This window comes from Balaenoptera acutorostrata, chromosome 14 (assembly GCF_949987535.1).
Source record: "Balaenoptera acutorostrata chromosome 14, mBalAcu1.1, whole genome shotgun sequence".
In the NCBI taxonomy this organism is placed as follows: Eukaryota; Metazoa; Chordata; class Mammalia; order Artiodactyla; family Balaenopteridae; genus Balaenoptera; species Balaenoptera acutorostrata.
In genome coordinates, this window is record NC_080077.1 from 25,505,826 (window position 1) to 25,749,618 (window position 243,793).

The following is a 243,793-nucleotide window of genomic DNA, read 5'->3' on the forward strand; positions in this document are numbered from 1 at the left end:
TTTCAGCTGCCAGGTGAATATCACACCTGATGACTCACAGTCCCTCAAGCACAGCACATCCATAACTGAACTCATTGTCTTTCCCCTCAGGCCTGCTACTCATCCTATATTTCCTGTCTCAGAGCATGAAACCAACGTCTACCTGATCACCTGTAGAAAATGCTTCTGTTGTTCACCCTAAATCCATTCTTCACTAACAGAACAACTATTTAGTTCAGAGAGGCAATATACGCAGTTTAAAAACTTTCTTGCAACTAAGGGTGGCTATACAAACTAGGTCTGGCTAATGCATATTATAATGACAGGGATGGGACATCCAGGAAAACTCTTTTAAATGGGGCAGACTCAGCCTTTTCTCCTTGGGCAGTCTTCTCCATCCAGCCTGGACCACAGATGTGAGAGCATATGCTTCTCACAATAGCAAGATGACAACACAAGGATAAAGGCCCACACTAGAGAAAGCTGAGCAGAAAGCTAGGAGGAGCCTAGGACCCTGCCCACACCACAGTCTGCAGAACAGCAGTAGACTGCATCGCCAGCTTTCCCAGCCAAGCACAGTCCTGGCACCTTAACCAACCCAGAAACCTGGATCAGTCTCCAAGGTTCCTTTTCTCTCACTCCCCACGTCCACATGGTGCCCAAGCCCTAATTATTTTACCTCCCTAACATCTCTGTCATTTCCATTTTCTTCACCCCTACAATGACTGCCCTAGTTTGAGCCCTTGCCTTTTGGTTTGTCCATTTCTCTGTTAGCAATGTTTTCTTATTAGAGTCTCACCTTGCCACTGAAGCTTTAAATGGCCTTTGTTGGCTGTAGAATGAAGCACCAACATCTTCAAATGAAACATTAAGTCCTAGAATATGATCTGACACTTGCCTTGCTAGATTCATTTCTGACCATGCTTCTCCCATCCTGCACTCCAGACAAACTGAGCTACACTAAGTTGTCTGTTGTTTTTAGACCTTTTCTCTCTCTCCTCTTTCCCCTAAAAAAACCTCCATCCCTCATGTCATCATAGCAGACATCTACTCTTCTTTTAACACTCAACTTGTATCCCTCTTGAAGGCTTTCCTGATTCCACCCCTCCCTTACTGAAATACATAAAGAAAGAGCATTAGGGGATTCATGAAACTTGATTTAACATTTATTTTACCCTTTTCTGAGAAATGGGAATTTAAAATGCTACAATCTCTATGAGAATGTAGAAAATGCTTGTATATATATGTATTTTTATACAAATATAGGTAAAAATCCAATCCTGTTATAGCTGACGTAGCTTTAATGAAGTTAATATTTCCACAGAAACTAGTGGTAAAATGGAATGAGCCCAGTCATTTCTGAAAATGCCATGCCTATCAGACTAAGGTCATTATTTTATGTGTTGTCTTAGTATTATTGTTTACTTTGAATAGCCTGGGTGGTTACCTGTCTGATTAATTTGTTTTATGTAGAGTCTAATCACGGCTCCATCAATATGTCAGCATTTAATAAACATTTGGGGGTGCTAACTGAATACTAACAATGTGGATTGTCCATTTAATCACCATAATACAGGCGCCATCACGCAGCATGTGCTGATTACGTACTCACAGTTGAGAAGAGATAATGGTGCCCAGATTTATTTTGATTATATTAAAATAAACCCTGTGTTTGAAACATCTGGCCAGTCTTTGTTTCCCTGTAACACGCAGCAATTAGTCACTATTTTTAAAGGCCCTTTCTACAATGCTGGAAACCCTGGCATGATATGCACAGAAAGAAAGAAGATTGGACTTGAGAAACTCTTTCCTTAGCTTTGTTGAGCATTTATTTTTAATGATCATATAATCTACTTAATTGAAACACACCTGCACCGGGTGACAGGGCACAATGCTCCAGGAATGTGGGGTAAATACATAAATTAAAGGCCTCTCCCTTTACCCCTCAGTGCACAGTGGGAAACTGAGTCTGGCGAAGTTGCTTCAGAAAGAGCTCTCCCTTCCAGGGTTACACAGAACGTCCCTTTCCGCCCTCTTCCTTCCAGATTTGCCACAGCTCAGTGTGTGCCCTGGGCCGCTATTCATTCTCCGCACCAAGCACAGCCCCCTGCTTTGAATCCGGACCAGGTGCCTGCTGGGGGCAGATGCTCAGGGCTGTTTGGAGCGGGAAGTAGAAAGGAATGGCTAGATCAGGCGGAGAGGTCAGGAAGGAGTCAAAAGAGAGAAACTTCTCTGGCTAAAGCCTCCTTCCCAGTCACCTTTGAGAAGAGAAGTGACTCCCAAAGAGAAGGGCTGGAAAAGGAGGGGAAAATGGTCCTGGCTCACCTCTTCCACCCACGGCCATCAGCCTGTAGCACCGGAGCCCCTGCTCTTAACTCAGACCCACAGCCCTGGCCCCAGCCTTGCTCTACCTAAACGGTGGCAACCTTGTCCCCACCCCTGTCCCAAGCATGAGACCCTCCCCAGCAGATGCAGGCAGGGAGGACCTGCGCTCATGGAGCCGTTGGGGAGAAAACTTGCTGCTAGGACGACAGTAGGAGAGAGAGAGAGAAGGAGAGAGAGAGATTGAGAGAAAGAGAGAAAGGAGGGAAGGAGGGAGGACAAAGCAAAGGGGGAGAAGAAAGGCAGAAGGAAGAAATGGAGACAAGAGATAAAAGCAGGCAGATGGGTAAGGAAGGGAAGGAAGGCTAGAGAGCCTCCCCTCTCAACTCTACCCACCCACTCAGCCCCCCCAGGGTTGAAGGATTTAAGCCTCCTCCTCCAGATGTGGAGAAGCATTTGGGCAGCAGGCGTCCCACGGGACAGGGCTCCTAGTGCAGTGTATCTACTTGGCAGACAGGAGGCGAGAAATAGAGGTCATAAAGCCCAACTGACAGATGCTGGATCTGTGACAGAGCCCCCAGCAAGGGGTCACAGAGTGTCTCTACGACAGAGGTCACAACTCAGATGCCTACAGGGCCGTGCTGGTTTCTTAGCAGTGAAGTCAGCCGGGGAGGACTCTGGTGACTGGTGAGCAGACGTCAGGGGCCACTGTTACTTTGTTCCCACCAATGTTTGCTGTGTCATAATCTTGACCTAGTATTATCAGATCTCCTGTTTTGTTTTATCTTTCAAGAGAATCCAGGAGTCTGGTTTTTTGAGAAATCTCCTGATTTTTAAATGTCAATAACTGCTTCTAATTGTTTTTAAACATATGGATCAAAATGAAATACTTCTGTGGGGCAGATGTAACCCCAAGGCCCATTTGTCAGTTAAACATTTTTTTCTGTTTGTTGAACTTCTCCGTGGACCTTTCTGGCAGGAGCACCTGATCACTCATTTCTGACACTTTCAGGAGGTCTGAGAAAGGTGAACTGGAAATTAATTGTGAAGCTAATTACCTAAAGGAATTGTTAAAATTACACAAATGGAGATACTATCTATCTAGGTTTTTCTGGGAGCCAGGGAGCATAATAGCCACCATTTATAACATTATTTTGGGGAAGAACATGTTTCAAGTTCCAACAACAACAACAAAAAAGCAACAAGCTTTTGGAACTCCACCCCTTCATTGGTTGAAGGATGTCATTATATCCAGTATTTTAGTGAGAGAGGGTTTTCTATGATATGATCTGACAAGATTTTGGAGAATTCCTGAAGACTTAGCTAGCTATCTGATGTTCTTGCTGTAACATAGATATCTAATCTCCTATATAACTCAGATATCTCAGCCAAGATTAGCATCATTGCCTGTGGCCCATGCAACATTAAACAATAAGATCATATATCACTTGGAATGGATATAAATATCTACAAGAAGATTAATGTGCTCTGACTAAATATTTAGTCAAGGCCATTTAAGCAGAGTACATAACTGACTTTTAATTTTAAACAGGATTTATAGATGCTGTGATGGTTAATTTTATGTCACCTGGCTGGACTATGGTACACAAACACTAGTGTAGATGTTGCTGTGGAGGTATTTTTTAGATGTGATAAACATTTCTAATCAGTTTCCTTTAAGTAAAGGAGATTATCCTCCATGATGTGGGTGGGCCTCATCCAGTCAGTTGAAGGCCTTAAAAGCAAAGACTGATTATCCAGAGAAGGAATTCTGTTTCAAGACTGCAACACAGAAAACCTGCCTGAGTTTCCAGCCTGCTGGCCTGCCCTACAAATTTCAGACTTACCAGTCCCCACAATCACATAAGCCAATTCATTGAAATAAATCTCTCTATATGTGCATGGATATATATCATACTGATTCTGTTTTTCTAGAGCACGCTGACTGATAAGATACCCATCTATGAGTCTGGAAAGTACACTTCTTCCAGTCAGTCCCTCTCACCTGTTCATCAGTTCTACCCTAAAGCTTTTTTGTTTTTTTAGTAAAATGTAAATATGATAAAGTTAATACTTTGTAATGTGGATGTTTTCATGTTGCATCATAAGTTCTAATTCTTCCTTTAGCTGCACCTCTTAGTCTATGGGGAAATAAGAGCAAAGGAACTAATATTTACTGAGCAGACACTTTTTATACATCATTCAACAAACTTCTGAAGTAGGCATTATTTTTATTATAATTCTCATTTTTACAGAGAGGGAAAGTATCTGTAGAGTACATGTCATATATGTAACCTGATGAATTTTCACAATCTGAGCACACCTGTGTAGCCAGCACCTAGATCAAGAAACAGAACTTGACCAGCACCCCAAAAGCACCCCAAGTATTATGTTGTATATGTATATATAAATATGTTTGCATGTATATGAATGTATATGTGCATGGGGGAGGGGTTGTAACCACTATCCAGATCAAGATATAAAACGTTTCCAGCACCCCAGAAGGCTCCCTTTGAGCCCTCTTCCAATCATTACTTCCTTTCAAAGGTAACCGCTATCCTGACTTCCAATGACAAAGATACATTTTGCTTATTTTTATACCCTATAAAAATGGAATCAGGGCTTTCCTGGTGGCGCAGTGGTTGAGAATCCGCCTGCCAATGCAGGGGACACGGGTTCGAGCCCTGGTCTGGGAGGATCCCACATGCCGCGGAGCAACTGGGCACGTGAGCCACAACTACTGAGCCTGCGCGTCTGGAGCCTGTGCTCCGCAACAAGAGAGGCTGCGATAGTGAGAGGCCCGCGCACCGCGATGAAGAGTGGCCCCCGCTCGCCGCAACTGGAGAAAGCCCTCGCACAGAAACGAAGACCCAACACAGCCAAAAATAAATAATAAATTAAAAAAAAATTAAAAAAAAAAAATGGAATCATACAAATGTATACTCTTTGGGCTCCAGCTTCATTTCCTCAGCATCTATCTCTGTAAGATTCACCCATGCCATTAATATATAGTTACAGTTTATTAATATGAGACTCAGAGATTGTAAACTATCACTTAAATCATATAAATTATTTGACCAAGAGCACACAGCTATAGAAAGCAGCAGAGCTGGGAGTCCAGCCCAGGAGTGTCTCATTCCAAAGCCCACGGCTTTTTTTCTGCTTTCTCAGTGTTTTCCAAAATAACATATGTGAAATAATTTTAAGTGGCACATTGGTAAACAGTAATAATATTATTAATATTTTATTGTATTATTAATATTATTAATATAAATATTTACTGTGCATTTGGAAAAAATAAGTAGCTCCTCAAGCCCATAATAGAAGTTCCTTTTTATAAATATAGTTCAAAAACTAGATAGATGCCTATTCTACGATCCAGTACTTCTATGTATATACCCACCAAAAGGTAAGTATAAGTTTTATTCTTAATAGTCAAAATGTAAACAGCCTAAATTTCTATCAACATTAAAATGAATAAATAAGTTGTGGAATATTCATATAATGGAATGCTACACACTAATAAAAAAAGAACAAACTACTACTACATGCAATAACATGGATGAATCTGTCAGACGCCATGATGAGCAAAGATGGCAAACACACAAAAAAACGCGTGCTAAACAATTCCATGTGTATGAGTTCAAAAATAGGCAAAACTGATCTATGGGGATAGACGTCAAAACAGTGGTTACCTGAGGGAGCAATATTCACTGGGAAGGGGCAAGAGGGACCCTTCTAGGGTTGGAAAAGTTTTACATCTTAATATGGGTGGTAGTTATCTGTGTGTCTGTGTGTGTGTATATGTGTGTGTGTAAAAATTCATGGAGCTATACACATAAGATTTGTGCACTTTATCACTTATTCTAGAAAAAAAGCAATAAAATTTACAACAAATTAATGTATTTCCATTTTTTAAAAGTGAATCTACTTAGTCAAAATTCCTGAATTAAGAGTATTTCCAGCGTTCCATGGATATTGTAAGAACCAGGAAGGCGGGATTCACTTCATAAAAGGTACTTGAGAAATACTGCCCTGCACCACAAGGCCCTCTAGCAACAGCAGTGCCTGGGGAGGGGGAGGGGGAGCGGGAGGGGGGAGGGGAGACAGACCACCACCCCCCCATTTCTCAAAGCATAGTCTGTGGCCAGCAGTATTGGTATCACCTGGGAGCTTATCAGATCTTCAGTCTCTTGTGCCTCACTCCAGACCTACTGAAATGCTGTCTGCATTTTACCAAAGTCTCCAGGTGATTCATATGCCCTGAATGGAACATAGAAGCAGTGATAGAGACAACTATTAGACTATTTCACGTGCATTTATTTTATCTTCCTAACTAGATTGTGAACTTCTTGAGGACAGTGTAGAACAGTGGACAGAGAGCTCCGACTCCCAGTTATGTTACTTCCTGGCTGAGTAACCTTAGGAAGCTACTAGATTCCCTTAGCACCAGAATATAAAGTGAGAATAATAATAATATTGTTATTAATACCTATTTCATGGGTGTTGTAAAGATTAAACAAAATAATGTATGTGAGGTGCTTAGTACATTGTTAAATACAGAGTAAAACTGTAATAAATGGTAGCTATTACTATCACCTTCATCATTTCACTTTGGGCTGAGGGCTGAAAGCCATGTAGGTTATACTTGAACATTTATCATTTGATTTGGTGGTGAATGAAAAGAAGAGAAACCCATTCACGGTTCTTTGCCTTTTGGTGTTCTTCAGTTTTTGTCTTATTGTACTTAATATAAACCCGTAATTTAACCCAAAATGGAGAGTCCTCTTGGACTTTGGCAGATCCTAAAAGAGACATGAGTAAATTGCTTTGAGGAGCCTTTTTCTATTCTTTCCCTTTCTCGCCCTCTTCTGTCCGCTTCATGAGTCACCGCCTGAAAAGCCACTGACAACACCTGAACCTGTTCAGAGAATCACTGTGGGCCTCAGACCTTCATTCTCAGCCTACTTGTCCCTCCTTTCTCATGTCCCATTTAGATTTGGGTTAAGTTGAGCCTTGAAGACATTCTAACAGAACAGAGAGTAGGCAGGCCTGAAATATAACTACAGTTGACCCTTGAACAACAGGGGTTTGAACTGCACAGGTCCACTTACGTGCAGATGTTTTTAATAGAAACACTACAGTATTACACAGTCCACGATAGGTTGAATTGGCCCGCGTGGAAGCTCAGATACAGAGGAACAGTGGATATAGAGGGCTGACATGGATAAATTACACTTGGATTTTCGACTGCATGGAGTGTTGGCACCCCAATCCCCTCATTGTTAAAGGGTCAACTGTAATTAAGAGGCACCTATGTTTCTGCCTAGTTGAAGATCTAGGATTCTGGACTAGAATTCTGGATTCAAGAACTCCCAGTATCAGCATCTCGGAGTTATAGAGATTGGTACCTTCAACCTAATTGGGTCAACTTCGAGTTTCGCACATACTCAGCTACGGGGACCGTGTCTTAGAAACCCGGAGCTACCGAAGTATATGCTTCCTTAGCCTCAGGCTTACCAGCTTCCTGCTTGCTTCTTTTTCCTTCTACTTGACACTGGTCTATCAACATGCTTTGCAATCAAACATTGCTGAATCCTGACACGTAAACTTACAAGTATTTGATAATAAAGTGAGGTTAAGACTTTTGTTACAGAACTAGATTCGTTGGCCTGACATCCAACAAGCCAAATGTTGAGACGCTGAGGTTTGCGGCAGAGAAGCAGTTTATTCACAAGGCAGCCAAACGAGGAGACAGGAGAACAAACCTCAGATCCACCTGCCTGAAGGTGAGGGCCTTGGGATATTTATGGAGAAAAGTATAATGTGCAGGGGAAGGTGATTAGAGGCTGGAAAAGGTGAGGTAACCAACGCTCTGTGCAGGGGTATCTGAGTTACATGCTTCTTCATGGGATGCATGTTCAGAAAATGGCAGCACTGGCATGAACTGAGGGTGGAGTTTTTGTCCCTTTGATGTCAAAAGGTCATCCAGCGGACACTCACACAAGCCCAACTGAATGGTTGGTGGCCTCAGCCAGTTTGAACTGGGCAAGATTAGCTCCATGTTTCTTAATAACAGCTTAAGCAGCCATTAGTATAGTGACCCATCGGTCAGAGATATTATCTATAGGAGGTGGTTAAAGGAGTCTTGTGATATATTGTCTAAACTATGAAGCTTGGAGGGTATGTAATTTGCAAGAACAATTAAAGCAAGCCTGGTCAGCAAGCTTGGCAGTTTACAGGATATTATTTATTTATTTATTTATTCTTTTTTTTTTTTTTTAATGAGGATCTTGAATCAGATGCGTATGTTTGATTGATTGATTGATTGATTGATTTTGGCTGTGTTGGGTCTTCGTTTCTGTGCGAGGGCTTTCTCCAGTTGTGGCAAGCGGGGGCCACTCTTCATCGCGATGCGCGGGCCTCTCACCGTCGCGGCCTCTCTCGTTGCGGAGCACAGGCTCCAGACGCGCAGGCTCAGGAGTTGTGGCTCACGGGCCCAGCCGCTCTGCGGCATGTGGGATCTTCCCAGGCCAGGGCTCGAACCCGTGTCCCCTGCATTAGCAGGCAGACTCTCAACCACTGCGCCACCAGGGAAGCCCCTACAGGATATTATTTATTAAGCAAGTTATAGTTTGAGGGATCTAACTGATGACTGCCCTCGGTTTCTCTTTTACCATAACCAAATAATTTTCATGGAAAGTTTATTTTCCTCAGTGTCACCAGCGTACAATAAGTAGCTGACCTTTGTGAAAAGTTTTATCAAGCTATCTGTCTGAACACTGTATCTCAGACGTTTGGGATCATAGTCCAATTAAGTAAGAAAAATGAGCCCAAGTGTCACCAAATAGTCTCCTTTTCCAGTAGGAGAAAGAACTGATAAAAATAAACTATTGCTCTATAAGCACAGATTGTAGGTTTTATGTATTACCCTAGCAATTGAGTATGGGTTATTTATATCTCAAAGTCTAGTTTTAGGGAAAATTATAGGCCAAAATGCCATTGCCTCAAACATGTGTTACCACATGCAAATGTTCTAATCAAACAACGAACAAATTTTTAATAATAGCGCTAAATTCATAGTCATAAAGTTGCCAGAATGGTAGCAATTGAAAATCACAATTAACTCAATAAAACACTGATGATAAACATTAAACAAAACACCCTCTTCAAAAAAGTATGGGAATTCTAACCATCATCATATGCATATGCAATACAAGTTTTACAACATGGGTACTACTGAGTTCCAACCAGACTTGTCAGTAGTCTACTGAGTTAGGTGGTTTTTCAACTCTACTAGGATATTAATTTTAGTTTACAAATAGCTAAGTTTAGCAACCCTCAGCTTTCTTCGTAGGTTACTTACTAGGAAGCATCTCTTAGCCCTATGTAAAGTGAAAGTCACTTGCCCCTAAGCACCAAAGAAATACCTGGCATGTTTAAATCAGTTTGGGGCTCCCAAGTGGACCCTGCAATGAACCCCATTTTGAAAATCATGGTGCTAACCTAGAATATGCAAACAACTGCTTCTTTAGGCCATTTGCTTCCCTCTTCCTCCTCTATTGGTGTCTCTGCCCCATCTCTGCTACAGAAGCTCCTCTTTCTTATTCTACTATATACTCTGAACTTTGTTCATTCCCTCTCTCTCAACCCAGAGCTTGAGGCCTCTCCAAACCTTCAAACCTTTTGTCATTCAAGAGTAAAGGCTTGCCAAGCCTTTATCCGAATCTACCATTTCCTACTCCTGTTGATTATCTTTGGAATGTTACAGGCAACAGCAGCCTCACCAGCCAGGCCTGTTTATAGTGGAAGCTTCTATTGGGCACAGGTCTCTGGGAGAACAGCTGCCGTCCTCTCTGCCCCTGCATCACAAGCTCTTGTGTACATCAGACTCTAGTTCCCAAATAGGCACAAACCTAAGACTGGATTGTTCTGGATCCATCCCCAAACTTTTCAATTTTGGCACAATCTGGTGAAGGCTCATTTTAATTTCTCTAATTATGAAACATAGTCTAAAAATCTGGCAGTGAAATGAAGGGTTTGTAATTTCATAAAACACAGGAGCCATGTGTTACCTTTCTGTAAGAAAGTACTCATTTATCATCCAAACACTGTATAATAAAAGCTGCCAGAATACTGACTTAAAAAAGCTATAGCACACCGCCAAATGAAAGAACCGTAACTGCCAACCCATATTCTTTCTTATTATTTTAAGCTGTAAGTGACCATGATACATGAGCATACTTCTGATGCTCAGAACAGCAGCCAAGCTCTTCTGCTAAATTTATTCATCCATCCATCAATCCATCATTCTTTCACTCATCCATTCATTTAACAACTATTTATTAAGCACCTATTATGAGCTAGCAATGTTCTAGTACTAGAGATTCACCAGTGAACAAAAAGACAAAGTCTCCACAGGATGGATGACGGTATGGTGAGTGATGAGAGGTGGAGATTTGGCTTTCAAACAAAAATCCACCAAAGAAAAACCATCATTTGTAAATTTGTCTCTGGATTTAGTCCTATGCCTTTCAGTAAGCCTCGTTTCCTCCCCTTGATTTCTGATGCAGTGAAACCTTGACCACGACCACTTCCTGTTTGCCAGAGTCACACTTGATGCTCAGGTGATTTTCAACACTGCATAAAACAAATGATGACAACAATTACAGCACCAACAACAAAGTCCCTACCAAGACAATAATAGCAACAACTAACATTTAATGAGCAATTACAAATGGTCCCTGACTTATAATGGTTTGATTTTCAGTTATTTGACTTTACAATGTCGTGAAAGCGACACACATTCAGTGCAAACCATACTTTCAATTTTGATCTTTTCCCAGGCTAGCGGTAAGTGGTATGACCCTGTCTCATGACGCTGGGCATCGGCAGTGAGCTGCAGCCCCCAGCCAGCCACACGATCATGAAGGTTAACAACCGAAACAGTTACAACCGTCTGTATCCACAAAACCATTCCATTTTTCATTTTCAGTAGTCAATAAGTTACATGAGACATTCAGTACTTTATTACAAAATAGGCTTTGTTTTAGATGATTTTGCCCAACTGTAGGCTAACGTAAATATTCTGAGCACATAAGCTATGGTGTTCAGTCAGTTAGGTGTATTAAACGCATTTTCAACTTAGGATATTTTCAATCTGTGATGGGTTTATCAGAGGTAACCCTATAAGTGGAGGAAGATTTGTACTGTATAGTTAGACATTATTATTATTCCTCCCATTTTACAGAGGAGGAGAGACCAAGACTTGAAGGTTATTATGTTTTCCCACCAGCCCAAGCCAAGGATCCAGGTCTTTGATTTGCTGAACCCCTCTTGGTTGCAGTGGTAGTGTCCTGAACTCAGGGGTAGATCCCAGCTCCAAAAACACCTCACCATTATCACGGGCTCTAGGTGCTAATACCCTTTGCCTCTCCCTGCAGCCAGTTGTCAGCAAGCTCCTTCTCTGCTGATTACAACATCAACACACAGTAAATATTGAATATATGTATAGACTGTTTACTATTCTAATCAAATAGTGCACTCTACAAAGTTAATTTGGCACCTATTTAATCAGACACATAATTGTTATTGAATTGTACAGCAATTAGATAAAGTTGTTCCAGTAAATTTTGTAATCTGCCCCCAAATAATCTCATATTTTCTACTCCCATTTTGTAATTTTGCAGGATCTACCATTTCCTGATATGATGTGCTAATTCTTCTCCCACTTCCTCTTCTTCTATTTCTTCAGAACACACTCACATGAAATAAAATATGATGAGTCTAGATTGTATTCCCCAATGGCCTAAATCCTACATTCCCCAGGGATAAGATCTTTCTGGGCTTCTTCCTGGTACACCACACTGACTTTCCTGATCCTCTGTCTGGATGACCTGGAGGCTGAAGGAGTCAAAGAAAGGAAGAATCTGGCAAAGCTTGTTTTGACGGGGCTACAGATGTAGCATAGGCTGGGGAATCAACACAACAGTGACCTCCAACACAGATGATGCAAAGTAGAGCTAAAAATGAACTCTCAATTTCTTACATTTGCGATCTGGGAGTCTTAGAGCAAAAATATTAGAGAAACATTTAGTAATAAAAGAAAGGGAGAGATTTACCACCTAAACAATGGTGAATCAATCACCTTTTTAATATTCTTTTACTCCTGAATCTGTTCTTAACTGCAGCAAATAAAGTCACAAATTCACAAGGATAAAGAGAATGTGAGAGGAGACAAAACTGATGGGCAACATGAGTAATCTTCTGGAGTTTGGAAAGCAGATGGAGGAATGATAATAGACTTGAGAAAGGTGCTACCTAAGCATCTACGATAGGGACTGAGCCATCCCCCCCGCACAGGGCCCCAGAGAGGCTCAGAACATGGCACTTCCAGGGGACCCTTAAGGCAGGAATGAGATCCGTGACTGGAATTAGGGGGACTGGCTGACCATCTGTACACTGAGCTGGTAGACGTTCCCCAGGTCCCATCTCCCCTCCCGTAAGTCCAGACAACTCCCTCTACTCCCCACTACACAGAGACACATGGGAAAATGGAGAGGAAGTAGTTCCATACCAGAGAACCCCAGTTATGGTAGAGAGAAAGGGTGATGGGCAGAGCTGAAAACAGGAGTAAAGTTTGCTGATTAAAGAGTAGGACCTGTCAGTCTCTTCTCCTACTCTGCTTCCAAGTGCCAGCAGCCATGAGATAATACACCCAGGCAAAAAATAGCTGAATTCTTCTCAGGAGACTGAATGGCTTCAGAGGGAATTAAACAACCTACAGTGTTGATGTTTGGGATTTTCACAATGAGAATCTTGCTTTCCATCTGATTACCACACAGCAAATCTCACTAGTACAAGTTGGCAAAATCTACTCCCAATCCAGAGCCTATCAATTTTTTAGTGACTCACTATTAAATATTAATGGAAAGCCAAAGATCTCTAGGTATTTGAGGAAATACTCCAGCAAAAACACACAAAAATAGAGATACAAACAAATTGAAAACAGGACCTCAGTTGAAAGAGACAGTGCAGGAAGTAGAAGAAAACGTCAGTGAAACCATAATTAATATCCTCAGAGAGATGAGATACGAGATATTGTATCAACAAATGGAAACAGAATGCTACCTTTAATAAAAGTATTGGAAATTAAAATATGAAAATAGAATTTTAACTATTAATTTTAAACAATAAACCAAAGTAAATCCCTTAGAAAAATGAAAAGAGACAAAAGATGGAAGGGAAAACTTTTTTAATTAGAATGTCAATTCAGAAGTACTAACATCTAACTAACAAGACTTCACGGAGGCAGGGGAGACACACACACCCACGCACAAAATGGAAGTAAAGAAATTATCAAAGAAAAAATGCAAGGAAATTTCCCCAAATTAAAGAACATAAGTTTCCAGATTGAAAGAATCAGTACAATGCCCAAATTAAAAGGTTAAAAAATTATCCATACTAAGATGCAATATGGCAAAACTTAAAGATCCTAAAAGTTTTCACAATAAAAAAAGTCACATAAAAAAGATAAGAAATTAGAATCTCATCTGACTTCTCCACAGCACAACTAGAAGCTAGTTGACAACCTACTGATGCTACTTTTTCTACCTTGGAGCTCCTCTCTTTCTTACTCTCTCAGATACCTCTCTCTCTCTCTTTCTCCATCTCTGTCTCCCTCTGTCTCTCTCTCTCTCCAAGGAGCCATGTCACCCCAGAAGTTGCTGGCAGCTATTTTTTGACAAGGAAGGAAGTCATACTTAGAATGAAATCTATGAAACTGACATCACAGAAGGTAGAGTGGAAAAACAGAAAAAAAACAGGATCTTGGTGACATCACTGAGTTACTTGATCAAGCTATCCCTGAAGCCCTGCCTCCCTCTCAACATTTCTTTACTCTTGACAGGTAGCTGCTCTATGGTCATTCAGACCTAGCCTCAGAAACCACTAGCATCATTTCCACAGCATTCTATTTGCTGAAGCAGTCACAAGCCTGCCTAGATTCCAGGGGAGGAAAAGCAGAACTACCCCTGGCTCTAAGAACTGAAGTTAGCGAGTAGTAAACCCTGAGGCTCAAATGCAGTCTTTCCTGATATAGGACCTGTGCTTAGTGTACCACAAACTCATTCATAACCTGTGGACAGAACACCCCTTAGGAGCCACAGAGTTATTTCAAGGAGTCCAGGAAACCATATGCACACCAAGCATTTTCTGTGGATAAATGATGTGTCTTATATATATAAATAACCGTATTATCTTTAAAGTATAAGTACTGTTCTTAAAAGTAATAAAATGCAAACTCATTTAAAAATCTTTGCTGAAATTGTAGCTTTTTGTATTTTGTATCTTTTGTATTACGCATTTTGTATTATGTATTTTCTTAATCATGAATACTGAAAGTACAACTAACCTGTGGAGGAAATATTTTTTATGCTTAAAAGGGGTGGTCATATCTTCCAAACTGAAAGTTACTGCTTTCGTATTCTACTATAAATCACAGAGAATCTCTGAGGAAATGGTTAGAATGTAGACACACTGCCTACCTGATCCACAGGCACAGCTAAGGCAGCTCAGCTCACAGACCCTGTCGCAGCAGCTCCAGGCAATGTGCCTTCCCTGCCTGCATTTGCAGCACAGCTGATTGGACCAGGGGTGGGCAGCTGACCCAATCAATCCTTAAACTGGCCAATGACCTATGGGGTGGTCTGGCACCATAAGGACAAACTGTGCTACTCTTTTATATTAAGCATTTTCATTTAGACATACAGACATTCAGCATATGAGACAGCCAGCAGCAAGAATTGACACTAGTAGATCAAGGTAATGAGGGAGCAAACTAACCCTTAAGTAGAAGCTACCAATAGAGAAAAGATAGAGGATGAGGAAGCTGATTGCAAGCAGGAGAATCAAATAGAACGAAGTGGATCCAGGAACACAGCTGAGTGGTGTTGACAGAGAAGCTCTTAGGCAGCCAGGAGTGATTCTTTCCCACAGCTGTGCATTAGAATCGGACTGGGAGATGCTACTTCGAGGAAATGCTTGGGGCCCCACCCCGATTTATTCACTCAGAATCTCCGGAATATTTAGATGTTGAAAAAGCTACAAAAGCCATTCTGATGCCCTCTGGTTAGGAGTCCCTCACCCCCCAGAAGCCCTGCTGGGGTGCATTTTCCAGTCTCCTATTTCGGTGCGTTACTTTATCTTCCTAATTGCCCCGTATGCATGCTCACGGTTAATCCCGGTTACCCAGCGAAGAGCCTCCATTCCTTCCAGCCAAAAGTGTCTCACTACAACAGTCACTAAAAGGAGAACTACAGGGGTAAAAAAATTTAAGAACCCTTTTGTTGAGGCTGCTAGAGATACACAAAAGCTACAAGAGAGGACTTTTCATACAAAATCATCTTCCGTAAAAAATGTGGTCTTTTCTGATTTCTTATCATAAAAGGCTCCTGAGGAGTGAGTTTTCTTTGAAGAGTTATTTATATCTTTTGTTAAGGAAAAGGAAACTCCAAGATTATCCGACGACAAATAAATTAAAGGTACATGCCTTTCTCTTGACTTTTTCTAGATATACGAGGCTATAAATTAATGAGGTCAACCCCGCGTGCCACACAGAAAAGCAGGCTTGCTCCTTTGCCATCACATATGTTTGTATTTTGTCTGTCCGTCCATAGGCCTTTTTTTCCCTCATTGTCTGGAACCGTAGGAAGCACCTCAGACACCAGAGAAATCTGGGATGTGAGTGTTCAATTAAGACAAATTCCTCAAATCAACATTTCTATAACTTATTTTTAAATTGTGCCTCCAGCACACGAAGGAGTGCTTGGATTTTCTATGACGGGAACTTAAGGAAATTTGAGTTTGCACAAGTGGTAACATTAATCAATTTTTCAATTAACAGTCATTCACTCTGAAGACAAGCTATAATTATAGGTTGTTTTGTATAATCTCAGTATACAAAATAACACTGTTACGGATCTTACAAATTAAAGTTACATCATAATGAGTGGTACTTATCAAATTATTTCATATAAGTTTTTTTTTTTACAGTTCTTTGTAATTCACTATTATTAAGACATACACTTAGAATTATTTCTTCTGTCTTAAGGGTTCAAACTAATGTCCCAATCCTTTCCAGCCTCAGCTCCCAATACTCCCCTTTCCTTCCTTACCTTAAGTTACCTGCCTTTCTCTACCTTTGTAGGCAGAAGCAACTCCACCAGTAAAGTCCTTCAGATCATTCTCCTACTTTAAGGCAAACTTCACTTCACCCCAGTCCACCCTGTAACAATTCATCATTTTTGCACCTGTATCCCTCTATCATTTACCCAAAGCTTCTTCTATATTTAATATATATTGTGCAAATTATTTGCTTCTCTTTGAGGATAATAATAACCCCTAATGCCTAGCACAGTGACTTGAACAAAGTAGATACTGTACATTTTTGTTGCAAGAACGAAGAAATGTTTGTGTACAATTGTTTATAATTTCTAGTTCCCATCCACCTATAGCCAATGACACTCATTACTGAGATGATTAACTGGAATGCAGTTTATGGCCAAGAAAAAGTATTTTCACTGTGATTCTGGATCAAAAGAAATCAAATTTATGATTTTGAATTTTAAGACCATGATCCAAATAAGAACTATCCATATATTAAATTGTTACAAAGGAATGGACCATCTTGAATCTAAAGGAAAGTACATAAAACTATATTATGGATGTCAGTAGTAGATAGGAATGCTGTTCTATTAATTTTCTCAAAATAACTAAATAACCCCATGGATATATTTTTTCTGGAATATATTTCTCAAATTCTAAATCATTATGGGTTTGAAACTTCGAAACTTCATTGGATACTCACCAAGGAGATACTTAACAAAGTGACAAACTAAGTAACTATTTCAACTTCTGAAGATTTTTTAAGGAAGTCTTTGACTATGAGGTCAACCTGCTCTCAGAAAAATGCCGTCAGACTTGTGAGTTTCCCAGATTGCTTTCCTTTAAAAATTGCTTCAGTTTCTCAGCCCAGCCTTTTACAAAGCCTGTAGATTGTATGTCTTTTGTGTTTTCTAAATGCCTAATAATTAAAATTTCAACTTAAAGATAATAATAGGGGCAGAATTATGATTATCTATACATTTCAAAATTGAGATGGAAATCAATCCTGAACCATAATTCTCAGGTCTCTATCGATATTCCTGAACCTTCACCTGAGTTCCAGAACCAAATCCTCACTTGCTTACTACACATTTCCGGTCCAAACACTCCAAGTTCACCATGTCCAAATGTAACTCTCCCTAAAACCAGCCCTCCTGCTCCACTCAATTTCCCTATCTCTGCTAACATGTTATTCTCTCAGTTACTAAGGCCACACGAGTAGGAGCTTTTGACCATTTCTTCTCATTTATCTTTGTTTTCTGCCACATATATATTTTATGGATTCATCCTCAAAAGATCTCTTGTATCTGTATTCAACCTGTGTTGTTCCCATGTTACTTAGCATCCTTCCCTTCGGGGAACTCTCCTATTTGAGGTGAGGCTGTGAAGCACAGTCTCCTACCTAATCCTCACTCAGAAACAAGCATATGACCCAGGTCATTCAAGATATCTCATCCCTCTGGCAAATGTTATTGATCAGAGGGGTAGATTTATGCTGCAAGTGGAGCCAGTCAGAGTTCCTTTCTTTGAATTCATAATTAATATATAATTCTCTCTCTGCTAGAGTTGCTAATCTAGGAGTAGACGAATTTGCAACTACCTGCAGGCATCTATATGCAGGAAACATATTTAAAGTAGAAAGAGAATGAGAATAAACCAAAGAAGTCATCAGAGCCAATATGGAAAGTCAGAGTGTTTAAACAATGGTGTTTGAGTCCCTGGAGCCAGCCATGCCTGAATTCCATCCCATCCCTGGACTTGCCAGTTATATGAGTCAAACTTCAAAATCCTGACTTGCCCACTTTCTGGCTAGGTAAACTTGGAGAAGCTCTTAACTCTTCCGTGTCTCTCTTACCTCATCTATAATACCTACCTCACAGGGTTATATGAGGATTAGCATAATAAATGCCTGATAAATGTTAGCAGTGACTATGAAGTACCAGTGAATTCTGTTGTTCTTTAGTCTAGTTTGAATTAGGGTCCTGTCACAAAAGAAAAGGTACTGGTGACAAAGTTTCAATTTCCTTTAAAATGTGCTTGGACTCCATCCTTCCTCTGCCTTCCCATTATCACCACCGCCATGAGATTCTTGAGCAATGTTTTTGCTGGCTTGTCTGACTACCTCCGCACTCTCCACAGTCCACCCTAGTTACCAGTGGCAGAGCTACCTTTACTTTCATCATGGAACTTCCCTGCTCCAATTTTTCCCCAGACTCCTCTCCCTGGCTTCCCAGGTTCCACCTTAATTAGCCAAACTGAATCACCTCTCTTCCTAACATTCCAGTCAACCTGACATCCTACCTTTCACAAGATCATGCCTTGCTAATTCATGTCCCTCTGCCTTACCTTGAGTCATCACCCTCATCCATCCCATCTTTTTCCTTCTGGATATAATCAGCTCCAATCCTGCAAATTCCGCCTCCTCTATACCTCTTCCAACCATCATGCCTTTCACTGATCTTATCCTCCTTGAGATTCTGTATCATTTTCAGTTCTGTACTACAAGCTGCAACATGCAATCACGGATAATCCTGTATTATTTCAGGTTGGTCTAACTAATCCAATTAGAAAGTGAAGTTTTTAGGTTACATTTTTGGGGGCATGTCCCCTAACCCAGTGGCAAGCACAATATAGGCATCAAAATTAATATTTTTTATAGGGCCTAATCATAACACTAACCATCCCTACTTTTTAAATTCTGTAGTTTAAAGAGAATTTTTCTTCAAATTAAGATAACTTTTACTGCAGTTACCTAATCTTGATGCAAAAACTTGATTCTGAGAGATACATAAATCTCAAATGACAAAATAAGGCAATAAGGCAATTTTAAGAGAGTTACATGTTTTTATTACATAAACATTACATTCATTGTGGGAGCTGGTCTTCAAGTTTGCTTCTTGATTTCATAGAATGTCAAATATCTGTAGAAATTATCTAAGAATGATTTATGAAACAAACACTCTTGCATCCCCACCAAAAAAGCCTCATTGTCTACATTTTCCAGCCAGATTCCTGAGAAAAATAATAGGTTTTGTTTATTTTACAGTGTAATACATAAATTTGCTTTCAAGATATAAAAAAGGACAGGCTTCTAAAATGAGTCTCCTTTTGTTTATAAAGTTCTATAAAAATACATTAAGTATGCTAATTTGTTTGTCCTTTGATGTAATATTCCAGTTTACCAGAAACAAACAAAAAAAACACAATAAACAAAGCTATGCAAGCCACATTAATCTTGCAGCAATATAATGTCAACATCATCATGAACACCTTGCAAAAGTAGCTCTCCTGGGTACGTAATCATCTTCCTTCTTTTTGCAGCTTTGAGAGTTCCTACCAGTGCTTCAAAGAGATTGGCACATTTGTCATCTCGGAAGAGGACCCCAAATTTCACACTTAATTTTCCATCAGCATCTAGTTTGAGAAAACACAAGGTTAGCTGATGCAAAGTCTGTTTCTTGCCACCATGTGTGGCAGATACACATAATCTTTCATAAACATCTAACTGAAGGTTAACCAAGATTACAGTTTAACAGTCAACAGTCAAAAATTCAGTGAAACCTCTTGCCAGATTCAAAAAGTGATAGAATAAATGCAATGTATGCTACATCTCCTAGCTTCAGTATCATCTGGATAGAGAGTGGAAGAGAACTAAGAAACAGTAACAAAAAGTGAATGCGTGGGACTTCCCTGGAGGTCCAGTGGTTAAGATTCCGTGCTTCTACTGCAGGGGACACAGGTTCAATCCCTGGTCTCCCTAGCCGGGGAACTAAGATCCAGCATTCCACACGGTATGGCAAAAAAAAAAAAAGTGAATGTGTTACAGCACTACAGTGGACAATTCCTCTCTGTCTAAATTTCGATTTTTTAATGTTAGTTGTTGAATCGATAAAAATAACAAGTAGAAGAGAAACCCTGGCTCAGGAGGAGTGTTTCTCTAAGTCTGTTCTGAACATGCACAGAAGCCCCAGGGAAGGAGTGGTGACCTTAAAAATGAAGAAATCTTTATTTACCAGAATCCCTAGATTATCTAGTTTGAAGGCCAGTTTTTATTTATTTTTTTTTATTTATTTATTTTTTTTACAAGGTGGTAGAATTTTAATTCAGCACTGTTAATTCTTTTTTTTTTTTTTTTTTTTTTTTTTTAAAAGTACCTCATTTTTTTTTTTTTTTTTTTTTTTTTAATTTTATTTATTTATTTATTTATTTATTTTTGGCTGTGCTGGGTCTTCGGTTCGTGCGAGGGCTTTCCCTAGTTGCGGCAAGCGGGGGCCACTCCTCATCGCGGTGCGGGGACCGCTCTTCATCGCGGTGCGCGGGCCTTTCACCATCGCGGCCCCTCCCGTTGCGGGGCACAGGCTCCAGACGCGCAGGCTCAGCAGCTGTGGCTCACGGGCCCAGCTGCTCCGTGGCATGTGGGATCTTCCCAGACCAGGGCTCGAACCCGTGTCTCCTGCATTAGCAGGCAGATTCTCAACCACTGCGCCACCAGGGAAGCCCTCTTTTTTTTTTTTTTATATTTTTTTTTTTGTTTTTTGTTTTATTTATTTATTTATTTATTTATTTATTTATGGCTGTGCTGGGTCTTCGTTTCCGTGTGAGGGCTTTCTCTAGTTGTGGCAAGTGGGGGCCACTCTTCATCGCGGTGCGCGGGCCTCTCATCATCGCGGCCTCTCTTGTTGCGGAGCACAGGCTCCAGGCGCGCAGGCTCAGTAGTTGTGGCTCACGGGCCTAGTTGCTCCGCGGCATGTGGGATCTTCCCAGACCAGGGCTCGAACCCGTGTACCCTGCATTGGCAGGCAGCTTCTCAACCACTGCGCCACCAGGGAAGCCCAGCACTGTTAATTCTTATAGTCAGAAAATAATAGCATTTTTCAATGAAAATGAAAATTCCATTGTTTTTAAAAATACTGTCTGGAACTTGATATTATCTCAGAAACCAAATTCTGAAGAAGAATTTTGCATTTCTTTTGTTTTATCCAATTCAACCTTAATGTGGAACTACCATGGAAAAGAAAAGAAAGCAAATTATGCATATGTTGGGAATAGCTTGTTAGAAACCCATTAACTTTTAACTATCAGGATTTTAACGATTGACGGTATTAGGTTACAGCTGTCACTTAAGAAAATTGCAAATGCCTCCCTTGGGAAGAAATTAACTCAATTCTATGAAGCTAAGACTACAAACTCTACAACTAGATGGTATACACTTCAGCAGCACTAATCAATTAAGCCTCATAATCCTGCTGAAATCGAGCTCTAGCTTTCTGGAGAGGACACACCAGTGGACATCTATTAACTTCAACTGCCGACACCCCAGCAGGTCTCTGCTGCTGGTTCCTATTAGCTGTGAAGGCCAGTTTTTAATATAGATGTTAAAAGTTAAGGTAAACACTAAAAAGAAATGAGCTATCAAGTCATGAAAAACATGGAGGAACCTTAAATATGTATTACTTAGTGAAAGAAAGCGATCTGAAAAAGCTACATGCTGTATGATTCCAACTATGGGATATCCTGGAAAAGGCAAAACTATGGAAAAAGAGAAAACTAAGTAAAAAGATCAGTGGTTTTCAGTGGTTAGGATACGGGAGAGATGAACAGGCAGAGCACAGAGAATTTTTAAAGCAGTGAAGATACTCTATGATACTATAATGATGGCGACACGTCCTTAAGCATTAGTCAACCCACAGAATGTACAATACCAAGAGTGAAATGTGATGTAAACCATGGACTCTGGGTGATAATGATATGTCAATGTAGAGTCATCAACTGTAACAAAGGTACCCCTCTGGTGGGGGATGTTGATAATGAGGGAGACTATGTATGTGCGGGGGTCAGAGGGTATATGGAAAATCTCTACACCTTCCTCTCAATTTTATTGCAAATCTAAAACTGTTCTAAAAAAAAGTGTTTTTTTTTTTAAATTAAGGTAAACAAAAGGTGGATCTTTGGCTAAAAGTCAATCAACTGAAGTCTCAAAGGGTAATCTAGGACACCTTCCAACTGTTGGCCGTATCCTTTGATCTACCTGGCTGAAACCTTGACCCAGTCCCATCCTACTGCACTGCTCCAAGTTCTTCCCTCCCAAAGCTGCGCCCCCTGTCAAGTAGATGGCCATCACAGTGAGAAGGGTTCTTGAGTTCCTGCGCTCCCCTGCTAGAGCTTATAGCCTGCAGCTTAGTAAACTCCTACTGTGGGTGCAGCCCTCTGCTGGGCACTAGAGGCAGAGAGAAGGAAGTATAGAATCACTTTCTAGCTATCAAAGAAACGGCTTCCATTCCCACAAGGAAATAAACATACAGTAAAACAACAGCACAAAGCAGTACGTGATTGGATGTCAAGAACAAGATGACTGGGCTAGAATGGGAAGGGAAGACTTCATGATGGGCAGTACCTGTTCTGGACTTTAAAGGGAGTATAACACAGAGCTTTTTAAAAAAACTTGACAGTCCTCAGTTGAAATCCTGGCCATCTGCTAGTTGTTTGGCCTTGAGAACTTTTATGTAAGCTCCCTAAGCCTCAGTTTCCTCATCTGTGTAATGGGGATCTTAATACCTCCCACACTGTGAGGTTGGGGACACAGTTCTAAAGCACAAAGCACAGTGCCCAGCACATGCTAAGCACTTGATCAATGATCATTATTGGTTCAATTTTTTTTTATGGATATAATACATTTTATTTATCCATTCATCAGTTAACATTGGTTCAATTACGAATGAGAGAAATGGGGTATGTGCCATTAGGCACAGGTGAAACAAGTAAGTGTCTAGGAGAACAGTAATTAGAGTGGCTAATTTACTCACTGCAAGTAAACCATCTAAGAGGAGAAGAAGAAGGAAATAAGTTTGTAAAGGAAAACAGAGAATGCTTGGCCTGGAAAGCAAAGATGCACCTGTTTGATTTCCCTTTTTTTTTTTTTGGCTGCGCCTCGTGGCTTGTGGGATCTTAGTTCCCCGACCAGGGATTGAACCTGCGCCCTCGGCAGTGAAAGCTCAGAGTTCTAACCACTGGTCCGCAAGGAATTCCTGCACCTGTTTGATTTCTTAACTTCTAGCTGCACAACCCTCTGTTTGCAATGAGAATCTTTCACTGATTACAGGAATCAGTGCAGCTGCTGGTAACCTGGCAGGTCCTTCAAGCAATCTGAGTTGCAGTTATGAGGGTAAAAGTACCCCTCACAGGGTTATTGCAAAGATTAAAAGATGGAATATAGGTAAAGTCTTTTATAGAGTGCCAGCCTATGGTAAATTCTCAATTTAGGTTAAGTTTTTAAAGGCAGAAACCTGGCTGTAATCTCAGAGTTCTCCTGCCCACTCACCCCTCAATCTGACAAATGTCCAGGTGATGCCACCTTCTTTGTATCTTCTGTTGCTCTAGCCTCTCCTCTTCATTAATTCCTTGGTTCAGGCCCAAACTGATTCTCACGTGGGTAACTGCAAGACTCCTTATCAGTTTCCCCTTCTCCATGTTTACCCCAAATACACCCTCTACATTGATGCAGAATTTGAAATGTGGAAGAAACTTTGTATGATGCAAACTTAAATTGATATTCTTCTACTCTAATCTTTCAGTAGCTCCCTATCACTTTCAGACTGAAGTGAAGACCATGGCCTCACAATTAAGACTCTCCATCCTCTGGCCCTTGCACTCATCTCTCACCTGATTCCTGCCATAACGTTCCATGCACCTTGTGATACAGTCAAAATTAGCACCTTGGTGTTACCCAAGGTGACAGGAGTCACCTCCCCTGGTAACTTTGCCCATATTGAGCCATCTACCCAGCATCCTAGACCCTCTTTTTTAGCTAAATTCTTTTTTCTTCAAAAATGGACTCAAATGTCACCTTCTCTGAGAAGTCATCCATGATTCCTTCAGTCGAGCTATTAAAGCTCTTCTTATAAAATTGCGTTTATCAGTCAAAGCATTCACCATCAATTACAGTAATAATAGCTAACATTTATTGAGTAACATTGAATGCATTTATTGAACCGTTCAATGCATTTTACAATCATTAAAACTCACTTAACCATTTTGTCAAAGATAGGACACAATTGATTGCAAGACAGCACCATCACTTTATGTTCCAATTAAACTTCCAATTTAACAATAGCACACCATGTATCACAAAATAAGTCCTTATTTTGGAGATTTTAAAGTGTGAAAAACAAATGTCTTCAATACTCATTGAAAGAGTAGTAGTCAGAAAAGTTTAGAAATGTGCCCAAGGTCACACAGCAAGAATACGGAAGAGCTAAGATTCATTCCCAGAGTCTGACTCCAGAGCACACACTCCTTTTTTTAAAATTTATTTATTTATTTATTTATTTTTGGCTGCATTGGGTTTTTGTTGCTGCGCGCGGGCTTTCTCTAGTTGCAGCGAGCGAGGGCTACTCTTCGTTGTGGTGGCTTCTCTTGTTGCGGAGCACGGGCTCTAGGCACGCAGGCTTCAGTAGTTGTGGCTCGCGGGCTCTAGAGTGCAGGCTCAGTAGTTGTGGCGCACGGGCTTAGTTGCTCCACGACGTGTGGGATCTTCCCGCATCAGGGCTTGAACCCGTGTCCCCTGCATTAGCAGGTGGATTCTTAACCACTGCACCACCAGGGAAGTCCCCCAGAGCACACACTCTTAACCACTTCCCAATACACGTTTCCAGTTTATCTGTCTTCTCGATACCTAAAGAGGCCCACAGGGGCTGAGATGGAATTCTGTTTATTTTCCCATCTCCAGCACTTGAGCACAAAGGCAGCACTCAAGAAATATTTGTTAAACGAAGGAGTTTAAATCTCCAGATAATCTTTATCCACTTAATTCTTTTCTACAAGATGAAAAAATGAGAGACTTTAAAGAACTTTATTTTAAAAGAAACAGGTAAAACTAAATTCATCAATCTCCAACTTCGGCTAATACATCATATTTAGATTAGTCTAAATATGATTAATCTAAATCATAGATTAGTCAAAATTATTCCAGACACAACATAAATAACCATAACCTGTCAGTAGATAACATATCTCCATAGATGCTTTCCAACTTAAAAGTCATCTATTACCAGGAACAGGTAAGTCAAGGAGGCCTAGTGAAGTTGCAACGTTCAAAATATTTTCATCCTTGTAGAAGTTAGGATAATTACTTTGTAGTCATCTAGTTTGTAAAGCTGCTCATTTTGAAGTTTAGGTTCAGTTTGCCTTAGCAAATAATAACACTGTGCTAGGGATATAGAGGTTAGACTTTTAAATGCAATTGAATCTGACCAATAAACACTAAGCTGACATGGAGAAAGATCTAATAAGAAAACCCAACAAATCTTTGGAAATACATCTTTAATATCTTTAACAATCCCAACAAGAGTACTACTCCCAAGAGTGACAGAGCTCGTCACAGAGCTCAGGAAAAACTGAGAATGTAGAAATGAGGAACACAGGTAGGGGCATCACTATCGAAAATAAGACTCACTGAGGGACTTCTCTGGTGGCACAGTGGTTAAGAATCCGCCTGCCAATTCAGGGGACATGGGTTCGACCCCTGGTCCGGAAAGATCCCACATGCCGTGGAGCAACTAAGCCCGTGGGCCACAACTACTGAGCCTGTGCTCTAGAGCCCACAAGCCACAACTACTGAGCCCACGTGCCACAACTACTGAAGCCTGAGCGCCTAGAGTCCGTGCTCCACAACAAGAGAAGCCACTGCAATGAGAAGCTCGCTCACCACAGAGAAGAGTAGCCCCCTCTCAGCACAACTAGAGAAAGCCCGTGCCCAGCAATGAAGACCCAATGCAGCCAAAAATAAATAAACAAATAAATAAATAAATAAAAAGACTCACTGAACTTCCATCGAGTGAATATGGTGAAGTGGGTGGTAGAAGAATGGGATTAGGAAAGATTGTTCATGTGTTTGATTAGAGTGATGCAATGTGAGAACTTAGCAAGTTGAGGATGGAGAAAGGGAACCATGAGCCGAGGAAGGCAGACTGCCTCTGGAAGCTAGAAAAAAGGCTAGGAAACAGATTCTCTAGAGCTTCCAGAAAGGAATGCTCCCTGCCAACACCTTGAGTTTAGCCCAGGTGACCTTTATCAGACTCTGCTGTGGTCTGAATGGCTGTGTTCTTCCAAAATTCACATGTGGAAATCCTAACCCCACAAGGTAATGATATTAGTAGATGGGGCCTTTGGGAGGTGCCAAAGTCATGGGGGGGGGGGGTGTAAGGGTGTAAAGTCATGAGTTATAAGGATTAATGTCTTATAAAAGAGGCTGCAAGATTTCATCAGCCATAAAAAAAAGATGAAACCTTGCCATTTGTGACAACATGGATGCACCTTGAGGGTATTATGCTAAGTGAAGTAAGTCAGACAGAGGAAGACAAATGCCATATGATTTCACTCGTATGTGGAATATAAAAAACAAACAAAACCCCCAAAATAAATGAACAAACCAAACCAAATAGAAGAGCATGCTGTATTGTAGCACATGAAACTTACACAATCTTATAAACCAATGTTACCACCATGATAGATAGATAGATAGATGATAGATAGATTAAAAGGCTGCAAAGAGATCCCTAGTCTCTTTCACCATGAGAAGATAAAAGAAGTCTGAGACCTGGAAGAGGACTCCAAGCTGACCATGCCGGCACCCTGATCTCGGACCTCCAGCCTTCAGCACTATGAGCAATTAATTTCTGCTGTTTAAAAGTCACCCAGTCCAGGGTATTTTGTTACAGCAGCCCAAACAGACTGAGACAGACTCCCAACCTACATGACCACTAAGATATTAAATGTGGACAAAACTGTAATTCAAAAGGATACATGCACCTCTATGATCATAGCAGCACTATTCACAATAGCCAAGACATGGAAGCAACCAAAATGTCTATCGACAGATGAATGGATAAAGAAGATGTGGAACATATATACAATGGAATACTACTCGGCCATAAAAAAAGAATGAGATAATGCCATTTGCAGCAACATGGATGGACCTAGAGATTATCATACTAAGTGAAGTAAGTCAGAAAGAGAAAGACAAATACCATATGATATCACTTATATGTGGAATCTGAAATATGACACAAATGAGCTTATTTATGAAACAGAAATAGACTCACAGACATAGAGAACAGACTTGTGGTTGCCAAGTGGGAGGGTATATGGGGGAGGAATGGATTGGGAGTTTGGGGTTAGCAGATGCAAACTGTTGTATATAGAATGGGTAAACAACAAGGTCCTACTGTATAGCACAGGGAACTATTTCAATATCCTGTGATAAACCATAATGGAAAAGAATATGAAAAAGAATATATATACATATATATAACTGAATCACTTTGCTGTACAGAAGAAATGAATACAATGTTGTCAATCAACTACACTTCAATAAAATATATTTTTTAAAAAAGATATTAAATGTGTTGCTTCATGTCACAAAGTTTATAGCACTGTTACATCAGCAACAGAAAACTACAGGGGACATTTGATACTAATGGCTTAATGGAATTTTCAAGGTACCTCTTGTTATTTCAAATGATTTGTGATGCATAAGTAGACAGAGCTATAAGTAAGAAGAATCAAGCTATAATGACAAGCAACTCTTTCAAGGTAATTTTTAAAGTTGTTTTTCACTTATATGATGTAATTTTTAAACTTTGGGTTCCATTATCCCAGTTGCTGCTGAATGTATCTACTGCTCTTACAATTTTCGAAATGCTCCCCAAACTCTTGTATGTCTGGTCTGAGATGCACGAAATACTTACAGCTACAAGCATAACAGTTGCTTTCATTACAACTTAGGAAAAGGACACTAACTAATACTACCAATTTTACATGTCACAAATTTCACAATAGCTGCTTATATGCTGCTAGGGGCAAAGCTAACTTTAAAAGAAAACTACCTAAAGGATGGGTTCTTTTAGTTATATACACATAAACACCTGATTAGACAAAACTCAAAAACTTGGAGAAAATAAAGACAATTTATTAAAATTTCAATCCGAGTCCCTAGTCATTTGGCAATTTGCAAAATGGTGGCAGGGTAAAGCAGAAAAAAATGAATTTTAATAGCGTGACAAATAAAAATTTGAACACGACTTAATTACAAGATTTCAATGCAGCTAGGTTACAGAAGCACAGCAATTTTCTTTCCATTCAAAGGATAATGAAATATCTCAAGCATTCTTTGTATAAGAAACACAATACCCCAGTGGCTCTGGGTCTCCAGAAATCACTTCAGGGCGGAGAGCAGTTATCACCTGAGGCTGACAGAAGAGCTGCCATAACTGTGTCCTGAATCCCTAGGTGATCCCTTCATATGCCTCTAAAAGTTAGTCCTACCTGCTCTAACACAAACTCAGAAGAAATACTGTATCCATGTTATAATACTTACTTTTTGAACCCAGACGATGAATTTCCTCCACTAAGAGGTTAACTTCGTGATCCACATTCATTGCTGCCTGAGGGAGAAAAAAATACATGTGTATTACTACAGTTTCTACATTCCATTAAACACACCTTGCAAAATTCAAGGGCCCTTTCTTTTTTTCATGTAGCATTTGTAGCTATTAATTTACTGTGGCCCTCTTCCTAAAAATACTTGCATGATGTACCCGGCCCTAGAGTACCTCCATTTCCCCAATTTTATAACTGCCCCTCTGGGCTGATCTCACTCTTCTTCTACACAGTCTACTGGGCAGAATGAAGCCATTCTCCTTGCACCCACTATGAACTCTAAGCCCAGGCTCTGGGCACCAAAAATACAAAGGTGAGTGACACAGGACCTGCCCTCAGGGAACTCACCATCCAGAAGCAGAGAGAGGCCTGGAATGAATAGCAATGTGACAAGAAAGCACTCTTTTAGTGGTGGGTCCAAGGCATTAAGGGAACACAAAGGAGGAAGCCACAGAAGTTTTCGTCACTGGGGAGGAGTGGCCTGTAGACAGTTGGGAAAGAATGTTCTAGGCACGGGGACGAGTATATACAAAAGCACAGAAGCAAAAAACAAAACAAAACCGCAGCACACTTGGGGCAGGCCCTAAGCTAGAAGCTGGTGGTACCGGGATAAACCAACACAATCCATCCCCTCCGGGAGCCTGCGGTCCAGTAAGGAAGGCGGATCCAGGTGGATCCAAGGCAATTTTAATACCATGGGGTCAGCGCAATGATGACTTCTGGGTCCCTTCCTCCAGCAGTGCCCAGTGCAACCTGACAGTAATGGAGAGCCTGTGATGAAAACCATTCATCTTTGGATAAGGAGTTCAGGACTAACAGCGGCTGTGAGAATCCCCTTGGCTCATGAGGTCCTCCACGGGCTGGGCTCTGCCCACCATTCCACCATTCCAGCTGCCTCAAATCTACTCCCTTGAATCCAGGCTGCAGTTTCATGGGGTTTCTTTTTATTCCTCAAATGCCCCTCACTCTCACACCTCCAGCCTTCACATATCCTGTTTCTTCTTCAACCCGGACTCTGGCTATTCCTCTTTCTTGGGGCTAACTTCCATACGTCCAGTCCCAGCTGAGATATAACTTCCTGCAGGAAGCCCTCCCTGAATCCCTGGGGTAGGAGAGCTCTCCCATGTGTGTTCCCACAGCATGTGTGCCCTCTTCATTTCACTTGATTGGAATGACCAGCTTCTCAGTTTTTATCACTAGACAGTGAGCTCCTCTAGGCGGGGATCTGACTGTCATGCTCACTGCTGGACCACGTCTGGCACCAACAGCAGGAGTTCAATAAATAACTGGTTTGCAGACTGGAAAGTGAGCAAAGACATGAGAAGGGATGAAACCACACCTGTGGGTGTTGTCACCATGGAGCTGCTGATTTATGTAAGGAACAGAGAGGAGCTCTGAGAGGGAGGAAGTGCACTCCGACAGAAAAGGTAAAGGGGCGTGGCGAACACCTACAGAAAGTGGGAGGAGACAAACACAGCAAGAAATAGGAAGGTGCAGGTAGAGCTGGAGGAGAGAAACCCAACCTTGTTGGATCAAAGAAGTAAAGTATAGAAGTAAAGGAAGAAGAATGAGTTTCTATAGGAAGGCAGTAATTTACAGTGAAAACAGCAACATGAGGGTTGGAAAGTATGAGCAGCTGGGCAAAAGAGGAATCAATTCGGTCTGTTTGCAAATCGTTAAGTTTTCCAAATCAAATAAAAGAGTGGGATTGTCTGAATGGTTTACGCTGGGGTGATGATTTGGAAGAAACAACTTTATTCAGACAGATTGTAACTAATGCTCGGTAGCTTTGAAAAAACAAGAATGACATCTATGTTTAAATGATTTTGATCAAGACCCCAGATTTTCTATCAGCTAATAATAAAAGCACAACTACACATCTACACTGCTACACTTTCGTGTAAATCTTATAATTTAAGAAGCCTACATTGCAATAAAATGCAACCTTAGGTTAATGCATCTACATAAAACCGAATATCAAAAATTATAGTGTCCAAATGTGGGAACTTTGTGTTGGTGAAATTATAACATTATATTCAATTCAAGATAGTTTAAGAGAGACACTAAAAAGCTAAAACATACCCAGAGGACACAACTGAAAGACATGCCATGAGAATAATGGTAAGAAAAAAACCTGTTAGTGTCAGTGTGGTGGACAGCTGTTATATTTCCCTCCTCAGCACCCATTCCGCCTTCTGGCACCAGCAGTCTAATGTTTGTTTGGGTAGAGCCTTTCCTTCCTTACTCTAAACCCATGTATCTTGGGTAGAGCCTCACCCTGGACCCCAGGAGTGGTTCAAAGTCAGAATAATTGGTTTGGGACATAGGATAGGTGATCCCATCCTGAACAATGGGTTCAGCCCATGAATTTTGCCAGAACTATTAGTAAAAAGACACTTTCCTACTGGGTTTTAAGGTATAAGTTCACAGCCCTTATATAAATGGCTACCATGTGAAAAGAGCCTGCCAGGAATAAAGCTGACACAAAGAAAAATCCAGCCACATAACAGTGATTGAGTCTGTATATGACCTTGGACTTTCCAGTTACATGAACCAATCTTTCCTGGTTTGGCTTGTGCTGGTTTGCTTAAGTTTCTGTCACTTGCACTCTAAAGAATCTTGACTTTTAAAGTTAGCCTAGAGAAGACCTGCTTCTATTTTTTAAAAATTAAAGCTCCTTTTATTGGGGCTTCCCTGGTGGCGCAGTGGTTAGGAGTCTGCCTGACAATGCAGGGGACACGGGTTCGAGCCCTCGTCCGGGAGGATCCCACATGCCGCGGAGCACCTGGGCCCGTGCGCCACAACTACTGAAGCCCGTGGGCCTGGAGCCTGTGCTCCGCAACAGGAGAAGCCACCGCAGTGAGAAGCCCTCGGCAACTAGAGAAAGCCCGTGCACAGCCACGGAAGACCCAACGCAGCCAAAAAATAAATAAATAAATAAAACAAATCTGTTAAAAAAAAAAAAAATTTAAAGCTCCTTTTATGTACTTATGTGAATAGTCTTATTTTGTGTTGCTCTATTGGGTAGGATGGATAGATGGAACAGAAAGGCAGATTTGAAAGCCATATGAGACAAAATTTCTCTAACAATCAAAACAGTCTAACAGTGAATAAAGTTTGCAGTAGTAGTATGGATCTGTGAGGGTTGATGAAGAAATCAGCCCACACTGGACAAAACAGAAAGGGAAATGTCCAAGGGGATTACAGTCCTTTCCAATTCTCAGATGCTTTGATTTCCTCCCACCCTGAATATTTATCTCTTTAACATCGTTTTCCACTCCTTCCACCCCCCATCAGCCACACACTTCAGACCTAATTCTCCTAAAATAATGAGACTCAAAGAGGAAATCCCGCCCTTAAGTAGTGTGAATTCCTGGATCACATTAAGCAGATAGATGTATGTTCATCCAATTTTAAGACAGGAAGGCAACCAGAATTTCTTTGTAATTAATTACACCTGAGGCTCCTTATCTGCATTAATTCATGTAAACCTAAGAACCTTACGAAGTAATATTATTTATCCCCATTTTATGGATGATGAAACTGACTCCGAGGGGCTTTTCCCACAATTAAATGCCGTTTCTACTGCATCATTCTGGCTCTTCTCCTTTTTTTAAAATTTTTTTTTGTTGCTGGTTATTATGCACCAACTGCACTAAATATAACAGTGGGTTGTATTTGTGTGAAATATTACATGCTGAGTACTTACTAAGGCAGACACTTACAAAGTAAGAAAGGTTCCCTGCACTGACCCTTCCGAGTAGGAAAATAACAGGCTTAGAAACTATTGCTAGCATACATAATTTGGCATGGTTTACGTCTTTATTTGATTATTTAATGAGGACAAAGGAGTAAAAAATACTGTGTTGCACAATCCTTGGAAGGCCCATGACATTTTATAAGGACAGAAGCCTGGGACTGGTGTTAAGCTGCAAGATCAAGAACAATGAGAGGCCATGGGCAGAGCAAGTCTAAGGGAAAGAAAGAGCCCCTCAGTGGGAGGCTCAGGGGAAGGCGATGGCAGATGCTAGTCGGGCCCTCTAATTGAGACAGAATCCAATTAGGCACTGTGCGTGGGAATCACAAAGAAAGCGGAATGTGGGAGCACTGGGCCATCTGGGCCATATGCTGAAATGCTCCACCATCAATATGCGCTTAGGAATATATTTAAGGACTCTCATAGCTTTTTTCTTTGGGTGGTTGGTTCCTTTTTTGTTTTGTTTTGTTGGTTTTTTTTTTTTTTTTTTTTTTTTTTTTAAGTTTGGAGGCAATACCTAGACATTTTCTAATGTCAGGGAATAAGCCTACTGGGGTGGGGACATCTTGCAATCAGGAGCCACCTCTCCACACTGGGGCTGGCCACCGTTTCCCAGCCCTCCTTCACAATCCCTGACGGGCAGCTGGTGCCGGTCAAAGAATGACTGGGTTCCTTCCTGCCCCTCGCAGGCGCGCACACACTCCATATTTGGTCATCCCTGCACCAAGTTTGGGAGCCGGCCCGGAAGGGGTCCCAAAACCCTGTCCCCAGCGGGCCATCACACGGTCACCACCGGTACCAGTGCAGAGCTGGGGAGCGCGGGGTTCGGCCCCCTGCTCCGGGGCGCACGGCTGGCTCCCGGGCGACCTCCCCAGGAAGAACCGCATTCCGGAAGCCTTTGTCTCCGAGAGTCTCGCGCCAGCGCCGCCTGCCCGCGCTCCGCGGCTGTCGGTGCGCCCCCGGCGCGCCCCGAGAGCGAGCGCCCAAACCGAGCGACGCAAACGGACCCAGCCCGGGGCTCCCCGAGCCGCTGGTGTCCCCTCACTACCACCCACGCCGCACACAGAATCGGGAGCGTACAGATCCGCACCCGCCGCCGGCGCCGCAGAGTCCACTGCCCTGAAGCCACCAGATTCCTCGGGGGAGGCTGTCCCCTCACTCCCAGCCCGTCCCCGCTCAGCTCTGCGGAACTGGCTCCCCAAGCGCAAAGCGGACACGTTGCTCCGCCGTAAAAATCTTTAAGCGCTGCGGGTCTCCCTCTCCTGTCCGCCCCCAGTCGGCAAAATGTCACGTGAGCCGAGGGCGGAAGTCCGCTGGAGAGTTGGGGGGCGCAGGGGCGCGCCCACCCGGTCCCCCGCACCCGCTCAGCCCAAGGTCAGTTATACCCTCCAGGCGTCTTAGCCCCCTCCCGGTCCCGGCTCTCCACCCGCAGCCCACGATCCCCCCGGCTGCTTGGCCTCCACCGGCTACCCCCGTCCATCCTTCATACCTACCTGGCCACATCTTCCCAGGGCAATCACTCACCTCTCCGCCTCCTTTTCTTTTCCGAGAAAACTGGGGCTGCGTCGGCGCGGGCTGGTTATCTTCTTCAACACACTGGGGAGGAAGAAGCTGAGGAAGGAAGTGACTGAGGCAGAAAAGAAAGGCTGGTGTGCAGGAGGAGGAAGGCTAGCGGGGGGAGGGGGGTGAGAGTTTCGGTGCTCAGGAATGCGGCCGCCCACACTCCCAGGGACAAGCCTATGAGGAGGAAACTCAGGAGAGGAGATGCCCGAGACGGGGGCAGACTCCAGACAGGTGGCGGAGCGCTGGAGGCTTCTAGGAAAACGCGCCCACAGCTTCGATGACCGCCGCCTTTCCCCACGCGCCGCTCGGAGCCAGGGATCTTCAAACCCAGCATCTGATCCTGGACGTTGACTTCCTGCCAGGATCTCTCTCTTAACTTAGGAAACAAAGCGTCCCCAACGTGCTGAATGCTGAGGTCTCCTAGGAGGAACGTAAGCCAGGAGCAGGAGCCTTCAGAAAGCTACAGACGTGACAACAGGATGGTCAGTTTTGCAAAAGAAAATTCATGTTTGAAAACCAATTTGTTCTACTGCGAAGAAACTTTACTTGGACAAAGCTAATTCTTGGTCCCGGTCAATATAGATTTCTTCCCCTCTTTATTATTTCCTACATGTAACCGCATAATTCAATCATTTTATTCATGCATCCTTTAGTTTAGTAACTGTTGTTTTAATCAGTGTGTGTTTGTGTGTGTGTATGTGTGTGACATGTTTGCTGTACCTGGCGTCCCTTCAAAAAGGAAACCGAGCCCCTGCTGAGAGAACTGACCCAAACTATTCCTAGGACAAAGGTTGCACAAATAACTGCCCCCAAATTTCTCCCCCCCCGCCCCGCCCCGCCGTAGCTGATTGGATTAAGAGTGGTCATGTGACCCAAGAGACACAGTCCATAAACTGGCCATCACCCTAAGAGGTGACCTGGAACAAACAGTCCTCACCAAACCGGGACTCGGATCATTAGATAAGCCAATCAGATTCTCCCTTGGAAACGGAAAGGGGAGAATACAGAGAATGAGCTATCTGACAGGAAGGCTGAAGCTGAGAGGGCCTGAGGCAGAAGTAGAGAAAATGGGCCGCCACAAAGCAAACACTGGAGTAAGCAAAAACCAAACATGAAGTAGAAGGTGGATGGGGGTGGAAGTGGTAGAAGTGCCTCTATGGGAAGCTGACACCCAGTGGTGTATTAAGAACAACAAAGACCTGCTCCCCAGGAAGATATGAGTATCCAGGTCCCTAGGGCTGCACTGGATCCCGCCACTTCCCAAAGAGCGTTCTAGTTACCCTTTCACAATAAACACCTATGACTTTGGGTGTGACTTCGAATGAGTCTCTGTTCCCTACCACCAAAAGATTACTCTTCAACAAAGGTCTGATTCGTCAAGGTTTCTCATGTTACATGAAGTTTAAGGTGATCCCACCATACGTTTGAGGACTAATTTTTTCTCAGTAGAAGAAAGCTGAGAGGTAGTATTTTATATCTTTCAAAGTCTACATAATGCAAAAATTATAATTCAAGAAACGATCAGGGGCTTCCCTGGTGGCGCAGTGGTTGAGAATCTGCCTGCCAATGCAGGGGACACGGGTTCGAGCCCTGGTCTGGGAAGATCCCACATGCCGCAGAGCAACTGGGCCCGTGAGCCACAACGACTGAGCCTGAGCGTCTGGAGCCTCTGCTCCGCAACAAGAGAGGCCGCGATAGTGAGAGGCCCGCGCACCGCGATGAAGAGTGGCCCCCACTCGCCGCAACTGGAGAAAGCCCTCACACAGAAACGAAGACCCAACACAGCCAAAAATAAAACATAATAAATAAATAATAAAATAAAAATTAAAAAAAAAAAGAAACGATCATATTTAGCAATTCTCTAAGCAGGACCTGGCTACTTTGGCTTGTGGCAGTGACCACAATTCTTCATTCGGAGAATATCCAGTGAAATGAATAATCAGTCTGTAGTTGTGCCACTTCTTTATAACTAGGTAGTGTTTCACAGTACTTTGCCAATGGGGAGAAAACAGAAGAGAGAGAGAGAGAGAGAGAGAGAGAGGGAGAAATCGATTACTTTTAGCAAGTAAAAGTCCCTGTTACTATAAAAATGGATTCACTCTTTTAAAATACTTTGTTTATACATGTTGCACTAAGCATAACATAAACTTCATGTAATCTACAAAGAATTACAATTCAAGAAAGTTGTTTTGAGTGAAAGAAATATCAAAATCTTGCCAAGTAACATTTTTCATACCTAATTCCTATTCTTTCAGTTTCCATGCAGATTTTTGCCATTATCTTTTCTTGTTCTTTTACAAAAATTATCATCATGTAGCTAAGCAATGTGGAATTTTAACCTAAAAAACAGAAAATAAAGTTTAACAGTTAAGAAGTACTTATTAACTATCAAGCATGTACCGGCAACAATGTGCCAAAACTGGAGGGTACAAAGTAGCCTAAAGCATGATCTTTGTCAAAAAGAACTTTCAGCGATGTACATATAAAATTTTAAGACAATCCTTATCCATTTACTTAATTACATAGTATAGACCAGCACTGTTTGATAGAAATATAATTGGGAGCCACTTCTGTAATTTAAAATTTTCTAGGAGCCACATTAAAAAAAGAAACATGTGAAATTAATTTTAATAATATACTTTTATATAATGTTTTCTTTAACCCAGTATATCTAAAATACTACCATTACAACTTGTAGTGAATATTTTTAAAATATTAATGAGATATTATAAACTTTGTTTTGTACTAAGTCTTCAAAGTTATTGTGTATTTTACTCTTAGAGTGCATGTCAGATGCTCAATAACTTTATATGGTTAATGATTACTGTATTGGTTGGTGTAGTTACAGATAATTCCAGAATAAAGCATGACATATAGGCTAATAAATTTACTTAAGAAATTACATGTTCCTGGAATGAGGAAAATAATAACACTATATTTAAAGGTTCATTTTTAAAAATATAATTGTCTCTCTTGTAATGAATAGAAAAAAATCTTTGTGAAGGATCTTCAGGACAGCAATTCTATCCTGAGTATATACCAATAGAAAAGGTACCTAGATCCACCAAGAGACATGTACAAAATATTCACTGAGTATTCATGGCAGCACTATTTATAATATTTCTAACCTAGAGCCACCCAGATGCCCAGTAACATTAGAATGGATTAATAAATTGTAGCATATTCAAAAAATGGAAATTATCCACCAAGGAGAAGGAACACCAACAACTACATGGAAGGGTATGGTTGAATCTCACAAATACAGTGTGGAGTGAAATAGCCAATTATTCATTTTACATAAAGATTTAAAAGCAGGCAAAACTAATCAGTGGTGTTAGAAGTTAGGATAGTGGTTATCTTTATTGGGTGGTGGGGGATAGTAATTGAGATGGGGCATGAGGGGGGCCTTATGGAGTGCTGACAATATTCTGCTTCTTGATCCGTCTACTGGTTACACGCGTGTTTTACTTTGACTCTTCAACAAGCTGGCCAGTTAAGATAAATTTTTTCTTCCTGTGGCTATGTTCTTTTTAATAACATTTTCTTAAAAATAAAGAAGAGAGGATCTTGACCAAACAAGGCTTATTCCAGGAATATAAGGATTATTCAACAATATTAGGAAATTTTATAATTCCCTATGGCCAATAGTCTGATTTTTATCTTATTCTTTAAATGAGGTTTATCATTTGGATCTATCATTCTAGTTCAGACTGTCATCACCTTGTGCTCATGTTAATGTTGGTTATTATGGTAATAATAATGATTATTGCATATCTTGGGCACTAATTTTGGATCCAAGTATAGTACTGTTTGAGTGCTTTGGGTGATATAAAGAAGTAAAAGTAAAATCTGTGCCCTCAAGAAATAATGGAAAAAGAATTATATACCATGAGTAAGTGAGATTTATTTGAGGAATGCAAAGTTGGTTAAACAAATGGAAAGTAATCAATGTAATACACTATATTAATAGAATAAAGGGAAAAATCCACATCATCATCTCAACAGATGCAGAAAAAGCATTTGACAAAATCCAATACACTGTCATGATTAAAGACACTCAACAAACTAGGAATAGAAGGGATTTTCCCCAACATAACAACGAGCACATACAAAAAACTCATAGCTAACACCACACTCAATGATGAAAGACTGAAAGCATTCCCCCTAAGATCAGGAACAAGACAAGGATGTCTGCTAAGGAATACACAAAAAAAGCTAACAGAATCAATAAACCAGTTCAGCAAGGTTGCAGGATATAATATCAATATACAAAAATCAGTTATATTTCTATTTTTTCTATATACTAGCAATGAACAATCTGAAATTGAAACTAAGAAACCGATTCTACTTATAACAAGATCAAAAGAATAAAATACTTAGGAATAAGTTTAACTAAAGAGGTGCATACCCTTGTACAAAATAGTATTGAAAGAAAAAAAATTTTAAACCCAAATAAATGGAAAGACATCCCACATTCATAGATTGGAAGGCTTAATATTGTGTAGATGGCAATACTCTACCAAATCATCGACAGATTCAATGCAGTACCTATCAAATTTCTAACATCGTTTTTGCAGAAATTGACAAACTGATCCTAAAATTCATATGGAAATGAAAGGGATTCAGAATAACCAAAATAATCTTGAAAAAGAGAATAAAGTTGGAGTATTCATATTCCCTGATTTCAAAGCTTACTACAAAGCTACAGTAAATGGTACTAGCATAAGGATAGACATATAGAAAATGGAATAGAATTGACAGTCCAGTAATAAACCCACTCATCTATGGTCAATTGATTTTTGACAAGAGAACCAAGGCCATTCAATGGGCAGAGAATGGTTTTTTGTCCGTTTGTTTTTGTTTTTGCTTTTTGGCCACGCCGTGCAGCATGTGGGATCTTAGTTCCCTGACCAGGGATCAAACCCATGCTCCCTATAGTGGAAGCTTGGAGTCTCAACCACTGGACCACCAGGGAAGTCCCAAGAATGATATTTTTAACAAATGGTGCTGGGACACTGGTTAACCACAGGAAAATAGCTAATTGGATCCCTATCTCACATCATACACAAAAACTTAAAATGGATCAAAGACCTAAACGTAAGAGCAGAAACTATAAAACTCTTAGAAGAAGACATAAGTGTAAATCTTTATCATCTTGGACTAAGTACCATTTTCTTAGATGTGACACCAAAAGCACAAGCAATCAAAGAAAAAATAAACTGGGTTTCACCAAAATTAAAATGTCAGTGCTTTAAAGGACACCATCCAGAAAGTGAAAAGTAACACACAGAATGGAAGAAAATTTTTGCAAATCATGTCTGACAAAGATCTCATGTCCAGAAAATGTAAAGAACTCTTACAACTCAACTATGAAAAGACTAATAATCTAATTTAAAACTGGGCAAAGAATTTGAATAGATATTTCTCTAAAGGAGATATACAAATGACCAATAAGCACATGAAAACATGCTCCACATCATTTGTCACCAGGGAAATGCAAATCAAAAACACAGTAAAATACCACTTCACACCCAGTAGGATGGCTATAATTTTAAAAAAAGGAAAATAACAAGTGTTAGTGAGGATGCAGGGAAAACAACCCTCAGACAATGCTGGTGGGAGTGTAAAATGAATGGTGCATCCTTTGAGGAAAACAGTTTAGCAGTTCCTCAAAAAATTAAAAATACATTTTAAATTCTTTGACTCAGCATTCTACTCCTAGTTCTATAGCCAGAAGTTGTATGTCCAGAGCAGACAAATCCACAGTAAAAAGCAAATGGATTATTGGTGGCTAGATACTAGGGAGAGGAAGGAAAGAGGGCATGGTGTTCCTTTTTAGCAATGAAAAATACTCTGGAATTAGAGAGTGAAGAAGATCACACAATCATGTGAATACACTAAAAACCTCTGAATTGTACACTTTAAAATGGCAAATTTAATGGTATGTGAATTATATTTCAATTAAAACATTTTTTGAAAAAGAAACAATGGAAAGACAAGACTAATAAACAATTAATAATTTTAAAACAAACCAGGGAATTCCCTGGCGATCCAGTGGTTAGGACTCCATGCTTCCATTGCAGGGGGTACAGGTTCAATCCCTGGTCGGGGAACTAAGATCCTGCAAGCTGCAAAGCACAGCCAAAAAACAAAACAAAACAAAACAAAAAGAACAAATGAAGATGCTTTGGCTGAAAAAAACCTGTTGCACAAAAGGGTTGATAGACTGCCCTGGGAAGATGCTGCCTTTTCCCATTGCTCATTTATTCATTCATTCATTCATTCAACAAATATTTATTGAAAACCGTTATGGGCTAAGATTTACATGTTTCTTTCTCAAAGAGCGGTCAAAGAGAACAAACTTCCCATGTGAAAGAGAACCATTCCTTGTCAACTGAAGAACAGGACTTTTCTAAATTGGTTTATTAAACAATATATATCACCATTATTTCCAGGACTTACATTAAGATATTTTTCTTATTTTATTTTTTTCTTTTTTCCCCTTCCTCCATATCTTTCTTTCTTTTTTCTCTTCTCTTCTCTAACATGCAAATTAGAAACGATGGAGTTCAACAAAGCTCAGGTAGTATGTCCATCACTCATCTGAAGTGATTTATTCCCTCTTTCCCTCCTCCGCCCCCCTTTTCCTCCCCTCTCCCACCTTCACTACAGAGTTTCTAGTCTCCACCCCAACATAACTTCGGGTCGCACAAGGTTTTGAGAGTCCAAGGCACAGGCTCTAGCGCCAACCCTACTTGCTCAGCTCACCACTACCAAATGGATGCAGGCTTTCAGTATGTCAATTCCAGATTCTTGAAAGAGAAAATCCAATTGGGCCAGTTTGGATCGATTATTATTCCAGAGTTAAATCTGCTGTGTCTAATACATAGGGTTGCCCTTTCTCTACAAAGGAGGTGTGGGAGATGAATCACCCCATAATATGTCTACCATAGACAATAGTAACTCTATAGTACAATAAAATTAAGCCTTGTACAGTAAGTAACTACTAAACCCCTACAGATATTTTCATTTTCACTTAAATTAATTGAAATGAAATAGCGTTAAAACTTCAGATCCTTAGTCAAGGTAGGCTCAATTCAAATGCTCAGTTGCTACAAGTGGTTAATGGCTACTGTGTTGGACAACACAGAGTATTTCTATTTCCTCAGAAAGTTCTCTTGGACAGAGCTGTTAGAGGTGGTTAAAAAAAATCAACAAAATCTGGAAAATTATTAAGAACCTTAATAAGATAACTAGTATTTAGTTTTTGCATTTCTTCCCCCACTCCCAACCCACCAACCAAAAGAATTTACAAATCACCTCTGTTCTAGGCCCCCTACTTTTCTGGCAAGCAATCTAAATTCTTACCCGAACGAGGGGCTAAATGCTACACGCAAAGAGCAGCTAGGCAGGCAGCTGTGATGATCACGGGGGAGACAGGTATCAAAGTGGGCACTAAGAAATACAATTTCTAGTCCAAATATCCAAGCTGTTGTCCGGGGGTGACAGAAGGCCTGGAGTGGAAGGGGTTAATGCCACAGAGCATGACAGTTCGAGTTAATCAGGCTACACATTAGAATCACCTGCTAACCTCTAAGACACAGTGCCCAGGACCCATCAAAACCAGTTAAATCATAATCTCTGGGACATCTGTGTTTTAAGGTCCCAAAGTAATTCTAATGTTCAGTCGAGGTTAAGAACCACTGGTTCGGGCAAGCTTTGAAGCCAGCTGCCAGGGAAAGCTTGGGGCAGCACTTGCTCCAAGGAATTCCAAGGGACTTCGGCTGCTTATCAGCTACAATAGTTCATTGATGTCTTCTTAGTCCATCCCACAGTGTGTAAAGGGTCTGCTCTGGTCTCTGTCCAGGCTCCCTCACTCATGGCGTCTCTGGTAGGGACACTTTCCCAAGATGAGCAGAGGACAATTGATCCCTAGGGCAAGGTAGGGACCCAGCAACATTATCAGATTTGAGGAGTGCTTAGGAAAGTCTATTTTCCCCCAAATAGCTCCTCTACCATCATAATTTATGCCTGAAATTTCAATCCATATAGATTGCTTTAAAACAGACATTGCAAATTCAAATGCTTTTAGAGACAGGCAAATAATAAATGACAGCTGTAGGAATGTTTACCCAATGTTGCTCTTACCATTTTTCAAGAGATGAGAGAAACCTGGATTTGTAAATATATATATATATATATATATATATATATATATATATATATATATATCCCATTTTTTAAAAAATGAAGCAATTCACTGAAATGCTTTTAACACACTGTCCAGGCAAAATGAAACTTGTCTGCAGGATGGAAAAGTCCCTTTCCAAAATACAAATGTCCCTAGAAGTAGCCAACAGAGGATTTCCTTTTTCTCAGGTCTCTGTAGGAGCATTTGTCTCTACAATCCTGATACATCCTCTGCTTTATTCACAATTCTTTCCCTCAATCCTGCTGCTTGCTGAGCTTCTGTTTTCTCTTTTTCTCAACATATTTCTTCAAAGAACACTTTAAATTTGCTGCTTCTAGCCCTCACCACCCGCTATGTATTTCACGACTTATAATATGGCTTTTGCCTTCACCTTTTTGATAAAAGTATCCTCTCTAGCCTAAGGTCACTAATGACTCACAATTGGCAGACACATTTACCTGTCCCCAGTTCTCGCTCTCCTGCAGCTCTCCATAGCACTTGGCATTGTCACCCATCCCCTTAGTCGTGATCATTACACAGTAAGGGAGAGTAAGTGGCTCTAGGCTGCTGGAGATCCGAAAGAAGTGGGATCCTCAGAGTGGATTTGAGGGTGCAAACAGGAGGCAGGGGAATGCAGGCAATAGGGTCAACTACAGTCTCTTGGGAGAAAAGTGATATTCTAAGGCTGAGTTCAAAAGAAGCACGTCTAAAGCAGTTCAGAGTTGGAGTTCTGATGTGGAAGTTTCAGGTCCAAGAGAGAAGATATAAGGCTGTATGCCTAGCACAGAAAACACTAAATAACCATTTACACAACAGAAGTGATCTTCACCGCATCCCCTCACTATAGTCTGGACCCGATGCAGAAACAGAAACTGATCTTGCCACTGGGTCCAAGACTGGGGATGGAGGGGAGGAATTATAGCCAGAAGCCAGGGCTTAGGCAGAGGAAATCAGGGGTCAGACCCCCCAACATGCATACCCTAAAGCTCTTGGCAGAATGTTGGTGAATACTGCCATGCTGATGGGCACCTTCCCCTGCAGAGGGGACTCTGGGAGAAGCTGGAGTCAGACAGCCTCAAGTTCCTTTAATCAGCTGTGGGAGAGGAGTGCGACGACAAGAAAACACTCGCATGTGTGCACAGAAAGGTTGGGAAGGGACAGAGCAGTTCACCAACTCAGACCTTTTCCTGTATCAAAGATGGATAAAGAGCTACCTCCAGGCTTCTCCCACTGCCATTTCTTCCTTCTCTAAATCCTTTTCCTCTCCTGAGACTCTAAACAAAGGAAGAGTTCCCAGCTTGAAACTTGTCACTTTCCCTCTGGTCCATCCTGCCAATGCTTCTCTATACAGAGTTCTCAGATCCCTGAACCCACCCTAGCCTCCCTGGGTCAGAATCTTTAAGGCAGAGAGCTTGTTAGAAATGCAGAATCATGGACTCGCTGAAACAGAGTTGGCATTACATTCAAGTCTGAGATGCCCTGCTCTGGGCTATCCTTCACCTTACTGTCAGGTTAATTTTCTGAGTACAGCTTTAATCATGTCACACCTGTTAAAAAAGAAACAACAGGCCCCAAATGGAGTCACCTGTGCTAAGCCCCACACCAGCAAACCAAGGCTTAATACTTAACCTAATTGCAGTTACAACCTCTCCCAGGAATGTAGTCTTAACTGGTCAGTATGGAATTTTCTGGTCAGCTCCAATGAGGTAATCTGCCTCCTTCCATCCCCCATAGGTAGGTTACCTAAGCCTGAAACAATCCACGCTTTTCCCCCTTCTGCCTATAAAAGCCTTCCATTTTGTACAACTCCGTGGAGCTCCTTTCTACTTGCTAGATGGGATGATACCTGATTCATGAATCATTCAATAAATCATTAAGTGAAACCAATTAGATCTTTAAAATTTACTCAGTTGAATTTTGTTTTTTTTCACACACCCTTACTCAAAATCTTCAGGGTTTCCTCATCGTCCATTAAATAAAGTATATACTTTTTACCATGCCTTTTAAAACCGTCTACAACACCTACTACCTTCCAGATTCCTGACCCCCCAAAACCATCTGTAAAAACCATGAGTCAGTCAAATTGAACTCCATCTTCTTCCTTCACCTGGTCCAGAGTATGGGGAAGAGGTGGAGATCAGTTTTGTTCTGTAAAAGTTTAGTTAGCACTTTCTGTGTGCTCGGCATACAACCTGTACCTTCTTTCTCCTGGGCCTGAAATCACAAAATCCCCACTTTCTTTTTTTTTTTTTAATTTTATTTAATTTATTTTTTATACAGCAGGTTATTATTAGTTATCTATTTTATACATATTAATGTACACATGTCAATCCCTATCTCCCAATTCATCCCACCACCACCCGCCCCCCTGCCACTTTCCCCCCTTAGTGTCCATACTTTTGTTCTCTACATCTGTGTCTCTATTTCTGCCCTGCAAACCGGTTCATCTGTACCAACCAAATCCCCACTTTCTTGCCTTTGCCTTTTTTTCCTCTGCCTGGTGAGTCCTTCTTTCCTGCCATGTCTTTGCCTACTGAAATCCAAGGCCAGAGCCGACTGCCGGCTCTTTCACCAAGCCCCACGTGTTACCTACAAGGCAGAGGATACCCAGGCACCCCGGGTGACTCCAGTCCTGTCTGTGTATGTCCTTAGGAAAGGGATTAACCTCTACAAGTCTCAGTTTTCTAATCGAAAAATTAGTGATCCTAAAACCTACTGGCAGGGTTGTTGTAATGAGTAAATAAAATCGGGTCTCTCTTTTTTTCTTTAACACATTTATTTTATTTATTTATTTTTGGCTGCATTGGGTCTTCATTGCTGTGCGTGGGCTCTCTCTAGGTGCGGCGAGGGGGGGCTACTCTTCCTTGCAGTGCACGGGCTTCTCATTGCAGTGGCTTCTCTTGTTGCGGAGCACGGGCTCTAGGCATGCGGGCTTCAGTAGTTGTAGCACACGGACTCAGTAGTTGTGGCTCGAGGGCTCTAGAGCGCAGGCTCAGTAGTTGTGGCATACGGGCTTAGTTGCTCCGTGGCATGTGGGATCTTCCCGGACCATGGCTCGAACCCGTGTTCCCTGCATTGGCAGGCAGATTCTTAACCACTGCGCCACCAGGGAAGCCCAAAATTGGGCTCCTTCCTCTTTGCAAAAAAACTTGGGAAATGAATTAATATAGCAACGTGCCCAGCCCTGTGTCTTCTCCTTCACTCCATTCCCCTCTGTCCCCAATGTGTCATATGCCTTTCTTGGGAGTCCTCCAGCACTTTGGACATCTTCTAGGACAGTTATATCATGTCACCTTATGAAATGCAAATATCACCATCATCTTTGAAATTTAATAAAATTAATTCAAGTTTACTACTTTAATCCTCTAGGAAGTCCAATGCTCTTCTATTTTTGCAATTCTCAGGTTGTATGTTCTGCTTTCCACTGGTTCTGAGTTCTCTAATCCTAATTACATCACACACTTCGTGAATGTTTAGCCATTCTACCCGAAGCAGACATGGAAAAGCTTCCTTTCTTTACTCACCCTTCACACTAACTCCTTCCACCCTCCTCCCCAAAACTAACCTTTGGCATTTGTGATGAATGTCAGGCTTTACCAAAGGTTTAAGGATGAAGGCAAGGTACATTAAAGCGAAGCAAGCAGTTTATAATGGAATACAAAAGTCTCGTTTACAAGTCCCCTCACTGCCCTGCCTCTGGAATTGCTCGCTGGCCCCCCTCTCCATTGCTCCAGCCTCCCCATCTGCTGCCGGGGCTGTCCTCACATCTCCCAGCTGCTTCCTAAGGCCCTTCTCCAGCCCCAGAACCTCTAGTTCGCTCTCTATTGTGCAGAGCAGTTTAGCTTTCCGGTCCAAACTCCAAAGTCTCACTAATGTGCTCTGCTGAAAAAAAAACCTTCCTCTCTGACCCTTGAACAGCTTGGAAGACCTGGCAGAAGCTTTAGAATTTGCCTTTTTCTTTCTTCTTTTTTCTTTTTTTTTTTTTTTTTGTCTCTCTCTACCACTTACTAATCCCTATGAGTGAAAGTAAGTCTACAGCCATTTGTTTTCTGAGTGATGTGAGTAACAACAACTCTCTTAGGGAGGCAAAAGTTGCTACAGTATATTGTTCTGAATAATACATTTATGTAAATTTGTATGGAACTTGTGCCATGGTCATTTCCTCTTAGTAGACTCTAAAGCTCTTGAGGGTGGACAGTGTCTTATTCATTTTGTATCCTTTGCAAAGCTTGGCACCACGCCTGGCAGGGAGTGGGCTCTCAACAATTGTTTAGTTGAATGGACTTAAAGGTTGACTTTCTAACCTCTTGACTCCTCTCAGGGCTATTAAAATGAGAGATTAGATGTGTACACCAAATACCTTAGTCATTGTAGACTGAATATCTTTTTCACCTTCGCCAAAATTTAAACAAGTTTCTAGGGAAGAGGTAATATAAAAAAAAAAAATTAGTAGGTAGTGAATACATATAATTACCAGCATTTATGTTCTATTTCCATTGCCTTTTTAACGTGAGATTAATGTACCTCTGCCCTCAGTATCAACGCCTCTGGACCATATTCAATTGAAATAAGCCACTAAAACATGCAAAAGTTAATTGAATGCATTTTTAATGGGATAGAGTGGCAAGCAATCACGACAATGAAAGTTTCATTGATATTATCATTTCCAACGTGATGTGAATTTTTAAAATTATTTATTTATTTATTTTAATTGAAGTATACTTGATTTACAACATTATATTAGTTTCAGGTGTACAACATAGTGATTCAATATTTTATAGATTATACTCTATTTAAAGTTATTACAAAATGATGGGTTACATTTCCCTATTCTGCACAGTATATCCTCGTTGCTTATTTATACATATACATTTTATTTTATACATAGTAGTTTGTACCCTTTAATCCCCTACCCCTCTTGCCCCTCCCCGCTTCCCTCTCCCCACTGGTAACCACTAGTTTGTTCTCTATATCCATCTGTTTCTGTTTTTTTACATATATTAGTTTGTTTTATTTTTTAGATTCCATGTATGAGTGATAGCGTAGAGTATTTGTCTTTCTCTGTTTGACTCATTTCACTGAGCATAATACCCTCTAGGTCTATCCGCATTGTTGCAGATGGCAGAATTTCATTCTTTTTTCTTTTTTTTTTTTTTGGCTGCGTTGGGACTTTGTTGCTGTGCATGGGCTTTCTCTAGTTGTGGCGAGCAAGGGCTACTCTTTGTTGTGGTGCGTGGGCTTCTCATTGCGGTGGCTTTTCTTGTTGTGGAGCACAGGCTCTAAGCATGCGGGCTTCAGTACTTGCAGCACGTGGGGTCAGTAGTTGTGGCACAAGTGCTCAGTAGTTGTGGCACACGGGCTCGGTAGTTGTGGCACATGGGCTTAGTTGCTCCGTGGCATGTGGGATCCTCCTGGACCAGGGCTCGAACCCATGTCCCCTGCATTGGCAGGTGCATTCTTAACCACTGTGCCACCAGGGAAGTCCCTCATTCTTTTTTTTGACTGAGTAATATTCCATTGTATATCTATACTACATCTTCTTTATCCATTCACGTGTTGATGGACACTTAGGTTGCTCCCGTATCTTGGCTAACATGATGTGAATTTTAAATATTATTAATTGCATGTAAAATTCTTTATAAAAGCTACCTGTTAACTATCAGTTATCAGTATGTATTCACAGTACATATTTTTAACTCCTCAGAGAAAGAGAGGAGAAACATAGTTTGATGTTTTGTCAACATAAATTGAAAAGATCTATCTACCAGAGTAAATCTTTAAGTCTTTTTGGCAGTTGTTCTATATGTTTAATTAAGGGATAAAACAACAAAAATTTGCTCGGAAGGCACATATACCACATTTTCTTCTTTCTTGGTCTTAACAGTTGGGGGAATTCCCTGGGGTCCAGTGGTTAGGGCTCTGCGCTTCCATTACAGGGGGCACGGTTTTGATCCCTGGTCAGAGAACTAAGATCCCACAAGCAGCGCGGTGCAGCCAAAAAAAAACTATTTGGTATGTTCTAAATAAGCCATAAGAATTCTCTGATAAATGGAGATTTTTTATTCTAGAATTAATTCCAATCTTTTCACTGATTTCTTAGAATCTCAGAACATAGTTTTTATTGCCACAGATTTCCTTAAAATAGCTAATTAGTTCCATGGGCTTACAAAGTCTGATTGAGTTTGATAGGTTATATCACTCAAACATTTAGATTTTAATTTAAAAATTCAAAATCCAGATGTGTCTACATGGGTTTCTCTTCTGAATAGGTAGGTGGCTTCAGGGTGCTCCTCCAGCTATGACACATAGCAGGAAGAATGGCTAATAGTAACCAAGTATGTAGAAGATTGTCTTTGAAACATCAGTATTATTACACAGTAAGAACTGTCACTGTACAAAAAGTTAGATTAGTTATCCACCGAGGGGCATGCACAATTTACAAATGGATTGCTGTATTTGCAAAATCAGATCGGTTTTCACAAAGTAGCTTTAATAATCACAGAAATAAACACAAAACAATAGGGATTATCCTAGAGGTTATCTAATTCCTGGCACGTTGATAGGAATTCAAAGCTTATGAGAGAAAAGAAAGATGAGTGGTAATGTTATAGTCATGCAAGACTTTAATACTAATATTTTGTCACTTCAGTTATTTTTGTCATTGGTAATTATAACCATTAAACAAACATTTATTAAATATTTATTTAAAAATATATATATGTATATATTTTTTTTAAAAAAGTGTTTATCTAGTACCGACTATGAATTGATAGGTTTCTCTTTCCCCTAACAGGGTTTTTTGGTCTGATATCCAGAACCATTTCCTCTGTTGAGGAAATATCTACAAGATTAATTCCTGAGCTGAGATTGTGTAAGTCCTTTATCAAATGCTCTCTTTCGGTACTTTGCAATGATCTTCAGAAGCTTCTGTTTGTAGCTGTTTTTCTGTCCCCCCATGAGTAGAGAGGCTCTAATAGCTTGCTAAATGTAGCTTTTATTTTCAACTATTATTTTCAAACCAATTAAAAGTAGAGAGGCCTTACGTACACACGGGGTAGGCAGCCATCACTGTGGTAAAATTTGAGATTAGAAAGAATAATGGTCGCCATACTATGTTTCAAAGCACCTACTTGTATTTCCACAGGCGAAGCACTAGAATTTGGACATATTAGGAAGGCCACTTTCTTAACAGTGAGGCATCAGCGTTACCTTGTGATGATTCTTGTTTTCAGTTACCGTTAGTCTGCTTTTTAATTATCATAAGTGTATAATTAAGTATGTTTATGATTCATTATAAATGACTTAATTAAGTACATCATTGTTAATTTAGTGTGTATCATTATATCTTTGCATCAGTTTTATTTCAGGCTCGTAATTTTCTAATAAGCCACTGCCAAATGACATGTACTTCTGAAAACACACCAAATTTGCTGTGCAGTAACATTTAATTCATTATATGCACCCAGTGAATCTACACTATTTAAATAACTTTCATAACACTAAGTTAAGTATAATAATTTACTCTGTTATTTTATAATTTATATATTATTGTCTTAGGATATATGTTATATATCTGTCTTTATGCTTCATAAAGTAAGCTAAATGTTTCAAGCTAGATGTTTATTGTAGTTTTTTTATTCTCTCCAATTTTTTATTATCAAACAGTTCTGGGACTTCCCTGATGGTCCAGTGGTATAGAATCCACCTTCTAAGGCAGGGGATGTGGGTTCGATCCCTGGTTGGGGAACTAAGATCCCACATGCCGTGGGGTAACTAAGCCCCCGTGCCACAACTACTGAGCTCGCGTGCCTGAACAAGAGAGCCTGCATGCCACAAACTACAGAGTCCATGAGCCCTGGAGCCTGAGCACCACAACCTCAGAAGAGAAAACCCACACGCCACAACTAGAGAGAAGCCCACGTTCTGCAACTCAGACCCGACACAGCCAAATAAGGAAATAAATAATAAAAAAAATTTTTAAATAAAAGTTCTTTTTTCACTGGGAAAAAATTGGTCCAGTGAAGCTGTGCACTCATCCAACAGTGGTGAAAACATTAAAGCACAGACTTTGGGGCCCAACATGCTGTGGATGGAATCCTACCGCTATCACTTCATGTGTGTGGACTCCATCTCTCTAAGACTTAGATCCTTCATACATAAAATAGGAATAATACTTTCTTTGTAGAATAATTGTAAGGCTTACCTAGCCCAAAGCAATCATTCAATGAATAGTAATTATTATTATTATGTATGTACAGTGGGATTAAATGATGGAGTTTGTCTTTCCAGGCCTTGGGAGGCAGATGTGGTCAGAGAATTAAAATCCTGTGAGCAGCGCAGTGGGATAAAGCCAGGCAGACTCTTCTGGAATTGATGGGCAGGATCTGTGTGTTACAGCTTAGTTTCAAGATAAGAAAGTGGGTACCATGTCCCTTTTGCGGACTTGCATTTTGTAGGGACCCAGGAAGCTGAAAGAAATTGCCATGATATCCCAGCAGGAACTTCTGATCTTGCACAGATATGGTAACTCAACTTTCTATTTAGCTTTAAACAAGTTAATCTGTAATTTAACCTTGTGTGGGTGATGGAAACCCCTTTCCCATCGGTTGGATGAGACATTTCAGGATATGCAAAGTGTTCCTTTCAAGCTATATCAGGTGCTCAAAGGGACAGGTAAGGTGTGTCTTATGCCCACAAATCTGAGCTCTCATAGTTACCTGATGCAACGGCTTACCCAGGGCCTGGTTTTAGAGCAGAATACAAGTTTTTTAGAGCAGAGTACAAGTTCTTTCCACCTTTAGAACAGAATAGAAGTTCTTTTTCTGAAATTGCCAGAAAGCTACTATGGTTCAGGAAACACATTTATGTGGTATCTCAAAGGAACCTAATAGGAGGACCTTACAGGTAAGCTTAACTGGAAACAGGGCCGTGATAACAATAACCTGGACTTTGTCCTAAGGCTCAGGAACAGGGTCTGAATCTCTCCCTTTCATTTAGTGAGGGGAGAACATAGCCTGATTAGGACACTGGTCAAGGGGCAGAAGTTGACCAGGGCTCCATGTAGGGCAGGAGACACGGAGGCTGTAGGAGCAGGAAAATTGAGCTCTCCTTGAAGGAAATTCAAAATCATGCACGATAGCCAAATTCCAAAGAACCAAAAGTATTAGGAGCACCAAATCTGGGGTCTAGTAGGAAGGTCGAGTTCAGAAAAAGGAAGAATATAAGCAAGGTGGAATCAAATGTAGTAGAGGGCTGGATAAAGGGAAAGAAATAAATGTCTTTTCCTGAATTTTTTTCTAGAATATTAATTGACATTGGTAGTTTTCACGGAATGGCTTGCCATAAGGACTGAAAAGGTGTCAGTGGCAAATGAGTGTGTGGGTACTCACAGCTCAGACGGCCTAGGGGAAAGCAGACAGGTACTGGTGAGATCAGTTATTATCTGAGCCTAGGCTGATTTTTAACTTCTTTGGTTCCACCCTTAACCAGTTATGGGGGCACCTGCCCTTTCCCCCCATGCCAACTAAGAGTGGAGCTTTTGCCCTTCTCTCTCGGATGTATGGGTATTCGGTGACTTCACAAGAGCAGAGGGCGGTCCCCTTGGCTAAGCCTGAGAGGGCTCCACTCGCTGGGCAGTACAGAGTGCAGACAGAGACAGTGGCTGGTTTGGTCCCTGCTCCTAGACAAGGGGCTTTTCCAGTGAAGTCAGGGGTTCTGAGTTTTACGACTATTGGGCCTTCAGACAGCAACCCTCTTGGTAGTCCTTCCCGCTCACCCTGCTTCTCTTGAGCAATGGCCTAAAGCCTTCTAGACTGCTTCTCCAGGATCAACCCGCAGGCTCCCAAGGGGCCCTCTGTAAGCCCCTCTCGTTGGAAAATCCCTCCTCTCCTACTTCCCTTTTCCCTGAGAAGCGTTATCTCCCTTCATGACGCCTTCTTCTCCTGTGGTGTTTTCACAATAGACCTTGACAAGTTAGAAAGTAATTTGTTAATTAAAACCTGAAAATTTTGCTCTCCTTGAGAGCAGGGAGAGCTTAACTCCAAATCCTCCCTGGAAGTGAGGTGAAATGTTTGCATTCCATCTTTCCAGTGCAGACAAGCAGGGGAAAACAAAGCATTCATAGAAAACAGCCTGAAATGTCACAAGCTACTGCAAACAATTCACATGAAAGAGGATCAAAGGCCATTAAAGGAGAACCAGACATCCTCAAACTAGGAACAAAGCCAACTTGGGACTCAGAGGTGTTGGGTGAGGGTGGGGAGGTGCATAGATATGATGTACAACACAGGGGACAGAAAAGGAATCGTTAGGTAGTATACACATGTCTCCTCCACTGGACTATAAAGTCCTCAATGGCAATGATCGTGTTATTCACCTTTCTGTTCTCAGCATCTAGTAGAATTATTAACACTTAGTAGGTGCTCAATAAATATTTGCTTGAAATGAACTAAACTTAGCAAACTATTTTCATGACAGATATTTGTAGGTATGAGCAAAGCCCCCAGGATGTCTTAAAAGTTCCACACATCTCAAACTACTCAAACATTTAGAGGGTTAGAGATATATTGGAACATTAAATGAATGCATATCAATGAAGGTCTGAGAAAAATGAAGAGAAAGACAACTATAAAGGAAATAGGCAGAAAAGTACCTGGATGTAAAATATAAACTAAGTGGTAGTTCTCTTATTCCAAAGCTCATCACATCAAATAATTTCTTTAAAATAACTCTAGTTAATCGAATTAGAGCAGACTTAGAAACATTGAATATTAGTCTTATTTCCAAATAAACCACCTTTTCCTCAAAATGATGAAGGTAACAGGGCAGATATTACAAAATGGAAAACGTCAAGTAGATTCTGGTGTCTGGTAGATTCTCTGTAGAGAATCAGGCATCACTCTCCACTAAGGTTCAGCCTGGTCAACACAAGGATTTGTATTGTGGGAATATTGTTGTTATTTTTTAAATTTATTGCCATTAAGACCCTTAACGTTAGTCCTACCCACTTAACAAATTTTCAAGTGTATGATATATTATTGTTATGTGTGCAAACTTTGTTGCAGAGCAGAACACTGGAACTTATTCCTCTTGTGTAACTCTCTTTCATTTTTGTCTCCTTTTTCTCACTGTCTTTCACTTACTTTTGCCTTCAACATCACCTCTAGTTCCATTCTCCATTTTCCCGGCTCCAAAGACGTAATTGGACATGTCCTTGCTTTAATCTTGTTAACTTTCACGTGTCTTTTTCTATCTATCAAATTATTGATCATCATCCTGCAGTTCTCTCCTAAAGGAAGGGTCAACAGCAAAAAATTACATTGAACTTACTTCTCACCACTCCAGGTCTATGTAGGGAAAATTTCCATATATTCTAGGAGTATTCTGTTTCTCTCTCTTAGACCATGTACCACACTGTATTATAATTACTTGTTTACTCATAGTGAATGTCACCCTCACTGGCTTCTTACCTCTTTATTTGTTTTGTTTTTTTGTTTTTTTAATAATTATTTATTTATTTATTTATTTATTTATGGCTGTGTTGGGTCTTCGTTTCTGTGCGAGGGCTTTCTCCAGTTGCAGCGAGCGGGGGCCACTCTTCATCGCGGTGCGCGGGCCTCTCACTGTCGCGGCCTCTCTTGTTGCGGAGCACAGGCTCCAGACGCGCAGGCTCAGTAGTTGTGGCTCACGGGCTTAGTCGCTCCGCGGCATGTGGGATCTTCCTAGACCAGGGCTCGAACCCGTGTCCCCTGAATTGGCAGGCAGATTCTCAACCACTGCGCCACCAGGGAAGCCCTTCTTACCTCTTTAAAGGCAAGAAATGCTTTCTTGAACACCTCCAACTGAGCACAGTGCCTGACATATAGTATGTATTTAATTAATTGATGAATGAAGGTGGGGGGAGAGAGAGAAGAAAGAAGCAAAGGAAAAAAAGGAAGGAAGGAGGAGGAAAAAAGTTAATTTGTTAGTTGGAGAATTCTAGTCATGAAAGAGAAGAGTATATATTAAATTTGTGGAAACCAATCATTCATATGCACTCTCACAACAAAATCCCTGTAACTACTCCTCAGCCTGGTCACTTGAAATGACCTGGCTAATTGGGGAGCATATCTTGAGTTGGGGGCAATGGGGCAGTTTAAGCAGCTATTTGTTTTTTTAAAGTTTCCAAATTCTACAAATACAACCATCAACCACAAACATTAGGCCAAACCAACCAAACGAAAGCAGATTTCATTTTGGTTATCAGGCAATTTCAGAGAAACTTTTGGTTTTGATTCCTTAGCTGAATTTCTCTATTTTTTAAATTTCTTTTTGTACATGTAATGATTATCTTAATGACTGCTTTCTAGTAAATAATCCTTTGAAAAGTATTCTCTTTGAGTGAATAAACTGGTTTATTGAGTTACTTTGGGAAAATAGTTTTCTGTTCTTAAATCAAAGTATTGATCCAGGAAACATGAGCATTGTGAATCCTGGGATCACTGAGACTGAATCTCAGTGAGCTTATCGACTTCTTGTGGGATTGACCTTTATGAGTTTCTTTATTATATGCTACAGAAAGTAGCATACAGCTAATTTTATAGTTCTTAGCTCAAATACACTTATTTTGGTAAAATTAGCTTTGCTACTATCCAAACAGTACATTTTCACAATGACAAAAAAAAGTTTTAAGACACCATAAATCTCTTTTAAAATAATCCAAGAAAGTAGTTAAACTTATCTTCTATCTTGAAACTTATGTCCTGTCTTTAAAATAGTTACAAAAGGCACATTGAAAAAGATTTATGTCAAAAAAAAAAAGATTTATGTCAAGTTAAAAATCTTAATGCAATGGATAAATTTTTGAGGAAAAAAAAGAGTTATTCAACAAGAAAAAGAAAACCTGAATAGGCCAATAAGCTAGGCAGAAGCTAATAAAGTTGGCAAAGAAACACCACCCAAAATTATCAAGTGGTTTTATCGGTGAATCATTCCCATGGTAAAGAGAAAAAGATTATCTAGTAGATTTGGAGACCTAAACATAATCTTGATAGGAAAGTGGCAACAGTACAATGCCAACAACAGACAGATGTTAGATTGATTGAGTAACAGAGAAATCCAAACTAAAGTAAAGCCCCTGGGAATTCCGTGGCAGTCCAGTGGTTAGGACTCTGGACTTCCACCACAGGGGGTTCAGGTTCGCTCCCTGGTTGGGGAACTAATATCCCACAAGCCACACGGTGCGGCCAAAAAAGAAAAAAAAGATATAAAGTAAAGCCCCTGGTTAGTTGTTTTCATTTTTTGTCATTTATAATATGTATGGTTTAAAAAGGCAAATCATTTTACGTGGCTTATTCATTATAATGAAAAACAGTGGATCCTTCCATCAAAAGGTGGGATATAATTTTCATTTTATTAAATCTGCACTGGCCATCATGACTCACCTATAATCAATAGAATGCATTAAAAAGCTGTTGCATAATTTCTGCCTTGATCTCTTGGAATGCTTGTTCTTTAAATGCTCCCTCCAAAAACCCAACCACTATGCTGTAAGAAGTCCAAGCAGATGGAGATGCCATGAGATGCTCCAGGAGATAGCCCCAAATGAGTCAGCATTAATTGCTACCCACATGAGTGAGTCATCTTGGACATCCAGCGCAGTGAAGCCTTCAGATGACTGCACGTAGAAGATACCACAAAAGATATCTGCTTAGCTGAGCCCTTCCCACATCCCTGACCCACAAAATCATGTTTTCTGCTGTTCAGTTTAGGGATAACATGTTACGTAGCAATAGCTTACCAAACCACCTGCCAATTCTCAATTCTAAGAAGCACCCCTACCCCAAGTTCCTACATGGACCAGTGGAACTACTACAGAAGTCACCAAATGCAGAGACTTAATGATTAGAGGTTAAAGGCTACAAGTGATTTCATGATACCAGCCTGATGGCCCAAAAGGCCAGACTAACTCTGAGGATACTTCAACATAGACTAAGGGACCAGGCCACAGAAGCCACTTTGCAGTAGAACCAGAGGACAGCACAAGGACTCCTGCCTGTAGATTTGAGGCCCCTTCTCTCTCACAGTCAAATCGTGTAAACTGATCTCCATCTTCTGTCCTCATATTCCCCCATGACATCTGGGAGGAAAACAGAGAAAAGAGGAAGAAATATGAAAGGCTGAGCATTTAAGTGAACGAGACTGAATTACTTAAATGATTACATTTTAACAGGAAGATTCTGAGATACGATAACTGACAAAATTAAGTTCAACCCCATGCTGATACTAATGAAGATTATAAGTATTAGAGAAAACTAAAAAGCCACATATAGTGTTTAAAATGCTTGATCCCACTACACGTATATAATCATTAAAGAAAAGAAAAAAGATATGTAGATTTTAAGCACTACATGCTTAGTGACTATAACACTTGCTGAATATACCCAAAGCACTAGACACATCAGTTTTTCTTTGTCCAAAGGGTTTACAGTATAGTAACAACTTAAAGACTAGGAGGAAATGGATAGTATAGCTGGTAATCATATGTTGTAAATAATTATTTATATCTTAATAAAGGTTACCAGCCCTGGCCGTTTGAATTATTTGAACAAAGAACAAGAACAAATATAAACAAACAGATTTTTAATGATCATGTTTGTCCCTAATAATAGCTGCCAGTAGTTAAACACCAGTTAGATAACAACCTTTTATATTCATTCTTTCTTGTTCTTATACTGGCCAAATAAAGCATCCCATTTTACAGAAGACACTGAGACTGAGAGATGTTAAACTTGCCTTAGATTACACAGCTAATTAATTGCCAGAATCAGGCCTCAAACCTATTTTACCTCAAACTAGGATTATCAGTTTTCGTTACAACTTGATACTTTCCTATTGCTGTAGCCATTAAGACTTATATTCATTTTCACTTTATTCATTTTTAGTTTTTAAGATTGCACAGAGATAACCTCTAAGCATCCTTGGAAAATGAAATATTGACAACAGCGAAGTATGACACAGGATTAAAATGAAAATACTTCACAAAGCAGAAAACCTCTAGCTCTTAAGCACCATGAAAGCTTATGGAACCCATAACACTGTAAAATGTTTTCATGGCAGGGCGATGGGAGTTAACAGACACTAATAAAGATTGTAGATGTAGAATTAAAGACAGGTTGCTTTATTTTTGTTAAATTACTGGTTTAAAAAGTTGCAGTTTTTGGAGGTGACCCTGCCCAAATGCAAAATTTTTGCTTCAGAAAACACTACTAATAAAAAAGAAAAGAAAAGAAAACACTACTAATGACAAGCAACATGCATTTAGTATTTTTACAACTACCTCTGCATGCTTCAGTATTTTAAAGAATAGGGAAACCATTCGGACTCTTCCCATTTTAAAAATTTAAAATATTGAAAGCATGCTAAATTGAGAAAATGTTTACAAAGGAAACTTAAGGGGAAAACTTCCTTGCATAGAGTAAATAATAAATGTTTGTTGGTTTGATTTTTATTTGGAGAAAAGTGCTTTTTCATTTTTGGTTAATCTTTCCTGAGAACTTTATTTATACAAAGAGTTGATTTATTTTTGCTGTGCCAACAATTCTGTATGGATTTCTATCCCTTTGCTCCTGATGAACTTCATGCTCATATGACATCTTACATTTATCTGGCATTTTCTATTCCATTATTAAACCCCAACTGCAACATCTAAAAAAATAATCATTTTATGATTCTCTCCTAGTTAGGTAATGAAAATAGATCCCATTGGTAAGACAGTGTAAGATTGCCTCATGTGGTTTCTGGAGGATACAGTTGTGGTTTTTCAAGTTAACCTGATTATATATCATTTATATTGATGACTCCGAAAGAGGAAAATAAATAAGATTCATATTAAGTTTGAAAAAAAAAGGACAACTCTTTTACAAGTACAATCTATAGTTGAGTGAAAAAGACCTGCTACAAAAGATATAACAAAGAAGTAGGCATACAATATCAAATACATGGATGGAATATATATATGTGTGTACATATATATATATAATGCAGGAATAATATATAGTAATATATAATGCATCCATTGATTTTTTTAAATTATATGTTTGTAATGTATATATATAACATATTATATATAAAATATAATGTGTGTATATATACATATATATACTATGTATAAAATACATCCTTTTACTTAATATTGTATGCCTATCTTTTTGTGTGGCTTTTAAATAAATGATGTCAAGAAAAAATATTCATCCAAATGTTAATAGAGGTTGCCTGTGGATGGCAGAATTCAAGGTAATTTTTTTTCTTTGTTCTTTTCTGAGTTATTTTGTTTTTACAGAGAGTGTGTATATTTTTATAAAAATAATAGATTTTTCAAAAATAAAAAAACAGGAATTTTGATTACAGGTAAGAAACTATATTCCATTCCAAACTCTACATCAATCAAACAAGAAGCACACATTGAATATCCCATGTGTCCAACCCATAGATACCATGTTATTTTTTTGCAACTCCAAGTCTTTCTCCACGAGTTCCACAGCTAATTCAACAGCCACTTCTCTTAGCAATTCGCCATCATCACATCTTCCCACAGTATCATTCTTGGTTTCCACAGAAACACAAACCATCTTTCTGTTTTCTTAATTTGTTTATGTAATGTTTAATCCAATTATAACAATTACAATATCAAGTGCAACAGGTTGGTAAGCACTCACTAAGTCACTTAATAGGAGCAGAAGTGTGTGAGTGGTTGAGATCGGGTTCCCCAGGAAACGCACTGAAATGAAGATTTGCATACAGGAAGTTCCTTGATAACTCTTGTCAGGAATAGCACCCGTACAAAGTGAAGAAAGCCCATAATTGGGCAGAGGGACAATTGCAATGAGGTAACAACAGAGGCCCCCTCCAATCCCTGGAAGAGATCTGGAACTGAGATGGCTCTTCAGCGTTGTTCCTAAACAGTTCAAGGACCTCTAGTCTCCTTTATCCACTGGCCAGTCACTGGATGTGGGCTGCCCTTGGGGCAGGGGTGTAACCTGGGTGAGGCAAGTTCCTTCTCCCAAGGGCAATTCCTGGCAAGGGATTCTGCTGTGGGCCCCTGACAGTTCAATGTTCTCAACAGCTGGGAAAATGGGTGAGGTGGGCAGTGATCTGGGTAGTTCACAGCAACCACAGGGTCCACACTCACACCACTCAGATCCACTTGCTTCATATAATATAGTACCTGATATGGGAACAACTCCCCAAGGACTCTGATGGGTCTCATTTCCTGGGAAATTTCACCAAAAGAATGTGAGTGAACTATATCTGCCACAATAGCAGCTCATTTCAAGGCCGCATCTGACACTTACTGTCCCTTCTCTACTTCAATAGAATGAGAAGCCAAGAAGAGTAATGAGAAGCAGAATGTCTCCTCACCCTCAGCTAACACCTCTGTGGCTCTAGGTGGCTTACCTTGTGGGGTGACACAGTCCCTCATCCCTGATGGTCTGAGTGCCTTTGTCACCATGCCCTTCTCAATCTGTGGCAGTTATACTTGTCCATTTACCATCAAAACTAAACAGGGGAGACCAGTACACCCCAGTGGATCATCTGGGTGTGAAACATATTCCTTCTTGCCTCAATTGTGTAAAGTAAGTACTATTACCTCCTGATGAGTAGGTTGAATACCTCCTGTACGTTGATTCTTTTGTTCCCTACTGACCTATTGGCACAAGGAGCCCCAAGTGACAGAACAGCATTCGTGGCATAAAGTTTAATGGGACCAATAATAACTAACTAATAATAAGCCTCCTAGTGGAAGCAATCCCATGTGAGAACCAGGACCTTCGGATTCTCAAAACCTAGGGTTGAAAACCATAATTCAAAAAGACACATGCACCCTGATGTTCATCACAGCACTATTTACAATAGCCAGGTCATGGAAGCAACCTAAATGCCCATCAACAGACGAATGGATAAAGATGTGGTACATGTATACAATGGAATATTACTCAGCCATAAAAAGGAACAAAATTGGGTCATTTACAGAGATGTTGATGGACCTAGAGACTGTCATACAGAGTGAAGTAAGTCAGAAAGAGAAAAACAAATATCATATATTAACACATATACGTGGAACCTAGAAAAATGGTACAGATGAACCGGTTTGCAGGGCAGAAATAAGAGACACAGATGTAGAGAACAAACGTATGGACACCAAGTGGGGAAAGTGGCAGGGGATGGTGGTGGTGGTGTGATGAACTGGGAGATTGGGATTGACATGTATACACTAATATGTATATAATAGATAACTAATAAGAACCTGCTGTATAAAAAATAAATAAAATCAAAAAATAAAAACAACCTAGGTTTGAGGGGATGGGAAACTCCCCCAAGTGGGTCACGGAGGGCAAAGGTAAATGGGGCCAGTTTTACTTCCATCCCTTGGTTCTCTGTCCCATATTGTCTACCTATTGGAGGCAGAGTAACATACAGGATCGTTAATTTAGGGTGCTACTGCATCCTGGAGTATGGGGTCCCATCTTCACAGAATATCATCTCCACACTGACACATCAGCTGCACCTTCAAAAGGCCATTCTATACTCTCTGAAGTCAGCAGCTTCTGGATGATGTGGAATGTGAGTTTAGTGGGTTATGGTTATGTGTCCACTAATGCACTTCTATTGCTGTAAGGAGGGTCTCTTTGTCTGAAGTCATGTTATGCAGATTACAAGTTGGTGATAAAAACAGTCTTAAACACTTAAATGGCTAAAGCCCTGTGAACAGGAAAGCAAACTTATGCCCAGGATACATTTGATTCCTATAAAGATAAATCAACTCGTCACCAAACGCATGACTGGTCTCCTCGAGGGATGATGTTGCATCAGGAATTGAACTTGGTGTTGAGCTGACACCAAGGTGAGCTGAGCTGAACTCAACTGTTGCTGGCAGGTTGGACATTTGGCCTTGGTAAGTGGAAGCTGTGATGTGGGGCTCATATATACTTTCCATTGCTGCCCCAATAGCTACTCAGTTCCTGAGCCAATGTGCCAACACTGGGGTGGCTGCTTGCGGAGGCTGCCTGACATCATCTGGCCAGGTTGTTTTGTCTACTTATGCCTCCTCCGTAACGGATGCTTTCTGGTGGGTGTGAACACATGATGCAAAGATAGTCACACTTCATGCCCCTTCCCATAGGTTCAATCACATGATTTCCTCCCAGACTTCCTCTTCCTTAATTTTCCAAACTGCCTCCCCTCCTTCCAAGTCCCTGCCCTACCAGCCCAATCATTTGTCACTGTCCAAGGGTTTACTGTGTATTCTTACCTTGGGCCACCTCTCTGACATTAAGTGAATGACCAGGTGCACCAACAGAAACTCTCTCCAATGGATTTCCCCTCACTAACGTCTTTCAGGGCCACCCCTGAGTTGGACTTAAACCAAATTTTAACAATTATGTTCGGCAAAAGTGAATAAAAAGGAAAGCCACAGACTCTAGAAAATACTTGCAAATCATGCATCTGACAAAGAGCTTGTACCAAAAATGTGTAAAGGATTTTCAAAGCTCAATGATAAAAAAAAAAATAATCCAATAAAAAATAGGAAAAGTTTTGAATAGATATTTTACCAAAGAAGATATTCGGTTGGCAAATATGCGCATGAAAAGGTGCTCAACATCATCAGTCTCTGGGAGAATGGAAATTAAAATCACAGTGACATACCACTGCACACCCATTAGAATGGTTTGTGAGGATGTAGAGAAACTAAAATTCTATACATTGGTGGTGGGAATGCAAAATGGTACAGCCATTTTGGAAATCAGTTTGGTAGTTTCTTTTAAAGTTGAACATTTAGTTACCATATGACCCAACAATCCCTCTCCTAGATATTTACCCAAGGGAAAAAAAATGAAGGCTTAAGTGTGCAGAAAAACCTGTACACACATATTTATAGTGTCTTTATTAATAGTCACCCAAAATTTAGAAGCAACCCAAATATCCTTCAACTAGTGAATGGATGAACAAACTATAATCATCCATACAATAGAATACCATTTAACAATTAAAAAATGAACCACTATACAAGGAAGATCATGGAGGAATCTCGAATGCATTATGCTATGTGAAAAAAATTCAGATTCAAAATGCTGATTACCGTGTAATTCTATTTACATGACATCCTGGAAAAGGCAAAAGTACAGAAACAGAAAATAAATCGGTGGTTGCCAGGGGCTGAGGGTAGAGGGCAGAGTAGTACAAAGGGGAAGCCCAGAGGAATTTTAGGGGAGAGTCACAGAATGTTTCTGCATCATGACTTTGGTGGTGGTTACATGACCATTATGCATTTGTCAAAACTCACAGAACTGTATACCAGAAACGACAAATTTTACTGCATTTAATTTATTTTAAAAACTTCATTAGAGTTTCCAGTTTAAAACAGTTGATATTTGCTAGCAGTAACCGACTATTTGATCTTACCTGAAGACCGGTATCTTTAAATTTGTAGCTATATAATATAACCCAGCTGTTTTAAAATAGCTTTCTCATAATGTCACTTTTTAAAACTGATATATCTAGAAACATATAGGAAAGAAATTAGAATTGGTCTCAAAGGGCCTGTTAAATCTTTTTTTTCCCCTTTGTACCTGAAAGTATAAATTTAAGTAATGGATATAGAGAAAAATCCCTTTCATTTGTGAAACTGTCAAGCCCTCCAGCACCAAGGCAACCCAGTACCTGGCTGGGGGGTGGAGAATGTCCCCACTTCGTGCAAGACTTTCTGGTTTTTAAAGTGTGTGTATGTTTGGAGGGACTTTAAGCAGATATAGTGCTTCTTATAAGCACTGATGTTCAGGACTGCCCCCCCCCCATAAAAGATTGTATGTCAATTGTATCTCAGTGTTAAAAATGTAAACAAATATACATGTTAATGCCAGGTAGTGAAAAGTGTTATAAAGAAAAATAATTCAGATAAGGGGATAGAGCGTGGTAGTGGGGCTATTTAAGGTCAGGTGTTGAGAGAAGGTCTCTCTCTCAGTACGTGATATGTGTACAGGGACCTGAGGTGTGAGAGAACAAGCCATGCAAAGGTTTGTGGGAAGAGTATTTCAGGTGGCAGGAGCAAAGGCCCTAGGGCAGGAAAGAGCTTCAAGGCCTAGGAAAGGTGGTGGAGAAAAACATGCTGAAGACGATTGTTAAGCCAGTGCCTACCTCATGTGCCCCTCCCTTTTACACCTTTGGAAGACAGGCCATCTGTGGGTCTCTGATCTCCTCTGGTAGGTGTCCTGTAGGGACATGTGAGGTATTGCTGTGGCAAATTTAAAGTTTTAGAGATAGAGAAACTTGAGATTAATGGCATGTTATATATGTAAGTGTACAAAGTGCTACTATTCAAATACAGCTCCACAAACCCTCTTCTTTTTTTAAAAAAAGAAAAGTAATGCAATGCCTATAACTGTGTGTATATTAATATCCCATTAAAGCCTGGAGTAAAATGAATAAATATTGACATTAAACAGCATACATAAAGACTATAAATAGTCTCATGTGAGTTGAGTTGAGATTTTGTCTCCAAATGAAACAGGGCAGGTTTTGCTGACAGTGTTACAAAAAAACCGTTTGGATTTTCAGTGCTCTTTGAATTTTGGAATTCCAGGTAAAGGATTTTGAACCTATAATATTACTTTCCTTTTATGGGTCATTTGTGAGATCAGCACTCTGGGTAGTAACCTGTAGCAGACAAAATAAAAACCAAAACAGAAAAATCTAATTCTGCCCTAGCTGCTGTTTTTGAAATATTTCCTATTTGCTAAAGATAAACTCTTGTTAAGATATTCTATTTGGGATATCTTGCGAATCACTTCTCAGATAGGTGCAGAATAGTGCAACCACATGATTTTCATAAAGGAGGAAATTGGGGGTCGCAGCAGTGAGCCCCTGTGGTCTGTCCAGAGCCTAAACAGCTTTATAGAGCTGATGCTCTATATTTACAGCACTAAGTTCCTAGTGATCAGAACCACCTTGTACAAAGAGAAAAACTTTACCAGCTTTTCCCCCTATTCAACAATTTTGTTTCTCAGGTAAACACGGCTTGGAGCAAGAGTGGGAGTTAGGTCTCAGTGGTCGGTGTCTGATGAGAGTTCTCAGATGGGTTGGATGTTCATAGCCCTTCAGAGCGCAAAGAAATATTGAATTAATCCTCAGTAACATCTGACCTCAAAACGGTACGACGGATACAATAATAACCTGAACAATGTTCCCCTTTCACGCAATGTTTATTAACCATTTAGTGCCAGAAGCTTTGAAATAAACCAAACTACAGCCGGTTTCTAAGTTCTCCTGGTCTGAATGGGCGGCGTGCTGTTCCCCCCTTGTCTCCGCTCCCGGGGGTCCCAGCTCTTCCTGCAGGGCGCCAAGGGCGGCTCGGCCCTCCGCCGCGGGACCCCGGCCACCAGGGGGCGCTGCAGCCCCCTCTCCAGGGAGCAGCCGAGCCAGCCCGGTGGGTGTTTCTCTCTCCCTCTCGCGCTCTCTCCTCCTGGCCTCACATCCGGGTCTGGAGCGCGGCAGCCGCTGTCAGTGTTGGTGCGGTCGCGTCGGGGGCCGGGCCGGGGCGCAGTAAATGGCGGCGGAGGGAGGCGGAGCGGCCGCAGCGCTCAGCCCAGAGCCCCCGAAACTTTAGGCTAGGAGCCCCACAACTTTTCCGGGAACTGCTGCCTCTCCGGGGGCGTGGACGGAAGGGGGCAGGCGAGGCGGGAAGTCTGGGGGGAAGCGGCGGGGAGCCGGGGAGACTCGAACCCGCGGCGGGGGCGGTGGCGGAGTCCGCCCGGGCCTCGCGCCGCCGCGGCCCCCGCCTCCTTCCCCGCGCCCTCCCCGCGGCCGCCGAGGCGGAGCCTCTTAGGCGGCGGCGCGCCGAGCCCAGCCGGGCCCCCTCCCCGCGACCTCCGGGCCCTGTGGCTCGGACGCCCCCGGCGCGCGCGCGAGGCCGGGGCTCCCCGCCGCTTCGGGGAGCGAGGAGGAGGCGGCCGGGCGGCGCGCAGTCCCCGCCGTCCCGGGGTCGCGGGGCCGGCCCCCGGGTGTTGCATGCGGGGCGGGGTGGCTGTGAGCGGAGGCGAAGATGGAAGGTTTAACGCTGAGCGATGCGGAGCAGAAATACTACTCGGATCTCTTCTCCTACTGCGACAGCGAGAGCACCAAGAAGGTGGCGGCCCACGGGCGGGTGCTGGAGCTGTTCCGGGCCGCACAGCTGCCCAGCGACGTGGTCCACCAGGTAACGCCGCCGCCGTCCCCATCCGCCGCGTCCGGGGGGTCGGCCGGCCGCCGAGGGGTCGCTTCCCGGCGGCTCGGGCCTCCAGCCGCCAGCCTTCTCGAGGTGGGAGTGGGCGCCGTTTCCAGAAGGGCCGGCGGTGGGCAGGTTTCCCCGGGTTTCTCCGCTGCGGGCCGGGGCCGCAGGTGCCCGGAAGGCCCGGACTCGCGAGGGGAAGGGGGTCGCTCTTCGAGGACAAAAGTCATGCAGAGATACGATGGGGGTGGGGTGGGAGGGGTCTGTGTATTATCTCTGGAGAGCGTAAGTCCTGTATCTCTCGGCTGCCCCTCAATCTGTTTTTCAACACTGGAAGAGCAACTTCAGATGAAAGATCCTGGATTGTTAACCATGTCTTTGAATCCTAGATCCTGGTTATCTACTTTTTTACATTTTAAGGAAGCTCAATTCTTAGGGAGATTAAAAAATTTGAACTTTTAGCTCGTAGTTTGCAAGTAGCTATGAAAAGAACTTTAACTATAGGATGCGTGGCTGAGGTAAACTGGATAATTTTTCGATTGGCATTCGATAGCACTTGGTGGAATTTGTGGATTGGGTTGGGAGATAAGTATTGAGCAACTGGAAGTCAAAGGTGCATATTTGCCTCAATCTGTAGCCCTAGAGGAGCAAGCAGAGTAAGTTTTAAGCTTTCTTCATCACGTCTGCTTTTAAAATAGAAGGCTTCCTGGAAGTTCTCTAATGTATGTTGTGAGCATTGATGTTACTCTGTGTTTAATAATTCATAGCTGCTAGTGAGAGTCTGTCCAAACAGCATATCAGGAACAGGTTTTAAGCTTCATCTTTATGATGATCCAAGCCAGTTATCCAGATCTCCAGAACTTAGAGCCGCGTGCATAGATAGGTATGATGTAGTGCACTGCGAGAGCCCTGAATAAGGACTTTTCACACCTGGGTCCTTGACCGCACTCTGTTAACCCCTAGTGTGGCTTTGGGCCAAGCGCTCTCAGCTCTTCAAGCGTAAGTGTGCTTCTAACAGAAATTCTGGGAAATATAAAAATGTCCCCAAGGCCTCTGTTTTAGAAGTTACCTGTGCACTAGCTATGACTAAATTGAATGAGTTCTGTCTTTTCGCATAATCTTGTTTGTTTTACGTTGCTTTTTAAAAATTTTGGGAGGAAAAGTTCGGTGTCTTACATACTAACAGCTAGGAGTCTCATATTTATTCTGCTGAAAACAGACAAAGTAAGTATTTTACGCTCTGCTGACCACATACAGTCTCTTTATGTATATTCTTTGTTTTCATTCTTACAGACCTTTAAAAAATGTAAAAATCATTCTTAGCTCAGGGGCGTACAAAACGGGGTCCGCGGCTGTGCGGGTACTCGACGCTCCCCACATGGCTTTGGAGTTAGACTTACAGGAGTAGGTCTGGTCAGAACATGCTCACTAATGATTTTGCTCTTTTTGTAGAAATACTTTCAAGTCATTAAAAAACTAAAATTAAGGGGAAACTTCCCATGTTCTATTTGGCTTATTATGTCTGGGGTGGGGGGAGCTGAAATAAACTGACTTTCATATTTTTAAGAGTGCATGTTGTAAAAAAAAAAAAAAAAAAAAAGAGTGCATGAAGACTTTAAGACTTTATGTTATTCAGGATGCAAATTAGCATTAATTAACCTTTGCTTAAAATATGTTTAATCCAATCCAAGTTATTTTCATGTTGTGCTCAATTTTATTAACACTCAAAAATAAATTTCTGTTGCCTTTTTGTATAAAGAGAGAACTTAAATAGCGTAAATAGTCAGGATTCAGTTACACGCTGGAAACTAGGAACTCCCTGAAGCAGAAGCAGAATTCTTATAGCTTTCTGGGTATTTTGCAGGCAGTTTACTTAAAAATTGGCCTAACACATAAAATGTGGAACAAAAGAGGAATATGGACAATTCCCTTATGGAAGTTCAGCATTGTCTGAAAAAGCAGCCCTCCCTTGCTTCCTAAGTGGGAAACATTTGGGGCAACTCACGTGTAATGTTTAGTTTTTACTTAGCACTGGGCTAGGCATTGCAGGGCATCAAAACAGGAGTAAGAAGTTCTCAAGGACCTTGTAAACTACAGGAATACACATGTGTAACATAAAGCAATGTGAATGCCCTAAGAGAGGATAAAGGAGGGTATGACCAGGAAAGTCCTCTTGACTTAATTCAGGTAGTGTGGAGGGATGAAGAGGACTTCCAGGCAGAGATAAAACACGACCAAAGGTGGAAAGTGTGGGAAGGAGCCTTTGCAAGGACTAGCAGATAGACAGGTTTTGCTGAAGCTAGAGTATGTTTTGGGGATACTGGAACGTAGAGTCAGAAAGAGACCACGGTAGGAAAGATTCTAAAGACCAGGCAGATTTCATATTTCAGTAGGCAATGGAGACTCAATGATAGTTTTTGACTTTGAGTGAAGGAGAGAGTAGAGGGTGGGGAAGGAGGCTCGAGCAGTGGTCCGGAATGGATGCTAGGCACTGGGCACCCCAACCAGGGTGACAGCAGTAGAACAGAAAGGAGGGGCTGGAGGAACAGGTCTGTGTTATTGAAGGGCTGCTGGGTAGCCACAATGTGGGGTGCTTTGTGGGATAATGTTTCATTGAGACCAGATTATCAAGGCTGGGTGAAGAGCTTTGAACTAATTGTGAAGGTGGCAGGGAGTTGTAGATTTAAGAGAACTGACTCGTAAAAGCAGTGCTTTAGGAGGCATTTAGAAGACCAGAGCATCTGGAAGTAGAGGAAAGAAACTGGAGACGAATTTGGGAACTGATTCTCACGCACATACCGGGCTACGGGACTCAAATGTGGGAGTTGGGGAGACTACGGGGAGGGTGATTTTGCCCCCCCCAGGAGGCATTTGGAGACATTTTTGGTTGTCATAACTCAGGGAGAGGGAGCAGTTCTACTGGCATCTAGAGGTAGAGGCAGGAGCGCTACTAAAACAGCCTGCGGTGCACAGAACAGCCCCTACAGCAAAGAATCACCTGTCCCAAAACGTCAGCAGTGCCGAGATTCAGAAAACCTGATCTGGACTCTGGTGGTGACAGTGGGACGGAAAATGAGGCTGAAGATAAAGTAGAGATTATGAAGGTAGACCTGATAGGCTTGGGTTGCCTGGTGATATTTTGATGAGAGAAGAGTAGGGCAAGTGTTACTCTCTGTTGGACACCACTCACAATTAGAAAAGGGGCAGGAAGAGGGCCTGGTTTTTAAAAAGATGATAATGAGTTTGATTTCAGGCATTTTGAGACGGCAATGCAAATCTCCAGGGGATAGTTGGAAATGTGTGATTTGTCCACCCTGAGTGCCGGTTATTACAGTGAAATTCACATGTTTGGGGTCTCTCCTCTTTCTCACCTGAGTATCTTGGAGGTAGAGGCCAGACGGCTTCTCACACTGTAGGCATGCATTTACACATCAGGGCTTTGATTGATGTGGTAGTTTTCAGCATTTTTTAATCAAAGTCATGAGAAGGCTGAGTCATCTGGGGGAATGAGTATAGAGGACAAAGAACAGAGGGCCCAGAACTGAAGGAGGAAGGAGCTGGCATATATTGAGTGCCTGTTATATTCTTTTACTGGGCAGATCATTTTCATGCAGGAACTCATTTGATCCTTGTAAGAACCCTGGGAAGTGAGTATTATTCTTGTTTATTAACTAGGAACTTGATAGGCAGAGAAGTTAAATAACTAGTTAGTTGTATACACTGATGTGTATAAAATTGATGATTAATAAGAACCTACTGTATAAAAAAGTAAATAAAATAAAATTCAGAAATTCAAAACAAAACAAAACAAACAAAAATAACTAGTTAGTGAATAGAGTACCTCTCCTTTACCATTATTTCTTGCCACCTCTCAGCTCTTTCCTACTTTTCACTGTTCATGTGATTGGTTTGCCCATAGTTCTTATGAAGAGTAGAGACTTAAAATTATTTGATTTTGAGTTATATGTGGATTTCCTCCTTTGCAAAATAAATAATTTTATGTATGATGATGTCTGGAAACACAGCCACTTAAGAGAAATAGGAAGATTCTTGTAGTTGGTATCCTGAGTTTTACATTGCTACAACTGTCAAACATCTTGAGAAACGTTCATTACACTTGTTTTGGAATACCAGAGTAAAACCTGTTCTGAGTTTAAGAGTTTATTTTGGGGAGACAGTGTGTTAATAGCTAAAGCGAGTGAGCTGAAGCTTTATAGAATTATGCTCCGCACCAGAGAGGAACAGGACGAGGGGGAGAAAAATCTGGCTCATAGGATTTAATCATGAGGAATTTTGCTGTCTGCTGAGCAAGAAGATATTCAGTGGCTTAAAAATAATCTTCTTCAGAATTATTTTGTTTTTTAAACATTAGGGAAGGTATGCTAGTTACCACACTAATCAGTATGCTTTTCTAGCTTTTACTTAAAATTTCATCTTTGGGAAAAGTTTTAAAACTTCATACAGACTTTGAATGAATAATAGCTTGATAAAAGGTTCTAGAACTAACTGTTCTTTTATTGAAGATTATAAGCAATGTATCCTATAATGAGGCTGAGAAAATCTTTCAGTTCATTTGTGTTGAGCAATATCTTGGTAGAATATTTGAATAACACATTAGTTTAATGGAGGAAAAGTGATGACAATGAAACATAAACCATTTTGTCTCTTTTGAAATTTGTTCAATTATGTGATCTACTCATTAGAGATAGGATTAAAATAGAGAAGCAGAGCCTCATTTATGCATTGAAAGTTACGAACTTAATACTTAATGAAATAAATGTCAGATTTGTTGTTCTGGAGTAGTGGTTTTGTTTGTAATCACTAAAAAAATTATAACAAACTATAAAAATAATCTTACCTTGAACAGACACTTTACTATACACAGTTGAAAAACATACTGTTTGTGAAGGAAGTCACACTTAATGGCTCTCTGTAGTGTCATATTTACTTAAAATTTTTTTCTTTCCTATATCATAATGTACTTTTAGTCTTCTTTTTTTTAGCCAGTAGGCCAGAGTTAGAGTCTTAGTATCTTGAGAATTCAAGCTAGGCATTTTGACAGAGCTCTAAAAGAGTGTGAGAAGTTGATGTAAGGAGAACTAAACATGGAAGGCAAGTTCCAGCCCTGACCTTGAACAAATCACTTAATGCCTGGATTTTAGTTCTCACCATGGAAATGATGGAATTGGGGTTTTCAAAGGAGAGGTTACAGTGTAGGGATGGCCACTCTGTCCAGCCACATCCTTAAGAAAGTAGCCACACAGACTTGAAATTAGTTGATATGCTATTTTGAAACTGGAATTGATTTCTTTTACAAACTTCGGGAGATTTGAAGAGGAGAATCTTGCCTAGAATGCTGAAGTGAGTATATATATATAAGAGGGAACTGATGAAAGTGTTTTAAGGTCTGTGGTACTTAGTTCTTCAAGGTATCTGGCCAGTGGGAATTTGAAATGGGTGATAAGACTTGGCATTTCTGATGTTTTCCCTGATATATGTTGCATTTTCTGTAGCCTTTCCTGTGACAGATGCATCTTGATTTCTCGTTTTCTTCTGCCTCTATGTAAGGAATTTATGGTTGATGGGTTGCATATATAGGCATGACATAAAAATCAGGTTGTAATAATAACTTCGCTTCAGAAATCTTTTTTTAAGTTCATACCATATACCAAATTTTATTGCAGTTTGATAAATTATAGGACTTAAAAGTCTTAAAACCACATCTCTTCATTTTGTTTTAAGAATTGACTCTATGTGGAATTTGAGTCTCTTTTGTTAAGTGATGAAGACAGAATTTATTAGACTGTGTATTTCCATCTAACCTCTTTTTTGGTTGTGGATTCCTTTGAGATTCCTGTTGCACACCTGCGTGTCCATTGACAGATGAATGGATAAAGAAGATGTGGCACATATATACAATGGAATATTACTCAGCCATAAAAAGAAAGAAAATTGAGTTATTTGTAGTGAGGTGGATGGACCTAGAGTCTGTCATACAGAGTGAAGTAAGTCAGAAAGAGAAAAACAAATACCTATGCTAACACATATATATGGAATCTAAGAAAAAAAAATGGTTATGAAGAACCTAGGGACAGGACAGGAATAAAGACACAGACATAGAGAATGGACTTGAGGACACGAGGAGGGGGAAGAGTAAGGTGGGACGAAGTGAGAGAGTGGCATGGACATATATACACTACCAAATGTAAAATAGATAGCTAGTGGGAAGCAGCCACATAGCAAAGGGAGATCAGCTCCGTGCTTTGTGTCCATCTAGAGGGGTGGGATAAGGAGGATGGGAGGGAGACACAAGAGGGAGGAGATATGGGGATATATGTATAGCTGATTCACTTTGTTATACAGCAGAAACTAACCACTGTAAAGCAATTATACTCCAATAAATATGTTAAAAAAAAAAGAGATTCCTGTTGCACATGCTGGACAACTGCTTAGAAAACATAGTTACACAAAAATTTGCATATAATTTGAGATTGCCAGCCTTCCCCCAACCTAGTCAAGCTCATCCCATGGACCTCGCATTAAGACAGTTTTAAGGAAGAGCAGGCAGACCTGGGAAAGCTGAACATAGGTCTTTCTTAAGTCAGTTTTGTATATTTTCAGGAAATATTTCTTCATGGCTACTATTTATGCTCAGGGTGTGTATGCGGTGCTGAAAACTCAGAAATCTTCCCTGCCTTCATGGATTATAACTTGTGGTAATGTTAAAAAGGAAAAGAACTGTATTAATGGGGAGTCATGGGAGGCTATGCAGACCTACTTAGGTATAAGGGAAGACCTCTCTGAGGAGACGGGGACCGGGTAAGGGAGTGAGAATGAGATGTTTCACACGGAAGGAATGAGCACTCAAAGGGCCTGGACAGCATGTGAAGAGCTCTGTGTGTTGAGGAGATGAAAAGCTGGAGCATTATGGGCAAGAGGGGAGAATGGCAGGGACCACATGCTGCAGGGCCTTGTACACAGGGATAAAGAGTTTGGATTATAAAAGACTGAAAGTTTATATTCAGGGGAGTGGCAGCATCCAAAGTATATTTGTTGAAGGTTACCCTGCTGTGTAGAGAAGAGAACACTGGGGCAAGCAGAAACAGATTGGCCACTGGATATGCAGTAGTTCAGGTAGGAGACCATGATGGCTTAGATTAGTGAGGTCGCAGTAGGGTGGAGAGGAGTGGACATATCTGAGATATTTGTAGCTGGTAGAAATAGGAGGACGTGATAATGGATTGGATATGGAATATAACCGGGGGAAACATTCAGGGATGTTGCTGGAAGTCACCATTATTGGATGCCTGGGAGACGAATGGGTTTTTCAGGTTTTTTTGTTTTATTTGGGTGGAAGGTAATGGTGAATTTGGGAGTTTTCTTTTCTCAATCGTAAGTTCTCAGAAGCCTGTGAGATTGTTAAGAAGGCCTCTATCAGAGAGGATCATCAACTCTTGAGGAACTCAGAGATATTTGGCTTGGAGATGTCAGTTTGAAGCTTATCAGTATGTTAGTGATATTCAAAGCCATGCAAATAGGTGAAATCACTGAAGAAGAGACTATAGAGAGAGAGGAAAGAAGGATTGGTTAGAAATAGAAACCTGAGGAACACTGCACATTTCTAAGTTGGGTAAACTGGAAGCCCTCTAGGAAGGAAGCTAAAAAGGACAGCCCAAGCGGTTGTAGGGAAATTGGGAATATATATTGGATCATGTCATGGATGCCAAGTAATGCAAGTATTTCAAGAAAGGGATATTTAACTATTGAGTTTGGCAGAGAGGTTGAGAAGATATGGGCAGAAATATGGCTGTTGGATTTGGCAACCCAAAGGTCATCAGTGACCATAATGAGCCAGTGTCATAGACTGGTAGAGGTGGAAGCCAGATTTGAGTGACTTGAGGGATACACAGTGGCCCAGGAACTAGAAATTGGGTTTAAAGAAGTTAAAGGAAACAGACACGGGGCCAAAGCGGAAGTATGAGGATGTAAAGGAAGTCTTTGTTTTTTTGACTATATAAGAAATATTGCGGCATGGTTTTAGTTGTTAGGATTAATAAGGGAAGGAAGGAAGATGAAGAGAGAAGTCCTTGAGAAAGCAAGAATGGTCTAGGATCCTGATCGCACAGGGCAGCAGTTCTTTGATAGGAAATGGATAACTTCCACAATTTCAAAAGGAGGAGAGAAAGGGAAAAAAAAATCTAGTCACAGTAGCATCAAAAAGAATAAAATACTTAGGAATAAACTTAACAAAAAAAGAGCACCAAGGTGTTTATATTACAAAACATTACTGAGAGAAATTAAATAAGTTTTTTTTTTTTTTGGCTGCACCGCGCAGCCTGTGGTATCCTAGTTCCCTGACCAGGGATTGAACCTAGGCCCTCGGCAGTGAGGGCGTGGGGTCCCAACCACTGGACCGCCAGGGAATTCCCCTAAATAAAGATTTAAATAAATGGAGAGATAGTCTGTATTCATAGATTGGAAGATAGAATGTTAAGATGTCAGTTCCCCAAATTGATCTATAGATTCAGTAGAATACCTGTCAAAATTCCAGTAGACTCTTATAGAAATTGTCAAGCTGATCCTGAAATTTATAAGGAAATGCAGAGGACCTAGAATAGCCAAAGCATTTTTGAAAACAAAATAGGAGTTACCCTGTCTAATATTAAAACTTATCTACAGTGATCAAGACAGTGTGATTGGCATAAGGATAAGCATTATAGGTCAGTGGAACAGAACTGAAAGTCCAGAAATTAACCCTTATATTTATGACCACTTGGTTTTTGAAAAAATGCCAGAACAGTTCAATGGGGAAAGGATAGTCTTTTCAACAAATGGTGCTGGGACAATTGGATATTTTTATGTTTAAAAAAATGGGGCTTCCCTGGTGGCACAGTAGTTGAGAGGCTGCCTGCCAATGCAAGGGACATGGGTTCAAGCCCTGGTCTGGGAAGATCCCACATGCTGTGGAGCGACTAAGCCCGTGAGCCACAACTACTGAGCCTGCATGTCTGGGGCCTGTGCTCCGCAACAGGAGAGGCCGTGATAGTGAGAGGCCCGCGCACCGCGATGAAGAGTGGCCCCCGCTTGCCACAACTGGAGAAAGCCCTCGCACAGAAATGGAGACCCAATGCAGCCATAAATAAATAAATAAACAAATTTTTTTAAAAAATGGATTTAGACATACTGTTTTATATACTTCACACCGTACATGAAATTATCTCAAAATAAATCATAGACTTTGTAAATTTGTAATTGTAAAACCTAAAGCTATAAAAATTCTAAATATTGCATAGGAGAAAATCTTCGTGACCCTGTGTTAGGCAGAGTTCTTAGATATGGCACCAAATGCATGGATCATTAAAGAAAAAACTGATAAATTGGACTTCTTTAATGGAGTTTTAAAACTTTTTACACTTCAGAAGATACTTAAGAAAATAAAAAGACAAGCCACAGACTCAGAAAATATTTGAATATTACAAACTTGGTAAAGGTCTTTAATCTAGAATACATAAAGAAATCTTACAACTCAATTATGCAGGAAAAAACCAATTAAAAAATGGGCAAAAGACTTTAATAGGTATTTCACCAAAGAAGATATTATAAATGGCCAATAAGCATATGAAATGATGTTCAACATCATTAGTCATTAAGGAAATGCAAATTAAACTGCAATGATATATTGTAACACACCCACTTAAACGGCTATAATTTAAGACTGACATTACCTATTACTGGTATTGTGGAGAAACTGGAATCCTATACACTGCTCTTGGAAAGGTAAATGGTACAGGCATTTTGGAAAAGTTTGGCTTTTTCTTACCATACAAACCAGCATTTCCACTCTTAGGAATCTATCCAACAGAAACGAAGATGTGTGCACACAAAGAATTGTAAATGTCCATTTTAGCAGTATTATTCACAATAGTCAAAAATTGGAAAGCAATCCAAATGTCCCTCAAATGGTGATAAACACAATATGGTATATCCATACAGTGGAATACTCTTCTAAATAAAGAGGAACAAATCACTGGTAAATGCTACAACAAAGACGAATATCAAAAACCTGATAAGTGACAGAAGCCAAACAGAAAAGAGTACGTATTGTGTGGTTGCATTTATATGAAATGTCTAGAAAAGGCAAATCTATACAGAAAGCAGAACAGTGGATACCTGAGGCCAGGGCAGGAGTGGAAACACTCTGGAGGAAAATTTTGGGGGTGATGTGATGGAAAAGTTCTAAGATTGGATTGTAGTGATGATGCACAACTCTATAAATTGTCTTAAAGCTCAATGAATTGTACACTTATGGTTGAATTTTGTGATGTATAAATTATACCTCAAAGCTGTAAATTAAAACTTTAATAATTTGGAGGGTGAGGGGAATGCATGAAATAGGCATCTTGGCGAATGCGCAGGGTGAGTGTGGTAGAGAATAAAGGACTCTGTGCTGTCTATGTAATTTTAATTACAAAACCTCAGTGTAACTTAATGTAATCTGGCATTTGGTTATGCATTTGTGTTTTGTATATCATATGAAAGGTGATATATCAATAGATATTATGTATGGAAGAGATTGCCATGTGAAAATTCATTACAACTGCGTATGAATAAGTACATTATTTAATAGATTAAGAAGGGGTTGAAAAAATTGTGATTTGGAATAATGGAAATCAGTTTCCATCTATTGACTTTGAATAGTATGCTGACTTTATATACATTTAACTCAGATATCTTAATTGTATGGAAAATTATAGAAATATAATACTTCAAAAATCTGAGTTTGAAATAATTGTGCCCAATAATAATAATTTTAACGAAATAGTGGTTTCAATCTACAAGACTACCTCTGGTTGCTTTCTTTTATTGAAATAATTACTGTCACTATCATGATTCTTTCTGTTAAAAAAAAAAAAAAGCTTCTGTTACTTAGAGGCACTGATTTGTTGTCTTTGTAGTATCTCTAAATTGCTGTATCCAATTTGAGTTTGCATAAGTAGATAGATCTTGGGCCACATTTTATATATATATATATTTTTTTTTTTTAAGATTTAATTTTTTATTTATTTTTGGCTGCGTTGGGTCTTTGTTGCTGTGTGTGGGCTCTCTCTAGTTGCGAGCGGGGGCTACTCTTCGTTGTGGTGCGCGGGCTTCTCCTTGCGGTGGCTTCTCTTGTTGCGGAGCACGGGCTCTAGGTGCGCGGGCTTCAGTAGTTGTGGCGCGCGGGCTCTAGAGCGCAGGCTCAGTAGTTGTGGCGCATGGGCTTAGTTGGTCCGCGGCACGCGGGATCTAAGCAGACCAGGGATTGAACCCATGTCCCCTGCACTGGCAGGCGATTCTTATACACTGCGCCACCAGAGAAGTCCCTATATTAATGTGCTCCTTTGGATAAAAAATAGCTAAGAGTGCTGATCTAAGAGTGATTATTGCTTCTTGTCTGTGGATTATGTAAAATGTTGTATGTGGAAATAGGAATATATCTATGTCCTTACGAAAAGAATTTATTGTCTGGAAACTATTCAAGAGTATTTTTGATTTTTCTTGTCTCATTTGTGACTAGAAGGATCAGAGGTTTGACTGCTTAAACTACAGTGTTTATTGGTATTGTATGTTATTAATAGTTGATTTAGAAGAATTCATATTTTTTCTAAAGCACTTAATTATATTTCATAGAAAAGTATTTACTTACAACACCCTTGTAATTTTCTGCGTCAGCAAGTATTGAGTATGGTCAGAATTGCATAGACTTAGGAATGTGGCAGTTCTAGATTTGAATCTCCACCTCAGTGCTTATTAACTTTCTTGCTCTGAGCAAGTAACTTAATTAACCCCTTTTGAAGACTCCCATTTCCTCATCTGTAGACTGAGGATGATACCAAATCCAGAAGTTTCGTAATACCACAGTGAAGTAACATGTAAACCTAGTGTAGTGCCTGGCTCTTAGAGGGTGATCAGAGAAGTTTCGTTCACTCAAGCTCTGCTCTATTAAGGAAAATTCATAATTTGTAGGATCTTGGCTTTAATGGTAGTAAAAATCTCCCCATTGTTCTTCAAACCTAGCTTTTTACGTTTTGTTGTTTTTGTTGCATTGAACTTACTACACTGCCCTCAATCCTTTGATCCTATCAATAATGCCTTGTGTTTCTCCCTTTCACGGTGTAATTAGAGGATTTTTACTCCTGAAGTGAAGTTTACCACCAAAATCCTAAAATAAAGGATAATTCTGAGGTTTTGAGCCTACATGGCTTGCAGAATGATGATAACCATTAATGGAAATAAAGAAGTGAGGAGGGGGGGGTCTAGTTTAGTTGAAGGCGATGTGCTGAGTGAGCACATCCATGTCATGTTCAGTCCATCTGGGCAGCAAGGTTTAGTGGGCATTTTTGAAAGCTTGAGAGCAGCAGCTGGGTGGCTTTAGAAGCTTGTGCAGACTTGGTGGTGGTTCCTGAATGAGGCCATTCAATAGAAATCAGGGATGCAAACTTAACTTAGTGTATTTGAAATGTCCTTTCAGAGCAGATGGTAAATTGCACTTTTGTGTAGAGATTTAGGTATTCTCACTTATGACTTCAGAAATTTTCTGAAACTATCTTGAGACTGTTAGGAAGGCAAGGTGGATGAGGAAGTGTAACATCTCTTCACCTGAACTTAGTCCAGCCTCCAAAGAGTTGAACCTTGGTTGTTAAACACAAAAGGCATTTGCACATTTAAAGTAAGAGGTCTTAGCTGTTTGCAAGCAACCTCCAAGGCAAAGAAATTGCATTTAGTTGAGGAATGAGCCTCAGAGCTAGAACAGTCTAGCCTACCCTTTCCCATCAGCATCTCGTTCCAGCTTTGTGCTTCTCATTTAACACAAGATCTCGTTTAATCTTTATAATATAAGCCTGCCAGATATTGTTATCCCCATTTCATTAATAAGAAATTGGATGCTCTCATGATCCTCAACAATTAGTAGATGTGTGGAAAAATTCCTTGAGGGTGAGTTATCCTGGAGCGTTGCTGTACCATTTCTTCAGGGATGGTTCTATTGAATTCTGCTTTCCATATATTCAGAGTACTTTCTTCTATTTAATGTCTTACAATTACATCATTCATTAATTCAACAAATACTATTAAACACCTGTTATGCATCAGGGTATGCACCAGGGGCATGGAGTATGCAGAGGTGGATGGAAGAGACATGGTTCCTGCTCTTCTGGAAAACTTAAATCTTTCTCCTAAGCTCCAAGAACCTAGCAGGGGGTCACTGTTCCTGTCTGGTTCACAACTGCATCTCTGGCACATTGTTGGTAGTTAATATTTGTTGAGTGTTGAATGAGTGAGCATGGATTTATCCTTTTTTTCCCCCCAAATATGTTTGCTTATCACTAGCTTGAATATATATTGCACCCAATTCAAATAATAATAGTAATAATAAATGCCAGTGTACTGCCTACTGTATGTCAGGTACTGTTTGCACCCCTTTACAAATATTAATTTGTGAAGTGGGTACAGTTTACTATCCCTGCTTTTAAAATGAAGATAAAGAAAGGACAAGTAACTTATTACAAGGTCACACAGATCGAAAGTGGTAGAGCTTAGATTTAAGTAGTCCTTTTCTTAACCACTTTGCTCTACTTCCTAAATATTATATGATTAAATACTTACTATCGCACTTCCATGCTCATATCTTTACCGTCTACTATATCTCTCAATATTCTAAATTCCCCAATTTCTTCTTTAGAGTTACTTGACATTTACAGATCACGCTGAGGTCCCCACACCAGCTTGTGGAGTCCCTGTACTGCTGTGAGTCCTGTTAGGTTCTAAGAGTTATTATAACAAGTCCTGTTTATCCATGTCTCTCAGCAGCGTGTCTTGGGATAGTTTTGTAAATAAAACTTAAAAATAGGTCCTTCTGCTACATTTACTTAGATGCCATTGTTTATTTTCGGTAGTTTGCTAAGTAAATTAATAATTTTATTGAAATAAAGGGATAAAATTTTAAACTGTTTTTATATAAAATACAAATAACACTCTAAAACACAAATAACATTCTAAAAGATGGCTAAACAGAATACTTTTATCCGCTAAGGCCGACTTAGTCAGTGTCTCCTCTAGGAAACCTAGATAACATTAATTTGTTTGACTTTATGAGGACCTGCTTCTCCAGAGGACTGAAACTTAGGAGAGGGTTCTTGGTAACCTGGTTTGGATCTCCTTAGCATAGGAGTGGCAGTTTATGCCATAGGTATAAATAAGATCAGCCAGGATGAATTTGTGGAGTGAAAGAAAGGAGAGAGCAAAAGGAAGCCTGAGGTAGTAGCTGCCTGAGGCATTGGAGGGAAAGCAGGGAAACAAGGAAAGGAAGGAGAGTTATGGAAAGAGTCATCTGTCACGTGCTACCAAACTCAACATTGGGTTTCATGGAGGCATGAGTGGAAGTCGGATTGCTTCCTGACAAGTTGGTACATTACTCTTTGAAAAATGTGTTCTAATTTAGACTTTTGACTAATTCATACTGGGTTTTTCTTTTACATTCTCTACGCTGTTACTGAGGTTTTATTTATTCAGTATTTTTCCTTAGGATCCAGAGCAAATCCTTCTCTTGATGAGTTCTCTATTTTGAGATATTTGAGATATTTGCAAACTAACTCATTTTTTATAGTCCTTCAAAAATTTTATCCCAGATGTAATATTTACCTAAAAAAATCTGAATCATCAAGGAAAATCTTGATGTTCATAAAAGACAATGCTGTACTGTTTTCATGGAATTAGGTAGAATACGGAAAACCCCGAATGAACTTTTTGGCCAACCCAATGGTTTGACATCCTGCTTCTTTGAGCTTTCCCCTAATCCTCCCTACCAGATAACCCCCTTTCTGTAATCTTCCCATACTGTTGTATATGTTTGTACTTGTATATACAACTTGTACTTCTAGCTTCCTGTTCGTGTGTGTATGTTATCCTTGATAGGTGACAGGCGATTTGAAGGCAAGCGTTAGCTTATCCTTGTTTTCCTCAGATCACTCTGCTTATGATAGGCACCCAGATCTTATTGGACTGGTTAATTGGTGCTGCAGGGCTTCACTCCTCATCAGTACCTTGATGGGTCCTAGCCTAACCTCTTCATTTTGTCATACCACTTAAAAAATTCCAAACGACAGGGAATGAGCCTTTTTGAACAAGATGGAGCCTCTGAGACCTGATTATATAGATCTTTCAGTTAGACTGTGAATAAGCTAGTTAATATTAATACTTTTGAAGTTGTTCAGGTGGCTTTAGTCAGATATGGTGAACATGCATATTAATAACTTTTCTTTAAGCTATTGTACCTCAAAGCTGTTCTTTTAATTTTTTATTTTTAAAGATACCATAGTTTACTTTAGTAATAAACTCACATGAGATTCTCTGCCTTTCAGAGGTATAATTTCTAATTCTTGAACGTGACAATGAGCAAATAGTGGTAGGTAAGTAATCTAAATAAGGAAACAGGTCAGTAGTTTCTCATTTAATTTAGTTGACTCTTTTGGAGGAAAGCATAGCATTCTCGTAAAATGCATGGCAATAGGGAGAACATATCAAATCTGAGTAGTCATGCTTATCCAGCCTTACCCAGCCTTAAAAGTTATCTACCAACTCACTCCCACATCTCACAATCTTGTTTCTGATTATTCTTCTAATGTGGACTTTGTGTTCTAGCAGATCTGTTTTCTGTTTCTGTTTCTCACACAGTTACTTGTTAGGTTTTTTTTTCTCATCATGTTACTTTCTTCATCTGCAGTACCCTCCCCCAGCTTCCGTGCTTCCATCTGCCCCCTTTTATTAAAAACGTGCCTTAGTTTTTATATGTTTGGAAATCTCATTTGAGATTTCAACCTTACCTTCTCTCTGACTCTCATTTGCCTCCTGCCTATCCTTCTGTATGTGTTTTGCACTGTTAATGCTTTTTGTTCATTTGTGTCATTGCTTAACTGCTTTTCCAGGATATTTACATCCCAACAATATTATAAGTAAATATTATAAGTAAACTATAAATAACATTCAGGTTTCTTTTCTTTCATGACCTCATGATTATCTAGAGCAGCAAAAGCACATAGTAGATGTTTATAAAACAGAGCTAACTATTTAGGGAAGCCAGTTGCTTAGCTCTGCTATTGCTGTGCATACATGGATATGATTGGGGTGACAAATTAAGGCACTTCTGGGGTCCTCACCCAGGAAAGTAGAAAGTGGGGGTGGTGAAGCTTGCGGCCTTGGACGTTCCACTGCTAGTGCTATGGGTACTCTCTCCCCACCCCAGTCAGTATTCTGGGCATGAGAAGAGAAAGAGGCAGCAAGAACAGGAACAAATAGCACAGAATTCTCTGAGTTTTGACTTTGCAGCTTTGCTGGCCAACATTGCCAGTTCCCTCTCCCTCCCTTTCAGAATGCTTTTTTCCCTATTCTTCTTTTTTTTTTAATAACAGAATATAAGAAGTTTAAAAGAAACAAAATAGGAATTTATTGGCAACTAAAATAAATCATGGTGGAATCTGGATATCTTGGCACTGTTGCTTATATTTTCTTTATAAAATGTAATAAAGCACAGCTTCTGTCCAGTTCCAGTGTACCTGGCTGAAAGGAGAAGACCACAAATCCATTTAGAGGGAGGGTGCTGGGTACACTCACATGATTCCACACAGCGATTGCACATTCCCTAGCACAGGCCATTGAGATTTGTGCCATGTCAGAATTACAGATTATACTACTTGTCACGATCAATGTAAATCTCACAGGAATAGTAGAAATTACTGATGTTAAACCTTTGAAATCTAAGAGCCTACTGTATTCTGTGCCTGCCTTCAGAAGCTAAGGATTTAAAAACCAGAGGAAAGGAATTTATAGTTAGGTTTTCTATTACTACCCACAATTTAAAACTCGTAGAGATAGAAATCTTTTACTTCCCTTATCACATTTCTGTAGATTACCCCTAAGACTTGTTTCTGGAATGAATCCAAACTTGTGTTTCTCACTTACACCTAACAAAGGGCAAAAACAGAATTGTCAAAGTTACTAATTGTATTGTATAATGGTTATTTTTTACATAGTGTTCCTTTTTGTTTCCTGTGTTATTTATTTGACTGTACACCCATCTATCTGCCTTCCTATTTTTCTTTTACTGCCAAGTAACAAATGACCCAGATTTCTTCTCTACTGTCTGTACTAGTAACCTAACTTTTTTCTGTTCCTCCCACCCTACCTCTTAAAAAAAAAAAAGAAAAAAAAAGATATTCTTAAAGTTCACCTTTATCCTAGCCGCCAAGTCCAGTAATATTTTCTTAGGTTTCATTCTGTTTTATCACCTCCCTTGTAATTGATACTGAATTAATTCTTGGTGGATATTATCTCTTTTTGTTCTCTGTGATGCTAAATTATTATGTTATTATATATCTTTAAGCATCCTGTCTTCCTACTGTGTCTTTCCCTTGTGTAGAGTCAGCTTTGACCCCTTTTCTTACATTCAGCCTACAAAGTCCTTCAGATTTTCTTTCTCTGAAAAATCTCAGCCAATCATCCTTTTCTGTCCTTTGCATTAATTATTTTCTGAGCTCTATGTTATTGCTACACTACTGCAGTAGCCTCCTAAATCTTAACTAGCTTTTCTGTAATTGCTAAAGAACAAAAAAGCGAATTTCTAAAAACTTGTATGATACTCTTCAGAAATGCTCAGTAAAGATTAGTCTGGCATTTAGAACCCTCTCCATCTAGTTTGGTCCAGTTTACTACCTAACCACACTACAATCCCTATTTTGACCTGTTGGCACCTCCCCAATTCGAATGCCCGTCTTGACTTACCCAAAAACCTGTCCATTCTTTAACATCTAGGTTAGGCTTTTTTTTTTTTTTTTTCCTAACAAATATTTCCAACCCATAGTAACTTCTCTCTAATTCTTACAGAAACAAGTATTAATTACATAGCACCTGCTATGGGTCAGGCATTGAGTTATTTGACATATGTTTAATTTTAAACTTAGAGAATATATATTATTTCCATTTTGTAACTGAGAAACTTGGGGCTCCAGAGGCTACATGCTTGACATAAGCTGGGATTCAGATCCAGCTCCATCAGATGGCAAAACTTGTGTTCAAAACACCAACCATTTCAGTGTATAAGATTACAGCCTTATATGATAGCTTATCTTTGTCATTTGTATGTTATGTTTTCAGCTAGGTTAGAAGTTTCTTAAGAATAGGGAATGTGTGTTAGAACTTTACATGCCTCCTAGGGCCTACTGTGTACTTTGAACATTGTGCATACTTAAGAGGAGAGCATTTTGCTGAGGGTGAGGCATTTCTGTAGTGCTACTAATTATAACAATCTGCCTACTTTTCTTGTTAGAGCATTCCCTAAAATGTTATGAGTGCAAGAAAGACTGCAGACATGGCTGCATACTGAATTAAAGGGAGGCAGTAGAGCAGCCTTATGATTTGTTTCCCAAAGTGTGGGCTATGTACCCAACAAATGCGAAAGCACATAGTGAGAAAGCTATTCCTGTTGAATTGTTTTTCAAATCCGATTTCGGTTTGTTACTTGTAAGTTTTTAACACCTTTCTAACACAGGTAACTCTCTTAATAAAGAACAGGTTTTTTTTGCAGACAGTGGTATTTTGGCTGAAATTAAATGACAGTTTTGTTTTCATTGAATGTATTACTCTTTTTGTTATTTTCTATTTATCTCAGATGATACTTAATTTCCATTTATATAGTGATACATTTTCCTTCTAAAATAAACTTATTAAGTTTTTAAAGTGTCTTGATTTAAAGAAGAAATATTAAGAACATAATAGCACAAGTGGCCTGTAGACATGGCAGAGCTTGTGATGGTGGTATGCAAGAATCTGAAGTTTGGGAAACGCATAATGGAAAAAGCCAGGCTTTGGAGTTTCTCAGAGTTGGGTTCATATCTTGGCCCTGCTGATTTCTAGTCTGTGACCTTGGGCGAGGACTTTCTCTTTGCCTCACTATTTTGATTTATAAAATGAATGTAACAATGCCTACTTCTTAAATTGTTTGAGGATTGTCTTAAATAAGTACTGATATACCACTCAATAAATAGTAGCTTTTTCATCATCCATTTTGATAATTTGTTGTTTATTTCCTCATTTGGTCAACTAAAAATCTTAAATAGAATTTTAAAGATGCAGTTGAATTCTTAGTATTTTTGACCCTCAAGCAAGTATTTCACTGCCCTGGGCCTTAGTTTCTCTGGGCATTAGTTTTTTCATCTGCATATTGAGAATAATTGAGCGCCTGTATAGGATTGTTTTGGGGACTAAATGAATTTGTAAAATAAGTAGAATACTATGGTGCCTGATATTTGGAGTAGTGCTATATAGCTATTAGTTATTACTATTATTATTTCCTTAGAAAGGATGTAGCTTTTTGTAAGATCCTGAGGCTGTTTTTCCTTTGTTCTTACCATCCTGAGTTGGGGGTGGAAGGTGTTTTGTGATATTTGATATGTTCATTAAGATTTACTGAGTGTAAAGCATCTTGGTACTAGCATCATTGTAAACCAGCAAGGGAGAATAAGGAGGTCTTCAGCAGAACTACTCTGAGCCACCACCCAATCATTACGTCATGCAGTTAAAAAAAACTCAAAGGAAGACTGATAAGCCCCAGAGGACTGAGGGGGTCTGACGTTGAATCGGCATGGACTTCTGTATGTTATAGCATTTTCTAATTGAGTAAAATGCCATGGAACATTTGATATTGATATGTATACTTTATCAGCATTTTTTAAAGGCAACACCATGGGTTCATATTAGTTGAATGGTTATATTTAGTACTATTTTTGTTCTTCAATTTTTATCTATTTTGTAAGATACACCTGGTTTCAGGACAAGTAGTGTTTGGTTTTTATTCTGTGCATTATGTTCCTAAATGTCGGTTATAAAACAAATGTGGTAAGCCAAGTCATTTTCCTATTTTTCTTGAGTAATTACACTGGTTCTCTTCCTATAAGGGGTAAAATTGACCTTAAGGCATAATAAAAAACTAGAGTAGAGAAAGCTTTTCGTTATCAAATATTTAATACAAAAATATGATAAAACACTCATTTACAAAGCAAAAGTACCGATGCTTGAATTTCACGCCAGATATCGTTCCTTTGGAGGCAGATCTACAGGACAAAGTTTAACAAGTGACTTAATTATTCCTACTTAAATTCCCAACACAGTGAATTTAATTCCTTATATTTTTTGCTCATTATAACAATTCATATTTAAATATGTATTTAAATATGTATCATTTTTAAAAGGGGGCACGTAACTAATAATCTATGTCTGATACTTTGGCAGAAATAGATTTTTGAAAATTAGATGTTTTCAGAGGGTAGTTTGTATTGTGGTTACAGACTTGATATAAAATTTTCATTCAGAGAAATAATATTTTCACTAGAAGGGATCTTAGAGGTAGAATCTAACATTTGCCTTTTATTTAGGAGGAAACGAAATATATTATGTAACTTACCTATATTCACATAGCAAACAATTATCAAAACTTGATTCTGTGACCTAGTTGCCAAAACTAAAAACTCTTGTTTTATGATGTAACATAGTAGAACTCTGGTATAGCACAGCTTATTATATGAATTTACCACTGGGAAAATATGATCGCTATGAAATAATATAGTGGTTAAGTGCATGGGTTTCAATCCAAGTTCTGTTGTTTGCTGTGTGTCCTTGAGCAAGCTCACCCGCATATCAGTTTTCTGTTCTGAAAGAAGTACCTACCTCATAAGGTTGTGAGGATGATTATGTTAGTTAATATGTTACTGAGCTTGGAACAGTGCTTGACACATTGTATATACACCATCAGTGTTAACTACTATCACAATCATCATCATTGTCATCCTCACCCTGTAATAACCTGCAATAGCCCATAGCACAGGTTAGAACATTATCCTAAGAGTGGGATAAATGGGTTTCTCTTTATCACAAGTAATAGAGGGACTTCCCTGGTGGCGCAGTGGTTAAGAATCAGCCTGCCAGTGCAGGGGACACGGCTTCAAGACCTGGTCCGGGAAGACCCCACATGCTGCGGAGCAACTAAGACCATGTGCCACAACTACTGAGCCGGTGCCCTAGAGCCCGCGAGCCACAACTACTGAGCTGGCGTGCCACAACTGCTGAAGCCTGCGCGCCTAGAGCCGGTGCTCCGCAACAAGAGAAGCCACCGCAATGAGGAGCCTGCGCACCGCAACGAAGAGTAGCCCCTGCTCACCGCAACTAGAGAAAAGCCTGCGCGCAGCAACAAAGACCCAACACAGAAAAAAATAAATAAATAAATTTGTAAACAAACAAACAAAAAAAACAAGTAATATTTCCCAGGCCTGTGTTTTACTGACAACTGGCCAGTGATAGAGAAATATGTACAAGAAATTACATCACAACTGCTTAACCCTGTTCACTCTTAACTCTACTCAGTGAGTGCAGACACTTTAGAGCTCCACTCTATTCTGTGTACTTAGGGAAAGTCATGGGCTTCCAGTCCTCCCAGTAAAGGAGCTGTAGTGGTAACATAGTGCAGTAGGGAAGAACATGCCCTGGAATCCTCCGCTTCCCCATTTCCTTTGACCGTGGTGGGTTACTTAACCTTTGTCCTTTAGTTCTCTTATCTGTAAAATAGCAGTAAAAGTCTCTGTCTTTCAGGAATGAAAGTTTCGGTTATGAAGACTAATGCTTAGAATGATGCCCAGCCCAGTGTTTAAATGTTTAACTTTTATTATTATTTTTAAAATTTTGATAAACTAGAATTGCTGTGGCTCTAGAATCGTCAGTTAAGTCTCCATGTAAGAAAACAGGGGCTTGATTACTAGTACTGGTTTCTGAAAAATGTTACTCTTTAATTAAGATTAACATTCAATATGGCATATTGTAAGGGAACATGTTTGAAGTGTTGGCTTTTCCTGTAACCTTCTGCCTTCTGTTGGTTAAATGGAATCATTTATCTTTAAAGGTGTTTTGGAAGGGCAGTTATAAGTCTGGGTTTGCTTGAAACAATCCTGGCTTATGTCTCTTGTCCAGGCCTACTTATAAATAGTACTCCTTTCACTCTTGCAAATGTCTCAGGTTGGATGTAAATTTTATGGTCACCCTAAGTATAGTTTATTGGCCAGATTGATTTTACTAGATTATCTCCATGTCTCAATAATATTTTCTAAAGGCAAACACTACTACTTTAAGCTTAAGTTTTAGACGGTTTGTGGGATTTTTCAAATCACTTTTGTATTTTTATTGTTTTTATCCTTTCTTTAATCTATAGTTCAGTTTTTTTAAAGTTTTTTTTAGTTAAGTAGATAATACAAAAAATTATTTTAATTGGACATGGGGACTTGAACTACCAGTAAACTTTATAGGCAGTCATATAATTTTTCATATTAGAATCTTTACATTTGAGGCTGTCAGAAGTGTTTTATTTGTTTAGACAACTAATGACTGTGATACTGATTATAAGCAATAAAATATTTATTGGTCTGTATGTACTACTCTTATCATAGTTGACTGTCAAAGGAGTTTATATTGTCCAAAGCGAGTAAAATTATAGAATTAGGAATCAGATATATTGCTAAGAGGAATCTTTTTAATTACCTATACCAGTTCAAGTCAAGAACTTCATAAACTTTTAAAATCTACCTCTGTCCTCTTTTTTTTTTTTTAAACCTCTGTCCTCTTTTATGGTAGTTATTTAACTCAATATATTCTTTTTTTTTAATTTTTTTAAATAAAAATTTAAAATTTTATTTATTTATTTTTATTTTTGGCTGCCTTGGGTCTTTGTTGCTGCGTGCAGGCTTTGCTCTAGTTGCGGCGAGCGGGGGCTACTCTTCGTTGTGGTTCGTGGGCTTCTCATTGGGTGGCTTCTCTTGTTGCAGAGCACAGGCTCTAGGCGCGTGGGCTTCAGTAGTTGTGGCACTCAGGCTCAGTAATTGTGGCTCGCGGGCTCTAGAGTGCAGGCTCAGTAGTTGTGACACACGGGCTTAGTTGCTCTGCGGCATGTGGGATCTTCCCTGACCAGGGCTTGAACCCGTGTCCCCTGCACTGGCAGATGGATTCTTAACCACTGCACGACCAGGGAAGTCCCTCAATACATTCTTTATGGTTCCTTTTTTTAGCGGGTGGAATGAAATCTGCCTTCCAGTATTAAGCTTCTAAGTCCTGTAGCAGTTATCTGTATTGTTATAGTATGTTCTTTGATGAATTGCTATGATAATATTAGTAAGGGAAAAAGAACATGTATAATATATTTGAACTTTTTTCTGCTGAAAAGTTATAGGAGACATTTGTAGTTTTTCTTTACACTGAAAAATATACCTTTTGCAAATACTTGTAGTGCAGAAAGGGGATTATTACTTATTTAGTACTTATCTGATATTTCAGTCCCTGATATATAGTAAGGGCGCAAGAAAATTCTGATATTGCTATTTAGCTACAGTATTTGACAAATTTTATACGTATCTTATTTTTGAGGTGGTCTGCAGAATAATGTGTGCTATTTGTCAGCAATGTATAGATGGTTTTCTTTGTTTTATCTGAGGACGCACCGTTGAGGAAAGACTTGGAGAACTCATCCTTAACTGAGATAGGAAAGTGGTTGAAATGTGAAATGGAAGTTATGCATGAGGGTATGAGTGAAAGGAAGAAAAGAATCAAGAGAATACCTGTTTATTTACCTAAGTGTTAGGATAAAATCATAGCAGGAGAAAGCAAAGAAGCCATGTGGTTTTGAACTGTAGGCTTGTAATCAAAAATCATTTGAGTTGTGTAAGCAAAGCAAAAAGCATTAAAGGTTTTGGATAAGAAAGTAATATAGTAAAAGTGAGATTAGATATTTGCCCCAGTGCAACTGAGTATCTCAAAGGGGTTGGTAAGATTGCATTTCACTTCAGACCTGAGTTTAGTAGGAAATTGGCGGTGGAGTTGGTCACAGAGTGATAGCTAGAGTCGTTTAGGAATGCAAACAGGCTTCATGAATCCAGTAGTGGATGAGTTACCCACTTTGTTGGACTATGCTAAGTATTTAAATTAAATTGTTTTTGTAACAGAGGAAAATACTAGGGATTAGTATGTCCACATAGCTTGTAAACAGGTGAAACATGCTTTGTGTTGACAGCAGTATTTGAAAGGGAATTAAGTCATGTTGGAATGATTGGGCTTTGATGTATGCCCTTATCTTCTTTGCCATTGACTTTTTTTTTCTTGACCTTTTCTACTTGCCACAGTGCACTGCAGCAAAGATGATATGCAAGTGTGCATGGATCATGTGTAATCCAAACTACATTGGACAACGTAAACTATGTTTATTATTAGAAAATGTTTCATTTTTAAAGAAATGGTAAAAATGATCTTTCCTAGTAAGAAAGATTTAATTCAAATGAAGACTAACAGAATGAATTCGGTAAATCAGGAGGATGTGGGCACCGTGGGAGAGCAATTCTCTTCAGCACTAAGTGGCAAAATACAGTGCCAGATCTTTCGGTGGGTTCCAGTATGACTAAGTCATGGTCTCTGCCCACAAGGAGTTTAATGGAGGGAGGAGGTGTCAGGAGTGTGTGGTGTGGTTAACCTAATTACACAGGTAACTCAAGTAACTCAAATGGTAGAAGCTGGAGTACTAGTATGAAGAAAGAAAAGGTCATTTGCATGTGGAGTAGAAAGGATAGCAGATGTTACGGGAAGGAGGAGCCTGTTACGATGGGCTGTGAAGGAAGGATGTAATTTTAATAGGCACACATAGGTTAGAGAGTGACCTGGTGAGCGAGAAAAGCAGAAGTATGGGGATGGGTGAGCCCAGTCTCTAGATTGACCGAAGTAAGACTGGAAGGGCAGTTTGGGGCGATCTTACAGAGAGTCTTGAGTGCTAGACTTACGAGTTTGTTCTTTAAATATAATATACATTATTCGGAGCTATACTTTAGATTTGTTAATCTGGTAGTCTGTATAGGAGTAGAAGGAGACTGCAGCAAAGTTGATTCAAAAATATTTCATTCATTCATGTATCCAACCAACAAACATATATAGGTGCTGTAAATCAGGAGTTGATCTAAGTGGTGGGAATATGAGAGATCATCCCTGTTCTTCGGAGACTCATTCTTTTGGGAGATGCTGACAATAAATAACAGTAGGGTACTCAGAGGAAGGATTGCACTTTGAGCTGAGATCTGAATGACCGAGGAGGTAGCCAAGCAAAGATCTGAGGGGCAAACAAACTGCGGATACAGCAAGTGCAAAGTCCTTGAAGTGGGAGCAGTCTTGACTTATTGAAGGAAAGGAGGAAGAGGTGTTTTAGAGTTCTTGAATTAGTTATACTGCGGGTGTGTGTAAGGACTGGACCTGACACTCCAGGGAAGAATGAAATAATGCATTTTCTTTTAACTAATTTCCCTTGGTTATTCTTCAGTTGTCTCAGTACTTTGAGTCACTTGCTAGATAACGAGATCTTATATAAAGCCATTGTATAATGATTCATTAATGACCTGAATTAATGATCTGAGAATAACTGGGGGGGGGGCTTCCAGAATCTTAGCTGAAACACTGTAGGACCATTATATAAGTAGGATAGGTTAATATATAATACCTGTATATATGATTATCTTTCATGAAACTTGGTCTCACTTTTTTCCACCCTGCTTGCTAGAGGACCTGAAGGAACATTACTGTAGTTTTTGCCATTTATTTTACGCCATTTTTCTAGAACTATAGAATACCCTCTGAGACAGAATATGTAGATATGTGGTCTAGGTGTTTTAGTTGATCTGCATATTTTAAAAAAATTATCTGAATCCACATTAGCATTTAAAAATGAGAACAATATCATAGAATATTCCAGATTTCCAGCTTTAGAAAAATCTGAAGATGGCATCATTTGACAGATGTTCTTCTATAGCAGCAGTTAGCTAGAGCTGAATAGCAGCTGCTCTTGTCACACCTGCTCACCTTAGCTCACTACATCCCCCATCTGGCCAGTTTCACTGATTTATGGTATACTTGCTTGCGCCTGTAGACATTGTGTTTTCAGTGGCTGCTCTAGAGCAGGGAGTATGTAGCATTGACATCAAAGCAAGAGGTCCTCCTATCACTACCATATAGAGAGTGTGCTCTATAATAGCATTTCTCAGAGTTTGGTCTGCAGAGCCCTGGTCTGATATTTTCATAATAATACTAATAAGTTATTTCTCCCTGCTACCCCGCTTCTTTTTTTTTTTATCCTATGTTGACCTTTGCATTGGTAATGCAAAAGAAGTGGTGGGTAAAACTGACTCCTTAGCACAAATCAATGCAGTGTCACCAAACTGTAATAGTATTGTATTCTTTACTGCCATACAAGAAAGAAACCAATTTCACTTAAGAATGTTCTATGTAGAAAAAAACCCTAATTTTATTAAATCTTCACCCTTGAGCGTATATCTTTTTAGTATTTTGTGTGATGCAGTAAGAAGTATGCATAGAGCACATTTGCTGCATACTGAAGAATGATGATTGTCTTGAGGAAAAGTACTTATTTTATTGTTTGAGTTGTGAGCTGTACTGACTTTTTTGTGGAGCACCATTTTTCTTGAAGGAACAGCTTACTTGGGTATTGGGCAAAGATTTTCTTGAAAATGAAGCAAGTATGACTGTCACTTAAGGGAAAACAACTAATGCTATTTGTTACTAATGATATAAAATTTGAGCTTTCTGGCAAAAATCAGGATTTTGGAAAACTTAGCTGCAACCATGTGCTTGACTGCTTCCCAGTACTTAATGACTTTTCTAATAAGACCAGTGGTGATATTAACAAATGTAATTTTTTTAATATTTTGTAAATAAAATGTGTCAACATTTGGAAGATCTGCATGACTATGAACCAGTAGTTTATATATGACCAAAGCAGGATGCAGTAGATACACCAATGGATTTTTTTTTTTTTTTAAGATTTATTTTTTTATTGATTAATTGATTGATTGATTGATTGCTATGTTGGGTCTTCGTTTCTGTGCTAGGGCTTTCTCTAGTTGTGGCAAGCGGGGGCCACTCTTCATCACGGTGCGCGGGCCTCTCACTATCGTGGCCTCTCTTGTTGCGGAGCACAGGCTCCAGACACGCAGGCTCAGTAATTGTGGCTCACGGGCCCAGCCGCTCTGCGGCATGTGGGATCTTCCCAGACCAGGGCTCGAACCCGTGTCCCCTGCATTAGCAGGCAGATTCTCAACCACTGCTCCACCAGGGAAGCCCCACACCAATGGATTTTTAATGTAAGAGTATGTAAAAGAGTTTATTAATATGGCTTTGGATTCTATATTGCAGCTAACCTTTAAGCAACTACCACTTGTAGAGTTTTGGTGTGGTATCAAAAAATGATAACAGATTTATCTGAAAAGGCTATTTAAATTGCCCTCTGTTGGGACTTCCCTGGTGGCACAGTGGTTAAGAATCCGCCTGCCAATGCAGGGGACACGGGTTCAATCCCTGGTCTGGGAAGATTCCACATGCTGTGGAGCAACTAAGCCTGTGTGCCACAACTACTGAGCCTGAGCGCCTAGAGCCCGTGCTCCACGAGAAGCCACCGCCACAAGAAGCCCGTGCACCGCAACGAAGAGTAACCTGTGCTTGCCACAACTAGAGAAAGCCTGCACACGGCAACGAAGACCCAATGCAGCCAAAAATAAATAAATAAATAAATAAATTTAAAAAAACTGTCCTTTGTCTTCCAACACATCTGTGTGAAGAGAGTGTCTTTAAACTAAAGCAACATATTGCAGTGAATCAAATACAGAAGCAGATATTAATCTTCTCATAAGCTGGGCATTAAGGAAATTTGTATATATATAAAACAATGTATTCTCAATTTTTTATTTTGGAAAAAGGTTATTTTCATAAAATTTTATGTTACATGTGATAGGATTATTCTTGTTTAAATGAATTCATAGGTGCATGTTTTTTTAATTTCCCAATTTAAATTCTTATATGGTAAATATCAATAAATATAAGCCACAAAAACAAAAGCTTTGAGGGAGTCCTCTTTAATTTTTTTAAGCATGTATAAGGGATCCTGATACCAAAAAGTTTGAATATCACTGCTCTGGGCTCTTAAACAACATTGATTGCCGAAGTGTGTTATACAGAGCATCTGATCTATGGACCACTAGTTCTGAAGCATTTTAATAGATACTAAACCAAAAAGAGGTTTGTTTCTAGACTGTAGGATTTTTTAGTGCCTCTTAAGAACTAAAAATGCATTGTAAAGTCGCCAAGGGGGCTATAATATATGTTTATTCAACTACAGAGCATTTAACTTCACTGGTGTTCTTTGGAATACATTTTGGAACTACTGCCCCATAAACATGCCATGTTGAGAGTTATGTTTAGCTATGCCTTGGAGGCACCTGGGAACAGAGAGGCTTCGGACTCAGACTAATCTGGCTTTGAACCCTGACTGCCACCTACTGGCCTCAGTTTCCTTTCCTATGAACTGGGGATAATGGTAGCCAACATTAGAGGAGTGTTCTGAGTGTTAAGTGAGACAACAAGTAAACAGTGTTCCTAATAATAGGTATTCAATATAATTGTTCCCTGTTTTCCTCTAACTTCTCTAGTAAACCTGAGTCTCCATTACAAGTTATTCCCACGTTGGTAAAGCTGATGAGTCACAGAGAGGTGTGGGGACAAGTCTAACAAGTTAATGGAACAATAAAAGTTAGACTGACTTGGGAACCAGTGTTGTACACGTAGGTAGACCAAACTGCCTGGGCTTTTAAGCCAGCAAAAACAGTCAGCTTGTCCATTGACCCAGTCCAACTTAAAGAATGTTTATAAAAATGAAAGCAATGGAGTCACCTTCTCAATTTTAACTTGATAGTGACTATAAAGGGAGGATCTTGCTTTCTATTATATTTTATTAAACATTCATAAAATTTCATTTTGGAGAGAATGTTGACAGTATTCTCAGTGATTATGTATTGATTCTCAGTATTATGTATAGTTTCAATATATTCCTCATTCCATTTTTTTTGCATTTTTCTACTTTATAATTCAGCTCGTAGATTCAAGCTGAAATCCTCAAATAACTTCCATATACCTTTCTAGTTGTTAGAATTCCCTGTACCTCATGTTCTGAGCGTAGGATTAAAGAGCCTTCCTAATGCATTTAAACTACTCTTTCATTGTCACTGTGTACTAGGCACTCAACTTTTAGGACTTGCTGAGGGTACTTGCTCTGAGGCAGCTGACATTATCCTAGGAAAAGGACAGTGGACAGCATGTCTTGGTAGAAGATTAAAAGCATGACTTTGAATTATAGCTCTGCCCTTTTTTGAGCCCTCTGGCCTTAGTTACTTGGCCAGTCTGATTCTCTTTCTTCTCCTGTAAAATGATAAAAATACCAATTCTACTCCATTATTTTTAGGATTAGATGGGAACACCTTGAGTATTTAGCACTGTGCTTAGCATTGTGTGCACTCAGTAAATGTTAGCCCTCTTCCCCAACACCTCTGTATTTTGTGTATCAGAAGTAAAAAATGATGCTTGTGTACTTTTTGCTCATCGGAGAGCTCTTCGAGTTATTATTAAAGAACTATTTATTCTTGTTTTCTACAGTATTAAAAGGTTGATTCCTTTTCTAAGCCATGGCATACAAGGTAGAAAGGCAACGACTAGAAAGACTGCTGATAGAGCAAAAATGCTATCTTGGCAAAAAGGAAAAAGTCACAAATCATTAAGAACAGAACAAAACAAAAACTCTTTAATAGTGTTATTCCATTAGATGAAAGGAAAAAACCCCCACTTTTTCTTAAGGACCCCGAATACATATGTTATCTTCCAGGAGTTTTATAATTTTATGCTTTACATTTAGATCTGTGATCCATTTTGAGTTAATTTTTGTAAAGGGACTAGGTGTACTTTTTTGGGCATTCATTCTGCTTTGTGTTCTCTTAGCTTACTGGATCAGTGGTTCCGTTTCTGGCATAAATTTGGGGGAAACTTTTAGTCATTATTGTTTCAAGTAAATCTTCTGTTCTTTTTCTCTTTATTCTCCTTGTCTTCTTATTACATGTATGTCATACCTTTTGTAGTTGTCCCACAGTTTTCAAATATTCTGTTCTGTTTTTTCCTTAGTTTTAGAGGTCTTACTGAGATTCTCAAGCTCGAAGATTATTTCCTCAGCCATGTCCAGTCTGCTAATAAGCCCATCAAAGGCATTCTTTGTTTTATAGTGTTTTAGATATCTAGCTTTTTTTGGCGGGGGCGTTTCTTAGGATTTCCATTTCTCTGCTTATATTGCCTATTCTGTTCTTGTATGCTGTCTACTTTATGCATTAGAGCCCTTCACATATTAATTATAGTTGTTTTAAATTCCTGGCCTGATAATTCCAGCATCACTGCCATATCTGAGTTTGTTTCTCATGCTTGCTTTGCTTCTTCAAAGTGTGATTTTTTTTTTTTTTTTTTTTTGCCTTTTAGTATGTCTTGTAATTTTTTTTCTTGATAGCCTGACATGATGTACTGGGTTAATGATACCATAAATACATCTTTAGTAATGTGGTGGTAAGGTATGGGAGGAGGCGAAGCGTTCTGTAGTCTTATGATTATGTCTCAGTCTTTCAGTGAACCTCTGCCTCTGAACTGTGAACTTCACAGTTGCTTCTCTGTCCCACCCATATCCCCGTTACCCCCCTTAGGTGGGACAGGATGGGTAGAATGGCATTTCCCTTCTCCCAGGTTAGTTAGGCTCTGATAATTACTGGGCAGGTTGGGCTCTGGTTAAATAGTTTCTCCTGAAGCCGGGCCTTGTTAAGACCAGAATGCTCTGGTGGGTTTCAAGATGGCTCCTTTTCCCCTCCCCCTGCCAGAAGCACAAAGGGGTTTTTCTCCCATATTCTCTGTGAGAACCTGGTAGAGGTTTCTCCTGGAGGTAAAGCCCCTCTGTGACAAAGGCGCCCTGTAGTTTTCTCTCTCAGACTTGTGCACACTGAGCCTACAGCAATTCATCAATTATAGCTTATTCTTCCCTTCCTTGGCACTGGTTTTGAGGAAGTTGATGTTGATGGGTTTCTCTTCCAGTAAGTTGTGATTCTCTGTATTTGCTTTCTGTTGGTCTCCAGTTTGGGGGCAGCAGTTTGCTGTATGACCTCTGTTCTCTTACAGATCTAAGAAGAGTTCTTGATTTTTTAGGTTTGTTCAGCTAGACCAGAAACCAGAAGCCCATGCCTTTCTCCCTTCACCTTCTTATCCTTCCCCCCTCAACTTGTTAGCTCTACTTGTACATATTTAATATTGATAACATTTGCACCTTGTTCTAGAACCATAATTCTTAATTGTTTACTGTTTTGACTTTAGATTGACTTTAGCGTGTAAAAATTCAAAGTAAAAAAGTATTTACATTATGATGATATAAATATTTTTCCTGCAGATCCAGGCATTGTACTATGATTACATTCTGATACTTTCTCAACTGCCTTTCTTTTTTTTTTCCTTGCACTGTTTGCCTTCATATCCATTCCTTCCCCTTTACTTTTTCTGAAATTTTCCTCCTGGAGCCTTCTGTCAGTTTACTCTATCTGAACTGGTTGCTCCTTCGCCCAGTTGCATAGCTGTTTTCCTGCAGCTTTATTTCTCTGCTTTCTTGGTGTGTATCTAGTTTTTCCTGGATCCTCTGTCTCCAGATTTTGCTAAATAACATCATTTTCCCAAGAAAGAGTTCATAGGAGATAAACTTTTTAAAATTTCTGCGTCTATGAAAGTGTCTGTTCTTGTTATCATCTTGATGCTAATTCGGATACGGAATTCTAGGTTGTAAATAATTTTTCTTAGAACTTTGAGAATGTTGCTTTATTGTTTTCTGATATTCAGTGTTATCAATGAGAAGTCTGATTCCAGTCCAGTTAGTGTTTTTTCTTAAGTGATCGGTACCTGTCTTCCTTATCGCCCTCCCCTGCACCTATTCTGGCTACTCTTAGGATCTTTGTTTTATCCTTGCTGTTCTGAAGTTCCACAGTAATAATGTGTTTAGGAATTCTTTAACCCATTGTGTTGAGTACTCAGACAGAGTACTTTAGCTTTGGGGTAAATCTCTTGTTCATTATCACTCTTCTCCTTTCCGTGTATTGTTTGTAGACCTCATTTTAATAAAAATTTGGCCCATATAGATTAATCTTTGTTTCTTTTCTCATATTTTCTAATTCGGCTTTCCCCTTCCTACTTCTGGAGAAATTTTATTTTTATTTTTTTAAAATTTATTATTTATTTATTTATTTATTTATTTATGGCTGTGTTGGGTCTCTGTTTCTGTATGAGGGCTTTCTCCAGTTGCGGCAAGCGGGGGCCACTCTTCATCGCGGTGCGCGGGCCTCTCACTATCGCGACCTCTCTTGTTGCAGAGCACAGGCTCCAGACACGCAGGCTCAGTAGTTGTGGCTCACGGGCCTAGTTGCTCCGCGGCATGTGGGATCTTCCCAGACCAGGGCTCGAACCCGTGTCTCCTGCATTAGCAGGCAGATTCTCAACCACTGAGCCACCAGAGAAGCCTGAGAAATTTTATTTTTAATCTTCTAGTATTTTTACTGAACTTTGTATACAGTTGACCCTTGAACAACATGGGTTTTAACTGTGCAAGTCTAGTAACATGCAGATTTTTTCCAACAAATATACAGTCGGCCCTTGGTACCTGTGGGTTCCTCATCTACAGATGCAGAGTTGTGGATACAGAGGGCCAGCTACCAGGACTTGAAGCATCCTAGGATTTTGGTATCCCTGGCAGGTCCTGGAACCAGTCCCTTGTGGATACCAAGGGACTGGCTGTATTTCCATACCTCTTATTCTCTGATCGTTCCTTTTTCATAGTATCCTGTTCTTTTTTTGTGGGTGAGACAGTATTATCTTAAATCTGTCAGAGGATACTCACTAGAATATTTTTAAGTGCTCTTTCTTCCATGAATTATGTCTTTCAGGGTTTGTTTGTTTGTTTTCTCCCATTTGTAAATTTGGCAGTTCTCTTCCATTTTGTAGGCTTTCTTCAGTTGCTTGTTGATCTTTGAGGCAGTAGAAAAACTGAGCTCTGTGTACTTGGGCATAACACCTCAGAAGGCTGCCTCACTTTAGGAGGAGTGGGTCAGATTCTGCTCTTAGTTGAGTTGCTAAATGCTAGAAACAGAAGCTTTTCTCTGGGGCAACAACTCCTATCTACATCAGCTGTCCTAGTACTTCCCTGACATTTCATTTTTTAGTCTTTTGTTTGTTTCCACTTGGAGGGTAAAGTCTAGTTGCTAATATTCTGTGAGCAACTGTAGGTATAGGGAGCTTCATCTCTGTCCCAGTCTCACTCTCAGTCATACCTAGCATGTCTGGGTGAGTCCCTGCATTTTGCAGGCCAAATTGATTCTTCTCCATGGATATTCTTGGCACTGATTTCTTCTACCCTACTTCATTTGGCATGACTCCATCTGCTTTCTAATTGCTAAAATTTACTTAAATTTCCTGTCAGTTTATTGTTCCCCTTTCCCTCTTATTTATTTTTAATGCGTTCCCTTACTATCATTTTAATAAGACTCCTGAAAGGAGAGGAGGTAAGTTCCTGTACTCAGTGTATTGTCTTAAACCAGAAGTTCAAAATACTTGTGAAGGCATGAGAACATCCCATCTTTTAGAAGACTTTTCATCAAAAGTTATAATAAAACCCACTTTGGTGCTTAAAGGCATTAGTTCTCAGCTCTCAAGAAAATGTGGTTTTCAGGAATGATTTAGTTTCTGAGGTCCCTGACTAAAGTACATTATGATCAGGTAGTAAATAAAAAGTGATAATAATATTTGTGGACCAGACACTGTTGTAAGTGCTCTATTAAGTACAGTCTCATTGAATCTTCACAGCAACATATGAAGTAGTATATTCTTTTCCCCAGTTTACATATGAGGAAACTGAGGCACATTAAAGTTACATAACTTGCTCAAATACTGTATAAATGATACAGAATGATTCCCCAACCACAGTAATCTCTATAGGTATTAAAGTGAACTACAATCTAGTTTATCTTTTCTTCCTAGAAGTTAGTGGCTTTTTCGTAAATATTATTAAACAGAGCATTTAGAAAAGAAATTGATGCTATTTATTTAAGGCTAGTATTCCTTTTTGAATCCAATAAAAGTAATGAAAACTTTGACACCTCTCTCGCTCTCTCCCCCCCACCCCGTTCCTCCCTCTCGTCTCAGAACAGGCAGCCAGGATTCTGTGCCTGTCAGATGTTACAGTCATTCAGAGTTAATAGTACTTGACTGTGTTACATTTTAAAGCATATTCCATTTCTAGAAATTTGTTCTACAGTTGTACAAGTATACAAAGATATGTGCACATGAATGTTTATGGCATTATTTGTAATAGAAAGCTGGAAAATCCGAAATGTTCATCAGTAAGGGGTTGATTAATTTGTAATAGGAATATCCAGGCAATGGAATGCTGTGTAAAAAAATGAGAGAGACCTATATATGCTGATATAAAAAGACCTTTGAGTAATATTATATGGAAAAAATCATATATAGTATGACCCTACATGTATAAAAAGTGTGTGTGAAGTATGTGTGGTCATATGTTTGTATATATGTAGAAAAAATTGGAAAAACATAAAAGAATGGTTACTTTTGATGAGTATTGTAAGAACTTTTAATTCTATATCCCAAGTACTATTATATTTATTTTACCATGAGCATATAAATTTTATAATGTTAAGAAAATAAAGCTTAATTGTTTGTAGTGGCTATCAGTAGTACACCAGCAACCACTCACTGGCCCTGGGTTTCCTAGGTGAGTTAGAATCTATTGGAAGAGATCTGGGAATCTGTATCCTAAGAAGGGCTTTAAGTAGTTCTCACGATCAGGCAACTGTGTGAGCTTGCACACAAATACGCATGATTCGGAATAAGGGAAAATTACCATAAAGAGGCAATTAAAAGAGTGAGGCTACTTTGAATAATGCTGAACTAATAATAAGTTTCAAAATTTAGAGGCAATAAATAGTTTTCTAGGAAATTATCAAATATTTTATAGATAGAAAACCTAGTTTATTCCAAATAACTTGGAAGAAACAGAGAAATATATCAGAGATATTGCCTACCCGGTGTCATAGGTGAATTTTCTTCCAAATCTTTAAGGATCATGAAATTCCTAATCTATTTAAAGCAAGAAAAAAGTAAAGCTTGCTAGTTGTGTTTACAAAGCCAACATAACACCAGTTCCAAACCTTTCAGGTATAGCTTTTTTTAAAAAGCTTAATCATTTTAAGATTATGGTTAAAATTTTATATAAATATTATTTGAGAAAGTAATGCACCATGACTAAATGGAATTCATTTCAGGGATCAAAGGATTGTTTGATGTTAGGAACTCTATTAATAGAACTATTAGTAAGACCAAAGGGAAAAATTATCATCTTTTAGTTTCTGCCCCCAAATGCACACAATAAAATTAACATCTATCTGTGTTTTTTAAAAATATAAAGCCCAAAGCAAAACTATTAGAATAGTGGAACTAGCTGAATAGTTTCTTAACAAAGGTGTTGCAGAGTGTTAGCCAGGATCGCCCTTAATAATAAAACACTGAAGTGGTCTTGTTAAAGTTAGGAACCAGACTGTACATGAATTGCTGTCCCAATTAAAGTCTCAATTTATTTCAATAAATGATTCTAAAGATTATTTGAAAGATTAAGTAACGTGAGACAGCAAAGAAAATTCTAAACAAGAACAAAAAGTGAAGGCTGGGCTAACCCTATCAGGTATTTAAATATTATAAGGCTAAAGTAATTAAAAAAGAATGTTACAGGTCCAGGTTCTATGTAGAACTGTGTAACACAGGGGGTCAGAAATAAATAAGTTACTGGAGAAAAAGGTGAGGTGAAAAAGATGAGAAACACTCTCATATTGACAGTGAGAGAATAAATTTTGGTAACCTTTTTGAAAGGCAGTTGGCTATAGCTAATTTTTAAACATATGTATACTTTGGTCTAGCAGGTCTGCTTCTAGGAGTTTATTCCAAGCATTTCTTTAGAGACAAATTTTGTCTAATTCACAAGATTGTGATGGTAATTTAGACTTCTTGGTAATTTAGTCTGTTTTCTTCTTGATAGACTTCTTTAGACTACTTCATCAGGAATTATTTTTGTAAATTTGTATGTCATAGCTCCTTTCCTTCTTTCCTGTGTTCGTGGGCTTATGGCCTCTGCAGTAGGGGTAGCTTGGAGAGACACACAGTGACAGACATGCCTGACTTGGGCCGCAAAGTGAGGTTTTTAAGTGATGCAGCCAGGATCAGTTGTAGAGGAATAATTGCATATATTGCCTTTGATTCCTTTTATCTCCTCTTTCAAAACATCTTTCTCGAGTCCTGAGGTGGCAGCTTGGCATACAGGCTCTTAAGATTTTGTTACGTCTGATACAATAGAAAGATAGTATTTCTCCTTTCTCTTCTACCCCATTCCACCACATTTCCACCCCACGTCCTGGGAAGAGCTTTGGGTTTGTAATCAAAAGACCTGATTTCTAGTGCCTGTTCTGCTGACTAGCTCAGAGACTTAAGAGAAGCAAAATTACCCTTGTAAACTTACTTTCTTTCAAAGCCAAATATCTTAACCTGTTTTGTACCTGTCTTTCTACTTAAATTCCTCCTGTTTATTCCTTAACCCATTGCAAACTAGATTTTACCCTACCGCATCTCGATAACTGCTCGAGCAGCAAAAACCTAATTGCAAAACATAGAGTACATTCCCCTCCCCTTTTTTTATTGGATCCCACTATTTCTCCTTTTTAGAAATTATCAATATTTATCGTTTTTCTGATTAAATGATATTATATATTTTGGGTAGTAAATACAGTCTCATGTAAAGAAAACATAGAAATATCCCTTAATCTCAGCACCCAGAAATAAACGCTAGCATATTCACTACCTCTTATATGTACATATCTTAATAGAATTGGGTTATGCTTATGTATACACTGCTTTGTGTTCTGCTTTTTGTTTTCATAACATTAATGCTATAAGTGAGTTTTAAAGGCTACATGTTTTTCTCATTATATGGCTATTCCATAATTAATTTTTATCTGTTCTTGTGGTGAGTTCATGTTGGTTTTCATCTTGAACACCCTGTACCTAAACCTGTATGTGCAATGATTGTTTCTTTTAAGGCTTGCTCCCACCTTCCAAAGCCTCTTCCCACCCTTGGTTTCCCACTTCCTGCTGGTACTTTTTCCCACTATCTCTTTCATAGGGTCCTTTTTATACCTGCCTGTTAGGTTTCCTTTCATTGCTCTGGGCTTGCTGGCAGTCTCATTTACTCCCCCAACTTCAGTCATCACCTGCTGTCTGCTTCCCATCTGTGGAGCATATCTCCTCAACGTGCTCCCTTCTGAACACTACCTCTGTGTTTCTAACTGTTCCCTGGGTAACTCCCCCTGAAAGTCCCACAGGCACCTGAAACGGATGTAACAAGGATAAAGAAACTACAGGTGATCTCCTTTTAGGTCTTCCCGTTATTTATCTAGCATTTACCTGGAATATTTTAGACGCTTTGGTTTATAAGCCAAAGTAATCTAAGATGTGAAATGATCCCTTAAGGGGTTCCAAGTGGGCACAATAATCATAACACAGTGCCTGCATAGCCTGCAAGGCTGTGTGCTCTTCTATTCTTAACTCTCGCCCTCCTTTTCCTCATAGTTCCTTTAATGTAAACCTGCCCCTTTATCCTCCTTGCCCTTTAAAATTTACACAGAAGTGATGCCCCTTAGTGGCACAACAGCAGCTTCCTCCTGTGCTGATTATTCATAGCAAAAATGACTGTCTTTTTTCCTTGTGCAAGTAAACAAATGGTTATTGTTATTGTGATATGTTGCTGAACCATTGCTAGGTGCTTTTTTGCAATTCTAGTAAATACTTCTGATTTAGTACCACAGCATCTCAGGTACCTTAATCTTCCTTTGAGTGTTTTGGGAAAAAGAAAATAGACAAAATATGTTCCCTTTGTACAAGAAGTTGAATTTTTTGAGAAGCTGAGACAAGGATACTTAGTGCTTGTTTTAAGATTACTTTATGATGTCTATGTAGTAGATGTTACTTTTGGGATTATAATTTAATCTTGTAACTTAAAATTCTCTTTTCTAGTCTGATACTTGTAGTAGCCAGTCGAGAAATACTTGTTGAGTGACTAGAATGATCCTTGAAAGCCTTCATGCTAAAAAAAAAAAAAAAGGAAACAAACAAAAATTGTTGTTTTAAAGAAAAGTAATATAACCACGTTAAATATAATCTGGAAAATAAGAGGGGAAAAAACCATACTGTTAATCTCACCTAACAAATTTGTTGGTAGAATTTTTATATATCTGGTTGTTTTAAAAGTTGTGTTTATGTAGTTAAAATTATGCATCCTGCCTTTTCCCACTTAGTATGTCATTTTAGGACTTACTTTAAATGGCTGCTTAATAATCTATGAGTTGCAGAAACTTTTGGCCCTATTGTATGCACAGTGTTTATGAAGAAGAGTAGATGGTCATTTGTTTCTAAAAGATATGATTCTTAATAAAATGTAGTTGCTTATCACATGAATTTTAATACGTAGGAGAATGATAACCCTCTTATTGTAAGGTCAGTGCCTTTTTATTTTCAAACATTTAAACCTGAAACTTGAGGAAGTTGGTTGTAAGTTGAGAGTAATATACTATATGTCAGCTATGTATTTTGGAGAAGTTATAAACAGAAGTTAGATAGCTGCTTATGTGGAGAATTATTGTCATAATTCTTAATGTTAACATTGTGTTCTTTTATAGATTATGGAGCTTTGTGGTGCAACTAGACTTGGTTATTTTGGAAGAAGTCAGTTCTATATTGCTTTGAAACTTGTAGCTGTTGCCCAGTCTGGCTTCCCTTTAAGGGTGGAAAGTATAAATACAGGTAAATATGGAATATATTAGTAACTGAAATGAAAATGAACTTCTAATCACAAATGAAGTAAAGTCAGAACTGTTGGGTCTTTCTGATGTTTCATTGGGATTTGTGACATTGAGTTAGTGTCATGACTTTTACTACCATGCACTTTTCGTTTGTTAATATTAGAAAAATATGTCTATCTTAACTCTGTTATGGCATATATGTACTTCATACACATTTGATGGTAATATAAAAACTGTTACAGTGGTGATTTTTAAAAATTAATTTACTAAAAATTGCTTAGAATTTAGATGAATAATTTTATCAAGGTAAGTGATGAATTATAGTGCCCATCTTCATATATGCTTTCCTTATATTCTTTTCTACTAACTAAGTATAAAATAACATTATACTTTGTGTTTTCCTGTTTGGAAAAGCCATGAAAGCTACATTTGAAATTAGAAAGAATAAGTTAACCAAAACTTTGACAGACACAGTATTAAAAATATTGGCAGACTAAAACCCAAATACAAGCATCTAACCACCTTACAAATGTCACCTAGGATAATTTGTTTTGCTGTTATTTGGAGGCTCATTGATGCCTAAGTAGATGGAAATTCTATAAAGGTAGGCACTTAAATGCAGAGTTCTTTGGTTTTCATAGGAAAGGCGGGCAAGAGAAAACTTGAGGTTTTCTCTGATGTTAGAATTTTTATAACATAGTTTTAAGTACCAGCTCAGTTTATTAGTCATCCAGAGGTTTTCATTGTGGAGCTCTGGTTTGCCACATATCATTGTTCTAGAGTTAAGAGTTTACATTCTTTTCAGGTAATTTTGAATTCCTTTACATTAATGCTGAATAAACAGTGTTTTCTCTTATTAATGTGGAGATACTAAAGAGAAATTCTGGTAATCATGGTGGAGGGAAGTACACTTTCTTCTAAGAATGGTTCTGCTGCTGTATTGTTCTAGTCTAAAAGTGTGCAGAGAAATTTTCAGTCTTTTATCCTCTTCTCTATTTAAAATTGAATGTAGAATATTTGCCTGTAGGAGTGTCATAAGCTAGACTAAAGTGGGTGGGTATAACTAACACCTTGTTCTGTGTCCTTGGTAGGTGAACAGTAAGATGTTTTCAGGAATTTCTGCAATGAAAATGTCTAGATTAATCTAGTCTCAAACTTAGTGACATATTCTTATTTTGCTTAGAGCTCTAACATCTTCCTTTAGGGAACCAGTGTGCGTAGAAACAGCCTAGGCTTCGGGGTCCGACTCACCTGGGTGCAAATCCTAACTGTCAGTGACCTTGGCATCTTGGAGTCTCATCTTGGAGTTTCTTTCTCTGTAAAATGGGGTTGATATGGTTATGAGACGAGATAGATACAAAGTACAAGCATAGGGCCAGACATGCAATGAACATTTAATACAGCTTAACTTCTTAAGGACAGTTTGGTGTTATTACTTCTTTCTAGGTTAGAGTTTCCCTAAACAGTCTAAGGGAGATGATCTGAATTTTGTAGAGATAAACATTTTGTGTCTGTTGTTTCTGTATCAGTTTTTGCAGAAATTCTTTCTAATGTCAAATTCATCTCTTATTTCAGTTTTTCGTGTGTATACCCTTTTTTATTTTGAAGTAATAATTATTTTTGTGGTTAACAGTAAAGGACCTTCCTCTGCCAAGATTTGTTGCTTCAAAGAATGAACAGGAATCTCGTCATGCAGCCTCATATTCTTCAGATTCTGAAAATCAAGGGTCTTATTCTGGTGTAATTCCCCCACCACCGGGCAGGGGGCAAGTGAAAAAGGGATCCACAAGCCATGATACTGTCCAGCCTCGTACATCTGCAGATCAGCAGGTAAGCACGTGCGTGTAAATGCTATCAGTTGATGTCCTGTGCGAATGCATACACTGAAACATTTATTGAGTACCTTAGTAATGAAAATGTTACCTTAAAATTTAAATTTTAAAGTAATGATGTTCTTTCTAGGAACCCGTATCCCCAGTAGTTTCGCCACAGCAGTCTCCACCTACTTCTCCACACACATGGAGGAAGCACAGCCGCCATCCCAGTGGAGGAAACAGTGAGAGGCCTCTTGCAGGACCTGGGCCATTTTGGTCTCCCTTTGGTGAAGCACAATCAGGTATTTAGAAATTTTTTAAAAGTAACATTTATTAAGGGTTGTAAATTGAAGAAAACTTGATAGTGTTCCTTTAAGAGTTGCCTCCAAGTCAATTTTTAAGTATACGTTAAGTGCCTTAAAGAGAAGCAAAAGCCAACTGTGAAAGTTTCTAAGTAGATATATCACTTTGAAGAGTGGTAATTGCATTTATTTATATCTATGATGCTTAGACAAAAGTTTATCGGTATCAGATTCTCTGAAGGGTAAAATGAAAAAATAAATATTCCTAGGGATGTATTCCCAGGTATAGATTATATTAGTGAAGGGAAGTGCACTTTGTTGTAAAAATGCTGCTGCTGCTATGTTGCTTATTACAGCAATAAATTGGTTGTACCAAACGAGGTATAATTTTAAATTAACAGAAAAGATTCCATTTTGGAAATTGTTAACATTTCTTCAAAGTTAGCATTAAAAAGAAAACTTTTATATGTGTGTGGTGATTTGTTATCATTAAAAACCTGGTAACTTTATTTTTTTTCTCCAAAAATGAGTCAGCATGTTTACCCATTCTGCTTTTAGGTTCTTCTGCTGGTGATGCGGTATGGTCAGGGCATTCTCCACCTCCACCTCAAGAAAATTGGGTCAGTTTTGCAGATACTCCACCAACCAGTACTCTTTTAACCATGCATCCTGCTTCTGTCCAGGTGTGACATTTTATTAGTATTGCATTTTTATTTGCTTCATTCAGAGTATTGCTGCAGTCATTGTTTTCCTATTTTGCTGTTGCAAATTTTATAAATGCAAGTTCACTCTTTTACAAAAAAACAGAACTCTGCGTTTTCTTCAAGTCTGTTTTCATTGGAATGTTTCACTGAAAGTTTTGGCTGATTTTCTTGCTAATTCCATAGTGAAGTTTTGAAAGGTTTCTGCATCTAGGAATATATTTGCTTGGCTTTCTTAGCACATTTTACATAACTTTCTGTTGCTTACATATTGCTGTCGTTCTACACATTTATATAATCATTGTGCAAAAACGTTTAATAACCCATATAACAAATATGTGGTTTGCTGATGAGTTTGTGAAGACTTCTTATATTTTAAACATCCACAGAAAGTAAGTTTTACTTTCAAAGATAAGTAACCTAGCAATCTTGGTCCATGTAATCATATAGATAGATACTGTACTGAGGAAAAAATGTTTCATTACAGGACCAGACAACAGTACGAACTGTAGCATCAGCTACAACTGCCAATGAAATTCGTAGGCAATCCAGTAGTTATGACGATCCCTGGAAAATAACAGATGAACAAAGACAGTATTATGTAAATCAATTTAAAACCATTCAGCCTGATCTAAACGGATTTATTCCAGGTGAGTTGTTAAAAACAGAAGTTCTTCTAGATGGGATAGGACAATCTCAATTTCATAATCTCAAAAACATGGTTTTATTGGTCAGAGATTATAAAGGATAAATTAATTCTCAAATTGCCTAAAAACTTTATAATTGCTGGAAACCAAAAACATGACATGTACACATGTTAAGGTTACCTTTTTCTCAGTGACAAAAGTTTTAAGACTCTTACCTCACATTTTATTCTTGGAGCTGTAAGTTCAGAATAACATTAAACAACACTGTTTTAATATTTCAGGATCTGCAGCTAAAGAGTTTTTTACAAAATCAAAACTTCCTATTCTTGAACTTTCTCATATTTGGTAAGTGTGGTATATCATTAGTTGGGTATTGTGGGTTGTTTCAGAGGAGTTTATAGCAGGTAGATTTTTGAACTTTAAAAAATAAACTATTAGAGTAACGTTTTCAAGGACATTCTCAAAGAACTCAGTATTGCCTTATAATAGCCAGCTTCTCTCTCACTCTTTAGAAAAGAAATAAGTGATAACACTGTAGTAGTTCTTTAAAATGTGCTATAAAATTCTTTAAGCTGTATCACCTGTTTCTTGTTGAAAGCATAATGTGTGGAATAAAAGCTAGTTTACTCATACATGGTTATGTTTATCACATTTGTTTTTTAACAAGTTTAGTAAGTCCTATACCAAGGCATGATCTTAAGGACATGCTTAGCTGCCATTTAAATATAGACTGAGACTCAGGATAGCTGCTGTGTAGTTGAAATTAGCCATTAAAACACAAATTGCAATCACAAATTGTTTTTTAAAAACAATTATTGGATAAACAAATGTTATTTCTACTGTATATCAGTGAATTTCTTTACATTCTAAATTATTTTGTTATTAAGGTTTTTAGAAGCATAGGATGCCATGGTAGGAAGTAGGTAGATAATGCCTAAAACCGAAAAATCAAGAACTAGCAATATATGCATGCTATTTATGTAGTTTAAGGTAATGAATAAAAAATGGTTGCATCTGCAACCAGAAAATCAACATCAGGGTGGGGCTGCTCTTTTTTTGTATCAAGCCTTGTAATTCTATTGGATGCTTTAAAGTGCATACATGTAGAAGTTTGATAACAATAAAAACAGTTTTTTAAAATTTCAGTGACTTACTAACTAAGCCTAGCTTTAACTAAATCCTGTTACTAAAAATGCATATGGGTTAAAGGTTATTTTTTGGTGACTTTATTTATTGGGACTGTTTTTTCAGCATTTTATTATGAGAATTTAAGGCATACAGAAAAGTTTAAAGAATTGTTCCTTGAACACCCATCTGCCTGCTGCCTACAGTTAACAGTTTGCTATATTTGTTTTATTACATATCTTTCCATCTATGAAATTTTAAAAATTATAGATTGCTATTTTCTGGGAAAGGATTTCTCTTCTTTTTGAGACCTAAAGGGAGTCAAAGCAGAATATGATTATATTAATAATAAGTTTTTCTTCTAGGGAACTCTCAGACTTTGATAAAGATGGAGCCTTGACACTGGATGAGTTTTGTGCTGCTTTTCATCTGGTAGTTGCTAGGAAGAATGGCTACGACTTACCGGAAAAACTCCCTGAAAGCTTAATGCCCAAACTGATTGATTTGGAAGATTCAGCAGGTAAGATCAGGAGCTGAAGAGACCTGATTGCATGCCTTAATAAACATAACACTTGATTCTTAAAGCAAAATAAAGATGGACATTAAAACTTAGTTTAAGAGCATAAACATTTCATCAGAAGCACGTAGATTTGCCCTCAGAATAGGATGTACAGGCTGAACCTGGATTAATGGCTTGGCTTATTTAGTAAACTTTAAATAAAGAGATAAAGAATACATGCCACTATTTCACCTTACACTAGTGACTTGCAGAGATCTGAAGAGCATTTCATAGTGTCTTGTTACTTTGCTGCCTTTAATTGCATTATAAATTGAAGTGGGTAAAGTAGCCTGTCTTCATTATCAACATTTTTCCATTTAATGCATCTTGATTTGTTGAAGGGAATGCCTGGTTTATCCTTAGACCTCTGCAGTCCGCAAGCATTTTCCTTTAAAAAGCCCACCTCTTTTCTTCAGACTCTAAAGAAATCTGGGAAATTTGTATTTGATTGTAGATAGTGCTTTTTTTTTAATGTTTACAAGAATGCTTTTATAAGTGCTCATATTTACTGGTAGCTTTCTTTAAAAGGAAATAAGACTACAAGGGGTAAAAAATGAGTATGTTTTTCTCACATTCTGAATAAATAAGAGGAAATTAATGCTAAATTCTTAATGTGCCTAATTAAAACTAAATTATTGTTTTCAATTTTGCTATCTAAATTCTCTTGTATTTTATGTCGGAAGGAATTTTATGCTTTTAAAAAGAGAAGATAGAATGGAATTTGGCTCCTAAAAGGGCAACGTCTGTTTAACTCAGAAATGCAAGTCATCTGACTTCACTGTCTAGATTATACGGAAAGAACCATGTACATGTCATTACTGTCAGGAAGAGAACAGTCTCCTTGGAGTTAAGAATCTGAGTGTGCTTCTAGTTTTGCTAATTACTCTGTGACCTTCCTTGGGCAAGTTCTAACCATTTACTCTTATTTTTTCCTTCTGTTTCTCCACCTGAAATGTGGATTTGATGCCATTCATATTTTAAGACCTGAATTGTATCCTGACCTTTTATCAACCAATAGGTTGATTAAATAATTTACTGTTGATTTCAGTTTTTTAGAAACATTATCCTGTGAGAATCCTAGGATTTGCCTAATCATTTCAGGTGGTTATTTGGCGTCAGTTACCCTCTAACTTGAGCTGAAAGCTAAGTGTTTTTGTCAGATAATTTTGCTTCAGAGTTCTTTGGTTTACCTAATTAGGAAATAAACAAAAATCACTTCTTTATTTAGCTTTTTGCTAGTAGCCAAAAGGGAAGCAATTTTGATAGCTACAGACTTGCTGCATCATTGATTTATAAATTGGGCTCGTATGTAGAGTTTTTCTATGACTTTAATTTTTTAAAAACTGATAGCATACTAATACAAGAAATAAGTCAAGCTTATTGTATGTCATTTTCTAGAGACTTGTCTGATCTTGTTATCTATTGGATTCAGATAGGTGAATCTGGCTTTTGCATGTAGTCAGTAGAGTCTTTTTTTTCTTTCTTTAATTTAAATAGTCTGGTTCTTTGTCATGTTGATCTACTGACGGAATTTTAAGGCTGATGATGCAAGAAGTTCTTTCCTGGGCATTTGTCTTTTTACACCTGTTAGATTTGTTTAGCAAAGAGACACTCTGGTTTTTTGCCTGCATGTATCTATACACTATTGCTCTAACTATAATTTTAAAGGTGTCAAAGACTCAGTTTTTTCCAATTCTAACATAATATTATATGGTTTTCCAATCAAATTTATTGTAAACATTTTGACCACACAATATTAGATTAAAATCTGCTTTGCCTACTTATAAATGATCAATTTGGAGTTCTATTTTGAGGTGGGAAGAACCATTTAATCTTTTTTCTCCTACCTATCATAAGCCTGAGATTCATGACACAAAGTCCTTTGAATGGAGAAATTGTCATGTGACACTGTGATTCAATCAGTATCCTTAAAAACCATTTTAAAATAGCTGTGTTTTTAGAAGTTCCCAGTTAAAGGAGGCATACCCAAACACTTTCTTTTGGCTGACCTGAGACTTATCATAAATATTCCTTCTGTGGAGACTTCGTGCCGTGCAGGCAAAGGTGGTTTCTGTCTTCTCTGATCTCACACGGCATATTCTATGTGCTGTTCATTACGGCACACATTATGCTGAATCCTGTTCTTTTTTTTCCTCTTTCTACCACTACACTCTGAGCGCCTTAAAAAAACAGGAAATGTATCATATTCACTGTAGTATCCTCAGGACCTAGCACTTTGCAGGCATGGACTAAGTGGCTCAGTAAATAATTATTGAGTAAATTATGCTAAATGTGTGCCATTTTTAAAGTAGGGTTTTTTCCTTAACATTTCTGTCTTTGGAAATACAGTCGTTTGTTTTAAGTTTATGATGTTGGGACATATTAAAATATTAGCTCCACAAGTATTCTATATTTACAATTTAAATAACTTACAGAAAAACAGATGATGACTAATGATGACTTGAGTTACAGTTGCTTGAAGTAACAAGCTAAGCTTTCTGTAGGCATGCAAACATAGGTGGGATATATATGTATTTTTTCCAAAGTCATTTGAACAGATTTATAGGGTTAAATATACCAGATAAAACAGAACAACGAAGGACCAGAGGTAGAAGTACTTGTGTAGACCTGAATTAAAATATTTAACATCGAGCATCACTGAATTTGACAGCTGGAGTAAATAAAAAGGGAAACTTGACTTTCGTTGTCTTATAAAAGAAAACATACAAGAATTCATCTGTGGAAGCTTTCTGAAGCTGAATTCAATAAAGAATGGTAATCTTCTAGGAATAGCTATCTTCTTTTTTTCTAAATTTTAAAAATTTTTATTGGCGTATAGTTGACTTACAATGTCGTGTTAGTTTCAGGTGTACAGCAAAATGAATCAGTTATACATATACATATATCCACTCTTTTTTTAGATTCTTTTCCCATGTAGGTCATTACAGAGTATTGAGTGGAGTTCCCTGTGCTATTCAGTAGGTACTTATTAGTTATCTATTTTATATATAGTAGTGTGTATATGTCAATCCCAATCTCCCAATTTATCCCTCCCCCCTCTTAGGAATGGTTATCTTCTATTAAAAAAAAAAAAGATTAAGGTGACCTGCTATCCTACCACAATTGTATCTTAAAGAAAAAAAAAAAACAACACGTTGAGTTATTATACATTTTAAACTCAATCTCCACCTCTTTTTTTTCCCACCTCTTACACTCAATTTCCAAAGAATCATCTTTGTAGCACAGTTGCAATTTTATGTATATTTTTTGCGATTATTTGGTCAATCTCTCTTAAACTAGATTAGAGGTTCCTGGGCAGATAGTAACCAGATTGGTCTTGTTCATCATGTTTAAGCACCTAGCAGGGTGCAAATTGAGTACACATAAGTAGGCGTTCACATTTTTGAAATGACTAAGTTGGCTGAGCCACTTGTTGTTTAAAACTGTTTCCTGTCTTCACACCACACTGCTCACATGAGCACCTCAGTAGTATTTGCTTGAGATGCTCCGGGAGGTAAAGGAATTTGTTCACTATTCTGTGTCCTCCTCCATAATCGCTGCTTTGTACAGTAAACTTGAGCATGTGTTTCATTGTTGTTGATATGGTGCATAGCATAGGTCCCCAAGCTCCTAGTGGTACTTTCTTTTTTTTCCTAGCGGTACTTTTAACATGAATATTTTTAAAAGCCAGACTTTTTATTTATGAGTCATTTGCCAAAAATACATACTTGAGACTAGCTTGATGTGAGTTAATCAACGTTAAGAGTTTCTCTTGTGTTCACCCAGAAAATTTTAACATAAAAGCCTGCAGAAGTAACACATGCAGCTATCTGTTTTTACACAAGTGCATTCACACTGTACATCCTTGATTTTTTTCTAATAATGTTGTACATCTCTGCACTTTGTTACATATAGAGCTGTCACATTCTTTATCATAATTAGTGAATGTTCCTTAATTCAACCAGTTTGTTATTGATGGAATTTTCGGGTAGTTTCCTGGCTTTACTTTTAAAATGGTGTTGCAAAAAAAAAGATACATATATTTTTGCTTTGTACAGAGAACCTCGAATATTTGTTTTGGAAAATTTACTCTCCAAGTGCCTTTAGTTGCAGAGGAAAATGAAAATAGGCACTAATATTCATCATTAACTTTACCTTTTCATCATTAACTAACCTAAGGAATTAATTCTCAAGCCCCCCACCCCATATATGTATACATTCTTAACACTTGTGTCATTTCTTTTCAGATAGTGGGGTATTGGAGGTGATGAATCAGTACAATTGTAAATACTGGCAAAGGTGCACCATTTAGTGAAACTGGACAAAATAATTAAACTCCTCAAATTCCTGGCAAAAACAGTGACAAACAAGGCTAGCTAATACTTGAAGGAGAAAATCTCTGCAAGAATGACACAATAGGAGCTTTTAAAAGATTATGGTTTAAATATCAGTGGATTTAGTAAGAGTCCCTGGGAATATTTAACGATACCCTTAATTATTTTTTGCAGAAATGAGCTTTTTTCTTTAAGATTGTGTTGTGAAAGTCAAAATGAAGTGAAGGATGTCCGTCTTGCTCTGTTAGGACGAGAACTCCATGGAAATAAATGGGAGCCTTGTCTTCTTGCTCAATACTGTATCTTTGTTTACTATATTTACTTACAGGCCCTCAGTAAATGTTCACTGACGGAATTCATGCTTTTATTAATTTTGCCACCAAATTTCACCCAAAATCTTTAACATCTTTTATGGTTTGTTCTTTATACTCATTTTCTGTGTAAGTCTTGAAGAAAACGCCCCAGTTTAGTTGTTTTTTCTCTTTATGAAATTTTAATCCTTATTTTAAGTGGATTAACTTTAAATGGGCTTTTTCCATTTTTAGCTATACTTAGATAATGGAAACCTCCTGTATATCTGTGGGTAATATTCTTTGAAGTATAATAGCTGAGCCAAATAGTATTTGCTATAAAATGTTGATCAGTACTGCCAAAAAAAAAAAAAGGCAACAGATGCAATTTAATTAGTATTTGGGGTAAATGTTTTATTGTTTTCAAATCTTGTTGGACATGTTTTTACATTCATTTTTTTAAAATCTTTGGTTTTAATTCAAAACTAATGGACTACTACATAGTCCTTAAGATCTGTTTACTGAGTAAGTTCCCATTTTGTGGAGTATTGGGGAGAAGTGGAATTAATTTTGGAAATACAACTTAGTTTTTCGATCCATGTAATATCATTCAAGGCAAACAAAGCATATCTTAAATTAAGTCTTTAATTTCTTTCTGCATATGCATTGCTTATCCCTGTCTTTTAAGTGTGAATGAAAAAGGTACTATTTATAGGGGTTTTTTTTAAACTTAAAATTTATCCACACCTGTTTTTTTAAATTTTAAATGTTTTTTTCTTGTACAAATAATATTCACTTCTCAAATAAATAAAAGATATAGTTACTTTTTGCTTAGATGAAGCTGATAAATGAAATTAGAACCTTGAACCTACATGATTGAAGAATTCTTCCTAGATTTGTTTTGCTACTTGAAAAGAAAATAAGTTTTAAACCATAAGACTTTAGGGAGTGTATATATTTCTATTAGATTGATAATAGCTGGCAGTCATTTTTGAAACAATTTTTTAGTATATTGAGTATAATACTAGGAAAATAAGAGAAATTTGGGGTGGGTAGATTATAAACCTAGAATGAAACTGAAAGAGTTTCTTTCTCTTTAAGAAAGAGGTTGTTCAGCAGGTACACTGAACTGAACTGAATCTGGGAACTTTTTAGGGTCTATGGAGCCTAGGAGGATAAAAACTACTGACAGTGTTTTTATTTTCTAGTGCGATCCTGAAAATAAGGTTTGCACTTTTCATATTATCATTACTAACTTTTAAATGTAGATTGACAGTACATCAGTATGATCACACTGGGTTGTGCCTTCCAGGCACACTTTTATACATGGAAATACTTTTTGCATAAAAGCCCTTTTGGGGTTGACTTTAACAAATAATTTAGGCTCATGGTCTTCTTTTTCAGCCCTGATGCTCTGATGATGTCAGGGGCAGAGCAGAACCCTCAGGAGGGAGGCAGGGTTGATACAGTGTTCCAGCAGGAGGCTAGGTTGGAACACTGCATCAGGTAAGAGTAAAACTACACCCCTGCCTCCGTAAGGATACAGTCTTAAAGACTAACTTTTGTGGGCAGCTATGAAGCTCTTTGTTGGAGTATTTATAAGGAGCCAAGTTGAAGGAAGTGTAGTTTATTTACAGACCTAATGCCTCTTCCCAGACTCATGACTGTTAGTTTCTAGAACATAGGTAATTTGCTCTTTTTCTACTGCCATTTGTCGTTCTATATATGAAGTTAGGAAACAAGCAATGTGTAATTTTGCTAATTTATTCCAGAGATAATTTTTGAATTTTCTAGGACAGTGATTTTTTTCAAACTTTCTCATCTTAGGGACCCCTTTACATTCTTAAAAATTTTTGTGAACCCCAAAAAAGACTTTCTTTTTGTAGATTAGATCTGTCAATAGTAACCCTATTAGAAATTAAAAGTGATACATTTTTTAAAAATACTTACTGCTTTATTTTAAAATATCAAGAATGAACCCCTTACATATTAGCATAGGTATTTTTAGGAAAATAACCATATTCTCCAAAATAAAAAAATTGTGAGAAAGGTGGCATTGTTGTACACTTTTGCTAATCTCGTTCATATTGGGTTGAATAGAAGACAGCTTAGAATCCCAGCTGGCTGCACTCTGCATTCAGTCTGATGGGTGTGTTACTCTGTTTGAGGCGTGTCAGGGGTTGGCACACCAAGCCCCGAGGCCAGGTCCAGTCTGCTGACTGCTTTTGTATAACCTGCGAGCAAAGAGTGGTTTTTGTTTTCAAAAAAGAATTAATATTTATCACACATGAAAATATATGAAATTTGAATTTCAGCATCCATAAATAAAAATTTATTGGAACACAGCCAAGCCCATTCCTTTGTGAATTACCTATCGCTGCTTTTGACAGCAGCACAGTTGAGTGGTTGCAACAGAGACCTTATAGCCTGCAAAGCCTAAAATATTTACTGGCTAGCCCTTTGCAGAAAAAGGTTGCCAGTCCTTAGTATGTGAAGAAAATTTGGCCTCACGTAGTAAAAGGGAGGACTATTTTCAGATAATTTTGGATATTCTTTGGTACTGCACCAAAACTCAGCAAATGGTAATTTCTTAAAGGTTAATTGCAGTGTAAAAGCTGAAACCATATTAATGAATTGTTTGTACTGTTACATAGATCTGTCTTGCACTTTGAATGAATCTTTTACCCATGCACGGCTTTGTAACATAATGCACTGATTATTTGTAAAATATCAGTTCATTGAGTTGTACAGCTCTTTCAAATGTTGGGACATTTTATTATAAAATATCAAAAAGTGTGTTTGTTAATATCACAACCTATCTTATCAAGGAAGTACTGGGAAGCTCTTGAGCTTATAGACATGGATATACATTTTCCAAAATTCTAATCTTCACTTAAAAGCTCAAACTTTGTCATTAGGAGCAAATACTGAAAATTGTTATTTTCCTTGAAGGGACAGGGTCACTTAATCCATTTTCAAGAAAATCCCTGCCTAATAGCCATGTCTGAATAATTACAGTTTATCACCTGTTCTTTCAAGAATAATAGCGTTCCATGAAAAAAGTGGCCTGTTCAGCTGACATCTGAATCACACTGAGACAACCGTTGCACTTTAATATGGAGAAGTGCTTCATATCTGTTTCCCATTTTGCCACAGAATATTTTAAAAATGTGTTTCCAGGGGTGAGATTTAATAAAATTAATAATTTTTACTGCTTAATTGTGAACATCCTTCAGTGAAATTGTCATGCATATTTATTGATTTATTTATTTTAACTGGAATGCGTGGTGGTAAAGAATACAATGACTGCTATATTGTAGCAGTAATCACTGTATATTTAGGTGCCACTGCCTTGATTCTTGCTAAGAAGCTAGCAGTTTTACCCACCATTGCTTTTGCACCATCAGTGCATATGCCAACACAGAGAAAAAGCATTATTACTATTACAAAATAATTTTGACGTTTTAGACCCCCCTAACAGTGTCATGGGGACTCCCAGGAGTCCATGGTTCGCAGTTTAAGAATTGCTACTGTAGGAAAATAACTGTATTGGAATGACTATGAAGTATAATTATTTGGGTGAATAACACTTCAGTTCTTAGCCTCAAGGGGCTGGACCCACTGCAGCCTGGTACTAGTGAATCAAAGAGGTACCCAGAATCCATCCCAAATCTGAACTTCCCTGCAGTGGGGATGGTGTACACTCTGGCCCTAAATTTGTCAGTAGAAGACTAACAGGAGAACAGAGGTCTAGACAAGTCAAATCAGGGCCCCAGTTTGCCTTAAGGTGACATTTGAAACTTAAATAATAATGCAGTATGACTTTTAAATAGGTTCTTTTGAAAATTAATCATCCTATAGTTAATACTATTTTTATTCTATTTTTCTTTTCTTTAATATCTGCTTTGGGAGATCTTTTAAAGACGCTTCTTCATTCACCATCCTTCTGACAGAGTTTCACTTCCGGTAAATTATCAAATCTATAGCTATTATCCTTCTTTCTTTAACTCCCTTTCCTGTTGGTTTTTGTTTTGTTTTGTTTTAATTTAATAAATTTATTTACTTTGTATTTATTTTTGGCTGCATTGGGTCTTCGTTGTTGCACACAGGCTTTTCTCTAGTTGTGGCGAGCAGGGGCTACTCTTTGTTGCGGTGCACGGGCTTCTCATTGCGGTGGCTTCTCTTGTTGCGGAGCACAGGCTCTAGGCACGTGGACTTCAGTAGTTGTGGCACGTGGGTTCAGTAGCTGTGGCTCGCGGGCTCTAGAGTGCAGGCTCAGTAGTTGTGGTGCACTGGCTTAGCTGCTCCATGGCATGTGGGATCTTCCCAGACCAGGGCTCGAACCCGTGTCTCCTGATCTCTGCCCAATGACATATGTGGTCTCCCCACATCCCTCATCCATCCTCTCCCACATTTGCCGAAGTAGGCTGTCATACTGCTCTGATGTAGGGCTCACTGGAACCATCTTGCTGGTGAGGTCCAGCTCCAGTTTGCCGTCGAGCGCCTTGCTGTCCTAGCTGCAGTCCGAATTGAAGCCGCTGTGGAGCCGGGCGACAGCCGCCGCGGCCTAGGCCGCCCCCGGAGAGCTGGGCTTGGGGGCGAACATAGAGGCCGAGACCGGCGAGTCCATCTGGGAGCGACTCTGCTCTGCCACCATCTTTAATAACTTAGGCTAATTCATCTCCCTTTGTTACCATAGGAAAAAAAGTCCATGATTTTTGTTCACACTGAAAACCACAAGCTATTTCCATGAGGAATTTGCTGCTACTATTTATTATAAATAATTTTTTCGTTAGTTTTTCTCTAAGAGCTTTGAGTTAAGAGGTCTTCATAGAACGTTATATAAAGCATTTCTGCCTCTTATTCTATATCACTTTGGCACTTTTACTGAGAAAGAGGTAGAATTAAGAAAGAAATAGCAACAATGCTTGATCTTAGAAAACAAAAATTTATCAAAATATGATGCTGGACTACAAATTAGAACTTGCAGTGTGATATGACTATAAAGAAATAATGTCAGGGTGAGTAAAAGGGAGGTATTTTGAGATACTCATGTAACAGAATAGGTGAAGAAAAATTTTGAGGCTTCTTCAGAGTATCAGTAGTTAATTTTAGTTCTAGGAAAATAATGGTAAAGGAGAATGAATTTAAATGAAGAAGAACACACAAAAGTAACTCATTCAATAAATATTTGAGTGCCTAATATGTGGTAGGTCCTGTGTTAGGCACTAAAATGTGAAGGATTTACTTATGAATAGATTGGAAGGTTAAAACCTATACATTGCTAAGTTATTATATGGCTGTCTATATAGGAATCTGAAGTATAGTACTAACATTTAATGGCAAATGTCTTTCTTTCTGATGGAGAAACTCGGGTGCTGTTTATTTCATTCAACTTGCCCATGGTCAAACAATGAGATAGTGACAGATATTAGAGCCATATTTTTGATACAGGTTCTAAACAGATTAGGTACTCCCCATTAATTTGGCAATCAATGTGATTTTCAGACTGGGATTATATTCAAAGCCATGTAAAATTTGGGAAGATTGGAATGAGAATTTAGTTACCATTGAAATTCCTTCTGTTTTTAAATTACAATTTGAGAGCTTAGAGAGGCCTTAACTAATTAAAAGTAGAACATGATATCACATAATACTTTAAAAACCACTTTGAAATCCTGTCGTGGATTTGTAGCTCTCTCAGTTAAGTCTGTAAATGCTAGTGAACCTAATGATAAAAGTTTGTTTCGTGTGGGCTCATTGACTTTGCTTTTTGCTCATGCCTGGGCTCTTTCTCTCCTTTTGCTGTCTGTCTTGAAAATATATGCTGCTTCTTGGTAACAAGGAAGACTTGTAGAGAAAATTCGAGAGAATTAGTGTAAATCAGCAGTTCCCAAAGTATATGCCAAGGGAATATTGAGGGATTTTTATCTGATAAAAAAAGGTTTATATTTGGGAAAAACTGATTTAAACATGACAAGTCTTTGATATACAAATGTGCGTGGGGACACTCCAACAGGGAATTATAGTATCCCCAGATTTATTTGAATAGAAAACCTAATTTTTAAAAATACCTTACTGATTAATATTCCATGGGATACACTTTGGGAACTGGTACAAATCCATCCCTACTAGAAAAAGATTCAAAGTATGTGCCCTATTGCATTGCTATGTACAACACTCTTTTTTCTACTTATTTCTAGCTAGAATTTATTTTCGTGGAAAACTCTGGTTTCAGGTAGACAGTAAGTTGCAGGAATAAGTATTGCCTGATTGTCTGATTGTTAAGATGTTTGTTTTGGGAACGTGAGAAAAGGAAATTCAGATTATAAATTACTACTTGTGAAAACCTTCTGTTAGGTTTTTATGAGTAAATATTCCTAAACTAAAATATATTGTTTATAGAGAATTTCTCTTTTTTAAATTGCAGACGTTGGGGATCAGCCAGGTGAGGTAGGTTATTCAGGCTCTCCTGCAGAAGCACCTCCAAGCAAGTCTCCATCAATGCCGTCACTAAACCAGACTTGGCCTGAGCTGAATCAGAGCAGTGAGGTTAGCAAAGCTTCCCTTTTCTCTCACTAACATTCACTTTTTTAAGGTAAGAAGTTCCGAGCAGGGTAATTTCAGCATATAGCTCTTTCAGCATGCATGCATAGTTGAGGGACCATATCAAATGTGACTGTGATAGATATTTGTAATTATATGACTCTGAGGTTTTCAAAGTACTTTTTCATATGTATATACTATCATTTAGTTTCCACCATTTCATTCCTACTAAATCCCTGTGAGTTAGATGGGGCAGACGCATGAACTTAACAGTCAAAAGGGTAAAAGTCTTGGACAAGATATCGTACAGCCAGTAAGGGACAAGGGCTGAGATTTGAACACAAGTCCTTTGGACGTTCAGTCAGCTAGCACACCATCTGTGTCACACTGCCTTCTCATTCCTGTAAGCAAGGCCTGGGATAATAGATTTGGAATCTTAGCATTGGAAGTGATATGAGAAGCCACTAAACCAGCTTTCCACATGAAAAAAGTATTTTCTGCATTCCAAGCTATTCATAGTCATTTATTTTATTTAATACAAAATGGAATGATTTAACCCTATTAAATGCAGTGGTTAAAGACCATGTTATATAAGACCAAGCCAGCCGTGGAAAACAGAATTTGAGAACCACCCCCCCATTACTTTGGAACTCCATTATACAAAACAATAAAAGTAGGGCCACTAAGATTAGAATAAGGGAAGAGGACCTGAGGCCCTGCCTCCACAAAGCGCCCTCTGAGGCCCCTCTGTTAAACCTTCATGCTCTGTAGAACTTCAATTGAAAACCACTGCTCAGCCTGTTAGAGCGCTTTTCTTTGTGAACAAGTTATATTTTTTTTTCCTTACAGTTTTTTGTATCACTTTTAGATAGTGCTTGAAGCTTCTGTGCTTTCTGTGTCTTTTAAAGCCAGAAAAATACTGGGTTTAAGAGACACTAGTTAATTTTGGACAACTGAAAAACAAGAGAAGCAATTGGCAGGTTTAAAGTACTTGCTGCTGCTTTATGGCGTAATCACAGATACCTGCTTCTGAGACATTATAATATACATCCGTCATGCTGTCAGATATAAAACCATTTATATAAGTGTTTTTCTGGAGGGAAGATTTAAGCCTTGAAAGAATTTACTAGTAGAGAGGCTTTATGGAGAATAGGGTCAGTGTTCTTGAAACCACTGTTTTTGCTGCCTTTATTCATTTCTGTCATTTTTTTAAAAAAGCAGTATCAGATTAAAAGAGTATTTTTACTGATATCCGTTCATAAACAAAAGCAACTCTTTCTAAAACATGTCAGTTCAAAAGCCCATCTTCATTCTAAATAAAAATCACATGTGATCATTAAAGACTAGCAATGGAAGTCCCTTTCAAATCTGATTTAAGCAGTTGCATTTTCCCTTCTTAAATATTCTTAGCAAGTTTCATTTTGTGGTGTTTGCTAATAAGGACATGAATGTCATAACTGTTTTTTTTTTACTATGTGTGGAAAATCAAAATGTTACTAAAACTAGCATTGATTTTTGACACATTTTAATAATATTTATTTTTAAAAATTTACTTAGGATATGGAAATTATATTTTAATTTTCTACCTCAAAGCACTAATATTCTTTCAACAAATATTTATTCAGCACCTGCAAATATGGATGAGGCACTGTAGGGGATAACACTAATAATAATCCGTAACATTTATTGAGCACTTTTGATGTGCCCGTTCTGTTCAAAAAGCTCTTTACATATATTAACTCTTTACATCCTTATAAGAATCCTGTGACATAGGCATTATTAATCTCACGTTACAGATGGTACAACTGGAACACAGAGAGGTTAGATAACTTGCCTGAGGGTGTGCAGCGTAACTAGGATTCCAGTAGTCTGGCTCCAGAGCCTGTGCCCTTAACCATTATACTCAGGTTACAAAGACAAGAGTGTTTCTCTGCTCTCCAGGTAGCTTACATACAGTCTTGTAAAATCTCATGCCACCAAATAGGTAGACATATGTCTTCTTTTTGGAAAATATATTCTGCATCTAAACTTTTCTCCATAGTTAGATAATTAGGATTTTAAAAATTCCTTCTGTACCTGTGCAACAATAATTATTGCAGAAACTAATTATATTAACAAATATTGGTAAGTCACTTCTCTGAAGTGATGTCCCATGATAAAAGTGAATCACTGTGGATTTTCTTTATTCAGGAAACACGCTGAATGCATCGGTATTTCTTAGTTTATCTTAACTTTATGATTTTAAAACTGATCTTTAGGGAAAACTGTTGAATGATTGCATTAGCCATTTTTGTAGATAATTTTTATAAATGTGTTCATTTGCTAACATTTAGTTCCTACATATCTTCTCAAATTGAATATTATTATTTTAAATAGTAAGTCGAACTTTGAAGCATAAAAATGTATACTTTTCTATACTGAATTATATAAAAAGAGGATTTTGGTTAATGGAGTAGGTGTGTCTGTGTGTAAACATTTGTGTGTATATATTGTATATGTGCAGATGTTTTTCCTTCTTCAGAGTATAACTGGTAATTCTTAAGAATCAAATTTTAATGATAATTTTAATATGATTTTGATATAAAATCCTATACTGTTTATTACTAAGATCTTCAAATGGAATTTACTAAAATTAATAATCACTTATCACTCCACCTAATTTGAGGTATGATATTTGTGTACCTCTTTTAGAAGAGTAGTATTTCATATCAAAATACATCTTCTATATATAACACATACTCAGTTGCTTGATTTGCTCTCATTGTGGCCGCATTCTGATTTTCCTAGCATGGGGTTGGAGGTGGGCACCTGATTGGCAGTTTTGTCTTGTGGTCTGGCATGGTCCTGTTCGTAATGCTGATTACAGGGGTTGACTTGCTACAGATTGACATAAGCTCAAACTTGTATTAATTCCAGAATTCTTTGCATTTTATCTCAGTTGTATTTTATTAAATATCTATACATATGTACAGAATATGTGCACATACATAATAGAATCATCTTTCAGGGGTCGCACTGGCAAGTCGCACTGACTTGCTTCGTTTTGACCAAAACTTTGGTACTCAGAATTCCTTAGTACCACCAAATCAGTGCATTAACATTTGGATTTTAAAAGAAGGATTTGAAGTTATTCTTTCTCTAGTCAAGACAAACCCCTTTATATTTTTCTTTTGTCACCATTTATACCACTTAGACTCTGTTCCTTTATTGTGTTTTGAGTTGAATTCTGTAAGGCTTTGAATCCCTCCCATAGAGATTGCAATAAATTGTTACTGTACATTTGATTGTGAAGCTGCTCACTTTACATTACAAGATGACCCAGCATAGATAATGTAGAATGTTTATGGAAAAATAGAACTGACGGAATTTTGTCAGGCCTACAAAACACAACTTGCAGTGCAACCTCTGAATTACTTTGCTAAATCTTCTCCGGTGATCTTTTACTCCATCTTTCTCATCATGCTGACTTGTCTCTCCTCTGTCTGTTCAGCAGTGGGAGACATTTAGTGAACGCTCTTCAAGCTCACAAACTCTGACCCAATTTGATTCTAACATTGCACCAGCTGATCCTGTAAGTCAATCACTTAGCTTGCTTGTTTGAAATTAATTTTATTAACCCAAATTTTCATTCATTATGGTTTTTAGCTGATCTGCATGATTCAGTGGAGTGCTTAGAGGGAAATGGTGGCAGGCTTTTCAATTTTTGTGTGTTTAATGGTGGAAAGAACTTTTTTTTTTTTTTAACCATTCTTTGTATTTTCTAGTTATTTTAATGAGAGAAATCTATGTTTTTAAAATCCGGTACATGTGTCTAAAGGAGCATTTTGTGACAGTTGATTTAGTTGACCTTGTTTTCATTTGCTAATTGAGTGTATGTTTTATTTAAACATATACTGCTTATTTCAGTGTAATGACAGTAAATACTATTTTATTTGTATGCTTACACATCATGTAACATGTGCTATGTATGTAAATATGCAGTGTCATCTTTTATTTTAACAGTCCAGATGGTACAGCTTTGACTTAATTAGTATGTTGAGTCCTGTTACAAGAGAATCAAGTTCAGCAAAACAATAGTGTTGTTGGTCAAAGATTCCCATTGTGCAGAGGAGGCTCTGTCTTGTCTTCCTGTGGTTCACTGTGTTGCTTTGAAAATGCTACAAAGTTCACATCCTGATTTAAAAAATAAATTCTGTCCCATAGATTGAACTTCATATAAGCCCCACCTGTCCCTCAAGTTATTTGAAAACTTCTGTACTGTAGCTGTTACAGTCTTCTCACTGTTCACTCCTGCTTTTTCTTTTATTTTTTATTTTTTCCAATAAAGAGAAGGACATGCTAATAAGTACCTTTCAAAGAGAAAAGAGGAAGTAAGTAGGAAGGGAAGAAGAGTGTAAAGGTAGGATTTTTAAAAATGAGTTCAGTGAAAAGAATTGGAGAAAGTGACACAAGGCATTCTTTTTAGATGTTTCTGACCAAAGATAGCCAGCATTTATTAATTAAATGTTAAAATAGTCTTGTTATTTATTATGGATTTGGGAGAAGTGGCATTTAAAGATAATAGTACATCTTCAACGTTTTAAATTAATGGCTCTTTGGTGTGTTTTATAATTTTAAAGAATTTGTACCTATTTGAAATACAGAGAATGCTGTTATATTGAATTCAAACATAATGTATGGAAGTGTTTTAAGTGTCTATTTTATAATCTATTCATTATTCAGGGACCAATTAATATGTAGATTGTCTGAGCCTTTGGCCTTCTGTTTTCTTACTACTTTGAGGACATTAATCTTTGCTTTTAGTCTCTGAAAAATGGGAAAGAAATAAAAAGGCAACACTTAACAATTTTTACTGCTTATTAGCAGCAGTAATTAAAGTTTCTTGGGAAGTGACAGGTGCTATAAGCTAAAAGAAAGTTTTACTTTAGCTCTGTGTTTCATTTCTCCATATTATTCCTATCTCCTACTTACAGAGTTGATTTTATTTAAAGTACTTAATAAAAGTATTTTACAGGGAAGGATGTAGCAGTAGAGACTCTTTTATTCTCTAACCCTTAAGAGATATTCACAGTAATAATTCATAGTATTATGATCTTTGTCAGGCCAGAAAAGAACATTAAATATAAAAATCTAGAACTCGGAGGCAAAATAAATTGACTCATGACTGGCAGGAAATGCAGGGAAATAGTTGAGTTAATAACAGTGATATTCTTGTAACTTCTTGGAAATAATATCCAAATTTGTGAATTCCAGCTCTAGTGTTTTAGATGATATGGCACAATACTTTCTTTTGTTATTTCTCGTATGGCAGGAGGCGCTAGGAAAGAAGATTTTAAATGGTTAATTGACATTTTAAACTTGAATTTAGACCTCTAAATTTGATAAAGTTGGCAGTCTTAAATATTTATAATCTGGTACCTAGAAACATCTTTTTTCTTTTACGCTGGCAAACTATAATCTCACTATAAACTTTCAATTAGTACACTGCCCTGCTTTCAGTGAGAGTCTGAGTTTCTTAACCTTCATTTAATTCTTACCTGACATATTACCAGTCTACAGAGCACAGCCTGTGGCCACATTCCCAAATGATCCTTTGCAAGGTTTATATAAATAAGGATTTTAAGTAAGTAAGTAAGGTCCATTCAGTTTAGAAGAGACTCACATAGGAGAAAAAGAACACTACAGTTCTGATATGAATTTAACATACCTTACAGTGTCAGAAATACTTAATGGAATAATTTTTAAAAGCCAAATTTTGACAAGTAGATATTGCTCAATAAAGTTTGTCTGTGAAGGACTCCAAACTGCTCTGTAGCACTGAGAGACAGCCATCACCCAGTGCAGTGACCTCACATGCAAACTGAGATGGTTAATTATTAGGCTCCCAGAATTGTTATGAAACTGAGTTTCTGATATCTCATTTCCAGAAACTTGATTACTTTTGTTGAACTGCTTATTCTGGTAGAATCTGTTTCCACCAGGAAATTCTAGACTGACGAGAAGTGCAGCGCACTAGTCTCTGCCCTGAGTTATCTCTGATTTTGAGTGCTGTAGAATGTTTGAGTCACTCAGGGTATGAAAAGGGAGTTCATTTGATCACTGATTATGCCCAGCCAACTCAGTTGGTTTGGTGGAGCCCCCTTCCAGGTGCCTGTGTTATTCTCCAGGAATACCAAGATGTCAAAAAACAAGTCCAGTCTTAAGTAGACCACAGCTTAATCATTATAAACTGATGGTTGTAATATAGCTGACTGTGATAATTATCATATGTAGCTGTGAACAAAACTGTGGGCAGAGAACTGTGGGCTAACTCAGCCCAGTGTGTTTGGGAAAGTTTTCACAAAAGAGGGTATGTTTGTATGATGAGTTTTGGATGAAACTCTGAATTGGCAGAAGTGGACAAGGGCGTTCCAAACAGAATATCATGAGCAGGAGCGATTCAGTGCAGTGAGAGAATAGGGTAGACGGGTATGGGGGAATGATGGGCTGAAGAATGTGGTTGAAACCTGACTGGGAAGATCTTTGTATCCTAGACCAAGGCTCTGAACTTAATCTCATAGACACTGGGAGCTAACAAGAAGTACCATGATAAGCTGGGGGCGCCAAAGAGGTAGCTGGGGAAGATCATTCAGGCAACAATGTGAAGGGCTGATGGGCTCAAGAGAGAGTGAGGTGATGAGCACCTGAACTAAGTGACACAGGAATAGAAAGTAGGCAGGGCTGGTTTCAGACAGACAGGATAATAAGATTTAAGCCAAGTAGAAAATGTAGATATTTGAGCACAATGGAATATTCAATAAAGTACTAAGATGTATGAAATCAAGTACCTAAATCTATGATACAGGTGTGCCATGGGTGTTTAGGAATGGGTTTCCTAAAGGCTTTGGGTGATTTGAGTAGTTAGAAGAAAGTGAGCAGAGCCTGCCAGTCAAGTCTCTTTACTTTTTTCTCTATTTTTAAATATGGGGATGCTATTTTAGAGCAGAGAAAGTGTTACTTTGGCATCTTGTGGCTCAGGACTCAGAGACTTATAGGCATTTATGGTTCTTCATTTGGGTGTTGAAATGCTTAAAGTCAAAGCTCTTTATTCTGCTGCACATCGCAGTCACAAACCGAGCTTCTGATCCACTAGTTCTGAGGCTGGGCCTGGTCATCTGTGTTAAAGCTCTTCCAGGAATTGCCTTGTCCTACTAGTAGCAGGATCCACTGGATTAAAGCTGTTGCAGGCTCGTAGCAACAATTAGTTACATGACTGAAGTATGCAATAGGAAATTGATTCGCTGGTACAGAAACATATGCAAATTATTTAGAGAATGAATAGAACAGTCATGATTTTCTTTTTGGGGGGTCATTATTGTGACTTCCCTTTATTGTACTGGAAGTATATGAAAAGGCTACTTAATATTTCTTCTACAAATTTTATAAATATGACTTTATGTACATACATACAGAATACATATTAGATCAATATTATGAGTTAAAGCATCTAATAAGTTTTCCTTGCTTGTTTTTTCTTAGTGTGCTTTGGGTTTGAAATAAGCATGAATCTATCATGCTTTCTCCTTTAATCTTGCCTTAGAATGTTAAATTCTGATTCTCAGCAGTTATTTCTGCTATTAAAATTGTAAGTTAAGAAAATAGTAGTTATTCTTAAAGCCATGTTTTTCATAACCATAAGCATAACAAACAGCATCTTGGGTGTGTATTGTTAATAATTTCTTGAGTATGACTCATTCTTATGTGAGAAATCTAAACTTTTATCCATCTATTATGTTCATCTTTTATAACTGTAACTTTAGAGTTGTAGGGGAAATGTTAGTTCGGGTTTATTAAATAGTACATAACCCTGTCCAGAATCTCAGTGGTGTAGGGACAGGAAATTACTGTAAATGGATTTATCTGTATAATTGCAGTGAAGAATTCATTTGTTATAAATGGGTTGAATTTAGAGATTATGCGAATAAGCCAAGGAGACCTGTCAAACAGGAGATGGTATGCTAGAACTTGCAGAGGTGTGGTGTTAATACTGTCACCAAAACAGTGTCCAACTTAAATTGAAAGGTCATTATCCTTCATACTAAATTATAAACTTAAACTCATTACTAGATATTTGAAATTTAAGGATCTCAAGTTCAGTCTTTAGCAGCAGCACATACAGAATATGAGCTGACTCCTAGTAGAGGGGGCTGAACTCCCGTAGGCATGTTTTTCAGCTGGTCTGTTGCTGTTAAGCCAAATGCTTGATCCCGTTCTGGTTCCTCCCCTGGGCGTCTCAGCTCCCAGGGCCAGGCCTATCTGGCTACCCAGATGCACCTTTGTCTCTTCCTTCCCTTTTGGAGAGGCTGCCATACATTGCCTTACAGTCTTTTCAGAAGTTTATTCTGTCAGTTCCTTTACTCCTCTAACTAGACTTGCCACTCATGACTTAAGTTGAGAATTATCAGATGTAGTATAGTCATGAAAAAGTTTAAGGAAAGTATTAATGTTAGAGTGGGAGTGTTACTTATCCTAACTCTTAAAAAAATGGGTTCCTTTGTGGAAGTTTTATGCATGAATTTTAAACAGTTCTGTAGAACTAATCTATAGAAAGTATGTATCATGCCTACTGTTACAATATGACAGGCATCTCATTAACTTTGTTTTATATATGAAAAAGAAAAGTGTCAAATTTTTTGAGCAGTTTAGTGAAAATGAATTCAATCTGTTACTTAGTCTTTGGGTTCTCACGAAATAGTTCCTTTTAACCTCAAAGGTTCAGATTTGTATAATTTCATCAGATCATTTCACACGTTGCCTTTGAATATTGTCTTGAATTGTATTTTTATAAGATCAGATTTTTTCTCAAATCTTTAATCACTCAAAGTTAAAATGTACTTTTTGTAAAACAAATCAGATTATTAGGCATATATAGAAAACTTGATTTTTTTTTAATATAATTCTGGAACTTTTATTTAAAAAATTAATTTTCATGCTTGCCTTAGTGTGCATGAGAAACTCTGTCCACCAGTTTTTGAAGTGTTTTTAATTTTGGTTATTTCAGTGTACCTGCTTGGCATTTTTAATACAAATTCTGTATTTCCTCCCATTTGTCTGTAGGATACTGCTATTGTTCATCCAGTTCCCATTCGTATGACTCCAAGCAAAATCCACATGCAGGAAATGGAACTTAAAAGAACTGGCAGTGGTAAGGAAGCTGTTGCTGGGTTGTATCTTAGTTTAGTCGATTATATTTTAGATTAGCATCAAACCAAAATACACAGGTAATCATTCTGAGTTCAGGTTTCTTTTGTTAATTGCTTATTTTTTAACATAATACTTTCTGCAATTATATATGTATTGTGTGTGTGTGCTTGTATTTTTTTTTTAATTTATATTACAGTTTTAAAAGCAAATTACTGAATTTAATTTATAAAATTTTTAAATAAGGACGTTTGGAAAACGTGCCTTTTCTAATACCCTGTGGGTTTTTATGATCATTCTTGTGAATTGTACATTTAAAGTATGTTCAAATTTTAACCGAAGAGGTATATGTTAAAGTGAATTTTGTCTTTGAAATAGTATATTTTGCTTTAACTCTTGAAGTTTCTCCTCATTTTAGATTAAATGTTTTAGTTAGGGTCTCTCACAGATAGATTTATTTTCTATGCAAGTCAACAACATAAATTACTTATTTTACAGTCATTTGTGTGGTGTTTTATTTAACTAATTGCCCTACAGGGATAAAATTAACAAAGTATGAACATGCAGATTGACTTTTTCATTATAAAGTATCTTCTGTTGTGGCAGAAAACAAAATTCTATGTAAACAGGTTTATGTTTGTCCTATTAAATATTATTTTGTCTTACATTTCATGGATTTACTTGCTACTTCTTCGGAGTATTGAAACAAAGTCTTGTACTCTGAGGTTTATGAATTTATTAATTCAGATACCTGTATCTTGTATTTTTACCTATTAATTCTCTCCTAGATCATACTAATCCCACTAGCCCATTACTTGTGAAAACATCTGACCTTTCAGAAGAAACTAAGATAAATTCATCAGTGAAATTTGCTTCTGGAAATACTGTAGGTAAGTGAAAGATGGAATTACATCTTCCATTTGAGGTTTATTAAGTCTGGACCTAGAGTCTGAATAATTCAAATATATAACCATTTAATATTATCTTCACTGGATAATGCAGAGAACAGTCAGTCCTTTCAAACACCCTACCCTCTGTATGAATAAATGGTTGCCCATTGCCACCGAACCTTCTTTTAAGGCAGGCCTCCTGTTTGCCATCCCTCTCAACTAGCCAGATTTTGTACGTTGGCTCTTTCCCACTAGCTCCTTTCTTTCTCTCTCACAAGAAATTGTGTATATATTCATTCATTCAGCCAATGTTAATGGAATACTATGTGGCAGGCTCTGTTCTAGACACTGGGGATTCAGCAGTAAAACAAAAAAATCTTTGCCCTTTTGGAGTTTACATTCTGTAGGGGAGGTAACAGAAAAAAAGGACTCATATCTTAGGAGATAATTAACACCCTGGATAAAAATTAAGTTGTGAAAGGGGAGAGGGAGTGACATTTTAAATAAGGTGATCAAAGAAGGCCTTACAAAAGATAACATTTGAGTTAAAACTTGAAGGAGACAAGGAATTGGGCTGTGTGAATAGCTGAAGGAAGGATGTTTAAGGCACAAGGAACAGCCAATATGAAGCCCTGGTTTAGGGAAGATGCCTTATTTACTGGGAACAGCAAGCAAACGCCCGAAATAGAACTAGTTAGTAAATTTGGCAGGTAGAGATAGCAAGTGGGAGAATAGTAACTGGGGAGCAGTGTAAGACTGACTTTTACTGAGTAAGATGAAAAGCCATTTAGAAGGTTTCTGAATAGAGAAGTGACATAATCTGACCTTCCTTTTTTAGCAGGATCATTCTGGCTGCTGTATTGGTAATAAGCCAAAAGAAGGCACGAGTTCAAACAGGGAAAGACCATTTTAGGAAACAGTTATAACAATACAGGCAAGAGAAGATGATGGCTTGGCCTAGGGTGGTAGCAGTAGAAGTGCTGAGAAGTGGTCAGATTCTGGTTAGATTTTGGTAGGAAAAGACCACAGGATTTGCTTGAATGTGAAGGGGTCGGGGGCGGGGGCGGGTCATGGGTGGTTCAAGGGATCTTAGCAACTGGGAATTGACAGAGTCTGTGGTAGGAGAAGGTTTGTGGCAGGGGGAGAGTAGGAGTTCAGGTTTAGACATGATAAGTTTGAGATGCCTATTAGAACATCCAAATGGAAATTCGTTAATTTTAGCATCCTTCTTGTACCAATTAAGTAAACTTCTCAGTGATTTGACAAGAAAAAGGAAAGGGATACATTTTGAAATGAAACTAAACCAAATAACCAGTCCCTTGAATTTATCACTCTTGAAAGGTATGAGTAGTATTTCTTCAAATTATCCCTAGAGTTTCTATTTTAAAACTTCTTTACTGCTTCACAACTCTTAGTCTGCTTCTGGGATTCTCTTCTCCTTCATAAGACTTTAAGGAAATTGAAAATGATATTACCTCAGGTGAAAAATTGGTGCCCTCTGGTTAATTTCATAAATTTTATTATTGTCTAAGCACATTTTATTCCCTTGTCAAATTTTTAAAAATTTTACATTAACAGTCTTTAAGTTAGCTTTTTTACTTAAGATATTTCTAATTTATTCTTTAAAAATGAATTTTTTCATTACAAAAATTATTCACACTTGTAGAAATGTAATAAATAAAAATAAGAAAATAAAAATTACTTGTAATCTCACTATTCTATGAGTGACCGTGATCAGCATTCCTTGTCAACCTTAATCCTCAAATTCTGTGCATGTTATATTCTTATATGAAATGAAACTGTAATATATGTACTGTTTTCTGTCCTTCCATGTAACTTATTTTGAATATTTCTGTTATTAAATAATAACTTTTTTAGATTGTAACTTGTTCTCTGTGCATAGTATTTTGTTGTGTAAATAGTCCATGATTTATTTCATTTATATCTAATTTTTACAGTTAGTAATACTATGATGAAATGCTAACGTGTTAGCCAATCTTTGAATATTTCTGATTTGAAACAATAATTCAGTTATATTTGTTTACGGCATATAGAGTAAAAAGTGAAGAAATGATTATTATTAAATAGGATATATCCCATTTATCAGCAGATGGTTACAGTAGTTCAGACTCTTTTACTTCGGATCCAGAACAGATTGGGAACAATGTAACTCGTCAAAGGTTAGTGTTTCTGTCAATAAAAAGCATAATTAAAATATCTTGTTACGTTTTAATATTTTAAATTATTTAAAACCAAGTATAAGTTATTTTTCTCTCTTCTTCAGTTCTTCACTTCTCTAAAGGCTGTTAGGTTACCTACTGATTTATGTAAAAGGGAAATGATTTTGATTCTTTCCAACTTTAATAGGAAAGCAAAAGGAACCGTTATGTCTTCATGGTATTCTGTGGAAGGTTTAAAATGAGCTGATAATTTCTTGGCAGTAGTGGTTGAATACAGGCCTTTTTGTAGCTCATCGGTGAGAGTCTATTTAAGTAAGAAATGTGCAGATTTCCTTTCATAGCCTTATGGGCAAGTACCAAAAGAATTCGGTGTTTTAAAATGTCATCTGGAAGCACAGCCCAGTGTTGGGCTACCTACCCACCCTGAAGATCTGCATTATATATAACTTCTCAGGCACAAACAAAAAAAAGGTGTGGGGTAGGGTGAGGGTAGCAAGGGCTCTGTCTACAAGGGCTTCACCGTCCACTCAGAACTGTGCACAGGACAGAAGCATCTTTCTCTCCTGCTTTTCACGCATTGTAAGAGCCTTTTGCCACACTCCTGGAGGATACGTGGAGAGAGTGGTAATATAGAATCTCTGAAGAGCTCACACAATCAAAAGGCTGCTTTTTCATATATCTTAGAGTTCTCAGTTTGGATTTTAGTCTACTTTTTATTCCTATTAGTGAGGATCAGATTGCTAAAGTCCATGAGACTCTTCAGAATACATAGAAGACTTTGGTGGCCAGTAAGTGAATCTCGAGAGAGGGTTGAGCGTGAGGATGAATAATCACCTCTAAAATGAGAGGGCCTGTGGTAACACAGGAATGGACATCTCACGTAGTTGAGCCACATTCTGCCTCAGCTTACCAAACTTTAGATAACTTGAAAGCTAACCATATCTGAAAGTAGAGTTTCTCTTTTTTGAAAATAGCTTTTCAGACTAATATTATCTTTAAATGAATGGAAAAACATCACACTAGGTTAGAAGTCTACCTTGAATTCATGTTAATAACTAACTTTGCTTTTAAATTTTTTGAAATTTTGTTGAATGTATAATTATACTTTATAAAGAAGATTATTTGCTATATTAAATAACTACTTGTTGAATGCACATCATAAACAGTACTGTTTATTCATTGTAATACTTGTCTGTCCTCTGGAGAAAATGTCACACCAATAAGATCCTTTGCTGCTTAGCTGAGTTTGAATGCTTAAGAAGAAAAAAGAAAAGCTCCAATGTCAGTAGCATGACCAATTGTAACGGGGCGAATTTTGCAGGTCTCATTCAGGAATGTCGCCTGATAACACTGCACCACCACCTCCCCCTCCAAGGCCTCAGCCCTCTCATTCTAGATCGTCATCTTTAGATATGAATCGGACCTTTTCAGTCACCACAGGTAGGGGTTAGAGAACCATAATATATATTAAATTAAATACATTAAATATATTAAGCTAAAAATACACAATATTTTATTTTCTCTTATTTTTTGATATTTATATGAAGAAAAATTTTGAATTGAAAAAGTATCAAATGAGAGGGAATTTTTTTTTATTAATGACTACCTAAATTGAGTTCAAATGATAATGATGGGAACCTGAGAGATGCCACAAGAGATTTTAAAAGAACGATGTGGAGGTATCAAGGAGGGAAAGCTAATAGGTCTTAAATTACACGACAAAAGAGAAGGAAGAGTCATAGCTTACTCAAAGGTTTCAATTTTTATATGACTGGTCGTATTGTTATCACGCTGGTGGAAATAGAAAAGTTAGGACGGAGGGTGATGATCTCTTTTTGATATTATGCGTTTGGAATGATGAGAAAAAAGAGAAATAATCAACAGGCCGTTGGACTTGTGGGTTAGGGAAGATTGATGTATTATTTGAGAATCATTTACATAGAATTAATAGACTGAAGTGTTAAATGAGAGAAAATTTGCAAGTCTTCGTATTTGATAGCTAAAGAACAATCAGAAATATGGGAAGAAAACCAAGAATGTATAGTGTTATGGAAACAGGGAGGAGCAAGACAAGTGCCTCATGCAGCAGAGCAAGAGAAATGAGGTCTGAGAAGAGGCTGTGAGGTTTGACCACATCTAGACAGTTTTACAAGATATATATGGCTTCCAATACCATATGTTGGTATTGGAAATCTTTTATCATTTGATCACATTCATTCAGCCTGTCTGTTCTATTAGCAAAGTAATTATATATTTACAAAAAGAAGACTTGTGTGTTCACACAGGACAGCAACAGGCTGGAGTTGTTGCCCAACCTCCTGCAGTGCCTCCAAGACCACAGCCCTCACAGGTAATTCTCCTAGGTATTCACTACTAAGCGTCAGTTATTATAGTCCCCTTAGTCAATTTGTCTGTTAGGTCTTTGATTCTATTCTAGAATTATTCTGAAGATCAGGAATTACATAATTGTCATTCTTAACGTGCATTTATTAATAATTCAGGGAAGGGGACTTCCCTGGTGACGCAGTGGTTAAGAATCCGCCTGCCAATGCAGGGGACACAGGTTCGAGCCCCGGTCCGGGAAGATCCCACATGCCGTGGAGCAACTAAGCCCGTGTGCCACAACTACTGAGCCTGCGCTCTAGAGCCCGGGAGCCACGACTACTGAAGCCTGCGTGCCTAGAGCCCGTGCTCCGCAACACGAGAAGCCACCGCAGTGAGAAGCCTGCGCACCTCAACAAAGAGTAGCCCCCACTCGCCGCAACTAGAGAAAGCCCGAAAGCAGCAACAAAGACCCAACGCAGCCAAAAATAAATAAATACATTTATAAAAAAATAGTAATAATTCAGGGAAGCTAGGTCTTATTTTAGAAGATAAGGATTCCAATAATGATTTGAGTTATTTTTTGAAAGAAGCTCAGAAGTGAACCAAATGATAATGTCTTGACAAAGGAGGGTTTTAGAGGAAAGAGCAATGGATTGGGAGATATGAGGCATCCATGTTATGTCCTGGATCTAGCAGTGACTCAGAGTGACCTCCCTGCATCTCCCTGGATGTGTTACTGCGTCAGTGAAGGAAGTGTTAGACGACTTCTGCACCACCCCCTGCCAGGTCGAAGTTGTTTGCATCTGCATAAAACTGTTATGTTCCAAGATAGATTCTGGACTATAGCTTAGTTTTAAGTGACTGACTGGCTACCTTTTACATGAATGAGTTTGGTTGATTTTTCTGAGTTAGATTCTTATAATGAAGATGCTTATTTGCAGTTAAAAAGATGGTTTCCTAATCATAGAAGACATTGAAATTTGAATATTCCAGTATTTATTTTATCTAAAGTGCCAACAAAAATGCTTTTACTGGGTTAAGCTGTGAAACCCAGTGAGTTGGTCTCTTGACTCAAGAACCAGTCTAGTGCAAAAGACAGAACTGTAAACAACAATTATAATAAAAGTGCTGCAGTAGACATATTTATAAAATGCTTTGTCACAGGTTTCCTAGCTGGTAAAGTCAGGGATCACATTGAAAAGGTCCAAGTAAAATGAAGTAAGTTAGACTTAAGCAGAGACTTGAAAGATAAAATGGTATTTCTTGGGGAGAGGGCATTACAACCAGAAAGAATGGCATAGAGGTGTAAGGTAAGCCTGGCATATTCTTCAAGGAAAAACCATTGAATTCAGTACAACTAGAGTCATGGGAAAGGAAATTAAATAGGTGGAAAAGGGGCAGAGCATCTCCTATATCATACTAAGAAGGTGGAATTTTTCTTATAGGATATAGAGAATTTTTAAAGGGACTTTTTAAAGAGACTTCAGATTTATTCCTGTAGCATCCTGTACTTCCTTTGTCATAAAACTCCTCACACGATATCTTAAACCCTTGTTTATTTATCTCTTGTCCTGCACTAGACTGTCAGCTTTATTAGGGGATGGACCATACTTGTTTATTCACTATTATATCCATAGTGCTTGGCCAAAAGTATATACTCAATAAATTTATCTTTCGATTGAAGACTTTAGAAGACTTGATCTGGCAAAGGAGTGGAGGACAAATTGAAGAAACGTGCACTGGAGTGTCAGAGAGTAGCTAGAGCACGGGTTTTCACACTTTAAAAATAACAATCTTTTTAGAAACATATGAAACATTTTAAAAAATAGCTTTTTTAAAGAATGAACAATTATGCAGTAACCCAATTAAGAAAAAAACAGATGCATGGGGAGAATCAGAGATTAGGGCCAGAACTTCCCCTCTCCTTTGATGCCCTTTCTTTGCAATAAGAATTTTGTAAAAGTATCTTTTTTATTGGAAGTTTGTCATCTTAATTTTTTTAGTGTCTTAGCATTTCACTTAAGGTTTTTTAGAGCTAAATGTTACTGTAGCTCACCTCCCTGAATTTTCAGCTAGTAAAAAGAGCATCCTTATAATAAATTTTCAGAGAAAAAGAAGGCTACTCTCTGACACTGATAACACCAATAAAATGTTTGTTCCTCTATCCTAAACCCTCATGTAGGCTCCTGGTCCCGTTGTGCATCGCCCAGTGGATGCCGATGGCCTAATAACTCACACTAGTACCTCACCTCAGCAGATACCAGAACAACCAAATTTTGCAGATTTCAGCCAATTTGAAGTATTTGCTGCATCAAATGTAAATGAAGAACAAGATGATGAAGCCGAGAAACATGCAGAGGTCTTGCCGGTTAGTTTTCAAGGGCTTATCTAATTTTCTGCTGGGAATCTTCTCATATCATGCTCAGAAGCCAGTCCTTAAACAGAGGAACCCCTAAAAGAGCAAATAATAGAAGGGACATCAGCGAGTAAATTATCTGCTGCTGCTTCTTTTAGAGGATTTATATTCCCTAGGTCAGTGCTTCTCAATTTCTTATTGGCCTCAGACACCTGCTGGTTGCATAAAATGCTTATTAATAAGAATCAAAATCTGGGTGAGGAGTAGCTGTCACATGAAAAGACACAAACACAACCATCTGGTCTTGGCTAAAGCACTGTTCTGGGAGTTGCACCTTAATGCTAAACATCTCGTGTGATTTGGTGAACATTTCTGTATAATAAGAGGCTATGGTTACCATAGCTACACTCAGTTTGTATGAGACTAAGTCACTTTATGGGGGGTTGCATCTTACTGCTAAGCATTTGACTGTGTGATTTGGTGAAGATTGTATGAGAGGAAGTCACGTTAGTTAGACAGACTTAACAGACTACAGGATGTCAAAATTTAATCTTTGCAGACAGTGTTCTGGGAGACTCCGTTTAGTTCTAGCAGCAAGAACTTCTCTAGGGATCCCTGTCTTTGCTAAGTGTAAATGTGGAGTTGGAGGGAACAGGGAAATTCTGAAGTCCATTCTGATTGTTTCAATTTATACTGATCTTCTCTAACACATCCAAAAATCTGCTTGTTTGACTGGCATAATTTAGACAAAGTGTTCTTATAGGTCTGATCCATGGAAAGTTTTCTACTAGCCACTTCTTCAACCCTGCAACTTTCTGCCTGGCCTGGGGCTACTAGGGAAATGGGCTGCACCTCCAGGAGGGCAGGGTGGGCCTGAGGGGAGCGCAGGTGTGTACAGGGTACTGGTACTTACTCGCCTGGAACGGATGCTTCCCCTCCCCCAACCAGAGAACTTCCCAGACAGTGCTGCCTCCTCAGCCGCCCCCCACCCCTCAGAGATTTACTGCCTCCCCTCTCTGCACTTTAGTAGTAGAGAATGATCACTTTATAAGGTATTCTCAAATTCCCTCTCATCTTCATCTCAGGTTTCTTATTGTTAGAATGACTGTTTTACAAACATTTAACTCTCTGATTTGTTACATGTATATTTATTCATATATGTATATTACTTATATATAATTTGTGATAATCATATATTCATCTCTAGGTTGAAAAAGCTTCTGATCCTGCAAGTTCTCTTCGAGTTGCCAAAACAGATAGTAAAATTGAAGAAAAGACAGCTGCTAGCGCTCCCGCCAATGTGGTATACAGAAGTCTTTTTAAATATTGATCATTTTATACATATGAAAAGTTATATGAGATAATTTGAAAATCTTAGAAATAAAGTTCAAGATGATCTAGCTCATTCCACTGCCTTTAACTGTAATATGCTTAGTCCATCTCAGAACACAGCCCACCTAGAGATGGAGACAATAGCCTATTGTTTGCATTAATGCATGCCACAGGTTCTCACATCTTATGTGGTTATTACATTCTTTCAAACATATAAAGTAGAACTTCCTTATTTGTCATATTCAGTTTCTCTTATTGCAGTTATGAGTATAATAGGGAAAAATTATCAGCCCTTTAAGGTTAATTTTATACTTGGTGCTCTTTTTCTTTAACTGTCTTAAGAATGATTTTTTTCCCAAAAATTTATTATGAAAAATTTTAAACATACAGAAAGGTTGAAAGAATTTTACATTGTACATCAGTAAACGCACACCTTGATTATACCATTAGTATTTACTGTACTTTATTTTTCTTCCAGTTTTATTGAGATGGAATTGACACACAACACTGTATACGTTTAAGGAGTACAGCATAATGATGTGACTTACATACATCATGAAATGACTGTCACAATATGTTTAGTGAATGTTCGTCATTTCATATAAATACAAAATTAAAGAAATAGAAAAATATATATGTTTTTCCTTGTGTTAATATACTTGCTTTATATATCCATCCTTCTCTCTAACTATATCAATCCTTCTTATCTGTTGCTTGCATTTCAAAGTAAATTACAGATATCAGGACACTTCCCCTTGAGAAAAAAATTTTGGTAACTTTTTTTTGTCATCATTAAGACATTCCCAGTAGTCATGAAAACAGTGAGTGTTTCTGAAAGTGCTTAAATTCTACTTTCTGGGCACTTTAATTTTTACTACATTAGTAGTTCTGTGATTTTTTTTAATAGTGAATTTTATTTTTGTCAGTTAATGGCAATAAATTAAAAATAGCACTTAACCAAAGAGATGGCATTTGACTCTTGTTTTTATTTATTAACAGGTCAAATCAGGTTATGGTAAATACCAGAATACCATATTTGATTCTGCTGAGGACACATTCACAGTTACCAATAAAATGTCCACTCATTTTCAAAAATTATAATTATTGTGCATCTTAGTGATGGGTTTTTAAAGAATTGCCTAGTTTTCCACTTCTTTATAAATTGTTTTATTCATTAAGATATCTTAGGATTTTTGAGTAGGAAAGCCTATGGTGATAATGGATGCATATTTCTGGAGACTCCCTTTTATAGTTATTGAACAGGTATATATCAAGTGTGTATCACATTTATGTTAAAACTGAATATGATAGCTTGAGTCACAGAATTCGGACCTCAAGGAGCTTATTATGTCACCCTATAAAAAAATTTGTCTAGTAGGTACATTTACAATTGTAGTGTCACTAGGAACATTCTTTCCCATTGCAATTTAAGTCAGTTGTTGCCACAAATATATAAATTGTTTCAAAGTAGGACAGGTGACTCTTAATTTTGGGAGAATGAATGGCTTAACAAAACCATATGATGTTGGCAAAGTGCTAACTGTGAATGTCTTCAAGAAATGCTCATTATAAAGTAAAGGAGCTGTTACAGTGGAGGATTACTGGACTGAATGTCAATATGACATAGTATGAGTGTGTTTCGTGTTTGGTAATTGCAGTCATTTTTGCTTTTGTTGTGGTCATCCATTTACAATGCTTGGTGTCTGTTTATTTACCTCTTGTAAAAATAAAATACAGTGTGTGTGTGTGTGTGTGGAGTTGTAAAAAAAAAAAAAAAAAAAAAAGAAATGCTCATTATGAATGGAATTCTTGTCTCCTAGAGCAAAGGCACAACACCTCTTGCTCCACCACCTAAACCTGTTCGAAGGAGATTAAAATCAGAAGATGAATTAAGGCCAGAAGTTGATGAACATACACAAAAGACAGGTGTCCTAGCTGCTGTTCTTGCATCACAACCTTCTATTCCTAGGTAATCAAAGCCATTCCTAAACACATGTAACTACCAGAAACAAAAAGCACAGCAATTAAAAATACCAAACTGAAAGGAATTATGGTCAGACTAGTCCTGTAGGTGAGCATAGGCTTTTCACTGCTCCTCTTTGAGAGTTTTGTCATTTATCAGTGGGTAGAATATTCTTCCCACTTTTTTCCCTTCTATTATTAAGTTCAATTCCAATTCCATTTTTATACTCTATTGCAAATCCTGGAGCAGACTTTAAAAATTATAGTGCACAGGGACTTCTGTGCTGGCACAGTGGTTAAGAATGCGCCTGCCAATGCAGGGGACACGGGTTCGATCCCTGGTCTGGGAGATCCCACATGCCGCGGAGCAACTAACCCCGTACACCACAACTACTGAGCCTTCGCTCTGGAGCCCGCGAGCCACAACTACTGAAGCCTGCGTACCTAGAGCCCATGCTCTGCAATAGGGGAAGCCACTGCACTGAGAAACCCATGCACCACAACGAACTGTAGCCCCCGCTCACCACAAGCAGAGAAAGCCCAGGCGCAGCAATGAAGACCCAATGCAGCCAAAAACAAAATATAATAAAATTTAAAAAAAAAAATCTTAACCTTAAAAAAAAAATTATAGTGCACGGTAACACTGATGTTTTAACTATGGTAGTTCTAGACCAGGAATTGGCAGACTAGGGCTCATGGGCCAGAGTCAGCCCATGGCCTGTTTTTGTAAGGCCCGTGAGCTAAGAATGGGCTTTTACATTTTTGTAAAAAAGAGAAGAGAAAAAGAAGATACAAAAAAAGAAGAACATTCAGCACAAATGGTATGGCCCGCAAAGCTTAAAATACTGTCTGATCATTTACAGAAAAAGTTTGCTGATGCTTGCTCTAGACTGACTTAAACTCAGGTGATTCTACAGAATAATCATTAAAACAATAACTACAATAATTAAGCCTCTGAAGCTTAGATACTTTTGGTGGAGCATTAAAACTGAGCAAGTGAGGTTGAGCTATACTAACAAGGCAAAGATGCTTCCTCTGCGTTCTGGGTTTAGAGATCAGGGAAGAATGGAGAGAATTTAAAGATAAAAAATGAAGGTAATTTTTTTTATCTTCTCAGGTCTGTTGGAAAAGATAAGAAAGCTATTCAGGCATCAATTAGACGCAATAAGGAAACCAACACAGTTTTGGCCAGATTGAATAGTGAATTGCAGCAACAATTAAAGGTAATGTAGTTTCTGAATCTTTATTTGGGAAGTTCCATGGACTCAGAGCCTCTTAGTGTTGAACTGGAACTTGGAGGAGATCCAGCAATTCTTACGCTAGTATGAAACTTTACATGTAGCAAGAGAAGTGTAGATCTGAAGTGTTTTATATGCCTTTGAGTCTTTTAATATTGAAAAGAATTTCCTGTAGTCAGTTCTGGTATGATTGCCTTATCCTACATGTATATAAGGCATCATATTCCTAAAATGTTTCTTAACTTTCATAATGAGACCCAAGAGCAGAAACGTTGTGACCTCAGATACCGCCAGTATCACGTGTGACTCTCAACACTCTAATTCTAAAATGATTTGAGTATTGTTAATTTACCCTTTTATCAAAGACAACTCAGATTCTATTAAAATGACTTAAACAGGTCTAAAGAAGAGGGATGGGGGCAATTTAGATCATCTCTAAAGTAGAAAAGACAAGCCTTAAATAGAGATGGTGCTTAGGGCCAGTGTGTACTCCTGTCATCTGTACTTGAGAGGAATGAGTTTGTTTTTCTTACTTACTACTAACCATGATTTCTTTGAATCCCTACAAATAAAAGCTAACAGCCAGAATCATTTATGACTCATCAACATTATTAAGCATTCATGTCTTATAAACCAGTGGTTCTCAAACCTTAATGTATATACACTTAATTAGGGGTCATGTTAAAATGAAAATTTTGATTCATATCAGGTATGGAGTGGGACCTGAAAATTCTGCAATTTCTAATAAGCTTCCAGGTGATGAAGATGCTGCTGGACTGTTGGCTCCACTTTGAGTAGCAAGGTTGTAAACCACAAAGATGAGGAAAGAGTCCATGGAAATGTAAACTGAATACAGAGTTAGTTGAGTCCCATAACATTCTGTTCATATTCCTTATCTAGCCTTTATCACATTGTCCATACCTATGGCACATTTGTCTCTCTGTCCTACTAAACTGAACTTGTTGAGGTCAAACCATACTCATTTCTGTTTAGGGTGACCATATAATATATTGTTCAAACCAAGGTACATTTTTTTTTTTTTTTGGCTGCGTCGGGTCTTAGTTGCGGCATGCGGGATCTTTCGTAGCAGCGTGCGGGCGCTTCGCTTTGTTGTGGTGCACCGACTTCTCTCTAGTTGTAGCGTGTGGGCTCCAGAGCACATGGGCTCTGTAGTTGTGGCGCACAGGCTCCAGAGAGCGTGGGCTCTCTAGTTGCGGCACACAGGCTTTATTGCCCCACAGCATGTGGGATCTTAGTTCCCCGGCCAGGGATCGAACCGGTGTGTCCTGCATTGCAAGATGGAGTCTTTCTTAACCACTGGACCACCAGGGAAGTCCCCAAACCAAGGTACTTTTGAGAGAAAAGAGAGAGATGTGTTAACAGGCCAGGACATCAGAGATAAACTGAGACTGTCCTAGATAGATTTGTAACTATCTTGTCTCTGTCCCCAAAACCTCGCACATGTTAGGCATTTGATAAATGTATGTTAAAGGAATAATATTCTTGTGTATAACTCTCTGATCAAAGAAGATATTCGTAGCTGTTCTATGATTATGAATTTGCTCCATTGTAAAGGAAGAATGTAAAACTCATGACAAGCTTGCTAGTACCATACCTCGAAGATGAAAGTTTTGTTAATGCATGTTTTTCTGAAGAACTAAGGAAAATCATAGCAACATGTATATAGGAGCTATTTTAAAAATCACTTTTCTCATTATCTCTGAGGACAGAAAATAGGAAGTATGGTGCCAAATAGGAAGAGGTCATCCTGGTTGAAACACTATACTGTCAGTATGATAGAGAAAAAGAAAAAAGGAAAATGGATGAATTAGAAGTTGTGGGCTATCTGAAAAGTCTGCTCAAAATCAACAGTAATTAGAAATTCTGATTACAAAATACATTTATTCATTGTGAAACTGAAACTCAAAAGGAGGTTCAGGAGTTGTTATGACCAGATATAATCACCAGGGGAAAGAATCTGTGTTAACTGATTCATGTACAGTTACTACAGGGGGTAGGCGTTATGCAAAATTCAGGCATCAGTAGCTATCATTTGCAAATATTGGCTTTTCTGATAATGAAACAAAAAACATTTTATTACCCTGACTTAAGAAATAAATATTTAATTAAGATCATAGTTTAACATTACATACATATAAAGAAACTACATTTCTAAAGTAAAGTATCCTTTTAAAATATGAACAGTTGTCCTTCCTCTTCTTAACAAATTTAAATTGTTTTACTGCTGCAGAGCTGTTGTTAGATGTGCCTTCATTTTTATACATATTGAAACGTAACTTGGCTTTGCATCTTTTTCAGGATGTTCTTGAAGAGAGAATTTCCCTGGAAGTTCAACTGGAACAACTTCGACCATTCTCTCACCTATAAGCCAATTGCCGTTAACTGTGAACATACCCATTTTTAAGCGGTTTTGGGTTCAAAGCCAATTTGGAGACCCAGACATTCAGCTCACTGCTTAATTCAACATTAAATTGTATGATTCTGTTTCGCCCTATGTGTTCACCATTGTATTTAAGTACCTTTTATTTTTTAATTGCAACAATAAAAGGGTCAGGATGACTTCGTGGAGGGTGTGTTGTGTTCGTTGGCACAGCCCGCCCTTGTTGCTCCATAGCGTTAGGAGTACATCCATAACATTGGTCCATTATACTTATGTGACCAGAACCGCTCACTGCTTGGATTTACAGAACGGGCTTCTCATTTACACCTCGAGCACAGACTCAGAAATATTTACAGAAGGAGACAAAATTAAATAAACTGTCAGTTTGTCTTTAGGTTTAATACTTAACATAAAGAATCCAAAAATCTTTAAAATGCGTTTCCTGTTTAATTTTTGATTTGAAAGAACTATATGGTGTAAGGCATTCGTTAACCATAATCTCTGCCATAATTAACATTCTTCAAGAGTCACATGGTACTTTCAGACTTTTCCACGTCAATTTGGGGGGCAGATTTTATGTTTGCCTTGTGAAAATTTGATCGGTTTCACCTGTAACTTAAACTTGCTTGTGTGTGAGATTTTAATTCCACAGCAGTCATGTAAACTTACGAATTAACTGTGAAGACAGGCCTTTTTAAATTGTCCCCTAGAAGCAAAGGGAGAGTGTTGACACCACAAACAACGTAAGTACTGTCCACTTGCAAACATCACCACTTTTTGCATGATTTATGTACTTAACTCTCAATGAGAAGCTGATGCTCATCAGTCTCTACACGTTTTTTCAAGTAATATGTTTTAAAATTTCTGAGGACCTTAATTATTCACAGAATAAATGGAAACTCCTTAAGATTTCTAGTTTATCTTGAGCTATCTTGTTACTCATTCTTTGGCCATAGAGAGAGGTTTTTCCTGTTAACAAAGGGTTTCTGAAGTTTGTCCTATTCAGGATAATGTAGTGTCTCAGGATTTGTTTTGTATTAGATGATATTTTCATTTTGATCACATTTGTAAGTTTGCATTTATTGCTGACTAACAGCAGATATTCCTTTAACGTTTTCTTCTCTCTGTGGCATCATAGATGTTAAGCTGCATGGATATATCATAAAAGAATCAAAAGTGTGATTTTACACTAATAAAAACAGTATTTTAACTTTTGTACATTTTTTAACAAGAATTGAAATTTTTAAGAATTAGAAGGAATTTGTATTTTTGTTGTTGAAAGAAGAAAATGTTTAAAATAGCCTAGTTCACAATCCTAGACTGTACTAGTAAATTTCATTTCCTTAAAGGAGAATTCGAAGCAAAATGGAGACTGACAACCAAAAGCTTCCAAGATTAATACAACTTTATCTACCATTATTAACTAAGTAAAAATATTTTTACTACTGCATATATCAGCTAAAGTTTCAAAGTGGCTAACAGGTTATAGCTTCAGTTTATTAAATAATTAAATGAAGGCTTTAAGCGCCCAGAAAACTACTCAATACCTATTTTTATTTTTCTCTGTTTTAAAACAGTTGTCTTAATTTCTTCATTTTTTTACTCAGCAAAATTCCATTACAGGCAAGTTTTGTTTTTTAAAAGGTACCTCTCCCCACCCCCTGCCAAACAGCCTTCTAATTTAACAGTGTAACAAATTTTTAAATCTTTTTATTTGGAAGGTCTAAGAATTTAATTTTGCAACAAAAGACCACTTAAAAATTACAGAAAAATTTTTAGTACCTTGTAGTGGTATATTTTTAATGCTCTCTGGAGGAGTACATTCGTATTAAGGATATATGTGACAAGTTTTTAAATAAAGTACCAGTTATATTTCTTATACATATTTTTTAAATCCATAACCATTTCATGAAAATGTTAAAGATAATTGGTAAATCACCAACAGATAAAGACATTTCTCTAGACTGATCATTTAAGAAACACTTTTCATTATGACTTTATCTTTCATTAGATCAGAAAACAAAACTTTAAATACCCAATATCCTTATTCAGTCTTAGGTTCTGTCAGTCAGATTACTCTAAATAATACTGTTCATGAAAAATAACTACCAAAAGAAGTGGTTCAAAATATCATACTCACATTTTTCTTACTGTCCATTTCACATAATTGAGCATAGATGATAAAGTTTAAAAGCTAGGAAGAGCTTTATGGGCCATCCTAGTTCATCCTCCCATCATCCATGACAAATAATCATTCTGCTCCTTACTGGATCTTCTGGAACAGAAAGTAACATGCTGTCTGTCTTTGCCAGGGCAGATTGGAACTCCTGGTGTTTTAAGTCCAGTCTCACTTTTCCATACTACTTTCAGTGGCGTTTTGGAGTACTGACAACCACAGGAATTTATCATCCTCAACTTCTGTAGAACAAATCCATTCATGTTTTGGACCTTGAAGAATAAATGCATTCTTGGTATCTGTAAAAAATGTTTGAGGTACACTAATTAGTCTTTGCAGGTAAAAATCAAAAGGAGAAAATGTTTTAAAATTCAAGTCATCTTGAAGAATTTTTTGAAAATTAAAAAGATTCAAACAAATACAAATCCAGTTTAGAAAATAACTTCCTAAATTACTGAATTATTCAAATATAGTCTAAAATAGTCTTGTCTTTACATTATAATTGTTTAATTATAATTAGCAATTATTTTTAAAGACTAAGTGATAGACGATGTAATGTTCTTTAATTCCAGAAGGTACTGGAACCAGTAAAGGTCTTTACTAAGAGTTACTGTAGATAAGAAATGCTGAGAGCTCGACCTAGGCCACCTTGGTATGAGGCCAGGACAGAATTAAGCCAGCGACTTAGCTGGATGCCCACTTTTAGCTAACATTATGATGTTCTGACATAGAGCATAACTGATTAAGGGGAGGTGAAAGGAGACATGTCATACATGTTATGGGTAACTAACCTTAGCTGAGTTTGTCTTCTAGGTGAAGTATTTATTCCCACATTTAGTGTTCATTTTTTCTCATCCTCAGATTTTAAATGGGGCTGCAGCTAATGGGAAGCAGACCTTTTTAGATAACTTCCTTCTCTAAGATCTTGGTTCTGGCTTTAACCTTAAGTCCTACCTTCACATGCAGTGAAGAATATTGGAATGAGAGGTGTTATATTCAGATTGCCTGGCCTAACAGAAGTATAGGAAAGAGATACAGATCCTTTTAAGACTGGGAAGTAGAATGTAAGATAAAAACTAAAAATAGGTACAGTAGGTTTACGTAGGATTTCTTTTTGTAACAAGTGATATTTCTGTTGAGATTATTATGAATGAAATGTTTGTTATTAAACACCTTTTGCAAATCGATCCTTTATAGAAGAACTCTTAAATATGAACTTACGGAAGAAAAGGTACAGTCAAATCTGCAAAAATCACTTATTCCTAGTAGAATGGAAAAGTAGTAGATAAAAACCTAAAATTGTAACATCCTCAAGCAAAATAGAGTAATGGTTAAGGACTCCAGCTCTCCTGTCAGACTACTTCAAAGAATCCTTCACAATGATGAAAGGTTGTCTCCCTTTGTGATTTTTGAAAGCTATTTTCTTAATGTCTAGGGTGTGTGTCTGACAATGCCAGCATTCCTTTCTTTTGCTATTTTAGAGGTAGATGAAAGTTTACATTAATGAGACCCTAAAAGTATTTGGGAAATTATTTGCAAACTCTCAAATTCCAGTTCTTGTCCTGCTTTTCTATTTTAATAGTTAATATGTTTTATATAATATAGCTTTCTAAAGGTATTTAACTCTTAGGAGGAAAAGAATACATACATTTGGAATCTGGAATATCTTCTATGAGTAGTCTCTGAAGGGCCACTGATGCAATGAACTGGTAGGTTGATTTTGAAGTCCTTTCAAACGGAGTATGAGACGTGCCCCGACTAGAAACAAGCAGTGCATCGTTGAAGAGGAAAAGACTGAGATCACAGGTATGTTCATAGAGCCTGGGTTAAAAAAGGGAAGGAGCAGTTTTAGAAGTTTTACATATGTGTTTTGTTACACAGTTCACCATCTTTACATTGATAAGCTGCTAGTCAAGGTTCTTCCCTACCTCAGACCTTTTGAATGGCTTATTGAAGTTCTCTGTATATTTTTCTCCTGGTGTGAATAGTCCCTCTGTCTCTCAGACCAGTCATGTGGGTGGGCCTCAAGGTTCCTGGTGAAATGGTTTGAGCTTATCCATTGGACAAGTATCCAATCAATGCAGGAAAAATGAACACTGCACTTTCCCAACTTTATGACATGAATCAGGTTAAAGCTGTGTTTTTAAACTTTTGTCAAAAGGTTGGTATTTCATGTTTGATGTATTTAGGCAACCTGGGGAAAATACGTTTTCATTTGGTTTGGTTTCATCTTTAAGAGTAACACGTTGGGTTAGAAAATAGCACAAGAATCAGTAAGGTGCAAGGTGTCAAGTAGGAAGCAGGGAAAAGAAAAGCATTCACTAAGTAAGAAATAGGGATTTTTCTAATTTTGATTGGAGAAAAATTGATAAGTATGAAAAGCTGGAATTAAGTAGCTCTTCATTTCCACAGGGGTTGCTACCATGGTCAACAGTAGGCATGTTTATCAGCAGGCAAAATACGGTGTCCCCAACCTCCATCTAGTATCTTCTGTTGGTGGACCCAGGTCACAGTGTTTAGGTTTCACTGTATTCTAGTCTGGGTTATCTCATGTCAGTACTCAATGGAGCATCAAGTGATGTGCTAGGGAGGAGCTTGGGGGAGCCCCACCAAGGCCCCCCCCCACATCTCCACCCCCACCAGGAATGGCCAAGTGCAGCAAGCTCATTATTTTGATGGAGGATGACTGAAAAAAAATACGTTTTGCTAAGAAGCATCAAGCAACCCGCAGGAAGTTACTCTGAGGAAGTGAGTCAATTTACTGGCTTATTCAGAGGAATTCTCATTTTTTATCTTCATCATCTTTGTTTAATTTTTAAGTTGTTGATTTAGATCCACATAAAGTTTTACAGAAATGCTAAAGTAACATCAGTATATACTATCAGCTTTTTTAGTGTACTGTTCTTTTGTTTCACTTTTTCTTTTTGCTTGGCTCACTCCTCCCTCCACTCAGGTCACCCAAGTTACCAAACTAGTGCATATCTTTCCACTTTTCTTTAACCTGCCCAGGTAGTCACTCACATATGTACCTGTATATACATTTATTTACAGGTAGGGTGCCATTGTTTCAAGTATTATTCCAGAATTTTTTCTTGATTTTCTCATCAATGGAAATCACTTCAAGTTCTTTTTAATGACTAAGTGATACTTAATAGTGTGGATGAACCATCATTTATCCAACTCTTCCCCGTTTGATGGGCATCTGCTTTGTTGACAAGCTCAGGTCTCTTTCTTCCCTCCTTCCCTCCCTCTCTCTCTTCCTCCTTTCATTTGTTCTTTCTTTATTGCCACTGTGAGCAATGTTGGGATAAATCGATTCCTTACATATAAACAAATTCCTTACATGTGCTGCTATTTCTATCAGGATTCCCAAGGGTAGGACTGACTGACCAAATGGCATATATATTTTTATCAAAGATTTCCAGATTGTTCTCAATAAAAGCTGCTATAATTCACATTTAGAATCCACTTTATATTATAATGGCTCTGACATACATAGTACAAACCTTAATGTGCATCTGAATTACCCAGAGATTTTATTAAAATGCAAATTCTGATTCGGTAGAGCTAGACTAGCCTGAGATTCTGCATTTCTAACAGCTCCTGGGTGATGCTGATATGCCAACCGCACTTTGACTAGTGAGGCACTTAAGTTGTTTGTTTATTACAGTCATGCGTGTGAGGTAGGCAAAGGACTAGATAGGGAGTTAAACATTTTTAAGGAGTGCTGTACTTAAGGTTCAGCTGTTTGGAGAGTGTCAGGAAATACAGGTCACGTTAGGTGTGTGGATAGATAGAAATGCAGTGGTCATCCAACCACTGGAGCTAACTTCCTTTTTCAAACATTTCCTTCCCACCTCTGTGATTATGATTTAGGCTGGAAGGAGTGGGATTCTTCATATTTACTCATAATTTATAAGAAATAATGTTCTAGATCAATTTGATAGGTTATTCTGAGAATAATGGAGCACATAGAGCTAGGGATGAGGGAGAGGGGAAGCAAGAAAGATGGGGTGCGTTTAAATCGGTGTGTGGTGGGCTGTATATGGTGAATGGCCACTTTAAATAGGCAAAAGAACTTCACCCATATTCTCGACCCTTTTTTGGCAATATTTTTACCCTACTACTAATAAGAATCATCATACCATTTTAGAAAAATGTTTAAAGCTATAATAAAACTTTGCCGTTCTATCTGAATGACCAGGGAATGTGCCTACAAGAGTGTTTTGAAGAAGTAGCTTTGAAAGGGGTGTGTTTGCTTGGTCAACAGATGTTTGATTTTTTCGTTTGGAAGGGACAGCATTGAAAGTAGAGGTAAATGAAGGAGAATTCTAGTTTTGTGACCCACTTGGACTGGGTGGGTGGATGGCCCAGAGGAGGGAAGGAGCAGGCACATTAACTTGAGCTTGGAGTTGAGGCCACTTGTAACCTGAGGACATGAGAAGGGAAAGATAAACGCACAAAGAGGTTTTTATTATTTTAATCTGATTAGGAAAGTGCTATTTAAATTATATATAAATGAATTTTACCTACAATAAAGCTTTCCGAAAACCATTTACACCCCCCAAGATCTCCGGTAATTTTCATCCAAAGACAAAAAACAACAGAGTCTTTTTTTAAAAACTTAATTCTAACGCACGTGTAAAAACATAATTTTGCCCTTCATACTGACATAATGGAGCAACTGAAATGGAAACTCTGGATCCTACTAGGGTTTCATAAAGCTGCTTCTGCTCGCATTCAAAAGAACCAACTCCAAGGTGAGAGTTCTTCCTTGAACTTGGATAGGATTTATTTGCTAATTTACAAATAGTCTCAATGACTCAGCCAACCATAGTTTAAATTCTTAACACCATTCGAGAAGTGTTTTGTTGTTTAATTACTACATTAGCCAGACCAAGAGACAAAGTACCCAACTTCTATAAATACATAAAACTTTGAAAGTAATTTTCAGAGCACAACCTTTGGCATGAACAGACAACAGTAGGTCACTGGTTCTGTGAGCTGACCTGAGCCAAAACTCTGAGTGGTGGATTATTGTGGCTTTTTGGGTTGCCAGGATAAAAGTCAATTCAGAGCCAGAGTCCAGTATCCCTGAGAAGTCTGGGTATTTCTCTTTCCCCAGTGCCTAGTTGCCCTGGCAAATGACTGTAGGTCCCTTTGGGTAAGCTAAAAGGATTGTTAACAGTATGCATGCTCGGTAGTGTAGTAGTGTTTTTCCTCAAGAGGACTATGGGGTCTGAGAAGTGGATGGCTCTATTTGGTGATTTAAAGCCATGCCTGTATTCACCAGTCTTCGAGGGCTCCACTTTTGCATCTTTGGCGACACCCCCCCATTAGAAGGAGAACAAAAATAAACAAAAATGCTAAAAATCAGCAAGCTTAAAGTCACATAGCTGAAAATTGGTGTTTCTGAACAAACAATAATATAAAAATTCCAAGGTACATAATGTATTATAAAAGCTTAACAAACCCAGAACTCTGAGGGCCATATCCAGAGAGGGACAAATGCCTCCAGATTTCCTAACTCTAAAATGACTGTGACTTCATCTCTACCCCAGAGCAAATTTTTTCATTTATAGTACAAATATTTACTTGTTCTTTTTGTGTCACCGCTCTTGTTTATTGGTAATTTGTTTAGTACTTGTTGCTATGTTGGTGAGTTTATTATGAGGAAGTCTCAGTTCATCTTGCCACCTGCTGGTCTAATTAGTGGATAGAACACTGAGACCTGGTTTTGAATTCTAAGCAAGCACTTATTAGTAATGTGACCTCAGACAACTTACTCAAGTCCAGATTCCCCACGCATAACATGGTTCCATTCCTACCTTCCTCACCAAATGATTGTAAAGAGTATATCAAATGAGAGAAGTGAAAATATGTGGTAAACTATAAAGCTTTAGACTCATATGAGTTGGCACCGTGTGCATAAATATAAGCAGACTTTCCTCTAAGTAGAAATCCCTGATAGAAATCGTGGGAATGTCATTTCTTGGGTTTCATATGACTTCCTAAAATGACAGAGAACAAGGTTTCAGCCTGAATGTTCTGTGATAACTTTTGGAATATGAACCTTTTTTGCATTTACTTAATTTAAATATTAATGTAAATTTACATTTGTATTTATTGCTTGGAAAATCACTGAGATAGTGCCTACTGAAACATAAATGTACCTCGTACTTAGAGTGTAAAATAATGTAGTATTCCCCTGTTTTCCTGAAACTCTCAAATGTACTATTGTCCAAATACTAAAGCAGAAGTCTAAATTCTAATATTTGAGACTTCTGGTTGGATGTGTAAAGAGCTTGGAAGTCATCACTTCCATCGCACAACAAAAAGGAAGCTGAAAACTCAGAATCAACAATTCTTCTTAGATCCATCGAAGAAGTGAGGTTATAAAGTAGATTACCACCCAGAAGCTGAAGAGACAAGCTGATAAATAGAATCACAGCTTACTGGAAGCAGAAACTGCCTGCTGGAGCCAGCATCGGGTAAGAATATTAAAGGGAAGTTGACTAATTGCTAGAGCCTGAGTGTGAACTAGTTCAAGAGATTACGAATTCCTGGAGGCCTAGCATTGGCCCACGCCACACCCCCGCACCCTTGCATGAGTTTAAAACTTGCAGGAGTTTTACCTCCAGGAGCCTCACCAGGTTCTCACTGTGAAACTCAGAAAAATACCCATTCTTCCCATGGGGAGGGAGAAAGTAACCATTTGAAACATGCCCACAGAGTTCTATTCTATTCTCTTAACAAAGGCCTGCCTTCAAGGGAAACAAATTTACCAGAACCTAACCAACATGAGGAAAGGGAAATACCCAACCACGCAGCTACCTCTAACCTTCCTGTCTCATCTTAGAGGTGACTAACAATAATAATAATAAAGTAAAAGTAAAAAAGCTGATAGACACTTGTAAAGGTCATAGCCCAGGGGTACAGTCTCACTAAAAACCTGAGACCTAATGATAGGACATACAACTCTTCCCTTCCCCTCACATCTTCCTACCACATCAGTAGGACTCCTTATAATAACAAGGTATTATAGCTGAAAAGGACTGCAAGGTTCAAATTCTATTTAAGGAATATCTAGGAAAACCCAAAGACAACAGGGGAGACAAAAATGAAAATTTTAGCCTCTGACACCACAGCTACAACAAACGGTAAATACAGGCTAACATTTAGTCAGATGAATGTAAAACCTCATACTAAAGACCTACTGACCTCATTTCCTTTTATCCAATACATCATGTCTAGCTTTTAACCAAAAATTTATAAGGCATGCTAAAAGGCAGGAAAACACAGTCTGATAAGACATGGCAAGCATCAGAACCAGACTCGGATATGGTAGAAATGTTGTTAGAATTATCAGACCAGGGAATTTAAAATAACTAAGATAAGCTAAGTTAAGAACTCTAATGGAAAAAGTGGACAACATGTAAGTACAGATGGGTAATATAAACAGAGAGATGGAAATTCCAAGAAAGAATTAAAAAGAAATTCTAGAAATCAAAAACACCATAATAGAAACGAATAATGCCTTTGATGGGCTCATCAGCAGACTGGACATAGCCAAGGAGAGAATCAGTGAGCCTGAAATACATCAATAGAAAACAAAAGAGTAAAAAAGAAGGGAACAGAATATCCAAAAGCTGTGGGACAATTAAAATGGGTGTATAAATGTCTAATGGGAATATCAGATGGAGAAGAAAAAGGATGAAACAAATAGTTGAAGTAATAATGGCTGAGAATTTTCCAAAATTATTGACAAGCACTAAACCATAGGTCCAGGAAGCTTAGAGAATACCAAGAAGGATAAATCCCCCCAAATCTATGCACATCAAATACAAATTTGAGAAAAATCAAAGAGAAAGATAAAATCTTGAAAGTGTCTAGAGACAACAATGAAAAACAAAAGAAAATGAAGCATCTTTCTTATAGAGGAACAAAGGTAATGATTACACTGGACGTCTCTTTGGAAACCATGCAAGCAAGAAGAGGGGGGAGTGAAATAAGTGTTGAAAGAAAAAAATCCACCAAACTAGAATTCTGTAGCCAGAAAAAGTATCCTTCAAAAGTGAAGGAGAGGGGACTTCCCTGGTGGCGCAGTGGTTAAGAATCTGCCTGCCAATGCAGGAGACACGGGTTGGAGCCCTGGTCTGGGAAGATCCCACATGCCGCAGAGCAACTAAGCCTGTGTGCCACAACTACTGAACCTGCACTCTAGAGCCCGCAAGCCACAGCTACTGAGCCCATGCACCACAACTACTGAAGCCCACATGCCTAGAGCCCATGCTCCACAACAAGAGAAGCCACCGCAGTGAGAAGCCCGCGCACTGCAACAAAGAGTAGCCTCCACTCCCCGCAACTAGAGAGAGCCCGCACCCAGCAACGAAGACTCAATGCAGCCAAAAATTAATTAATTAATTAATTTTTTTTAAAAAAGTGAAGAAGAGGGACTTCCTCCTGGCGGTCCAGTGGTTAAGACTTCGCCTTCCAATGCAGGGGGTGTGGGTTTGATCCCTGGTTGGGGAGCTAAGATCCCACATGCCTCACAGCAAAAACTAAAAACAAAAAAACCCATAAAACATAAGCAATATTGTAACAAATTCAATAAAGACTTTTAAAATGGTCCACATTTTTTAAAAAATCTAAAAAGAGAAGTGAAGGAGAAATAAAGACATTCTCAGACAAACATTGAGGGAATTCATTGCCAACAGATCTACCTACCTAGCAAGAAATGTTAAAAGAAGTTATTCAGAGAAAAGGTAAATTATATAAGTCAGAAACTTGGACTTACATAAAAGAAGAGTGTTTGAGAATGAATATATGAAGGTAAAATAAATTCTAATAATAAAAAACTGAAATAATCCCTAGTATGTCTCCTACTACACCAGTGCGTTTAGAATTGCTGGCTTGACAGCTAGTTTCCTTCTACCATTGTAGCTCATTTCTATTGCTACTGACCAAAAACAAAACAAAAACACCGTGACAATGAGAAAAATGACACAACTGTGTGATTTGATTTTCATTTAATATCCACTCCAGGTGGGGATCGAGGTGAAGGGACTGGTTTCTTCCAACCTCCCCCCGCCACTGCCACCACCCTGCCCTGGGCCTTTGGGAAACATTCACTGAAATATTCATTGAAATAACAGGCAAACCAATTTTCCTTTCTTTTATTGCAGTTAATTCCTCTCCATTTGGTTGCTCTTTGTTGAGTTATCATCTTTGCCATTAATACTGAAAACATAGATTGGCAAACAATTTTCTAAAGCAGGAATTGAAAAACTATGGCCCCACCCCTTGTCTTCGGTAAATAAAGTTTTATTGGAACACAGCTACACTCATTCACTTAGGTATTGTATTGTTTTTGAAGATTGTATTATTCATTATGTATTGTATTTATGTAGCTGCTTTTGTGCTACAACAGCAAAGTTAGGTAGTTGCCACAGAGATCATTCAGCAAGAAAGACCTAGAATACTTACCATCTGCCCCTTTACAGAAAAAGTTTGCCCATCCTTGTTCTAAAGGAGGAAAGGGAATGCTAGCACCCTCTCGTCACAATAGTTCTTATACTGTGAGCACTGTACAAACTAGATATGTGAGACCTCAATACCATGGTGGTCTTAGGGTGAGACCTTCTGAATACTGACCTCAGTAACTAACTGCGGATAATCAACTGGTCTTCTCTTTCTCAGAGTTGAGCAGATCATCCATGTGATACTCCGCAACACTCGGCTCTCCTCTCAGTAGGAAAGTGACCAAACTTCAGAATTCCTCTTTCAGTGGAGTTAGTGGTCCCGGCAATGACAATTTAGTTTCTTCCATTCTACCCAGTAGCTGCCTGGTATGCGAGTAAGGTGATAAAACACCTTACGTCATCTCAGAGACGGGTGTGTGTGTAACTTTTTAGTTCAACACAAAGATTTATCGTAAATTTACAATATGACAGACATTGTACTGGATTCTGGGTACAAGGTAAATATGACACAGTCACAGCCATAGGATAGTTAAATATTTACCTTAAAGAGAAACTTAGTTCCTCATCACAGCAGTGAAGTTGGGCTACATCTTGGACCCTAATCAGATATCTGTTTACTTCTGATAGAGTCTATGAAAAAAAAACCAAAATTAGAAATATATAAATTTTTAGAAAATAATTTCCACTACTGAAGAACCATTTTATATTCCAGAAGATGTAAGTGTTGAGTAGAACTCAGTTCATTTATGAAAAAGCATTGTTTGTGAAACAGTGAAAACTATATTTGAGGGTGTAGTCTAATTTTTAAACTGTTGAAAACATTGTTTTATTATAAATGCTTTCCTAGTATCAAAAATAAAGTGAGGGTTGGGGTGAGTCAGAAGGGATCTATGGAGAAAAGGAGGTGAATGAAATGTTACAAATTAAGAAGTCAGGCCCTTTTACTGATCTAGCCATGGAGATGATCACTTGATGTGTATAGTGATCCAAAGATAAAGTTCCGTGGGCTCTGTGAGTTCCAAGATTTTGGATTTTCTGTAATCCAATCATCTCCACCTCTTTCCCTATCAAAATGTGCAGATCTAAATTAGGCCCAAACAACTCCATCTTGCTTCCCCAGTTTGAGCAAATAACAATAACACTTCCAGTCAATTGATATTTTAATTCAATATAATTCATATATTGAACTCCTAGTATATGCTGAACACTAGAAGACAAGTAAATCATAGTTCATACCAGATGGAGCTCCCAATCTTGTGAATAAAGGACTGAAGGAAAACGTGGCAGAGACCCTCAGGGTGCTGCAGAATACCTAGGAAGGGGCAACTCACACTGGAGATGTTGCAGAATACTTTACAAGGCAGACGAAGATTGAAATGGATATTAAAAGGATGAATAGGAGTTTATCCAGTGGAGTAGAAAAAGAAGGCAATTTCCGAGAAGGAAGAGCATGGGCAAAGCACAAATGTGTGAAGAGAAGCTCGCATTATTAGAGAACTGTGAGTAGATTTGTGTGGTTTGATCATAAGGTGGTAGGCAAGGCAGTGAGAAGGAAGGTAGAATGGGACCAGATGATATTCCATAGGTAACAGATAGCCAGCAGAGGACTTGTAGGATTCCCGCCGATGTCCTCAGTGGGCAGAATCCTGCACCAGATACTATGTGCAGGGAGATATAAAACAGTAAAGACACGGCCCCATTCCTCAAAGGGGGTCGTGATCACAGTAGTCCCAAGAAAGGTGCTCAGACTGCAGAGAAGTTATGGGATGGGGTCAAGACCACTTGTGCCTCTTCTCATCTAGCATCCTTGCCGATAACAGGGATGTGGAATATGAGAGCTTGGCAGCCCCTGGCACACAGCAGGCACTCAATGGATGTTAGCTGAATCAAAATCTGTACGTCTCCTTTTTGCCGGTGACTTGAGGTTATAATTCATGAGCATGAGATGTAGCAAGGGCATCAGAATACATACCGGGCACCCACAGATGATTATGTCTGACAGCTGATCTCTCATATTGATGTTCTGCTTCATCTAGAAAACAAAGTGATTTTAGGGAAACTGAAATTGTGATATTTTTATACATAAAAAATAGATTAAAATATTTTATGGCACTTGATAAGGGCACGGTATTTTCATAAACTATTATAAGAATCTCCATTTCCTGTACCCAATATGTTTTAAAACAATGAGGCTAGCGACAACACTGTATTCAAAAATTTCTTCTGGGCATAATGCGCTGTCATTTACATTCAGCCCAGACTCCCATGCAGTGTGCACGTCGCAGGGATATTTTCAGAATGAGAGTACTGTACTCCAAGATGCTGAATTCCTGCAGAATATAGTTGTGATTGCTGTACTTACTTAGGCAGGAAAGTTAATTAATACATGAAGAAGTACTTTCAGAAACAAAGGGTTTTACTCTTTTTCTTTTCCTTTAGTTATCTAGAAAAATCACCCAAATACTCCATTTTTTTAAACTTTTATATTAATAAAGATTTTATTGTACTTCTACAGGTATCTGAAAACATTGTCTCATGTGATTTGGTTTAGAATAGGTGCCCTCCCGTGCTCAAAATCACTGAATACAATGATTTCACATTAAAAGGATGAAAGACTTTGAAGTAAAGAATACCCCAGGAGGATAAGGTATTTCAGGATCTTTGAGTTAGAGTACACAAAAGCACTGTAACATTTTTAAAGGACACAGGCTCTTATCAGCAGCCAACCTGATCTATGTAACCTTTGTATGTTTTGATTACTTCAATTGCAGTGGTCAAGTCCCATGGTCAACATGTTCTGCAGGAGCGTGAAGCCTCAGAGCATAGAGAAGATGAATATATTCTTCAGACCTTCGGGATGGGTACAAAAGCAGCTCCGGAAGGCTGTATGAGGCACAGACAAGGGAGCCCTGGTCTCTTTCTGACGGCCAGAGAACGCCCATACTTGGGGTGCCCCGGCTGTGCTCTCCCTCAGAGCTTACCTCAGCATCTTTGTAACAATGGTCTTATCATGCCTCTTCAGGAAAGCTCGGAATGCTGGTATCATTTCTCTGCACTAAAGGTGAGCATTATATTGTCAAAACTCTATAAGACAGTTTTAAAGCATTCTATTCCACCAGGCAAGCACCATCTGTGAAGCACTCAAAAGCAAAAAGGCAACATCTACATCTAATCACAGTATTTATTATTAACACTATAGGTGCTTACTGATATCCTAAGTATAGTGTTTTAATTATACCATAAACCTAACCCTATTCATTGAACTTAATAAGTATAGAAAACTGAAAATGGGCTTTGCGTGCAGGTAGGCCTGGATTAGAATTAGAATTCTAATTTAATTCTATCTAATTCTATGGGACTTTGTCAAGTTACTTAGCTTCTCTGAGCCTCAGTTTTCTCATGGATGTCATATCTAACCCTTGCAGTGAGTGGGGAGGGGACGAATCCTATCCATAAAGTGCCTGTCACACAATAAAGGTTATTTCCTAATAGTAAGAGACTATTAATGGGTTCAGCTGTAATACTGCTGTTAAGCATGTTTTCCACAGCAACATTAAAAAGGTGCTCCACTGTACTTAGTATCTGTTTTAAAATGTATTACTCATCACCATTACAGCCCCCAGGAAGTTACCTCATTTTTCTCAGATGGCAGTAATGCTAACTTCTAGAAGTCAAATAGTCACTGATTTCAGAAATGTTAAGAGCTAACATTTATTGCGTGCTTCCTTATATGCACACCCATGCTAGTGAAACAGGTACATTATTATCCATAACTATAAAAAATGTTGGCACAAATTTGCCTGTGATAATATGTGATGCTTTGTTCCAACTCTTGTCCTAAAAGTCAGTTCTATGAAATTGCTTTATTCATGCAACTTTCACATAATCGAGTTGTCCTGCAGTGTTTAAACTCCCCAAGCGGGGCGGGAAGAGGACAGCCAAGGGCAATGTCTGAGGTCAGGAATCGTCCAGAGACCTCCCAGCCCCAGGCTTTCCCTTCAGGGCCTCAGTGCAGACATGTGGACACGGCCACAGTGGACATGGGGACAGTGGCAGAGCGCACCACCACGTCACAGGGTGCCTCTCCTGCTAACCTTTTGATGTAAACTGAGGAGGGAAGAGAGGTATCCTATTGCCATCAGAGGAGACCCCAACAAGAGCAGCAAGGGGCACTTGCTGATGGGAGCTGCATATTCCCGCTCAGGCTGGGTATGGCAGGAGTCACAACAGGGACAGCTGTTTATAATGCACTCGCTCGGGAATGTAAGACAAAGGAACTCCTTACTTCATCGTGAGATTTCACACATTGGGTGTTTTTATTCCAGTGTGTGGATTATGAATTCCTTTTCTCCATGAGAGAGCTGGACTCGCCAAGGCCGCCCAGGGCTGTAGTGGCAGCATGGAATCAGGGTTAACAGTCTTGCTTCTGCCTCATTGTGAAGCACGTTCCTGTAACCGAGCCCCAGGGTAACTGGGACAGATGGGAGTCTGGCAATTTGCATGAGGATTAGTTCAGTCCCACAACCAGTTACAGGGCACTGCTGGGTCAAGCACTGTGCCAGCCCGTAGCGACACAAAATTAGGTAAGTCAGGGTCCCCGTCCTCAAGGAGCTCACAGTAAACCAGAGAGGATCTGGAAGCCAAGAGTAGAGAAGAAGTCTTTCCTGGTAATTCTAGTCCTTCGGGTTACACATGAAACTTCCTCTCAAGCTCAGAAGGGCTAATAAGTGCCTGGATGGTCGCTCAATCTTTTACCTTCTCCATAGTTTTCAGAACAACAGGGTAATTGTTGAAGAAATTGGTGTATCTGTTCAACTGGCTTCCAAACTTTATGAATATTTCTCCCACGCAGTGAGCTGGGCCCCATTCCTGTAGTCTGTCTCTCAAGTCATCTAGAAACCACCTGCAATATGAGGAAAGCGTGGCCAGGAAATATTGGCCAGTGACAACCTATAAACTTAAAAAATAAATTCGTGGTCAGTCGTTTAGGGCAGGGTTTTTGTCAAATCCTTTTGTCTTGACACTGAGCGGTTCAGATTTGACAGGAAAGGAGGAGATGGGAAGTGAGAAGCAGGTTGAGTCAGGTGGAAGAGTCAGGACCCCAGACTGGCCTCCAGAGGCTGTCCCTGACTGTCCCCCACCCCCCTCCCCCGGGGACGGTTTCTTGCAGTGCTCAGAGGAGAGCGCTCAACTCACTTCAGTGGCTGAATGCCATCACCCCAACTCAGCCCATTTCCCAGGGGTCGAAGGTTATCCCTCATTCAGCCGTCATAGGCCTTGAAAACTGGAAGAGGCCTAGTTCCTTTTATACGATCTGGGCCCCCTGAGCTAAGGAACTTGTTCTAAGTGACCTAGAGAGTTACTGACAGAGAAGCACAAGCTCAGTTTGTCTTTATCACCGAGGCAAATGATCACTTTTCTCTCTCAACTGTCCCACACTCAAAACATATACCGTTACTACACTAACCCCCAGCCTCTGGTTCTCTAAGCAAAGTATCCTAGTGACTTAGTGCCACTATAGCCTCCCGTTCCTTTCCCACTGCGCAACCAAACACTGCTGACTATGAACAGCTCCGCGTGTCTCCCCTTTGCATTGTCTTTTGCATGAACAGCATATTGAATATCGAATCCCCAGGCACTGAACTCCACTCCTTGTGCTGTGGCTCTGAGTCCAGGCGGGGATTCTCCCCTGGGAGTCATCACTACTGGTCTCAGTCCAGTGTCAAGAATCCGCTGTCTTCTGTGAGATGATCAGGCAAGGTCCCCAAGAAGGGCAGAGAACGACTGGGTCTGTGCATAGCTTTCTGAAACAATTAAGTGTGGGTTCCTCCCACTGCACAATGAATATTTCAAAATATACCTATTCAGAGTTCACCTGCTGAGACATTAAATCAGCAGAATATCAGAGAAAATGATCTGGATATCTGCCGCGCTCAGAATTGCTCTATTTGATGACAGTGCTGCTCTAAGTGGCCTTATGTAAATATCTCTCACAATTTCCAGCATTTGCACGTATTTTCTCTCACTCTGTAAGAGTTCCCTGATGACGCTGGTCCGCTTTTCGGCTGAGTCCAGCTGCGGCTTTCTCTCCTGTAGAAAAGCGTTAGGAGCTCAGAGGGAAAGCATAATGACTCTTTTCAGGTTTACAGCCTCAAAAAGCCTGACGGTCAAAGGAGACAGAGAAATGAAAGTACTGAGCAGTCAGGCAGTCACTCTGAGTGCCCCTTTCTGGTTTGTGATATGCAGGGTTGAAAGGAACCTTGATAGGGTACAGTGGAGGACCCTGCTGACCATTGCTTGTCCCCATCATCACCAAATAGTCCCTCACATTGGCCAGCTTAATGCTGTAGTAGGGATGGGGCTTTGAACCCTTGGATCTTGAGGAGGGCAGATTGAGACTTTAATTTTATCCATCTATCTATCCGAATATGTATTCTGTGTCATGTGCTAGCTGCTGGCTCTGCAATGATAAGACAGAGTACTGCCTTTACGGAGGTGATGGTCTCATGAGAAAGCCTTTGGGTTGCCCACTCTTTGTTTTCCTATTTCTATTTCCCATTAGCATTTTATTGATTATCCTGTAGACAGAAGAACTGACATGAGCTAGGCCTCTCATCATCAACTAATTCAATAGTTACTTCTCACTGAGTATTATGAAATACTGAAACTCAGGCTCTTCTTTCCGTGTTGAGGGAAAAGTACCTGTGAAACCGCCACTCCTGGGTAATTAGGTTGCCAGGTGGTCTTTATTTTCTGTATATCAAAGTCCTGTTTCATTTTGTAGTGCAGAGGGAAAAGCCATACACTGGTGTAAAGAAATCCCACATCCTGATATTAACTGTGCTATGTTTATGTATGGAGAAATTAATTTTCCTTACTGGGACTAGGTAATTCTTTTCCTTATATTTGTACTTTTGAAAAGTTGTAAAATTAGTATCTTTATAATAGAAAACAATTACAGTATTCAATTTTTAAAAAATCTAATGGCCTTGTAATATTTGAGCCTAGAACGATTAAAACTCCTAGAACACAATTTCCTCTTTCCCCTCCAGCCCTAGGTCTGCCCCACACTGCCCCAAATAAAATATGACAATACTAACGTGTAATGCCATGTGATCTTCACCTGAAATGTCAACCATAATTTCATGAACTAAAATTAAAATGTAAAAGTAATTTAAGAGAAAAATCAGAAAACTCATTCTGTTTGAAATACTATAAGCACTGTTCTTGGTTAAGTTTTATCTTTCAAACACATGGTCGGTATATAATGCCTATTTAGACATATCTAATGAGTTTAAAAATACATCTATATCCCACTTGGCAGTTGGCTTACAGCCCACATTATATTTTATGTGTATTTACGTATTTTTAAAATACTGGAGTTATCTAATATTTATCATCATTTTGACTTAAGGTTTCAGTTGTCAGAGCTTCTGTTGTTGTCTTAAAACCATTGTCAGGTATTATTACCAATAGTCGGATGAGATTCTATCGTAATGACTGCACTATGTAAATGCCCTCCTCCTTGGTGGTTCCTGGGGATGGGTTTGGGGATGGGTGAGCGCGGGGCCGGCGAGGTCCATGGCGGCACCGTCCACTGTAGGCGAACCGGTCCTGGGTGTTGTGTGACTAGGAAAGAGCCTTGGGGCTGAGCTCCGTGCTGCAGGATTCAAGATTCTCTCTTTGCCTGTTGCCTAACCTCAGGGAAATCCTTTAAGTTTTCTGACTTTAATTCTTCCTCTACAAAATGTGGGTTCTAACACCTGACTTACAGGATTCTGAGGTTGAAACGTGATAATAAATGTGGCTGTGTGTTGCAGAAATGCTAGACGGCACACTTGCACTGTGTGTTACTGTCGCACAGGACCAAGCCTCTGCCTGTCTGCACCTGCTTCACCCACTACTACCCTTTCTAAACGGAAGGACAGAGCCCTAAAAGTTATATTGATTATACCCAGCATTTGAAGTCAGACTATAGCTGATGGGTCGGTTAAACACTGTGCACCTTCATGTCCATGTAGCATTTCTTTAAATGCCGTCCTATGTCTATCAGAAAAGCAAGGAGTAGCACAGAGATGGCTCTTGCTGCCGAGATGTTACACGTCCATCCTCTTGGCTCAACTTTTTATTTTTTTATTTTTTATTTTTTTAACATCTTTATTGGAGTATAATTGCTTTACAATGGTGTGTTATCAACTTCTTTTTAGACCAGGATTTATTCAAAAGAAAAATCTACTGGTTGGATTTCCCCCAGTTATATTTGGAGGGTTCTTTCCCCCCTAAGAGAAACTTTCAAGAAAAAAGGAAGAACGAACCAGAATAAAGGTTGAAGCTTTTTTTTTTTTTTTTTTTTTGGTCAGGAGCAAAACAAATAGAAAATTCTTATTATGTGATAATTGGCTTACCAACTCAACCAGCAACTCAAAATTTGGACCGTTTTTGCTGAGACTTGATTTTGTGTCCTGAGGATTATCTTCTATAACATTTCTTTCCTGAGGATTAAATGCAGACTTGGTTATTTGGGGCGGGCCCTGGGATGTCTAACTGCCCAGTCAGCGCTAAACCCCCTGAGGGTTCAGAAGCTCTGCCCTTCAGCCATAACCATAGTGGCCCTGAGACACAATGAATTAAGCACTCGACAAATGTGATGCCTCTCTTAAGTTAAATTTTACGTTAAAAAAAATAATAACCTTTTGCTTCCTAGGAACTGCATCATACTTGAGAAACTAAATTCAGTGCAGCTCCCGGTTCTCCTGGAGGCAGGAGAGGGACCCTGCTCTTGAGCAGCTCCTGCCAGGTGCCTGGGACCAGGCCTCTCTGCCTCAGCTCTGCTCTGTCACCAGGCAGCAGAGTGCAAACAAGTTATCTTGCTTTTAAGCTGCCAGAAGCAAAAGCTCACAGTACTTTATAAAATTCACCTCTCTGTTCACCTAGTGAAAAAGTGTCAGAAGTAATTCACATGCCATTTCTAGATCTGTTTCCACATTAAATATGGCTTATTCTTTCTTCACTTTGCCTTGTTAATTGTTCTTGTGGCTTCCACATAATTTAGCACATTAAAAAAAAAAAAGCACCCCCCTTCGGCTTGCAGCCTCCCAGGGTCCACCCCAGCAATGGAACAATGGTCCCATGTTTGTGCTGAGGCGTATGATAATTAATGGCCACTACTGCTGCCCTTCCTAGTCAAAGGTAAAACTACCTATAGCAACCCCTCGATATGTAGGAGGGAGACTGAAACAAAAACACCAATGTGTAAGCAAGACTCCTTTTGCCTTACTCTACTCAGGCAAAAACAAGTTTTTATTTTGTACCTGCAGCCGTCCCTCATGGCTGCCTGAAGCCTTTGTATAGGAGCCCTGGCCCCGGAACTGCGCGCAGCCAGCCAGCGCCTGCGCCACGGAGCCTTTCTGCCACGTCCTTTGTCTTCCCCGTTCGGGGCTGACCCATAGCAGCCTGGCATGTATTCATACTTAAATCTACTTTGCATTTTGACACAATAATTGAAACTTTCTATGCGTGGAACACTCTCTTCTTTCAAAATAAATTATAGTGCTGATAATTTCTATGGAGAAATTGATAACTTCACCCAGTCAGTGGTGACACCCGTAGTTGTGTAGGGAGACGTGGCTGCAGGCGTCAAATGAAAATGAAACTCAACCTGCCCGGCCGAGGTTAAGAGAACCCAAGCGGTACAGATCGGACTGTGGATCCCACAGACGAGGGAGGCCCCCTTACCTGGGATATCATCTTTTTGTACAGGCTCCCATGAGTGCTCAGGCCTTAGACTTCAGGAGTGGACTCCTAGACCCCCCTGGCTATCCTAGAACCTGCTTGCTCATGCTGGGGCTTTGTTTCACCTCTTCAGCGACAGCTTTTAAAATTTTTTATTTATTTACTTTTTGGCCATGCTGAGTGGCTGGCAGGATCTTAGTTTCCTGACCAGGGATCGAACCTGGGCCTCCTGCAGTGGCAGTGCACTGTCCTAACCACTGGACCGCCAGGGAATTCCCAGCAACAGCTATTTTTTAAATGTAAATTTTTCTCTGTGTCTAGGAAATCGATTTGACACAGTAATTGTGTTTGAACCTAAAAACAGTGAGTTCTCTCATTTTATATTAGCCGTCTAATTGTTAGGATTTTTAGAGCCTATTTTTTGGTTAAGGTACCATCCCCTCTTCGTTTTTAGGGATGAATTTGGATGAAGTAACAGGGGCAGCAAACTTTGCACATTTTTAAGAAAACAATTATTTGGAGTTGCTGGGCCTTTGCCTTGGCTCTGTCCGTGACCCGTAAGGGAGACCTTGGATCACGTGTTAGGAATTTTCCTCTAGGATCTTAGTTATTGTTAACACCCTAGTTATTGCTGGTGCTTCTCCTAGAAAACACTTGGCTGCCTGAATTAGGGACCAGAAATAGTTGTGAAAATGACAGGTACAACTATGTCATATGTCATTGTCAAGATCAACTATGATTCTGGCTGTGACTCATCACTGTGGTTGTATAGTGTCAGTGTAAACACTATAGGCATATCAAGGCCAGGAGTTACTACTCACTGGGCAGCAAGATGATAGATAGATAGATAGAGTGAGCTATATATGTATCTATCTATATGTATATACGTGTGTGTGTGTGTGTGTGTGTTTGTGTGTGTGTGTGTGTGTGTGTATTTGGTCCTGGATTTGGCAGACAAGCCCTCTTACAAAGCCCCTGTGGAAGGGTCTTTAAAACAGTTATCTCAGAAGAAGGCATTACTTTCCACTCCCATGGCTGAGAGTTTGTGTGCTCTTCTGGACGAGTATCTACACTTTTAAAAATAAACCCCAAGGTGTGGAGATACTCAGCTTCTCTATTTTACCTGAATTCAGCACCTACGTTAAGCTGTGGTTTTCCTTCCTAGGGTCCCCAAATTTGTTTCATGGGCAACATGCACAAGCTCTCAAGTGTATAACAGAGAACCAAATAAGAATCTAACACCTATTTTTTCTGATTTGATTTTGAAAAAGGAAGATATCAAAGACATTCCTAGGCATTAAGGTGTTTCACATTACTGTTGTTTTATTACAGGCAGACGATGTAACAAGAGCAGGCCTGATTTCCAGCATGGAGGCAACTTTAAGCCCAAACTTTCTGCATCGTTTTATTAAAGTGATTAGATGATTAGGTTGAAAAGATTTAATTCAGTGTGGATTTTATTTGGCAGTGGAAAGAATGAAAGTATCTTTGAGAAGAAATGTTCTAGGTGACCATTCTTTTAGGGGCCAGAGATTCCAGAAATTGTTCTCAACAATAGTAAGGTCTTTCAGATGTAAAATGAACACTTCACAAGAAGAAGCACTTATAGTTTTGTCCCTTTTGCTTTCTTCAAGCTATCCTGCTCCAAAGAGGGGCATTTCTGGGGCCTGTATGTCCATGGTTGAGGGTGACAGCTTCATTCTTAGGAATAAAGGTTGATGGAAGAACTTCAGTAAGGTTTCCAGGGAGTCAGGAATGACCCAGATGTTGTAAGGACTTTGGAATAATTTGGAACCTGTGTAATGTGGTTACATGTTGATTATTCCCTTTAGTAAACCAAGGGGAAATGAGTGGTCCTGGAGCCCTGGGTGCTATTTTTCAAAGGTTTTCACAGGCTGAAGGAGGGATGGAGACTACATCCACCTTTCTGGGAGAATAATCCCCAGAATTCTCAAAGAGATAGTGGCCACCCTAACAAGGCAAAAGGACTCTGAGAAGCAGAAAGAGAATCTCGATTAAATGCCTGCCCTTGTGCCCCACCCCCTCCTGTGCATTCTGCTAACGGGCATTAATCATGCTGCGTCATCTGTGTACGTGTCAGTCTTATCCACCTCAAAGGCAGAGGCTGTGTCTTATTTTATGTCTATCCCCAGGGCTAGCACAGTGCCTAGCACATGATTTGTTCCTGTAAGTATTTAGGGAACTGAACTGAGAAGCTGGGGACTTGACCTCTGCCTGAGAAGTGGTTTGTGATGGTTAATTTTATATGCCAACTTGACCAGGCCACAGAGTGCCCAAATGTTGGCCAAACATTATCCTGGGTATGTCTGCTAGGATGTTTTTGGATGAGATTAACATTGAAATCAGGAGACTGACTGAAGCAGATTGTCCTCTCTAACGTGGATGGGCCTCAGCCAATCAGTTGAAGGCCTGAGTGGAACAAAAAGGCTGACCCTCTTGCAAGTAAGAGAAAATTCCTCCTACCTGACAGCCTTCAGACTGGGACATTGGCTTTTCCCTGCCTTTGTATTTTAACCGAAACATCAGCTCTTCCTGGGTCTCTAGCCTGCCCTGCCTTTGGACTGGAGCTACTCCGTTAGCTCTCCTAGTCTCCAGCTCACTGACTCACCCTGCAGGTCTTAGAACTTGGCAGCCTCCGTAACTGCATGAGCCAATTCCTTATAACAAATCTCTTTCTCTCTATATACACTCACATCCTATCGGTTCTGCTTCTCTGGAGAACCCTGATGAATACATGGTCCATGAGCGTTTCCTGAAGAGAGAGATTTAGGGGTGGGGCAGCAGGGAAGCAGGGCTCTGACCTCTAAAGGGCTTAGATGTCCCTGCGAATGTGTTTATTAAGACTCCTCTCGGAGAGGATGCTTGTGGTTGGGAAGAATAAGCCACTTCAGGGGGAGGAGGGGCCGCTAAGGGGCACAGTCTGCTAATGACGGAGGGCGGGGGCTGAATAACTGCAGGCCTTTCGTTCTGCTGAGCAAGTCTGGCGGAGGGGACGCTGCCTCCAGCGGTCCACCCTGTTTGCCCCTCCCTGCACTGTGCTGTCCTCTAAAGCCAGGTGGATAAAGACTTCCAGAATATCAGGTTGATGGGGCAACAGACGATTTGCCTGCTGGGGGGACTCACAAGTCTCTTCCTCCTAACACTGTCCACGGTGACTTTGTGTTGGGGGTGGCACCCAAGCCTTCAGTCATCACAGATAGGTGCTTTTTCAATGGGCATGAAATGACATTTTCATAGAAATCAGCTCTCTGAATGACGATGCAATTTTCAGTGTTTCCTGAATCCAGATTATTTCACTTAACCAAGAATGTACGGATTCTGAATATAGTACTGGCAAAATTATTTTTTCTTGACTAAAGAACTAGCTTCACACCCACTTCTTTTTTTTTTTAAACATCTTTATTGGAGTATAATTGCTTTACAATGGTGTGTTAGTTTCTGCTTTATAACAAAGTGAATCAGTTATACATATACATATGTTCCCATATCTCTTCCCTCTTGCGTCTCCCTCCCTCACACCCTCCTTATCCCACCCCTCTAGGTGGTCACAAAGCACCAAGCTGATCTCCCTGTGCTATGCGGCTGCTTCCCACTAGCTATCTATTTTACATTTGGTAGTGTATATTTGTCTATGCCACTCTCTCACCCTGTCACATCTTACCCCTCCCCCTCCCCATACCTTCAAGTCCATTCTCTAGTAGGTCTGTGTCTTTATTCCTGTCTTGCCACTAGGTTCTAAAAATATGGAACGCTTCACGAATTTGCGTGTCATCCTTGCACAGGGGCCATGCTAATCTTCTCTGTATCGTTCCAATTTTAGTATATGTGCTGCTGAAGCGAGCAGCAAACCCACTTTTTTACTTTTATGAATTTGAATCTCAACTTAAAAGAAAAAAAAAAAAAAAGAAGAACCATTTTTAGTTTCACCAAAAAAGTGTCCTGGGCCACAGATGAAAAAAAAATTCTTTAGGTTATGTTGGGCAGAATGCGAGTATCCAGTTCTTCCCCCAAAAGCCCACTAGTTTTATTCCCGTCAGTGTGATGCCATGTATGCTTGTAAGTGGCTTAGATGTTACTCACATTATGAAACTACAAAGCACACTTTTTCAATAATAATCCATGAAAAGGAAGTTCTTAGGAGAAATGACAAGGTGAAAGCTTTCCAGGTAGAATTATCATTTTTGTTTATGAATTTCTTAAGCACATGTGTCTAACTGTACAGTGAAGCAATGGCATAAAAATGCAGCAGCAACTTTACCTTCATGAGTAAATTGCATGTTGCCTTTGGGCCACATTTTGTCAGAATAACATTTCCTTCAAAGTCTTTGCTCTTTTTACTACATTTCTTCAGCAGAAAATATGACAAAAATTCCAGAGGGTTGTCCTGAAAAATCCGCCGCCCCCCCAAGAAAATTTCTATTTCAAATACAGGTCAACAAAAGTGCAGCAGAAAACACATTTTTTAAGTAGAGTTTTCATCTCTATACCTAATTAATTTGCAAGTCCAGAAAACAAAGTAACTGTTATTCAATTAGAGTCAGTAAATGGAGCTTTCCAGTTAATCTTGGTTCTCAGCTTACGGTCTCAGTTCAGTTAGGATGCCAAGGTCTTGTGGGAGGGTCTCAAGATCTTCAGAACCAAAGTAGCCCAGACTTTTTAGCCAGATGAGGAAAGGGGACAGGACAAGTCTTGTGTCTTACAGGGAAAAGAAGGTCTGGGGGAGAGGCTCCAGCAGCAGAATTCGCGGGGAAAACACCCTGTGAGACTCCCAAATTTGGTTGCCTCTCTGACTGTAGGTTTGAGCACCACCAAAGTTATATCATACAAGGTTATTTTAAAATAATTTGATGGTAATAAGTACCAGGAACCTACACCAAACATGTTGAATAATTCGTTGGTGTTTGGGGACAGTGCGGAGAATTTCAGGGCCTCAGGATCATCCCTGTGAATATCTCTGATCATATTATCAGCAAAGTTTTCCAGGGCCTTTTACCACTGAGCTGCCCGAGGATTGGCTAGTGCGGTGGGGAGCTGAGTCTTCAGGGAAGAAAATCATGGCTAACGGCAACTCCTCAGGCTTCTCACTGGACAGCGTACCCAGGAGATGTCTGGTGCTTACCCAGGAAGCCAAGTTGAAACCACGATAAGATAAGGAGAGAGTGTCCAAAGACGTTGTTAAAGCACCCACAAAGTGGAATTACTACAGTGAGAGGGAAGGATTTGAGAATTTTTCCTTGGAAAACTAGAGACCTTATACAGCATCAGGTATGTTAATATCGTCCCTACTCCTGTCCTATTCTCAACTGCCCCTGAACTGAGCACTGCATACAACTGTCCCTCCGTATCCACGGAGATTGGCTCCAGGATCCCCGCAGATACCAAAATTCTCGGGTACTCAAGTCTCTTATGTAAAATGGTGTAGTACTTGCATGCAACCTAGGACATCCTCCCATGTACTTTAAATCATCTATTACTTAATACCTAGTACAATGTTAATAGTTGTCAGTGCACAGCCCAATTCAAGTTTTGCTTTTTGGAACTTTCTGGAATTTTTTCCCCTATATTTTCAACATGTAGTTAGTTGTCCTAGGATGCAGGACCCATAGGTGCAGAATCCACAGATACGTACGGCTGACTGTATTTTATTTTCCTATAACCTTGCTGTGGTCTTGGGGTAGAGTGTGTTCTGTACACTGCCTCTACTCACTGTGTCCTGGTATGTGGACTGACTTTTTTAGAAAAGCGTTCAAGATTTGTTTCTGATCAAAATGCTTCTTCAGGCTTTCCCCCATGCCTATGCCCAACCAAATTACTGATTTGCTTATTTCTGTTCTTCTGTGTTCTCTTTCCCTTCCTCTCTTATCTAGCCTTCCTTGCCCTTCATCTTTTTATATCTGATTTCACGCTTTCTCAGGTTTTCTGCCGTAATTGTTTTAACTGTTTATGTGAAATATAAGCCACTAAACGTGTTTTTTAAAGCCACTTCTGACTGAAATTAATCACAAGGCAGAAAACAGTGCGTCATGTGATCAACTTTAAATTATCAAGATTTTTCCTATATGTCTATTTTATGCAGCTAATACATCTTGGGTTCAGAATCTCTCAGTGGCTTTTTTTCATAAACTGATGCACTTTCTCTGAGGAATTGTGTCCCAGAGGGATAAACTGGTAAAAAACAATAAATGCAAACTAAAAATTTATTTAAGTTTGGGGTTTTATAGTTTGTTTTATTCAAAGGAACACTTACAGAATTTTCTTTTGAAAGTTCTATCAATCCCTCTGCCAGAGCTTGTATAATTTCTTGGTTATTCAGAATGTTAGCCATACTCATGGTGTCAGATACAAATTGCCCTGAAAATATAAGGTGATAGGCCTGTAATTAAAATATGTAAGAGATATGATCAAGAAGAAAACTCAGTCCTCACAGTTGCTTGTTAGTGGATAAAAATGCAGACTAAGAATAAAAATTCTACTATGCCATGTTATCTGCCATGATAAAATAGAAAATGAGCAAAAGCATCTAAATGTGTAGCATATAGAAAGTACCCACCCTGACAAAGTTGATATTGAATGAAATCTATAAATTGGACAAGGAAAGAACATGTGAAAATAAACCTTATAAAGTTTAGATTCTCAATTCCACCAAAAACTCTTCCATATTCTGCATTAACTTTGTGCTCAAATCCGTAAATATTTTAAGTCCATAGGAAATAACATACAAACATACATACACAGACATGTTCTACATTTTAAAAATATTTTGAAAAACTTGCATTTATTTGAAAAACAACCTTTTTCCATTTGACTTTTCATTGCTTATGACATACATGACATACTTCTATCATTCATCTTTCCACTTTTCTTTCTAGTCCTTAATATCTGTGAAAGAATCAGGAAAAATAATTTCTCCTTGTTTATAGCCTCATAACTTTTAAAATATTGGTTGAACATCTACTAGATGTGGTAGAGTTAAAACCAAGAAGACAAATCCCTGCTTTGGAGACCTTTGTGTAAAGAGATGTAGGCATATGTTGACAGATAAAATATCCGCATGCATATTTGTGTGTTACAGCTCTTGTGTAGACAGTAGTTATGTTAACAGATGTCAAATAAGGAGCAGGGCAGGGGAAGGGAAGAAGTAAGGCATATGACTTGATTGGAACAGTGCTTCAGTGACATGTGAAGAGTTAGGGAAAAAGGAGTAGGCAGTTAAAGACGCAGGAGAAACCTATTTAAATAGGTGGGCTTTGTTTGTTTGTTTTTAAATACTTCATTTTAAAGAACTGATTAGTTTAGATGAAGATCTAAAGTTGAGACAGGAAATTGTTTCCAAAAGACTTTATTGTGATAATTGGATCATGAGTATGACGTGTAAATGAGAAAACGCATTCAGTGATGTCCAATAGGCTTGTCCATGGAGTCCATCACCAAATTAAATATTTTAGATAGAAAATAAGTAGAACTTAATTATAGAACAATTTAAGTCATGGGTGCTGTGGTCTAAGAGATGCTTAATTGGGATGTTGGCAATTAACTTTTAGAGCAAATTGTAGAGGGAAAAGGACCGAACTCTCTGGCTTAGCAAACAGTGAATTTTGCCTAGGTAAACAATTGACTGACACAGAATTAATAAGATGGTAAAATTTGAACCCAGGAACTAGCTTCAGCATTTTGAAGATGAATACATTTTTTCTTAGTGGATATTCATGATATTTTGAAAGGAGATATGAAAAACAAAGGGAATAAAGTTTTACCAAAGATGCTTAAGAGTCAACTTTTACTTGTGCATTCCTACACTTGTATTCACTCTGGATGTGTAACAAGCTTCAAAATTAAGCTGCAACAGAAGTAGCAAGAGTTCTTACCTGTCATCCTGCCACTTATGTTCTTCTGCAACTCCTTGAAGAGAGGACTTAGTTGTTTCCTTACTGATTTCAAGGTGTCTTCCAGGAAGTCGGTGAGGCTGGGACCATGTCTGCGGTTTTGATTCGCTGAAGTAGGTGGAAGGGGGAGCCCTTTCCCACTGTCGTCCCAGCCAGTCACTAAGAACTGACATTATTTTCTCCTTTTAGTATCGCAGACTTAAGCTCAGATGAAAGAATTCTTCTTGTTTACAGTATGAAAAAAAACTTAATTGCATTTATATCAGGCTTATTATCCTTTCTCATTAGAAGACTAAGATAAACACCCATAGTCTGCTTTCAAAGGTAAAATTAGAAATGCAAAAAGGATGCAATGAATAATTTCAAATGCCTATCTACTCTTTGATGGATAAGGCTGACATGTTATACTGTATTTGAAATCAAAAATTAAATAGCTGCTGGATTTTTGCATCAGAAAGCAGAATAGACATCCAAGCAAGGATATACAGTTGTATGTTTACATCCTAAAAATAAAAATACAGGAAAACCCCACTCTGCCTGGTTTCCCCATCGTGTCATCCGAAGTCATCCCCATTGTAGCCAAGCCTGTATCTTGTTTACATCATGTCAAGCTACTCTCTCTCTACAAATATCTCTACAAGACTGTACTGGGTGCTTAAGAAAGTTCCTCTCCTTGAAAATCAGTGACTGAATGATACAGGGCCAAGTGAAATTTGATTTTCTGTCCTAAATGGACAGTTTGATTCTTCTCCCCACATTTTTGCTGATAAATGTGAAAATATTTGTAACATATTCTTCTAGAAGGAGAAGAAGAAGAGTGGGAAAAAGAGGAAGAGGAGACAGAGGAGGAGAAAAAGAAGAAATCCTGTTTTATAAACAGCAGTGTCTGCACCCTGCTGTCTCTGCAAGGCTGATTCCTCCCTGCACGGGGCCAAATATGCTCTCATTGGATGATGGTGCTGTATAAACTAAAATTAACAAACACTTCTGCTACAAAACTATATTAGGTCAATGTGCTTTTTGTTGTATCTATATGGAAACTTTTCCCTTACAAGTCTCCCAATCATGCCAGCTTTCCTCAGTCTTGAAAGGCCCTTAGCGTTCAGGATTAGAGAAGCAATGCTTTATATAGTTTCACTCCGAGTCCTCTTTGATAGAAGGCGAGGTATTTTTAAAGGGGTAAATGATTAACATTATTATAGCAAAGCAATTTGACTCTCTCTGTTGGTCAGCCTATGTTACATTTTGATCCAACAGTTGCAGCTTTAGTATCTAAATGAACTTTTGCTTTCACGTGTATTTCACCTTTGTTCTTCCTCTCGGATAATGAAACTTGAGCCAGCCCCTTCACCATCTCTTTATAGCTGCAATTTATTTTTCCAAATGAAAGCATATTGATAATGTTTTACTAAGAAAAATTGTTCTCTGTATTTAGTATTTCTCTAAATCAGCTACTATACATCTTTGTTTAGCTGTTAAAGCTGGTGTTTACAACGGAGTTTTTGCAAGTGATGGTTTGAAGCAAATATTTGCAGTAATAATCCCCTTCTGAGCAATAATAATCCCCTTGTGAGTGATGAGAAATGACCTAGTTTGGGAAGTGACAGCATTCCTTCAGAGAGGAATGAACCATCGCCAGAACCAGGATTATGAGCTGTGCTTTGTCCTTGGTGATCCTTGAGTTGGTGGGTGTCATTGGGCATGGTGGTCAGTGCCCATGTTCCCTTACTGTGTTGGTACGAGCCGGTGGCAATCCCATTGGGGGCAGTCAATAACGTGCCAGTCAGTTGAGACAGCTGAGAAAGAACTTCTGTTCCTGCCTCTGCACAGCCAAAACTACTTTCATTAGTTTGCTCACAGGTTTTGCCATGAACAGTTAAATATTACTTAGAAGCGCTAATGAGCTGGCCAAGAAAGGCCACTTGTAGGTCTCGTCTTCAATTCAAATCCCCCATGGAATAGTCCATCAACACTTTGCAGTTCACCCCTAAGTGCTGAAGTCCAGACACTTTATTCAGGAGGACTGACAACAGGGTGGAGAAAGAGGCAAGAAGTTTGACCTGGTGCTTATTTTCAAAGTTGGAATTCTCGGGCCAAAGACAGAGAAAAGTCTACATGTATTTTCTAAAATAGTCTGATTCAAAGAAGTCTCATTGTAAGAGGATAGATTTAAAACTGTTAAACACATAATGGAATACAATGGTCAAATTTTAGCATTAATTTTACCCCTTCTTCGGTGACACAGCGTATAGATTGAACTACTTCAAATGAAACTATAGGGTAATATATTTTAATTCTTTGTGGTCTAGGAGTAAATAATTACTCCAACTTGTTTCAGTTGCTTGCAACGAGATGGTAGTGGCTCAAAGGTCGGGGTGTCTCTCACTTATTGGTGTCCAATGTTTTCATTGACAAATAGATCAATGAAATTAAAGAGCATTCGTAAGTGTACCTACACATATATAGTCAATTGATTTCAACAAAGATGCAAATGAAATCCGCTGGGAAAAGGATGGTCTTTACAAGGAATGGTGCTGAAATAATTTGATAGATAGCCACATGTGTTTAAAAAAAAAAAAAAAAAAAACTTCAATCCATACTTTGTGTTCTATTTAAAAAAAGAAAAATCATAAATCAAATGGATCACAAACCCAAATTTCAAACTTAAGACTATAAACAGTTTAGGAGAAAACACAGAAGTGACCTTGGTTAGGCAGAGTTTTTAGATATGACATCAAAAGCATGATTTATAAAACTTAAAGATTGATAAATTTGACTTGATCAAAATTAAGTATTTCTTGTCTTCAAAACAAACTCTTCAGAGAAGGAAAAGATAAGTCATAGACTGGGAGAAAATATTTGCAAACAACTTTTCCAGAATATACAAAGATCTCTCAGTAAAAAACAAAAGAACCTAATTTTTAAAATGAGCAAAAGATTTGAACAGACACTTCACCAAGGAAGACAAATGGCAAATAAGCACATGGAAAGATGCTCAGCGTCATTAGTCATTAGAGAAAATGCAAATTAAAACCACAATGAGATACCACGACACACCCACTTGAATGGCTCAAATTAAGAAGACTGACCCTACCAAGTGTTGGGCAGCTGGAGTGGAAATAAAAAATGACACAACCACTTGGGAAAACAGTTTAGCTTTTCTTTTTTTTTCCCCTAAAGTTAAACATACACCTATCATATGACCCATTCATTCCACTCCTAGGTATTTTCCCAAGAGAAATGAAAGCATATGTTCACAGCAGCTTTACTTTGTAAAAGCCCCAAACTGGAAAGAACTCAAATATCTATCAACAGGTGAATGGAACAAATTGTGGTATATCTATACAATATAATCATTCCCAGCAGTAAAAAGGAATGAACAATTCAATGAACAGCATGAAGTGGATGAATCTAAAATAATTATTTGGAGTGAAGGAAGCCTGACAAAAATGCATGCATACTGTATGATTCCATTTATGGAAAATTCTATAAAGTGCAAACTAATGTATTGTGAAATCAGTGGTTGCCTCGGGTTGGAGTGGAGAAGCAGAGTGAGAAATTGCAAAGTGTCAGGAGGAAACTCTGGGGGATGATGAATGTGTTCATTATCTTGATTGGTTTATGGTTTCACATAGTGTGTAGACAGACATATGTCAAAATTTATCAAATTAGGGACTTCCCTGGTGGCACAGTGGTTAAGAATCCGCCTACCAATGCAGGGGGACACAGGTTCGATCCCTGGGCCGGGAAGATCCCACATGCTGAGGAGCAACTAAGCCCATGTGCCACAACTACTGAGCCTGCACTCTAGAGCCCACGAGCCACAACTACTGAAGCAAGTGCACCTAGAGCCCATGCTCTGCAACAAGAGAAGCCTGCGCACCGCAACGAAGAATAGCCCCTGCTCGCCGCAACTGGAGAAAGCCCGAGTGCAGCAATGAAGACCCAACACAGCCCAAAATAAATAAATAAATAAATAAAAATTTAAAAATCACTTTAAAAAATTTATCAAATTACACACTTGAAATACTGTATATCAATTGTACCTTAATAAAGCTGTTTAAACAATTTAAGTAATGCCGAGAAAGATGAGTTTTAGGTGTCTGGCTTACGCAGTAACTGGTGAATGATGATATCTTAAGTGAGGAATCCTGGGGGAGGGGGAGATTTGTGCTGGGAGGCAATCAAGAGTCTGCTGTAGGCGTGTGAACTTTGAGATGCCCATTAGCCATGCAAACTAAACACCCACGTGAAGATGTCGAGTAAAGGCTAGATATGAGTGCAGCTGAGAGATTTTAGAGCTGGAGACATAAATTTGGGAGTCTTCAGCATCCAGATTGAATGTAGAGTCATAGGAATAAATGAGGCTCCCTAGGGGAAGAGTGTAGTCGTGGAAAAGAAGCAAGCCCGAGATCAAGCCTGGGACACATTTAGGGGTCTCGAGGAGGAGAAGGAGGAGGAGGAGCCAGCAAAGGAGTCTGAGGGGAAGAGACCCCTGAGGTAGGAGGAAAACAAGGAGAGGGTAGTATTAGGGAAAGCACGGGAAGAAGGAGAGTTTCCAGAAGTATTCATCCTCCTCAAATGCCGCTGAGAGGTCAAGGCCAGGTGAGGATGGAGAAGGGACCGTTGGATTTGGGCACATGAGAGTCACTTATAGTTTTCCCAAAGTGACTTCAGCAGAAGGAGACCACTTGGAGGAGCGTGAGGGGTGAGTGAGAGGTGAGGAAGATAGAAGCAGTCCGCTAGACCAGTGGTTCTCCAGGTGTGGCCCCCGGGTTAAGCAGCATCAGCATCACCTGGGAACTTGTTAGAGATGCAAATTCTCAGCCCCTGTGCCAGACCTACTGGATCCGAAACTCTAGGGTGGGACCCAGCACTGCGGGTTGTAACAAGCCCTCTGTGAGTCAAATACATGTGAAAATTTTGAGAACCACTGGTATAGTCCACTCAAAAATTGGTGAGACAAAGCTTATGGTCTCTCTCTCTTTGGGGAGGAGCGAGAGGGGAGGAGCTACTACAGGTGTTCTTGATCTGATAGGAATAATCCAATAAAGAAAGAGGACTGAGGCTGCGGGAGAGGATTTGAGCGTAGGAGTGACGTCTTGGGAAGGTGAAAGGCGATGTGTTACAGAGTCCAAGCGGAGTAGTTGATGTTTGCTTCGAGCAGGGGTGCTTCTTCCATCGTAACAGAAGGGAAGACAGAATGAAGGTAAGAGGTGGGGTAGGTGGTGGATTCTGTGGTGGGTGGTAAATTAAGGAGTTTCCTTAGGGAAGTAAAAGGTGAAATCAAGTGAGAGGGTTATTGAAAGATTGACTAAAGGAGAGAAGGGACAACATAGTCATTTTAAGAGTGGGAAAACGAATTTACCGAGGAAATGTGATAGGACTGCTTATCAGAGCTGCAATCCCATTTGATATTTATGCCATTAAAGTTAGATCAGTAAGAACAGTTGTATTACTCTTTCCAACAGTCTTCAGCTGCTTTAGTACCATAGATTATGCAGATGGTTGCGTTTTAACCAGCATTGGGACTTAGCCAAATGAGCTGGGATTTGGCCAGGAGAAAAAGAAACAAAGAAGTTCAGATTCTTTGCAAGAGAGTAATGATAATGACAAACCATTAAATCCACATTTAATGAGGAAGGAACCAAGGTCGAAGGCATGGTGACAGAGAGTGAAAAAGTGGGAGTGTGTGCATTGGAGGTCCTCAGACGAAGAACTGATAGAGTGGGAATATTTGAGGATATGATTTGGAAGTGGTGCTCGGAGAGACAGATGCTTGAGATCAAGATTTCAGAGGTGATACAGCTACCGGGGAGGACAAGCTCAAGAGGGATGCCTGAGGTGGTGGGAAAGAGATTTGTGACTGAGAAGCCTGGGCCTTCTGACTGAACCAGGGGCTCGATGGTTCACCCAGGTGGAAATTATATTTGACACGAAGTTCAGCGATGATCTTGGAGCCCAGAATGGCTGTGGGAAATCCATTGTTTGAGGACCATTAAGTTTCACTTGAGACCATTTTTGTGTCACCAAATTGATTACTCTTTTCCCCTTTCACCCTCATTCTCTCGGCCTTTGAATACTTTCCCTCATCCTTTCTTTTTTTCCAAAACAAATTTTAGAAAATTTGTTTTGCTCTCATTTTAAAAGTAATACTAGTTCACTACATAAAGTAGAGGCAAATAAAAGAGATAAAAGAAAAAGGAAAAAAAAAAAGAAAGGAAAACTCACTCATCCAACTATTGTTAGCATGTTGGTATACATCCTTCCAAACCCCTTTTATACACACACACCACCACCCCCCTCCCCGACACATACACAGGATTTAAGCATTGGGATCACACCTTCCACATACTTCGTAACTTACTCTTTTCAAACTGATTTTAAAAGTAGGAAATTTGAAAAACACATCCAGAAATAGATGGTGTTAATAGTTTGCTATATTTCCTCCTAGAGTTTTCTATGCCTATTTTCTACATAGTTGAGATTATATAATTGTAGTAACTGTAAAAAAAATTTTTTTTACAATAATTTATACTTTGTTTTCTTTTAAACTCCTTCCTATCCTTTTGCTTTTTCCTTTGCCTCGTGGAATCCTGCCAGGGTCATGCTTTGTATGTATTGAATAGTTCAGTGAAATATGAGGATTAAGAACTTTAAAACTCACAGTTCCCTAAGGAATGGGTAGTAAGAAACAGTTTGAGAAACTTTAATTTCATACTCCCTCTCCTCTGCTTGATTAAAAAAACAACAAAAACAGACAAAAAAACATAGCCCATGAGTCCATGAATACAGAGCTTTTATTTAACAGATATCTGTTAAATATGGTTGATATTAGACAGGTAGGCACTTAAGATTATCAGCTACCACTCATCTTTACAAGACACTTCACCGTTTTTAATACTCAGAAGAAACAGAAATAAATTTCCTGGCTGGCTCTTGCCACTAGTGACTTTATTTCTTTAGGGACAGTTACTCTGACCACTAACCCTGATGCCCTTTCCCCCTAAATACCTGAGTCTGTGAAGTATAAAGAGAAAAAGAAATAAAAAATAAATGTGACTGAATCATTTGAACTGATGGCATTTTATAAATCCACAAAATACCATCACGCAGTAGGTATGACCACTGCCTCTCAAAACTGACCTGATGCTCCGAGTGGTACAAAGAGGTCCACGTGACCCCCTTCTTCTTCAGGGGCCACATAGCTTCCTAATTTCTCCCAGAAGTCTCTCACTTCAGGCCTCAGTAAATTTTTAATACCAATTTTATAGCCTGAGGGGGAAAGATCAAAATGTCATATCTGCTCTAACACTGTTCACCACCATCTAGAAAACAAAACCAGAGCTGTAGGAACCAAAGCCCATTACTTTAGAACACTTATTAATAAATTAAAAACAGTGAATATGTAATCTGTGATTTTTAAAGACTATTGTTTTTCTTCAAAAGCTATAGGAGGAAGATAAGCTTTCCCCTTCATTGGTTCCTTTTTAAATTATTTTGTTTCTTTTCTAAGAGGGGAAATTTAAGTGCATTTGTACCTCCACCACTCAGAGAGAAATACTAACAAATTATTTTCCTCTAGCTTTTTTCTTTGTACACACTCATGCACAGAGACATATATACTACTTTTAAAAATAATAAAATCGAGATCATACAATTTTGTAATGGACTTCTTAAAAAGATTTTGTTTTCCTCTTAATTATGAATTTTCAAATGATCAATATTGATAAATATTTCCCATTTAAATAAATATTAAAACCACTGTTCTTTTAATTCAACAACCAAATAAACCTTTCATTGTGATATAGTTAATTCATTGGCAGCAGACAGGTTGGAAAGTCACTGAAGCCATTGATTTTTCCCAAAACTTCATGCCACTTTATGGAGGTCACAGTTCAACTGAATAGAGAACCGCCACATGGTTACATTTTGGTTTTTACCTAAACCTCCATTACATTCATAGTCAAGTAAGTAATTATGGCATAGTCTTATGTAAAGAAGACAAATAGGAGAATGGACTCATTTGATTCCAGTTTAGTCACCCTAACTCTGTCACCAGTTATCCTCTGTGCCCAGCATTATGCATTTTTAAACATTAGAGAAACTATCTATGGCCCACATGGAGCTCAAAACTCTGATCTTGCTTTCATGTGTATCCATTAAGCTAGCCAGTTGTAAATGATCAAAGTCAATTCCTAGATGCCCAAAAAGAAAAGTGATTTCATACCTTGAAAGCAACCATTTTGTTACAAATAAGAAATTTTTGCAAAAATTTTCTAGGTAAGCCATTGAATGTAGTCTACTAATGCCATCCCTTACATATGTGCTTATGTGTGTATTAATGCATGTATATATACACATATATACATACATATATATAAATACATGCTTCCTATGTCTTCTTTGTGCTTCCCTTTTCTTATATTGAAATTTAAAATATACAACTTCATTACAGAAAGCATATTTTCATCTAATGGCACCCTCGTTAACTAGATCACAAAGTAGGATTTCTGACATTTTTCTTTTGAGAGATGGTAGTTATATGATATTATTAAGTTCCTTGGTCATTCCAAAGAAAATTTAAAATAATTTGTGTCACTTTGCTCTTTTAAGGATTAAGTGCAACAAATTCGATTCAGTAAAAATGTATTGGACATCTACTAAATGCAAGGCAGTTTGGGTCTTTAATACTTTTTAAAAAATAATTTTGATTTATGGTTATTTTTATTGCTTCTGATTTTTAAAACTGTTTGGGTCTGTACATTTCCACCTAGATCAGACTGCTTTCCTTTTAGAAGATGAATCATTTTCATACACATGGTGACCAAAAGATTGCCATACGTCCTCTAGGGGAGATGAAAAAAGACCCGATTCAAAAAAGGACTGGCCTCCTAACACACTCTGTACCTCATATGCAGGAGTCCGAGATGATATTAATATGAAGTGTGGCTGGAGAGCATGGGAAGAGCTGCTGTCATTTTTATAAACTCCATGCCAATTTTTCTTTGATAATATAAAGGGTAGGAATGGCATCCAGAAACATTGCTTCTGTAGGGAAAAAGGGAGAATAAGTGAAGTTTTGATTTTCTCTTAATCTGACTTTGACAAGTGAGCACCAGTACGTCCTCTGGACATCAGTTATCCTGAACGTGGCAAGCGGCCTCAGTGCCTCAGTCTCTCCCTGCAGTTTTCAGGGACAGCGGCAAATGGGGCTGCTGGGCGAGTGGGTCCAAAGCTGCCCTCTGGGCCTCTCCTCCTGCATTCGCGGGACGCCAGAAAGGGCTCTTGGAACTTACTTTTGTGGGGCACTTAAAACCAATGTAGTGACATACTTAAGGGCTCAAAATGACATTTGTAAAAGGAGCAGCCAAGAGATTTTAAATTTCCTTAATCACCTGGGCCTCACGATTTTCTGAGTAGTGTCCATTCTCTCCACAGTCACCCCTCCCCCATCACCATTCAGATAGGCTTACTCCCTACAAAAAAATTTCTGGAAAAATGTTACTTTTGCTCAATAACTTTATACAGAAAATATGCTGTGTCCACAATATAGCCTCTTTGCGGGGTTAAGAATATTTAAAACGTAAATTTTGAATGTTATGTATCTCCCTCTTCAAGAAGCATGTTTAAGACCACTGTTCTTGAAGATTAAGGAACTATTTGTATTGCTGTTTCATAGGATAAGAGCCATATAATTATACAAGATCCCTGCATGTTAGCTGAATTATTCTAGAATGAATTCTTGGTGTCATAGGATGGTCCTCCACCTTCAGTAGATAGAGGTTTGCTTACCGCTTGGGCAAAGCTTCTAAAGATGCCAAAACAAGCTGTTTCTCCAAAGTTCCGTGTAATCCCACTCGATCCCTCACAGTCTGGGAGAGACGTGGTTGGCATTTGGATTTGAACAATCTAGAGCAGCATGTTCCATTCACCCAAGGGGGTCGAACTTTGAGCAAATCCTCTGAAAAACAAACAGCAGCAGGCTCGGCTGTTTACTTCATGCTTCTCCCAGCCAAGTCTACACAGTTAAGGGCATAAAAATAAAGCTGTTCCAAGGCAGTATTCCAGATGGCAGTAATTATAGCCACTTTTTACACACTCTTTGGTTTTCTTATCCTCTCAGCTCTGTGGCTGCAAGTTACCAGTCACTTCAGGTCAAGAAACAAAGCTCAGAGAATAAGCAACTCTTTTCTTGTAGAAACCAGTTCATCAGTTTGTAGGCTTTACCTCATTTTTGGCCTTCTTGGCTTCAAGTAATTTCCCATTTGTTACAATCTCACAGAGGGTGAGTCAGTGAAAAAAAAGACGGGAGAACTCTAATCAGGTTTGCTCATTACCTTTACACACCGTGTAAGTCAGAAGGCTTAGCTCAGAGAGTGTCTCATCCCTATTCCCTTTCCACTAAAAAAATAAGTGCCATTATTCCTGCTTCCGTTTCCATTTTCATTTTTCCTCCTTTTTCACCAATCCTAATTCTTCCGAATTGTCCTGATCCTATTTATTTGCTCTTGCCTGTATTCATACTTCTCTCTCCTTATTTTTGGTCTCACAGAGGCACTGACATTTGACCATACATATTTTATCAGAAATCTTTTTGTTTTTCTTAATTAATAGTGAAGAAGAAAAGAGTCTGTCCTGAGATACTTTAGAGAATGCCACTTACAGGCTGTTTCAGAAAGACCTCGCTATCTTCCATGGGAATTTGTATGTAAATCCATTGGTTTCCACAATACTTGGTTAAGATATAAAGTTGTAAAATGCCACTCACTCTTACGTAGTGCAATTTTCTCCCAAATTATTTTCCTTAGGCACTTTTCTCTTTGCCTCTCCTGTAGTTGCTCATCTTCTATTTTGGGTTCATTCAGGGTCCCATAAAGAGCTGTGGCTTCCCTAGGGGTTAGCCAATCTAAGTTGGACACACAAGCAATGTAATGGTGCTTCCAAGCACCATACTCATTATCTGTTGGCGTATAGGGCAGAAACCATCCAAACTTCATGCATTTGGGCATCCATAAGCAATCCTTCAGAAAAAGAAATGAGAAACAAAAGTTACAAGGACCATTTCCCAGTAATAATCTTTTCAGGTACACAGATCATTTTTTCTTATTGCATTGAGACTTCTAGTGCAGTTGACTTGCCATCTAAACTTGACTCTGAGAAATAAGAAGCATACACCTTACTACACAGGAAAAATATTCTTTGATGAACATGTTTATTATATATGAATATATGTATGTCATCTTTGTACACTTATTCAATGCTCTCATAGCGTTTGGTTACTTTAACCCCAGATTTTGAGAATTCTGCTTCTAGCAATGGTATAGTAGTTTGTCTCAGACCAACCCTCCCACTGGGACCCGTATGATATTGCCAATAGGCAACCAGTTTTGAGATATGAAAACTGCAAATTTCATGTAGTTTCACCTAATCAAATATCTAGACAAAATACTATAAAACAATGACTTGAGCTACCAATTCAATAAGGACTTGTGCAACCAAGACCTCAAAGAGGAGGGAAACCCAGAGAGGTAATATCCTGATTTGGCCTCACTTTTCACTTCAAGGCACTTGACAGTTCCAAAGTAAAACTAAAGCTGAGAAGCAGAGAAGGAAGTTATGACTGAAAGACTTAGAAGCTGTTAAGAATTTTAGGCATTCTCGCAGGGAAGAGAGGAAACAAATTTAAATTCAGGGCCCACTAAGGGGAATAGCCCTGGTAATGACACCAGGCTTTTAGTTGAGATCCTTTTCAGTAAGGATGACAAGGAATTAGACTGAAACTAGCTTTGAAATATTCTCTGATTGAATTTAAGTGGGCTATTCCTAGTCTAACCAAATGCCAGAAGCAAAAGCAAGTTCTCTCTGGAGGAAGATAATATCATCCGGCAACTCAAATTATTGCATCGATTTTTTATATTCAATATTTGGTACTCAACCAAAAATATAAGGCATACAAAAGGACAAGAATTGTTTGTTTCTTCTTTTGTTTTTTAATAAATAGAGACCCTCAGAGGATCCAAAACTTGTAATTATCAGACATGAACTTTAAGAAAGCCCTGTAATTACTATGCCTAAGAAATTAAATTGCTGGGTGGAAAATTTTGGCAAAGTAAGCAAATTGACACTCTAGAACTAAAAAATATAATAACAAATTTAGAACTCAATGGACCAGTTTAAGAGCGAATTAGAATCCAGCTAAAGAGATAATTAGGAAACTGAAAGCTAGGCCAGAAGAAAAATCCAGACTGAAACACTGAAGGCCAAAATGATGGAAAAGGCACATTAGAGAATATGAAACTTATGGGACATGGTGAATCAATCTAATGTATTGAAACCCAGAAGAAAAAGAGAGAAAGTGGAGCAAAAGCAATATATGAAGAGATAGCATCTGAGAACTTTGCAAAACTGATAAAAGACATTAAAACCCCCAATTAAAAAATCAATGCAAAATACAAAACAGGATAAATACACACACACACACACACACACACACACACACACACACACACACACACACACACACACACACACACACACCCCTCCAGGTACATCGTAATAAAACTGCAGAAAACAAAAGACAGAGAAAAACATCTTACAAGCAGCTAGAGAAAACAGAAATATTACCTTTAAAGGACCAACAATAAAACCCCCTACTTCTCCAAAAAAATTATGAAAGCCAGAGAACAATGGAACATTTTCAAAGTTCTATAAAAAATTAACTGCCAACCTAGAGTTCAAATTCCCAGTGGAAGTATCCTTCAAATTTGGAGGTGAAATAAAGACATTTTCAGACAAAAACTGAGACTCTGTCAGCAGCAACCTGCACTAAAAGAAATATTAAAGAGAATTCAGAAGAAAATTGATCCCACAAGGAAAACCAGAGATGCAGGAAGGTATAAAGAACAACAGAAAAAGTGGTTACTTCCATGGTGGTGCAGTGGTTAAGAATCCGCCTGCCAATGCAGGGAACACGGGTTTGATTCCTGTCTGGGAAGATCCCACATGCCATGGAGCACCTAAGCCTGTGCACCACAACTACTGAGCCTGTACTCTACAGCCTGCAAGCCACAACTCCTGAGCCTGCATGCCACAACTACTGAAGCCCATGTGCCTGGAGCCTGTGCTCCATAACAAGAGAAGCCACCACAATGAGAAGCCCATGCACCACAACAAAGAGTAGCCCCTAATCGCCGCAACTAGAGAGAAAGCCCATGTGCAGCAACAAAGACCCAATGCAGCCAAAAAATAAATAAGTAAATAAATAATAAAATTACTTTAAAAAAATAAAGTATATATTCTGACCACAATGCAACTTTGAAAAAAAAATTTTTTTAAGTGGTTACTCATAAATAAATATTAACTATATAAAACAATAATAGTAAAGCCTTGTGAGGTTAATATTTTTTTTAATGTGTGTTTGTGTATTTTATATATGTGTGTATGAGTAAAACTAAAATATTTGAAAACAAAAGCATACAAACTGAGCAGGGAAGCAAACGGAGTTTAAGAGTTCTGTGCTCCTTGCATTACCTCAGAGGTGGTAAAATAACCCTGGATAAGTAGTGTAATGTCTATGGTAGCCATAAGAGAACTGCTAAAGAATTTACAATTAATCTAAAAAATATTTAAGCTAATCCTAAAAGAGACAAGGAGAAAAACAAAGTATAAAATAATAAATAAAATAGTAAAATGTTGGACTTAAGCCCAAATATATCAGTATTTACATAAATGTGAACAGACTAAATTACCCCAGCTAAAGTCAAAGATTGTCAAATGTTAAAAGAAAACCACCACCACCATATTCTGTTTACAAGACATGTTCCTTAAATATAAGGACACAGAAAGGTTGAAAGTAAAAAGAGAGGAAACAATATACCATGGGAACACTAAGCTTGGATTCATAAATGCTATAAATCCAGGGCCCACAGTTGCCTTTTGCATGTGTCCCCTCCATGGAGAGCCAAGTATTCTCCAAGATCAGAATCTCAACATAAGCCCATTCTGGAAAGTTTGTATAAGTTAAAGGAGTAAATTATTGACTTGTATTTAAAGTATGTCTACCTTTACATTTCATTAAGTCTTTTAAAAGAAAAAGAGGAGACAAACAGGCCAAATGCAGAAATAATGGCAGAGGATGTAGATCTAGATTTATATCCCTCAACAGATGTTAGCCAAAGAGGAAGCAGTTAAAGTTGTGGTTGTATAGCGATTTTTGAGGTGGGTTATCATGAATAAAACAATATCATGTAAAAACCAAAGTTTAAGTAATTTTTCACGAAAAAATGGACTTCTTAACCCAGATAATTAGTTTCTAAATAACTAAATTGAATATTTAAAGATTATTAAAATTACATGAATTATTAGAAGAGTGTATATCCCCCTGACTTATAAAAGAAATTAGTGTATTTAATTCATCCCCATTTTTTTCTCTTAAGGGTAAGTTAATTATGGTTCAGATACCCTCAGTTATTATCTTCAGGAAAGGGAGCTACCCCAATCACCTCATTACAGATGACAGTTGCATTTGGGCCCTATTACTAGGATATGACAAGTGGTAAACCTGTTCAGTTAAAAATTTCCAGGGCCAGCTGACTTGTGCAGCTCCACACAAATCTTTTGGATTCAGAAAGAAAAAGATATATAGAGAAATGAAGCGTGGTAGAGAAATCCACTTTGGCCACTTGCATCCTTTCTGAAAACTAGTCTTGGACAACCCTAAAAAGAAAAATGCAGAAATTTAGTTCAGATCACTAATATCTAAAATTGATTAAAATCCAGTATAAATATTGGTCACTGTTCTTTCTCTAGTGTTCTACCTATTAAAAAATTGTCCTAAATAACATAAGGCTAGATTTTTAAGTATCCACTTTCAATGATCCATTCTAAAGAGGAAGATGAATTACAAAAATATCTAAAATCCACAGGGGAAAAAAGTCTGAAATAAACATAGTTGTTTAAGATATAAATCTGGGTTTTTTCCTTTACCCAAATTCAATAAATCAGCAAGTCCTGTCGGCTCTATACATGTATATCCCCCAAATATGTCCCCCATCCCAGCCACTTCTCTCCACCTCCCAGCCTTCACTCTAGTCAGGGCACCTACACCTCTCTCCTGGGCAGTTGCAGCTGCCTCCTGATTGCCTCCCTGCTTCCACTCCAGTCTTTCTAGAACCCATTCTCCACACAGCAGCCCAAGTGGTTTTTAAAAATGTAAATTAGATAATGTCACTCATGCAAGTAAAACCCTACAGTGACTTCCCAATGCAATTAGAATAAAAACCTATAGCTCCATCACACTTAGTAGTGAAATAGTAAATGCCTTCCTCCTAACAAAGCAAGATTGACTACACTCACTACTTTAACATGGAATAGAAGTTCTAGCCAGTTCAATAAGGAAAGAAAAAAATAATGAAAGGTATACATATTGGAAAGGGAGCAGTAAACCGTCTCAATTCATGTACCATGTACGTGGAATCTATAAAACAACTATTTAAATTGTTGAACTTAATAAAAAATTGTTGCTAATTTTCTTTTTTTTTTTCCAGATGTTTATAGAATCTATAGCAACATCCCCTTTTTCATTCCTGATATTACTAATTCACATTTTCTCTCTTTTATCCTTGGTTACTCTTCCTAGGAGTTCATTGATTTTACTACTACTTGTAACAAACCAGCTTTTGTTTTCATAGATTTTCTATATTGTTTGTTCATTTTCTATTTTATTGATTTCCACTCTTATCTTCATCATTTCTTTCTTTCTACGTACTTTGGGTGTAATTTGCTATATTTTTCCCCTAGTTTTTTTTTTAATTTAATTATTTTTGACTGTGTTGGGTCTTTGTTACTGCACGCAGGCTTTCTCTAGTTGCGGTTCGCGGGCTTGTGGTGGCTTCTTTTGTTGCGGAGCACGGGCCCTAGAGCACGCAGGCTTCAGTAGTTGCAGTGTGTGGGCTCAGTAGTTGCAGTGCACGGGCTTAGTTGCTCCATGGCACGTGGGATCTTCCCAGACCAGGGATCGAACCCGTGTCCCCTGCACTGGCAAGTGGATTCTTAACCACTGTGCCACCAGGGAAGTCCCTCCCCTAGTTTCTTAAGGGGGATGTTGAGATCATTAATTTTAAATGCTTTTTCTCATTAACATAAGCATTTACATTATATTATTTTCCCTCTAAGCTGTGCTGCAGACCACATGCTTAGCCATGTTGTATATTCATTGTCATTCAACTTGAAATATTTTCTGATTTCCCTTATGATTTCTTCTTTGACCATAGGTTATTTATAAGTGCTGTTAATTTCTAAATAGGGATTTTCTAGATGTTTTATTTTTATTAATCCCAAAATTTATTGCATTGTTGTTAAAGAATATACTTAATAAGAGTTCAACCATTTTGAAATGTATTGAGTCTTAATTTGTGGACCAGGAAATGATGCATAAAGGTATAAATGTTACTTTGCTCATAAAAAGAACATATATTTGGAAATTGTGTCTAGTTTCTATAAATGTTAGTTCAAGGTGGATAAGAAGATTGCTCAGTTCTTCTATATTCATACTGATGTTTTTCTTTAGTTCTATTCTGTCAGTTTTTGTTTCATGTAATGTGAAACTCTGTTATTTGGTACATAAACATTTATAATTGTTATGACTTCTTGATGAATTGTTGTTACTTTTCTCATTATAAAATGTCCATCTCTATCTATCTCTCTGGTAATATTCCTTGTCTTGAAGTCCATTTTGTCTGATATTAATATTGCCATCCTACTTTTATATGCTTACTATTTGCATGGTGTATCTTTTCCTATCCTTATACTTTACAAATCATTGCCTTTATATTTAGTGTATCCCTTGTAGTCAGTATACAATGAGCTTTTTTTAGCTCATTTGACAAGCATTGCCTTTATTTGAGGGTTTAGTCTGCTTATATTTAATATAATTACTGTTATAGTTGAACCCAAGTCTCAGTTTTGTTATTTGTTGTTTGGTTGTCCCATCTGTCTTATGAGCCTTTATTCCTCCTCTCCTGCCTTGGTCTGAGTTAATACATATTTTTGTATTCCATTTTAATTCCTTTATTAGCTTTTTAGGATATCTTTTCATTAGTTTTATAAGTTGTTGCTAGGAAGTATGATATGCATCTTTAATTTCTTGTAGTCTACTTAGAGGTAATATTCATATAAAATTAAAGACCAGTGCAACAATATAATTCTCACCATCCTTTGTGCTTTTGTTGTTATCTCTACTGCATCTACTTATGTTATAAACCCCGCAATACATTGCTTTTGCTTTAAATAGTCATATGTCTCTAAAATAACTTCAAAATTTTATGTCTTCTCACACATTTGTCATTTCCTGTGCTCTTCATTCCTGTTTATAAATCCATGTTTCCATCTGGTATCAATTTCCTTAGCCTGAAGAGCTTCCTTTAGCATTTCTTTGCTGCAGGTCTTCTGACAACAAATCTTGTCAGTTTCCTTTTATTTGAAAATGTCTTTATCTCACATTAATATTTGTAATACTATTATGACCCCATTAATTAATTCAAATAATTATCATCCTGTAGCCGATCTGGTTTCTGCTACATCCTATTTTTCTTCTTCCTCCCTCATGCCCATATTATTCTAAAGCAAATCCAAGACATCATATAATTTCTTTTTTTTTAAATTATACTTTTAAAAAAATTATTTATTTTTGGCTGCGTTGGGTCTTCGTTGCGTCTTCGTTGCTGTGCGCGGGCTTTCTCTAGTTGCTGCGATCAGGGGCTACTCTTCGTGGCGGTGCGCGGGCTTCTCATTGCGGTGGATTCTCTTGTTGCGGAGCACGGGCTCTAGGCGCACGGGCTTCAGTAGTTGTGGTGCACGGGCTTAGTTGCTCTGCGGCATGTGGGATCTTCCAAGACCAGGGATGGAACCTCTGTCCCCTGCACTGGCAGGTGGATTCTTAACCACTGTGCCACCAGGGAAGTCCCAAGACATCATATAATTTCATTCATAAATATTTCAGTGTGTATCGCTAAATAATAAGTTGTTTTTTGGTTTTGGGGTTTTTTTTTTTTTTGGCCGCACCTCACGGCTTATGGGATCTTAGTTCCCCGACCAGGGATAGAACCCAGGCCCTTGGCAGTTAGAGCATGTAGCCCTAACCACTGCACCACCAGGGAATTCCCTATCACTAAATAATAATAAAAAAATTTTTTTTAAACATATACTGCATATAATACTATCATCATACTTTAACATTCAACAATTTCTTAATATGACATTCATAAAGAAAACTTTTTTTTTTTTTTTTTTTTTTTTTTAATTTTATAGCTACTTTATTTATTTATTTATTTATTTATTTATTTATTTTTGGCTGTGTTGGGTCTTCGGTTCGTGCGAGGGCTTTCTCTAGTTGCGGCAAGTGGGGGCCACTCTTCATCGCGGTGCGGGGACCGCTCTTCATCGCGGTGCGCGGGCCTTTCACTATTGCGGCCCCTCCCGTTGCGGGGCACAGGCTCCAGACGCGCAGGCTCAGTAATTGTGGCTCACAGGCCCAGCCGCTCCGCGGCATGTGGGATCTTCCCAGACCAGGGCTCGAACCCGTGTCCCCTGCATCAGCAGGCAGACTCTCAACCACTGCGCCACCAGGGAAGCCCAAGAAAACTTTTTAAATATGACATCCATCAAGAAAAACTTGTAAGTGAGGCTCCAGAAGAAGTAAACTTCTTACAAGCATGCCACCTAAGCACAGATAGATCTTGAATGAATACAAAATCCAAGCCCCTACTCAAGTGGTCATCTTGGAAGCTATATAGATCTTAGGCCAAAGAAACATTTCATGGCCCATGAAGGATGTACTGCTGGCCCTGCAGCTAACAACTACACACACAAAAAGGACACTTAATACCTGATTGTCCTCTGTATATATTAGCAATAAACATCTGCTACAGCCCCAAGCCACCAGATAGCAATCCAGGTATGAGGAAATCAAGCTCTTCCCTGAAACTCCTGATTTCCTCCAAACTCAGCAGAATTACAGATATTTGTGGCCAGTCTCACAGCTGATTGGAAACTTTGGTATAAAAACCTACCAGAACTCATTTACCTAAGGCCACTGGGAATACAAGACTTTTTCTCACTGCTAAGTGGCTACTGCTGCCCAATTACTGGGTCCTAATGGACTCAGATTAACTCACTGAAAGAAAAGTGCTAACTCTGAACAGACTTCATCCTGCAGTGGATCTTCTCTGACCTAAATTCCCATAGAGTGGGTCAAGCCTCAGAAAGTTTCAATGTGAAATGAAAATGACACCTCCAATTAGGTACAAAAAAGACCTTAGTTACCCTCACCAACAGATTGTTGAATATCCATTAGACCCAGAGACAGTCTTGACCATGAATTAACAAACTGTTGGCTTAACTGGAGCCTCACTTACAAGTCTTGGGAAAGGAAATGTTCTACCTTGCAACACAACACCAATTCATACATGTAGAAGGAATTAAGAAATGAGAAAATCACCACTTGGTAGCTATTACAGTAATAAGTGCTTCAGGTAAGAATCATCAATGTATGCTAAAACTAGTAAGTAAAAGTTTGACGAGGAAAAAAATACTTGCATAGATTCAAATACTTTTTAATTAATTTAAAACTAATCACTCAAATACTTTTTAGTTACTTATTAATTAATAAATACAAAATACTTAATAATTAACCATCTTAACCAAGTGGTAAAGTTAAGATCATAAACAGTAGGACAAATTGACATGCTATTCCCCCAATATGATCCACTGAGAAGAACATAGCATTAAGTCTGTGTTATTCCTGCCAAGAATGTATGACCTCAATGTAATCTTGAGGAAATATCAGCCAACCACAAACTGAAGGTCATTCAACACAGTAGCAGATCTATGCTCTTCAAAAGTGTCAAGTAAGAAAAGACGAGGAAAAACTGAGCAATTGCTCCACGTCGAAGGTGGATGTAGAGACATGAAAACTAAATACAACAGATGACCTTAGATTGGATTTTGGACTGAGAAGGAAAGGACGATTATAAAGGACATTGTTGGAACAATCAGGAATATTGAATGGAGTCTGTGCATTGGACAGTAGTGCTGAATCAATGCTGATTTCCCAATATTGCAGGATGTACTGTGATTTTTCAGCAGAGTGTGCTTGTTTTTTAGGAATCATACTGAAATGCTTAGGGTTAGTGGGGCATTATGTTTACAACTCACTCTCAAATATTTGAAATAATAAGGTAAAAATGGTAAAATGTTAACAATCAAGGAATCCAGATGAAATTGTTTACACTATTTTTGCAACTTTTCTGTAAGTTAAACATTATTGTAAAAAGTGGGGTTTTTTGTTGTTTTCTTGTTTTTTTTTTAAATTTATTTTATTTATTTATGGCTGTGTTGGGTCTTCGTTTCTGTGCGAGGGTTTTCTCTAGTTGTGGCAAGCAGGGGCCACTCTTCATCGTGGTGCATGGGCCTCTCACTATCGCGGCCTCTCTTGTTGCGGAGCACAGGCTCCAGACGTGCAGGCTCAGTAGTTGTGGCTCACGGGCCTAGTTGCTCCGCGGCATGTGGGATCTTCCCAGACCAGGGCTCGAACCCGTGTCCCCTGCATTGGCAGGCAGATTCTCAACCACTGTGCCACCAGGGAAGCCCCTCTTGTTTGTTTTTAAGAAGCAGCTACCTGCTTCAGTCCCAAGGTTTAATGACTGCCTGTTATTTTTGTGTGTTTCTACTCCCCTGACTTTAAGTCACTGCTTTTTCTTGGTCCTTGTCCATGCAGCTTTGTCATAACTGGAGACAAAACAGAGTGGCTTACAATGAACCTGTTGGCAGGGCAGTCTGGAGAGAGGGTGGGAGTCGGGGTGTAAGCAGGAGGGCAAAGAAGGGGGTTGTGTTTGTGCTGGCAGCACAGGGTACTCACAGGCAGCGGTGTCCCTTAGGGGTCTTCTCAGTATTGATAGAGATTAACGTTCAAACTGAATGAGACTTGTGACCACACCAAGGACAGTTAATCCCAGTGGATTCGTGACCTTAACTCCTCACTGTCTGAGGTAGGCTTCATGGTCATTCCACTGGCCCTTGAGAGACAATTTGCTCTCATTTGGAACTCTAAGACAGATCAATAAAATAAGATGCAAAACAGAAACGTTTTCAGCCTCCTTTTCAGAGATGGGTCTCAGTATCTTCAGAGTATTTGTCCCCATCCTCACAGCATCTACCGTTCCATCCCAGCCAAGCAAAAGAGAATTGAGCCTGAATTGCTTTTTAAAGTAAACCTTAATCATGCATGTTTTATATTTGTTCCTAGTCTGCGCTGCTGCAAGGACACATTCGAGTATAATGAATTTTAAGCAAGAAGGAAAGAAAATGCTTCAGTCACATTAAAAAAAAAAAAATCAGTACAGGAGGAGCAGAGAACTAGGGTGGTTTGCTGTAATGACATTGTGGCTCATTGCATTTTAGTTAATGTCGCAAAGTAAGAAATCCGTGAAGAGAAATACCAGCATGTGAGGAGACAATGAAGAAAATGCGCTTCGCTCGTTTGTTGTGACAAAGATAGCTTCACTGGAATAATTCATGATAGCGCCTCGCAGCGTGCTGCTACACACACACATGTGTGCTTTGCAAAACGAATAAGCTTAGCGATATGGGACTTGAATCTGAGTCTCTGAAGTTTCTGATAAGAAGTAGAAGGACGCTGCCCGAATTGTGATGAAATGGCTGAGGAGCAGGTCGGGGAGGCGGCCTGGAGAGGGCCGAGTGCCTTTGGCAGAGGTCCCTGCACTCTAGTGGCCCAGGCGGCACCTCCTCATCTTGTCTGGTGGCTTGACACACACTCCATGGCGTGGTAAGGGTCTGTGTTGGGTGGATTTCCACGTGGAGGCCAGTGTCACACAGCATAACGACCGGGTCTGGGGTGGACAGAAAATGCAGAACCGTGCGCTGAGCTCTCCAGTGAGTGAGAGAGCAAAGCTGGGTGTGGGTACAGCAATAAGGAGGGTGACTGAAGGGTTTTTTTTTTTTTAAGATTTAAAAATAATTTGTAGGGGCTTCCCTGGTGGCGCAGTGGTTAAGAATCCGCCTACCAATGCAGGGGACACGGGTTCGAGCCCTGGTCTGGGAAGACCCCACATGCTGCGGAGCAACTAAGCCCGTGAGCCACAACTACTGAGCCTGCGCTCTAGAGCCTGCAAGCCACAACTACTGAAGCCTGTGCACCTGGAGCTGGTGATCCGCAACAAGAGAAGCCACTGCAGTAAGAGGCATGTGTACCACAACGGAGAGTAGCCCCCACTCACCACAACTAGAGAAAGCCCATGCGCAGCAGCAAAGACCCAGTGCAGCCAAAAATAAATAAATTAGATTAATTTTAAAAATAATAATAATTTGTATATTCTGATTCGTAAATAGTTAAATGGGTACATAAAAGCATAAAAAATTAGGTTACACTTAGTTGGTAACAATTATGGGTGATTGGTAGTTTCCTCTTTTTGCTTATTTAAACTTTCCAATGTGTCTCCAAAGGCCTGATTTTACTACTGAATAGACAAAAAATGCCCAAGGCTTTCATGCAAGTCATCCCCTCCAGGTGGAACACTCGTCCTCCAAGTCTTGGCTTGTCTATTTCCTACGCATCCTTCAGAATCCAGCCTAAATGTCAAATCCTCAGGGAAGGCTTCCCTGAGCCCCTGGACTAGGTGAGGTCCTAGTTACTTTTCCTTTGCCATTTAGCATCACCGTAGCTGTTTCTTTGATATCTGTTGGGTTGGCCATGCCTGCCCTTGGGTGGTGGAAAATAAAGGATAATGCATGCACATGGATGTGACATCACTATATGAGTGCAGGATGACTTCCCTTGTGTGACTCTTATTATTATATGACTTGTGGCCAGTGAAGCAGTATGGTCCTGAGGAAGGAGTAAGAAACTTTCTCTGGAACCAGCATGGTAGATCCAAGTCACGTGGCTAGTAAAAAGCTATTTTTGCAACAATGTAGGTAACAATATAAGGTGATGTTAGTGGGTTTTTGGGGTGGTATTTCTGGGATACTGCCAGAATCCTCTCACCTTCCCAACAGGCTGAACGTTCCTGCTCCCCAAACACTTCCCCGTGGGAGGTTACTCTCGCCCACTGAGCCCTGCCTACTTCACACCATCTCATATTCTTTGCCGAAACCTGTATCCTTTACACTTGGTGTGCACTAAAGTGTAACCTAAGCACTATTTTTGTGTTTCCTTTCTTGCTGACCCTCAAATTTAGTCCTTTTTTGGACTCATTCACCATTTAAAGTCTTTCTCTTCCACTGAACTGGAAGCCCCATAAACAAAAGGTATGGCAGCCGTCTTGTTTGCTGCTCTGTCCCCAGCATCTGGTATGGTGCTTGTAACTTAGCAGGGGGTAAATAGATATGTGTAAATTAGACTAAAGAATGAAAAAAAAAAAGTTGAAAAACAGGAAGAGAAAATCACTGCTTGTATTAATTTCCTGTTCATTATAACAAATTACCACCAACTTAGTGGCTTAAAGCAGTACAAATGTAGTCTCTCAGAGTTTTGGAGATCACAAGTCTGAAATCAGTTTCACTGGGCTACAGTCAGGGTGTTGGCAGGGCTGGTTTTCTTCTGCAAGCTCTAAGGGGAGAACTTGTTTCCTTGTCTTTTTCAGGGCCTAGTAGCTGTCTCTATCCCTCGGCTCAGGTCCTCTTTATCTTCAAAGCCAGCAGCACAGGATCTTCAAGTCTCTCCATCTCTCCCATCATCACATCATCTTCTCTTCTGACTCTGATGTCTCTTGCATCCCTTATAAGGACCATTGTGATTATGTTGAGCTCCAGTGATGCAGGATAATCTCCCCAACACAAATTCTTAATCACATCTGCAAACTCCCTTTGCTGTACAAGATAACACTCATAGGTTCCAGGGATTAGGGCCTGGACATATTTGGAGACAATTATCCAGTCTACCACAGTGCTCTAACTTCTGAGACATGCAAAACACCCCCAAATATTTCCAGTGGTGCTATGTTGTACTGTCAGATATCCAGTGAGGTGCATGAACATCTCTCTTGTTCCATTTTAGGCCAAGTTTTAGTCTACTAAAATATGAACTTCAGAGGGTAGGGGTATTTTACACTCTGTTTAGTGTTGAATCCCATGCACCCAGAACTATGCTTGATATACAGTAGACCCTCGGTAAATATTTGTTGAATGCTGCATGAATAGACTTTAGCTTTTGTCATCCATCATTTACTTCCTCTTCTTTAGATAAAATAACCTCAGTTCCTATTTGTTTGTCCATGTGGTTCTACAGGAGCTGACTTCATCCCTGACTCCAAAAAGCACATGGTCAAAGCTAATTAAATTCATGTGGGTCAATCCCGTGGCCACAGCCACTGGCAGGAGTGGGCATGGACCCAAACTAGTCCAGAGGGAAACCAAACAATTCTTTTCTTCTGGACACAAATGAGGAACCATAATAATGAAGCCATGACTGCTGAAGGCAGAGCAGAGGGGCAGAAAGAAACAAGTCATTTAATTGCTGAATCTCTGGATCGAGCTTCAGCTGCAGCCAAACCTACCTATGGGTTTTCCAATTACATGAGAGTCAAATATTTCTTTTATTATTTGTGTCAAGTTTAAGGTTACTTACAATGAAACATTCTAAAACCACTAAGAAGTATTGCAAGTGAAACATGAAAAGTCTACAGAAACAGAAAAAATCATTTTGTTTTGCTAATAGAGAATAGGAGGGACAGGACACTCATACCATCTGTGTTCCAGCCTCCAAGAAGGAGTAGATGAAAAGGTGGAAGAAGCCTTGGGCCTTTAGGTCACCCAGGCCTTGTGTCTAACCCTTGGCTGGGTACCAAATCACCATGGGAACTTAGTAAAAACAGCTTCCTCAGCCCCATCCCAGGTGTTTTGAGCCAAAATGTCTACGGGTGAGGCTCATAGTTCATGTTTTTAACAAACTCCAAGTGACTCTAACGGGTTCACCCTCCTCAACATTGGTGAACTTGACTGCCCACTGGTAGAAGAGGCAGCCTAGCAGATCCTGATTCTGATGCCAAAGTACAAAGTGTTGAATACATTTATGGTGTCCTTAGGAGAATGTATAATCCTATTTGAAGCCCTGAATTAATTAAATACTTAGACTCTGCATGAGGGTCTAATGTGCTGTCTCCTATGTGCAAAGGACATCAGTTTGACTGCTAAACGCTTTTTGTTTTTCCAAACCTGGCTGGTTCTCAGCTGGATTCTGGAGAGTTGGTATAAGAGAAGTGACAACTAGATAAATGGACTATTATGTACCATTTTTAAACCTATTTATCTTCCTTTCACTTTCCTTAAATAAGGGAATCAGGGTAGCTCCAGGGTTAGTGAATTCAAGAACTCAGTGTCATTAATGGCCAAGGATTTTCTATATTTTCACTTTGCCTGCTCAGTAGTTTGCTTTGGTCCTCCAACTTGTTCCCTGAGGTGGTTCCCAAATGACTGACTGTTGTGAGCAGAGATCTGCACACAACAGAGATCACAGGCTATAGGGCAGTAGAGGGCATGTCCTTTCCTCTAGTTCTTTTTTTAGGTCCCTTTGAGAGTGAAGAAAACTCTCCCAGAAACTCTAGCAGCCACTCTCTTGTGTTTCCTTGGGCAGAATTAATATCTACATGCCCTTTCCTAAACCAGACACATCAAAGAGGATAGAATGACCGTGATTCTGTCCAACCCTGACTCACTCTTTGGGGGTCAGTGTGACCCACCACCCCTGAAGCACATGATACCTGAGGGAGAAAAGGGGCTTTGTCAGGAAGATGGAGAGGAATTGGGGAATGGCATGGGTGGATGGGTGTGTGATGGACAGTGTCTAGCCCGCTAAGCAGGAATTGATGCAAGAAGAGGAAGGATCTCCAGCCGCCCAAGCTTCTTTCTGATCTACTCAACCCTTAAAGACGCCTGCCCTTTCCCTTCCCTTCAGAGCACTTACTTATCTCAGTCCTTGCTCCCTTACACTTGAGATACTACATGGGGATATTTCATAAATGGATAAAAGTGGTTTTACTATCTGGTGGTACAACTCTTACTAATTTTTTCTTTATATTTAAATTTTTCGTAGCTGTTGTAGTCCATTTTCTTTTCCAGATTAGCTTGAGAATCCGTTTCTCAAAGTCCATAAGAAAATGCCATTTTGGGATTTGTACCAAGATTGAATTGAATTGAAAGATTAATGTGGAGAGAACTGGCATCTTGAAACATAGCATATCTATCTATTTACCTAGGGTTTTTTTTTTTCTACTACCCTTTAATACAAATTTCTAATCTCCTTCATAAGGGTCTTGCGCTTATCTTTTTAGTTTTATGCAACACACATAAGGAAGCAGAGCTGAGAGAAGGGAGAGAGTGAGTGAGCCCTGGTAACATGGAATCTAAGGACCTAGCGCAGCCTAAAGCAGACAAATCTTAAGTCAATAAATTCCCTTTTCTTCTTAGGCTGGTTTGAATTCCATTTCTGTTATTTGCACTTGAAAGCATTCTGACCATGACATCAAAAGAATACATAGAGAGGGTAGGAGGAAAGATGACAGGCGGTCACCAGACACTTACTATGTATGTAATAAGAGTATCCTCCTTCTACTTCTAAGACTTGCTAGCCATTTAGGTCTCACAGGGGGGAGCCACGTCTACTCTCATTCTGCCTCAACCCTCCTGAAAATTTCCTAAAGAGATTTTAAAATACAGAATGGAGACAAATGGTCTCTTAAAACCTGGTCTCCATTTTCCAATGAATTATCTGTGGATTTGACCCTTCGCAGAGGGTAAAGGATACTTGGTAGATCTGGAAGGTAATATCATGTCCTTTATAAATGGCTGGTAGTATCATCAGGGCTGCTACATTTGGGGAGTCGTGCAATGAACAAGTTTAGGAGGTGCTGTTCACACAGGTGATAGAGTGAAATAGCATCCCCTGGAGGTGTGCGATATGGCACCTTGGGTATTATTACTATGCATAATTCCTTTTGGAATTGCTTTATAGAGGTCTTGAATTAATTAAATAACGAAAAGTCTTCAATGAAGCAAAGTATTAGTAATATCCTATATTCTAAAACTCGTAATATCTTGAAAAAATCCTTCCTCTGAGAGAACTACCAAAGGAAAGCTTTGTTCTGATTATCTTTTTGTTATCATTGTAATTAGGAGTGTTTTACACATCTTCATTCATTCAAACAAGAATTTATTGAGTGGCTACTATGAACCTGGTATTGTTTTAAGTGCTAGGGACAGAAAGAGTTACCAGAAAAAGTCCCTGCCCTCATGGAGCTACCTTCTAGTGGAATAGGCAGATGGTAAATGAACAAGCAAGTACTACGGTGTATAACATAATGGCAAGTGGAGCTACCACACTGTAAAGAGAAGTGAAACATTACAAAGGGAGAGTAGCAACACTTATAAAACAGGAAGTGAGGACTTCAAGTGCAGGGGCTTTGCCTAATGTAAGCCGGTGACCGTCCTACCACCCACTCTCCCTCTGTCCCCACCTCCACCCAGTAAAACAGCTTCGGGGTTTGGCTTCTTTTCAAACTCCAGGATTTCCTTTCTTAGCTTCATCCACCCCTAAAAGCCACCCAACAACAAATGCTAATATTTTATGTGGTTGCCCACGACCATCTGATCTATGTGAAAGGACAGAAATATGTCCAGAATACGGGGCTGAGGGGAGGGAAGAGTCAGGATGACCCACGTTTCCAGACCTGTCTTGGATATTTAGAAAACAATGGGTCTCTGAATACTCCCCTCTCCCCTCCACCACCTCCACACAGAAATGTCTGTCTTTCAAATGGACGTCAGTAACTCAGCGTGATGTAGCGGTTCTATATTTAAGGTTAATCTGGAAGTGTGTTGTCTCCGAAAAATTTATGTACCAGATTTCCTCAGAGATTACAATCGAGATAAACATCCTCAACTGAGCCCTCCCAGGGGCTGCCTGGGAAGACGGGGTGGGTGTACTGAGGCGAGAGCGCGGGGCGGCGGTGTTCCCTCTTAACTATACATGGGTTGGTACGTTTTCCTGCCCTCCAACCCCCTTTCCAGGTGACTCTGATGGAGACAAGCAACAAGAGCTAATCCTTGTTCGGTGGTGATCTCCCTCTCCCTACACACACACACACACACACACACACACACACACACACACACACACACAATCCATCCATGTCTTAGGACTGCAGTTACATGAATCATGAATGTTGCCCCACCCCCCAGGAAAAGCTACAAGTTTGAACAGCTCCAGCCCCGTAATGAAAGGCCTTTGTAGGAGGCATTACCTCTTGCTGAACAGAAGCAATTTGAAACCGGTCCCACCAGTGTGACTAGGAGACTGATTCAATCTTCTCATAGGTTTCTCCAAGTGTGACAGACACAAACAGCCCAGTTTCCTTTAAGGAGTCACAGGAAAGGTCAGCCTCCTCAAGTGGCAGGGGGACAACACCACTGGAAACCGTCAGACGTGTGGACAGATAAGCATAATGTACAGGGGAAATGCCACGATAGAGGTTTGTAAAAATGATGGGGGTGAAAGATGAGCAGGAAAGGCTTCCCAGCGGAGGTGACATTTAAGTTGAAGTGAGAGGGAGAACTTGCCAGGGGGAAGGTTTAAGAAGATGAACCTTTGAAAAATGTCTTAAATATCATAAAACTCCATTTAAGAAAATTTCCAAAGTCTTAACAATATGGAATATTTATTAGGATAGAAAAGAAAAATCTTAGATATTTGAATATATCTCATAGAGATTAAGAAGAAACTTTTAATGAAAACTGTGACAACATATTTCTGACTGGTACTGCAATATCCTGTTTAAGCTTTATAACTGCCTGAATTAAAACAAAGTTATTCAGAAATTATAAAACAAAGCATCTAAAACAATGGCTTCTCTGTCTGAAAAGCAAGGTATTGAACAAATATAGCTGAGCTTACGTGCAAAGATTTCAGGCATTCGAATAATGCTAAATTCTCTCATTTATTCACAAGCTTATTCATAGTTATGGGGGAACAGGGGCTAGAGGAGTAAATATAATTCAGAAAAAACACTTAATAATTAAAAGTTGATTGCAGTGCTACCATTTGATCCAGCAATTCCATTTCTAGTTATATACCTAAAAGAAGTAAAGCATCCATATAGAAAGACTTATACACAGTTGTTCATAGCAGCATTACTTACAGTAGCCAAAATGTGGGAACCACCCAAATGTCTATCAACTGATGAGTGGATAAATAAAATATGGCATATCCACACTATGGAATATTACTTGGCAATAAAAAGGAAAGTCTTGATATATGCTATAAAACAGGTGAACTAAAGGCCACATATTGTATGATTCCATTTATATGAAAAGTCTGGAATAGGCAAATTTATAGAGAAATAAAATAGATTAGTGGTTGTGCAGGGCTGGAATCGAGGGGGATTGGAATGGGGAGTGATTGCTAATAGATAGGGGGTTTCTTTTGTGGGTAATGAAAATGTTCTCAACTTAGATTGTAGTGATGGTTGCACAACTCTGTGAATGTACTAAAACCAGGGGTCCCCAACCCCTGGGCCATCAACCGGTCCAGTCCGTGGCCTGTTAGGAAGCAGGCCGCACAGCAGGAGGTGAGCGGCGGGCAAGCGAGAGAAGCTTCACCTGCCGCTCCCCATCGCTCCCCATCGCTCGCATTACCACCTGAGCCATCCCCCGCCACCACCCCCCTGTGGAAAAACTGTCTTCCACGAAACCGGTCCCTGGTGCCAAAAAGCTTGGGGACCACTGCTGAAACCATTGAACTGTGTCCTTTAAATGGATGAATTTTGTGTATGTGAATTACATCTCAATAAAGATGCTTTAAAATTTTATTGCATTAACTTTAGGCTAAAAATGAAAATAAGCTGGGCTTTTAGATTTGGTTAAAATCAAGCACAGCTCAAACTGGATTAGACCATCTACACATGGTGTCTTCAGCTGTCAGTAAGAGGGAAAAAATGGCTGAGCAAAAGAGATGGCAGGAAGTCATATAAGAAAGACTTCATCCAGACTGTGGGGAATGACCTGATTGATGTTCAACAACAAAAACCACCACTACAAATTAAAGATCCTGGTTTCAGGATGCCAAACCCAGAGACCAGAAATTGACATACAACTTCCCCCGAAATTAGTAGCCCAGAGCATGTAATAACAGCTTCATGGGACTACGGAATACATATAACTCTGCAGAAACACAGCTGCTGTCAAACAAAGCAGAGTAATTTCACTTAACAGGTTAGTTCCATATCCTTCTCCCACAGAAAGAAGAATTCAGGTGCCAGACAGTGAATGAAGTTTCCAGTGAAAACACGTCAGGCCTAATGTTAATGAGCCTCAAAATATACCACAAGATCACTAATGACCTCCAGTGGTTACAACTAAAATTGCTCGGTTTGTGATACATGAGACTAGAACAGGATGGCCCACAAAGCAATTATGGATATAGGGTTTGGTCTATTATTTTCTTATCTTGAAAGCTGCAAAATTGGAGTCAAAGGAAGCCTACCCAATGACTACCATAAAAATCTCCCTTCCTCCTGATTTTTAAGCATTGACTGAAGAGCCTCTTTGTCTGTGGCCTGTCTTTGCAGCCTCTTTTGACAAGCCTGGAAGATGGCTGTCTCCCTCCAGTGACTTGGTGACTCCATCAGGAACAATCCACTAGGAGCCCACGGATGCAGAGAAAGCTGACAGTGGAGAAGGTGTGTTCGTAGGTAGGAGAGATGAAATGACTGATCAAAAGAGATGGGCAGGGGGAAGTGTAAGAAAGACAGAGAAGCAGGTATTGTAAACTAAAATTACCCAATTTGGTCTTGCACAACTCTGACACTTTTTGGTAAATATCTAAGAAGTTTGAGGGTTAGCCTGTCCCCCAAGTCCCACCACCAGGTTGTAGTGAAAGCAGCACCAAATGATGCCCTACCTGGAGTTTCACTGAACAAACTTTAGTAAATAAGCCCAAACCACTTCATACAGCCTCCTCTGTAGGCCTGACAAAATCCCAGCTCTCTGCCCTTTGGGTGAAAGATTCATTCAACTGAGAAAGAACAATGTTCCATAAACAGGATTCTATTACTATCCTTTTTGTTGGCCTCAGGCTACCAGAAAACCCCCAGTCAGACAAGGCCATTTTTTGGAGATGAAACGATCCTTAATAAGCACCAACTGGCCTGGCTGAATTCTTCAACCAGGTCCAGGCATGCCGGAGGGCTCTCTAGAATAGTTTGGTCAGTCCACATAGCTGAATACCTTTAATTTCACCAAAGACAGGTCATTTCTAGCATTCAGCCAGCATGTTAACAAGTCACTAGTTGCTCTGATAATAACTAATATCTAATATTTGCTATGCTAATTAGCAAAGTATCTGGTAATAACTAAAACACTGTGACCTTTCCAATACAGTGCTAGCTAATCACCCCTAGAGTACCAACTCTTGATCAGAACACTAGCTGCCCCTGGGTGTAATTTCAACTAACACTTTCACATGTCACACCAGCCATGCTGGAGTATTTTTAAATAAATTACAGATATAATAGGATGCAAGGGAAAGAATAAGAAGAACCAGGACTTAACGGCAATCAGTGACCACTGCCATATAAGTCTTGTCCATATTCCTAAATGTTGCTGCCACTGTCATTTCTCAGATATTTTTTGGATCCATTCATTCATGTAACAAATATTTTGGAGTACCTACTTCAAATATCTTATCTGAGAGTTCCAAGGAGAATTTAATATACTAAGACAATGTTAAAAATTCATTGGCTGGGGCTTCCCTGGTGGCGCAGTGGTTGAGAATCTGCCTGCCAATGCAGGGGACACGGGTTCGAGCCCTGGTCTGGGAAGATCCCACATGCCGCGGAGCAACTAGGCCCGTGAGCCACAACTACTGAGCCTGCGCGTCTGGAGCCTGTGCTCCGCAACAAGAGAGGCCACGATAGTGAGAGGCCCGCGCACCGCGATGAAGAGTGGCCCCCGCTTGCCACAACTAGAGAAAGCCCTCACACAGAAACGAAGACCCAACACAGCCAAAAATAAATAAATAAATAAATTAATTAATTAATTTAAAAAAATTCATTGGCTGAAGTTATAACTTTTTGCAAAAACTAAACATCCTGCTATGGTATGAAGGTGTTCAACTCCCCAAGGCTCCATTTTACCCACAAAGAAGCAGCAGCACTAGAAAAGATTGTTTATAAGCCTTAAAATATCAGTTGCTTTTTTTCTGTGGAAAAAAAGAAACTCTTAAAAGTTATGTGAACATTTTATGATATTTTATTTTCTTTAAGATAATTACATCATTAGGCTACATTTACCTTAATTGTGATTTAGTGCATCATAAAAAAATCGTGAATAAGAATTCTTGATGTTGCTTGTTAGTCCAGAGGTCAAACCAATGACTTATAAGAGCAACTCTTTCCTGAAAGAGCTATAAGGGAGAGAAAATGACATTTTCCTTTACAGTTCGATATGTTCTTAGTTGCTAAGCAACCCGTAGGCAACCTAACAACCTCACAGCTGATATTTGCATTGCACGTTACAGTTCACGAAGCACTTTCACGTATGTAGTAAGGGTCTCTCCCTTCAGCTTAAACTCCTTTTATCTGGGGATGCAGGCAAGCCCCGGCTTGTTGGGTGGGCTGGTGGGAAAGGCTGGCAGGGATGTAAGTGCAGAGGGGCTCAGGGAGGGCCCAGAGAGGTAATGTATCCTCGCTATTGTTTCCACCTAAGCTAATGTGGTCTGGGGAAACAGATCCCAAACATTTCATCTTGAAAACACATACTGGCCACTTGCTTAATTGTGAAAACAGGGCCATGTGAAGTAGGTGTGATTTTACCAACCCATAGTCCTACCTCTTCATAGCACCCACCAAAAGGAAAGTTAGTAAATTTTGCTGAAGAGCCATTGTTAGGAGTGTCTCCATGAAAGACATACACCAGGACCAGCATCCCCCCAAACCAGGACTTCAGTCCAGCTTGGCTCAGAGGGCATATATAAACCCACTGTCTTTATTACCAGTCTGGCTTTGGTCCCAGCCCATCTGGTCTCCTTCCCTTGTGAGTGTGCCTGGACCGCGCAGGAGCTCTGAGGACCCAGGCAGCCCCTTTTCCATGAAGGTCTGGCAGAGCTGCCCGGGCCATTCCAGTGACTACTTCCTGAATTATCTTTCAAATAAGGGGCATCCCCAGGCCCCAGGGAACCACGCAGTTGGCACAAGAGGGAAGAGAGAGTTAAAGACACACATATCAACACTCTCCACACCAAAATACCACCAAAGCACCTTCTCTTGTCTCCTCCCCCTTATAGCAACCAGGGTGTGTCCTGGAGGTTTCTGTTTCATCTCTGGAGGTGCTGATAGGGCAAAAGTGGGAGCAGCTCTTGCACCTCCCATAAGATTGGAGTTGTGGACTGGGGTGAGGAGAGACCGTCTTGGGGTAGGGTTATTTTTGTTTAAAGTGACTCAAAAACTAAGTTCTTTACAAGTATTTATTTTATTTTAAATATGGCAACATGAGACCCAATATATCACAGTAAAATTCACCTTAGAAATCTTGTCTTATTCTAGAGTATGTGACTCACCTGTCGGTTTGACTTGTTGCTAAAAGGTGTCCAGGCACTGAATCTTGTGTGGAAGCTCTCCATTTCCAGGCTTTCCCTGGGAGAATTCCCAGCTGACATCTCAGCAAATTATTTTCGTCCGGTCCTAGAAACTGTAGGTTCATTTCATAAACTGTAGGTTTAATTAAGATCACCTAGAACATCCAGTATATTAATGTTGTCCATATAGGAATAATAGAATTACAGCAATTCATTTATATATATTTGTTTATATAGATACAATTAGAGCAATTCATATATATATATATCCATACAAATATACACTGAGTTCATGAACTCTAAATCATTGCAATTATTCTCTCCTCAACTACTTGCACCCAAATGTGAATCCAAACCAGAGCTGTTTTTTACTTTGCTGCCAAAATGACTCAGAAATTGGAATGATTCTTTATCAGCTGTAAATACTGACTTTTTCTTTCTCTGGAAAGCAAGAATCTGAAGGACTCAAAGAGGGCGCCCCCCACCCCCACCCCCCGCCCAGTGCCTAGCTTTTGAGGACACAAGTCAAAGAGGATATAGAAGAAAAAGTTAGGCTAATATATTAATGATCTATTGCTGCATAGCAAATTACCTTAAAATTTAACAGCTCAAAACAACAAACTCTTATTATTATCTCAAAGTTCCTGAGGGTCAGGAGTCCAGGCACAATCTAGTAGGGCACAGTATTGTTAGTCTACTAGGGCTGCCATTACCAAAAACCACAGACTGGGCGGCCTGAACAACAGAAATTTGTTTTCTCACAGTTCTGGAGGCCGAAAGTCCAAGATCAGCATGTTGTTTCTGGTGAGGCCTCTCTTCCTGTCTTGCAGGCAGTAGCCTTCCTGCTGTGTTCTCACAAGGCCTTCATTCTGAGCACACATGGGGTGGGGTGCGGGAGGCGCTCTGGTATCTCTTCTTCTTCTTCTTATAAGGATACCAGTCCTATTGGATTAAGGCCCCCAACCTTATAACCTCATTTAACTTTTATTACCTCTTTATAGGCTCCACCTCCAAATGTAGTCACATCGGGAGTTGGGGCTTCAACATATGGATCTGGGGGAGGGGGGACACAATTCAGTCCATACCAGGTACCTCTGCTTCAAAATCTCCCATAGGCTGCAATCAGTGTGTTGGCCAGGACTCCAGCCTCATCTGAAGGATCTGAAGCTCATTCATGTGGCTGTGACCAGGATTCAGTTGCCCATGGACTGTTGGGTGGAGGAATCCTTTGCTTTCCTTGCCACATGGGCTTCTCCATAGGACAGTTCACATGGCAGCTGGCTTCCATCAGAGGAAGCAAATGAAAAAGCAAGAGAGGGCACACAAGAGGGAAGCCACAGTCTCTTGGTAACCTAACCTCAGAATTGGTACCCCATCACTTTTGCTCTGTTCTATTAGGTAAAAGCAAGTCGCTACGTCTGGCCCACACTCAAGGGGAGAGGATTATACAAGAGTGCAGATAGTAATACAATCCACCACAGTTCACCCTTTGGATCAGTTCCCTTCCTTTCCCACATGCAGAACACACTCATCCACGCCTTAAAGCAGACAGCCCCAAAGTTCCATCTCATCAATATTTTGAGCTTAGATCCCAGGAGATAGAAATGATTCATAACAGCCTCTACGGACCCAGATATACCTACTCTTGATCTAGAGAACTCTGAACTAAAAAGATAAGCTATCTGGTACTAGCCCCTACACACAATATATATAATGGTAGAACAGGAAAAGGATAACTACAATAAATATTCCCATTTGTAAAGGAGAAGAACGATATATAAAAGAGTTAATCCATAGCAATTCTGAGATCCTGCTGTAGAAGGCTGGAACCCAGTTATCATTTTTAGTCTCAAACAATCACATTCTCTTTTGTACCGTGTAGGTAACTCCTTTGACAACACGGCTTTCTCAATATCTATCTCAAGTTATTTGATTCCAGGCAGTGCTAAGTGCCACAATTGTTTAGAGACTTGTCTCTCTCTCTCTCTCTCAATTTAATTGCAAGTAGTTTGAGCCTATCAGACTTTCCTTAGGAAGAGCCAAACCCTAGGTTTCCCCTCTTTGAGATATTTTCCCAGCGTGAAAGTATTTGCTGGGTACCACCTTATTCCATTCAGAGATCCTAACAATGGTGTGACAACCATACTCTTCTTGACTTGGTCTTTGCCACTAGGCACAGTTTTAAGCAGACTTTTTTGCTCAAAGGACTTCTCTGTTGCTTCTTAACTAGCTGAACATGTGAATCAGTTGCACCTTCCAAGCTTGCAGAACCCTGAGTTTTTTGGTTGTCTCTGAATTCCTTTTCATTCTTGCTTGCAAACCAGCCAAATATTTTCTGAGCTCCTTTAATTCTTGTAGTAACTTGGCAAATACAGCCAGTAGAAATGAACACATTCTAATAACAGTCATTTTCTACCTCTCTGTATAAAGTACAAGCTCATTAGGTATGTAATATGCCTTTTAAGCTATTCTAGACTATACTTTTATACATTTTTTTGGGTAACATGGATTGCTGACTGTCCAAGTCTCCAATAACAATTTCATGCTGCCAGACTGGATGTTAATGTCACATAATTTGGAATGTATTGATGTTGGTATGGCAGCACCCTACTCCTGGAACCAATATTTGTATCTACCAAACATTTAAGAAATAACAAACTTATTCCAGAGGATAGAAAAAGTGGGAATTATTTCCAGGTCCTTCTATGAAGTCAGCATAACCTTAACACCAAAACCCAACAAGAATCTTATAAGAGAGGAATATTACAGGTTTATTACCATAAACATAGGTCCAAAAATCCTAGTCAAAATATTAGAACACCAAACCCAGCAATGTATTAAAAATGTTAATATATCACCAGCAAGTTGGAATGTAAATTTGATTTGATATTACAAAATCAATGCACTTCTCATCAGTAATAAAACAAAGGAGAAAATCATGAAAATCTCAGTAGATACAAAAAGTGCATTTGATAAGATTCAACACCCATTTGTAACAAAAAAAAAATCTTACCAACCTAGAACTAGAAGAAACTTCCTAATCCAAATTAGGACATATTATAAGAAACTAGCAAACATTAAACTTAATAGTAAAATGTTGAAACTTTCCTTATAATTGCCACTACCATCTTTATTCAATATTGTTCTAGAGTTCTGTCCAATGTAATAAAGCAAGAAAATTAAATTATAATCATTGAAAAGGAAAAAACTGTCATTATTTATTAGTGGCATAATTGTATGTAGAAAATACTGAAGAATTTACAGGTAAATTGTCAGATTTAATGCATGTTTAGGAAGGTTGCTATACACAAGGTCAACATAAAAAATCTGTATTTCTGTATACTAACAACAAATTTTTATTAAAAAACAATATGTCATTTATAATAACTTTTAAAAATCCAATTTAAATCAGAGGTACAAATGTTCCGCATAGAATACTAAAAATTTTATCAAGAGAAATTTTTAAAGATCTAAGTAAGAGTAACGTCTATATAGATGTTAGTTGTACCAAATTAACCTATTAATCAAAACCCAGCAGTGGGGTGGGGTGTGTGTGTGCACGTGTGTGTGTGTGTTTGACAAATTAATTATGAAATGTGTATGAAAGTGCAAAGGGTCAAGAACAGCAAAGACAACTTTAAAAAGAATAAAGTAATAAGACTTACTCTACATGGTATCAGGACTTATTTACTATAAAGTTAGTGTAAATATAGCATGAGATATTGGCATAAGAATAGACAAATAAACCAGTTGAGTCCAGAAACAGACTCACAAATATATCTCACTAGATTTATGACACTAGTGGCACTGCAGAATAGTAGGAAAGGAAGATTCTAGTCAGCAACACATGGAGTAGAACCACTGCGTTCCGTTGGGCCCAGCTGATCCTCACAATCATAATAGTAAAAGATTGTTTTAAGCCACTAGATTTTGGAGCGTCTTGTTATTCAGCAAGAAAAACTGATAGAAAAAATTCATACCAGAAAGTAGAGTATTGCCATAACATAACTTAAAGCATATGGCAATGATGTCGAAAAAGAGCAGCAAGTGGAAATTGGAAAGGTGGTGAGGAGACTGTCAGTGGAGCCTAGAAGAACAGTGAAGTTGCTAAGAAAGGCTAGAAAAAGGATCACCTGTGTTATGTAGCAGTGGAATGTTTAGTAACACTGTTGCCTGCATTAATGTGGACAATAGGAAATCTATCAAGGAATGTGCAGACCTGGCTAAAGAGATTCCAAGCAGGATACAGAAAGTTCTGACTGGCTTCTTAGCTGAATATGACACAATAAGAGAGACATGAACTGACCTGAAAATCTATTTAGTTTTTTAGCAGAATCTAGCAGAAATAAAGAATATCTAGTACAGTATCCCCAGCCAGCAAAAAGCCTCAAAGTAATAAATGGCTTCATTTCAAAGACCTCCTTGATAAGGTCTTTGAAAGGTTTAAGGTGGTGTGTCTCACAGACCCTCTCATTTAGAAAATAAAAGAGTTCCTAAAAGTCTTAGAGACTTTGTCCCACAGCACCCTGATTCATATCCCAAGGCAGCCAGGGGCCTATCTCAAAGGGATTTGTGGATGCAGCTTTTGTTGAAGAGAATGGATTATAATAAGATACACAGAAAGCCCACAAAATTGTCAAGAAGATTGTTCTGGTGAAAGCATGACCAGCTTGAAATAAAAGGGACTGAGAAGGCCTGCAATAGTCTCTGAGCCTCCAACTTTCTACAGGTAAGAAGCAGGCTGAGAAAGCTTTGCAGCTGCAACCACAGGTAATTTCTTATTGAAAAAGATGGGTGACTCAGAGGACAGAGCCAAGAGTCAGTAGTGCAGAGCCAAGAGAAGCTGAGAACAATGGATTAGGAGACTACTCCCAGGGAGTAGACCTGGACCATAATCAAGGAAGTATCAGGACAACTGGTCTGGCTGAATTTCAGAATTGCTATGTACCAGCAACTGCCATGTGACTTCTGTTTCCTGCCTTTGTGAATAGGAAAGACTGCTGTGGTTACCCTTTTTGTGTTTCGCTAGTGTAATCTAGGTGTCTGGGAGACAGCTACATTCACAGGTCTCCAGTTCAAGAGGAGCGACAGACAAGGAGCCTCACTTGCAATTGGACCTGATGCAGATCACAAGAGACTGGACTTCTAGACTGATACCATAATTGGATGAGACTTTGGGTGTCTTGGGATGGGGTAAATGTATTCTGCTTGTGAAAGGCATGTGAATTGTTGTGACCAGAGGATGCAACGTGGTATACTGTCTGTACATATGGCCAGGAATGATTGCTCCCATCCAGTTCTCCCATCAAGAAGTGGAGTCTTATTGCCCTTCCTCCCCACACATCTGCACTAGCACTGCCTTGTTATAACCAATAGGATGTTATGGAAGTGATGATATATGACTTCTGGTCCTGGGCTTTAAGACTTGCAGTTTCTCTTTTTGCACTCTTGAGATCTAGCTGCCAGGTAAATAAGCTTGGGCTAGATTACTGAGTGAGGTGAGACCACATGGAAAGACAGAGGTTGAACCAGCCCCCAACTATTTCAGCCACCCCAGTCAGAGCACCAGATGTGTGAATGAAGCCGTCTCGGGTATTCCAGTTCCAGCTGAGCTCTCGGGTAAATGCAACCAAGTGAATGACCCCAGCCTACAACAGCAAGTGGAACTGCCCAGAGGAACTGTGAACCCACAGAATTGTGAAAAACAACGATTCCTGTTTCAGATTTGGGGATGGTTTGTTATCCAGCACAGACTGACTAAGTTGTGTGTTGGTGAGCATCCAGAACTCTCATATATAGCTGGTCAAAGTGTAAATTAGTATAAGTACTTTGAAAAACGGGCATTATTTCCTAAAGATGAACATATGCATACACTTGACCCAACAGAAAAACATGCACATGTGGACCAAATATATCCACAAGAATGTTCTTAGCTGCTTTGGATAGCTCCAAACTGGATACAACCCAAGCATCCAACAACAGTTGAATAGATAAATATACTGTCATGTATTCATGCAATAGCGTGCTACAGGTCAATGGACAGGCTGCTGCTACACACAACAATATGCGTGAGTCACACACCTAGGACATTAAACAAAGGAAGCTGGAAACAAAATAATACCTTTTGCATGGTTTTATTTATACAAAGTTCTACGCTCTAGTGGTTGAAGTCAGGATAGTGGTTACCTTTGGGGAGGAAAGAGAAGGTAATGACTAGAAGGGATATGAGAGGGGATTCTGGGGTGCTGGTATTGATCTAGGGGTGGGAGCCTGGGTGAGTTCACTTTGTCATTCATCGAGTATTACACTTATAACTTGCGTATTTTTCTATATCTTCTATTTTGATTAAGAAGTTTTAAAACAACATCAAATACTACTAAGTACCTAGAAAAAGTAAAAGTACAACTTTATAAAGATAGAAAACTTTACTGAAAAACAATTTTTAGAGACCTAAATCAATGGAGAGAGATGTTTAGAGATATGTATTAGAGATTCAGAAAAATGAAGAGACTAATTCTCTCAAATTGATCTACAGATTCAATGCAATCTCAAAAAAATCCCAAAGTGATATTGTGTGTGTGTAACTTGAAAAGCTGATTCTAAAATATTTATGGAAATTTACAAGGCTAAAGTAGTCCAGACAGTCTGGAAGAGCAAGAGAGGGAGATGTGTTTCTAGATATCAAGACTTATTATAGGGGAGGAGGGATAAATTGGGAGTTTGGGATTAACATATACACATTAACTGAATCACTTTGCAATACACCTGAAACTAACACAACTTTGTAGATCAACTGTACTTCAATAAAAACAAACAAACAAAAAAACAGGGATATATTGTATAGCACAGGGAATTACAACCATTACCTTGTAATAACTTTTAATGGAGTATAATCTGTAAAACTATTGAATCACTATGCTATATACCTGAAACTAATATAATATTGTAAATCAACTATACTTCAATAAACAATTAATGTAGAAAAACTTATTATAAAGCTGCACTAATAAGATGCCATGGTATTAGAATGGGGACAAACAACTAATCAGGGGAGCAGAAGAGAAGGGTCCAAAATAGACTCATGTATACATGGGCACTTCTTAGATTTCAAATCAAAGAGGAAGAGAGAGATTTTTCCATTTATAGAAAACAGAGTATCTATTTAAAAAAGAGAAAAGCAAGTGGAACACTTTCTCATACTGTACCACACGCACATCAATATCTGGAGGCTTTTTATATATAAAATCAATTACCCATGGCTTGTGAGTGTCCAGAAGACAAAATTAAGAACAATGGATGAGGTCAGAGAGATGGATTTTGGCTCAGTGTAAGTGGGAAAACAATCACTTCAGCAGCATTAGCTGTCTTGAGAGGTTATGTCCATTACAGAAGATATTAAAACACAAATTGGATGACTGCTTCCACTGAAATTCTAGCTGAGATTCAAGCATCAGAAATGTCTAAGTTTCTAAGCAACCCTCTGTTGCTATAAATACCAAGAAGAGAGGGAACAATGTGAATTTCTTCAGCCTGGAGTAGCTGAAGAAATTTTATTGGCAAGTCAGAAGAATCTGAGAATAAGCCAAACACTGGTGGTGCCTCTACGCTTATTACACTTCAATGAGACAGAAGCACATTTTAAAAATGAATATCTCGGAAAGGCATGTACCATATTAGGAACAGTTTTAGAAATATTACAGAGGGGCTGCATGACATGGTGAGCACCAAATTTGAATTCCTGCTCTGATCCCCCCAAATTGAAGCCTTAGGGACTTTGCTGGTGGTCCAGTGGTTAAGACTCCACACTTCCACTGCAGGGGGCATGGGTTTGATCCCTGGTCTGGGAACTAAGATCCCACATGCCGCACGGCCAAAAACAAACAAGCAAACAAAAAACCTCAACCTCCCCCCCAAAATTAAAGCTTTACAAGTAATTTCATCTCTGAGCCTCAGTCTCCTCACGTGTGAAGCAAGGCAGTGATGTGTCTTGGCAAACTACAGTACAATAATGTTCAGATAAAAACCTCATGGCAATGTGGAAAATTAAATACCTCCCTCTGAATCAACATTAAATCAAAACAAATCCTTAGTTTCATAAGATGCCCAGCTGTTGTTATGTGAAATCTCTCCAAGAGCCAACGTAAGGGATTTTTATTTAGCAAGTTCTCAAAATTGGTATTATCCTCTGTGGTAAGGTATTACTGAGTTACAAAATGAGCGGAACATTACAGAAAGAATAGTTGCTATCTCTGCTGGTGGGCTTCAATATGTGAGTACAGTACATCATATATAGATATAAACATAGACACAGATACAAATTCCCACAGGATTATATTCATTCTCTTAGATGAATATCTTACTTTATTGACTAGTTATTTGATCCAGGGAGAGACAGCATGCTGGCAATCACTACTTCTTTAAATGGAATGATTTCTTTTCATAGTCCAGCATTTAAAATCTCTCCAGGGACTTCCTTGGTGGCACAGTGGTTAAGAATCTGCCTGCCAATGCAGGGGACACGGGTTCGATCCCTGGTCCAGGAAGATCCCACATGCCGAGGAGCAGCTAAGCCCGTGCGCCACAGCTACTAAGCCTGCGCTCTAGAGCCTGCCAGCCATAACTACTGAAGCCCGTGCACCTAGAGCCCGTGCTCCTCAACAAGAGAAGCCACCACAGTGAGAAGCCCGTGCACCACAACGAAGAGTAGCCTCCACTCACCACAACTATAGAAAGCCCATGTGCAGCAACAAAGACCTAACGCAGCCAAAAGTTTAAAAAATAAAAATAAAAATAAAATAATTTTAAAAAATCCTTTCAGCCTCTAAACAAAACTCTTTTTTAAAAAAAACAAAAACAAAACTCTCCAAATAGTAGCTCCATAAGATATTAATAGGTATTTCCCAGAAAAACAGCATCTGTGGTTAAATATGCCTGGAAATGATTGATTGAACAAAATTAAAACTGTTTCTTTTTTGTAGGATGTTTTGCAAATTTAGTATATTGATGTTCACAGTCAATCTCCAAGAGAAGGAGGTAATATGTAGCATATCTCTTGTTCATTTTTAAAGGAGCCTATCATGAAGTGTATTAGTTGTCTAATGTGGGTATCAGAGTGGGTATCTAGTGCTGTGTAACAAATAGTCCCAAAACGTAGTTGCTTTAAAAAAGCATTTATTCTCTCACAGTTTCTGTGAGTCAGGGGTCAAGCATGGCTTAACTAGGTCCTCTGGTTCAGGGTCTCTCACAACCCAAGTGTCAGCTGGGGCTTTTGTCAGCCCAAAGCTGAACTGGGGAAGGATCCACTTCCAAGCTCGGGTAGAGGGTTGTCAGCAAGATTCAGTTCCTCACAGACTGAGGAACAAGGGCCTCAGTTCCTTGCAGGCTGGAGGCTCCCCTCCCAGGTGGGCTTCTCCACCACTTAGCTCACAAAACGGCAGCTGGCTTCCACCCAAGTAAGCAAGCGAGAGGGCAAGAGAGGGCAGGCAAGATGGAAGCTAGGGTCTGTAACAAAATCTCAGAAGTGATACACCATTGCTTTTTTTTTTTTTTTTTAATTTATTTATTATCACCATTGCTTTTTGATTCATCAGAGCAGGGGTCAGCAAACATGGTCAGCAGGCCATATTTGGCCCACTGCCCATTTTTGTAAATAGTTTTATTGAAAGACAGCTAATCATATTTATTTACATATTGTCTGTGGTTGCTTTTCAGTACAACAGCAGAATTGAGTAATTGGGAAAGAAACCATATGGCTCACAGAGCAAAAAAAAAATTCCTACCTGGCCCTTTACAGAAAAAGTTTGGCAAACCCTGCATTAGAAACAAGTCTAGCCTCCACTTGAGGGGAGGAGATTCAAAAGGGCATGAATACCAGGAAGCTGGGGTCGTTGGGAGTCATTTTAGAAGCTGCCTACTTCGTAGTGCCTGACAACAGGTAGGGACTTGGCAAGTAGTTGCTGAGTGAGTAAATGAATACTTGTTCACATCCACCAATTTTCTAAATTCAAGGGCTGAAAGAAAAGTTGCTAGCCAAGAAAAAGCCAAATTCCTTCACCGATTATTAGGATTTGACAACTGCATCACAACTGTAACAACTTATCAACTTGTGTGATCTTCTTATTAGTAATTTCCATCATTATGTCAAGTGAGCTAGATGGCAAAATAAGCTTAGAATTGAATTCATATGTAGATCGGACAGATTATTCTTTCACAACATCAGCAAATTGGAAGAAAGCGTACGTATTTGAGATGAGAACTCACTCTGGGGGCAAGAATATTTATTGTGAATTATGTTTACAATAGGACGGCTACAGTATCTTCTAATACCAAGAGAGACTCAAAACCTAAATGTACAAAATCAAATTCTCATCCATTTTTTTCATCTTTTCTCGATGTGCTTTCTCCAAAAGCCAAAATACTGTACCACAAAGTTCTTCCTTGATCATTTAGGATCTCTCTTGTTCTAGTACAAAGTAGCGTGTCATTCTTGGAAGAGGAAATGTCCCGCTGCTGCTTTGCTTACAGCCTAGTTTTCCACTGAATTGAAACTCCAGTGTGGGTGACACAAACTGGAGAACTATTTCTTACCTCACTCTGTAAAACAAGGGCTCTAAATATTTCTAAAGTTTGGTGCAAAAAGGGAATAAAATAGGAGACCCCAATCTGTGGCTCTTCTCATGTGTTACTGGATCCAACAACACATTAAGTAACAAAATCAAAGTGGGGAGGGGGACATGGAATAAAGGCTATATTTAACATCCTACATTTTTGTGAGTAGCTACTCTGACTGGCACAGTGCTAGTAAGTCTCTTTCCCATACATGAGCTCATTTATTTCTCACATTCATCCTGGGAGTTTGATTACAGATGAAAAGAACAGGGTAAAGAAAATCATCCAAGGTCACACAGGTAGTAACTGGTATACAGTTTAAAGGTTATACTGGATTTTTCCTAACATGTGAGTATAACTTGAATTGGATGTATGACTGGTATGGGTTAATTTGGAAATATACTTTCTATCCCGTGACTTATTATTCTTTATAACTGACATATCAGTGAGAAACTCAGCAATCGACACTTGCACCTCCATGCTTAGGGAGAAAAAGGAAGGTGGGAGGTGGCGGGTGGTGCCTGTTGTGTGACAACCAAAGCCAGGCTAAGGGGTGAGAGGGCTGGACAGCTGCCAGCCCATACAGAGAGCTAAATCATCACTGGCATAAATCAGAACCGTGTTGTCATTAACTATGTCTCCACAGGTGATTGGTTACACAGCTGGAGGAATGTAAATTACTCGGGTCCTACTCCACTGTGCAAGACACTGACTTGGAGTGGAAACTGGAAACAAAACATTGTTCCCTGGCACAGAGGTACCTACATTTGAGTACTTTGGCAATTCACATTGCAAGTTGTACAATGATTTATTTATTTTCTAAAAGTTAATTCCTTAAATATGCCTCCTCAGAGGTTGTGTGGTTCTAAGGATTGCAGAAAAGAACTGGTATACAGGAAAAGTGAGTGTGATTTGTGAAAAAATAGAAATGAAAGATAATTCCAGTTAAGTAAAATGTCCTATATCCAGGGCATGTAAAAACATGCCATTTTGAACATAAACTGGTATATAATTTTTATTAAATGCACAAATAAATAATAAATAATGAAAGTAATAGCATGTTTTGAGGCACAGGAGGAGTTTTGTGAGCCAAAACTGGACATAATCAAATGCTGGATTTGCTCACAGATATAGAAGTTTAAAGCTATAACATTAAAACTATAACAAGAAGTGACTGTGCTATTTAAATTCATTCAAGAAGAATAATCAATTATTGTTGTTCTAAAACTTCCAAGTCCCAACCCCTACTTTCTTTCACGTAAATAATGGTTTTTAGAGCATGATTTTTGAGGTTCCTATGATGCACAAATGTCAAGATGGGCCTGAAAACAATTACACGGGTTGTGCTGCACTTGAATACGTGTGTTGTTAGGATATTCTGTTCTGATACATGGCAAGGCTGATTAATAAGCAGAGCATGAGTCCTTTTAAAAAGATAAAATATAAGTATCACAATTTTAACTAAGATTTGATCTTATTGATCTATAGATGACCATAACCCTATTCATCAAATCTTAGCATATTAACTTTTCAGAGCTATACAGTTCTAACCACGAACTGTATTCGCAGTAGATTCTTTGTCTTTCTCTTTCACTACCTGCCCCCCATCCCTCTCACTCCCCCCCTCACGTGACCCCACTTTTCGGACTCCGGCAGGAGGAAGAGGGTGAGAACTGCCCGAAGGAGGGAGGGAGTCGTTGTGAGCCAGCTCAGAATCCTATGAAGATCAGTGTTTCCCAAACTGCTCAATAACTTGACTTCATCTGTAACTCAAATGCGTGCTCTGCAGGAGATAAGAGTTTACTGGCCACAGCCCAATTCAAACCTGACCCTAGGCAGGGACAGTGGTGTTTCTCCCCAGCGCCACTTCAGTGCTCTGGTTCTCCAAGGTCACCGAAGGGGAGCCAGCGAGGGCGCTGCTTTGGGTCTTCCCGAGGCTGCACCGGGAACTAAACCGCCCGGGAGCTGGGCCCCCATGGCCCCAAGCAAAAGCTGTGCAGCCCAGAAGGCAAGCGCTTTACCTCCGAGAGGTGGCGGAGAGTCCCGGCTCCGGGCGGCTGCCTCCTCTTTGGACCGTGTGGAGCTGCGAGAGAAGGACCCCGGCCGCAGCTGGGGGTGGGGGGGCAGGTGCTGGGCCGGCAGCCCACCGTCTCCATAGAGACCGACCACACGGCCCCGCCCTCCCCTGCGGGCCGGCAGCTCCCGGCACCAGCACCCACACAGGGTTCCAGAGCGGCTGGAGGGACCGCGTGACCGACTCCGCCTTCCCGGCTGGAGGGCCCAGAAGCCGGGCAGACCAAGACCCGAGCGCTCGCGCCCTGCCGGCCAACGCCCCCTCCTTAAGGGCTGCACCGGATTCCGGCCCGGGCGGCGTTCCCGCTTCTTTGTCACCCTTCAGGGAGTCTGCGGTGGGATCCCGGGCATCACTGTAGTTCCAGAAGCCTCTGAAGACACGGAGCAGTGGGGCCAGACCCCGACAGGAGACTTGGATACAGAAGCCAACGTTTGCTTGCTCTCAAAGAAAGCCTGCAATTTTAAGGCTGTGTAATGGAAAAGGTGGGGTTTCTTATCTTCAGCAAATCCTCAGAATATTTTAATACTTATTGCCAACTTTCACATTATACAGGAGGTACCAAAGCCAAAGCAACATCCTTCTTAATTAATTTCTAATGGTTCTGGTCAAAATGCCTTTAAGTATTTATTGTGAAGCCTGGAAGTTTTTTTCATTTATATGTAGATGAATAGTTACCACCAGAGAAAGATGTTCACAACATGAAAAGCAGGTTAGAAAAGCATATGAATAGTACTACCTAATTTTTGTAAATAAACGTTTGTCTAAGAAGTCTGGAAGTATGTAAACAAATGTTAAGTGGTTTGCTCTGGTAGTACTTTTAAAAAATCAATTAAAAAATTTCTACAATAAATATGCAACATCTGTATAATAAACAATAAATTTTATTCTGATCCAAGCACCTAATTTTTTCCCCCTGTTGCCTTTAACATGTTTTAGTTGTGTGAAAGGATACAAATTAGATAAACTAAAAATTTGTTACCTGGGACCCACATGGGGTTCACTGACACAAAGGACAAACGAACCAGCTGAATAAACAAGGTCAATCTGCTGCTCTGTCACTAAGCCACATGAAACAGCTTTTGCTTTATCTCAGGACCCATCCAAGAAAAACACGTCAATTGGCAAAGTTTCCTTTTGCTCTGTCAGACCCTAGAATGCTTTTTCCCTTGGAATCCCTACTTGCTCAATCCAACAAAGCAGTTTTGAAGGTTACATTTAATGTTCTGGTGATTTTCTCAGTTTTAAAAGGGGTATTAAAAAGACTGATTAGATAAACTGATCAAAACTCTTGGAACACAGAATGCCAAAAACTACTGAAGTTGAGACTTTTAAAAAATATTGTTCAATGGGTCCCCACCCTCCCCATCTCCCATTAGGTGCTTGTTTCTGTGGCCTGGAAACAAGGAGGAAGAAGCATGGACCTACTCTAAAAGATGAAGGCAAGTGAGCTATAAATGGATAAACAAAATGTCGTATATCCATACGATGGAATGTGATTCGGCCAGGAAAAGAAGTATTGATAACATGCTACAACATGGATGAACCTTGAAACCTTGAAAACATTATACTAAGTAAAAGAAGCCAGTTACAAAAGCCATGTATTGTATGATTCCATTGACAGAAAATGTTCAAAATTGGCAAATCCGTAGAAACAGAAAATAGATTACTGTTGCCAAGGGCTGAGGGGTTTGGGAGATAGGGAGTGACTGCTAATGAGTTTCTTTCTGAGGTGATGAAAATGTTCTAGAATTAAATTATGATGATGGATGCACAACTCTGTGAATCTACTATAAACCGCTGAATTATATACATTAGAAAAGGTCAAGTCTATGGCATATGAATTATTTCAATAAAGCTATTTAAAAACTAATGTTAATGTTCAGCTACTGTTTGCTGAACATTACTGGTGTCAGCTATTGTACTAAGCATCTTATATGTACTTTTTTACTTCTTCATAACAACCACTACACGCTGGTCATTAACCTCATTTTCTAGATTAAAAACAAAAATTAAAATAGAAACTGAGTAAACACACATGAACCCAAAGCTAATGGGCAGAATGCGGATTCAAATCAAGGTCTAAGTAAGGTCAAAGATCATGCTCTTTTCATTATGCCAATATTTAAATGTGCATAAGGTGCAAGATTTGCAAGAAAGTTACAGAACCTCAATTTTCTAAACACAGTTTACCTTTGAGGACTGAGCCCTTGTATTCCCAGATTGAAGACTACAGGTTTCTCCAAAACAGACAGAGAGACTAATTTAAAACAATCACTTTATTAAAAATAGCAAATTTCACAAATACTCATTTAACATTTTGTTGTCACTGGCCACTGGAAAACACACCGGGCGTGTGTACTGATTGTCTAACGTAAACTGAAGCTGGGCTCCCACGAAAAGCCTGGGCATCATCAACTTATGATCAACAGTGGAATAAGTTTGGTGAGCTCAGGAAGGATAAATCCTTCAGCCCCATCAACAACATTTAGCACAGTGCATTTCAAGTATAACCCGTAAGGCAACAATATAAAGCATAGCAGCAAAAGCTCTGTATCACATTTCCTGATTACGCCTTCCACAAGGCCGAGGCCTCCAGTTATGGTGAATTATAGCAAGTCGAGTTCACTGAAAGCAGCATGTGAAAGCAGTCACTGCACTTGCACTTTAATTAATTCCTTATTGTGGAAGATGATTCCGCTACTGGATTCAGCTAGAAGAGTAAAGAATGATGCTTTTCTTCAAACCACGAGAAAGCGACCGCATTTCATTTTAGCCGGCAGAAGTATTTGGAACATCTTGTGCATCTGCCAAATGGAGTTTCTGTCTGGATTCATCAGTTAAGAAGATTTTCATTCTCTAATGAGTACTTCTTTTAAATTTCTGGAAATTACATTCAAGAGCTAAGAGACAGAGGTATTAAAAAAAGAAGTATGTTTAAAGGGAAAGTGCCTATGCTGCTATTGAGAAACTTGGATGTGGTAAGACAATCTTTAAATGGAGCAAAGTAATTTTGCTATGTCTAGAATCTGAAGATTTAAAAACAAATCACTGATTCAAGACTATGTTCCAGGACTTCCCTGGTGGCGCCGTGATTAAAAGTCCGCCTGCCAATGCAGGGGACACAGGTTCAATCTCTGGCCCGGGAAGATCCCACATGCCACTGAGCAACTGAGCCTGCTCTCTAGAGCCCGCAAGCCACAACTACTGAAGCTTGCAGGCCTAGAGCCCATGCTCCACAACTACTGAGCCCACACGCCGCAACTACAGAAGCCCGCACACCGAGAGCCTGTGCTCCGCAACTACTGAGCCTGTGTACTGCAACTACTGAAGCCCGCGCACCTAGAACCCGTGCTCCGCAACAAGAGAAGCCACCATAATGAGAAGGCCGTGCACCACAACGAAGAGTAGCCCCTGCTCGCCGCAACTAGAGAAAGCCCACGCGCAGCAACGAAGACCCAATGCAGCCAAAAAAAGAAAAAATAAAAATAAAAATAAAAATAAAAATAAAAATAAAAATAAAAAATAGGGCTTAAAAAAAAAAAAGACTATGTTCCAGGTTCTAATAGAGCACAGAATTATTTTAATGCAGCAAGAATCATTTTCTTGGTAAACTGATTAGAGGCAAATATGAAAACTTACTGGATTAACAAAATTCACTTGAAACGACACCACCACTTCATTTCCTTGGGAAAATAATTTCTTTGTGAAAGTCCAAGAGAATAAAATAAAATCATCATAGCTCTAAAACCTTTCCTATAATCCTCTGAATTATTCTTCAAGAAAACTGGAAATAGGATAAAATTCCTGCATAGTTTATTCCATTCCCTTCTCATTACTGCCTTTCATTTTCCTCTTTGATCTATATGATCCACTTGCCACCTGTTTTTCAAGACTCAATTCAAACAATGATCTGGATATATTGAGGACAACTAAATGCTAGCAATACGTGTATAGCAGACGTTTGCAAAAATGTACAGACATGAGCTGTGCCGTCAGAGATATTCTTGTTCAGTTGGAAGGATGAGATATAACACATATCAACAGATAATGAAATAATGCAGAATGCTAGTTTGGGGTACAAACGAAATGCTTTATGGAAGTGGTCAGCTTGAGTGTTATTTGATAAGGAGAAGGGGGAGGCCAGAGCAACTCTAGAGAGAAAGTACAACCTGAACAAAGGCATTAAGGTGAGCATGAACTTGGGCATCCAGAGAGCCAACTGGGTGGGAATGAAAAATAATGAAAACTATAACAGGATGAATATGCCGTGATCAAATTACTGAGAACCTTTTTAAAATCTGACATAGTAAAAAACTTGGTAAGAAACAAGAATGGCAAGATGAAAGTGATGTTTTAGGAAGAATAACTCAGTGGCAATGTCTAAAGTCTACAGCAGTACTATCCAATAGAAATATAATGTAAGCCACAGACATAGTTTTTAAAATATATTTTATTTATACTCATAATCAGGAAATTATCATTTCAACATGTAATCATAAAAATATTGAGATAGTTTACATCTTTTCATTCTAAATCTTTGAAATCAGGTGTGCACGTTTTACTTAAAGCACATGTCAATCCATGTTGCCAACACTTCATGTGCTCAGTAGTTACTTGGCTAGTGGCTGCCATATTGGACAGTGCAGCTCTAGAGTTTCTAGAGAACAGAAATTTGAAAGGCTGTGGAATCAGGTGATGAGGGTAGAGAATGAAGGAAGAATACAAAACAGAACTGATAACACCTGACAACTAACTGTACTTAAGAGACAGCAAATAATTTCATGCCCCTGTCCAGGCTAAATGGCAGATAGTGCCATGACTGATTAGCAATGTCTGCTATAGTCATAGAAGGGATTTTTAAACAATCTTGAAGATTAAAATAATAGGGGCACTTGAGAAAACCATTAATTCAAAAAGAGACATGCATCACAATGTTCACTGCAGCACTATTTACAATAGTCAGGACATGGAAGCAACCTAAGTGTCCATCGACAGATGAATGGATAAAGAAGATGTGGCACATATATACAATGGAATATTACTCAGCCATAAAAAGAAACGAAATTGAGTTATTTGTGGTGAGGTGGATGGACCTAGAGTCTGTCAATACAGAGTGAAGTAAGTCAGAAAGAGAAAAACAAATACTGTATGCTAACACATATATATGGAGTCTAAAAAAAATGGTTCTGATGAGCCTAGGGGCAGGAGAGGAATAAAGACGCAGAGGTAGAGAATGGACTTGAGGACACGGGGAGGGGGAAGGGTAAGCTGGGACAAAGTGAGAGAGTGGCATGGACATATATACACTACCAAATGTAAAATAGATAGCTAGTGGGAAGCAGCTGCATAGCACGGGGAGCTCAGCTTGGTGCTGTGTGACCACCTAGAGGGGTGGGATAGGGAGAGTGGGAGGGAGGGAGGCACAAAAGGGAGGAGATATGGGGATATATGTATACGTATAGCTGATTCACTTTGTTATACAGCAGAAACTAACACAACATTGTAAAGCAATTACACGCCAATAAAGATGTTTAAAAAATAATAATAATAGGGGCACTGATGACAGAGAGGAAAATTAGGAGGAGAAAGTATGAATACGGAAAGAACATTTATTACAGATGAGGAAACTAGGGTTGCTAGGCTTTGCTCAAGGTTACATAGCTGCTTACCAAGACCTGAGACCAAGCGATCCAAAGGCCATGTGCTTGCAGTCTACCACCACGGCCTGCTGAACCGTGGGGGCTGAAGTGAGGAAAGCGGGAGACAAATGAGTCTAAATGTTTAACAGAAGCTCAGATAAGAGGAGAGGAGTTATGTGTCATAAGCAGAGAGAGAATATAAAGCATAGAATATAACGTAAAACAAATACAAAGAAAAAAAAGAACCGGGAACTACTCCTAAGAAAAGCCTCCTAATTAACTCCTATCTTACCCCCATATTAAACTCTTTCTTGGCAGTGGTATCTTACATTAATATCTCCTACAGTTTATGTGGCTTCTCAAAACTGTATTTTCTTCATCTGTAAAATGGGGAGTATAACACCACCTACTTCCAAGAGTAGGACCAAATGAGATAATGCGTGTAAAACACTTCATATAATGCTTGGCAAATAGCAGGTATTCAATAAAGGTGAGATATTAATTACTATTACTGGATTTGTATATATCTTCCTATTTCTTCATTGTTTTTACTGCATAATTCAGCAGTTAGTAACAGTATATGTTATGGCAATAAGAGTGATTTTTTAAAAATATATATTCTATATAGTTTGGAAATTTTCATATACACATGATTACATGTAGTAGTTACCCCATATTAAAGATGATACTCTGAAATGTTAAACAATCTACCCAAATTTACATTAGCAAAACGTGGAACCAAATTTTGAAAATCAAATCTCTTAACTCTACAACCAGTATCCTTTCCAGTATCTCATTATTTGGTTCAAAGAGATGTCTTACCACTAAAATTATTTTACAGGCAGGATCATTTTTTTTTTGTTCTTATATATCTATCTCACATTGTGCCTATCAGTATGTTCAAAAATACATTTTAAAAATTTCTTGAAATAATTGCTCTAAATTGAAATGTCAAAACATGAATATTTTACATGTGCCTTTGTGATTTCCTTTAAGTTAATCCTATAATACACTTTTTAAATGCATCTAAAATATTCTAGTTCTAACCCTAAATTTAGAGTACTGTATTATGTCTGCTATCCCACTTCCATTTAGCTTAAGAATCCAAGATTCAAAATAATGTATATGGCAACTACCCTAATTCTTAATTCTCTTGATTAAAACATTTTAAAATTTTGTCTTAAAAACCCAGAAACCATACAAAGCAAAGCACAAACCATAGAAAAACAAAATTTCAGCATACAAAACAACTGGGAAATTCCATTTAGAAACTAAAGGGAAAGAAAGATGGCCCCAGTAAATAGCAGTAGGTTTCTTCACTTGACTGGGACTATTCACCAAAAATTATAATCTGTGAACTTTTCACTGTTGATGTTAAGCAAAGGATACATGGAAGAATTCAATTCTTCTAGCTGTAACACAAAGTAACAAATTTAATTTTTATTTTTATAAGATAACTATCATAGATAATTGTTAACCATACATTATTAAAGACATTATTTCACATTTAAGCTTTCTTTAAACAAAAAAGTATTATAGAAAAAACTTTCTAAAAATTTCCAGACTGGGAAATTCACTTATGCAAAATAATAATAAAGTAGCTTTAGTATTTATGAAATAAGAATATAAGAGAATCAAAACCATATGACAAAAACTGAAGTTTTATAAGGATTCTTAAAACCATGCTTAATTATAATCATCTCTAATAATAGACTTTTTTTTAAAAGCTGCCATTTTAATGATCAAAATCTTTAAGAACTTTATGAATTACAAAAACGATTTTATGTGATATTCAGTTTTTAGTATGAGGTAGAATTAACCACCCTTATTTCACAGAGAGAAAAATCTGAGTTACAAAAACATTAAATTGCCCAAAGTTATACAGCTCTATGTAGACCCTGGACTAAACAAAGGCTTTCTGGTTTCAAATTCAGTTTTCAACGTACCACAATCACAATTAAAAGTATAGGTTTGAAATTTTTTAACTATGGGCATACAATTTCACTCACATTTACTTATTCAAAAGATAGAGAAAAGCAATAGAAATTAACCATTTCTGTTACTGGTAAATATGGAATCTGAAACTAAAGTATGTTGAATTCAATTTTTATTTATTTTTGTTCCAAAAAAGATTTAAAGAGGCAAATTTAATTAACACTTTTCAGTATATAAGAATCCTATATGGTGTTACTGGTTGAATTGTATCCTCCCAAAATTCATGTTTTAGTCCTAACCCTTAATACTTCATAACGTGACTATATTTGGAGACACGTTCTTAAAAGAGGGAATTAAGTTAAAATGAAGTCATTAAGATGGGCCCTAATCCAGTATGACTATTTTCCTTACAAAAAGAGGAAATTTGGACATAGGGACCCACACAGAGAGGAAGAATGCCATGTGAACATGAAGATGGTCTTCAACAAGCCAAGGAGAGAGACCTCAGAAGAAACCAACTCTGCTGACACCTTGGTCTCCAGCTCTCAGCCTCCAGAATTGTGAGAAAATTAATTTCTGTTGCTTAAGCCACCCAGTCTGTGGTACTTTGTTACGGCAACCCTTGCAAGCAAATACACATGGCAACCTACTAAATAACCATAAACACCAAACATAGTGTAAGTAACTACCACCTGAGTAAATAAGGCAAAATGTATTAATCATACCAGGATCTTTTGACCTACTATCTTCTATATCTTAAGATCTTTTATATGTACAGAAGCAAATATTTTCCTTTTAGACTTGCCAATATCCCAGAAAATATGCTTAGATGTAAATACAAGGATATACTGGATCCCAATATATCCTTTGGATATATTGCTTTCAAAAAAGAGTATAAAGTCCAACATGGATAAAACTTGAAAACATTACATTAAGTGAAAGAATCCAGACATAAAAAGCCACATATTTTATGATTCTCATTTATATGAAATGTCCAGAATAGGCAGATCTATAGAGACTGAAAATAGATTGGTGGTTGCTGGGGGATAGGGGGAGGGGAGCACTGAGAGGTAGAGGATTTCTTTTTGGAGTGATGAAAATGTTCTGAAATTACATGTGGTGATGTCTGCACAACATTGTGAATATACTAAAAATCACTGAATTTATACTTTAAAATGGTTAAAATGGTGAATTTATCTCAATAAAAATTTTGATTAAGAAAAGAGTAAAGAAAGAGGACTGTACTCACATCAGACAGAAGCCTATCCAGATTGGCGTCACTGGCTGCTTTTCTCTTATCCTCAGGAAGTTCCTCTAACTCCCCATAGAGCTCCAAATTCAAGCGAGCTAATTTCTCCTGCATTCCCCGAACATGTTCCATCTGTTCAATGGAACATTCATTTCCTGGGGGAACATTCCAGAACATTAATAAAGATTAGGATAGGTCAAACTAACTGTCTTGAGGAGAAACTTCTAAAGTCAAGGTGCTTAAAAGAAATTGGTTTTCTTTCTTTTGTAAATTACATTAATGACTGCATATTTTCTGTGTAAAATTATAAATCAAATCTCCAACCAGGAAAACAACAACAATCTAAAAAATAATCATGGGCATTAAAAAATGATATAGAAAAAAAATTTAAGAATGAAAGAACCCTTTAGGTAAAAAAAATTTTTTCAATAGTAATATCATATATAGAGGTGTTAACACCATCTATTCACATCCTAGTTGACAACTGCCATTAAAACTGAGTAACCCAACATTTTATAATGATCTGAGTGAAACTAAGAGTCCTATAAGGACTTCAACCATGAATCATTCTGCCAACCAACCATGTACTCCTCCTTTAAGAAATATAAGTGAAAATATTTATAAAGTGTCAAGAATGTAATGAAGCATGAGAACCACAATATATACACAGTAGAGGAAGACAACTTATTGCTAAAGGATAGGTCTTGCGTTGTTTATTGACTAGACTCCTCTGAGGTAGCATTATCTGCCCAGAGCAACTGATGTATATACATGAAATATTACATATTTTCATTCAGTTTCAGTACAGCCTCTGCAAATTCTTGACACTATCATTTTCCCCTCCCAAAACCTTTGATTTTTCTCAAAGGTATAATATAGCTCAGCTAAAGGTGAAGTATGTATCTTGAATAAATATGAATTAATGTAAATTATACTATTTTTTCCTCTAGCCAGCTTTATAACATCTTCATAAATTGACTATATTACATTATGTTAAGGACTACTAATAATTTTAAAGCTAGTTACAGCTCTTTCAAAATCATCCTTTCTTCATAGTAAAATATCTCATATTTCCTCTATTTTAATGATGTTTTTCAACAGTTAGCAACCTGGAAGGTCAAGTGGAAGAACTACCTCAAGAGATATATATGTATGTGTGTGTGTGTATACATATAAAGATGTACATATATTATATAGACAGAGGAAAACAATATAGAGTAAAAATATAAAGAGGTAGAAATCACAAGGAACAAGAGAAAAGATTCAGGGGATGGACCCAGGTGACCTAACATGAGAACAATAGAATCTCCAAAAGGATAAAAAGGAACAGATGGAGGAGAAATAAATGACCAATAGAAAAAAATGTTCCTTGAGATGAAAGATGAGTTGGCAGATATGAAGGGCTCACTGATTTCCAGGCAGGGATGATACGGTCCTAAGCATATTCTGGTAAATGCTTAAACTTTAAAGATAAAGGAGAAAATCTTTCAAGCATTGAGACTGAAAAAAATTACTTGGTAAGAAAGAATCCAGGGACTTCCCTGGTGGTCCAGTGGTAAAGACTCCGCCTTACACAAGACGGGAATAAAGACACAGACCTACTAGAGAATGGACTTGAGGATATGGGGAGGGGGAGGGGTAAGATGTGACAGGGTGAGAGAGTGGCATGGACATATATACACTACCAAATGTAAAATAGATAGCTAGTGGGAAGCAGCCGCATAGCACAGGAAGATCAGCTCGGTGCTTTGTGACCACCTAGAGGGGTGGGATAGGGAGGGTGGGAGGGAGGGAGATGCAAGAGGGAAGAGTTATGGGGACATATGTATATGTATAACTGATTCATTTTGTTATAAAGCAGAAACTAACACACCAGTGTAAAGCAATTATACTCCAATAAAGATGTTTAAAAAAAAAAAAAGACTCCACCTTACAATGCAGGGGATGCGGGTTCGATCCCTGGTCAGGGAACTAAGATCCCACATGTCACGGGGCTGCTAAGCCCACACGCCACAGCTACTGAGCTTGCATGCCTCAACTAGAGAGCCTGCGTGCTGCAAAACTACAGAGCCCATGCTCTCAGGAACCCGCACGCCACAACTACAGAGCCCACATGCCCTGGAGCCTGTGCGCCACAACTAGAGAGAGAAAGCCCTCATGCCAGAACTAGTGAGAAGCCCGTGCACCACAACGAAGAGCCCCTGTGCCGCAATAGAAGATGCCGCGTGCTGCAACTAAGACCCGACGCGCCAAAAATAAATAAAATAAATAAATAAATAATAAATAAATCTTTAAAAAAAAAAGAAAGAATCCAACTGGCAATCAACTTCTCATCTGCAATGCTTATATATAGCAAACCATCGAATAACAGAGACTTCAATCCAAGAATACAAAGTCACTTAAAAGTTAGGGCAGGAAGGGTGTTGGGGAGAAAAGTGAAGAAGTAAAAGTGATCCAGAGATTATATCTCAAGGGTGGGAGAGAAGAGAGGGGAGAGGGAAGTGAAAGCATTCTAAAGATGCCACCTTACCAGGATGGAGTAAAGCAAGGAGGAAGGGATGTCATAAAACATCTTTGTGAAATAAATAACGTGTTTTTAATGTCTTCTTTTCAAATAATAGTATAACCATGACTGGAAACCCAGAAACTATAAGAAAAGATAGACATATTTGAGTATACAAAAATTTAAAACTTTTACAAGGCGATGTATACCATAAAATCCACAGACACACTAATGTTGCTTAAAAAAATAAAAACAAAATAGGTCAGAGGGTTAGTACCTAAAATATGCAAAGGGCTCTTAGTAATTAACAACAAAAGGATAAATGACCAAATAAAAAACTGGGTAAAGGTCCTAAAAAAGAGCAATCCAACCGCTTAACAAACATTCATGGCTATTCAAATTCAACAGTAATAAAAAAAACCCTTTACAGCAACAGGCTGGCAAAAATGAAAAGGCTGGTAATACCTATTAGCTGGTGGGAATTCAGGGAAAAGAGTTGTTTCATAAATTGTTAATGAAAACTAAAAGTGCAATAGCTTTTTTGAAAAGCAATCTGGGGCTTCCCTGGTGGCGCAGTGGTTGAGAATCTGCCTGCCAATGCAGGGGACACGGGTTCGAGCCCTGGTCTGGGAAGATCCCACATGCCGCGGAGCAACTGGGCCCGTGAGCCACAACTACTGAGCCTGAGCGTCTGGAGCCTCTGCTCCGCAACAAGAGAGGCCGCGATAGTGACAGGCCCGCGCACCGCGATGAAGAGTGGCCCCCACTCGCAGCAACTGGAGAAAGCCCTCACACAGAAACAAAGACCCAACACAGCCAAAAATAAACATAATAAATAAATAATAAATAAAAATTAAAAAAAAAAAAAAAGAAAAGCAATCTGGATACTTTTATTAAAATTAAAATTGGGCTTCCCTGGTGGCGTAGTGGTTGACAATCTGCCTACCAATGCAGGGGTAAACGGGTTCGAGCCCTGGTCTGGGAAGATCCCACATGCCGTGGAGCAACTGGTCCTGTGAGCCACAACTACTGAGCCTGCGCGTCTGGAGCCTATGCTCCGCAACAAGAGAGGCCGTGATAGTGAGAGGCCCACGCACCGCGATGAAGAATGGCCCCCGCTCGCCGCAACTAGAGAAAGCCCTCGTACAGAAACGAAGACCCAACACAGCCAAAAATAAATAAAGAAAATTTTAAAAAAATAAAAAAATAAAATAAAATTAAATTAAAATTACCTCTATGCTTTGACCCAGTAATCCCACTCATGGGAATCCATCCCAAAGAAATCAAAACAGCCACATAAGGATATATGTAAAATGATGTTCACTACACCATTGAGTTTAGCGGCTCCAAACTGGAGACGAAGTAAATGCCCTTCAACAGAGAAATGGCTGAATAAACCAGGGTATATTCACAACTTGAAAATTATGTAGCCATTAAAAAAAAGAATGAATTAGAGCTATACCAGGTGACTCAGAGAGATTTTCATCAGGTATTGTTTAGTGATCAAAGCAAGACACCGAAAAGTGTATATAAGACACTACTTGTAGAAAACAATGAAAAGAAAAATCTGTGTGTGTGTGTGTGTCACACAGTTAACTGGTTGGGGCTGGGGGGAGGCAGAGGCAGTAGAGGACGTAAGGGAAGGGGTAGGGAAGCCAAGTAAAAGAGCTGGGGAGGGGAAAGACAGCACTTAAAAACAAAATATTTATGTTGATGACATTTATGCTTTTGTGTGAGATTCCATATGTGTGCACTCAACAATTTTTAGATTGCTTTTTAAAAAGGCAGGGAAATAATTTTTATAATCAGAAAAAGCTTATAAAGTGAGTTGGAAGCTGAACATGAAAAATCTGACCATACACTTTGTGAACTCGCATACAAAAATACCTACTCAGAGTTTTATTGGGACGATCAGTTAACTGTTCTTACGTCTTCATCAAGCCAGATTCTTTAATATTCGAAAGTCAGGTATTGTGAGCAAGAAACAAGTTTAGGCTTGAAAGGGTAAAGAAAAGTGATCTTGAGTCTTTCTAAAACTGAAACACTAAATCTAAAGTATTTCAGTTGACAGAGAATGTCCCTTTTGTTTGTTACACTTTCAAGATACTTAGTCCGTCAACAGCAATCCTACTTTAACAATTCAACTAACCCTCCCTTTTTAAAAAACTTTTTTCCTGAAATCTTACAAGACAAATTATATCCCACGACAAATGAAATCTAGGATGATTGCGTTTTATGCCTCTGGACTGTTGTTTTGTTTTGTTTTTTTTTAAATAAAAGAAAATGACACTTCAAAAAGGAATTGCAAAATACATGCAGAAAATATGATGCAAACATCTTGAGAAGAAAAAGAGTAGAGAGAAACGTCTATGGATTACCGAATGCTTGGAGTTTTCCAGAGTGGAAGTCATTCAAAAGGCTGAGGAGCCCCCTCTCCATCTCCTGGACATCAGAGACATCGGTGAGGAAGGAGTGCTGGATCGGGCTTGACTGAGCGCCTTTGCCTTCTCCACCCTGAGGTTTGGTCTTTTCCTTCATCACTCTGTAAAAAGGGTGTAATAAAAAAATTAATAATTTTTACCTTTACCTATAATTACCTTTAAAAAGAGATATTTTTTCAGGCTGTTCTAGATTAAGGGAAAAACAAGACATCCAAATAAAATCAATACTAAATAAAAGCAGCCATTTCAAGGCAGAAACCAAAAGAACAGGCTATGAAATCTCAAACAAATGTATAAACTATAACTACTAAGGTATATAAAGAGTTTGAGTAATGTACTTTTACTCTATGGTAATTCTTTGGACTGCAAAAAAAAAACTTTTACTAGCCTGTGTTTCATATTTCACTTCTCCGTAAACATATTCTGCTTTCCCATCTAACTTTATCCTAGCTGTTCCCTGAACTATGGGCTGTCCAACAAGTGGCTATGGGGCCCCTACTCTGTAGCTGACACGGTGCCAGACACTGAGTATATGAACGCGTGCAGGACATCAGTGACTGCACTGAAGCACGCCCAGTCTAAGGAGAAAGACAGACAGAAATTCACAACCAACATGTGATGGAGCGCTAGAACCTGTTATCCTTGACTCCTCCAGCTTCCTAAGGCCCCCACGTGCAGTCATGAAGTCCTACTGGTCACACCCATAGAGCTGTCTCTAATCTCTCCTCCTCCACTGCCACTGTCCTATACCTGACCCAGCTACTCCAGCAGCTTCCCAGCTGGTCTCCCGGCCTCTACGTGCTGTCTCTGAGCCCACAGATGGCAGCCAAGTCAATTTTTTAAAAGTAAAGTCAGATCATATAATTACTTAATGCAAACCTTTCAGTAGTCCGATAACCTGAAGAAATTCTATCCTCTCTTGTATGTCAGTACTCTAGACATTCTGAATCTCTTTTGCTTCCTAGAAATCCCTTCTCTCGTCTCCTTGCAGCTAATCCTCTGCCCACGTTAGCACCCTTCCCCTCACTGCCATCCTTGCCAGGCTACCTCCCACACATCCTTCAAGTCTCAGTTTAAATGTGATTTGCTCAGGAAGGCCCTTTCCGAACCCCTGGACTAGGCTAGTTCTCATTACACACGTCTAGCATATGCCAGGCTCTCAAACTCTGGAGTGATGGTGCTATACGTACTGTGATACGGGAGCAGAGAGAAAGAACAGTCTACTCAACCTAAGGGCAGCAGAGAAAACATCCTAAACGTGATATGTGAGTGAAGGCTTAAAGACTAGGAGTGAACCAGGCAAAAATGGGAGAGGGGGTTGTGTGTTACTTTTATAACCCCGACACGTGCTATAGATCCTGACGTAACACATATATTCAGGACTCAGTTAATTTCTACGTAACGTAGCATGAAGACCTCTTCCCCACAAGTGCACTCGCCACAATGTGGGTAAGACGAATAGGGTGTACTGGGGGGCTCTGAGTGTGCGGGTAAAGGTGGCAAGACTAATTAATTCCCGTGAAAAGAAATCAACTTAGAACACATAGGCCGTTGACGCTAGGTCACTAACAGTTCTTCACAAAGAGAGATTTGTAATTTTACATACGTGATATTAGATTTACTATCACTATCTAGTATCTTGCTACTCAAAGTGCTGTCCAAGACCTGTACCATCAGTATTACCTGTGAGCTTATCAGAAATGCTTAGCTGAAGCCCCATCCTGAACTAACTGATTCAGAATCTACATTTTAAAAACATTCCCAGGAGATCCATATTCACAGTAAAATCTGACATAAACTACTATAGACTATAAGGTTTCAGTATAGCAAATTTTTTTTTCTTTCAAATTGGAAGCTTTATCCAAGTAAGTGTTTTGCATCAGTTCATCACTTAACAACCTTCTCAAAAAGGAAAATAAAAATCTGTTTCTTCTTACTTTGGTGTTTTTGATCATGTCACACTGTCTCACTTTATGTTAAAATAATTCAATTAAAAAGCACTCACTGAAATTATACTATGTGCAAAGCCCCACTCTAAATACTGTCTGGCACACAAGACCCAGCCCTCAGGAAGCCCACATTCTAGAAGAGGGGAGAGAAATAAAAGTACAAGGTAGAAAATGACAATGAGATACAAATAAACTGATGCAAAAATTTGGAAAAAGGAGTGATTCCCTTTCAAATCTCTTGGCTTTCTTTCCCCATCAACCATAACCATATTCAAAATCTGATTCTAAATTAAACTCCTCCAGGAGGAAAACCCCTTTCCAATCTGATAATATATTCAAAAGAAGCCCTTATAACTTTTGTTTTTCATTTAGTCCTTATTGGAATGTTCTTTTCCAAGGGTCTCTGGCTATGTCCCTTTTGTTTCCTCAAGGACAGTGTGAGATCATCACCAGCAATCTTGCCTTTTGTGTTAATCCAGTGGCTACAAAGTGCTACAAGCATTACTTCCTTAACTGACTCTCATGATAAGCTTGCAGTTAGAAGCTTATTTAATCATAATTATCCAGAGGATTGAGATTATGAAATGCTTTTTCTCTTAAGATATTATCCTGCTTTCCAAATATCTAACCCTACAAAATACTCATATATGCAGCAATAATAGGTAACATTTAAACTTGTCCCCCGTTTCCTTTAAAGCCTTAAGGCAAATATTAATATGTTCACCAAATATTAATAATGATTACTTCTAGGTGGTAGGATTTTAGTATTCTTCTGTTTCTTCTTTGAATTTTTCCTGTGTTTAAATATTTACAATAAATACAAATCATTTCTACTAAAACAGTGAACTCATTCTTTTAAAAAAAATAAAACTACCAAAGCACAAACACTCAGCTTAAAAAAAACAACAACCAGATATGTCTTTTCCATTTCTGGCTAGCTCATCAACTTTGTCTGCAAGTTTTCTTGCTCTGTATTTTTTTTTTAATATTTATTTATTTATTTGGTTGCGTTGGGTCTTAGTTGTGGCTCGAGGGCTCCTTACTTGCGGTATACAGGCTCCTTAGTTACGGCGGGTGGGCTCCTTAGTTGCGACTCACTGGATCCTTAGTTGTGGCATGCGAACTCTTAGTTGCGGCATGCATGTGGGATCTAGTTCCTGGACCAGGGATCAAACCCGGGCCCCCTGCGTTGGGAGCACAGAGTCTTAACCACTGTGCCACCAGGGAAGTCCCTGCTCTGTATATTTTAATATGAGACAAAGTAAGAGGCTTAAAGCCAATCATTCATTCTGCATTTTCTAATCTCTATACACTGTAACCTTCAAAAAATTTTTTTCTAAATCACATATAATATGTGCCTCAAAAGTCAAACCAAGAGGAAAAAAATTTATAAGAATTAGTGGATTTAGTATTTACTTTAATAGCATTTTGCTGTGATAATGTGAAAGAAAAGAATTCACCTTTTTAACTTTGGTCGCTGTGAAGTTGACTGTGATGCAGGATTTGAAAACCCCGTGCTTTTACTAACTGGAATGGCATTTTTTTTGGCATTAACAACCTGAGTAGAGTGGGCACTAAAAGACTTAGGACTCCTCCTCTTCACTTTGCGCTCCTCCATTGTTTTAAGTTCCTTACTGCACCAAGGCCAGCTTCTTATGACCTAAGGAAATACAGCAAAATTATACACATATGCTATAATACGCCAAAATGAAAGGGCTTCAAAGACCCACTTCATGGGCTGAAAGAGGATCAAGAATTTCAGAGGTCATTAAAGAAAGTTAGAACAAGGATTCTTAAGCTTAGTTTACTGTATTATGTACACAGAAGCCTAACCAAAACTGCCTGTTAGACAAAAAATTTTTCACTGTTTATTAATTCATCCCACAAAAATTTACTCTCTTCTACATGTCAGGCACTATTTGGGGCATTGGAGAGACAGTACTGAACAAGACAAAGTCCCTGCCCTCAATGTTCCCTACATTCTTATAGAAGGGGAACAACATATAAACACTAAACAAATCATCCAGCCTGACTCAAGCTTTATGTGCCCCTTAGGTCTCCCTTCTAAAACGTATTCTTTGAAAAACCACCTAGATACAAACAGATATATAATTGACATGGGTACCTGCATTTTAATTAGCAACTAGAAACCTTATTTCAACTACCAAGTAGAAATTCAGCTGCTGCCTAGAGTTAATACTGATTCTAGTTCCTTGATCAAATGAAGTTCTGTAAAATTAAACTTGTTCCATCACAATTTTAAATTTACTTTCTCTACCTATTTCCAAGGAAACATGAAACTTTATTATCTATGTTTAGTTTTGTCAATGTCAAAAAAGTTACACTATGAAGTTACAGTCAGTCCTTCCATAGAGAATATGTGTAAAACCTTCTATTTATCCAGTACTTTCCCTTTGTGTATTAACCAGCTTTATTTCTCTAACAGCCACCCATCTAAAAATATCCTTCCACATTTCCTTTTTATTTATGCATAATATTAAATTCTTCCTAATTATATTGTTTCATGTATCATAAGATGAGAAATTTATATGGCTGTTCTTCTCATCAGACTGTAAAGTGCACTAGGACCGTTAGGCCTTTTATTGTATGTTGTGCTGAATTTAATCATTCTATGAACATTCAAAAAGACTCAAATCTACTGATGTCACTCCTCAAGTAATTATTTGAGAATTTTAATGAAAATAGATTTTTTTTGGCTACTGTCTGTACTCCGTGTTACTAGCACTGTTATTTAAACCATTGAGCTCAGTTGGCTCAGGCTGACTCTAGACAATCATAACTGGAGCTAAACCTCCAAAGGACCAAAGGCTGTAAAGGAAAGGCTCTATTGCCCAGTCTCTAATCCCAGATAACGAACGTAAATCCGCTTAAATCTTGGCTAACAATTTTTCCTTTAAGAAGCATTTTAAGTAACAGAACAGACATTTCGGGGTTGTTTCAGCATGCAACACAAATTAAATGTTTAAAAAATAACTGAATAGAGAAGATGGGATATCAGTTCTCCAAAGAGGCAAGGATCTGTATAAATTTATGATACACATAAACACACTGGTTTTCGAATTTAATTATGCTTATACGCAGTTGGTGACACAAGAATAAAAAAAAAACAGGAAACAATGCAAATAAACCAACAGTGGTCTAAACTATTGATAAGATGTTCTGAGGGGCCAGGGCTCGAAAATTATGCTTTTTTGGTTAGATAACATCACTACTACAAGAGCACTGAAACCCTTCTTGTATACCAAGCAGCAAGGAACCATTCAGAGAAGACCTTCATAGACTACAGCTCGTAGTCCAACTCACACATTAGTTTGAGAGCCAGGAACCCACAGCCTCCAAGCAGCACCACTAGAAATTCCTCTTGACTTCACCTCATTGCCCTTCTCTAATCAGCCGTCACAGAGAACCTTCCCCGCCCAGAATCCGGCAGCGGCCAGAACCGGTGGTGGGAGGGGCCTACAGGGGGACATTGCGGGGGTGCCTTTGCTTCCACTTCATACCTGAGGAAGAAGGGGATCGGGGTCCTCTTCCACAACCTGCAACGACCCCGGGGCCTCTGAAGCCACCGCCGCAGCTGCAGCCGCCGATGCTACAGCTGCAGCTTGAGCCGGGGTCACATTCCGGACCTCTCGCCTCCACAATGCCCTTTGTTTACGGAAGTGACGTAAGGAGGCGGAGCCTCCGCTTACTGGCCGGGAGCCTCGCCTCTTCCTGTTCCACCTGTACGGCTCCCGTCTCCGGCCCTGGCACCGCATTGCTTCCCCTGTCCTGCATTCACTGTAAGTTCGACGGGCATGGAAAGGAGGATCCAGAGGTGGGCTTTTATTTGGGGCTCAGTGGCCCAGAAGCTGGGAGGGTAAGGAGGGGAGGTGGAGGCAAGAACCGGAAATGTAGTACCTTTTCCGGAAGCTGTCCCGTCCCCTCCGTGAGTGTCATCTCCTACGCACTACAATTCCCAGCATGCTGTTCGAGCAAGCGTGGAGGCGGAACCAGAGCGTCGCCATAGCAACTGTTCCGGATTGTTTCCAATGCCTCGCCTGGACTTCGCAAGGTAAACCAACATTGGCTTGTAAGGCAGCGTAAAAAAACGTGATTCTGTTTAGCAACCCCGAGGCTGAGCCCCTGAATGAAATGCTATTACTGTTGCTATAAGTAGCTACTATTCAGACACTTGACAGACGTCATCTCTAAACCTCACTGCAATCTATGAATTAGGTGTTAGAACCCCCTTTTAGAAATGAGGAAGCTGACACTCAGAAAGGCTGCGTCTCTCTGTCGCCAAGACAGTTCCTCCCTACCTTTACTCCCTCTGGAGAAGGAGTTGAGGATTGAGAGAGATCGAACTCTCCTAAATGAGGGGAGAATCCATGTTTTATTCCCTCATCTGGATAGCCTTCCCCGTTGGGGGTGGGAGATTTTAGGTTCATAGACCTTTAGATTGAAGAGACTAGAAAGCACCACGTACTTCTCCTTCGTTTGCTAATAAGGAAACCGTATCTAGAGGTCGTATCAATGCCCGAGAGGCAGAGCACAGGCGAATGCAATTATCCTGGTTTCTAATATGGGATGTTCTACCGCCACCCCCCTCCATTTTTTGAAATTCTGAAATGTTTTAAAAAGAAAAACAGAGTAAACATTCATGCACCCACTACCCAGAATTAACGGATGTTACGTTTTATCATTTTATATGTATATTTTTTTAAATTAATTAATTAATTAATTTATTTATTTATTTTTGGCTGTGTTGGGTCTTCGTTTCTGTGCGAGGGCTTTCTCTAGTTGGGGCAAGCGGGGGCCACTCTTCATCGCGGTGCGCGGGCCTCTCACTATCGCGGCCTCTCTTGTTGCGGGGCACAGGCTCCAGACGCGCAGGCTCAGTAGTTGTGGCTCACGGCCTAGTTGCTCCGCAGCACGTGGGATCTTCCCAGACCAGGGCTCGAACCTGTGTCCCCTACATTGGCAGGCAGATTCTCAACCACTGCACCACCAGGGAAGCCCCCATTTTATATTTTTAAATGAAGAAATATACCATTACAGATAAAGTGGGTGCGACCTATTCTCAGTGCCACTCTACTTTCCTTCTGAGGGGTAACTACGGTCTTAAATTTGATACGCATCTTGCTAATCTAGGTTAGTATACTTTCACTATTACTATGTATTTGTAAACAATATATGGAATGACTTCTGGCTTTTGAAGTTTCACATGAATGCTTTATATTTTGTGTATTGATCTACAACTTGACTTCTCACCCAATTCTATGTTTTTGAGACCTATCCACATTGATACAGATGGCTAGACTTCATTTGTCTTAATTACATAGTATTCTATCAAATAGGCTTGCCACAAACTATCTGAGAATTCCCATAGTGATGGACGGTTAGGTTGTTTCCCAGTTTTCACCGTTACAAACAATGCTGTAGGGGGCAATCTTCTCAATATCTTTTCTCAATGTCTCTTAACTCATCCCTGAATTGTCTTATCTGAATTAAGCAGAACTTGCAAACTGGTGATTCACAGGCTATTTTTTTTTTTTCAAGTTGGTTACTAACAGTTAAAAGCGAAGGAATTAAAAATGATGTCAGCTCATCCATTTGGCATCCCAGTAATAAATGGGAAGATCTGACCACACTAGATCTGCACTGTAGACTGGCAACAGTAGTTCAAGCCCAAGAGCAGGTGCCTCCTTTAGATCAGTTCAGGTGATCTCTATTTTTCTCTAAGACACAATGCGTTTAGTATCCCTCTGAGCCCTGTGGTATTTGCATTTGCAACATAATACAGTAATGAGATAGAGTCATAGAGGTACTTTTATTTGAAATCTAGAGTTCTTGAAAGCAATCTTGTTCTTTGAGACTTACTAGATTTTCCTTTATACTGCAAAGATCCCTGCTTTGAATTGTTAAATGCACACCTTGTGTAAATTAATCAGATACTTTCTTCCTAAAGACAGTATGTATTTCCAGGTTAGGAGCTGTGATCAACAAGACCACTCCCCTCACCCCTCACTAATGTACTCTATGTAGCATATTTTCAGGACTTCCCTGGCGGTCCAGTGGTTAAGAATGTGCGCTTCCACTGCAGGGGGCACAGGTTGGATCCCTGGTCGGGGAAGATACCACATGCTACGCAGTACGGCCAAAAAAAAAAAAAAAAAAAAGACTAGCATATTTTCAAAAATATTATTTCTTATGGAAAATTTCAAACATATACTGAAGAAGACAGAATGATATAATGAACCCCTGAGTATCCATCATCTAGCTGTTGACTCATGGCAATCTTGTTTCACTTATACCCCTCCCCTGACATTTTCTCCTGTCCAGTAATATTTACATTGAAGCAAACCCAAGATATCACTGAATCCGTAATATTTCAGTATGGATCTCTAAAAGACTTTTAAAAACGTTACCATAATATCACTATTATTCCTAACACAGCACTAATTGCTTAGTATTTTCAAATATGCAGTCAGTGTTCAAATTTCCAATAGCATCATAAGTGTCATAATATTTATTTACATTTTATTAAATCAGGAATATTTTTCTGTACCGTCCTTAGGTGATGAATGGGTTTGGAAGCCACTGTTGTACATCTTCATTTGTTGAGCTGCAAACTGGCAATGTCTTTCCCCTGGAGGTTACACTCTAAAGGAGATGAAAGGTATCTCAACCCAAAGCAAATGGCTATTCTACCTCAGTGCCTGGAAAAGGGTCACGCCCTGTTGTCCCTTGTGGTTCTTTTAGGGAAGAGATTTTGGGTTTTGATTTTTTAACTTGGAAGTCTATCTATCATTTCCAAGGGTTCCTACATCTCCTTTTCCTCCTATACTAGAATGCCTAGGCCAAGATAGATCAGAATCAATGCTTCTTTGCATGCCTGACTCAGGAAACAGCTAGTAAACAAGGCTTAAAGCAGAAATGAGCTTGCCATATTCATGGAACTGAAAGAATGCCAGTCAGTGTGGTGGTGTGGATTTCTGGTCTATTCTAAGATATACATCTTAAGCATTAGTGAAGGGTCCCAAAATAAACACAGGGATCCTTAAAATTGTAAGTATTTTACTGCTGACTGCTTTGGAAATGCAAACAAGGGGGTAAACAACTGACCTGAAAAGTTACGGACTTAGACATTTACAAAATTCTCACATATATGGTCTTTGATTAATCTGTCTCCCTCAATAGGCTTTAAGTTCCTTGAGGGCAGATATTATTTTTTATTTGATTTTTGTATCTTAAGCACATTGTATTGTGCATTACATAGAGCATGACATAAGGTAGGTGCTCAATAAATGTATGTGTTATGAATGAATGAAGTTCTCTGATTTTATTTCTGAAAGTAAAGTGTTTCACATAATTCTTCTTTAAACCCCAAAGTCCATAGATGTAGGCCCAGTCAAAATGCCAATCAGATGATGTCACTAATCCCCAGGCAAGTGCTCTTTTTTCAGCTGGGCAATTTGTGTTTTGTTTCCCAAGCCTTCATACCAAGGGATCTCAGGAAGGAACTAATCCTGAAGCTTAGGGAAATTCTTGCCCGGGTGATTATTTAAAAAACTTCATATTTGGTATAGTTTCGTTTTGTGATTCTACAAAGTTAATGTTTTAATATAATTTCGTATTCACACTTCCTTTTTAAGGGCAGGAGTAGTTAACAGGATTAGGGGATGGCTGTCAGCAAGATAGGAGGACAATTC

At 39.0% G+C, this 243,793-nt stretch overlaps 4 protein-coding genes and 1 non-coding gene across 15 annotated transcripts; 1 reads left to right on the forward strand and 4 right to left on the reverse strand.

The window, feature by feature from the left end:
* Positions 1-19,288: 19,288 nt before the first annotated feature.
* On the reverse strand, positions 19,289-34,550 carry ABRACL (ABRA C-terminal like). Of its 2 annotated transcripts, XM_007190945.2 has the most exons (4): positions 34,181-34,550; positions 29,248-29,380; positions 28,838-28,904; positions 19,289-19,878 (listed from the first exon to the last, which is right to left on the reverse strand). In XM_007190945.2, exons 2-4 carry the CDS (start codon positions 29,248-29,250, stop codon positions 19,694-19,696), a joined length of 255 nt encoding a protein of 84 aa, XP_007191007.1. In that variant the 5' UTR covers positions 29,251-29,380; positions 34,181-34,550; the 3' UTR covers positions 19,289-19,693. The 2 variants fall into 2 exon arrangements, with proteins under 2 accessions (XP_007191007.1, XP_007191008.1); XM_007190946.2 differs by lacking the exon at positions 29,248-29,380 and having other exon boundaries at positions 34,181-34,546.
* A 30,374-nt stretch (positions 34,551-64,924) lies between these two features.
* On the forward strand, positions 64,925-144,928 carry REPS1 (RALBP1 associated Eps domain containing 1). 9 transcript variants are annotated; one of them, XM_057527929.1, is made up of 20 exons: positions 64,925-65,637; positions 104,445-104,568; positions 106,201-106,397; positions 106,530-106,683; positions 107,242-107,303; positions 107,872-108,034; positions 108,313-108,376; positions 109,522-109,676; positions 120,770-120,891; positions 124,376-124,456; positions 129,982-130,069; positions 130,854-130,955; positions 133,063-133,135; positions 134,457-134,575; positions 135,403-135,485; positions 137,643-137,828; positions 139,024-139,119; positions 140,969-141,117; positions 142,228-142,333; positions 144,668-144,928. In XM_057527929.1, the coding sequence occupies exons 1-20, from the start codon at positions 65,485-65,487 to the stop codon at positions 144,734-144,736; spliced, it is 2,346 nt and encodes a 781-aa protein (XP_057383912.1). In that variant the 5' UTR covers positions 64,925-65,484; the 3' UTR covers positions 144,737-144,928. The 9 variants fall into 9 exon arrangements, with proteins under 9 accessions (XP_057383912.1, XP_057383913.1, XP_057383908.1 ...); XM_057527925.1 differs by having other exon boundaries at positions 64,926-65,637; positions 107,242-107,366; XM_057527926.1 differs by having other exon boundaries at positions 64,926-65,637; positions 107,242-107,366; positions 133,066-133,135.
* A 2,168-nt stretch (positions 144,929-147,096) lies between these two features.
* Positions 147,097-220,516, reverse strand: ECT2L (epithelial cell transforming 2 like). The gene is given in 24 exon segments (XM_057528197.1): positions 147,097-147,224; positions 148,574-148,746; positions 156,949-157,037; positions 158,380-158,439; positions 159,135-159,190; positions 159,193-159,290; positions 159,389-159,462; positions 161,163-161,310; positions 162,283-162,497; positions 164,813-164,899; positions 172,408-172,511; positions 174,026-174,125; positions 174,127-174,209; positions 175,773-175,865; positions 181,190-181,318; positions 182,824-183,058; positions 183,061-183,094; positions 183,839-184,007; positions 184,815-185,067; positions 188,607-188,709; positions 188,711-188,761; positions 206,401-206,513; positions 207,666-207,796; positions 220,313-220,516. Coding segments are annotated over 23 exon segments (2,694 nt in total). The 5' UTR covers positions 207,765-207,796; positions 220,313-220,516.
* LOC114238981 (U6 spliceosomal RNA) lies at positions 169,898-170,004 on the reverse strand. The gene has a single exon (XR_003624197.1). It is a non-coding gene; the product is annotated as a U6 spliceosomal RNA (small nuclear RNA).
* A 2,110-nt stretch (positions 220,517-222,626) lies between the features above and the next one.
* On the reverse strand, positions 222,627-239,765 carry CCDC28A (coiled-coil domain containing 28A). 2 transcript variants are annotated; one of them, XM_057527889.1, is made up of 6 exons: positions 239,406-239,518; positions 237,542-237,741; positions 234,070-234,233; positions 229,189-229,343; positions 227,364-227,416; positions 222,627-223,189 (listed from the first exon to the last, which is right to left on the reverse strand). In XM_057527889.1, the coding sequence occupies exons 2-6, from the start codon at positions 237,697-237,699 to the stop codon at positions 223,135-223,137; spliced, it is 585 nt and encodes a 194-aa protein (XP_057383872.1). In that variant the 5' UTR covers positions 237,700-237,741; positions 239,406-239,518; the 3' UTR covers positions 222,627-223,134. The 2 variants fall into 2 exon arrangements, with proteins under 2 accessions (XP_057383872.1, XP_007191002.2); XM_007190940.3 differs by lacking the exons at positions 222,627-223,189; positions 239,406-239,518 and adding an exon at positions 239,603-239,765 and having other exon boundaries at positions 223,924-227,416.
* Between the last annotated feature and the right edge of the window lie 4,028 nt (positions 239,766-243,793).

Bases quoted from the DNA above. Each gene is read 5' to 3' on its own strand.
- ABRACL (XM_007190945.2), bottom strand. The intron at 19,879-28,837 runs GTAAGTATTATA...TTCTCAAACTAG, and splicing joins TCATCGTCTGGGTTCAAAAA to ATGCTGATGGAAAATTAAGT.
- REPS1 (XM_057527925.1), top strand. From the start codon at position 65,485: ATGGAAGGTTTAACGCTGAGCGATGCGGAGCAGAAATACTACTCGGAT. The intron at 106,398-106,529 runs GTAAGCACGTGC...TGTTCTTTCTAG, and splicing joins GTACATCTGCAGATCAGCAG to GAACCCGTATCCCCAGTAGT. The intron at 130,070-130,853 runs GTAAGGAAGCTG...ATTCTCTCCTAG, and splicing joins ACTTAAAAGAACTGGCAGTG to ATCATACTAATCCCACTAGC.
- CCDC28A (XM_057527889.1), bottom strand. From the start codon at position 237,699: ATGGAGGAGCGCAAAGTGAAGAGGAGGAGTCCTAAGTCTTTTAGTGCC. The intron at 234,234-237,541 runs GTGAATTCTTTT...CCCTTTTTACAG, and splicing joins CAGCGACCAAAGTTAAAAAG to AGTGATGAAGGAAAAGACCA. The intron at 227,417-229,188 runs GTGAGTACAGTC...TTTGTGTTACAG, and splicing joins TGGATAGGCTTCTGTCTGAT to CTAGAAGAATTGAATTCTTC.